This window comes from Neltuma alba, unplaced genomic scaffold (assembly GCF_004799145.2).
Source record: "Neltuma alba isolate B1F8T4 unplaced genomic scaffold, ASM479914v2 tig00002863_pilon, whole genome shotgun sequence".
In the NCBI taxonomy this organism is placed as follows: domain Eukaryota; kingdom Viridiplantae; phylum Streptophyta; class Magnoliopsida; order Fabales; family Fabaceae; genus Neltuma; species Neltuma alba.
In genome coordinates this window covers 1,171,277-1,395,651 of record NW_021633048.1, presented here as the reverse complement: position 1 = coordinate 1,395,651, position 224,375 = coordinate 1,171,277, and the positions used below count along the sequence as shown (strand labels likewise).

Below are 224,375 nucleotides of genomic sequence, written 5' to 3'. Positions count from 1 at the left end.
GGTATTATTCTTTTTCTTTTTATTTTTTTTCAACAACGAATCTGTGTATTATTCATGTGAGTATTTGTCGCTGCTTTCGTCTTGTCTTCCCAGGAATACGTGGCTTTACTTTGCTCAGTTTAATGAAAGCCTTCCTTTTTCTTGTTCTTCTTTTTTTCACTAAGCATATATTTTTTTACTAGAGTCAATCCCATGTGAGATGCTGCCTTTCATAATAGGAATTTAAATATTAGTAAACCATGTTATTGGGAACTAGTCCTTTCTATTAAATTCAACTTTGTTGGTTATTTTTTTTTTCAATTGATTATGAATTTTATAAATGATTAGCCCCAATTTTTCCATTGGTTTTGGTCTGATGGAACCATAATTATACAATTAGACAACAGTTGTTTTGAGCCTAAGCATTAACCCACACCGAATTAGTGAAAAGTTTTTAGACTCCCCAGCACATAGGCCCAAATAATTGACCCAAAATAATGTTGGCATTTATACGTTTCAATCGGGCCGTTGACCCAACAATCAATACACTCGCTCAAACATCAATGACGCAACCGCGAGCGTATCACTGTTGGACTGGTTGTGATCAATGTACTGTATCTTAATTTTATATCATTATAGGTGACATTTGGTATAATGTTACTTCACAATATTAAATTTATATGAAGATATTAATCATAGGTTTTCAAAATCATTCTAAGCCTTTTTAAGATTCAAGAACACGCATTCTATATATGTGGTGTGTGTATATATCACAACTCATTTAGGCACTTTTAAAAGATAAAGTTTGAAAAAAAAAATGTAACAAATAATTAGAAGTACGAAGATTAGACATCTGTGCTTACATTTAGAAAAAAAAAAAAAAGCCCACGATTTAAAAAGAAAAAAGAGAAAATTCATCAAAAATAGAAGAAAAAGGGTAGAAATAAAGCAGAAAAAGACCAAGAGCCAAGTTCTATATCAAGATGTCAAAGTTAAAATAAAGTTGGTAGTTTAGGCCGAGCTAGCCAACCTAAATAAGCCTTAAAAACTTGTGTTTTTCTTAAAATTGGTTTTTCTAAGCTACCTCCAAGAAATTCGTTGGGTTCAAACTAAACCCGAATACACAAATGCAATTGTTTTTTTGCATTATAAAGTGTAAATACTTCACTTGATGAGCATCCCCAAATGAAGGTTGAGGTGATAGGCACAGGCATTTCAGGATGTGAGGAACTATTTAGCGTCTCTGGCAAGTAGAAGCATTTTAGGATGTGAGGAACTATCTAGAGCGTGTTTGGTAGGCGTTTGGAAGGTGAACTTACACTGAACAATGTGAAACGTAAGTTAGAAAGAAATTTAAAGATCAGAGATGTTTGGTTTAGGTGCTAATTGCAGAGTTAAAAGAAAAGTTGATTTAGGTGAGATTGCATCATTTTTATTCCAGTATGGATAAGCTTGTATCACTAAGTATTACTCCCTCCTATTTAAAATATAAGATAAATTTTATGGGAAGAACTTAATTTTAATTTTTTTATAAGATAATATTCCCTTTTTGTTAAAAAAGATTTTTTAATTTTACTCTTTATATATTCTTTTTAATTTATTTATTATATTTTTTATTTATTCTCTTTATTAATAACAGTATTTGAGGAGAGAAAAAATACAGGCTTTACATTTTTATCGTTTTTAACTAATTTTTAATAGACATAAATAAATAAAATTTATGTTCTATTTTAAAGAGGTGCAGATAAGGTTCCAAGACCCCAAGTTTATTATAGGCCTTGCTTGGCTATTCAAGTTCAATGCCAAATGAGTAGGTTGTCAAGAGTAAATGCATCCAGCCCATGCTTAGCTGTAATTTTGTAACTGATTTCGACGTGACACCCACCCGTACAATGTCCATATAAGATGTGCTACATATTGTCAATATAATATATTTTTTCCGTATTTAATATAAATATAAGATCCAATTCTTGAATTAGTTTTAACTTTAAATATAAGATTTTCTTTTTATATTTATCAATTTTTTTAATTATTCTTATAGATACTTCTTCAACCATAATCAACTAAAAGAGAGAGAAATAGGGTATTAAGAAAAATGATTATAGTGTTTTAAAAAAAGTGCGTCAGTTTTCTTATAATTAACTAATTTACTTAATTTTTTTAATCTAATCAAATTAGTTAAATAAGTCTTATATTAAAAATCTAAAGAATAAAATTTATTTAATTAATCTCATTAAATTAAAAAAATTAAGTAAGTTCATTAATTATAATAAATACGTCATATTTTTTTTTCAAAACTTCTTAGTCATCTTCCTTCTATCCTTCTCCGTTCTCATCTTTAATTATGATTGAAAAAAATAATTTTAAAAAATTAATAAATATAAAAAATAAATTTTATATTTAAAATTCAAACTAACTTTATAATATCTTATATTTAGAATTATTTAGAATTAAAACTAACTTCGTAATTAGGTTACATGAAGAATTAAATATAGCAGTATCATTGAACTCACTTGATCTCTCATCTTCACATAGGTGGGATGGGGTAGCTAGAGGGTGGTTCGTTTTTGCATAAAATTGATCGGATATTAAATTGGTCTGGGATTGCTAAAACTCTTTCCATATACCGTATACTTTCGGAAATAAGTTATTTCCGGGAAAAGTAAAAAAGAAAGAAAAAAAACAGAAATTGAGGTAACAAGAAGCGGCATCTTGCTGGTAAAAAAAAAAGAAAAGACAAGAAGCGGCATCTGTATCAAAAGTCATCAATAAGAACAATACTGATGGAAACAACAAGAAGGAAGGAAAGCCACCTGAAGTAGATGAGGATATGCTGTGGCTGTGCCTGTGGTCTTCGCTTCAGCTTTGAGAAAGTTCTGTGATTGACAAGAAACAGATTAGGTATTCCAATCATGGCACTCATGATTAATTATTTTATCTGAAAACTTAAAACCCTCAAGAGTCAGAATTTACCAGCAACACTACTGATCAGCACAACTTCTTGTCTCTCGTGAATTCTATAGATGAAGCAGACACTACCATAATCTTTAAGGCAAAGACTTTTTTTTTTTTGGGAGACTTTTATACAAGATTGACCACAACGAAAAACGACAGATTTGTTCAAACCAGACACTTGCACAATTTTTTTTTTTCAGATTTTTATGGGCATATGATTGACAAGAAAACAACAAATTTAACAAAGGAAAACGTCAAAAAGAAATATATTTTTTTTCGTTTTGGGTTTTTAAAAAGTAGCTAGTATGTAGAAAACAGCAAAACAAGTTTGATCTGAAAGCTGGGAAGAAGATGGAGTGAATACCAGATATATGGAGGACACCAACACAAGAACTAGAAGTCAGGACTTTTTAGGAAATGAATGTTTGGTTTTGAATGATTTCTTCTGAAATTTGAGGGAAACAGTAGAAGAACAAGTTTGAAAAACAGAGTGCTGATAAAAGGTTTCAGAAATAGGAAGCAATTAATATCAGATCATCTCCAACCAGAAGAAGAAAGCCGAAGGAGGAAAAGGAAAGACGAACAAGAGATAAGGAAGAAAGAGAAAAGAGAATATTCTAAATATGTGATAGGCTTCTTTTTTCATCTTGTTCGTGATATGTTTGTCAACTTTGGTTTGGAGGACTTTTGGAAACGCGTATACTTGGAGAGATGTGATAGTTGTGGGGATATTTTTAGGTGTTTCATAACTTTTTCCTTTTAAACTCTTATGATTTTATTATATTCTTTATAAATATATTATTCTCACATGTATTAATATATTTGGAATGCTAAATTTTTTAATATTCTATCATTTTTATATTATATATGCAATAGTATAATTATAGTTTTAAACAATTTTAATTTTTATTTACTTTTATTAGTGTGAACTAATTCAAAATGTATTAAAAAGTTTTCAGAGAATTAAAAGAAAAAAGCCAAAAAAATAAAAAAAGTTTCTTCTGGTAAATAACGAAACAATAAAAAGTTACTACAACGTTTTTCATACGCCCTCTTTATTAGCGGCTGACAATTCTTTTGTCCATCGTTTCAAGTTCAGACTAAAAACAGGAGGAATGGTCCCAAAATATATGTTGCTGATTTCAGATCAGTCCTTGGAATCTAATAGCTACTCCCGCCGATATTTAATATAAAATTTAATTGTTGAGTTAATTTTATTTTAAATATAAGACTCACTTTTTATATTTATTTTTTAAAAAATTATTCCTGTTGATATTCTCTCAACATAATCAAGTTAGAGAAGAAAGAAAATATTAAAGATGATGATTATGATATTTTAAGAAAAATATGTCGTATCTCTTATAATTAACTAATTCACCTACCTTATATAAACTAATCAAATTAGTTAAATAAGTTTTACATTAATGACAAGAGAAACATTATTTTTACAGCTGCATTTCTACTCTTTTTTTTTTTGGGTGAATTGCATTTCTATTATGTTGATTTTACATGTTAATTTTTAAATTCTTTCTGGCGCAGATATGATAAAAACAAATAAATGCTTGTTGCCTTCAGGACCATTTCATAAAAGGTGAAATTGTGCAAACCGGAAACCAGTGGCTGTTGGTTGATTTCTGGTGGAATAGGCCAGTTTGCATCTGCTTTGATTGGTTCTATGTTACACTGGTAATTTTAGTTGAAACTCTTAATACGATATTTATCACAGTGAAGCAGACACTTCAAAAATATCTAAGGCAAAGATTTTTTTTTTATAGATTTTTATGCCAGATTGATCACAATAAAAACCAACAGCACTTTATCTGAACGAGACGCCAACTTTTTTTATTAAGAAAAAACATGTCATGTGAACTTAAGAGGAAGGGGAAAAAATTACCTGTGAAGGGAGATTTCTTTTTTTTTTTTTTTCCCAAAGATTTTTATGGGCATATGATTGACAAGAAAGCAATAAAGCTGATGTTTTATTGGCCATCCATTTCCCAAACTCTATAATGCCAATCCTAGTTGTATAATTTCTTCCATTTTATATAATTGATCTTCTTATTTTAAAAAAAAAATTGATGCAAGAAAAATGACTTTTTTGTTTTGTTTTTGAAAAGTAGCTTGTTTGTGGAAAGCAGAAGAACAAGTTTGACATAAAAAATGGGAGAATGGATACATTCATCATTGCGTAATCTTGGGGTCAAATTAAATTTGATTTAGAATACAGCAAGTGATGCAAACTAAAGTTATTCTCTTATTGAAGCCAAAATTAACTAGGTCAAAATTAACTAGGTCCTAAATTAACTAAAATCAAAATTGCTATTTAAAAGATTTTTTATTTTAAAATCTAAAAATTTTAAAACTACTTTGCAGATAAATTAAAAAAAATTCTAAATTTTTTTGGATTTTTATATAAAAAATGAAAAGGTAATTTGAAATTGGAAATCAAAGAAATTTAATTAAAAAGATAGAAAATGATAAAAATTTGGATTCTAGGGAAATAAGAGAGAATGCTTCTTGGAAAATGGAAATTATGTTATCCTTACTCAAAATGATTTGGAAGTTATTTTGTTCACTAATTTAAAATCAAAACTTTAACCACTGATTAAGTCAAGTAATTTTAATCAATGGATGTCCTAGAACTCTAGCCACAACCACTAATTAAAAATACCATTAAAAACCGATTAGTGTATAATTAGGATTAGATTAATGCAATTGGGGTCTTTATGTAAATTAAAGAACACTTAACTTGAGATATTCATCAAGTATTATGCAATTATAAAATTCATCCAAATGATGAAAGAACAAGATAAGCACATAGCACTTCAAACAATATATAAATATATATATATATATATATCTCAAATTGCAAAATCTAATTCCAATTACAAAAATTCAATTCCAAACTAAGAATTACAACCAGTATTTTCATCAAATTACATTTAATTCAAATTAATCATAATTAAGAAATGAATGTTTGATTTGGAATGATTTCTTCTGCAACTTGAATGAAACAGAAACAGAACAAGAAGTTTGGAGAACAGAGACTAGTGTAACATAATGCAGAAAACAACTTTAACGCATAGGACTACTGACACTCGTTTTTCGGACTTCATCACCTGTGCAAGTGAAAAGCATAGGGTTTTATCATGTTGACAAATGAACCATTTAATATTTGAACTGATCATGTGAAAAAATCCAAACCTGTGGAAAAATGAAGTTTTGCATGAAGAGAAAAACCTGAAATCGAATTGGGAAAAAAAATGGTTGGATGGCTTATTTCGGCTCAAAAATTGAATTATTCATATAATAATCTCCAACATCACAATGCACAACCAAATAAATAAAATAGTACCCAGAGAAGGGCATAGCATTTCCAGTTCATTCATAACCTAACATACAGAACAAGTGCATTGTATGCAAATGACAGATTATTACTTATAATGTGCATTAGACAATTCACAAAGCAGCATACAGAGAACGTAAATATGTAGTGCTAAACATGAAACTGTGAAAGCAAGTAGCTCTAAGGGATTTCACAAAAACTTCAGGATTCAATGAAGTCGTCCAGCTTGCCAGCCTTGTCAAGCAAAAAGGTTAATGACTCCTTCACAGAAGCTAACTCGTTCTTGATGGACTCAAGCTGAGCTTCAAGACTGAAAGCTTGACCTTTGGTCTCCTCAACCCTCCTCTTAATGTCTTCTCCATCACCACATTCCTCAATGCATTTATACACGTAACTGAGCCATGAAGCATCAAAACCAACCACTTCTAAGATGCTGCAACACTTTTTGATGTGGTTCCTATCATCTTCTGTGAAGTGGCCTCTTCGAGTGGTCCTCAAAATGCGAGTCACTTCAGCAAATAAGGAAAAAGAGGAGGAAGCAAACACTCTTTGTCGCTTTGTGTTGAGCCAATCAAGCACTTGAGGATGACGCTTCACCCCAGCCTCCAAATATGGCATGTTTTGTTCAAGAATGTCAATCATTTCCGTGTAGTTTGTATAAATGTTTGATTTCTGTACTGGTGAAATCATAGGTTCTGAAGCTTGTGAAGGTGACGCATCAATAGCTGAATTAACAAAACAAACATGAAATAAAATATGTTGAGTCGAGTTTTGAAAAACAAGTCTTGTGAAATGCACTATTTATTGCCCAATCATCAATTTATTTCGAATCTTGCAGAATGAAATCAATACCTGCTTCAGGAATCATGGTTGAGTTTGATACATCTCGAGTAGCTGGAACTGAAGACTTTTTGATGGCGTCGCCTATCTTTTGAGTCTCACTATGCGAATCACATGGTTCTTCTGGTAGATTTTTATAAAAACGTCTGTCATGAGCTAGTTCGTCCAAAGAATGCTAACCAAAACAAACAAAAATACAAAACAGGATAGGAACCTGTGCTTTGTGCTGTAGTGAGTTTCTCTGCATCGTGGTCAGTTTGAATTAAGGGTTTTTCCATGGTGTCATGAATCTCTTGAGTTCCAGTAGCCAAAAAAAGGAAATTTCATTCATTATTTAACTAAGCAACATTATTATATCAAAGATATATCCATCAAAGCAAGGCTAGAACCTATGTCTTGTATCGCAGCTGGTCTTTGTGCTTCTTGAGCAGTTTGAATTAAGGGCTTCTCAACAATTTCATTCATCTCTGGAGTCAAAAGGCCAAATAATAAGTTTAGCCCCTCTTTTCTGGTATATTTAAGTTGGCATAATGGAAGTTTATGATAGTTAATTGAGCAAAACAGTACTGCAATGATGCCATTTGACACATGAAACTCGTCTAAGGTCATTTATGACAAATTTAAGATAACAAAATAAGATCAATAATTACCTTCCATATTGTGGTAGGACTCAATATGTTTTTGAGGAGGCTGAACTAAGGGCATCTGATCAATTGTCTCATGTGTCCCTGTTACTGAATAAAAACGTTAAAAAAAAAAAAAGTGCAAGGACGTACAATGACCCAATACATTTACAACATAAAAAAGCTCCTCCTTCTAAAAAGAATCTAAAATATTGAAGAGCTTGTGGCCGGGTGAACGAATTTTTACGAGACTAAATATCCAAGTCACATGGTTCTTTCAAAATATTTCTCACATGATAAGAATTTAGACATATTAATTAAGGTTATGAGTACAACAAAATCAACCCATGAATCCTGAAATGCACTAGAAATTGGTGAATTTAGTGGTTATAACCAACGGCTTTTTATGACTTCACATATGTATTTGTTGAGTCCTAATACTAAGTGAATAAATAAAATAGATATAGTGTAAATTTGTTCCGAAAGTTTTCACCTAAGACCATTGGATATCCATAAGTCTTTTGAGGAGTAATGTTGCCCTAGAAGTATAAAAAATGATAACATTGCTTCTCAAAACTTTCAAAACTTTCAAAACTTTCAAAACATTAAATTTAAAATATTTTTCGTGAGACTTTACCAAAATAAAAATAAGTTCCTTTTCTCTACATATGAAAGAAGTGTAACTTTCTCTGTTTTGAGCAATAATGAAGGCAAATATCTTATTGAGCAAATTCTCACCAAATGAGAATTTTAAGTCAGCGATTCCTCTGTAATTGATGTTATTTCCCATTATAGCAAGTAAGAATCATTTCTCCAAATATATAAATAAAATTAAGCTATCATCAGTGTAATAAAAATGTGTTCTGGAACTTTTTGTAGAAGAAAATGGGTGGTCCTGATGATCAAATTTTTACTGTATATCAATTTATATGTAAGAAAGTCAGAAAAAATTAATTAGCCAAGTACCATAATTAACATGCATTACCCAGAAAGAAAGCAATGTAGATAATCTGTCGCATGTTAAAAACAATACCAGTACCTGCATCATAAACTGCTGTGGGGCTAAGAGCAATTTTAGTAGCTTCAACCAATGGCCTTTCAATGTTCTCACCAATCTCTTGAGTCCCCTCAGCTAAACCTATTAGTTTTAAAAATGCCAGAGTAGACACAAATGATACAATATTTTAACGAAATAAAATTATATTACTTCTGAAAACTGCAAAACAGACCCAAACCCAAAAAAAAAAGAAAGAAAGAAAAACATTACTTTCTCTATTGTTGACAGTTGTGGATTGCTTTGACAGATTCTTGCTAGACTCAGTCTCTGCATCGTGTGATTCTTCTAGTAATTTTCAATTCCAATAATAGCATACTAGAATCATTAATTAATATAAAACCGCAGAGCATTGTTTCCGGTAACTTAAACAAAGCTCCTCTCAATGGCTTCATGCATTCCTTGAATCTAAATAGCTAAATAGACAAGTAAAGAATGAAATACGATTGTTCGCAAAATATAATGATGTGCCTTCCTTTCAAATAAACAAAAATATGAGCACTGTAACAAGGTTTAAACCTACATCAGCTTTTGTAAGACTTCACATGATTTAAGCAGCTGGAACTGAGGGTTGCTAGATGATTTTTACTCATCTTGTGAGTGTCAATAACTATTTATGAGAAATTTAATATAGAATGACATGAGGTTTTAGAAAATATAATAAGAAATTTCTTCCTTCTTACAAGAGCAAGAAATGCTTTATGTTCCTTTGCTGCTGATGATAAAGCTGGTGATTTTATTGAACAATTCAGCACCATGAGAACTTTTTTGGTCATATCAATTATTTTTTGATGATTTCAGATTATAAAATCAGAATTCAAAGTGTTTCACCAAAAAAAAAAAAAGAACATCAATGAAGCCAAAAAAATAAGATAACTAAGTGTCACTGAGCATTCTATTAAACAAAAAGAATTATTCACTATATTTGCCCAAGGATAGTGACGGTGATATTAAAAAAAAAAAAAACTAAGACACTCAAATCTGTAAAAGAAATGAAGGTCAAAGTTAGAGAAATATCTGACTATTTATGGCAAATAGAAGAATGCAAGACAATCTCTGATTCTCTATACCTGTATCTTGATTTGTAGAAGGGCTGGAGGCATTCTGAGCAACCTGAGCTAGAGGCGTCTCAATACCTGACGAGGCTTTCTCATTCTGCTCTTTGTCATGAGATTGACTTGGAAGTTTGTGTGTTTCTTGCTTCCCAGTTTCTGTAATCTGATTAGACTTTGATTGTCCTACTTGCTCCTCAGAGCTTGATGTTCCCGTAGTATTTGCAGTCATTTCATGAGTTTGACTACTTTCTGTAATATCACTTGAAGAGTCCATATAGCTCCCTTCTTCTATAATTGCCTAATTAAGGTAGGCATAAAACACATTATATTTTGACAGCCATACGCATTTAGATTTAACGAAAATCAAAGATATTTTCACAATGATTTTTTTTTTTAAAAAAAAACTTTTATGCATATAGGAAAAAATTTAGTCAAATTCAAAACGTACCATATCCACAAACATCTTGTTTACCGTTCTGTTTATGTCACCTTCCCAATACATCTTTTCATCTTCTTCCTTTGACAGTATCTCATGAAGCATTGGGGTGCTTGTGTCTCCCTCAGAGAAGATTCTCATTCTTGGGCATTGCTTAACAACAACATTCACCAACAATGGAAGGTTCAGCACACAATTACCAGAACAAAACCTTTTGATCATTGGCAGACACTCAAGCTCCAAAATTTGTAAGCTGCTGAATGCAATTTCATCTTGAGACCCCTCCCTCTCTTCTGCCGCCACAATTTGCTCAAGTGAATTGCAGTTCTTTATTTTCATTGTTGATAATCTGACCAGACTTCTTGCGGTTGATGAGGTAATCAAGTGAATCAATCTATTGCAATTTTCCACTTCCAGATATGTCAACTGACTAAAAGTTACGGAGGAAGGCACTAAGTGTTTCAATTTGGAACATTGATTCACAAGTAAGATTTCAAGAACCTCAAGAACTGGGTCTATTTGAAATCCTTCTTTACAAATATGCTGGAGTTCATGTAAATTATTGAGTGTCAACTCTTTAAGTCGTGTTCCAGTTTTAAATTTTCCTTTGTGATCTAGAGGCATTTCTTCTTGGAATATCTCCTTGAAAGAACTCCATTCAACAACTAGCACATCGAGAGTGGTGATGTTTTGGAGAAACCAATACTGAAAAATAACATGGTCATCGTAAAAATTTAGCAAACGAAGAACTTTGAGTTTGCTGAAGTGTTTCCCTGAAAATTGCCCTTGTAATATCATGCTTGCATCCTCACTATTTAGCGCTAATGTCTCCAAGTTGCAAATCACCTATATACAACATAGATAAAAAGCACTGATAAACTATTTTGTACACAGCAACATAAAAGAAATAAAATAGTGAGGCAGGAAGAAAGTGATGAATAGCATAAATAATCAAAGATGATTACGCTTTTTGTTTTTGGCAAAATACAGAAAATTATTATGAAACGAGGCATGCATTGAGATATATTTATGGTGTCTGAACAAGTTAAGATTTTTTTTTTTGGGCTATAATTATTGCTTTACCTCTTCGAGTGTGAAAAGAGACTGCTGCATTGAGATGTCGAGTTTACTATCAAAAAGTCTTTCTCGACCACTTGTACTTTGAGTCCTGAAGAGCCTCAATTTCACACAAAAGCGGACATCTAAATCCCTCAATAATGGACATAGTACACTGTGATTTCCAGCAAAAAATCCCTCCAATTCCCATAAACACAAAAGCTCCAATGTGGTCAAGTGATTAAACTCAAATTTAATAGGACTGTCCATGAGGCCTTCTTTGCCTGAAACAATTACTTTCATCCTCCCTGCATACTTTATGGTAATACGTTCAAGTCGAGTAGCTTGCATTGCAATGGAGAGTGGAAAAAGGTATTCCACGGTCTTACAGTGTTCAATACACACAAGCTGCAAACTGGGGAAACGTACCTGCCATTTATTTGAATAAGGCAAGTCAAACACAGACATGATATGTCATCAAACATGACCAATTATGATAATTCAGTAATACTAACTTGACCTGCGAATCATGAATCAAGAAGTTAAATCTTTAAATCTCAAAATATGTACAACAACGCGCAGCAAGATTGTTATGATTTATAAATCTCCCTTGTTTAGCAAGCTTCAATTATTCTGGCGAAAAAAAAAGGTTCCGATTGTCTAGGAAGTCTTTAAAAATTAGTGGCTAAAGTATATGTTTGGCGTTTTATATTTATACCATGTTTTTTTTTTTCCTGAGCTGAATAGTGCGATATTTTTATTTCAGAATCAAGTAAAAAGGCTTACAAACACCAAAAGAAACTAACAAGACAGAAAAGAAAAGAATAAAGCAAAGGCAACACATCAACCAAAAAGCAAAACCAACACAACCAACCAAAGAAAAATCACACAGCTTGCAACGGCCAAGACACGGAAAAAGCAGCAGCACAACCAATTCCTATTCTTTCTCCCACATCAGCAACCGAAGACAGTTCAGCACCACGGAGTTCTTTCTGCAGAAAGGTCAACAAGGAGGATGGTGGCCAACTCAGCCACCCATTTGGTACCATTCCTCCCATAGCACAAGCTGCCATGTGATCTGCAGCTTCATTCCCTAATCTGGCCACCAAGGACACACAAATTCCTCAAAGAACCTCTCAACGTGTTTTATTTTAGTCTTTTAAGTTTACAAAGTGCATTTTTAATCCCTCAATCTTAGCATCTTTAGTTTCACTTAATGGAAAATGTTGATTCATTAAAGTTAGAGATGACTACGTAATTAAACATCAGCAAAAATGCCAGGATTTTAATGTTTTTAATATAATATTATTGTATATTGTCAAAAAGTAATATTATTATATTTAAATTAAAATTAACCAGCCAAAAACCATAAAAATATTATTTTTTTTCAACATAAAATATTATATTTTTGCCTCATTTATTTTAATTTTAATTTTAATTTTCAAAATAAAAATATTAGATTAAAAATATTAAAATGTAGGTATGTTCTGTCAACATTTAATTTTACAGTCTTCACTTAAGTTTGATGGATCAACATTTATTGATGGATCAGCATTTTCCGTTAAATTAAATAAAGGGTTAACGTGTAAATTTCCCTACAAGTTTTTACTCAAGATTGTGAGATACCCACAAGTTTTTTTAGGTATAAATTTGCCTTGAAAGTTTCAAATAGTAGAAATATTACCCCTTTTTATTACAACATTAACGTTGACTGTTAAAATAGTGATGTGAGTTAACATTTTTAACTATAGGTAGTAATATTGCTACAATTTTAAACTTTTGGGACAAATTTAAATACAAAAAAACTCACTAGAAAGAAAACCTTCAGAACAAATTTGTACCTTAATCCTAAAACTAACAGCATTAAGATTGTTGAACTACAAATGCATTTTATAAACTTAAGAGACCAAAAAAAACCTAATGTAAACATAAAGGAGAAACATATAGTTTAGCCAAATTAAAACAAATAAAAGTTTTTATTTGATATGCGTGTCTTAAATAAAATTTGAACAATATTTTTTACTTTTTTTTCCATCTCACATGAATCAAAAAAGAATATTTATAAATACAATATGGAAAAACAAAAAAACAAAAGCATATATACTGCATACAGAAGCATTAAGGCTAGAAAGAACTTAGAAGGCACCAAGGCTACGAAACGAGGCAATGAATTCAGCACTAGAAAAAACGTACGAGTATTATTTCACACAAACACGCAAAATCCTTGTGGCTAACACAATATTACCATATTTTTATTGGATCTTCGGAATCTGCCTTTTTCTTAATTGAGTAAATACGCTAAAAATAAATATTAAACCTATGCTACATCTGTTCAAAACATAACGCAAACTATAGTTAAGCAGCAAGTCTTATATCATACCTGTTGAATGGAACATGCACGACGCTGATGCTGGATTTGACCTTTTGTTGTTTCTCTAAAACTGACAGTTTCTTGGAAGTTCTGTTTCCATACGTGTTTGAGCTTAGGTAGTCTAGAGAGAGTTATTCTCTTCAGCGGAATGGTCTCCTTAACAAAGACTTCCTTTCGATCCATGTTGGTCAGATCAAACACAACTTCCAATGACTCACATTCACTTACTTGAAGTTCCTCTAAGTTGGATAGCGCTTGCACCAAATTTAAAGGCAGCAGCACATCTGATAAAAAATCACATTTCTGCACTACCAGATTCCTCAAATTAACAAACACTCCCTGTTGAACAAGGTTGTACCACGATTCTCTTAACTCTGGATACTGAGATAGCTCTAACTGCTCAAAACTATGGAATGCCACCTGCAAAAATTGAGGTGCAGGGTCAGTAGAAAGAAATAAAGGCATAACTAAAGCAAACTAAACATAAGGCTTTTTTAAATGTTTGTCCATAAAATTTTGCTATTGGAAGTCAGAAAAAGTTTGTAATTATATGTAGAGAGTGATCTTCTTCCTCTTGTCTATCAAAATTTTTTTAGTCAAATTCAAAACGTACCATATCCACGAACATCTTGTTTATTGTTCTGTTTATGTCACCTTCCCAATACATCTTTTCATCTTCTTCCTTTGACAGTATCTCATGAAGCATTGGGGTGCTTGTGTCTCCCTCAGAGAATATCCTCATTCTTGGGCATTGCTTAACAACAACATTCACCAACAATGGAAGGTTCAGCACACAATTACTAGAGCAAAACCTTTTGATCATTGGCAGACACTCCAGCTCCAAAATTTGTAAGCTGTTGAATGCAATTTCATCTTCAGATCCCTCCCTCTCTTCTGCCGCCACAATTTGCTCAAGTGAATTACAGTTCTTTATTTTCATTGTTGATAATTTGACCAGACTTCTTGCGGTTGATGAGGTAATCAAGTGAATCAATCCATTGCAATTTTCCACCCCCAAATATGTCAACTGACTGAAAGTTACGGAGGAAGGCACTAAGTGTTTCAATTTGGAACATTGATCCACATATAAGGTTTCAAGTACCTCAAGAACTGGGTCTATTTGAAATCCTTCTTTACATATGTGCTGGAGTTCATGTAAATTACTGAGATCCAAATATTTAAGTCGTGTCCCACTTTTAAATTTTCCTTTGTGATCTATAGGCATTTCTTCTTGGAATATCTCCTTGAAAGAACTCCATTCAACAAGTAGCCCATCGAGAGTGGTGATGTTTTGGAGAAACCAATGCGGAAAAATGACATGGTCATTGACAAAATTTATCAAACAAAGAAATTTGAGTTTGCTGAAGTGTTCCCCTGAAAATTGCCCTCGTGATATCATGCTTGCATCCTCACTATTTAGCGTCAATCTCTCTAAGTTGCAAATCACCTATGTACAGCATAGATAGAAAGCGTTGATAAACTATTTTGTACACAGCAGCATAAAAGAAATAAAATAATGAGGCAGGAAGAAAGTGATGAATAGCATAAATAATCAAGCCTGATTTTTTTTTTTTTGAACAATATAGAAAATTATGATGAAACGAGGCATGCATTGAGATACATTTATGGTGTCTGAACAAATTAAGATTTTTTTTCCTATAATTATTGCTATACCTCTTCAAGTGTGAAAAGAGACCGCTGCATTGAGATGTAGAGTCTACTATCGAAGAGTCTTTCTTGGCCCCTTGTACTTTGAGTCTTGAAGAGCTTCAATTTTACACAAAAGCGGACATCTAATTCCCTTAATACTGGACATAGCACACTATGATTTCCAGCAAAAAATCCCTCCAGTTCATATAAACCCCAAAGCACCAATGAGGTCAAGTGATTAAACTCAAATTTAATAGGACTGTCGATGAGGCCTTCTTTGCCTGAAACAATATGTTTCATACTCCTAGCATGCTTTATGGTAATACGTTCAAGTCGAGTAGCTTGCATTGCAATGGAGAGTGGAAAAAGGTATTCCATGGTCTCACAGTCTTCAACACACACAAGCTTCAAATTGGGGCAACATACCTGCCATTTATTTGAATAAGGCAAGTCAAACACAGACATGATATGTCATGAAACATGACCAATTATGATAATTCAGTAATACTAAATTGACCTGCGAATGATGAATCAAGAAGTTAAATCTTTAAATCTTAAAATATGTGCAACAACGTGCAGCAAGATTGTTATGATTTATAAATCTCTCTGTTTAGCAAGCTTCAATTATTCTGGCGAAAGAAAAAAAGGTTCCGATTGTCTAGGAAGTCTTTAAAAATTAGTAGCTAAAGTATATGTTTGGCGTTTTATATTTATACCATGTTTTTTTTTTCCTGAGCTGAATAGTGCGATATTTTTATTTCAGAATCAAGTAAAAAGGCTTACAAACACAAAAAAGAAACTAACAAGACAGAAAAGAAAAGAATAAAGCAAAGGCAACACATCAACCAAAAAGCAAAACCAACAAAACCAACCAAAGAAAAATCACACAGCAGGCAACGGCCAAGACACGGAAAAAGCAGCAGCACAACCAATTCCTATTCTTTCTCCCACATCAGCAACCGAAGACAGTTCAGCACCACGGAGTTCTTTCTGCAGAAAGGTCAACAAGGAGGATGGTGGCCAACTCAGCCATCCATTTGGTACCATACCTCCCATAGCACAAGCTACCATGTGATCTGCAGCTTCATTCCCTAATCTGGCCACCAAGGACACACAAATTCCTCAAAGAACCTCTCAACGTGTTTTATTTTAGTCTCTTAAGTTTACAAAGTGCATTTTTAATCCCTCAATCTTAACATCTTTAGTTTCACTTAATGGAAAATGTTGATTCCTTAAACTTAGCGATGACTACGTAATTAAACACCAATAAAAATGCCAGGATTTTAATGTTTTTAATATAATATTATTGTATATTGTCAAAAAGTAATATTTTTATATTTAAATTAAAATTAACCAGCCAAAGACCATAAAAATATTATGTTTTTCAACATAAAATATTATATTTTTGCCTCATTTATATTAATTTAAATTTAAATTTAAAAATATTAATTGTTTTCAAAATAAAAATATTAGATTAAAAATATTAAAATGTAGCTATGTTCTATCAACATTTAATTTTACATTCTTCACTTAAATTTGAAGGATCAACATTTATTGATGGATCAGCATTTTCCATTAAATTAAATAAAGGGTTAACGTGTAAATTTCCCTACAAGTTTTTACTCAAGATTGTGAGATATCCACAAGTTTTTTTAGATATAAATTTGCCTTGAAAGTTTCAAATAGTAGAAATATTACCCCTTTTTATTACAACATTAACGTTGACTGTTAAAATAGTGATGTGATCGTTAACATTTTTAACTATAGGTAGTAACATTGCTACCATTTTAAACTTTTGGGACAAATTTAAATACAAAAAAACTCACTAGAAAGAAAACCTTCAGAACAAATTTGTACCTTAATCCTAAAACTAATGGCGTTAAGATTGTTGAACTACAAATGCATTTTATAAACTTAAGAGACCAAAAAAAACCTAATGTAAACATAAAGGAGAAACATATAGTTTAGCCAAATTAAAACAAATAAAAGTTTTTATTTGATATGCGTGTCTTAAATAAAATTTGAACAATATTTTTTACTTTTTTTTCCTTCTCACATGAATCAAAAAAGAATATTTATAAATACAATACGGAAAAACAAAAAAACAAAAGCATATATACTGCATACAGAAGCATTAAGGCTAGAAAGAACTTAGAAGGCACCAAGGCTACGAAACGAGGCAATGAATTCAGCACTAGAAAAAACGTACAATTATTATTTCTCACACGCACACACACACCAAATCCTTGTGGCTAACACTATATTATCATATTTTTATTGGATCCTCTGAATCTGCCCTTTTTTTTAATTATTGAGTAAATATGATAAAAATAAATATTAAACCTATGCTACATATGTTCAAAACATAACGCAAACTATAGTTAAGCAGCAAGTCTTTTATCATACCTGTTGAATGGAACATGCTGGACGGTGACGCTGGATATGACCTTCTGTTGTTTCTCTAAAACTGACAGTTTCTTGGAAGTTCTGTTTCCATACGTGTTTGAGCTTAGATAGTCTAGAGAGAGTTATTCTCTTCAGCGGAATGGTCTCCTTAACAAAGACTTCCTTTTGATCCATGTTGGTCAGATCAAACACAACTTCCAATGACTCACATTCACTTACTTGAAGCTCCTCCAAGTTGGATAGCGCTTGCACCAAATTTAAAGGCAGAAGCACATCTGATAAAAAATCACATCTCTGCACTACCAGATTCCTCAAATTAACAAACACTCCCTGTTGAACAAGGTTGTACCACGATTCTCTTAACTCTGGATACTGAGATAGCTCTAACTGCTCAAAACTATGGAATGCCACCTGCAAAAATTGAGGTGCAGGGTCAGTAGAAAGAAATAAAGGCATAAATAAAGCAAACTAAACATAAGGCTTTTTTAATGTTTGTCCATAAAATTTTGCCATTGTAAGTCAGAAAAAGTTTGTAATTATATGTAGAGAATGATCTTCTTCCTCTTGTCTATAAAAATTTTTTTAGTCAAATTCAAAACGTACCATATCCACAAACATCTTGTTTATTGTTCTGTTTATGTCACCTTCCCAGTACATCTTTTCATCTTCTTCCTTTGATTGTATTTCTCGAAGACTTGGGGTGCTTGCGCTTTTCATAGAGAAGATGTTCATTCTTGGGCACTGCTTAACAACAACATTCACTAGTGATGGAAGGTTCAACACAGAGTTACTAGAGCAGAAACTCTTGATCATTGGCAGACACTCAAGCTCCAAAATTTGTAAGCTGTTAAATGCAATTTCATTTTCAGACCCTTCCCTCTCTTCTGCCACCACAACTTGCTCAAGTGAATCGCAGTTCCTTATTTTCACTGTTGTTAATTTGACCAGACTTCTTCCAGTTGATAAGGTCATTAAGTGAATCAATCCCTTGCAATTTTTCACTGCCAAATATGTCAAGTGACTAAAAGTAACAGAGGAAGGCACTAAGTGTCTCAATTTGGAACATCGATCCACATCTAAGTATTCAAGCTCTTCAAGAACCGGGTCTATTTGAAATCCTTCTTTGCATATATGCTCCAGATCATCCAATCGATGGAGTGCCAATGATTTAATTCGTGTTCCGATCTTAAATTTTCCTTTGTCCTGTATAGGTATTTCTTCTCGGAATATCTCCTTGAAAGAACTCTTTTCAACAAGTAGCTCATTGAGAGTGGTTACGTTTTGGAGAAACCAATAGGGAAAAGTAGCGTGATCATCTTCAAAATTTGCCAAATAAAGAATTTTGAGCTTCCTGAAGTGTTTTCTTGCAAGTTGTCCTTGTGATATTATGCTTGCATCCTCACTATTTAGGGCTAACTTCTCCAAGTTGCAAATCACCTATATGTAACACAGGTGAAAAGCATATGTCAAATATTTTGTATATAGCAACATAAATAGGCATGAGAGTGAGGTAGGAAACAAGTGATAAATAGACTGCATAATCAAACCTGTTTAATTTTTTTTTTTAATATAGAAGGATATTATGAAGGAAAAAAAATGCATGCATTGAGATATTTATGGTGTCTAAATAAATTAAGATTTTTTTCTTCTATACCTCTTCAAGTGTAAAAAGAGGCTGCTGCATTGAGATTTGCTGTTTACCATCAAAAACTCTATCTCGGGCTCTCGTACCTTGTGTCTTGAAGAGCTTCAATTTCAAACACATGCGGACATCTAATGCCCTTAATAATGGACATAGTAAACTATGTTTTCCAGCATAAAGTCCTTCAAGTTCCAATAAATTCCAAAACACCAAAGAGGTCAGGCGATTAAACTCAAATTTGACTGGACTGTCCATGGGGATCACTTTGTTGCCTGAAACAATATGTTTCATCCTCCCTGAATATTTTATGATAATATGTTCTAGTTGAGTAGCTTGCATTGCGATGGAGAATGGAAAAAGGTATTCCAAGTTCTCACAGTCTTCAACGCGCACAAGTTGCAAATTATGAAAACGAAGGTTTGCTTGAGCATCTCTACTCCAAATGTGTTTCAGCTTTGGCAAGCCAAGCAGATGGAGTTTCTTCAATTGTGAGACTTGTGCGGTTGTTTCGTCTTCGTTACGGATTTCTTTGGAAGCTAATTCGAATATCTCTTCTACTGAACCACAATCGCTGACCTTCAATGTCTCGAGGCTTCCAAACGTTCCCTGCAGATCAGATGGGAAAATATTCGCAAGTTTCCCACAATTGCTTACCTCCAAGCTCTTTAACCTATCAAATTGAGAGTGCCATACTTTCTTCAAGCTTTCCATGTCTTTAACTACCATGGTCTCCAACTTTGTGAACCGGACCTATGATACAAAGCACAGTTTACAAATCCAAAAGAACCAACATTTAATATGAGAGATATTGAATAGAAGTACACAAGCGCAAATGTTTGATGTTGTGGTGTAAACATTTATTTCAAATCTAATCGTAATACCTCTTGTGTTGCAAGGCTATCTGGAGCAATGATTTCCTCCATCATATCACATTTACTTATTTCAAGGTGTTTGAGTTTTGAAAGACTCCCAACCACAAAGATGAGAATAAATGCTTGAGGCCTCTGCAATCCTCAACAATCAAGTTAGTCAAATTCTGAATACAATTGGCTGCAGAAAGGTGATGATCATCCCAAATTTTTTCCAGATTGATTGAACTCAACTTCAGGGTCTCCAAGCTAGAGAAACTAACCTGTGATTGAAAAAATTTGTTACTTTCAACTTGGTAAATGAAAAAAAAAAAAAAAAGAGGGAAAGATGACAATTTGATCGACACTGAGAGAGCCATTGATAATTTGGTCTCATGAATTTAATAAATTATATATAAGTGTCAAAGAATTTGGGTGCAATTTTTATGACTTATAGGCCTTTGGCCGTGGACAGGATGGCAAATAATTAATATTTCAATAATATTTTATTATAATACTATTATTTTAATAATATTTCCCGATGACAATTTACAAGTCTACGTCTGCTATTTGCAAATAGAATTTTGCATCAATTCACCACCAAACTAATTTTTATTTTCATATTCAAATTTTACGAATCCATTGAAAGCTTCTTCTCACCTATTCTACAAATTATTTCTTCGCATTTTATTACTCTTTTCTTTTTAAACTCTTTTCTATTTTCACCTCATAAATTGCTTGTAAGATTTTTAAAGTTTTGATTCTTTACAAAAAAAAGTTTCTAAAATTTATAAGTTAAACTTTAAAATATGTATTTTTATAGGTTTTTCAAATGTTGCAAATTGGTTTTTTTTTTTCGAATTGAAAAAATTTTCACCCCATAAGAATTAATTTCAACAAGTGGTATATTACAATGGATTTGTAAAAATTTATTATGTAAACATCTTCTAAAAAGTAAATGCGTTTGTACAAAACTATCATAGACAATTTAGACAAGTAGGAAAATGCATTTGTTAAACAACGCTTGAGTAACACGAATATAGTATTATAAATCTAAATTAAATAACCCGACATAATAAGAAGTTTTCTTTAAAAATAAAAACAAAAACTGTATATCTATATATAAAAAATGTACAGGTTTAGATGACCTCGGAGAAAAGTTAGTTGTTGAGTTTTGTAAATACAAAAATTTCAATTGCAGTTCAAAGGAGAACTGATCAATTGTAATATGAAATGAATTGGGAAGCAATTTATGAGTTAAAAATAACAACCAAAGAATTGTAAAATTTACGGATATAGCTTGCAAAAAAAAAAAGAAAAAAGAAGAGACCAAATTTTAAATGGATTTATAAAATTTGAAGAACGTGTGAGAAAAGACATAAGTTTTAAATAATGTATGATTTGTAAATAGTGCAATGGGCTTGTAAATTGTTACAAGAAAATATTATTAAAATAATCATCATATTTAAATTAATTATTAATAAAATATTAATGATAATTTTTTAATGCCCTGTTGGTTCTAGTTCTTACCGGCTCGTCACCCATCAATGGTGCTCAAAGGTCGAAGGTTTAGAATAGAATTTTCGATATTTTGCATGTGTTAAAAGTTGATACTAGAGATTCTTAGGACTTGTCTATAATTTATCTAACAAATTTGTTAGGACAAAATTATGATTTCCTCTAAAAATATAATTTTTCCAGAGGGAGTAACTCGTTACATTAATAATTTGACATTCTACTTCTATATATATATATACTCCTCCGGTCCTTATTATAAGACCCAATTTGACTTTTTATTTGGTCCTAATTATAAGACCCAATCCATTTTGTCTCTTATATTTATACTTTTTTTCCAAGATAATCCTTCTAATAATGATAGTTTTAGCCAATATACTTAATTAGCAAGGATATTTTAGGAATGACAACACTTATTTATTATAAATAACCAACTTCACTTACTTCCTTAATCTCCTTAAATAAGTCAATTGGGTCTTATAATTAGGACCGGAGGAGTATATATTAAAAAATACCATACATGATCATTGTGATAGTTACTTGTGATTCAGTCATTTGATCTAAATTGTAAATAACAAAATTATAAATCGAATGAAGAAGAAAGATACCTTAGTGCCATTAAATAATGATGTGGCTGTCATAAAAGATGTCAATTCATTTGAGCAAAAGTCATGGATGACTGGCAAATGACAAAGACTCAATGAGCACAGTGAATGAAATTCAATCTTCTCATCACTAATTAGTCCACTATCGACATTTTCAATTAACACAATCCTCTTCATTGAACTGCATTCCAAAACTTGGAGCTCAACAAGTTGAGAAAGAGCTTTCACCATTATAACAGAAAAGAGATATACCAGTTGGTCACAACTTTTAACTTTGATGACTGTGAGTTTGCCAAAGGAATTAACAGGAAGTGGGCCATGACATATCTTCACTAAGTTATGAAGATTGTGAAGTACTAGTGTCTCCAATTTTGGAAACAAAACATGAGTTTCATTCCCCTCTGTTATGTTGATGATATGCTGAACCTGGTCATTATTTTGGATATGGAGATACTTTAGTAGAGGAAATCCTTCTGCATTCAAATCGAAAAGCACATCTGAAATTCCATTGACTTCATCTAAGTACAAATCTTCCACTTGTTTAATCAATGCTTTAATCCCATGTTCTAAATGAATGCTAGTACCAAGCTTTAGCTTTAGCAACCTTGAGGTACTTTTGTTCCTCGACCATTCCCATTTATCTCCGATGACAATCTTGTATCTCTCTAAGTTTTCAAACATCATGTCCCTCGAAAGCATCCAAGCCTCAGGAATTTGAATTTCTAAAGCAGTCAGGCTTGTCAAACACCCAAGCTCAGCAAGACAAGCACTTTTGTTTTGCTCAGCTGAACTTTCCTCCCCCCACTTAACTAAGGCATTGCCCATATAAAGCTCCTCTATTTTAGTCAATTTGGATAAAGTGTTGGGTGGGATGATCTTAATTCTAGACTTTGTCAATTCCAACATTTTTATACGAGTTAGTTGTCCTATTTCACTAGGAAACTCCACCATGTATGAACCCCAAAAACTAAGAATTTCTAAATTTGTCAAGTCACCTATTCCAGCCATATTTTTCATAGTGCATTGATCCAAACACAAAGTTTTAAGCTTGGTCAAGGAAAGAAGAGATATAGGCAGTGAAGGTATTATCAAGCCTGTCAAATCTAATGCTTCAAGGTTTCCCATTCCCTCGAAAAAAGAGTCTGGAATTTCCAAAGTGCAGCCCTTTCTAAAAGTTAAGAGGAAAAATTTCAAATTAGGGCAGTCTAGCTTTTGAGGAAGCTCTTGGATAAAACAATTTCTTAAGATTATTTGAGTACACCTTTCAAGAAATATCTTGCTTGGCCAATCTTGCATATTATCATTTCTCAATGCAAAAACATGTTCACTCTTACGAGCAATTGAAACAGCTGTTTCACAGACAATGTCATGCATTGTAATCCTATCGGTCTTGTTTGCATCATTCTCAATTAACAAACAAGATGCCTTCAAGTCATCAATTATTTTGTGCAGTCGATTTCTTGCATCTTTAATGGTATCTATGTGTTTCAGAACCCCCAAACCAAATAATAATTTTAACAAGTAACTAACCCACATGGATGGTCCATAGGCACCACATAGCAAGAATACTTTCTTCATTTCATCATCTTCTAGGCGGTTGTAAGTAAATTTAAAAGCTGAAAAAACAATCCCATCTTTGTCTTCATTATCAACTCTCTTTAAGTTGTTCAAGGCATCTTTCCAATAATGAATATTCTTATTAAATTTTAGTGACTTTGCAATTGAGACTATCATAACAGGCAAACCTGCACATCTTTCAACCACTTGGGTTGCTATGTTCTGCAAATCAGCATCTTCAATAGCATCACCAACCATGTCTTTAAACAAAGTCCATGATTCTGCATTATCTAATGCTTTTATATGAAAGTTACTTTGAGTCTCATTCTTTTGTAAAATATCCAAACGTCTAGAAGTCAATAATAATTTGCAACCTTGATAAGTTTCATTCTTCTGCGAAATATCTAAACGTTTAGAAGTTAATGACAATTTTTCATCCTTAAGATCTTGCTCAGATGGAATTCCCAACATGTCCAAATCTATTTTCTCCCATAAGTCATCTAGTATGATAAGGATATTTTTCTCCATTTTTATCCTTGCAAAAAGGCGGTCAGCTCTTCCAATTGACGTCTTCTCATCCAAGTGGAAGCCTAATTGATATGCAATCTCATCTTGAACTCTTTCAACATCCAACGGTTGGGGTATAGTTGCCATAGCTACCATATCAAATAGCTTTCTATCCTTAACATGTTTGGCAACTTCTTTAGCTAGAGTGGTCTTCCCCACTCCACCCCACCCATAAATTCCAACTTTGCTTACTTTGGGGTCAGCTAGAGACAACATAACCTCCTCCTTCACTGAGTTTCTTGAGTCAAGCTTTTCACTACCTCGAGCTGCAAAAATTAAGCCTCCCATGCTAGAAGCGGGGACATACCCAACTCCACCATCAAACTTCCCCTTGTCCTTTAGTTCAGCAATGGTGAATGTCATTTTTTTCGCTTTTCTGCCAAGTTGATGTCGAGATATCAAATTAGGAAAAGACCATTTCCAACACTGTACACTAGCACGAGGTTGATCATCGCGAAGTTTCTCTACGTCTTCCAAGGTATGGTCAACTCTGTTTTGCCAACTTAGTACTTCATCTTTAGTCTCTCTTCCGTTCCTTCTTTCTGCTTCAACATCATGCTCGACGCGAACTTTTCTTGTCTTCAACTCCTCAATTTTATCCTCTAGCTCCTTCAAGTTCCCTTTGTAAAATAGTAAATATTCCACTTGCCTTCCAACGGGCATAAAAGTTAACTCTGCTATTTTTCCAACGATAGCAGTGAGAACTTCCATTCTTACTTCCTAAATAAAATGATAAGAAATTTAATACTTGGATAAGCAGCAGAAGTCACAGTTCTAAAGATAATCCCCCCACCAAAAAAAAAGGGACTCATACCCAAACCCCGCGAACATATACGATTATTATTTGACTTTAACAAATAAAAGTTAGTATGATCAGTAGTAAATCCGAAGTAGCTCTCAAATTGGAATTCAAGTCGTTAGTTCAGGTTTTGAAGGGTTCAATGAATCTGTGCATTATTCATGTGAGTATGTGTGTATCTATTCCCATCTCTTCTTCCTTTGGATTATGTGACTCTGTTTGCCTAGTTTAATAAAAGCTTTCCTTTTTCTTGTTTTCAACTGGCTTTGGACTTTATATGATCAACCCCCAAATATAATCTACAAAAAACGGCACCATCTTTTGTTTTTGGGTCTTTTTATTTTTATTTTTTAATTTTTGGTAGACACATATATTCTTCTATCAGAGACAATTGTCGGACATTAAATATGGGCAGCTCTTTTAGGAAAAATTTGAATATTAGTTTACTATGTTATGAGGAACTAATCCTTTATGTTAGATCCAACCCCCATTGTTGGTTGTTTTGATGGGAGAAAATTATTTTCTTGCTAAGGATGGTTTGAGCAATTATTTTCTTTTAGACTCTTGTCCTCCTCTCTAGTTACTTCAGAGGGTATGGGATTTAAGTCCCCTCTAACTTAGTTTTCCTTATTGTTTTGCGGGACTTAGCCCTTCTCTTGTAACCAAATATATATACTCCTCCGGTCCTTAATATAAGATTCAATTATTAAGTTGGTTTTGGTCCTAAATATAAGACCCATTTCTCATATTTATCAATAATTTCTAAATTACCCCTATGGATACTCCCTCAACCATAATCAAGTAGAAGAAGGAGAGGGGGTATTGAGAAAGATGATTATGGTGTTTTAGGAAAAACGTGTCATATTTATTACAATTAACTAACTTACCTAACTTCCTTAATCTAATCAAATTAGTTAAATGGGTCTTATATTAAGGACTGGAGGAGGATATATATATATATATATATATATATATGTTTGAAGGAATTCAGGCCAAGTCCGTTCAGGTTTGAATTAAACTTGAATGCTCAAATGCAATTTTTTTTTTGCATATTAAAATTTAAATATTTAATTTCATTCCCCAAAACGAAGGCATAGGGGATAGATTGAGGCATTTCAGGATGTGATGAAGTATTTATAATTTTCTTTTAGCAGTTTATATATGTTTAATTAGTGTCCAATTTGAATTCAATATCTCTGTAACTTAAGTTTGGCTTTTACCAACTCTCGTGAGTGCTACGGAATTTTTAAATGGCCGCGGGAGATTGTTTAATTTTTATCGTCCACTTGTTGGGTTTTTTTTTAAAAAATTTTCGCTGCTTATCTAATGTCAAAAGTGTAGATTATATGATGTTTAGTAAACCTTTGATATTAGTTTATGGGTATATTTAATCCTTAATTCCTTTTGTTTTAGTTAGAGTATTTTGGTACTTTTATTAAAAAATTATGAGTCCCACTATGGATGTTTGTTCATTTTAATGGCGCTGACATTATTGACCCTTTTTTTAAACTTGGATTATTAAATTTGAGCCAAGAAAAGGGGTCATAGTGTTTAATGAACTTTTAGTATATTTTTATAGGTATTTTTTACTTTTATCTTTCATATAAATATGGATAGGTAATTGATAGTCATAGAAATATGTAAAGTTTCTTTCAGAAAGAGTTTGAGAGATTAATTTTATTATGGCATCAACACCTTTCATAATTCTAACTTACATCACGCCTACCAACCGACATTCTCGACCCACGACTTTCGGTGGCAGTTGCAATGCCTGCCTTCTCATTTCCAATTAATAGGCATTGTTCATCCCACCCTCCTTCAACAAATTATAAACAAATCCCACAAAATATATATATATATATATATATATATATTGGCATTGTTTGGTTTTTTATTTTCAAAACAGTTTTTTGTTTTTAAAAACAAAACAATAAAAAAACTTGTTTAGTAATTTATTTTTAGTTAAGTGTTTTTAGAAGCAAAAAAAAGCAGAAATATGTTTTTCAAAACTTAAAAATGAAAACAACTTTTAATTGTTTTATTTTTCTTTTTTGTATTTTTTATTTTTTGTTTGAGAAAATCGGGAAACATTTTTCTTCTCGACTTGATTGCTTTTTCTCTATTTAAAGACTCAAGTTCTCGTCGAAAATTCACCTTTCGATCTAAGTATATTTGTTTTCAAATGTAGTTTTTCAGAACAATTATCTAAACAGGTTTTTTTGAAACTTGTTTTAAAAAAATAATTTTATAAAATTGTTTTGAAGGAAAAAAAACAAAAACAAACAGCCCCATAATTTTCTAAGCACGTTTTTTTCCCCCTTTCTATTCACTATAAACAATCCCTCAAAACAACAGAAAGGTAATAAGAATTAAGAGGCGGCATCTATAGGAATAGCAAAAACGAAAACAATACTGAGAGAAACAATAAGGAGGAAGCAATGCATTATATAAATACACACACCTCCTTACTAGAAGTGGATGGGAGGCACTGTTGTGGTTGTTGTTCTTGCTCGAGCCAAGAAGGTTCTGTGATTGAGAACAAAAGCAGATTAGCTATTCATCAATTCATGCCATTTATTATTAATTATTGGGTGAAATTGCATTTATGTGGAGTATTTTTTTAGGCACATCTATCATCTTAAAATATTTTATAATGCAATTTTACGCTTAATAATTTAGAGCGCTCAATGAACCAAATAAAATTTAATATGTAAGAAATGTTAGATGCATCACCAAATATTATAGGATACTGGATGAGCATATAAAAATATTTCAAGATAATGGATGCCTTTTAATCTATAACTATTTCAATTATTTTATCAGAAAACTATCAAGAGGCAGAATTTACCAGCAACACTATTGATCAATACAACTTTGGTCTCTCTTGAACTATGTAGACGAAGCAGACACTTCCAAAATCTCCAGGGCAATTTTTTTTGTCTTTTTTTTTTGTTTGAGATTGACAACTTGTTTTTGGGAAGAAAAAACAGTTTTATATGGGATCTTAAGAGGAGAAAAAGAGAACCGAAATTTTTTTTAAAGATTTTTATGGGCAGATGATTGACAAGAAAACAACAAAGCTAATCCAGGAAAATGTTTTTTTTTTTTTTGGGATTTTGAAAAGTTGCTTGTATGTGGAAAAGAGCTGAACAATTTGAGAAACAGAGTGCTGAAAAAAAAGCTTAAGAAATAGGAAGCAATGAATATATGATGATCTCCAACAAGAATACGATAATGAAAAGACACTTCCAAAAACACAAAAGAATTTTTTAAAAAAAATATTTTTTGGTTCCCTTTTGAAATTTTTATGTAAGAACGAACACAATGAAAAGCAACAGTCTTGTTATAATATAATGCAGAAGATGAACAGCAGGGAAAAGAATGTTCAAACGATTTTTTTCTTCTTGTTTTTTTTTTATATAAATTTTATGGGTATATGATGGACAACAACGAAACAAGTTTGACTTGAAAAATGGAAACAAGGTCTGGCCAGGAAAAAGAAAACAGAGAACGAAAGAAAGAAAATTGGGAACAAGGTGTAAACAGATATGACAGAGACGAGGAAATGATTTGGAATGATTTGTTTCTGAAACTTGTAAGGAAACAGAGGAAGAAATTTGAAGAACAGAGCGTGCTGAAAGTTTTAGAAACAGGGGGTAATGAATAAGAGATCTCAATGTAAACAATGGCAATAATAAGATGTGGAAGAAGATGATCGGTGAGAGAAACACATAAAAGAAAGACTAATGCTTGCCTACACATAAAGGAAAGGACCTTGCAAATTATTTTGGGGACTCAACTTTATACCTTGCTTCTTGTCTTAGTCCTACGAATTATTCTTAAAAAAGAAAAGTAAAAGAACCTTAATTACCTGCATGAAATTTCATGAAAAAAATGAATCATTTGAATATTAATATGAAAAAAATACATTGATTATTAAAAGAATTAATAAGATCAAGATATAAAGGTGCACATTTGGTCTTCTAATTTGATATAAGATTTCAATTTAATTCTTCAATCGTATAAAGTGTTTTTTCCAATTTCTAATCTTAACAGTATTAGTTTCGTTAACATATAATGCTGACATTACAATTTTAAATGCTAGCAAAACATTCGAAGATGCTAATAATTTAAGTTTATAAAAGAATAAAAAATGAGGAGTAACATATTATAATTTGAAAATTCTTTGTGGATACTTAAGATTGCAATGACAGTATTTTCTGGTAATAAAATTAGTGGTGGTAGAATTAAAGTACGAATAAAATACTATAAGAAATCGAGGAGCTAAATTAAAGTTCTGTAGAAGGCTAAAATTGGATTTTTGTGTCTTGTTAATAAATAATAAACAAATAATGAATCTCATTAGGTGATATAATATACTGATTTAAATTACTTGATGAGACAATATTTTTCATGTATCACATTCGGATGAGTGTATTATACGGTTACTCCCTCTGTATATATTTGGTCATTTTCTAAAACAAACACGTAAATTTAAACAGTAGCAACTTTATATTAACTCTGTAGTGGCTTTTTAAGTTCACGTCTTTAGATAAAAGTAAGTTTGTGAATTTCTTTTATTTATAGATAATTTTAATAATTTAGATACCTTTCTTTAGTCAAAGTTAGCGAATTAAAATTAAATTATATATTTAAAATTACAGGAAGTATGTATATCACAAAATTAATAAATAACCATCTTATATTTTACGTCGAAGTTTCAAAGACAAAAAGTGCCAAATCTGAGGATTTAGAAGCAACGAATATCAAGATCTCCTGCAAGAAGTAAACAAATTATTCTGTCGGAAAAAAAATATATATAAAGAAAAACTTCAGGCTGCCTACTCATAAAGAAAAGCACCTTGGAAATTACCTTCAAGACTCAAAACTATATTCTTAGGTGTCGGGTCCTCCAAATTATTCCTGTGCAACTTTTTATTTAAATTAGAAAACACTTGTGTATAATTTAGACAAGACATAACCTTCAGGCCAAGAAAGAGTAAACCAAAACCAACCCTTAACCTTAAGACCACACCCTAAACTTTCATACTATTAGGCACAAGACTGTATGTGTCTATTTGCTGTTAGATGCAACACAAGTTCTGTTTTGAATGTTATATATGTGTGTGTGCACGCGCGCGCGCGCACATATACATGTAATCTTTCATTGAGAATTACATCTCTTTTCCAAAAAGAAATTTAATATAAAGGAAAAGATGCCGCATTCAACTTCTGAGTTAGGCAAAATTAAAAGTATTATTTAAAAGAGCAGAAAGAGAACACATAAATGGAAGAAGACTCTTTGATCTCTTTCTGCTTCAGGCAAGGACTCCATACCTCACCTAAACCCCAATAATAAGTCAGAAAAGTGAGATCAAAATTTCTGCCCAAGTGATTTTTGATTCCCGAATCCTTGCAAAGAAAGCACATTGCCATGAAATTTGCCTTATGAGCTCCTTGTGCACTGGGTTGCACTGTCAACTTCATGAAGTTTGCAATATCTCCTTTTGTAAAATAGATCAATGATGTGGTTATTTTGCCGAATATAATTTGATCAGGTACATGCTGTGATTTTCATCTTTGATGCTGCATAATGGAGCATGCTGTTATTTGTTGAAAACTCATTAATAGGTTGCTGCTTTGTTTTTTAAAGTTTCCAAATATTAAGAATTTAAAAAGCTTTTGTCTTTGTTTCTTCTCTGACAGGTCTGGCACATTCTATCTGGTTACTCCATCTATTTGATACTTTTTGGTGCACCTGCCACGTCTGGATTACAGAACCATGGTGTAAATATCCTAAATGGCTGACACAAGAATGTCATTATGAACTGAAAAAAGAGCTAAAAATGCCTTCTTCAATGATCTTCAAAAGTCATCGTTTATTAATTGGTTCACAAGGCTCTAATAATGATGTGCCACATGCACACATATATATGTATACGTGTGTGTGTGTGGAGCTATCATCTTGTTCCTAACATACAGAACAACTATATCGGATACAAATGGCAGATTACTATTAGTGTGCATTAGACAAACCACAAACAAGGATACAAAAATAAATAATATATAGTGCTGTAAGTGGAAATTTCAAGCAATAACACCAGAATGAACTTCATGCCTCAATAAAATCATCGAGCCTACTCGCTTCATCCCGCAATGAGGTTAAGGATGCCTCAAGAGAAGCTAACTCATTTCTAAGAGTGGAAAGCTTTGGCTTTAGTCTCCTCAAGCTCTCATGAGTTCATCTCCATTATCACAGCTCTCCATGCAGCCATACACATAACTGAGCTAAGAAGCATCAAAACCAACTGCTTCCAAGGTAGCACAATACCCTTTGGTGTAGCTTTGATCATCCTCTGTCACTTTGAGTAACCTCTCTCTTCATTTGTAGAAGGGCTGGAGGCACTTTGAGCAACCTGAGCCAGAGGCCTCTGACTACCTGACCTGACTTGCTCATTCTACTCTTTGTCATAAGATTGACTTGGAAGTTTGAGTGTTCCATGCTGCCCAGTGTCTGCAATCTAATTAGGCTTTGATTGTCCCACTTTCTTCTCAGAGCTTGATGCTCTGGTTCTGGTAGTACTGGCAGTCATGTGATGAGTTTGACTACTTTTTGTAATATCATTGGAAGATTCCTTATAGTTGCCTTCATCTCCTTTTCGAGTTTCCTGATTAAGATAGGCACACAAGATATTATATCTTGACAGCAATGCACATTTAGATTCAATATTTGTATCCATGTTTAAGTTTTCATTTGACTGTGTTTAAGTTTTACATATTTTTTCAGTCATTCATATTCTGTTGCAGCACAATATTGTCTAAATTTAGTTCTTTAGATTTTACAAATGGAGGTTGAGACACAGACATGATATTACAAGTGTCAATCATATCAGAATTTACCTTTTGGTATACGTACCTTGTCTTTGAACAAGTGCTTAATAGTGGTGTTAAGGTCTTCTTTCCAGCGTTTCTTCCCCCTTTTTCCACTTTTACTAATTTTAGATATGGGGCAATAATGATTCTAGATGAGAAATTTTGCATTTGGGGCATCCTGTCACTTCCAATGTCACCAAAGAGGGGAATATGAAGGTGTATTTCCCAGAGCAAAAGCTTTTGAAACGTAATAGACAAGTTAGCTCCAAATACTTCAAGCTTTCAAATATGATTTTTTCGTCTGATGCTCCTTCATTAGTCATCACAACCTCCTCTTGGATTCCTCAACCTCTATTTCGATTATAATCACAGAAAGACCCATGCCACTTACTTTTTGGGTGCATAATGTTAACTATTTTCTTAATCCACAAGACTTTACAATGCCATTCATATCTCTTAATTAGGCAACTCTTTCATATTTTTTATAACCTCCAAACTCGGTCGATCCATTTCATGCAAAGATGAAATGGTGCAACCACAAAGCAGTGTTTGTTGACTGATTCCTGGTTAAACTGGCCAGTTTGCATCTCCTTTGACTGGTTCTATGTTGCACTAATGATGGTAGTTGAAACTGGATACTAGCTGGTGTAACTCCCTCGTCTGGATTGCAAAACCATGGCGCAAATATCCTAAATGGCTGACGGAAGAATGCAATTATGAACTTGAAAAAAGATCTAAAAATGATATCTTCAAAGAATCAAAAGTCATCATGATCTTCAGATACCAACCCAACTTTTCACACACATTTCCCCTTTTGATATTGGGATGGTCTGAATGGCAATTCTACTTGTTTTCAAACTCTTCAGAGAAAAATACTTCACTGATAAATTTTGTCTTTCTGTAATGTAATCATACGATATGCTATACTTCATCCAATTTTATCATGTTAAATAAATCCTATCTTTTCTTAGTCAGGCTAGCATTCACACCTGTTTATCATACTGTGCTGATGGACATTGCAACATTCAATTTTAGGTCATACCATGTGGCAGAGGCACTGAAAATACCAATACATATTTTTTTTACAATGCCATTGACGTAAATCTCATCTTGGTGTTCAGCATTTTCTAGTCTGCAAAATTTTATTTCATGTTTAAATCTGCATTGTATCTACTGTCTTCTTCCTTCAAGCCTGTCAGTGAGTTTCCACATCCTTTGTCCCGCGAAAATCAACCAGCTGGATATAGGGCGAGTCTCTTAAATTTGTATCAGTTCTTATGATTCCTTCACTTTCTTTGTCCACGTATTTTAACTGGAAATCAGTCATGTATAGTTATTTCAGCTTTCACATCAAATTGTAGACTCATTAATTTGGCTGGGAACACGAGACATGATCAATGATCTTAGGAAGAATAAGCTGACGCTGCGGCCACTCACTTATTTAAGTGGTTCACAAGGCTCTGATAACGATGTGCCGCACGCATATATATGAAGCCCTCATGTTGTCCCTAAACCAAAAGGTTTGTTTTAGATCTCAATCATAACATTTTATATTTATAGTCATATTTATAAGCTGCATATCTAATACTGTTTCATATCCTCGCAGTTCGTTGCCCTTGATTATGTCTTTTATATATCTTTATTTTATGTTGTTGTTCTCTGGTGCCAAATGAAAAGAATGTTTGATGAAATTATTTCTTTCAATTAAGGAAAATGTTTCGGCGAAGACAGTGTGCTTTGCTGTTGGGAAAAGCCTCAATTAATCTGGGGCACTTCGGTTCCCCTTCTATCCCTTTTTCACTCCGTGAATAGATTCCCACCCAAACCCCCCTCAAATTTTTTTTTTTTTTTTAAATTTTTCTCCCTTAAAGTAAGTGAACTTCTTCTACTGGCTATATTGTTTCTTTTTCTCATCCTATTTGAACAGTGAACTCAATGGAAAAGGTGTGTCAAGTGCTTGAAACGTAACCTGTATTATCTTCTGCTGCTAGAGCCATGACAGGAGCATCTAATCTCCGTTATTTCTTGGTTCACAGATTGGGGTCCAAAAATTGATGCTGTTGGGTTTTGCTTCCTTGATCTTGCATCAAACTATGAACCCCCAGAGTCACTCGTGAAGTGGCTTGAGGAGGGTGACAAGCCTATTTACATTGGATTTGGTACCCTGGTAAATCTTCTTATTTCCATTACGCATTTTGGCCACATCATTCCTGTGTGCTAAAGCACATTTGAACTTTACGTTGTCTTCTTCGAAAAAGATTCAGGCATTTCAATTTGGTTCTGATATACAATGGGCAGGAAATGGTTTCCAGGACATGCCAATCTGCAACATCAGTTAATCGTTATATAACTTGCCTGTATCATAATTTACAGAGGGTCTACTCTGCAGAGTGTTCATTTTTTTCCACTTGTTATGAACACGTTAAAGACTATTGAAAATATCATTTCAAATGAGAATCAAATGGTCCTATTAATTGTTTTTATCTATTTTTCAATGCTGAATGAGATAAAACATCCTAAAATTTTGAAACTAAAATTTAGGAATTATACTTAATTACCATATAATTAAAATAACCATTATTAGTTAATTGCCTTCTGGTTAAGTCTCTTCGCTCCTCGAGGATGAAGCTATGTATTATAAAGGATAATATACATATTATGAGGATGTTAATATTATTGCATCCTTAGTGCAATTTGGTGCTTCCCTGTTTGAAGTTCTGTCCTTATTTAATGATTGTCTGTCTGTTAAACTTCGGCCTTCATATACTACTAAATAATAAAGAAGGGAATTAGGAATTGTTTTGGTTTTAAACTATACTTTTTTGGGCTAGCAAGGGCTTCAATATTCTTGGAAACCCCCCATCTTAATGCTTAACAAGCTATTAATCTCTATCATGGATAGTTAGTGCATGATGGTGGCTATCTTAGGTGGTTTAGGCTATGTTTTCTATTCTGTTCGCAAGACCCAAGCCCACTTAAAAACAAAGCACCCGTAACCTCTCATTGAGGCAAAGTAAATAGTAAACCCATGTTTGACTTAAATCCGCCATGATCTTGCTTTGTCTGCTTCGCATTTTTTTTAAACACGTGCTGCAAACTCTGATCCAAACATACCCTGACTTTCCCGAGATTGCCATGGTCAATGAAGCGAATAGAGACTCTAAATTACGATTGGACCAGAGCCCAACCATAAACTAAGCTGAGCATGAGTCCAAAATTTGGGCCGAATTGTAGTTCGTCTCATGAATGCGGGACACGGCAGCGCTGCTGAATCCATTTGGCTGTATTAAAAATTCACTTCATATGGTCATGACATAGGCCTGATAATAATAGGTGCTTCTGAGTTTACTTTGTCTGATGTGTGTTGATACTGACCCGAGGATGCTCGAAAAGATTTCACTTCAATTGCTGTACTGCAGGTTTTTTTTTTTTTTTTTTAACATCTGTATTTCATCCTAGCATGAAAAGAAATGGCTATTGAACTCAAATAATAAAAAATAAATAAAAATGGTTATGGAACAGGTTTAGTTAGCAAATTGTGGAGTGGAAATTTTAATTTTTCATGCTTAATGATGTACTTACAGATCTCTCTCTGTTTTTTTTTTTTTTTTGCGGTAAAATCTCTCTGTTTTTTTATTTGGTTTACTTTTGGTTGTGTTTGCAAATTATCATTCTTTTCCCCATTTCTTCCTGGTACATCATGGAGGTGTAGGAAGCCAGGAACTACGGCTGCTGGGCTAAAGGCTGCAGTAAATAACTTATAGACCCTCTCTCTCTGCATAATAGATCAGATATGAATAATTGAAATGTAATACTACTACCTATCTTGAGTTGTCAGGGCCAACCTTTAAGAAATTGGGGCAGAAACCCCCACCTATTTTGCCCTAAAAATCTCCCATCATATGCACATCTTCTAGGAGCAACTTAAAATGAAGCCTATTCCTAACTTAAAACAATGGCCTAATAAAATGATCATCCAACACCATAAAAATAAGATCTTCTATTCTACCAACAACTTGACAATTTTAGATTTGTGATCCTTTTCAACATAGACAAGTTGCATATATTCTGATTCTGTCCTTTTTTCAAAAAGAAATTTATTGTTATTATTTTGATGACTGCTATGTTTCCGGGTAGTGCCCGACAACCATAGTTCCATTCTTTGGTGATCAACCATTTTGGGGAAAGCGAGTACATGCCAAAGGAGTTGGTAATATAACCTTCTGTCACTTCTAAGTTTGATAATATGAAAGCCAGCAAAAAGAGGCACACACATATATATATGTCAGAAGTGAAGAGGGACCGTAACCACTCTACGCGTTGTCTGCTAATTATTGATGCATAATACTAAAACGCGGATTTTGATGCAAAAACGCAATTTATGAGAGATATACATTTAATTTTGATACCCACACACGCGCACATAGAAAGATAGTTCATTTATGAGAAGATAAAGTGATAAATCAATGAAGGATAAGAAATCCTCCCAATATGCAGCCAGAAACCTGCAAAAGTCTTACCTATGATTTCTCTCTGCTTTTGCTTGCTAGTTGAGAAGAACTAGTTTTCAGCTACGATGATACTGGTTGATGTGTCGTGCAAAGCATTTCAGTTATTTGAAACTTTAAGGAAGTTGACGATTAGCACTGTAGCAGAAATTCTATCACAATCACGTTTATATGTGTAATACGTCCCCGTTTTATACATTACTAAGATATGGTAACTGAACTTCCTGGTGGATTTACGTGAGGTTCACGGAAAGAACTTCATCAACTTGCACCTCTCTGACATGCTGTTGAAATATTTTTGGAACAGAATTAACTGTGACACTTGAACTTGTTACCCATATATGGAACCGTATACTGTATGAATTAAAATGCAGCAAAGTCTTAGTCAAGCTTAACGTGATCCATCCTAGCCTGGGGCATTGCTGGAGACTCACTTATGATGAACCCTTCCATGTGACCTGCTTTATTAGTATCTATCGTGTAAACCTTTCTACAAACCCAAGATTTACATTGAATTTTGATACACACACACAGAAAGATAGTTCATTTATGAAAAGATAAAGTGATACATCCATGAAGGGCAAGAAATCCCCCGAATATGTAGACAGAAACCTGCAAAAGTCTTGGTATACAGGACCACCACCTATGACTTCTCTCTGCTTTTGCTTGCTAGTTGAGAAGAACTAGTTTTCAGCTACGATGATAGGACTTGCCCATGGCCCATGGTTGAGGTGTAGTGCAAAGCATATCAGTTATTTGAAACTCTAAGGAAGTTTATGATTCCCACTCTAACAGAAATTCTATCACCATCATGTTTATATGTGCAATATGTGTGCACTTGAACCAGCAAAGGCCATGGAAATTGAGGATGGGATGGAAGGAGCAGTGAAAGCCCAGAACCCACGCCATCAAGTTTGTTCTCTATCCGTGGATCTTTTGGTTGTTCCTGATTTTGATCAAGCAAGTTCTGCAGTTCCCACCTCGTAATCTATAATTTGAATTGCAGTTTATCGTTTCTGAGTTTGTAAAATTGCTGTGTGTGTTCTTCTGCTTTTAATCCATAGAATTCAGTTCACAATTCAAGCGACGTACGCAACTGTTCCATTTGATGTAATTATAAATGTCTGTGCAGATCAGTCGGATTAACGAGGGGAAAATGAATGAGCTTTGACAGATGTTATGGAGAATTTAGAAAGGGGACAAGGAATATCGTTTATATCAGATTAAGATTTAAAAATTGAAACATTCTTTGAATAATAGATATAATTTATTATATATACTCCATAGTTTTTAACGCTGTTACTTATAATCTGACTTGACCCTTTAAAAGTTATTATCATTCGAAAATCGGTTATAATAAATTTTAATTTTTTTTAGAGATGCTGATTTTATTCAGTTGGGAAAATTTAAGGGTATGTTTGGATTTTTTAAAAGTTATTATCATTATTCGAAAATCATAACTAATAATAGATTTTAATTTTTTTAAGAGATGACAAATTTTATTCAGTTCTTTATTATTCATTCGTCATTGGGAAAATTTAAAGGTGTATTTGGATTTGAGTTAAGAAATAGAAGTTGGTTGTAATGAATTTATAAAATTCATTTATAAGATAGATTTTTGTGTATAATTGAAAAGCATGTAATAGCAGCTTATGAGATAGTCATACTTTTCGATTCGTAATTAGTTTTAGCGTGTAGATAGCTAGCTTATGAAATAATTACGCATTTGGATTTACAATATATTTTGATATGCACAGAAGGTGTTTGGATATTTTCCAAGAAAGCTGTGATTTTGGGTTTTATAATTGACTTTAAGATGAGTTCAAATAGGCACTGGATTTAAACTTTAATAGCTTCTTTCACAAATAGCGAAGGATTAATGTTTAGTGCAAGTTTTTGGACTCAAATGTCATATACAACTAAAAATTTCTTTCGGCTTAGTTTTTTTACCCCCCTAAAGAAGAACCAAAAAGGTTGGAACTTTTCGCCTGAATTATAAAAAGCAAAACTGAAAAATTGGGATCTCCGAAGTGTTTGTACTTGTCTACTGAAAAACTGAAAAATTAGCTGTCTACATTTACAACTCAAGCCAACCGAATGAGAGCGTTGGCGTGGTAAACGCAGCTGACTTGTCTACTTCTCTACTCTGTTTTGTTTTTTTTCCCACCGAATTTTGAATAACACTACTCCTTCTTCAAATATCAATTCTTCTACTGATAAACATATACTATATCTTATTCTTAATATAAAAGCTATATAATTAATTTGGAAAGATTAAAAAAATTAATTAAATTTGTTGATTGTAATGAATGTGCAGTGACTTCTCCAAATTACTTTTTTAATCATATACATTGAAAATATTTCTTGGTGAGAATCCCTTACAATCAATAACATATTTTAGAAAAAATAATATTAATTTGAAAGATAAAGTAGATTAAGATCTTATATTTATTATCAAATGTAATTTTCAACTAGCTCTTATGTTTAGGACCAGAAGAGGCAGTATAATGACAAAGAATAAGACCCATTCATCAACGTATTGATCGATAAAACAAATCACTTCTGCTCTGAAAGACTCTAGCAGAAGACAAACGAATCCTATTTTTGTTTACATTGAACAGGAGAACTCAAAAACAACCACACGAGAGAATAACGACATTGATGCATGCTACAATGAATCAAGTCTTTATGAATCAAGTCCACTCTGAGTGGTCCTCAGAATAATTAAGTTGTTGTTTTTGAAAAGTACATTCCAATTTTAAACAAGACGATCAATCTAGGCAAGAAAACATCCAGGTTCATTTTATGAGGCCTACTCTGTCTTAATAAATGAGGATTGAACCCTAATTTTATGAGGCACTAAACCAAATTCTTTGCAGCTAATGAACAGTAAAGGTAATGAACCCCTGACATGTTTTTATTCACTTTAGAATGACTTAACATTAATCTCCCACGTTGCAGTCCAAAACCACATAATTAAAATAGTACCCTTAAAAGGATATAGCACTTTCAATGTGCGTTGTCTGCAATATTGTGCAGCAAACAGATCACGAAACCAACATAACAAAGTAAATATATAAGTGTTGACAAAGAAAATGCCAAAGCAAGTAGCTCTAAGAGAGTACATAAAAACTTCAGGATTCAATAAAGGCGTCTAGCCTACTAGCCTCGTTAAGCAACAACACTAAGGACTCCTCCACAGAAGCTAACTCCTTCTTCATGGACTCAAGCTGAGCTCTGAGAGTGGAAGCTTGACCTTTAGTCTCCTCAACCTTTCTCTTGATGCCTTCTCCATCACCACATTCCTCAATGCATTTATACACATAATTGAGCCATGAAGCATCAAAACCAACCACTTCTAAGACGCTACAACACTCTTTGATGTAGTTTCGATCATCTTCTGTCAAGTGGCCTCTTTGAGTGGTCCTCAACATTCGAGTTACTTCGGCAAATAAGGAAAAGGAGCATGAAGCAAGCACTCTTCGTCGCTTTGTGTTGAGCCAATCAAGCACTTGAGGATGCCGCTTGACCCCAGCCTCCAAATACGGTACGTTCTGTTCAGGAATGTCAATCATTCCCTTGTAGTTTCTATAAATGTTTGATTTCTGCATTGATAAAACCATGGGTTCTGCAGCTTGTGAAGGAGATGTATCAAAAGCTGAATCAAAAAACAAACATAAAGAACAGGTTGAGGCAAATTTTGAAGAAATTGAAAAAAAAAAAAAAGGCTTTTTCTGTCCCTATCAATTCATGTAAAATTGATCTGAGCTTGCAAAATGAAATCAATACCTGCTTCATGAATCATGGTTGAGTTTGGTACATTTTGAGCAGCTGGAGTAGAAGGCTTCTGAATGGCGTCACACATCTTTCGAGTCTCAATATACGAATCATGTGATTCTTCTAGTAGATTTTTATGATCATCATAATAGACTTATTAGTTCATCCGAAAAATACTACAAAGAAAAAAAGATACAGAACAGGATAAGAACCTGTGCTTTGTGTTGTTGCAAGTTTCTCTGAATGTTGGGCAGTTTGAATGAAGGGTTTGTCCATGGGGTCACAGATCTCTTGAGTTCCAATAGCTAAAAAAGCAATTAAAAAAATTATGAGACCAGAGTTTCTCCAAAATAAAAGTAAATTACTTCATCCTGAAGAGAAATTAATCCACTACTTTCTTTCTTGTGATTGGTTCCAAAGGTTTTGGGCTGGTTGAATGAATTCTCTTTCGGACAAGTTTTTGACTTGTATAATGCTTCTACCAAATTTTGATTAATATGATAGAAAGTTAAAATCATAGATTAATCAGGCAAAAGCATTAGATCAAAGATCCATCAAAACGAGATTAGAACCTATGTCCTGCACTGCATGTGCTTCCTGGGCAGTTTGAATTAAGGGTTTCTCGGTAGTCTCGTTCACCTCTGGAGTCACAAAGCCAAACAAATAAGTGTAGAAAATACTTAGCAAACAAAATAGCGCAAGGTATTGTGTTGGGGGGGGGGGGGGAAGGAATGCTTCTATAATTTAAAATACGAGAGGTCATTTGAAGCCTTTTTTCTCCGGTATATTTGAGTTGGCACAATATAAGATTATGGTAGTGAATTAAGCAAAGGAATACTGAATTAAAAAAATGCGAGGATATGCATGAGGCCTAGGTGAACGAACTTATAGGATGCTAAATTTCCAAGTCACATGATATTTTCAAACGATTTCTCACATGATAAGAAGTTAGAAACATTCATTATGAAAATGAGTACTACAACAAGGTCAACCCATGGATCCAGAAATGCGGTAGAAATTGGTTCCTTTAATAGTTATAACCAATGGTCTTTTGGTGACGCTGCACATGTATCTGTTGAGTCTTAATACTAAGTGAATAAATAAAAATACTAAAACTATAATACAAATTATTTGACATGAGGTTTTAACAAAATAAAAATAGTTTCCTTCCCTCTAACATGTGAAAAAAGGCTAACCTCCTCTACTGCAAGCAATAACAATGGTGATGAAGATCTGATTAAGAAAATTCTCAGAAAATTGGAACTTTTAAGTCAGTCATTCTTCCATAGTTGATTTTATTTCTCATGATTGCAGGTAAGAATAATTTCTCCAAATAAACAAACTATGCCAATGATCAGTGCAATAAAAATGTGTGGTTGAACTTTCTGCAGAAGAAAGAAGGTCATGGAATGTACCAAAGCAGAGTGATGATATTTCAATTACAGTATAGGTATTGTGGTCCGGATGATCAAATTTTAACGTGGACGAATTTTTAAATCTCGTAATTCCTCTAATGTATTTCAATTTGCATAAAAGAAAATCAGAAAAAATTAATAAGCCAAGTGCTATAATGGACATGCATTACCCTATAAGAAGCAATTTGGATAATCTGTCACATGCTAAAATAATATCAGTACCTGCATCACAAACTCCTGTGGGGCTAAGAGCAGTATTAGCAGCTTCAACCAATGGTCTTCCAATGTTCTCGCCCATCTCTTCAGTCCCCTTAGTTAAACCTGTTACTTTTAAAAAATTGAGAGTAAATAGAATGATATAACATTTTAACAAAATAAAAAATATCTTACATCTAAACATTGCGAAGAAAAATAAAACAAAGAAGAGGAAGAAAGAAAAACATTACTTTCTTTATTGTTGATAGTTGTAGCTTGCTTGAATAGATTCTTGCTAGATTGAGTCTCTGAGTCTTGTGATTCTTCTATTAGTTTTTAATTCCCGTAATAGCATATTAGAATCAATAATTAATTAAAAAAACGTAGAGCTTTGTTTCAAGGAACCTAAACAAAGCTCCTCTCTGATTGGGGAGAAATTTAATGTAGAATGGCGTGAGGTTGTAGATAAAATAATTAATAAATTCCTTCTTTCTTACACGTGAAAGAAATTATTTATGTATGTTCTCTGTGGCTAATACTAGAGGTGGTCATTTAACTAAACGATTTGGCATCTTCAGAAGTTTTCTAGTACTGTCAATTATTTTTAGATGATTTCGGATTATAAAAATCAGAATGCGGAGTATCTCACAAAAAAAAAACATTAATCAAGCCAATGAATATGATAACAAAGTGTCACTAAGCACTCTACTGAACAAAAGGAATCAGTCATTAAATATACCAAAGGATAGTGATAGTGATAAATACCTAATACACTCAAACCTGTAAAAGAAATTAAGGCCAAAGTCAAAGAAACATGTGATTATTTATGGCAAATAGCAGAGTGCAAGGCAATCTCAATACCTTTTTCTTGATTTGTAGAAGGGCTGGAGGCAATTTGAGTAACCGGAGCCAAAGGCCTCTCCGTACCTGACGAGGCTTGCTCATTCAGCTCATTGTCATAAGATTGACTTGAAAGTTTGTGTGTTTCTTGCTTCCCAGTGTCTACAATTTGATTAGGCTTCCATTGTCCTACTTGCCCCCCAGAGCTTGATGCTGTGGTAGTACTGGCACTCATTTGATGAGTTTGACTACTTTTGGTAATATCACTTGAAGATTCCTTATAGTTCCCTTTATCTCCTTCTCGAGTTGCCTGATTAAGGTAGGCACACATGATATTATATCTTGATGGCAACACACATTTACATTCAATATTTTTACCCATATTTAAGTGTTCATTTGACTGTGTTTAAGTTTTACATATTTTTTCAGTCAATCAAATTTTGCAGCAGCAAAATATTGTCTAAATTTAGTTCTTTAGATTTTACAAATGGAGGTTGAGACACACACATGACATTACAGGAGTGTCAATCATCTCAAAATTTATTTTTTAGCATACATACCTCTGTGAACAAATGGTGGATAGTGGCGTTAAGGTCTTCTTTCCAGCGTCTTTTCCCATTTTCCACTGTCACTGATTTTAGAAATGGGGCAATAATGATTCCAGACGAGAAATTTTGCATTTTGGGGCATCCTGTCACTTCCAATTTCACCAAAGAGGGGAATATGAAGGTGTGTTTTCCAGAGCAAAAACTTTTGAAACTTGATAGACAAGTTAGTCCCAAATACTGCAAGCTTTCAAATATGATTTCTTCTTCTGATCCTCCTTCACAAGTCATTACAGCATCCTCTAGCATTCCACAATTGCTAACTTTTAAGCTTGTGAGGCGGACGAGACTTTTAGCCACGAAAGGTGTCATGAAGTACATCAAGTCATTGCAATCCTTTACGATCAAGGTGGTTAAACTTGCGAGAGATGTCGAAGGTGGTGCCAATCTTCTTAACTTAGAACATTGCCCTATATACATTTTTTCAAGGTTTTGAACCAGGGGATGTGACGTTGAGTTGTCATCATTCCATATATGCTCAAGCTTCTCCAATTGAAATAGCCACAATATTTTGATTTGGGTGGGGCTTCCAATACAACAATGATTAATTTCTTCCGAATGAAAGAGTGTTTCAAAAGAACTGCAACGCACTTGTAGTGTGTTTATAGCTGGAAATATTTGGATTAAATCATTCAGAAACTTTATTGGAGTTCCCTGAAAATATTGCAAACGAAGCCTTTTGATGCTCTGAAAGAGATTTTTCTCATAGTTGCCATTCAATATCCTCATAGTGTCCTTTTCATTTAATGGCAAATCCTCCAAATTTTGAGACACCTGAAAAGGAGAAAATATTATTTGTTTCTTTCATCATATAAACTACTAATAAGTGAACATAAAACAATTTTTTATACTTTTACAAACCACATACATAATTATAGTTTTCCTCAGCCATGCATCTTTTTGTCTAGAGAAAAAAAATGTAATTAAACGCAGATAGAAGGAATAAAAAAAAAAAAAGGGGGGATGCATACCTTTTCAATATAAAACAAAGCTTGCTCAATTTTCGACTCATTGTCACCCTCCCTAAGCGGTTGGGAATTCAAATGGTCAAATGCAAATATTTGCAATCCTTCACATCCACGAACATTTAACTCCTTCAACGAAGGACACTCTAGAGTATATCTTTTAGGATAGAAATTAGTGAGCTGTGTCAGATTCAATAACCTCAAGATTGTTAAACGAGGAAAATCAAACTTGAGTTCCTCTAATCCTTCTTCAATCGAAACAATTTCCTCAACACCACAAGACTCAATGTGAAGCTGTTCAAGTCGCCTCAAATCTTGGCATAGTGAGACCGAAAACAAACATTTCAGGTGTTGGCATTTATCAACTTTCACAATCTGTAAATTTTCAAAGCTGATTATTTCTCCGGCTTCTCTGTTCCATATGCATTTCAAATTTGGAAGCCCCGAGAGTGTTAATTTCTTCAACCGACTAACTTCCTTTGATCCTATTGCTTTCCATCCAAGCTTTTACATCAAATACCACTTCTAATGAATCACACTCTGATACTTCCAGTTCTTCTAATGCATATATCAATCGCAGTAAATTTGATGAAAAAATCACGTTGGACAAGAATGTACATTTTCGCACCACCAGATGCTTCAAATTGCAGAATATATTTGGCCCATCTTGGCCATACCATAGTTCTTTCAGTTCTGGATATATAGAAAATTCCAAAAGATTGAAGCTAGTAAATGCCACCTATGCAAATAATTATCAAGGTAAGGGACAAGACAATAAGGGCATCGAAGCAAATTAAACAATAACATTTTGTTACTTTCAGTTGATACAATTAATACTATTCATTCAAAGTATTAACTAACTATTATGTTAGCAGAAATAAAGAGGATAAAAATATCTAACTCAAACCTAAACACAGCCTCCTCTTTATTTCGTTAATGGTTTTATGGCAATGGCACCAATATATGATTCTGGATTACATGAGGAATTTGTATTTTTTTTAATTCATCCAAAAGTTAAGATATATCCAAATAGATACACCAAGAAATAAGATGAGTGAGTAATAAAGGCTAATAAAAACTATACAATCATGAAAATAAATATTTACAATAAAAATTAAAGATATTTCCATAATCATTTTTCTTTTTACATAAACAATTGGCTTTTCTGACAGTTTGTTAATACCATTTTCTCATCATATGTCAGGGGAAAAAAGAATGATTTTTTAGTGAAATCAAAACATACCTTGTCCGCAAACATCTTGTTTATTGTCTTATTCAGATCACCTTCCCAATACACGTTTCCATCTTCTTCTTTTGATGATATCTTTCGAAGCTTTGGTGTGCTTGTGTCTCTCCCAGCTGAGAAGGTGTTCATTCTTGGGCACTGCTCAATGACAATTTCTTTTAACAATGGAAAGATTAAGAAGCAATTGGAGGAGCAAAACCTCTTGATCATTGGCAGACATTTGAGCTTTAAAATTTCTAAGCTTCTGAATGCAATTTCATCTTCAAATCCCTCCCTCTTTTCTGCCACAACTTGCTCGAGTGAATTGCACTTCGTTATTTTCATTGTGGTTAATTTGACCAGGCTTCTTGCAGTTGATAAGGTAATTAAGTGAAGCAATCCATTGCAATTTACCACCTCCAAATTTGTCAGGTGACGAAATGTTACAGAGGAAGGTGCTAAGTGTTTCAAATTGGAACAATCATAGACCCGTAAGTCTTCAAGAACCTCTAGGACTGGATCTATTCGAAATCCTTCTTTGCATATATGCTGGAGATCATCCAAGTGACTGAGTGTCAATGCTTTAAGTCGTGCTCCAGTTTTAGATTTTTTTTGTCATCTATAGGTATTTCTTCTTGGAATATCTCCCTGAAAGAACTCCATTCAACAAGTAGATCATTGACAGTGGTTATGTTTTGGAGAACCCCATAGGGAAAAGTAGCATCATCATCTTCAAAATTTGCCAAACGAAGAGATTTGAGTTTGTTGAAGTGTTTTCGTGAAAATTGCCCTTGTAATATCATGCTTGCATCCTCATTATTTAGGGCCAACTTCTCCAAGTTGCAAATTACCTGTATATGGCATAAACCAAAAAGAATTAGATCCAAAGCAATGTAACTAAACAGTTGCAATAGTGAGGGAAGAAGCGAGTAACAAATGCGCGCATAATCAAACCTGATTAATTTTTCTGAATATATAAAATTATTATACATACAATGAGATATTTATGGTGCCTAAATAAATTAAGATTTTTTATATAATAATTCTTATACCTCTTCAAGTGCAAAAAGAGGCTGTTGCAGTGAGATTTGGAGTTTACTATGAAAAGCATTTTCTCTGCCACTCGAACTTTGTGTCTTGAAGAGCTTCAGTTTCCTACATTGACGAATATCTATTACCCTTAATAATGGATGTAGTAAACTATGATTTCCAATAAAAAATCCCTCTAGTTGAAATAAACACCAAAACACCAATGAGGTCAATTGATTAAACGCAAATTTGACTGGACTATCCACGGGTCCTTCGCCTGAAACAATATATTTCAAACTCCCTGCATACTTTATGGAAATACTTTCCAGTTGAGTAGCATGCATTGCAATAGAGAATGGAAAAAGGTATTCCAAGTTCTCACAGTCTTCAACCCACACAAGTTGCAGGTTATGGAAACGAAGGCTTTCTTGAGCATCTTTACTCCAATCTTTTTCAGCTTTGGCAAGTGAAACAAATGGAGTTTCTTCAATTGTGAGACTTGTTGTGTCGTTGTTTCGTCTTCATTACAGATTTCTTTGACAGTTAATTTGAATATCTCTTCCACTGAACTACAATTGCTGACCTTCAATGTCTCAAGGCTTCCAAACGTTCCCTGCACATCAGATTGGAAAATATTCGCAAGTTTCCCACAATTGCTCACCTCCAAACTCTTTAACCTATCAAATTGAAAGTGCCATACTTTCTTCAAGCTTTCCATGTCTTTAACTAAGATGGTCTCCAATTTTGAGAATCGGACCTGTGATACAAAGCACAATTTACAAATCCATAATGAGCAACATTATATATGAATGATATTGAAGAAAACTACACCAAAGGAAATGTTTGATGTTATCGACTTAACATTTATTTCAAGTCTAGTCGTAATACCTCTTGTGACGCAATGCTGTTTGGAGCAATGATCTCCTCCATCATCTCACATTTGCTTATTTCAAGGTGTTTAAGATTTAAAAGACTTCCAATCACAGAAGATGAGAATAAGTACTTGAGGCCTCTGCAATCCTCAACTATCAAGTTAGTCAAATTGTGAATACAATTGGCTACAGAAAGGTCATCATCATCCCAAATTTTTTCCAAATTAATTGAGCTCAACTTGAGGGTCTCCAAACTAGAAAATTTAACCTGGGATTGATAAAAAAAAAAAAAAAATTGTAAATTGTAGAGATGAACTTGCAAATTTGTCAAAAGCAAATATCATTGAATAATCATTTTAAGTGTTATTAATGGAACTGTCAAAGACAAATCAAAATATAAAAATTGAGTACTGAAAATACCAAAAAAAAAAGGAAATGACAAAAAAATTAACTCAGGAAATACTTTAAAGGCAAAATTATACCAAAAAATTATTTTAAAATATCAGTTGCTACTAAGAAAATACTTTAAGACGGTAAATGTAACTCAACAGATGTTTTGAAGATTTAATAGTGAGTTTAAAATTGCATTATTTAAAATATGGGAGTAAAATTGGCTCTAAAAAATAATTTAAGGCAAAAATTGCAGTAAGAAAATACTTTAAAATACTAAGTTCTACTAAGAAAATACTTTAACAGTCTGAATACACTTTAAACCTTTATTAAATTGCACCAAAATTTAAACATTATACTCAGTTTCATCAAAATTAAATTAAAAAATATAAAAAAAATTAATTGTTGACATTTTCTTCTAGATATTATACTCAGGTTCATTTTAAAAATTACCATACATACATTATTAATGTGATAGACACATATGACGCAATCATTTGATTTAACTTGCAAACAAAGAAATGAAAGAAGAAGAAGAAGCACACCTTAGTGCCATTAAATAACGATGTGGTTGTCATGCAAGATGTGTATTCATTTGAGCAGAAATCATGAATGAGTGGCAGATGACTGAGAGTTAAGGAGCATAGTGAATGAAACTCAATCTTATCATCAGTAGTTATGTCACTTTCCACATTTTCAATCAGCACAATCCTTTTCATTGAATTGCATTTGGAAACTTGGATCTCGGTAAGTTGAGAAAGAGTTTTCACCATTAAAATAGAGTAGAGATTGTGAAGTATGAGTGTCTGCAATTCTGGAAATAAACCAAGATAAATCTTATTATTCCTCTCCATGGTGTTGATAATATGTTGAACTTCGCCATTATTTTGGATATGGAGATGCTTTAGTACTGAAAATCCTTCGCCGTTCAAATCAAAAAGCACATTCGAAATTCCATTGACTTCATCTAAGTACAAATCTTCCACTCGTTTAATCAATGCTTTAATACCATGTTCCAAATGAATGCGAGTCTGAAGCTTCAACTTTAGCAACCTTGAGGCCCTTTTGTTGCTTGACCATTCCCATTTGTCTCCAATGACAACCTTATATCTCTCTAACTTATTAAGCATCATGTCTGACAAAATCCAAGCCTCACGAATTTGAATTTCTAAAGTAGTCAAACTTGTCAAACACACAAGCTCAGCAAGACTAGCACATTTATTTTCCTTAGTTGAACTTTCCTCCTCCCACTTAATTGAGGCATTGCCCATATAAAGTTCCTCTATTTTAGTCAATTTGGACAAAATGTTGGGCGGGATGAAGTTAATTCTAGAATTGCTCAAATCCAACATTTTTATATGAGTCAATTGTCCTATTTCTCTTGGAAACTCCTCCATGTATGAATCAAGGAAACTAAGAATTTCTAGATTTATCAAGGCACCTATTCCAGCCATATGTTTCAAGGTGCATTGATCTAAACACAATGTTTTAAGTTTGGTCAAGAAAACAAGAGATCTAGGCAGTGAAGCATTATCAAGCCTCTCAAATCTAATGCTTCAAGGTTTCGCATTCCCTCAAAAAATTGTCTGGAATTTCCAAAGTGCAAGTATCAGTGTAATGTAAGAGGAAAAATTTCAAAGTGGGGCAGTCTAACTTTTGGGGAAGTTCTTGAATATAACATGGTTTTAAGACTATCTGGGTACACGTTTCAAGAAAACCCTTGCTCGACCAATATTCCTGCATCCTATCATCATTTCTTTTCAACACAAAAACATTTTTTTTCTCAGCAATTGACAGAGCTACTTCGCGAACAAGATCATGCATTTTAATTACATCGGTCTCACTTGCATCATCCTCAAGTAACAAACAAGATGCCCTCAAGTCATGAATTACTCTGTATAGTCGATTTCTTCCATCTTCAACGTTACCATTTTGTTTCAGAACACCCAAGCCAATTACATATTTCAACAAGTCATTAACTGACACGGATGGTCCATATGCACCACAAAGCAAGAATACTTTCTTCATTTCATCGTCTTTAAGCCGTTCGTAAGTGAATTCAAAAGCCGAAAAAACAGTCTTCCTCACATCTCCATTACCAACTCCCTCTAAATTTTTCAAGGTAGCTTTCCAATAATGAATATCCTTATTATACTTTAATGAATTTGCAATTGAGACTATCATAACAGGCAAACCTACACATCTTTCAACCACTTGAGTTGCTATCTCTTTCAATTCACCATCTTTGATAGCATCACCAACCGTGTCTTCAAACAAACTCCATGATTCTGCATCGTTTATTGTTTTCAGAGCAAAATCCATTTGAACCTCATTCTCATGGAGAATATCTAAATGTCTAGAAGTCAACAATAGTTTGCAACCTTGATAAGTCTCATTGTCTTGCGAAATATCTAAATGTTGAGGAGGCAATGATGATTTGCCACCCTTAACATCCTGGTCATTGTCTTGCGAAATATCTAAATGTTGAGGAGGCAATGATGATTTGCCACCCTCAACATCCTGGTCCGAGGGAATTCCTAACTTGTCCAAATCAATTCTCTCCCATAAATCATCCAATATAATAAGGACATTTTTTTCCATTTTTATCCTTTTACACAGGCGGTCAGCTCTTCCAATTGTGGTATTCTCGTCTAAGTGAAAGCGTAATTGATATGCTATCTCGTCTTGAACCTTTGGAACATCCAATGTTGTAGATATAGTTGCCATAGCCACCACATCAAATAGCTTTTCATCCTTAACGTGTTTGGCAATATCTTTAACTAGAGTGGTCTTCCCAACTCCGCCCCACCCATAAATTCCAACTTTGCTTACTTTTGGGTCCATTAGAGACAATATAACCTCCTTCTTCAATGAATTTCTTGACTCAAGCTTTTCACTGCCTCGAGTAGCCAAAATTAAGCTTGCCATGCTAGATGTACGAACATACCCAACTCGACCCTCAAAATTCCCCTTTTCCTTTAGTTCAGCAACGTTGAATGCCATTTTCTTTGCTTTTCTACCAAGTTGATGTCTTGATTTCAAGTTAGGAAAAGACCATTTCCAACACAGTACATTAGCTTGAGTCTGATCTTCATAAAGTTTTTCTACTTCCCCCATGGTCTCATCAACTCTTTCTTGCCATCTTTTTACATCAGCTTCAATCTCTCTTCCACTGCTTCTTTCTGCTTCAACAACATGCTCAACGCGAATTTGCTGTGTCTTCAACTCCTCAATTTTATCCTTTAGCTCCTTAAAATTTTCTTTGTAAAATAATAAATATCCCACTTGCCTTCCAATAGGTATCACAGTTACTCAGATATTTTACTAGCAATAGCAGCGAGAATTTCCATTGTTACTTCCTGAATAAAATGGCAAGAAAGTTATTTGTTGGATGAACAGAAGTCATAACAGATCAAAAGATAATCCCCTAGGGGAAAAAAAAGGACGTATACACAATCACTTGGAGCTCTAAATTGACTATAAACAACGGATGTAACTTACTCGCTTAAAATAAATTTTTTTTTTATTTTAAAAAAGACATGAGTGAGTGGCAGTATAGGAAAATGAGGGAGATGGAAGGGTGGAGAGTGGAGACGGGTGGAATACGGTGACGGCAAAACAACATCTTCAACAGCCAGTAACATCGCGTCAAAAAATGGCAATCAATCTAGCTTTTATCATCCTTTTCCTTCCTTATTCTGAATATATCTATGAATTTATTTTTAAAAAAAATCTCCCCATTTGCCGGTAACTATCGAATAGTTGAGATTTGATTGGAGGGAACAAAATGGCTTGGCTAGCGGCAATTTAGTATTTGTACCGTTATATTTTTTTCCCTTTTTTTCTTTTTATTGTGTTCTTATAGTTCCATATAATTTTTAATTAACTCACTGAAATTTTTTTATTCTTTATTCTATGAATTCTAATAACATTCTTCTATAAATATAAGAGATAATACTATTAATTTCAATATCATTTAATAATATTCTATAATTAATAAATTATTATAATAATTGATTTTAATATTATTTTAAAATTTTGATTAAACATATATTTGTGTTATTTATTTTATAAATTATAATTTTTATTTATTTTGTAATTATAAAATTTGAGTGGTAATAATAAAATTTTCTAGAATAATTTATAATTAATTCTATTGATTTTTTATAAATATATAATTATTAATTCAAACTTATATCTCAATATTATTTTAATTAATTTTAAATTAAATTAAATTAATAAATTTAAAAAATGCACAGTAGGTGTAACTGTTGAGCTCTATGATGGCAAACTCAATGGAGTCACTTATAACGATCCTGTTACTGTAAAAAAATATACTAGACGTGCTCAATTGGGTGAATAGACCTGGTTAAAAATTATTTTGGACTATAAAGAGGTGCATATTCATTATACCTTTAAGAAAATGGCTTGGTGACTCAATTAACATAAAATTTTTTGGGATCCAAGAAGTCGCGGATCAAATCCCACATTGACTAATTTTTTTCACCAAAAAGAAATTCCTACCATTAGGGTGGCCGGCGACGTCTTAGCGAGGGGGCCTAGCTGACTTTTTGTTTTCTTTTTAATAACTAAAGAATAATATTATAAAAGCACACAAACTATTTATAATTCTATTTAAATACATGGCAACTAAGTAGGTTTTGGAAATTCAGGGAACATTATTGAGTTATTGATATTTTGAGGTTCTTTTTTGTTGTTGTATTTTTTCCTTGAAATTTCATATATGATTATCCCAAAAGAAATCTACAAAGAAAGGCACCTTACAACTTTTTTTTGGTCTTGTCCGAATGGATGGCAGAAGTCCCCTTAGATTTCTTCTCTCTCTTTTTCTTTCCACAATCTCTTCTCCACTATTAAATAAAAAATGAATGGTTCAGATTATTATTATAATATTATATAAATACAAGAGAGAGGATAAACATCTATTTTTTAAAATATTAAATATAAATCATCTATTTTTTTGGATTCAATAGTGGAGATGAATTTCTAAGAGGAAAATTAGAGGAAGGGAATACAGCCCAAAAAAGATTGGCACAAAAATTGTGTCATTAGCCCGCACTTCTTTGATTTTTTGGGTGAAAATTTTTTTAAAAAAAGGGTCGGACTTACCCATAATGTAAAAATAGGACTAACTCTTGACCCCAACTCCACGCAGCACCGTAGCTTAAACTAGGACAAACTCATTTTTTTACAAGCTAGAAGCCTTAGTTTTAGAGATGCCTCCCTTGTGTCACAACATGATCCAGGATCAAACCCGTTCGCTTAGTGAGCGTGTCTGACCACTTCACCTGTTGAATCCACGGATGAGGGGTGTCATTAGCCCACACTTCTTTTGAGCCAAGACATTGGCCCACAATCAATCAAAAATTTTGAAAGGGTTTAAACGTCCCAACAGGTTATACTCTATTTGTTGCCTCAATAAGCCTAAATTAATCCAAAATGATGCTAGATCTAAACAAATCCCTTCATTTGTTGGTATACAAATTTTAGATAGCGGTTCAGACTCAACCCAAATCAAAAGGGGAATTGAAATGGTGAGGTTCTTACTGCACAGATAATAAGTAAATAAAGTTAATAATTTAGGTCAAATCAAACAAGCCAACTCAAAGAAGCCCAAAAGACTTTAGGGCCAGCATAAAATTGACTTTTTTCAGGCTATTAAATAGGTCCGCAGAAATTTTAGTGAAGCCCATTCAAATACCTGAGCGCAATTGCTTTGCATATTAAAATTTAAATACTCAAATTTTAAAACTGTCATTTAATGAGCATCCCCAAATGAAAGTTGAGGTTGTAGATGGAGGCATTTTAGGAAATTTTTATTTTCGCAGTTTATGTCTAATTAGTGTCCACTTTGAATTGAATCTTTCTGTGACTAAAACGTGTCGGCTTATGCTAACTTTAGTAGTGTTCTGCAAGTTGTAATTAAATGGGAGGTTGTTATTAATTCTTATCACCGACTTATTAATAAGAAGCGGCATCTAATGAAGTTTACACTAAAAAAAGGGGATTAGTGATGGAATTTTATTCCGTTGTTAATATGTTACTAATCTCTCACAAATTCCATTATTAAAATTAGTGATGAAATTTAGTAACGAAAAATTTTCGTCACCAAATTAGTGACGGATTAGTGATGAAATTTTATTTCTTCACTAAATTAGCGACGGATTAATGACGGAATTTTATTCAGTCACTAAATTTTGTCACTAGTCCCTCATTAATTCTGTTTTAAATGATTAGTGACGGAAAAATCAATCACTAACTCCCATTTTGTGACAGAAATTAGTGATAAAAATTTTTCATCACTAATTTTCATCACAATTCTGTCACTAATCCATCACAAAAAATATAACGTAAATATAGAATAACTATTTTTTAAACTTATTATTTAAATAAAAATATAATATATCACAAATTTTAAATAATATATTCTATGAAAATAAAATTAAAAAAATATAAAGGAAAATAAATAAAAATATATAATATACTTCTTATTTCGTTAAATATTTGAATAAAAATATAAATTATTAGAAATTTTTTTACCAAAATATAAAAATTAAATTCAAATAAATGATAATATATTAAATTATATAATATATATTAAATTATTTATATAATATATATTATATATTTTTATTTGTTATTAGAAATATAATATATATTTATTTTTGTGTAAAAATTTTGCAAGTGCTTCTTAGCTCAACTAGTAAAGATTTCAGCACACGTGTAGGAGGTCTCAGAACCAACACTTCTTCACAAATTATGCCAATTCGTGACGTGGTGATGATGTGGATAAGGCGATGACATGGCCACTCATAATGATGGACACGTGGTGATAGCGTGAATGTTGGGATGACGTGACTGCTTGAGAGAAAGGAGTTGAGGTGGTAGTCGGTGATAACATAACGACTCATAATGATAGACATGTGGTGATAGCATGGACATTGGGATGACGTGACTGCTTGAAAGGAGTTGGTAATCAGGTGGCAGCCATTGATGACGTGGCGATGATGTGAATGAGGGGATGACATGATGGTATGAGAGAGAGAGGAGAATGTGAGGCGGTAGCCAGTGATGAGGTGATAATTACAAACATGACACGTGGCGGCAATCAATAGTTGTCATGTGATATCTTATATTTACAAAATAAAAAAATTTAACGACGAATTAGTGATAGAAAATTTCCATCACTAATTTCTATCAGTAACCAGTCTCTAATTAACGATGGAATTTTGAATTCCATCACGTATTATTTAGTGACGGAGAAATTAGTGATGGAAAAAATTCCATCACTAACTAAATTCCGTTGCTAATTTTGATTAGTGACAGAAATTCTATCACTAAATTCTGTTGCTAATTTGATATTTTTTTTGTAGTGTTAACACTCCAAGAAAAATAGATGCCACTGCCTTATAAAAATAATACTGAGAGAAACAATAAAAAGAAAGTAAAAGTTAAATTATATAAACACACACCACTTACCGAAACTGGATCAGAGAAGAGATATCGTGGTTGCTGTTCCCAGCTCGAGGTTTGAGGATCCAAGTTCTTCTGTGATTTGGGAAGAAACAGATTCATTATCCAATTCATAGCCTTAATTATTAATTATTTTATCTAGTTTTAACCAGCCCAACTTCTGAACTACTCAGATGAAGCAGACACTTCCAAAATTTCCGAGGCAAATATTTTTCTTTTGAGATTTTTATACAGGATTCACATCAATGAAAAACGACAAGCTTTGCTCAAACGAGACACCAACTTTTTTTTTCCTAAAGAAAAAACAATATTATCTGTGAAATTAACAGGAAGTAAAGAAAAACGTCGAAGGGAATTTTTTTTTAAAAGAATTTTTATGTGCAGATGATTGAAAAGAAAACGACAAAGCTAATGAAGGAAAATGACTCTCTCTTTTGTTCTTTTGCAAAGAAGCTTGTAAGTTGAAAGCAGCAAAACAAGTTTGATCTGAAAACTGTGAAGAACAAGGAATTGAATGAACTAGAAGTCAGGACTTTCTAGGAAATGAATGTTTGATTTGGAATGATTTCTTCTACAACTTGAAAGAAACAGAAGAACAAGTTTCAAAAACAGAGAGTTCTGATAAAAAGCTTGAGAATATCATATGGTCTTCCCTTTTCATAGTTTTTTGTAAAGATCGATCGCAATGAAAAGCAGCAAACTTGTTATAATATAATCAAGAAAATTAACAGAAAGAAAAAGAATGTTCAAACGATTTACCAGCAAGTGGATGAGGGGCGAATTGTGGTTGTCGTTCCTGGCTTGAGGTCTGAGAATGTTCTGTGACTGAGAAGAAACGGACCAAGTATTCAATTCCTAGCATTTATTATTAATTATTCTATCCAAAAACCTGAAACTATCAAGAGGCAGAATTTACCAGCTCATTCTATTGATCAGCACAACTTCTATCTCACCTCCAAAATCTCCAACACAAAGCTTTTTTTTTTTCCTTGAGATTTTTATATTATACAAGATTGATCACAATGAAAAACAACAGACTTTGTTCAAACCAGACGCCAGCTTTTTTCAGGGGAAAACAAATTTACATGTAAACTTAAAAGGAAGGGGGGGAAACCTTTGAAGGGATTTTATTTTTATTTTTATGGGCACACGATTGACAAGAAGACGAACAAAGTTAATGCAGGAGAATGACCTTTTTTTTTTCCTTTATAAGTAGCCAGTATGTGGAAAACAGCGAAACAAGTTTGATCTGAAAACTGGGAAGAACAAGAAGTAATTAATAGAGAGACATATGGTAGAAACAAGAACTAGAAGACTTCTTACGAAATGAATGTTTGATTTGGATTGATTTCTTCTGAAACTTGAAGGAAACAGAAGAACAAATTTGAAAAACAGAGTGCTGATAAAAGGTTTGAGAAATAGGAAGTAATGAATATCTGATGGTCAACTAAAGAAGAGGACGAGGAAAAAGAAAGACGGATAAGAGATGATATGAGGAAAAAAGAAGGGAAAAAAATAGGATCAAGAAAAAAATTGTTATGATTTTAAATTTTTGAAATAAATTTGTACAAAAAATAGTGACCATGCGATAGGGCCTTCTTTTTTGACTTGTGTGATGTGTTTCTGCCTTTTTCAGAAGTTTTGAAAACGCATTATGGCTATGGGGAAAAAAGAAGGGAAAAAAAAATAGGATTCAAGAAAAAAATTGTTATGATTTTAAATTTTTGAAATAAATTTGTACAAAAAATAGTGACCATGCGATAGGGCCTTCTTTTTTGACCTTGTTTGTGATGTGTTTCTGCCTTTTTCAGAAGTTTTGAAAACGCATTATGGCTATGGGGAATGTGAAAGGCTGCGTTTGGATGCACCTCCAAACCATGGTTTGGAGGCCCAAACCATGGTTTGGAGGCCCAAACCATGGTTTGGATAAAATGCCATCCAAACACCCTGTCCAGAAGCCCAAGGCTGCGTTTGGATGCACCTCCAAACCATGGTTTGGAGGCCCAAACCATGGTTTGGATAAAATGCCATCCAAACACCCTGTCCAGAAGCCCAAACCGTGGTTCAAGCTGAAACCATGGTTTCAACCGGTGAAACCATGGTTCTACGAAAATCAAAAAAAAGTCACTTCTGGAAACCATTGGAAGGGGGCAACGGTCATACCAATAATACCCACACACACATTCAATCCACACCCAGCACACAGTCATCCTTCTCTCTCGCTGGCCGACTCCGATTTCTCTGATAATTGGGAACCATTCGCGAATCTCACACCCAGCTCGACTCTTCGGCCGGCTCATCCATCGGGTCGCCTGTTCGCCGGCTCGCGTCTTCGCCTTCTCGTCACCATCAGCTCGCTTCTTCGCCGTCGGTGCTCTGAGTTTCTTCACCGGTGAGATCATCTTGGGCTGGTGAAAACAGGGGCTGGTTGTGTGTTTCTCGGCGCGCCAAAACCAGATCAAGCGTTGGGTTGTCCGATCCGTCCATCCTCCATTTCGAAAGCTTCGTTCTTCAGCTCGCCCGGTCAGGTCGCTGGTTAGCTCAGGTTAGCTCTTTCCGGCTTTTGTTCAGTCATGCATTTTTCCCATTCGCAATCGGCATGTTGTTCAAATTTTGTTCGCCGTGTGTTCTGGTTCGGTCCCTCTGAATTTTGTTCATTGTTTGGTTCTGGTCGGTCCCTCTGATTTTGCACCGCCGTGTGGTTCTGGTTTGGTCCCTCTGAAATTTGTTCACCGTCTGGTTGTGGTTCGGTCCCTCCTCTGATTTTTGCACCGCCGTGAACTTGTGGTTCGGTCCCTCTGATTTGTTCACCGTGTGGTTGTGGTTCGGTCCCTCCTCTGATTTTTGCACCGCCGTGTGGAACCAGAGGTTCGGTCCGTCTTGTTCGCCGTGTAGCTCTCCTGTGTTGAAATTTAGAACCGTGGCTAGTATATTTGCACCGTGGTATGTTGATTTTTGGAATGATTTTAATTTGTTCAACCGGCATGTTATTCGAAGGCATGAGATAATTATTGCTTGCTTTGGTTTCATAGTAGTTTGATTTTATGAAACGAAGGGGGAACAGATCAGATGCTGGTAATTGATATTTGATAAACATTTTCCTGGCAAATTTCCCTGCGGATCGAAGCTGGACTCATCAATGTCTGGTTGTAGAGGCAGGGATGTATGTGGTGATATTTTTTTATAGACGAGAAAGGCTGTCAATTGAATTCTACTGGATATATATGCAAGTTATTTTTCCTCTTGTTGCCTGGCGTGGGAGCTTTTTTTTTCTGTCCAGATTTTCCTCCCGGAGAAGAAGCCTGTGAAGTCAAACAATGTATTGGGAATTTTTTTTCCCCTTAGATAGTACTTTAATTAAATTAATTATCATGTAAATGTGTTGATCTGATTTGGAACGAGATAGGAAATGTGTTGTCCTGTACTGTTGTATTAAGGATTTTGATAGACTTATGGCTAACTTTTGAGAGTGAGGAAAAATGGAATCATAACTCAAATCCATGTATATATTGAAGGAAGTGATTTGTATTTTGGTCAGAAGTTTATGCTGCTAGTTTTTTTTGTACTTTCGGTTGACAAATCTGATAAGAATATAATTTTAAACAAATATTATGAAAAGCTGCTACAATATGTTAATTTTTTAAAAACAATTATGTGCTTTATAATATTAGTACGTTCATCATGAACATTTGTATTAATTATGTACATGAACGAATTTTTTTAAATACATTGGTAATACATAGTTATTTCAAAGGTTAAGTACAATATGATTTATGGTACATGATGGTTCAAAAATGGTTTTTCTTATTATTTTCTCATCCAATCGTCTTTCAACAAAAGTTAAGAAAAATAAAAAGTATATATAATAATTTAGTTAGTTTTGATGTTTTAAAAGTTAGTATTTTGAAGCAAAAACAGATAATGAAATTTGAAATAGGAGGGAGGTGTATATTTTCCAGCCATGTCAAATTAGAAATTTCTTATGTTTGTTAATTTTTATCGCGCTTGGTTTGGTAGGATGAAGGAATTGAGATTTGAAGATGTGGTCAACTTTTTCACTTATTACAGTAGATAATATGATTTTTGTTACTTCATATGATTTTGGGTTGATTAACTTGTGATGACTGAAGAGGTGTAATTGTGCTATAGCATAATGGGTAAGGATACGGTGAAAGCTTCCTGGGATGTAAGAACCACAAAAGTGTTTATTGACCTGTGCATTGAACTTGTGCAACAAGGAGAAAGAAGAGGTACAAGCTTAACAAAGAAAGCTTGGGATATTCTTCGTGATAAGTTTACTGCCAAAACTGGGAGAGTGTACGAAAAACAGCAATTTAAGAACAAATATGATTCCCTGCGAAAAGAGTGGCAGACATGGGATAGGCTGCTTCGCGAGACAGGATTGGGATGGGATACTGAAAGGAATACTGTCAGTGCAACTGATGATTGGTGGGAGAGGAAAATAAGGGTAATTATTGAACCTTTTGATCTTACATTTTCTCTGCCTGTTAATGTTTTGTGCATATTTACTGTTTTTTTGAATATTTTATGATATTATTGATGTATAATGTGCAGGAAGTTCCAAACTACGAAAAATTTAGAGATAGAGGACTTCAATTTAGGGATCAATTAACTCAACTGTTTGGGAGTGTGGCTGCAACTGGACCACAAGCATGGGCACCTTCTTCCATGACACTTCCAAGTGAAGGAACACCGAATGAAGATTTGGAAGAAGGGTCCGGAGATAGTGATGAAATTTTAGGTGCACCAACTGGTATAAGTGGGGAATTTAACACAGTGAACTTCAATGATAATAGTGGAGGTAGTGGAGGCAACACTGAATTGAGGCAGGATACCAGTGGTGGGGGTACAAGCAGAGGTAGGAGTCGACCTAGTAGCTCACTGGGGGTCAGAAGGAAGAGTGAAGTCAAGAAGAAACGCACATCTCCCTCTATGAAAATAGCGGATGCAATTAGCAAGATTGCTGAAACAAATACTTCTGAGGCCGAGCGTGGAAATGAGGTCATTTCACGAGCAGAAGCTAGAAGGTTGGAAGAAGAAGCGCGTGCTTATGAGGTTTCAATTAGGGGAGTCCTGTCTCACCTGAAAACAGTTCCTGAAGTTGTCAGTGATCCTGATTTCTTTAGACGGTGCACACAACTCCTTATGGAACGGCAGGATGCACGAGAAATGTATGCAGCTCTGAAGGATCAGAAGGAACAGCTTCTACCATTTTAGAGCATTTTACTAGGGATTTATGACTTGTTTATTATATTAGACAGTTCCATATGTGTATGTTTTATGTGACCAGTGGATTGTTATATGAATCAGACAACTCTGTAACTTTTATAAATGTTTCGTAATTTCTACGTAGGAATTCTAAACTTTATGTGTATGTGCACAGGATAAAACGAATATGGATGATGAAATTAAACATGTGGAAGAGCATGCTAAGGGACGGAAAAAAGAGTTAACAAAGTTGCAGCATTGGTTGGTGCATACGCTACTTTGAACTTGTGTAAGGAGCCTCGGCATACAAGTGCTTATACAGGCTGCATATGGGTAAGGGATGTTTTAGATGGCAACTCCAGTCGTTGTTATAACATGTTTAGGATGGAACGGGATGTGTTCTTAAGTCTGGTGGAACAATTGCAACAACATGGTCTAAAAGAAACTAAAAATATAGGGATACATGAATCAGTTGCAATGTTTTTACATACCGTTGGGCATGCACTTAGTAGCAGAATGCAGCAAGAAAGATTTCAACATTCAGGGGAGACAATTAGCAGACATTTTCATAATGTCCTAATGGCATGCTGTAGACTTGCCATGTCTAATATCAAACCAAAAGATCCAACATTCCGGCATGTTCATACAAAAATTCGGTTTGGTAAATACTGGCCTTTTTTTAAACATGCTATTGGAGCAATTGATGGCACACATGTTTCCTGCGTTGTCAGTGCAACAGATCAAACTAAATTTATCTCTAGGAAAGGAACAGTGTCACAAAATGTCATGGCGGTTTGTGATTGGGACATGTGTTTTACTTTTGTCTTGGCCGGATGGGAAGGTAGCGCACATGATGCTCGGATATTTGATCATGCCCTCACAACTCCTTCAATGAACTTTCCCCATCCACCTGAAGGTATTTTTTTATTTCCTATTTTTTTTTATATTTAGCTTAACAATAGAAACATAATTTACAATAATTTCATTTTTTATATAGGAAAATATTATTTGGTGGATGCTGGATACCCAACACCGAATGGATATCTCGGCCCATACAGACGGGAGCGTTACCATTTGCCTGATTTTCGAAGGACATCTGGGTTTGAAAATGACAATGAAATCTTTAATTATTTCCATTCAAGTTTAAGGAGTACAATTGAAAGAACTTTCGGAGTTTGGAAAAAAAAGTTCGCAATCTTACAAAACATGCCATCTTATGATTTTGAAACACAAGTTAAAATCGTTTGTGCAACGATGGCTATACATAATTTTATTAGAACGACATCTATTACTGATCCTGGATTCGTTCAGTTAGAAGAAGAAGGTACTTATGCAGAAGATGATGATGATGGGGTTAGATTTTCACGTATACATTCATCAATTCAATCTTCATCTTACATGGCTCAGGTTCGTGACAGCATAAGAGACGAACTTGTTAATTCAATACGAGGATAGTAGTCATGTCTTATTTATTTCCTTTTATCATAGATTGTAATATGTAGTTAAAAACAAAACCTATTACAAATGCTTTGTATCGATGCATCATCTTAATGATTATGACACTTCTTTATTTATATTTCTCTTATTAATATTATGCCTTATATTCTCAAGCTAATTATTACTTACTTGAATAATTAATAAATTATTTTAAGGACGTGTTTATTCTATTTTGCAACAAAATAATTCATCTTCTCTAAAAATATTTTTCACTCTTATATTTTATGAATATATATGTGTGGTGACAATTAATTAATTAATTGTATTAAACATCAGAGGTTATTATACATGTAGTATGTTATTACAAAAAAGTAGTTATGAAAAAATGTTATGGGATTTCACGTTTACAATCTTTAAACAAAATTAATATTTTTCTGTTATAAAAAAATCATTTTTCTATAAACATATTTAATATTATGTTTTATAAATATATGTACACATATTAATTATGTATTAATTATATTATCTTATATATTATTAATTATGTTAGTAAAAATTATTTCATTAACAATTTTATTTCTTCAAATCAAAATAAATCATAAAATCTATCCATTATATAATTATCATATTAACTTATACCCTTTTTGGTCATTTCCACATGTCAAAAGCACTTCTGGTAATAACTATCCAAACACTCTCACTTCTCAGAATCACTTTTTCTCAGAATCTATTCTCCACAGAATCTATTCTCCACAGAATCTATTCTCCAGAATCACTTTTCCAAACCACGGTTTGAAGTCATCCAAACACACCCTTTAAGTCGTTGTCATTTCTTACACATATATCTATATATTCAGAATACTAAAATCTTTCAATATTATCTCGTTTTCATATTACATATGTAATACTATAAGTATTCTTTTAAAAATTAATTTTTAATAAATTTTATTAGTGTGGACTAATTCAGAATGTATTTTTGATATAGAAAACTGAAAAACGCTTTCTGAGAATTAAAGTGAAAAATGAAACAGTAAAAAATTACTACAACGTTTTTTATGCCTCCTCTTTATTAGTGGCCGACAATTCTTTTATCCAGAATAGCAGTGTTACCGATTGAAAGTTTAGACTAATAATAGTGGTGTTACTGATTGAATAATGATTTTTTATTTAATTTAATTTAATTAGTACGGATCAATGTATGGTTGGTAGGGATGAAAATAGGCGATACTAATACAGGCTTTAGCTAAACAGACTTAGGTTATTATAGATATCTAAAGCCTAATCCTGAGTCTAAATATGTATATAGGCTTTTTTTTGACTTGAACTTGAGTCTTCAAAAAGTCTGAAATAAACTTTAAATTGTCTATACTTCTAAGTTCATAAATAAGTCTTTAAACCTATTTAGAAAACTAGATTATGTTTTAAAAGTCTAGAATCTATTCTCACTTATAATATAAGAACTTAATAAAGGAAAAAAACAAAGAATAATAAAAACAGTTATCCCAGCAACTAAGAATAAGAAAAACTAATCATCTCTTGATTAAAGATATATTTCCTAAAAGCAACCAAACATAGCAAGTGGAATGAAAAATTGGATTTTACCTTCTTCGGGTTTAGCACCGAAACTATGGCAAATTCTTCCTACTAAAATTATAATATTTCATTTAAGCCTTACTAACATAAACTTCCAACAATTCTTATGCTTCAGCGAATAACGCATGTAATGGGAGAGTGAGTAAGCTAGCAATACCTTTGTCAGTGATAAAATAGAAGAGATGTAGTCGTGAATGATTGATAAATAAAGGGTTGATCTTATGTATGAATATTATGGTGTCAACCCCAGGATAAAGCCAAAATTAATAATTTTATAAATAATTTATAAAATTGATTTGTATTGTATTATATATAATAGTGCAAATTAAAAATAATTAAATAGGTCAGACATGTAAGCTTTTAGGTTAGGCCTTATGAAAATAGGTCTGACTTATTTGTCTAAATATACATGAAAATAGACCTAAATATGAACCTGGTCTATTTACTAAATAATCTAGGTTGGGTTTTAAGAAAGCTAGGATATAGGCTCTATATAGAGGCCTAGATTATTTGTCTCTCTAACTAGAAAAGATATATAGAGAGTATACCAAAAAAAAAAAAGATATATAGAGAGAGAGTAAACTAGTGAAGATACAGATTTATTGCCCTCATAGTAAATATAAATTACAATTGATTCTTTTTTTTATAAGATATGATTTATTTTTATTTACGAATTTAATCTATTTTTTAGAGTATGTCTGAAAAACGATTATATTTTCTTTTATACATTTATTGTTTCTAAAAAATTTCCACCAATTTTTTAATCTACATTATTTGTAAGGATATATAAGATGGAAGGGAGTAATAAGTAAGTCATAAATTAATGATCATTCCAATGATTTGGTTGAATAATGATCAAGTTTGTTTTCTGTACATAGATGTTTGTGCAGCTCACATCTCGTAACCTATTATCTATAATTGAATCACAGTTTCAGTTGTTCTCTTCTCTGTGCGTAGATATTTTAGAGATCGATGCTGATTTTATTCAGTTCTTTTATTATTTTTCTTGACTGCAAGAAAAATTAAGGGCATGTTTGGATCTAAGTTGGAAAAATTGAGTTGTAATGAAATTATGAAAGTAGTTTATAACATTAATTTTTTAAAAATATAATTAAACTTTTTATCTTAGTTTCCTTTCAAATCTGCAACTTGAAAGAAGCTTGTTCCAATGAAATGGTCCTAAAATATTTTCAAATCAGGTATTGGAATTTAATAACTATTATTATTTTGATTTTACATATTAACTTTTAAATTCTTTTTGGGGCAAATATAGTTAAAAAAAATGGCTTCTTGCCTTCAGGACCTTCTGAGATACTATCTCCGATCCTTAATATAAGATCTAAATAACTAATTTGAAAATATTAAAAAAATAGCTAAATTAGTTAATTATAACAAATGTGTATTAAACCCCGTAAACCAATATGTATTGAAACTATCTTTTGATAAAATATTTATAATCAATAAGGATATTTTAGAAAAAATATGATAAATTTGATAAGCGGATTGAGTTCTTATATTTAGAATCAATTCAACTAGTTTTTGTATTAAAAACTAGAAACAGTGAAATCAAATCAAAGAAAAAATTGACTCTCTGCCTCCAGCTTGTAAAGAACCTGACATAAATTATAGCATTGCTGATGCAATTATTGTGAATCCCCCAGCATATACGGCATGTTTTTTCTTTTGTCAGTAACATTTTGATATGATGGGTCAAATTTGTGCAATTTAATTTTCCTCTCATGTTGTCCCTCTAATATGTTCGTTAGAGAAAATGGAGGAAAGGAATGAAACAAAATGGATAATTGAAGGACTCAATGATTACACAACACAGACTCCTTAGCATCTATTTGGACTATAATCACAGAAAGATATTTATGTCCCTTACTCTTTGCGTTAGTTATGTTAACTATTTTCTTAGCTCACAAGACTTTACTAAGTTATTTAAATCTCTTAATTGGGTAACTCTTTCATATTCTTTTTTTTTTTTTTACCAGCAACTTTTCATATTCTATGTTACACTGTAATTCTAGTTTCCACTGGATACAAGCCGGTGCAGCTATCTCGCCTGGGTTACAGGAAGTTGGTGTAAATATCCTTAATGGTTGACAGAAAAATGTAATTATGAACTGGGAAAAGATCTAAAAATGCTTTCTTCAAAGAATCAAGAAGTCACCATGATCTTCAAATACCAATCCAAGTTTTTCACGCACTATTCCTTCTACAAAGTATATGACAACTGACTAGATATTCTACAATGACCGTTAGCCCCATGGATTTTGATTTTTATGCACTATCCCTTTTGATATTGAGAAGGTATGAAGGGCAATTTTACTTGTTTTCAAACTTTTCAGAGAAAAATACTTCACTAATAAATTTTGTCTTTCTGTAATGTAATGATATGATATCTTATACTTCTTGCAATTGTGCTAGTCAGGTACACATCTGTTTATCATATAGAGTACTTCAATGATGAACAATGCAACGTTCAATTTTAGGTCATATCGATGCCTTTCCTTTCACAATGTCACGGACGCAAGTCTCATCTTGGCAATGTAATCTTACTTCTTTAACATTTTCTAGTCTACAAAATTTTATCCTTGTTTTTTTTTAAAGAAAAAGTTGTTTATTAGTATTGTTTTGCGGTACATTTGAATCTGCATCAGTCTTCTTCCTTGAGACCTACTAGTGAATTTCCACATCCTGTGTCCCGTGGAGAGCAACCAGCTGGATCCATATAGGGTGAGTTTCTTCAAAGAATCAAATGTCATCATGATCTTCAAATACCAGTCCAAGTTTTTCGCACGCAATTCCTTCTTTAAAGTGTATGAAAACTGACCAGATATTCTACATTGACTGTTAGCCCCATTGGTTTTTATTTTTATTCAAATCCCCGTTTGTGATTGGGAAGGTATGAAAGGCAATTCTACTTGTGGCAGAGGCACTGAAAATGCCAATACATTTTTTTTTCCCTTACACAATGTCATGGACGCAAGTCCCATTTTGGTAGTGTAATCATCTTTCACATTTTCTTGTCCACGTATTTTAACTGGAAACGAGTCATGCATAACTATTTCAGCTTTCATATAAGATTGTTGACTTATTGATTTGGCTGGGGAATACGAGACATCTGATGAAAGTTCATGTCATAGAAGTTGTCCATGATTCTCCTTTTTTTTTTTTAAATAAATCTTAATTTTCTGTTGTTGTTCTTTGGTGCCAAATGAAAACACACTTTGTGCTACAATACTTAACATACAGAACTGCTGCATCAGATAAAAACAAATGACAGATTATTATTAATGTGCATTAGACAAACCACAAAAGCAACATACAAAAGTAAATATATAGTGCTGAAAATGAAATTGTCAAGCAACAACACTAAGAAGAGGAAGCAAATACTTTTTAATGTCTTGTATTAAGCCAGTCAAGCAATGAGATCTATGAGTGGACTTCATGACTCAATAAAATCATTGAGCCTGCTTGCCTCGTCTCGCAATGAGACTAAGGATGCCTCAGCAGAAGCTAACTCATTTCTAAGAGTGAAAACTTTGGCTTCAGTCTCCTCAAGCTTTCTCATGAGCTCATCTCCATCACCATAGCTCTCAATGCAGCCATATACATAACTGAGCCAAGAAGCATCAAAACCAACTGCTTCCAATGCAGTACAGCACTCTCTGATATAGTTTCGATCATCCTCTGTCAAGTCGCGTCTCCTAGTAGTCCTCAAAATGCTAGTGACTTCGGTGAATAAGGCTGCGAATGCTCTTCGTCGCTTTGTATTGAACCAATCAAGCACTTGAGGATGACGCTTCAACCCAGCCTCCAAATATGGCAAGTTTTGTTTGGAAATGTCAATCAACCATCTGTCACTATAAGCATTCAATTCCAGTATTGGTGAAGTCATAGTTCCTGGAGCTTTTGAAGGTGATGGATCTATTGCTGCTTGAAATTAAAAAATAGAATAAGTCAAGTCTTGGAAAAATAAAATAGAATATTCTCTTGCTAAAATAAACATCAATCTATGTTAAGTTAGCTGGATCTTGCAAAACAATGCCTATGTTTTGAGTTGTAGGACTAGAAGGCTTCTTGATGTGTTACATATCTTTTGAGGCTCAATATATGAATCATGTCTTGTAGTAGATTTTTATTAACACCGTGATAGATTTATCAGTTCATCCAAAGAACATTACCCAAAAAAAAAAAAAAAAGATACAAAACAGGATATGAACCTTTGTTTTGTGCTGTGACAAGTTTATCTGCATCTTGGTCAGTCTGAATCAAGAATTTGTCCATGGTGTCATGAATCTCGTGAGTTCCAATAGCTTAAAGAACAATAAAAAAATTATGAGACAAGAGTTTTTTCAAAATAAAAATAAATTACTTCTTTCTGAAGAGAAATAAATCCATTACTTTCTTTGTCGTCACTAGTTATAAAGGTTTCAGGTTGGTTGAACAAATGCTCTCTGGGACAAGTTTTGACTCATGTGGTCCTTCTAGCAATATTTCAGTTAACATGATAGGAAGTCAAAATCATTAATCAATTAAGCAAGAGTATCAAACAAACATCAATCAGAACAAAATGAGAACCTATGTCCTGTACTGTGGTTGGTCTCTGTGCTTTCTGGATAGTTTGAATTAAGGGCTTCTCAACAGTCTCATTCACCTCTGGAGTCAAAAGCCAAACAAGCAAGACATAAAATGTTGTAAAGAAAACGTAAAAAATGCTTCCAAAAGTTAAAAGACAAGTCATTTTGAGGCCTTCTTCTCTGGTAAATTTGCGTTGGCATAGTAGAAGGTTATGGTAGTTAATTAAGCAAGGGAATGCTGCAACAACGTCATTTATAACACAAAAAATTCGTTTAAGGCCATTTGCGACAAAGTTAAGATGACAAAGTATTAATTTAGTCCTGGCACTAGGTGAATAAATTAAAACATAAAATTAAGTCTAAAATAGTTTTCATGAGACTTTAACAAAATAAAAATAATTTCCTTCCCTCTATATGCGAAAGAAGTGGTAACTTCCTCTTTTGTGAGCAGCAATAATGATGGTCAAGATCTAATTAATCAAATTCCCACCAAATGGGGACTATTAAGTCAGTATTCTTCTGTAGCTGGTTTTATTTCCCATAATAACAAGTAAGAATCATTTCTCCAAATAAATAAAAAAATATTAAAACTATGATCAGCGAAATAAAAATTTGTTGTTGAACTTTCTGTAGAAAAAAGGTGGTCCGGATGATCAAATTTTCACTTGGATGAATTTCTCTACAAGTCGTGATTTCTCTCTCTCTCTCTGTTTTTTTTTTTAACCAAAAGTTGTGATTTCTCTAATATATCTCAATTCACATATAAGAAAGTAGGGAAAATTAATAATCCAACTGCTATAATGAACATGCATTACCCTATAAGAAAGTAATTTAGATAATCTCTCACATGCTAAAAACAATACCAGTACCTGCATCATAAACTCCTGTGGGGCTAGGAGCAATTTTAGCAGCTTCAACCAATGGCCTTTCAATGTTCTCACCAATCCCTTGAGTCCCCTCAGCTAAACCTATTAGTTTCAAAGTAAATACAAATGATCCAGAATTTTAACAAAATAAAATTATATTACTTCTGATAACTGCAAAACGGACACAAAAAGAAAACAAAAGAAAGTAAGAAAAAAATTACTTTCTTTATCGTTGAAAGTTGTGGCTGGCCTTGACAGACTCATGCTAGATTCAGTCTCCGCGTCTTGTGATTCTTCTAGTGATTTTCAGTTCCCATAATATATAGCACATTAGAATCATTAATTAATAAAAAAGATTAAAACCTTTGCTTCGAGCAAAGTATAATGACTTGCCTTCCTTTCAAATAAACAAAATAAGAGTACTGTAATAAGGTCAAAACCTACATCTAGATGATTTTCACACATCTTGTAAGTGTCAATAACTAAATAAGTGATAAATTTAATATAGAACTGCGTGAGGTTTTTGAAAAAATAATAATAATAAATTTCTTCCTTCTTACATGTGAAAGAAAGGTATTATGTTCTCTGCGTGGCTAATAATAAAGGTGGTGATTTGATTAAACAATTTGGCACTGAGAGAAGTTTTCTGGTCATGTCAATTACTTTGAGATGATTTCAGGTTATAAAAATCAGAATTCAAAGTATTTCAAAGAAAGAAAAACAACATTAATCAAGATAATGACTATGATAAGAAAGTGTTTTGGTCAAAAAAAGAGTATAACAAAGTATCACTAAGCACTCTATTCAACAAGAGGAATCAGTCACTAAATATACCAAAGGATAGTGATAGTGATAAATACCCAAGACACTCAAACCTCTAAAAGAAATTAAGGCGAAAGTTAAAGAAATATTGGTTATTTATGGCAATATGCAAGACAATCTCAACACCTGTATCTTGATTTGTAGAAGGGCTAGAGGCATTTTGAGTAACATGGGCCAGAGGCCTCTCCATAGCTGACGAGGCTTGTTCATTCTGCTCTCTGTCGCGAGATTGACTTGGAAGCTTGCGTGTTCCTTGCTTTCCAGTGTTTGTAATCTGATTAGGCTTTGATTGTCCCACTTGCTCTTCAAAGCTTGATGCCTCAGAAGTACTTCTGGTCATTTGATGAATTTGACTACTTTCTATAATATCACTTGATTGTCCTTCTCGAATTGCCTGATTAAGGTAGGCACACATGATTATTATATCTTGACAGAAATACATATGTATACATATGTAGTTTTAATATTTGTATCCATATCTTCATTCGTCTGTATTGTCTAAATTTTGTTCTTTTGATTTTATAGATGTAAGTTGAGACAAAAAAGTAAAAAAACAAGAATATCAAAGGAGTGTCAAACATCTTAGAATTTACTTTTTACCTTGTCCGTGAACAAATGCTTGATAGTAGTGTTAAGGTCCCCTTTCCAGCGTTTTCTCCCATTTTCCACCTCTACTAATTTCAGAAATGGGGCAATAATGGTTCCAGATGAGAAATTTTGCATTTTGTGGCATTCTGTCACTTTTAATTTCACCAAAGAGGGGAATATGAAGGTATGTTTCCCAGAGCAAAAGCCTTTGAAACCTGATAGACAAGTTAGTTCCAAATCCTTCAAGCTTTCAAATATGATTTCTTCTTCTGATCCTGCTTCATTAGTCATCACAATCTCCTCTAGCATCCCACAATTTCTACTGTTAAGCTTGTGAGGTGGACAAGACTTTTAGCAGTGAAAGCTGTCATGAAGTACATCAAGCCATTGCAATCCTTTATAGCCAAGGTGGCTAAAGCTGTGAAAGATGTCAAAGGTGGTGCCAATCTTATTAACCTAGAGCATTCTTTTATGCTCAGATTTTCAAGGTGTGGAACAAGGGTGTTTGATGCTGAGTCATCATTCCATATATGCTCAAGTTGCTCCAATTGATATAGCCACAATTTTTTGATTTGAGTGGGTTTTTTAATATTGAAATGACCAATTTCTGCTGTATGAAAAAGTGTTTCAAAAGAACTCCAACGCACTTGAAGTGTTGTTGCACCTGGGAATCTTTCGAGCAATTCATTTAAAAATTTTACTGGAGTTTCCTGAAAATATTGCAGACGAAGCATTTCTATTCTTTGGAAGAGTTTTTCCCCATAACTTTCATTCAATATCCTCATAGCATCCTTTTCATTTAATGATAACTCCTCCAAGTTTTCTGATACCTAAAAGGACAAAATAATGTGTTTATTTCCTCATATACTAAATTAACGAGTTAGTCCTCATATAGTAAATTAACAAGTTAGCAGGCCAGTAAAAAAAAAAAAAACAAGTTAACAGAACCGATTTCCTTGCAAAACACATGTATAAATATAGTGTATGCATTTGTTAATCACATATATAATTATGGTATGTGTTTATTAGATTGCCTCAACCATCATTTTGTTTAAAAAGAATTAAATTCCAATGATATGAGAATTCTGTTTTTCTTATTCCACTAATATGAGATACAGGGACTATACATACATCAAGCGGGAATAAAATGTAATCAAGCCTAATCAATACTAGTAATGGCTATACAATAATAACTGATATTGACATTTAACGCATAATATCCCCACATAAAAACAGATAAATAACTGGAAAAAAGGGTGAATACCTTTCCAATATGAAATAAAGCTTGTTGGACTGGCAAGTCAACACAAGCCCCTCTAAGCTGCTGGGAGTCCAAATTTCCAAATGCAAATATTTGCAATGCTTCACATCGGGCAACATTCAATATCTTCAATGAAGGGCACTCTAGAGTATATCTTTTAGGATAAAAATCATTAAGCTGTGTCAAAAATCCTAGCCTAAGGATTCTTAACAGAGGAAAGTAAAACTTAAGCTCCTCCAATCCTTCTTCATTTGCAACAATTTGCTCAACACCACAAGACTCAATTTGTAGCTCTTCAAGCTGCCTCAAATCTTGGCATAGTGATGGTGAAAACACATATTTCAAGTTTTGGCATTTAGCAACATGCACAACTTGTAAATTCTCAAGGCTGAGTGCTTTTGGAAAGTCTTTGGTCCATATGTATTTTAGATTTGGAAGACCTGAGAGGGTTAACTTCTTCAACTGACTAGCTTTGTTCGGATGCATTTCCTTGTCATCCAAGACTTTTACATCAAACACTGCTTCTAATGAATCACACTCTGTTACTTTTAGTTCTTCGAGTGTATATAGCAATTGCAGTAAATTTGATGTAAAAATTACATTGGTTAGAAATGTACATTTATGGACTGTCAGACGTTTCAAATTGCAGAATATTTGCTGTCCAACTTGACCATACCATAGCTGTTTCAATTCTGGATATTCTGATAGCTCCAGATATTTGAATTTGCTAAATGCCACCTATGCAGATGAATATCGAGGTAAGTGAAAAGACAATAAGGGCATCGAAGCAAATTAAACAACAGCATTTTGCTACTTTCAGTTATTACAACAATTAATACCACTCAAAGTATTAACTGACTCTTACGTTAGAACAAAATCTAACAAAATTATGGCAAAAACAAGAAAGGACAAAAATATCTAATTTAAACCTAAACACAATCTCCTCTTCATTTTGTTAATGCTTTTACTACTTATTTGGGAAATTTGTATTTCTTATTGACCTAAAAAAATAACATACATCCAAATACATACACCAAAGGGAAAAGGCAAGTGAATAAAGGCTAATAAACACGAATAAAAGCAATAAAATCAGGAAACAAATTGACAACAAAAATTAAAGATATTCTCACACTGATTTTCTTTTCACAAACAATTGGCTTTTTTGACAGTTTATTTATAGCATTTTCTCATCGGATGTCAGGGGAAAATGATTTTTTTTTAAAATAAGAAATGATTTTTTTCTCTTATGCATGTTAAACGAGGAAAATAAAACTTGAGTTCCTCGACTCCTTCTTCAATTGAAACAATTTCCTCAACACCACAAGACTCAATGTGAAGCTCTTCAAGTTGCCTCAAATCTTGGCACAGTGAGACCGAAAACAAACATTTAAGGTGTTGGCATTTATCAACTTTCATAATCTGTAAATTTTCAAAGCTGATTATTTCTCCTGCTTCTCTGTTCCATATACATTTCGAATTTGGAAGCCCTGAGAGTGTGAATTTCTTCAACCGACTAACTTCCTTTGATTCTACTGCTTTCTCATCCAATGCTTGTACATCAAATACCACTTCTAATGAATCACACTCTGATACTTCCAGTTTCTCTAATGTATATAAAAATCGCAGTAAATTTGATGAAAAAATCATGTTAGATAAGCATGTACATTTTCGCACCACTAGATGCTTCAAATTGCAGAATATATTTGGCCCATCTTGGCCATACCACAGTTCTTTCAGTTCTGGATATATAGAAAATTCCAAAAGAATGAAGCTACTAAATGCCACCCATGCAAATAATTATCAAGGTAAGGGAAAAGACAATAAGGGCACCGAAGCAAATTAAACAATAACATTTTGTTACTTTCAGTTAATAAAATTAATGCTATTCATTCAAAGTATTAACTAACTGTTATGCCGGCAGAAATAGAAAGGATAAAAATATCTAACTCAAACCTAAACACAGCCTCATCTTTATTTCGTTAATGCTTTTATGGCAATGGCACCAATATGTGATTCTGGATTACACGAGAAGTTTGAATTTTTTTAATTCATCTAATAGTTAAGATATATCCAAACAGATACGCCAAGAAAAAGGACAAGTGAATAATAAAAGCTAATAAAAGCTATACAATCATGAAAATAAATATTTACAATAAAAATTAAAGATATTTTCACAATCATTTTTCGTTTTAATAAACAATTGGCTTTTCTGACAATTTGTTCATACCATCTTCTCATCGTATATCAGGGGAATAAAGAATGGTTTTCCAGCGAAATCAAAACATACCTTGTCCGTAAACATCTTGTTTATTGTCTTATTCAGATCACCTTCCCAATACACGTTTCCATCTTCTTCTTTTGATGATATATTTCGAAGCTTTGGTGTGCTTGTGTCTCTCCCAGCTGAGAAGGTGTTCATTCTTGGGCATTGCTCAATGACCACTTCTTTTAACAACGGAAATTTTAAGAAGTAATTGGAGAAGCAAAACCTCTTGATCATCGGCAGACACTCAAGCTCCAAAATTTGTAAGCTGCCAAATGCAATTTCATCTTCAGACCCCTCCGCCTCTTCTACCACCACAATTTGCTCAAGTGAATTGCAGTTCTTTATTTTCAATGTTGATAATTTGACCAGACTTCTTGCGGTTGATGAGGTAATCAAGTGAATCAATCCATTGCAATTTTTTACTTCCAGATATGTCAACTGACTAAAAGTTACGGAGGAAGGCACTAAGTGTTTCAAATTGGAGCAACAATCGATCCATAAGTATTCAAGATCCTCAAGAACTGGGTCTATTTGAAATCCTTCTTTACATATATGCTGAAGTTCACCTAAATCACCGAGTGTCAAACTTTTAAGTCGTGTTCCAGTTTTAAATTTTCCTCCGTGATCTTTAGGCATTTCTTCTTGGAATATCTCCTTGAAAGAACTCCATTCAACAACTAGCTTGTCAAGAGCGGTGACGTTTTGGAGAAACCAATACGGAAAAATAACATGGCCATCTTTAAAATTTGCCAAACAAAGAAATTTGAGTTTGCTGAAGTGTTCCCCTGAAAACTGCCCTTGTAATATCATGCCTGCATCCTCACTATTTAGCGCCAAGCTCTCCAAGTTGCAAATCACCTATGCACAGCATAGATAGAAAGCGTTGATCAACTATTTTGTACACAGCAACATAAGAAGATACAATAATGAGGCGGGAAGCAAGTCATGAATAGCACGCATAATCAAACCAGATTCATTTTCTTGAATATAGAAAATTATTATGAAACAATGAATGCATTGAGATATTTAGGGTGTCTAAATAAATCAAGATTTTTTTTTTTAATAATCATTCATGTACCTTTTCAAGTGTGAAAAGAGGCTGCTGCGTTGAGATTTGGAGTTTAGCGTCAGAAGCTCTTTCTTGGCCACTTGTACTTTGAGTCTTGAAGAGCTTCAATTTTGCACAAAGGCGGACATCTAATTTGCTTAATACTGGACATCGTACACTATGACTTCCAGCAAAAAATCCCTCCAGTTCATATAAATTCCAAAGCACCAATGAGGTCAAGTGATTAAACTCAAATTTAATAGGACTGTCCATGAGGCCTTCTTTGCCTGAAACAATTACTTTCATCCTCCCTGCATTCTTTATGGTAATACGTTCAAGTCGAGTGGCTTGCGTTGCAATGGAGAGTGGAAAAAGGTATTCCATGGTCTCACAGTATTCAACACACACAATCTGCAAACTGGGGAAACGAAGGTTTGCTGCAGCATCTCTACTCCAAATCTGTTTCAGCTTTGGTAGCCGAAGCAGAGTTAGTTGCTGTAGTCGTGCGGTCTCCTCTGCACTGCCCATTTGGGAGTTGAATTCAAATATGACCTGTACTGACTTACAATCACTAACCATCAATGTCTCCAGACTTGCAAATGCTCTCTGCATATATGATGGAAATATGTTCTCAAGTTTGTCACACTCTGAGACTTCCATCGTCTTAAGACCGTCAAAGCAGTTTGAGGCGAAGCAGGGGTGCCATATCGTGTTCAGCTCTGGCATGCCTTCTATTATCATTTTTTCCAAGTTGGGGAAACGTACCTGCCATGTATTTACAGATATGTTTCATAATGATGGGCACTATTCGAATAAGGCAAGTCAGATACGGACAAGAAATGTCATAAAATATGACTAATAATGATAAAACAGTAGTCATACTGACTTGACATGCGAATGATTAATGAAGAAATTATATCCTTAGATCATAAAACTTTTACGACAACGGGCAGCAAGATTATTATGGTTTATAAATCTCTTTTATTCTGGCAATAAAAAAGGTTTCAATTGTCTAAAGTCTTAAAAAAGACATAAAATTTTTATTTAATATAGGCTTCTTAAAAAAAATTTGAACAATATTTTTTTTATTTTTCCCCAAATATCTCACATCAATTAAAACAAAATATTTATAAGTACTAAATGACAAAAAAGCAAAAAGCATATATACTGCATTCAGGAGTAATAAGGCTAGGCAGAAGTCAAAAGTCACCAAGGCTGCACAATGAGAATGATTTCGGCCAACGTACAATTATTTTATATATATCATTGCACACACAAAATCCTTGTGACTCACGCTGTATTATCATATTTTCCTTGGATCTTCTGAATCTGCCTATTTTTTGATTAAATATGATAAAAATAAATATTAAACATATGCTGCATTCATTCAAAGCATATGTAATTCAAACCAGTTAAGCAGCCGTCTCATATCATGTATACCTGTTGAACGGAACATTCTAGATGGTGATGTCGGGCGTGACTTTCTGTTGTTTCTCTAAAGCTGACAATTTCTTCAAAGTTTTGTTTCCATATGTGTTTGAGCTTAGGCAGACCAGAGAGAGTAATACTCTTCAGTTGAATGGTCTCCTTAACAAGGGCCTCCTTTCGATCCATGTTGGTTAAATCAAACACAGCTTCCAATGAATCACATTCCCTTACTTGAAGCTCTTCTAAGTTGGATAGCGCTTGCACCAAATTTAAAGGCAGTAGCACATCGGACAAAAAGTCACATTTATGTACTAATAAATTTCTCAAATTATCAAACACTCCAGGTTGAACATGGCTATACCACGATTCTCTTAACTCAGGATACTGAGATAGCTCTAAATGCGTATGACTATGGAATGCCACCTGTAAAATTTGCGGTGCAGGGTTAGTTAAAAAAATAAAATAAAGGGCATTAATAAAGCAAACTAAACATAAACATTTTGCTTTTCCAATGGTTTGTCCACAAACTTCTGCCATTATAAGTCAGAAAAAATTTGTCATTATGTAGAGAATGATCTTCTTCCACTTATGTTTATCAGAAATTTTTGAGTCAAATCAAACATACCATATCCGTGAACATCTTGTTTATTGTTTTGTTTAGGTCACCTTCCCAATACATCTTTTCATCTTCTTCCATTGATTGTATTTCTCGAAGCGTTGGGGTGCTTGTGCTTTTCATAGAGAAGATGTTCATTCTTGGGCATTGCTTAACAACAACATTCACTAGTGATGGAAGGTTCAACCCACAGTTACTAGAGCAGAACCTCTTGATCATCGGCAGACACTCAAGCTCCAAAATTTGTAAGCTGCCAAATGCAATTTCATCTTCAGACCCCTCCGCCTCTTCTGCCACCACAATTTGCTCAAGTGAATTGCAGTTCTTTATTTTCAATGTTGATAATTTGACCAGACTTCTTGCGGTTGATGAGGTAATCAAGTGAATCAATCCATTGCAATTTTTTACTTCCAGATATGTCAACTGACTAAAAGTTACGGAGGAAGGCACTAAGTGTTTCAAATTGGAGCAACAATCGATCCATAAGTATTCAAGATCCTCAAGAACTGGGTCTATTTGAAATCCTTCTTTACATATATGCTGAAGTTCACCTAAATCACCGAGTGTCAAACTTTTAAGTCGTGTTCCAGTTTTAAATTTTCCTCCGTGATCTTTAGGCATTTCTTCTTGGAATATCTCCTTGAAAGAACTCCATTCAACAACTAGCTTGTCAAGAGCGGTGACGTTTTGGAGAAACCAATACGGAAAAATAACATGGCCATCTTTAAAATTTGCCAAACAAAGAAATTTGAGTTTGCTGAAGTGTTCCCCTGAAAACTGCCCTTGTAATATCATGCCTGCATCCTCACTATTTAGCGCCAAGCTCTCCAAGTTGCAAATCACCTATGCACAGCATAGATAGAAAGCGTTGATCAACTATTTTGTACACAGCAACATAAGAAGATACAATAATGAGGCGGGAAGCAAGTCATGAATAGCACGCATAATCAAACCAGATTCATTTTCTTGAATATAGAAAATTATTATGAAACAATGAATGCATTGAGATATTTAGGGTGTCTAAATAAATCAAGATTTTTTTTTTAATAATCATTCATGTACCTTTTCAAGTGTGAAAAGAGGCTGCTGCGTTGAGATTTGGAGTTTAGCGTCAGAAGCTCTTTCTTGGCCACTTGTACTTTGAGTCTTGAAGAGCTTCAATTTTGCACAAAGGCGGACATCTAATTCGCTTAATACTGGACATCGTACACTATGACTTCCAGCAAAAAATCCCTCCAGTTCATATAAATGCCAAAGCACCAATGAGGTCAAGTGATTAAACTCAAATTTAATAGGACTGTCCATGAGGCCTTCTTTGCCTGAAACAATTACTTTCATCCTCCCTGCATTCTTTATGGTAATGCATTCAAGTCGAGTCGCTTGCGTTGCAATGGAGAGTGGAAAAAGGTATTCCATGGTCTCACAGTATTCAACACACACAGTCTGCAAACTGGGGAAACGAAGGTTTGCTTCAGCATCTCTACTCCAAATCTGTTTCAGCTTTGGCAGCCGAAGCAGAGTTAGTTCCTGTAGTCGTGCTGTCTCCTCTGCACTGCCCATTTGGGAGCTGAATTCAAATATGACCTGTACTGACTTACAATCACTAACCATCAATGTCTCCAGACTTGCAAATGCTCTCTGCATATATGATGGAAATATGTTCTCAAGTTTGTCACACTCTGAGACTTCCATCGTCTTAAGACCGCCAAAGCAGTCTGAGGCGAAGCAGGGGTGCCATATCGTGTTCAGCTCTGGCATGCCTTCTATTATCATTGTTTCCAAGTTGGGGAAACGTACCTGCCATGTATTTACAGATATGTTTCATAATGATGGACACTATTCGAATAAGGCAAGTCAGATACGGACAAGATACGTCATAAAACATGACTAATAATGATAAAACAGTAGTAATACTGACTTGACATGCGAGCGATTAATGAAGAAATTATATCCTTAGATCATAAAACTTTTACGACAACGGGCAGCAAGATTATTATGGTTTATAAATCTCTTTTATTCTGGCAATAAAAAAGGTTTCAATTGTCTAAAGTCTTAAAAAAGACATAAAATTTTTATTTAATATAGGCGTCTTAAAAAAAATTTGAACAATATTTTTTTATTTTTTCCCAAATATCTCACATCAATTAAAACAAAATATTTATAAATACTAAATGACAAAAAAAGCAAAAAGCATATATACTGCATTCAGGAGCAATAAGGCTAGGTAGAACTCGAAAGTCACCAAGGCCGTAGAATGAGACAATGATTTCAGCCAACGTACAATTATTTTATACATATCATTGCACACACAAAATCCTTGTGACTCACGCTATAGTATCATATTTTCCTTGGATCTTTTGAATCTGCCTATTTTTTGATTAAATATGATAAAAATAAATATTAAACATATGCTGCATTCATTCAAAGTATATGTAATTCAAACTATGATTATGTTTCTGGACCTATGATACAAAGCACAGTTTTCAAATCCGAAGGAACCAACATTTATTAATATGAATGATATTGAATAGAACTACACAAGCGCAAATGTTTGATGTTATGGTGTTGACATTTATTTCAGATCTAATCGTAATACCTCTTGTGTTGCAAGGCTATCTGGAGCAATGATTTCCTCCATCATCTCACATTTACTTATTTCAAGGTGTTTGAGTTTTGAAAGACTTCCAACCACAAAAGATGAGAATAAATGCTTGAGGCCTTTGCAATCCTCAACAATCAAGTTAGTCAAATTCTGAATACAATTGGCTGCAAAAAGGTGATGATCATCCCAAATGTTTTCCAGATTGATTGAACTCAACTTCAGGGTCTCCAAGCTAGAGAAACTAACCTGTGATTGAAAAAATTTGTTACTTTCAACTTGGTAAATGGAAAAAAAAGGGGAAAGATGACAATTTGATCCACTCTGAGAGAGCCATTGATAATTTGGTCTCATGAATTTAATAAATTATATATAAGTCTCAAAAAATTTGGGTGCTGATAAATCATAGACCTTTGGCCATTGACAGGATGACAAATAATTAATATTTCAATAATATTTCATTATAATACCATTATTTTTATAATATTTCCTGATAACAATTTACAAGTCTACGTCTGCTAATTGCAAATAAAACTTTGGATCAATTCACCACCCAATTAATTTTTATTTTCATATTCAAATTTTATGAATCCATTTAAAGCTTTTTCTCACCTATTCTACAAATTATTTCTTCGCATTTTATTATTCTTTTCTTTTTTTAACTCTTTTCTATTTTCACCTCATAAATTGCTTGGAAGATTTTTAATGTTTTGATTATATACAAATTTTTTTCCCAAAATTTACAAGTTAGACTTTAAAATTTGTATTTTTATAGGTTTTTCAAATGTTGCAAATTTAGTTTTTTTCCGAATTGAAAAAATTTTCACCCCGTAAAAATTAATTTTAACAAGTGGTATATTACAATGGATTTGTAAATATTTATTATGTAAACATCTTCTAAAAATTAAATGCGTTTGTGCAAACTATCATTTAAACAAGTAGGAAAATGGATTTGTTAAACAAGCTTGAAGAGCATGTCGGCCAAGACAACGCTTGAGTATTATTATATTACTATGACACTAATTATAGTATTATAAATCTAAATTAAATAACCTAACATAATAAGAAGTTTTCTTTAAAAATAAAAATAAAATTGTATTTCTATATATAAAAAACGTAGGTTTGGATCACCTCGGAGAAAAGTTAGTTGTTGAGTTTTGTAAATACAAAAAATTTCAATTGCAGTTCAAAGAAGAACTGATCAATTGTAATATGAAAAGAATTGGGAAGCAATTTATGAGTTAAAAATAACAACCGAAGAATTGTAGAATTTACGGATATAACTTGCAAAAAAGAAAGAGGCCAAATTTTAAATGGATTTATAAAATTTGAAGAAAATGTGAGAAAAGACATAAGTTGTAAATAATGTATGATTTGTAAATAGTGCATATGGGCTTGTAAATTGTTACAAGAAAATATTATTAAAATAATCATACTTCCTTCATAAAAAAGATAATCATATTTAAATTAATTATTAACAAAATATTAATGATAATTTTTTTAATGCCATGCTGGTTCTAGTACTTACCAGCTCGTCACCCATCAATGGTGGTCAAAGGTTGAAGGTTTAGAATAGCATTTTAGATATTTGGCATGTGTTAAAAATTGATACTAGAGATTCTTAGGATTTGTCTATAATTTATCTAACAAATTTGTTAGGACAAAATTATGATTTTCTCTAAAAATATAATTTATCCGGAGGGAGTACCTCATTACATTAATAATTTGACATTCTACTTCTAGATAGATATATATATATATATATATTAAAAAATACCATACATGATGATTGTGATAGTTACTTATGATTCAGTCATTTGATCTAAATTATAAATGGCAAAATTATCAAACGAATGAAAAAGAAACATACCTTAGTGCCATTAAATAATGGTGTGGCTGTCATAAAAGATGTTGATTCATTTGAGCAAAAATCATGAATGACTGGCAAATCACAGAGACTCAAAGAGCGCAGTGAATGAAATTCAATCTTCTCATCACTACTTATTCCACTCTCATCATTTTCAATTAACACAATCCTCTTCATTGAACTGCATTCTAAAACTTGGAGCTCAACAAGTGGAGAAAGAGCTTTCACCATTAAAACAGAAAAGAGATATACCAATTGGTCACAACATTTAACTTTGATGACTGTGAGTTTGCCAAAGGAATTAACAGAAAGTGGGCCATGACATATCTTCACTAAGTTATGGAGATTGTAAAGTATTAGTGTCTCCAATTTTGGAAACAAAACATGAGTTTCACTCCACTCTGTTGTGTTGATGATATGCTGAACCTGGCCATTATTTTGGATATGGAGATACTTTAGTAGAGGAAATCCTTCTCCATTCAAATCGAAAAGCACATCTAAAATTCCATTGACTTCATCTAAGTACAAATCTTCCACTCGTTTAATCAATGTTTTAATCCCATGTTCTAAATGAATGCTAGTATCAAGCTTTAGCTTTAGCAACCTTGAGGTACTTTTGTTTCTTGACCATTCCCATTTATCTCCGATGACAATCATGTATCTCTCTAACTTTTCAAACATCATGTCCCTCGACAGCATCCAAGCCTCACAAATTTGAATTTCTAAAGTAGTAAGGCTTGTCAAACACCCAAGCTGGGCAAGACTAGCACTTTCGTTTTGCTCAGCTGAACTTTCCCCCTCCCACTTAACTGAGGCATTGCCCATATAAAGTTCCTCTATTTTAGTCAACTTGGACAAAGTGTTGGGTGGGATGATCTTAATTCTAGAATTTGTCAAATCCAACATTTTTATATGAGTCAGTTGTCCTATTTCACTTGGGAACTCCATCATGTTTGAATGCAAGAAACTAAGAATTTCTAAATTTGTCAAAGCACCTATTCCAGCCATATTTTTCAAAGTGCAATGATCCAAACACAATGTTTTAAGTTTGGTCCGGGAAAGAAGAGATATAGGCAATGAAGGCATTATTAAGCCTGTCAAATCTAATGCTTCAAGGTTTCCCATTTGCTGAAAAAAGTTGTCTGGAATTTTCAAAGTGCAATTATCAGTGCAATATATGAAGAGAAACTTTAAATTGGGGCAGTCTAACTTTTGAGGAAGTTCTTGGATAAAACATGGTTTTAAGATTATCTGGGTACATCTTTGGAGAAAACCCTTGCTCGACCAATCTCGCATCTTGTCATCATTTCTTCTCAACACGAAGACATGTTCATTCTTATAAGCAATTGAAATAGCTACTTCACGAACAAGGTCATGCATTTTAATTGCTTCAGTCTCACTTGTATCATCATCAAGTAACAAACAGAATGCCTTCAAGGCATGAATTATTCTATATAATCGGTTTCTTGCATCTTCAAGAGTATATGTGTGTTTCAGAACACCCAAACCAATTACATATTTCAACAAGTCACTAACCAACACGGATGGTCCATGAACACCACATAGCAAGAATACTTTCTTCATTTCATCATCTTCCAATCGGTTGTAGGTAAATTCAAAAGCTGAAAAAACAGTCCCATACATGTCTCCATTATCAACTCTGTTTAAGTTGTTCAAGGCATCTTTCCAATAGTGAGTATTCTTATTATATTTTAATGACTTTGCAATTGAGGCTATCATAACAGGCAAACCTGCACATCTTTCAACCACTTGAGTTGCTATCTTTTTCAAGTCATCATCTTCAACAGCATCACCAACCATATCTTCAAACAAACTCCATGATTCTGTATCATTTAGTGTTCCAAGAGCAAAATCCTTTTGAGTCTCATTCTTATGTAGAATATCTAAACTTCTAGAAGTCAACAATAATTTGCAACCTTGATAAGTCTCATTCTTCTGTGAAATATCTAGAGGCTGAGAAGTCAATGATGATTTGCCACCCTTAACATCCTGCTCAGAGGGAATTCCTAACTTGTCCAAATCAATTTCCTTCCATAAATCATCTAGTATAATAAGGATATTTTTTTCCATTTTTATCCTTCTACACAGGCGGTCGGCTCTTCCAATTGTGGTATCCTCGTTCAAGGGGAAGTGTAATTGATATGCAATCTCATCTTGAACCTTTTCAACACCCAGTGTCTCCGATATAGTTGCCATAGCCACCACATCAAATAGCTTTTCCTTCTTAACATGTTTGGCAATATCTTTAACTAGAGTGGTCTTTCCAACTCCGCCCAACCCATAAATTCCAACTTTGCGTACTTTAGGATCCATTAGAGACAACATAACCTCCTCCTTCAATGAATTTCTTGACTCAAGCTTTTCATTGCCTGGAGTAGTCAAAATTAAGATTGGCATGCTAGGTGCACGAACATACCCAACTCGACCGTCAAACTTCCCCTTTGTCTTTAGTTCAGCAACGTCGAATGCCATTTTCTTTGCTTTTCTACCAAGTTGATGTCTGGATTTCAAGTTAGGAAAAGACCATTTCCAGCACCGTACATTAGCGTGAGTTTGATCTTCACAAAGTTTTTCTACTTCTCCCACGGTCTCATCAACTCTTTCCTGCCAACTTTTTACATCAGCTTCAATCTCTCCTCCCTTCCTTCTTTCTGTTTCAACATCATGATTGATGCGAATTTTCGCGTCCTTTAACTCCTTAATGTTATCCTGCAGCTCCTTAAAATTTTCTTTGTAAAATAATAAATATCCCACTTGCCTTCCAATAGGTATCACAGTTAACTCACATATTTTGCCAGCAATAGCAGTGAGAATTTCCATTGTTACTTCCTGAATAAAAAGAGAAGAAATTTGTTTGTTGGATGAACGGAAGCCACAACAGATCAAAAGATAATTCCATACACAATTGCTTGGGTTTAACTAATAGGAGATTGAGGCAGTAGGACTGTAAGTAGAAAATTCGAAATCTCCCAAACTAGAATCCAAGCCGTCAATTCAAGTTTTGAAGGGTTCAATGGATCTGTGTATTATTCATGTGAGTATTTGCGTCTCTGTTTTTGTCTCTTCTTCCGAAGAAGAATAAGTGGCTTCTACTGGTGACAGTGGCCTAAACTCCAACGCCACTGGAGCTCTAGAAGTGCCAGTGGAAGGGGGAATTTTTTTTAAAAATTGGTCAAAGTAGAATTCATTTGAGGAGAAATTCTTGTGCGTTCCAGGAGCACCACGTCATTTATGGTCTGACGAATTAAAACCTGCCATGTCATTAAACTTAATCTTAACTTTAACCTTAGCTGTAAGCGTTTTAATCTATTTGCTTAGTAATTTAATTTAACAATTTCTTTTAGAAAGTCGTCCTTATCTTTTTTTTCCTGACTTTTCTGCCCTTGTCGCTAGTCCGTCGTCGTCTTCTCCATTTGTCTTTCTTTTTTGTTGTGTGCTTCTGCGCCAAGAACCACCATGTTTCTCCCCTCCTCTTCCCTCATCACCCTTACCTTCTTTATATTTATCCTCTTTCATCTCCGTCACCTTCACCCTCCAACTCCTCCCACCGTCACTTCCGCCCGCCCTACCTCATTCCTACAGTCAGCGAATCCGTCTAGTTCGCTTCTCTCTAATTGGAAGATTCCAACCCTTACATCAATAGCTCTTCCTTGTACATCCCGGCAATGTCTATCTCCTTCTTCAACTCATGCCCATCTTTTTTCCTCTTTCAAGTTCTTGAATCTGGTTGCTTCCTTCTCTAGATCCAAAGCATGAGGGAAAAATTGATGTTCTTGAACCTGAGTCCACGATTTGAAATTTATGTTTCATTTGCTGCTTTTGTTTTGTGTTAAGCGAAGGAAGGAGCGTGCTGGACAGAGAAAAGGAACACTACTCTTCATCTCGTGGGTATGGATGGAATCCATGGAGGAAAAAACTGGACAAAGAGAGAGGGTTTGCCGGAGGGAGCGAAGATGATGGAGGAGGGCAGAGAAGTCAGGAAAAAAGATGGGTACTAGTTTCAAAAAAATTGTTGAATTAAATTACTAAACAAATATAGATAAAAAAGGCTAACAGCTAAGCTCACAGATCAGATTAAATTTAATGAGATGGCAAGTTTTTATTTGTCAGACCACAAATAACGCGGTGCTCTTGGAGCGCACAAGAATTCCTCATATCCTGAAAAACTAAATTGTTGTAAGGAGTTAATTAACCTCAAATACTAATTTTTGGAAATTAAATGTAATAAATAGCTAATAAATTATTATGAACAACTGTTGTTTGAATGTTTAAAGTGTCATAGTTATTTTATTTATTATTCTGAGATAATTAATCTTAAAATCCTTATCATTTCCATTAATTTTTAATTGGGTTTTTCTAATTTTGTTCATCAAATCTTTATATTTTCACATGTTTTTACTTTAGTTGGGTTTTTATAGGTTTTTTTTCTTTTTATTGTGTTCTTATAGTTTCAAACAATTTTTACTTAGCTCACTGAATTTTTTTTATTCTTTACTTGACAAATTCTGATAACATTCTTCTATAAATATAAAAGATAATAATATTACTTACAAAATTATTTAATCATACTCTACAGATAATAAATTATTTTAATAATTTATTTTAATATTATTTTAAAATTTTCTGTTAAACATATATTTATATTTTTTATTTTATAAATTATAAGTTTTATTTATTTTTGTCATTATAAAATTTGAGTGATAATTATAAAATTTATAAAAGTAATTAATAACTGTTTCTATTAGTTATCTTTATAATTATATGATTATTAATTTAAACTTTTATTTCAATATTATTTTTAATTAATTTTAAATTAAATTTCAAAATAAAACTGAAAAATACATAGACATAATTAAAAACATACGTAAGTATTACGAAATAACTAAAAAAATACATAAAGATATGTTTAAAAATTGACTTAAACTATAAGAGTTGCATTATCATTATTCCTTGAGGGCTTGTTTGATTGGAGAGGAGGGTGCGGAGGGGAGGGAAAATTGAACCTCCCCTTTTATTTGGTTAAAAATTTTGTAGGGAATGGAAGCTAAGATATTCCCTCTCCTGCCCCTATTTTAGCTCCCTTCAAAGTGGAGTTTTTGAAGAAAAGCTAAATTTTTGAACTATTATATCCTTATATTTTTTTTATATTACTATCCATGAAATATATTATTATAATATTTATTTCCAATAAAAATATATTATCCTAAGTAAAAAATTTAAATATAAATTGTTATAATTAAAAATATTAGAATTAAAAATAAAAACATTATTTAAATAAAAATTATAATATTATCAAATTAGCTTTTTTATAAATATATATTATTTTATTAAATATATTTTAAGCTAAAAAAATAACCTAAAGAGAATAAAATTTTTTTTTTTAGAACATATAAAATTTGTTAATTTGACTATTTCAAATATGTTATTATATTAATTAGAATGAAAAATTACTGTACCTATTTTTCATTTTTTATATTAATTATTTTATTAAATATATTTTTAAGCTAAAAAAACATAGCCTAAAGATAATAAAATTTTATTTTTTAAAACATATAAAATTTGTTAATTTGACTATTTCAAATATGTTATTATATTAATTAGAATGAAAAATTACTGAACCTATTTTTTAATATACATATTAACATGATAAGACTGAATTTTCATTAAATTATATAATTTATCATTAAGATGTAAATTAATTTATATAATATATCAAAAAATATAAACTAATATGTAAGAGTAAAATGACAAATTGATCACTACTATCACCCACTTCCCTCTCTTGAATTAAACAAGGGATTATTAAATATCCTTTTTTTTTTAATCAAACCAAATAAAGTGAAAGTAAAACCTCCTCTCCTCCCTCCCTCTCTTGTTGATATTTTTAAACTATACATATTTGATAAGAGTATTTTTATATCTCTATAACTTGTGATTCTATAATTTGAATTAAAAATTTATGAGTTTCAACAATAATATATCTCAAACTAAAGTAAAATAATAGTTAAATTGCAAAAATTAAAGATGAAATTTTTATATAAAAGAAAAATTGATATTTTTGGCACCAAAGAAATGCATATTCATAAAGAAGAGCAATTGTTGATAGTGATGACAAAGTTCAAAAAATTGATAATAATGTTTGTCTATTACTGTTAATGAAATTTTTAGATGTTATTATCTTATTTATAAACCTAATAAAATGAAACATTTCTAAAATTTTGACATGTAAGACTGTCCAACCCTTTAGGGCTAAGCCAACTCTTATTCCCAGTACTAGGCGGGGATGAGGATGGCTAGCTGACTTTTTTTTAATTTTTAATAAGTGAAGGATAATATTGTAATAGCAGCACAAATATTCTATAATTCCATTTAATATTTAAATAATCTGCAAAGAAGGGAACCTTTCGAATTTTTTATTGTCATGTACGAACGAGATGGCGGAAAACTAGGACCGGCAACGAAGACGGAACTCGAAAGGAATACTTTCATATTTCCTCCGTCCTTTTCTTCTCATAATTGCATCTCTATTGCTGAATTGAAAAAATAAATAGTTCAAATTTAATATTTTATAAAATTATTATTATTATATTATATAAATATGAGAAAGGGAAGTGGACATCAATTTTTTAGGATATTAAATCTGATCCATTCATATTTTAATCCAATAGTAAAGTTGGAATTCTAAAAGGAAAACAAGAGGAAGGGATTGTGAGCATCCAGAACCAAGGAAGACATGGGACCAAAATTGTATCATTAGCCCTCACTTCCCACAATGAATCAAAAATTTTGAAAGAGTTTAAACGTCTTAGCACATATCATACTATTTGCTGCTTGAATAAGCCTAAATTAATCCAAAATGATTCTAGTCCTAAGCAAGGTTTTAAAACTTGAATTGGCAAACCGGTCGAAATACTAGTTGAAATACTAGTTCAAAGAGATGAATGGTTGAACTGTAGTTAAATTATTGTTAGATAGGTTATGATTAGTTTATTAAAATCTTAATTCTATTTCTTAATTGTGGCAAGAGACATTTTGTAAAATGTTATTTCACATGATTAAATTTATAAGATGAGGTTCATCGTGCATTTTCAAAATTACTCTAAACTTGTCTAATATTCAAGAGCGCACATTCATTATATATAAAGAAAATAACAACTCATTAGGCACTTTTAGGAGGCTTATTAACACTAAATTAAAAAGATAAAATTTGAAAAATAAATAAATAAACAATTAGAAATTCAAAGATATTATATATTTGCACTTACATTAGAAAAGGAATTTAAGATCTAAACAACATAAGTGATCAAAGATCAAAGAAAATGGGAAGAAATGAAGTAGGAGACTAAAAGGGACTAGGTGAAAATACCACATCAAGCATTTAAATAAAGCTAGTATGTTTCTTTGTATGAAGGTTTTAAAGAGGGATTTAAGCTTGACCCAAACTGAAAGTAAAGTGCTTGATCCAGTTCCTTTTAAGTCGTATCATGTTGGGTAAAGCAATAGAAATTGAGGTAACAAGATGCGGCATCTATAATCAATAAGAACAATACTGATAGAAACACCAATAAGGAAGTAAAGTTACCTGAAGCAGATGAGGCTATGCTGTGGCTGTGGTCTTTGGTTCAGCTTTGAGAAAGTTCTGTGATTGATAAGAAACAGATCAGGTATTCCAATCATGGCACTCATGATTAATTATTTTATCTGAAAACTATCAAGAGCCAGAATTTACCAGCAGATCAGCACAACTTCCTGTCTCTCTTGAACTCTACAGATGAAGCAGACACTTCCCTAATCTTTAATGCAAAGACTTGTCTTTTTTTTTTTTTGGGAGACTTTTATACCAGATTGACCAAAACGAAAAACAACAGACTTTGTGCAAACCAGACACTTGCACTTTTTTTTTGGAGATTTTTATGAGCTTTTGATTGACAAGAAAACAACAAATCTAACAAAGGAAAATGTCAAAAAGAAATTTTTTTTTTGTTTTTGTTTTGGGCTTTTGAAAAGTAGCTAGTATGCAGAAAAGAGCTAAACAAGTTTGATTTGAAAGCTGGGGAGAAGAAGGAGTGAACACCACATATACGAAGGACACTAACACAAGAACTACAAGTCAGGGCTTTTTAGAAAATGAATGTTTGATTTTGACTGATTTCTTCTAAAACTTGAAGGCAACAGTAGAAGAACGAGTTTGAAAAAGAGTGCTGATAAAAAGCTTGAGAAATAGGAAGCAATCGGTATCAGATGGTCCACAACCAGAAGAAAACCGAAGGAGGAAAAGGAAAGACCAACAAGAGATGCCAAGAGGAAGAAAGAGACAAGAAAAGATTCTGACCACATGATAGGCTTCTTTCTTAATCTTGCTCGTGATACCTCTCTCAACTTTTGAGAACTTTTGGAAACGCAACGTGGAAAGATGTGAAAGTTGTGGGGAAAGGTGTTTCATTGACTTTTTTCTTTGAAACCGATTCCTTGTCGCATGTTAAAAAAAATCTTAAACTATATTAAATTTTATTTAAAATTTAATAACTTTTTAATTGTATTCTTATTTAATATACATTATATCTTATATAAACAAAGTCAACACAATAATAAATAAAAGGTAAAATTGTACATTCAGACATAAAATTTCTTTCAATACTTTATAAATAGGATCAAAAAATACCTTCTACCTCTGTTCTATTTTACTAGAGGAATATGATTTTAATATATTTGGAATGCTAAATTTTTTAATATTCTATCGTTTTTATGGCTGTTGAAGTCCAACCTCAAAGAAGCGACCAAAGAAGCAGGTTGTTAGAGGCAATGTATCCAACTCATGCTTAGCTGTAATTGTGTACATGATTTAGATATGACATGTGCTCGAACAAATGCCAATATCGGACTCTAATTATAATGTTAAATAAACCCTTGTAATTAGAACTCCACAGTGTTAATAAAATATCGGCAATTAATATAAAAAGCTAGTACAACCTACGCAGTGTTAATAAAATATCGGTAATTAATATAAAAAGCTTGTACAAGGGAGCAGGTTGTTAGAGCAAATGTCTATGTAAGAAGTATTACCACCGACTCTGGCTAGTTAGAATCGGAGACCTAGTACAACCCAGTGTTAATAAAGTATCGGCCATTCGCATAACAAACTAGTTTTACTTTTAATTTAATTTTAAATATAAAATCTTAATTTATTGTATCTTTTATATTTATATATTTTTTAAGTAATCTTTATAGTAGTTGCACATGTTAAAAATTCTACCAAATAGTAATTTTAATTAATATAAATAATTAGCAAGAAAAAATAACATATATTTATTATAAATAACTAATTTAAATTAAATTAGAATTTTTCTTATTCAAGTGACCATTTTAAAATTTTCAAGTTTAAGTGTCATTTTTGTGTCATTTTCTCTTTTTAAGTGTTTTATTAACTTTTTTTTTTTAACTCTTATGATTCTATTATATTCTCTATAAATATATTATTCTCACATATATCAATATATCTAGAATGCTAAATTTTTTAATATTCTATCATTTTTGTATTATATGTGCAATAATAATTATAGTTTTTATTTAATTTTATCAGTGTGAACTAATTCAAAATGCATTAAACAGTGTTTAGAGAATTAAGAGAAGAAAAGCAAAACAATAAAAAGTTTCTTTTGGTGAATAACGAAACAATAAAAAGTAACAATGTTTTTTCGTGCGCCCTCTTTATTAGTGGCCGACAATTCTTTTGTCCCTCGTTTCAAGTTCGACTAAAACCAGGAGGAATGGTCCCAAAATATATGCTGCTGATTTTCAGATCAGTCCTTGGAATCATATAACTATTCTCTTAGTCTTTAATATAAAATCTAATTATTATGTTAGTTTTATTTTAAAACTTATTTTTAATATTTATTAATTTTTTTAAATTAATCCTACTGATACTCGCTCAACATATTAAAGAAGATAATTATGATATTTAAAAAAATATTATACTTTTTATAATTAATTAACTTATCTATTAATTAAATAAATCTTATATAAATAAGCAAAGAAGTACTATTTGTGCAGCTGCATTTCTTTTTTTTTTTTTTTGGGTGAACTGCATTTCTACTATTTTGATTTTACATGTTAATTTTTAAATTCTTTCCGGAGCAGATATGGTGGTAAAAAACAACTAAATGCTTCCTGCCTTCAGGAACATTTCATACAAAGGTGAAATTGTGAAAATTGGAAACCAGTGTTGCATCTCTAGTTCTATGTTACACTGGTAATTTTAGTTAAAAATTTTATTACGAGATTTATCACAATGAAGCAGACATTTCCAAAATATCTAAGGCAAATATTTTTTTTTTTACAGATTTTTATACCAGATTGATCACAAGGAAGAAAAACCGCATTTTGTCGAGATGAGAGGCCAACTTTTTTTATTTAAAAAAAAAACACGTCATATGTGAGCTTAAGAGGAAGGGGAAAAAAGAACGTCCGAAGGGATATTTCTTTTTTTAAAAAAAAAATTTATGGGCATATGATTGACAAGAAAGCAACAAAGCTGATGTTTTATTAGTTCTCTATTTCCCGAGCTCTATAATGCCAATCCTATTTGTATAATTTCCTCCATTTTATACAATTGGTCTTCCTATTTAAAAAAAAAAAATTGATGCAAGAAAATGACTTTTTTATTTTGTTTTTGAAAAGTAGCTTGTATGTGGAAAGCAGAAAAACAAGTTTGATATAAAAAAGGGGAGAATGGATATATATATATATATATATATTGTGCACACAAGAACTAGTAGAACTCGGGACTTCTTAGAAAATGAATGTTTGATTTGGAATGATTTCTTCTGCAACTTGAATGAAATAGAGCAAGAAGTTGGAAGACCTGAGACTTGTGTAACATAATGCAGAAAACAACTTCAATGCATAGAACTACTGACACTTATTTTGTGGACTTTATCACTTGTGCAAGTGAAAAGCATAGGGTTTTATCATGTTGACAAATGAACCATTTAATATTTGAACTGATCATGGGAAAAAATCTGCACCCGTGGAAAAATGGAGTTTTTGCATGAAGAGAAAAAGCTGAAATCGAATTGGCGGAAAAAAAAAACATTGGATGGCTTATATCGGTTCAAAAATTGAATTATTCATATAATAATCTCCAACAATGCACAACCAAATAAATAAAATAGTGCCCAGAGAAGGGCATAGCATTTCCAGTTCATTCATAACCTAACATACAGAACAAGTGCATTGTATGCAAATGACAGATTATTACTTATAATCTGCGTTAGGCAATTCACAAAGCAGCATACAGAGAAAGTAAATATATAGTGCTAAACATGAAACTGTGAAAGCAAGTAGCTCCAAGAGATTTCACAAGAACTTCAGGATTCAATGAAGTCGTCCAGCTTGCTAGCCTTGTCAAGCAAAAAGGTTAAGGACTCCTTCAGAGAAGCTAACTCCTTCTTGATGGACTCAAGCTGAGCTTCGAGACTGAAAGCTTGACCTTTACCAGTCTCCTCAACCTTCCTCTTAATGTCTTCTCCATCACCACATTTCTCACTGCATTTATACAGATAACTGAGCCATGAAGCATCAAAACCGACCACTTCTAAGATGCTTCAACACTTTTTGATATGGTTCTTGTCATCTTCTGTCAAGTGGCCTCTTCGAATGGTCCTCAAAATGCGAGTCACTTCAGCAAATAAGGAAAAAGAGGAGGAAGCAAACACTCTTTGTCACTTTATGTTGAGCCAATCAAGCACTTGAGGATGGCGCTTTACCCCAACCTCCAAATGTGGCATGTTTTGTTCAAGGATGTCAACCATTTCCGTGTAGTTTGTCTAAATATTTATGTTGTCTTTTTTGAATAAGATTCAGGATTTTAATTTGGTTCTGATATACAATGGACAAAAAATGGTTTCTAAGAAATGCTAGTCTCCAACATCAGTTAATTGCTATGTAACTTGCCACTATCATAATTCACAGAGGGTCTACTCTACAAAGTGTTCATTTTTTTTCACTTGTCATAAACACGCAAAAGACTATTGAAAATATCATTTCAAATGAGAATCAAACGGTCGTATTAATTGTTTTTATCTATTTTTCAATGCTGAATGAGATAAAATATCCTAAAATTTTGAAACTAAAATTCAGGAACTATACTTAATTACCATATACTTAAAAGAGCTATTATTAGTTAATTGCCTTCTGGTTGAGTCTCTTCGCTCCTCGAGGATGAAGTTATGTAATGTAAAGGATAATGCACATATTATGAGGATGTTAGTATTATTGCATCCTTAGTGCAATTTGGTACTTCCCTATTTGAAGTTTGGTCCTTATTTAATGATTGTTTGTCTGTTAAACTACAGGCTTCATATACCGCTAAATAATAAAGAAGGGAATTAGGATTTCATGAATTGATTTTTATTTTATATTTACTCTTTTGATCTTATTTACTTCATGTCTTTTTTGTACAATTATTACAGCCTGTTCAAGAACCAGAAAAAAATGAATCAAATAATTGTAGAAGCACTAGAAAAAACTGGGCAGAGGGGCATCATCAATAAAGGATGGGGAGGCCTTGGAAATTGTAAGATAAAATCTTTCTTTTTCTATAGTAATTGTTTTTGGTTTTAAACTATTTATGCTTCTTCTCAGTGGCAGAACCAAAGGACTCTACAAGGCTGTGATGAGATCCTCCGTTTCTGTCAATCTTGGTTCAGCACAATTTTAAAGATACTTTGACATCAGGAAATCACTAACATAAATCTCATAATTCTCAGAAATTTGTGCCATGGTAGATGTAGAGGAGTTTTAATGTTAGCCAGCTAAATTGGTGGTTCGGACTTGGTTGAGTGTGTTGGGCTTTCTGCTTTAACCTACTACTTCACTATAATTTTTTTGGCTAGTCAAGGGCTTCAATATTCTTGGAAACCCCTACCTTAATGCTTAACATGCTATTATCTCTATCACAAATAGTTATGGCATGATGGTAGCTATCTAAGGTGGTTTAGGCTATGTTTGGTATTCTGTTTAAACCCTAAAACCACTTAAAAACAAAGCATCCATAACCTCTCATTGAGGCAAAGCAAATCCTAAACCCATGTTTAACTCAAATCAGCCATGATCTTGCTTTGTCTGCTTCGCTTTTTTTTTTTTTTTAAACACGTTCTGCAAACTCTAATCCAAACATACCCTGGCTTCCCCAAGACTGCCATGGTCAATGAAGCGAATAGAGACTCTAAACTTTGATTGGACCAAAGTCCAAAATTTGGGCAGAATTGTAGTTCGTCTCATGAATGTGGGACACGACAGCCCTGCTAAATCTATTTGGCTGTATTAATAACAAGTGCTTCTAAGTTTACTTTGTCTGATATGTGTTGATATTGACCCGAGGATGCTCGAAAAGATTTGGCTTCAAATACTTTACTGCTGGTAAATTTTTTTTTTTTTTAACATCTGTATTGCATCCTGGCATGAAAAGAAATGGCTATTGAACTCAGATGATAAATAAATAAAGAAAAATGATTATGGAACAGGTTTAGTTAGCAAATTGTGGAGTGGAATAATATTGCGTTTTTGTTAGCTTCATGATAAGTCACATTCCTCTCCGAAAAATTTTCTATAGGAAATTTTGATTTTTCATTCTTAATGATGTGCTTACAAGCCCCTCTCTGTTTCTTTTTCGGTAAAATCTCTCTTTTTGTGTTTAGTTTTGGTTGTATTTGCAAATTATTATTCTTTTTCCTGTTTCTTCCAGGTACATCATGGAGGTGCAGGAACTACGGCTGCTGGGCTAAAAGCTGTAGTAAGTAATTTGTAGACCCTCTCTCTCTGCATAATAGATCAAATACAAATAATTGAAATATAATACTACTACCTATCTTGAGTTGTTACGGCCAACGTTTAAGAAATTGGGCAAAAACCCCCACCTATTTTTCCTTAAAAACCTTGCATCATATGCAAATCTTCTAGGAGCAACTTAAAATGAAGCCAATTCCTACCTTAAAAAAATGGCCTAATAAAATTATCAGAATCCAACACGATAAAAATAAAATCTTCGATTCTACCAACAACTTGACGATTTTAGATTTGCGATTCATTTCAACATAGACAAGTTTCATATATTCTGATTCCGTCTTTTTTTTTTTTTAAAAAAAGAAATTTATTTTTTTTATTATTACTATTATTATTATTTTTCCTTTTTTTTTTATGATTTTTATGTTTCCTGGTAATGCCCGACAACCATGGCTCCATTCTTTGGTGATCAACCATTCTGGGGAGAGCGAGTACATGCCAAAGGAGTTGGTCCAGAATCCATCCGAGTTGATGAGTTTTCTCTTCCTAAGTTGGTTGACGCAATAAATTTTATGCTAGATTCCAAGGTAATATAACCTTCTGTCACTTTTAAGTTTGATAATATGAAAGCCAGCATATATATATGTCAGAAGTGAAGAGGGACCTTAACCACTCTACGCATTGTCTGCTAATTATTGATGCATGATACTAAAACGTGGATTGTGATGCAAAAAAGCAATTTATGAGAGATATACTTGTCACTGCTTTTGCTTGCTAGTTGAGAAGAACTAGTTTTCAGCTACGATGATAGGACTTGCCTATCGCCCATGGTTGAGGTGGCGTGCAGAGCATTTCAGTTATTTGAAACTCTAAGGAAGTTTATGATTAGCAGTGCAGCAGAAATTCTATCACCATCATGTTTATATGTGCAATATGATGTGATTCCAGGTAAAGGATCGTGCACTTGAACTAGCAAAGGCCATAGAAAACGAGGATGGCGTGGAAGGAGCGGTGAAAGCATTCTTTAGGCATCTTCCTCGGAAGAAACCAGCGTCTGATCCCGAACCCAAGCCATCAAGTCTGTTCTCTATACGTAGATGTTTTGGTTGTTCCTGTTTTTGATCAAGCAAGTTGTGCAGTTCCCACCTCGTAATCTATAATTTGAATTACAGTATATAGTTTCTGAGTTTGTGAAATGTGCTTTTTGCATTCTTCTGCTTTCAATCTATAGAATTCAATTTACAATTCAACGCATGCAGCTATTCCATTTGATGTAATTATAAATGTCTGTGCAGATCAGTGGGGTTAACAAAGGGGGAAATGAATGACCTATGACAGATGTTATAGAGAAATTTAGAAAGGCGACAAGAAATATAGTTTATATCAGATTAAGATTTAAAAATTTAAACATTCTTTGAATAGAAGTTATCACCATTCAGAAATGATAATAAATTTTAATTATTTTTTAAGAGATGCTGATTTATTCAGTTCTTTATTATGTACTAGTCATTGAGAAAACTTAAGTGTGTGTTTGGGTTTGAGTTGAAAAATAGAATTTGGTTGCAATGAATTTATAAAATTGATTATAAGATTGATTTGTGAGTATAATTGAAAAGCAATAGTAGTTTACGAGATATATGTTTAAAATTAATTTTAGCATGTATAGGGACTGTTTGATAGCTTACGAAATAATTATGTTTTTGGATTTTTAATTTATTTTGACGTGTGTAGAAGGGATTTGGATTTTTTTTTAAAAGGTTAAAATATATTTTTAGTCTTTTCAGTTTTAATTTACATAAAATTTTGATTTGGTTCATTGACTTTAAAAAAGTATATTTTTAATCTTTTAGTCTAAAAACTGTTAACAAAAAATGATAATATTGAGATATTGAAAATAAAAAGTCTAAAATACTACTCCTCCAGTCTTTAATATAAGACCCATTTAACTAATTTGATTAGATTAATGAAGTTAGGTAAGTTAGTTAATTATAAGAAAAGTGACACTTTTTCCTAAAATACCATAATCATCTTCGTTAATACTCCTCTCCCTCTTCTACTTGATTATGGTTGAGGGAGTATCCACAAGGGTAATTTAGAGAAAGTTGATAAATATGAGAAATGGGTCTTATATTTAGGACCAAAACCAACTCAAAAATTGGGTCTTATATTAAGGACCGGAGGAGTAATATATTAAGTTTAATTTTTTAAAAAATAACCATTTAAGACCTTTTATAAGGTTAAAGAGCTAAGTATTGACTTCTAACTCTTATAATTTATTTGAAGCTGAACTTAAATAGGCACTAAATTTAAACTCTCTTTCACAAATAGCGAGCACGTTTCACATGCAATTAAAAAATCTCCTTTAGCTTAAAATTTTCGAAGAAGAAAGAAAAAGGTTGGAACTTTTTAATATGAATCTCCTGAATGTTTGTACCAATTAACTGTCTATATTTACAACGCAAGCCAACAAAACGAGAGTTGGCGTGGTAAATAGACTTGAAAGCTGGCATTGACAATTTGATTGGCTTATATCTTGTAACTTATCTACTGCTCTGCTTTGTTCTGTTTTTCATCGAATTTTCGATAACACTATCCCTTCTCCAAATATCAGATTTTATTCTGATAAACATATAATATGATGAAGATTAAGATGGTGGATAACACATTTATCAATGTATTGATGAAACACGAACCCATTCTGCTCCAAAGGACGCTAGCAGAAGACAAACAAATCCTGTTTTGTTTACATTGAACAGGGGAACTCAGAAACAAAAACACAAGAGAGAACAACGTCACTGATGCTACCATGAACAACGTCTTTATGATCACGTTCCTTCAATATTGCAAGTAACATGCAGAACGATCAAGTTCATCGGATCCAACATGACGCATTACTTATAATGTACATTAGACAAACTATAAATGAACATACATAAGTAAATATATACTGAAAAAGTCAAAGCAAGTAAATGTCCAAGAGAATCCACAAACTTCAGGACTCAATGAGATCATGCAGCCTACTGGACCTGTTACGCAACAACACTAAGGATTCCTCCACCGAAGATAACTCCTTGTTGATGGACTCAAGCTGAGCTTTCAAATTTGAAGCATGATCTTCAGCCTCCTTAACCTTCCATTTGAGGTCTTCTCCATCTTCACATTCCTCAATGCAGCCATGCACGTAACTGATCCAGGAATCATCAAAGCCAACCCCTTGCAACGCTGTGCAACATTCTCTGATGTAGTTTCGATCATCTTCGGCCAAGTCCACTCTTCGAGTGGTCCTCAAGATATGAGTCACCTCAGCAAATAAGGAAAAGAAAGAGGAAGCAAACACTCTGCGTCGCTTTGTGTTGAGCCAATCAAGCACCTGAGGATGCCGCCTCACCCCAGCCTCCAAATATGGCATGCTTTTTTCAGGAATGTCAATCATTCCCTTGTAGCTTCTATAAATGTTCGATTTCTCTATGGATGAAATCAGAGGTTCTGAAGCTTGTGAAGGTGATGGATCAAGAGCTGAATCAACAAGCAAGGAGGGAAAAAAAAAAGGTTTGAGGGAAGTTTTGAGAAAATGAAAAAGTCCTGCGAAAATTGCTGTTCTTTCCCTATCAATTCATTTCAAATTGATCGGAGCTTGCAAATCAATACCTGCTTCATGAATCATGGTTGAGCTAGGAACATTTTGAGCAGCTGGAATTGAAGACTTCTGAATAGTATCGCATATCTTTTGAGTCTCAATGTATGAATCATGTAATTCTTCTGGTACATTTTGATTAACATGATAACAGACTTGTTAGTTCATCCAAAGAATAATACCCAAAAAAGAAAAAGATACAAAACAGGATAAGAACCTGTATTTTGTGTTGTGGCAAGTTTCTCTGCATCTTGGTCAGTTTGAATCAAGGATTTGTCCATGGTATCATCAATCTCTTGAGTTCCAACAGCTAAAAAAACAACAACAAAAAATTTATGAGAAAAGAGTTTTTTTCAAAATAAAAATAAATTACTTCTTTCTGAAGAGAAATAAATCTGTTACTTTCTTTTTTGTCACTAGTCACAAAAGTTTTGGGTAGGTTGAACAAATTTTTTCTAGAACTAGTTTTTTACTCCTGTGATTCTTCTAGCAAATTTCAGTTAACATGATAGAAATTCAAAATAAAGAATTAATTAAGCAAGAGTATTAGATCAAGATCCATCAAGTCAGTATTAGGACCTATGTCCTGTACTACAGCTGGTCTCTGTCCTTCCTGCGCAGCTTGAGTTAAGGGTTTCTCGGTAGTCTCATTCACCTCTGGAGTCAAAAAGCCAAACAAATAAGCTTAGCAAACAAAATAACGCAAGGTATTGTAAAGGGAAAAAAAGCTTCTAAAATTTAAAAGACGAGTAGTCATTTGAAGGCTTTTTCTCTGGTATATTTGGCACGATATAAGGTTATGGTAGTTAATTAGGCAAAAGAATACAGAATTAAAAAAAAAAAAAAGCAAGGACATACATGAGGCCTGGGTGGACGAAGTTATAGGATGCCAAATTTCCAAGTCACATGATATTTTCAAACGATTTCTCACATGATAAGAAGTTAGAAACATTAATTATGAAAATGAGTACTAAAACAAGGTCAACCCATGGATCCTGAAATGCAGTAGAAATTGGTTCCTCTAATAGTTATAACCAATGGTCTTTTGGTGATATTGCATGTATATCTGTTGAGTCTTAATACGAAGTGAATAAATAAAAAATACTAATACTATAATACAAATTATTTCTCATGAGGTTTTAACAAAATAAAAATAATTTCCTTCCCTCTAACAAGAGCGATAACAATGGTGGTGAAGATCTGATTAAGAAAATTCTCAGAAATGGGAAATTTTAAGTTAGTGATTCTTCTGTAGTTGATTTTATTTCCCATGATAGCAAGTAAGGATAATTTCTCCAAATGAACTATGCCTATATGATCAGTGCAATAAAAATGTGTGGTTGAACTTTCTGCAGAAGAAAGAAGGTCATGGAATGTACCAAAGCAGAGTGATGATATTTCAATTACAGTATAGGTCTTGTGGTCCGGATGATCAAATTTTAACGTGGACGAATTTTTGAGCCTTGTAATTCCTCTAATATATTTCAATTTGCATAAAAGAAAGTCAGAAAAAATTAAGAAGCCTAGTACTATAATTGGACATGCATTACCCTATTAGAAGCAATTTGGATAATCTGTCACATGTTAAAATAATATCAGTACCTGCATCACAAACTCCTGTGGGCCTACGAGGACTTTTAGCAGCTTCAACCAATGGTCTTCCAATGTTCTCGCCCATCTCTTCAGTCCCCTTAGTTAAACCTGTTAGTTTTAAAAAATTGAGAGTAAATAGAATGATATAACATTTTAAAAAAATAAAAAATATCTTACATCTAAACAGTGCGAAGAAAAATAAAACCAAAAGAAGAGGAAGAAAGAAAAACATTACTTTCTTTATTGTTGACAGTTGTAGCTTGCTTGAATAGATTCTTGCGAGATTGAGTCGTTGAGTCTTGGGATTCTTCTATTAGTTTTCAATTCCCATCATAGCATATTAGAATCAATCATTAATTAGAGCTTTGTTTCAAGGAAACTAAACAAAGCTCCTCTCATATTAGTGAGAAACTTAATGTAGAATGGCATGAGGTTGTAGATAAAATAATTAATAAATTCCTTCCTTCTTACACGTGGTCATTTAATTAAACGATTTGGCACTCACAGAAGTTTTCTAGTAGCGTCAATTATTTTTAGATGATTTCGGATTATAAAAATCAGAATGCGAAGTATCAGTCATTAAAAAAAAAAAAACCATTAATCCAGCCAATGAATATGATAACAAAGTGTAAAGCACTCTATTGAACAAAAGGTATCAGTCATTAAATATACCAAAGGATAGTGATAGTGATAAATACCTAAGACACTCAAATCTGTAAAAGAAATTAAGGCCAAAGTCAAAGAAACATCTGATTATTTATGGCAAATAGCAGAATGCAAGGCAATCTTAATACCTTTTTCTTGATTTGTAGAAGGGCTGGAGGCAATTTGAGTAACCGGAGCCAAAGGCCTCTCAGCCCCTGACGAGGCTTGCTCATTCAGCTCTTTGTCATAAGATTGACTTGGGAGTTTGTGTGTTTCTTGCTTCCCAATGTCTGCAATTTGATTAGGCTTCGATTGTCCTACTTGCTCCCCAGAGCTTGATGCTCTAGTAGTAGTGGCACTCATTTGATGAGTTTGACTACTTTTGGTAATATCACTTGAAGATTCCTTATAGTTGCCTTCATCTTCTTCTCGAGTTGCCTGATTAAGGTACGCACACAAGATATTATATCTTGACGGCAATGCACATTTACATTCAACCTTTTTACCCATATTTAAGTTTTCATTTGACTGTGTTTAAGTTTTACATATTTTTCCAGTCAATCATATTTTGTTGCAGCACAATATTGTCTAAATTTAGTTCTTTAGATTTTACAAATAGAGGTTGAGACACATACATGGTATTACAGGAGTGTCAATCATCTCAGAATTTATTTTTTAGCATACATACCTCTGTGAACAAATGGTGGATAGTGGTGTTGAGGTCTTCTTTCCAGCGTCTTTTCCCATTTTCCACTGTCACTGATTTTAGAAATGGGGCAATATTGATTCCAGACGAGAAATTTTGCATTTTGGGGCATCCTGTCACATTCAATATCACCAAAGAGGGGAATATGAAGGTGTGTTTCTCAGAGCAAAAGCTTTTGAATCTTGATAGACAAGTTAGTTCCAAATACTCCAAGCTTTTAAATATGATTTCTTCTTCTGATCCTCCTTCATTAGTCATCACAATATCCTCTAGCATTCCACAATTGCTAATTGTTAAGCTTCTGAGGTGGATGAGACTTTTAGCTATGAAAGATGTGATGAAGTACGTCAAGCCATTGCAATCCTCTACTTTCAAGGTGGTTAAATTTGTGAAAGATGCCGAAGGTGGTGCGAATCTTCTTAACCTAGAACATTGCACTACATGCATAGTTTCAAGGTTTTGAACCAAGGGATGCGATGTTGACTCATCATCGTTCCATATATGCTCAAGCTTCTCTAATTGAAATAGACACAACGTTTTAATTTGGGTGGCGTTTTCAATACAAAAATGACAAATTTCTTCTGAATGAAAGAGTGTTTCAAAAGAACTACAACGCACTTGTAGTGTATTTATAGCTGCAAATATTTGGATTAAATCATTCAGAAACTTTATTGGAGTTCCCTGAAAATATTGCAAACGAAGCATTTTGATGCTATGAAAGAGATTTTTCTCATGTTTGCTATTCAATATCCTCATAGTATCCTTTTCATTTAACGGCAATTCCTCCAAATTTTGAGACACCTGAAAAAGAGAAAATATTATTTGTTTCTTTCATCATATAATCTACTAATAAGTGAACATAAAACATTTTTTTATACTTTTACAAACCACATGCGTAATTATAGTTTTCCTCAGCCATGCATCTTTTTGTCTAGAGAAAAAAAAATGTAATTAAACACAGATAGAAGAAATTATAAAAAAAAAAAAAAAGGATGCATACCTTTTCAATATAAAACAAAGCTTGCTCAATTTTTGACTCATTGTCACCCTCCCTAAGCGGTTGGGAATTCAAATGGTCAAATGCAAATATTTGCAATTCTTCACATCCACCAACATTTAACCACTTCAACGAAGGACACTCTAGAGTATATCTTTTTGGATAGAAATTAGTGAGCTGTGTCAGATTCAATAGGTTCAAGGTTGTTAACCGAGGAAAATCAAACTTGAGTTCCTCTAATCCTTCTGTAATTGAAACAATTTCCTCAACACCACAAGACTCAATGTGAAGCTCTTTAAGTCGCCTCAAATCTTGGCATAGTGAGACCGAAAACAAACATTTCAGCTGTTGGCATTTATCAACTTTCACAATCTGTAAATTTTCAAAGCTGATTATTTCTCCTGCTTCTCTGTTCCATATGCATTTCAAATTTGGAAGCCCTGAGAGTGTTAATTTCTTCAACCGACTAACTTCCTTTGATTCTATTGCTTTCTCATCCAACGCATTTACATCAAACACCACTTCTAATGAATCACACTCTGATACTTCCAGTTCCTCTAATGCATATATCAGTCGCAGTAAATTTGATGCAAAAATCACGTTAGACAAGAATGTACATTTTCGCACCACTAGATGCTTCAAATTGCAGAATATATTTGGCCCATCTTGGCCATACCATAGTTCTTTCAGTTCGGGATATACAGAAAATTCCAAAAGATTGAAGCTACTAAATGCCACCTGTGCAAATAATTATCAAGGTAAGGGAAAAGACATTAAGGGCACCGAAGCAAATTAAATATTAACATTTTGTTACTTTCAGTTATTAAAATTAATACTATTCATTCAAAGTATTAACTAACTATTATGTTAGCAGAAATAAAAAGGATAAAAATATCTAACTCAAATCTAAGCACAACCTCATCTTTACTTCGTTAATGCTCTTTGCCACAATGGCACCAATATATGATTCTGGATTTCATGAAAAATTTGTAATTTTTTTTTTAATTGATCTGAAAGTTAAGATATATCCAAATAGATACACCGAGAAAAAAGACGAGTGAATAATAAAGGCTAATAAAAGCTATACAATCATGAAAATAAATATTTACAATAAAAATGAAAGATATTTCCATAATCATTTTTCTTTTCACATAAACAATTGGCTTTTCTGACAATTTGTTTATCCGATTTTCTCAACATATGTCAGGAGAATAAAGAATGATTTTTTAGTCAAATCAAAACATACCTTGTCCACAAACATCTTCTTTATAGTCTTATTCAGATCACCTTCCCAATGCTCGTTTCCATCTTCTTCTTTTGATGATATCTTTCGAACCTTTGGTGTGCTTGTGTCTCTCCCGGCTGAGAAGGTGTTCATTCTTGGGCATTGCTCAATGACAACTTTTTGTAACATCGGAAAGTTTAAGAAGTAATTGGAGGAGCAAAACCTCTTGATCATTGGCAAACACTTGAGCTCCAAAATTTCTAAGCTTCTGAATGCAATTTCATCTTCAGATCCCTCCCTCTCATCTGCCACAACTTGCTCAAGTGAATTGCACTTCGTTATTTTCATTGTTGTTAATTTGACCAGGCTTCTTGCAGTTGATGAGGTAATTAAGTGAAGCAATCCATTGCAATTTCCCACCTTCAAATCTGTCAGGTGATGGAAAGTTACAGAGGACGGCGCTAAGTGTTTCAAATTGGAACAATTATAGACCCGTAAGTCTTCAAGAACCTCTAGGACTGGATCTATTCGAAATCCTTCTTTGCATATACGCTGGAGATCATCCAACTGACTGAGTGTCAATGCTTTAAGTAGTGCTCCAGTTTTAGATTTTCTTTTGTCATCTATAGGTATTTCTTCTTGGAATATCTCCCTGAAAGAACTCCATTCAACAAGTAGATCATTGACAGTGGTTATGTTTTGGAGAACCCAATAGGGGAAAGTGGCATCATCATCTTCAAAATTTGCCAAACGAAGAGATTTGAGTTTGTTGAAGTGTTTTCGTGAAAATTGCCCTTGTAATATCATGCTTGCATCCTCATTATTTAGGGCCAACTTCTCCAAGTTGCAAATTACCTGTATATGGCATAAACCAAAAAGCATCCAAAGTAATATGACTAAACAGATGCAATAGTGAGGCAAGAAGCAAATAACAAATGCACGCATAATCAAACCTGATTAGTTTTTCTGAATATATAAAATTATTATACATGCAATGAGATATTTATGGTGCCTAAATAAATTAAGATTTTTTTATATAATAATTCTTATACCTCTTCAAGTGCAAAAAGAGGCTGCTGCAGTGAGATTTGGAGTTTACTATGAAAAGCATTTTCTCTGCCACTCGAACTTTGTGTCTTGAAGAGCTTCAGTTTCCAACATTGACGAATATCTATTAACCTTAATAATGGATGTAGTAAACTATGATTTCCAATAAAAAATCCCTCTAGTTGAAATAAACCCCAAAACACCAATGAGGTCAACTGATTAAACGCAAATTTGACTGGACTATCCATGGGTCCTTCGCCTGAAACAATATATTTCAAACTCCGTGCATACTTTATGGAAATAGTTTCCAGTTGAGTGGCTTGCATTGCAGTGGAGAATGGAAAAAGGTCTTCTAAGTTCTGACAGTCTTCAACCCACACAAGTTGCAGGTTGTGAAAACAAAGGCTTTCTTGAGCATCTTTACTCCAAATCTGTTTCAGCTTTGGCAAGTGAAACAGATGGAGTTTCTTCAATTGTGAGACTTGTTGTGTCGTTGTTTCCTCTTCATTACGGATTTCTTTGACAGTTAGTTCGAATATCTCTTCCACTGAACTACAATGGCTGACCTTCAATGTCTCAAGGCTTCCAAACGTTCCCTGCATATCATATTGGAAAATATTCGCAAGTTTCCCGCAATTGCTCACCTCCAAACTCCTTAACCTATCAAATTGAAAGTGCCATACTTTCTTCAAGCTTTCCATATCTTTAACTACCATGGTCTCCAATTTTGAGAATCGGACCTGTGATACAAGGCACAATTTACAAATCCGTAATAAGCAACATTATATATGAATGATATTGAAGACAGCTGCACAAGAGGAAATGTTTGATCTTATCGACTTAACATTTATTTCAAGTCTAATCGTAATACCTCTTGTGAAACAATGCCGCTCGGAGCAATGATCTCCTCCATCATCTCACACTTGCTTATTTCAAGGTGTTTAAGTTTTAAAAGACTTCCAATCACAGAAGATGAGAATAAGTGCTTGAACCCTCTGCAATCCTCAACTATCAAGTAAGCCAAATTGTGAATACAATTGGCTACAGAAAGGTCATCATCATCCCAAATTTTTTCCAGATTAATTGAGCTCAACTTGAGTGTCTCCAAACTAGAAAAACTAACCTGTGATTAATAAAAAAAAAATATTTGTAAATTGCAGTGATGAACTTGCAAATTGTCACAAACAAATATTATTGAATAATCATGTTTAAGTATTATTGAAACTGTCAAAGACAAATCAAAATATAAAAATTGAGTACTGAAAATATGGGGGGGAGAAATGCTGAAAAAAATTAACTCAAGAAATACGTTAAAAGTAAAATTACACAAAAAAATTATTTTAAAATATCAATTGCTGAGAAAATACTTTAGGATGGTAAATGTAACTCAACCGATGTTTTGAAGAATTAATAGTGAGCATAAAATTGCATTATTTAAAGTATCACAGTAAAATTGCTTTTAAAAAATCATTCAAGGCAAAATTGCAGTAAGAAAATTTTTTAAAATACTAAGCACTACTAAGGAAATACTTTAAGAGTCTGAATACACTTTAACCATTTATTAAATTGCACCAAAATTTAAACATTATACTCAGTTTCGTCAAAATTAAAATAAAATATATATATAATATCAATAGTTTTGACATCTACTTTTAGATATTATATTCAAGTTCGTTTTAAAAATTACCATACATACATTATTAGTGTGATAGCCACATATGACGCCATCATTTGATTTAACTTGCAAACAAATAAATGAAAGAAGAAGAAAAAGCATACCTTAGTGCCGTTAAATAATGATGGGGTTGTCATGCAAGATGTGTACTCATTTGAGCAAAAATCCTGGATGAGTGGCAGATGACAGAGAGTCAAGGAGCGCAGTGAAGGAAACTCAATCTTGTCGTCAATAGTTATGCCACTATCCACATTTTCAGTTAGAACAATCCTCTTCATTGAATTGCATCTGGAAACTTGGATCTCAATAAGTTGAGAAAGAGCTTTCACCATTAAAATAGAGCAAAGATATTCCAATTGGTCACAACTTTTGATCTTGATGACTGTGAGTTTGACAAAGGAGTTAACAGGAAGTGGACCATGACAGATCTTCACTAAGTTATTGAGATTGTGAAGTATTAGGGTCTTCAATTCTGGAAATAAACCAAGATGAGTCTTAGTATTCCTCTCCATTGTGTTGATAATATGTTGAACTTGGCCATCATTTTGGATATAGAGATGCTTTAGTTCTGAAAATCCTTCAGTATTCAAATCAAAAAGCACATCCGAAATTCCATTGACTTCATCTAAGTACAAATCTTCCACTCGTTTAATCAATGCTTTAATCCCATATTCCCAACGAATGCTGGTATGAAGCTTTAGCTTTAGCAACCTTGAGGTCATTTTGTTGCTTGACCATTCCCATTTATCTCCAATGACAACCTTGTATCTCTCTAACTTGTTAAGCATTGATATCATGTCTGACAAAATCCCAGCCTCACGAATTTGAATTTCCAAAGTAGTCAAACTTGTCAAATACACAAGCTCAGCAAGCTTAGCACATTTGTTTTCCTCCATTGAACTCTCCCCCTCCCACTTAATTGAGGCATTGGCCATATAAAGTTCCTCTATTTTAGTCAATTTGGACAAAATGTTGGGTGGGATGAAGTTAATTCTAGAATTGCTCAAATTCAACATTTTTATATGAGTCAATTGTCCTATTTCACTTGGAAAGTTCTCCATGTATGAATCAAAGAAACTAAGAATTTCTAAATTTTTCAAGGCACCTATTCCAGCCATATGTTTCAAGGTGCATTGATCTAAACACAATGTTTTAAGTTCGGTCAAGAGACGAAGAGATCTAGGCAATGAAGATATTATCAAGCCTCTCAAATCTAATGCTTCAAGGTTTTGCATTCCCTCAAAAAAGTCGTCTGGAATTTCCAAAGTGAAAGTATCAGTGTAATGTAAGAGGAAAAATTTCAAATTGGGGCAGTCTAACTTTTGAGGAAGTTCTTGAATAAAACATGGTTTTAAGACTATCTGGGTATACGTTTCAGGAAAACCCTTGCTTGACCAATATTCTTGCATCCTATCATCATTTCTTTTCAACACAAAAACATGTTTTTTCCCAGCAATTGAAAGGGCTACTTGGCGAACAAGATCATGCATTTTAATTGCATCGGTCTCACCCGCATCATCCTCAAGTAACAAACAAGATGCCCTCAAGTCATGAATTATTCTGTATAGTTGATTTCTTGCATCTTCAACGGTACCATTTTGTTTCAGAACACCCAAACCAATTACATATTTCAACAAGTCATTAACTGACATGGATGGTCCATATGCACCACAAAGCAAGAATACGTTCTTCATTTCATCATCCTTAAGCTGTTCATAAGTAAATTCACAATACGAAAAAAAGGGCCTGTGCAATACATCTCCATTTCCATCTCCCTTTAAGTTGCTCAAGGCAGCTTTCCAATAACGAATATCCTTTTGATATTTTAATCTCTTTGCAATTGAGACTATCATAAAAGGTAAACCTGCACATCTTTCAACCACTTGAGTTGCTATCTCTTTCAATTCACCATCTTTAATAGTATCACCAACCCTATCTTCAAACAGACTCCATGATTCTGTATCATTTACTGTTTCAAGATGAAAATCCTTTTGAATCTCATTCTCATGGAGAATATCTAACCGTCTAGAAGTCAACGATAATTTGCAACCTTGATAAGTCTCATTCTTCTGTGAAATATCTGAACCTTGAGAAGCCAATGATGATGTGCCACCCTTAACATCCTGCTCAAAGGGAACCCCCAACTTGTCCAAATCAATTTTCTCCCATAAATCATCTAGTATGATAAGGATATTTTTCTCTGTTTTTATCCTTGCACATAGGCGGTCGGCTCTTCCAATTGTGGTATTCTCATTCAAGTGGAAGCCTAATTGATATGCAATCTCATCTTGAACTTTTTCGACATCCAATGTTTCAGATATAGTTGCCATAGCCACCACATCAAATAGCTTTTCATCCTTGACATGTTTGGCAATATCTTTAACTAGAGTGGTCTTCCCAACTCCGCCCCACCCATAAATTCCCACTTTGCTTACTTTAGGGTCCATTAGAGACAATATAACCTCCTTCTTCAATGAATTTCTTGACTCAAGCTTTTCACTGGCTCGAGTAGCCAAAATTAAGCTTGCCATGCTAGATGCAGGGACATACCCAACTCGACCCTCAAAATTCCCCTTTTCCTTTAGTTCAGCAACGTTGAATGCCATTTTCTTTGCTTTTCTACCAAGTTGATGTCTTGATTTCAAGTTAGGAAAAGACCATTTCCAACACCGTACATTAGCTTGAGTTTGATCTTCACAAAGTTTTTCTACTTCTCCCATGGTCTTATCAACTCTTTCTTGCCAAAGTGTTACATAAGCTTCAATCTCTCTTCCACTTTTTCTTTCTGTTTCAACAACATGCTCATTGCAAATTTTCTGTGTCTTCAACTCCTCAATTTTATCCTTTAGCTCCTTAAAATTTTCTTTGTAAAATAATAAATATCCCACTTGCCTTCCAATAGGTATCACAGTTAACTCAGATATTTTACCAGCAATAGCAGTGAGAATTTCCATTGTTACTTCCTGAATAAAATGACAAGAAATTTATTTGTTGGATGAACAGAAGTCATAACAGATCAAAAGATAATCCCCCAAGGGGGAAAAAAAGGACGTCTACGCAATCGCTTGGGGCTCTAGTGCCAGTGGAATGGGGATTTTTTTCTAAAGTGAAAGTGGAATTTGATCTCACCATCTTTTAGAGTACAAAAAATTTTACAATTATTTGGACATCAAACCACTTTGTTAAAACAATAAAAAATAATACATAAAACTAGTGTTTGTTGCAACATAACAACCATTAGACCATCAAAATAATTATTCAAAATTCGTTTGCTATTTACTATATTTCATTGGCTATTTACTAATTACTACCTCGGTCCTAATTATAAGAGTCAGTTGACTAATTTGAGGAAATTAAGGAAATAAGTTGAGTTAGTTATTTGTCTCAAATGGGTGTTTTTTTTCCTAAAATATCTTTACTAATCAAGTGTATTGACTAGAACTATCATTATTAAAAAAACTACTTTGAAAAAATATATAAATATAAGAGACAAAGTGAATTAGGGTCTTATATTTACGACCAAAATAAAAGTCAAACAGAGGTTTATATTAAGAACCGGATGTAGTACTACATTTCATGAAGCGTTGCAAATAATATATAGAATAATAGAGTGTCGCAATAGCTAATAAAATATTATAATTATAAAGAGAGGACATAGATAGTCAACATTCAGTTTTCCAATGAATAAAATGCCGTCTGTATCTTTTATACACATCTCATCATTAACTCTGTTAATTCAACTCATTGTCCAATAAATGAATAAATGATATAATGTATGCTTCAGAATTCTAACTTCTAAATTGACTGTAAAAAAATGGATGTAACTTACTCACTTAAAATAAATTTAAAAAAAAAAAAAAAGACATGAGTGATTGGCAATATAGGAAAATGAGGGAGAGGGAAGGGTGGAGAGTGGAGACAGGTGGAATCGTTGGTCATCAAAATACGGTGCTGGCAAAGCAACATTTTCGAAAGCCAGTAACATCGTGTCAAAAAAAAATGGCAATCAATCTGAATATACGGCTTGGCTATGAGTAATTTGGTATTTGTACCGTTATCTTTTTTCCTTTTTTCTTTTTATTGTGCTCTTTCAAAATTTTGAATTAAACAAATATTTATTTTATTTATTTTTGTAATTATAAAATTTGAGTGGTAATAATAAAATTTTCTGAAGTAATTTATAATTAATTCTATTGATTAGTCTTATAAATATATAATTGTTAATTCAAACTTATATCTCAATATTATTTTCAATTAATTTTTAATTTAATTAATTTTAAAAAATACACAGTAGGTGCAACTGTTCCGTTCTATGGTGACGAACTCAATGAAGGGGGTGTTTGGGTTACAACCCAAACCATGGTTTGGGAAAAAATCTCCCAAACACCCTTTAAAAACCCAAAACCATGGTTTTGGCTTCAAACCATGGTTTTGGGAAAAGCAAAAAAATTTTGCTTTTGGAAAAAAAAAAAGAGAGTATGAGAGTCTATAGGATATGTATCTTGTTGTTTTTTTTATAAACATATTTTTTTATAAATATATTTAATCTTATATCTTATAAATATATATACATATTAATTATTTATTAATTATATTATCTTATGTATTATTAATTATGTTAATAAAAAATATATTATTAACAATTTTATTCCTTCAAATTAAAATATATCATAAAATATATTTTTCTGTAATTATCATATTAACTTATGCTTTTTTTAATAATTTGTACATGTAAAAAGTGCTTCTGGTAACAACTATCCAAACACTCTTACTTCTTAGAATCACTTTTTCACAAAATCTATTCTTCAAAAAATCTATTCTCCCCAGAATCTATTCTCCAGAAGCTATTCTCCAAACTATGGTTTGATTATATCCAAACACCCAAGAAGTCAGTTATAACGATCCTATTACTGTGAAAAATATGTTAGACATGCTCAATGGGTGAATAGGCCTGGTTAAAAATTATTTTGGACTCTAAAGAATTGCATATTCATTATGCCTTTAAGAAAATGGTTTGGTTACTCAACATACCAGTAGGGTGGCCGGCGACTTCTTAGCGAGGGGGGCTAGCTGACTTTTTTTTTTTTTTTTAATGAGTAAAGGATAATATTATAAAAGCACACAAACTATTTATAATTCTATTTAAATACATGGCAACTAAGTAGGTTTTGGAAATTGAGAGAACATTATTGAGTTATTGATATTTTGAGGTTCTTTTTTTCTTATGTATTTTTTTCTTACAATTTTATATAGAGAGAATTACAATCAAGTCTAAAAAAAAATTACAAAATAAATTTCAGAGGCTGTCATTCTGGGTGTGTTTGGCTCAATAGAAGAGATGAGAGGGAAGAGATTTTAATGGAGGGAAAGAAGATGAAAGGAAGGGGAGGAATTATAATATTACCTTATTTGGATTAATATAAAGGAAAGGCAGAAGAGGAATTTTAATGTTACCTTGTTTGGTTTAGAAAGGGAGGGGAGGCAAAATATTTTTGTGTGGATAACTTTGCCCTTATATTATTTAAATTGATTTTTACAAACTTTATAGAGTAATTAATAAAGTATAATTATAAATAATATTTAATATATGAGATCAGCTTTTTATAATTAGCAAAATTAAATAAATATAATGATAATATATAATAAGTAGCTACTATATATCCAATAACTATAATTATATTTATATCCAAAATTTGATCTAATAAAGTAAATATATTTAATTTGAGTATTTTTTTTAGCTTTCATTTTTTTTTTTGTGGTGTTGATACAAGTAGTTAAAATAACTTTTTAAAAACGACATAGGTGACTTATTTGTATGTTTTTGTTTTGAAGGCTTGATTTGTAGATGGAAATTAAAATATATTTGATAGCAACTTTTTTTTAAAATATTTGATAGTATATAAATGAGGAAAGAAAGGCATGATTGAATCTATAAATATACCAAATCACATACAATTAGGCATTAAATGATAACAGGGGATTATTAGAAAATAATATGAGCATATTAGTTAACACAAGCCAAAATATTACCATTTCCCTCCAAATTCTCCCAATTTTGGAGGGAAGGTTTATGAGGTGAGGAGAGGAAAAATATTAAAAAAAATTTCCCTCCCCTTCTAAAATTTTTATCTTGCCAGAAAAAATGATTAAAATCCCTCCTCCTCCCTTTCCTCCGCTCCAAATCCTTCATATCAAACGGACTGTTACAGACTACTCAAGTTGTTATTGAGATTTTTTAGTAATTATTTTTCTTTTATAGAAATTGATTGTAATTCTTTTTTTATATATGATTATCCCAAAAGAAGTCTTCAAAGAAAGGCATCTTACAACTTTTCTTCGGTTTTATCCGAATGAGATGACAGAAAACTTGGACGGGCAAGGAGGACGGAAGGGGTCCCCTTAGATTTCTTCTTTCTCTTTTTCTTTCCACAATCTCATCTCTGCTATTAAATGAAAAAAAATGAATGGTTCAGATTATTATTATTATTATTATATTATATAAATCAAAGAGAGAGGGTAAACAACCATTTTTTTAAATATTAAATATAAATCATCTATTTTTTGATTTAATAATAAAGTTTCTAAGGGGAAAATTAGAGGGAGGGACTACGGCCCAAGAAAGAAATGGAACCAAAATTGTATCGTTAGCCCACACTTCTTTTGAGCCAAGACATTGGCCCACAATGAATAAAAATTTGTTTTTTCCGATTACAATGAATAAAAATTTTTGAAAGGGTTTAAACGTCCCAACACATTATTCTTTTCTTCAATTTATTTCATGTTTGCCAGCAAATACAAATATATGATAGAAGTAGTAATCGTAGATATATTACCAATTGGTTTTTTTTAAACAGAGCCTGGATGCTTCATTTTCTTGGTCCAACCAAGCAATCATAAATTATTGTAAATTTTTTGCTAGATCTAAACAAATCCCTTCATTTGTTGGTGTAAAAACTTTAGGTAGGGATGCAGACTCAACCCAAATCAAAAGGGGAATTGTAATGGTGAGTTTCTTACTGCACAGACAATAGGTAAATAAAGTTGATAATTTGGATCAAATCTAACAAGCCAGCTCAAATAAGCCCAAAAGACTTTGGGGACAGCATAAAATTGACATTTTTCAAGCTGTTATATAGGTCTGTGGAAATGTTAGTTAAGCCCGATCGGTTCAAACTGAACCCAAATACCTGAGCGCAATCGCCTTGCATATTAAAATTTAAATAGTCAAATTTTAAATTTTTCATTTAATGAGCATCCCCAGATGGGAGTTGAGGCAGTAGATTGAGGCATTTTAGGAAATTTTTATTTTCGCAGTTTATGTTTAATTAGTGTCCAATTTGAATTTGAATTGAATCTTTCTGTGACCAAAACGTGTTGGCTTATGCTAACTTTAGTAGCGTTCTGCAATTTGTAATTAAACGGGAGGTTGTTATTAATTCTTATCACCGACTTATTAATAAGAAGCGGCATCTAATGAAGTTTAACACTTGAAGAAAAATAGATGCCACTGCCTTATAAAAATAATACTGAGAGAAACAATAAAAAGAAACTAAAAGTTAAATTATATAAATGCACAAACACCCCTTACCCAAACCGGATGAGAGAAGAGATGTCGTGGTCGCTGTTCCCAGCTCGAGGTCTGAGGATCCAAGTTCTTCTGTGATTTGAGAAGAAACAGATTAATTATCCAATTCATAGCTTTAATTATTAATTATTTTATCTAGTTTAACCAGCCCAACTTCTGAACTATTCAGATGAAGCAGACACTTCCAAAATCTCCAAGGCAAATATTTTTCTTTTGAAATTTTTATACGAGATTGACAACAATGAAAAACGACAAGCTTTGTTCAAACGAGACACCAACTTTTTTTTTCCCTAAAGAAAAAACAATATTATAGGTGAAATTAGGAGGAAGTAAAGAAAAACTTGGAAGGGAATTTTTTTTAAAAGAATTTTTTTGTGCAGATGATTGAAAAGAAAACAACGAAGCTAATGAAGGAAAATGACTTTCTCTTTTGTTCTTTTGAAAAGAAGCTTGTAAGTTGAAGGCAACAAAACAAGTTTGATCTGAAGACTGTGACGAACAAGGAATTGAATGAATAGAAGACACAAGAACTAGAAGTCAGACTTTCTAGGAAATGAATGCTTGATTTGGAATGATTTCTTCTACAACTTGAAAGAAACAGAAGAACAAGTTTCAAAAACAGAGAGAGTGCTGATAAAAAGTTCGAAAATATCATATGGTCTTCCCTTTTTCAGAGTTTTTTTTGTAAAGATCGATTGCAATGAAAAGCAACAAACTTGTTATAATATAATCAAGAAGATTAACAGAAAGAAAAAAAAAATTGTTCAAACGATTTACCAGCAAGTGGATGAGGGGCGAGTTGTGGTTGTCGTTCCTGGCTTGAGGTCTGAGAATGTTCTGTGACTGAGAAGAAACGGACCAACTATTCAATTCCTAGCATTTATTATTAATTATTTTATCCAAAAACCTGAAACCATCAAGAGGCAGAATTTACCAGCTCATTCTATTGATCAGCACAACTTCTATCTCACCTCCAAAATCTCCAACACAAAGCTTCTTTTTTTTCCTTGAGATTTTTATATATACAAGATTGATCACAATGAAAAACAACAGACTTTGTTCAAACCAGACGCCAGCTTTTTTCAGGGGAAAACAAATTTACATGTACACTTAAAAGGAAGGGGGGGAAAACCTTTGAAGGGATTTTATTTTTATTTTTATGGGCACACGATTGACAAGAAGACGAACAAAGTTAATGCAGGAGAATGACCTTTTTTTTCCTTTATAAGCAGCCAGTATGTGGAAAACAGCGAAACAAGTTTGATCTGAAAACTGGGAAGAACAAGAAGTAATTAATAGAGAGACACATGGTAGAAACAAGAACTAGAAGACTTCTTACGAAATGAATGTTTGATTTGGATTGATTTCTTCTGAAACTTGAAGGAAACAGAAGAACAGATTTGAAAAACGGGGAGTGCTGATAAAAGGTTTGAGAAATAGGAAGTAATGAATATCTGATGGTTTCCAACTAAAGAAGAGGACGAGGAAAAAGAAAGACGGATAAGAGATGATATGAGGAAAAAAGAGGGAAAAAAATAGGATTCAAGAAAAAAAAATTTTATGATTTTAAATTTTTGAAATAAATTTGTACAAAAAATAGTGACCATGCGATAGGGCCTTCTTTTTGACCTTGTCTGTGATATGTTTCTGCCTTTTAAAAAGTTTGAAAACGCATTATGGCTATGGGGAATGTGAAAGTCGTTGTCATTTCTCACACATATATCTATATATTCAGAATACTAAAATCTTTTAATATTATATCATTTTCATATTACATATGTAATACTATAAGTATTCTTTTAAAAATTAATTTTTAATAAATTTATTAGTGTGGACTAATAAGAATGTATTTTTGATATAGAAAACTGAAAAAACGCTTTCTGAGAATTAAAGTGAAAAATGAAACAATAAAAAATTACTACAGCGTTTTTTATGCCTCCTCTTATTAGTGGCCGACAATTTTTTTATCCAGAATAGCGGTGTTACTGATTGAAAGCTTAGACTAATAATAGTGGTGTTACTGATTGAATAATAATTTATTATTTAATTTAATTAGTACGGATCAATGTATGGTAGGTAGGGATGAAAATAGAATGAGCTGGTAAACTTTGAGCCTGAGTATGCATATAGGCTTTTTTAGACTTGAACTTGAGTCTTCAAAAAGCCGGAAATAAACTTTAAAAGTCTATACTTCTAAGTTCATATATAAGTCTTTAAACCTATTTAGAAGACTAGATTATGTTTAAAAGTCTAAAATCTATTCTCACTTATAATATAAGAGCTTAGTAAAGGAAAAAAAAAAGAATAATAACAACAGTTGTCCGGGCAACTAAGAATAAGAAAAGCTAATCATCTCTTGATTAAAGATATATATTTCCTAAAAGCAACCAAACACAGCAAGTGGAATGCAGAATTGGTTTTACCTTCTTCGGTTTTAGCACCGAAACTATGGCAAATTCTTCCTACTAAAATTATAATATTTCATTTAGGCCTTACTAAAATAAACTTCCAACAATTCTTATGCTTCAGCGAATAACGCATGTAATGGGAGAGTGAGTAAGCTAACAATACCTTTGTCAGTGATAAAATAGAAGAGATGTCGCCGAATGATTGATAAATAAAGGTTGATCTTATGTATGATGTTATGGTGTGAACCGCAGGATAAAGCCAAAATTAGTAATTTTATAAATAATTTATAAAATTGATTTGTATTGTATTATATATAATAGTACAAATTAAAAATAATTAAATAGGTCAGACATGTAAGCTTGTAGGTTATGCCTTATGAAAATTGGTCTGACTTATTTGTCTAAATATGCATGAAAATAGATCTAAATATGAACCTGATCTATTTACTAAATAGTCTAGGTTGGGTTTTAAGTAAGCTAGGATATAGACTCTACATAGAGGCCTGGCTTATTTCTCTCTCCAACTAGAAAAGATATATAGAGAGAGAGTAAACTAGTGAAGATACAGATTTATTGCCCTCATAGTAAATATTAAATACAATTGATTAAGATATGATTTATTTTTATTTACGAATTTAATATTTTTTTAATTTTTATTCCCAATTAATTACGTTTATTTTGGTCTCATTCTCTACTTATTCTCTATTTCTCTTTGTAAGTAAGAGTATGTCTGAAAAACGATTATATTTTCTTTTATACATTTATTGTTTCTAAAAAATTCCACAAATTTTTAATCTACATTATTTGTAAGGATATATAAGATGGGAGGGAGTAATAAGCAAGTCATAAATTAATGATCATTTCAATGATTTGGTTGAATAATGATCAAGTTTGTTTTCTGCACATATATGTTTTGTGGCTCACATCTCGTAACCTATTATCTAACCTATTATCTATAATTGAATCACAGTTTCGGTTGTTCTCTTCTCTGTACGTAGATATTTTAGAGATCGATGCTGATTTTATTCAGTTCTTTATTATTTTCTTGACTGCAAGAAAAATTAGGGTATGTTTGGATCTGAGTTGGAATGAAATTATAAAGTAGTTTTAACATTAATTTTTTTAAAATATAATTAAACTTTTTATCTTAGTTTCCTTTCAAATCTGCAACTTGAAAGAAGCTTGTTCCAATGAAATGGTCCTAAAATATTTTCAAATCAGATATTGGAATTTAATAACTATTATTATTTTGATTTTACATATTAACTTTTAAATTCTTTTTGGGGCAAATATAGTTACCAAAAAAAAAAAAAGGCTTCTTGCCTTCAGGATCTTCTAACATACTATCTCCGGCCCTTAATATAATATCTAAATAACTAATTAGAAATATTAAAGAAATTAGCTAAATTAACTAATTGTAACAAATGGTATTGAACCCCGTAAACCAATATGTATTAAAAAAATATCTTTCGATAAACATTTATAATCAATAAGGAATTTTAGAAAAAATATTATAAATTTAATAAGTGGATTAAGTTCTTATATTTAGAACTAATTCAACTAGCTTTTGTCTTAAAAACTAGAAACAGTAAAATCAGATCAAAGAAAAAATTTACTCTCTGCCTCCAGCTTGTAAAGAACCTGACATAAATTCGCATTGCTGATGCAATTATTGTGAATTCCCCAGCATATACGGCAGGTTTTTTGTTTGTCAGTAACATTTTGATATGATGGGTCAAATTTGTGCAATTTAATTTCCTCTCATGTTGTCCCTCTAATATGTTCGTTAGAGAAAATGGAGGAAAGGAATGAAACAAAATGGATAATTGAAGGACTCAATGATTACACAGCACAGACTCCTTAGCATCTATTTGGACTATAATCACAAAGATATTTATGTCCCTTACTCTTTGCGTTGGTTATGTTAAATATTTTCTTAGCTCACAAGACTTTACTAAGTTATTTAAATCTCTTAATTGGGTAACTCTTTCATATCTTTTTTTTTTTTTTTGGACCAGCAGCTTTTTCATATTCTATGTTACACTGTAATTCTAGTTTAAATTGGATACAAGCCGGTGCAACTATCTCGCCTTGGTTACAGGACGATGGTGTAAATATCCTCAATGGTTGACAGAAAAATGTAATTATGAACTGGGAAAAGATCTAAAAATGCTTTCTTCAAAGAATCAAAAAGTCACCATGATCTTCAAATACCAATCCAAGTTTTTCACGCACTATTCCTTCTACAAAGTATATGACAACTGACTAGATATTCTACATTGACCGTTAGCCCCATGGATTTTCATTTTTATGCACTATCCCTTTTGATATTGAGAAGGTATGAAGGGCAGTTTTACTTGTATTCAAACTTTTCAGAGAAAAATACTTCACTAATAAATTTTGTCTTTCTGTAATGTAATGATATGATATCTTATACTTCTTGCCATTGTGCTAGTCAGGTACACATCTGTTTATCATATAGAGTACTTCAATGATGAACAATGCAACGTTCAATTTTAGGTCATATCGATGCCTTTCCTTTCTCAATGTCACGGACGCAAGTCTCATCTTGTTAATGTAATCTTACTTCTTTAACATTTTCTAGTCTACAAAATTTTATCTTTTTTTTTTTTAAGAAAAAGTTGTTTATTAGTATTGTTTTGCGGTAAATTTGAATCTGCATCAGTCTTCTTCCTTGAGACCTACTAGTGAATTTCCACATCCTCTGTCCCGTGGAGAGCAACCAGCTGGATCCATATAGGGTGAGTTTCTTAATTTTTCATCAGTTCTTATGATTCCTTCGCTTTCTTTGTCCAAAATCTATTGATCAGCACAACTTCCGACTCACTTCCAAAATCTCCAACGCAAAGCTTTTTCTTTCTTGTGATTTTTATATGTACAAGATTGATCACAATGAAAACAACACAGACTTTGTTCAAACCAGACGCCAGCTTTTTTTTTTTAGGGGGAAAACAATTTTATATGTAAACTTAAGAGGGAATTAAAAAAAACTTTGAAGGGATGTTTCTTTAAATTTTTTTGGGCACATGATTGACAAGAAAACAACAAAGCTAATGCAGGAAAATGACTTTTTTTTCTTTATAAGTCGCTTGTATATGTGGAAAACAGAAAAACAAGTTTGATATGAAAACTGGGAACAAAAAGGAGTAATTAATAGAGAGATGTATGGTAGACGCAAGAACTAGAAGGCTTCTTAGGAAATGAATGTTGTTTTGGAGTGATTTCTGCTTAAACTTGAAGGAAACAGAAGAACAATTTGAAAACAGAGGGTGCTGATAAAAGGCTTGAGAAATAGAAAGTAACGAATATCAGATGGTCTCCAACTGGAAGAAAGCGGGAGGAGGAAAAAAAAAGACCAACAGAGATGATATGAGGAGAAAGAAGGGGGAAATAGGATCAAGGTTTCGAAAGTTTTCACTCAATAAGACAAAATTGCTCCGATTTTAAGCTTTTAATTATTGGATACTCATCGTTCTTGGGTGAGAACTTCTAAGAGAAATTTATACCCTAGCTCAAAAAAATATTGTAACCATGGGATAGGCTCCTTTTTTTGATCTTGTTGGTGATATGTTTCTGCCTTTTTTAGAAGTTTTGAAAACGCATTATGGGGGAGATCTGAAAGCAGTTGTCATTTTTTTATTACGTCTCTCTGTAACGTACTTTTACTCTTATAATTTTATTATATTTTTTTTATAAATAGATTATTCTCACACATATATCTCTATATTCAGAATACTAAAATCTTTTAGTATTATCTCATTTTATATTACATATGTACCAGTATAATTATTTTTAAAAAAATTAATTTTTAATTAATTTTGTTAGTGTGGACTAATTAAAATCTCTTTTTATATGAAAAATATGAAAAGTTTTGAGAGAATTAAAGTGAAAAAAAAAACGAAACAATAAAAAGTTACCACGACGTCTTTCATGCCCCCTCTTTATTTATTTATTTTTAGCCAACCATGCCTCCTCTTTAATTTGTTAGTGGCCGACAGTTCTTTTATCCAGAGCAGTGGTGTTAATGATTGAAAGTTTAGTTAGACTAAGAATAGTGGTGTTACTGATTGAATAATGATTTATTATTATTTAATTCAATTAGCGTGGATCAATGTAGTGCAGGATGTATATGTATATAGAGAAAACTAGTGAAGATACAGATTTATTGCCCTCGTCGTAAATATAAATTAGAATTTTTGAGATATGATCCCTTTTTTTAAATTATAAGGTCCATTTTATTTTTATTAAAGAATTTAACATATTTTTTTATTTTTACTCCCAATAAATTATCTTTTTCTTTTCTTTTTCTACTCATTTATCTCTCTTCCTAATATATGCCTGGAAACTATATTTATTTTTTGGGGGAAAAATTATTCTTTTGGTATTTTAATTATTGACTCACTTGTAATTCAATCTCTTAGCTATGACACAATATGACTCAATTCCTGAATTTCTAATTCGTTTATTATTCAGTCCCTCGTCTTTATCTTTTTTATCTCCAATTAATCATAAGTCATCATATGTGGCAATAATGGGTAATAAAATCACTTCCAACTCAGCACCACATAAACAACCAAGAGGGAGTACCGGAGATATCTCTGAAAGAAACAAACAAGGGTTATCATACTCTTTCGGTTCTTAATATAGGACCCAATTGTTAACTTGATTTTGTCTTAAATATAAGACCCATTACTCATATTTGTCAATTTTCTCTAAATTATCCATTTAGATACTCCCTCAACCATAATCAAGTAGAAAAAGGGAGATGGGGTATTAAGAAAGATGATTATGATGTTTTAGGAAAAATGTGTTACTTTTCTTATAAGTAACTAATTTATCTAACTTTTTTAATCTAATTAAATTAATTAAATAGGTCTTATATTAAGGATCGGAGGAGTATATAATTACACCCAAAAACAAAAAAAGAAAAAACATTCAAATTGCGAACGACCGCACAAAGAAGACAACCCACCTATTTTGCCTGTCTTCTTGCATCGTCATGTTTTTCAAAAGGGTTAAGATGCGCCCAACACCCCGAACTATTTACCCATGTGTGTCCAGTGGCCTAAAGTAATTTTGGGTGCATCCAGTGTCCTAAACTAATTAAAATGGTGCGTCCATATCTTAGGCTAACAGAAATGTTATGTTTAACTGTTACTTTCCTGACTCAGCTTAAAGTTGATCCCAGATATTCTACATGGTAGACACATGAGCACCCGATGTGTATTATTCTTACTCAAAAGTCAATTTATTTAGAAGAAGAGGAAGGAAATAAATTCAATTTTGAGTAAGAATAATACATATCAAATGTCCATATATCTACCATTTAGAATATCTGGGGTCAACTGTAAGCTGAGTCAGGAAAGTAACAGTTAAACATAACATTTCTGTTAGCCTGGGATATGAACGCACCATTTTAATTAGTTTAAGATATTAGATGCACCCAAAATTATTTTAGGCCACTGAACACACATGAGTAAATAGTCCTTTTCAAAATGACGAACCAAATGCCATCTCCTATTATCACATGTTGTGAAACTTCCGGCCCATTCATCGTATTACAACTTTAATTTCCCAGATTTTTCTTAAAATCCCCAAAAAAATTATTTTTAAAAAAAGTCTTTAAAAATAATACTATCTCTAGTCCTTAATGTAGGATCTTATTTGACTTTTATTTTAGTCCTAAATATAAAACCTCAATTCACTGTGTCTCTCATATTTATACTTTTTTTTTCAAGATAGTCTCTCTAATAATGGTAGTTTTAGCAAATATACTTGATTAGTAAGGATATTTTAGGAAAGAAAACACATGTTTATTACAAATAACTAATTTAAATTATTTCTTTAATCTCCTCAAATTATTCAACCAGTTCTCATACTACCTCTGGTCCTTAATATAAGATCCCGTTTGACTTTTATTTTGGTCCTAAATATAAGATCACAATCTATTTTGTCTCTCATATTTATATATATTTTTTCTAAAGTAACCTTCTAACAATGATAGTTTTAGTCAATACACTTGATTAGCAAGGATATTTTAGTAAAGACAACACCTATTTAAGACAAATAACTAATCCAACTTACTTTCTTAATCTCCTCAAATTAGTCAACTGACTCTTATAATTAGGACAGGAGGTAGTATTACGTGTGTCGGATCCGGTTGTCCTCATGTTCCATGAGAACGTGTCGTGCTCTTACAAATTAAACCAAAAAAGAGTACTTTGTTGAAAAAAGTATGTAGCGTTCGGCCACATAGGATGAGTTTGCAGCATTTTTATAGTGGGTTCCAAAATATCAGCAGTTCATATGCTCCTTCATCACCTGCACAGGGTTCGTTGCGTCGTCGTCTTCTTTTTTCCCTCTTCACCTTCTTTTCTGGTCCTCCCTTCTTTTTTGGTTACGTGGAGGCTCCACGGTGGAGCCAGAATTGGAGGTGTCATTCTTGTCACATAGGATGACTCATAATTAGTTGGAGATGACAAGGACCAAAATATAAAAAATATAAAGAAATAAAGGATTGTGTCATAAATGAGTCAAAAGTTCAGTAACTGAGTTGTACTGAGTCATAGCTGAAGAACTGAATTATAAATGAATCAATAGTTAAAGAACCAAAAGATTAATTTTTCTTATTTTTTAATACAGTTATTGTTTTAAAAAAATTTAACCAATTTTTTAATCTACGTATATGTTGCTGATTTCATATCAGATCTTGGAATTTAATAACTACTATTTTTATGGTTGCATTTCTACTATTTTGATTTTACATATTAAGTTTCAAAATCTTTTTGGGGCAAGTATAGTAAAAACAAATGGGCATCCTGCCTTCAAGACCTTCAGAGATATTACCTCTAATCCTTAATATAAAAGTTAGATAACCGATTTGAGGAGATTAAAAAAATTAGTTAAATTGGTTAATTGTAACAAATATGCATTGGACTCTCTGAACCACTCTCTTTAATCATACGTATTAGAATTATTTCTTGGTGGGACCATTAACAACCAATAAGGGATATTTTAGAAAAAAACATTATAAATTTAAAAAATAAAGTGAATTGAAATATTATATTTAGGACCAATCTAAATAGCTCTTATATTAATGACAAGAGATAGTACATATTCAATGAAATCAAGTCAGAAAAAATTTACTCTCTGCTTCCAGCTTGTAAAGAACCTGAAATAGATTCTAGCATTCCTTTAAAGGCTGATGCAATTATTGTCAGTCTCCCAGCAGATGGTTTAGTTTTGCTTTGTTTTTTTTTGTCAGTAACATTTTGATATGATTGGTCAAATTTGTGCAATTTAATTTTCCTCTCATGTTGTCCCTCTAATATGTTGGTTGGAGATAATGGAGGAAAGGAATGAAACAAACAAAATTGATTATCGAAGGACTCAATGATTACATAACACTGACTCCTCGACATCTATTTGGACTATAATCACCGAAAGATATTTACGCCACTTACTTTTCGCATTCGTTATGTTAACTATTTTCTTAGCCTACAAGACTTTACTAGGTGATTTAAGTCTTTCGTATTCTATGTCACACTGTAATCCTAGTTGAAACTGGATACAAGCTGGTGCAATTATCTCGCGTGGGTTACAGGACCATGGTGTAAATCTGCTCAATGATTGACAGAAGAATGTAATTATGAACTGGAAAAAGATCTAAAAAATGAAGCATTCTTCAAAGAATCAAAAGTCATCATGATCTTCAAATACCAGTCCAAGTTTTTCGCACGCAATTCCTTCTTTAAAGTACATGAAAACTGTCTAGATATTCTACATTGACTGTTAGCCCCATGGGTTTTTATTTTTATCCACATCCCCGTTTGATATTAGGAAGGTATGAAAGGCAGTTCTACTTGTGGCAGAGGCACTGAAAATGCCAATGCATTTTTTTTTCCCCTTACACAATGTCATGGACGTAAGTCCCATTTTGGTAATGTAATCTTCTTTAACATTTTCTTGTCCGCGTATTTTAACTGGAAACGAGTCATGCATAACTATTTCAGCTTTCATATAAGATTGTTGGTTTGGCTGGGGAATACGAGACATCTGATGGAGTTTCATATCATAGCAGTTTGTTGTCCATGATTCTTTTTTTAAAAAAAAAAAAAATCTCAATTTTCTGTTGTTGTTCGTTGGCGCCAAATGAAAACACACTTTGTGCTACAATACTTAACATACAGAACTGCTGCATCAGATGAAAACAAATGACAGATTATTATTAATGTGCATTAGACAAACCACAAAAGCAGCATACGAAAGTAAATATATAGTGCTGAAAATGAAAATGTCAAGCAACAACACTAAGAAAGAGGAAGTAAATACTTTTTAATGTCTTCTATTGAGCCAGTCAAGCAATGAGGTCTATGAGTGGACTTCATGACTCAATAAAATCATCGAGCCTGCTTGCCTGGTCTCGCAATGAGATTAAGGATGCCTCAAGAGAAGTTAACTCATTTCTAAGAGTGAAAACTTTGGCTTCAGTCTCCTCAAGCTTTCTCATGAGCTCATCTCCATCACCATAGCTCTCAATGCAGCCATGCACATAACTGAGCCAAGAAGCATCAAAACCAACTGCTTCCAAGGCAGCACAGCACTCTCTGATATAGTTTCGATCATCCTCTGTCAAGTCGCGTCTCCTAGTAGTCCTCAAAATGCTAGTGACTTCGGTGAATAAGGCCGCGAATGCTCTTCTTCGCTTTGTATTGAACCAATCAAACACTTGAGGATGACGCTTCAACCCAGCCTCCAAATATGGCAAGTTTTGTTTGGAAATGTCAATCAACCATTTGTCACTATAAGCATTCGATTCCAGTATTGGTGAAGTCATAGGTCCTGGAGCTTTCGAAGGTGATGGATCTATTGCTGCTTGAAATAAAAAAATAGAACGAGTCAAGTCTTGGAAAAATAAATAGAATATTCTCTTGCTAAAATAAACATCAATTTATGTTAAGTTAGCTGGATCTTGCAAAACAATGCCTATGTTTTGAGTTGTTGGACGAGAAGGCTTCTTGATGTGTTACATATCTTTTGAGGCTCAATATATGAATCATGTCTTGTAGTAGATTTTTATTAACACCGTGATAGATTTATCAGTTCATCCAAAGAACATTACCCAAAAAAAAAAAAGGAAGATACAAAACAGGATGTGAACCTTTGTTTTGTGCTGTGACAAGTTTCTCTGCATCTTGGTCAGTCTGAATCAAGGATTTGTCCACAGTGTCATGAATCTCATGAGTTCCAATAGCTAAAAAAACAATAAAAAAAATTATGAGACAAGAGTTTTTTCAAAATAAAAATAAATTACTTCTTTCTTAAGAGAAATAAATTCATTACTTTCTTTGTCGTCACTAGTTATAAAGGTTTCAGGTTGGTTGAACAAATGCTTTCTGGGACAAGTTTTTGACTCATGTGGTCCTTTTAGTAAATTTCAGTTAACATGATAGGAAGTCAAAATCATTAATCAATTAAGCAAGAGTATCAAACCAATATCAATCAGAACAAAATGAGAACCTATGTCCTGTACTGCAGTTGGTCTCTGTGCTTCCTCGGTAGTTTGAATTAAGGGTCTCTCAGTAGTTTCGTTCACCTCTGGAGTCAAAAGCCAAACAAGCAAGCCATAAGATGTTGTAAAGAAAACGTAAGAAATGCTTCCAAAAGTTAAAAGACAAGTCATTTGAGGCCTTCTTCTCTTTTGGTAAATTTGCGTTGGCATAGTAGAAGGTTATGGTAGTTAATGAAGCAAATGAATGCTGCAACAATGTCATTTAACACGAAAAATTCGTTTAAGGCCACGGCAAAGTTAAGATAACAAAGTATTAATTTAGTCCTGGCACTAGGTGAATAAATTAAAACATAAAATTAAGTCTAAAATAGTTTTCATGAGACTTTAACAAAATAAAAATATCCTTCCCTCTATATGTGAAAGAAGTGTAACTTCCTCTTTTGTGACCAGTATTAATGATGGTCAAGATCTAATTAATCAGATTCTCACTAAATGGGAACTTTTAAATCAGTATTCTTTTGTAGTTGATTTTATTTCCCATAATAACAAGAATCATTTGTCCAAATAAAAAAAAAAATATTAAAACTATGATAAGTGCAATCAAAATGTGTTTTTCAGCCTTTCTGTAGAAAAAATGTGGTCCAGATGATCAAATTTTCAGTTGGACGAATTTCTCTAAGTCCTGATTTTTCTCTCTCAGTTTTTTTTGGACCAAAAGTCGTGATTTCTCTAATATATCTCAATTCACATATAAGGAAGTCAGGGAAAATTAATAAGCCAAGTGCTATAATGAACACGCATTACCCTAAGGTCCCGTTTGGTACAAAGCATTAAAAATGAGGGATAGGGATTAAGATTGAAAGTGTAAAACTATATTAAAAGGTGTTTAGTATGAGTAATTGTATGATACTTGGGGTTAGACAAACCCATATATGTAAGATTGAGGAACACCATGAGGGGAGGTGGTATTCTCCAATCTTATCTATTTGGGATTGCCTAATCCCATGTGATAAGAAATCACTCATGTTAAGCATCCTTTTAACATATTTTTTCAATCCCGATCCCGATCCAATCTCAATTCTTATTCCTTATTTTCAATACTCCGTACCAAACATAGCCTAAAAGAAAGTAATTTAGATAATCTGTCACACGTTAAAAACAATACCACTACCTGCATCATGAACTCCTGTGGGGCCAGAAGCAATTTTAGCAGCTTCAACTAATGGCCTTTCAATGTTCTCACCAATCTCTTGAGTCCCCTCAGCTAAGCCTATTTGTTTAGAAAATGCCAGAGTAAATACAAATGATGATCAGAATTTTAACAAAATAAATTTATATTACTTCTGATAACTGCAAAACAGACCCAAAAAAAAAAAAAGTAAGAAAAACATTACTTTCTTTGTCATTGATAGCTGTGGCTTGCTTTGACAGACTCATGCTAGATTCAGTCTCTGCGTCTTGTGATTCTTCTAGTAGTTTTCAGTTCCCATAATATATAGCACATTCGAATCATTAATTAATAAAAAAGATTAGAAGCTTTGTTTCAAGCAAAGTATGACGACTTGCCTTCCTTTCAAATAAACAAAAATAAGAGTACTGTAACGACGTCAAAACCTACATCAGCTTTTGTAAGAGCTAGCATGATTTTAAAAGTTGAAACTAAGGGTCCCTAGATGATTTTCACACATCTTGTAAATGTCAATAACTAAATAAGTGATAAATTTAATATAGAACTGCGTGAGGTTTTAGAAAAAATAATAATAATAAACTTCTTCCTTCTTACATGTGAAAGAAAGGCATCATGTTCTGTGTGACTAATAATAAAAGTGGTGATTTAATTAAACAGTTTGGCACTGAGAGAAGTTTCCTGGTCATGTCAATTATTTTTTGATGATTTCAGGTTATAAAAATCAGAATTCAAAGTATTTCACAAAAAGAAAAACAACATTAATCAGGACAGTGGATATGATAACAAAGTGTTTTGGGCAAAAAAAAAAGAAGAGTATAACAAAGTATCACTAAGCATTCTGTTGAACAAGAGGAATCAGTCATTAAATATACCAAAGGATAGTGATAGTGATAAATACCCAGGACACTCAAAACTCTAAAAGTAATTAAGGCCAAAGTTAAAGAAATATTGGTTATCTATGGCAAATAGAAGAATGCAAGATTATCTCCATACATGTATCTTGATTTGTAGAAGGGCTAGAGGCATTTTGAGTAACATGGGTCAGAGTCCTCTCCATACCTGACGAGGCATGTTCATTGTGCTCTTTGTCATAAGATTGACTTGGAAGCTTCTGTGTTTCTTGCTTCCCAGTGTCTATAATCTGATTAGGCTTTGATTGTCCTGCTTGCTCCTTAGAACTTGATGTTCCCGTGGTATTCGCAATCATTTGATAAGTTTGACTACTTTCTGTAATATCACTTGAAGAGTCCGTATAGTTCCCTTCTTCTCTAATTGCCTAATTAAGGTGGACATAAAATACATTATATGTTGACAGCAACACGCATTTAGATTTAACAAAAGACATTATACAATCACAACAAAAATTAAAGATATTTTCACAATTATTTTTTTTTAAAAAAAAACCTTTTATGCATATAGGAAAAAATTTAGTCAAATCAAAACGTACCATATTCGCGAACACCTTCTTTATGGTCCTATTCAGATCACCTTCCCAATACACTTTACCATCTCCTTCGTCTAATAATATCTTTTGAAGCATGGGGGTGCTTGTGTCTCTCTCAGAGAAGATCCTCATTCTTGGGCATTGCTTAACAACAACGTTCACCAACAATGGAAGGTTCAGCACACAATTACTAGAGCAAAACCTTTTGATCATTGGCAGACGCTCAAGCTCCAAAATTTGTAAGCTGCTGAATGCAATTTCATCTTGAGACCCCTCCCTCTCTTCTGCCGCCACAATTTGCTCAAGTGAATTGCAGTTCTTTATTTTCATGGTTGATAATTTGACCAAACTTCTTGCGGTTGACGAGGTAATCAAGTGAATCAATCCATTGCAATTTTCCACCACCAAGTATGTCAACTGACTAAAAGTTACAGAGGAAGGCACTAAGTGTTTCAATTTGGAACATTGATTCACATAGAAGAATTCAAGTACCTCAAGAACTGGGTCTAATTGAAATCCTTCTTTACATATGTGCTGGAGTTCATGTAAATTATTGAGCGCCAAACCTTTAAGTCGTGTCCCACTTCTAAATTTTCCATTGTGATCTATAGGAATTTCTTCTCGAAATATCTCCTTGAAAGAACTCCATTCAACAACTAGCCCATCGAGAGTGGTGATGTTTTGGAGAAACCAATACGGAAAAATAACATGGTCATCGTAAAAATTGTCCAAACAAAGAAGTTTGAGTTTGCTGAAGTGTTCCCCTGAAAATTGCCCTCGCAATATCATACTTGCATCCTCACTATTTAGCGCCAATTTCTCCAAGTTGCAAATCACCTATATACAACACAGATAAAAAGCGTTGATCAACTATTTCGTAAACAGAAACAAAAAAGAAATAACATAATGAGGTAGGAAGCAAGTGATGAATAGCATAAATAATCAAAGATGATTATGCTGCCTTTTTTTTTTGGCAAAATACAGAAAATTGTTATGAAACGAGGCATGCATTGAGAGATATTTATGATGTCTAAAAAAATTAATTTTTTTCCTATAATTATTGCTATACCTCTTCGAGTGTGAAAAGAGACTGCTGCATTGAGATGTGGAGTTTACTGTCAAAAAGTCTTTCTCCGCCACTGGTACTTTGAGTCTTGAAGAGCTTTAATTTCGCACAAAAGCGGACAATTAATTCCCTTAATACTGGACATAGTACAGCATGATTTCCAGCAAAAAATCCCTCCAGTTCATATAAATGCCAAAGCACCAATGAGGTCAAGCAATTAAACTCAAATTTAATAGGACTGTCCATAAGGCCTTCTTTGCCCGAAACAATTACTTTCATCCTCCCTGCATTCTTTACGGTAATACGTTCAAGTCGAGTAGCTTGCATTGCAATGGAGAGTGGAAAAAGGTATTCCATGGTCTCACAGTCTTCAACACACACAAGCTGCAAATTAGGGAAACTTACCTGCCATTTATTGGAATAAGGCAAGTCAAACACAGACATGATATGTCATGAAACATGACCAATTATGATAATTCAGTAATACTAACTTGACCTGCGAATGATGAATCAAGAAGTTAAATCTTTAAATCTTAAAATATGTACAACAACGCGCAGCAAGATTATTATGATTTATAAATCTCCCTGTTTAGCAAGCTTCAATTATTCTGGCAAAAAAAAAAAAGGTTCCGATTGTCTAGGAAGTCTTTAAAAATTAGTGGCTAAAGTATATGTTTGGCGTTTTATATTTATACCATGTTTTATTCTTTTTTTTTTTTTTTGAGCTGAATAGTGAGATATTTTTATTTCAGAATCAAGTAAAAAGGCTTACAAACACCAAAAAGAAACTAACAAGACAGAAAAGAAAAGAATAAAGCAAAGGCACCACATCAACCAAAAAACAAAACCAACACAACCAACCAAAGAAAAATCACACAGCAGGCAACGGCCAAGACACGGAAAAAGCAGCAGCACAACCAATTCCTATTCTTTCTCCCACATCAGCAACCGAAGACAGTTCAGTACCACGGAGTTCTTTCTGCAGAAAGGTCAACAAGGAGGATGGTGGCCAACTCAGCCATCCATTTGGTACCATACCCCCCATAGCACACGCTGCCATGTGATCTGCAGCTTCATTCCCTAATCTGGCCACCAAGGACACACCAATTCCTCAAAGAACCTCTCAACGTGTTTTATTTTAGTCTTTTAAGTTTACAAAGTGCATTTTTAATCCCTCGATCTTAACATCTTTAGTTTCACTTAATGGAAAATGTTGATTCATTACACTTAGCGATGACTACGTAATTAAACACCAACAGAAATGCCAGGATTTTAACGTTTTTAATATAATATTATTGTATATTGTCAAAAAGTAATATTTTTATATTTAAATTAAAATTAACCAGCCAAAAACCATAAAAATATTATGTTTTTCAACATAAAATATTATATTCTTGCCTGATTTATTTTTATTTTTATTTTAATTTAAAAATATTAATTGTTTTCAAAATAAAAATATTAGATTAAAAATATTAAAATGTATGTTCTGTCAACATTTAATTTTACAGTCTTCACTTAAGTTTGATGGATCAACATTTATTTATGGATCAGCATTTTTCATTAAATTAAATAAAGGGTTAACATGTAAATTTCCCTACAAGTTTTTACTTAAGATTGTGAGATACCCACAAGTTTTTTGAGATATAAATTTTCCTTGAAAGTTTTAAATAGTAGAAATATTACCCCTTTTTATTACAACATTAACGTTGACCGTTAAAATAGTGATGTGATAGTTAACATTTTTAACTATAAGTAGTAATGATGTTACAATTTTAAACTTTTAGGACAAATTTAAATATAAAAAAAACTCACCAAAAAGAAAACCTTTAGAGTAAATTTGTACCTTAATCCTAAAACTAATGGCGTTAAGATTGTTGAACTACAAATGCATTTTATAAACCTAAGAGACCAAAAAAAACCTAACGTAAACATGAAGGAGAAACAAATAGTTTAGCCAAATTAAAACAAATAAAAGTTTTTATTTGATAGGCGTGTCTTAAGTAAAATTTGAACAATATTTTTTTACTTTTTTTCCATCTCAGATGAATCAAAACAGAATATTTATAAATACAATATGGAAAAAAAAACAAAAGCATATATATTGCATACAGAAGCATTAAGGCTAGGAAGAACTTAGAAGGCACCAAGGCTATGAAACGAGGCAATGAATTGAGCACTAGAAAAAACGTACAATTATTATTTCTCACACACACACACACCAAATCCTTGTGGCTAACACTATATTATCATATTTTTATTGGATCCTCTGAATCTGCCCTTTTTTTTATTATTGAGTAAATATGATAAAAATAAATATTAAACCTATGCTACATATGTTCAAAACATAACGCAAACTATAGTTAAGCAGCAAGTCTTTTATCAAACCTGTTGAATGGAACATGCTGGACGGTGACGCTGAATATGACCTTCTGTTGTTTCTCTAAAACTGACACTTTCTTGGAAGTTCTGTTTCCATATGTGTTTGAGCTTAGGTAGACTAGAGAGAGTTATTCTCTTCAGTGGAATGGTCTCCGTAACAAAGACTTCCTTTCGATCCATGTTGGTTAAATCAAACACAGTTTCCAATAAATCACATTCACTTACTTGAAGCTCTTCTAAGTTGGATAGCGCTTGCACCAGATTTGAAGGTAGAAGCACATTGGATAAAAAATCACATTTCTGCACTACCAGATTCCTCAAATTAACAAACACTCCCTGTTGAACAAGGTTGTACCACGATTCTCTCAACTCTGGATACTGAGATAGCTCTAACTGCCCAAAACTATGGAATGCTACCTGCAAAAATTGAGGTGCAGGGTCAGTAGAAAGAAATAAAGGCATAAATAAAGCAAACTAAACAGAAGGCTTTTTTAAATGTTTGTCCATAAAATTTTGCCATTTTAAGTCAGAAAAAGTTTGTAATTATATGTAGAGAATGATCTTCTTCCTCTTGTCTATCAAAAATTTTTTAGTCAAATTCAAAACGTACCATATCCACAAACATCTTGTTTATTGTTCTGTTTATGTCACCTTCCCAGTACATCTTTTCATCTTCTTCCTTTGATTGTATTTCTCGAAGACTTGGGGTGCTTGTGCTTTTCATAGAGAAGATGTTCATTCTTGGGCACTGCTTAACAACAACATTCACTAGTGATGGAAGGTTCAACACAGAGTTACTAGAGCAGAACCTCTTGATCATTGGCAGACACTCAAGCTCCAAAATTTGTAAGCTGTTAAATGCAATTTCATTTTCAGACCCTTCCCTCTCTTCTGCCACCACAACTTGCTCAAGTGAATTGCAGTTCGTTATATTCATTGTTGTTAATTTGACTAGACTTCTTGCAGTTGATGAGGTAATTAAGTGAACCAATCCATTGCAATTTTCCACTGCCAAATATGTCAAGTGACTAAAAGTAACAGAGGAAGGCACTAAGTGTTTCAATTTGGAACATTGATGCACATCTAAGTATTCAAGCTCTTCAAGAACTGGGTCTATTTGAAATCCTTCTTTGCATATATGCTCCAGATCATCCAATCGATTGAGTGTCAATGATTTAATTCGTGTTCCGATCTTAAATTTTCCTTTGTCCTGTATAGGTATTTCTTCTCGGAATATCTCCCTAAAAGAACTACATTCAACAAGTAGCTCATTGAGAGTGGTTACGTTTTGGAGAAACCAATAGGGAAAAGTAGCATGATCATCTTCAAAATTTGCCAAATAAAGAATTTTGAGTTTCCTGAAGTGTTTTCTTGCAAGTTGTCCTTGTAATATTATGCTTGCATCCTCACTATTTAGGGTCAACTCCTCCAAGTTGCAAATCACCTATATGTAACACAGGTGAAAAGCATATGTCAAATATTTTGTATATAGCACCATAAATAGGTATAAGAGTGAGGTAGGAAACAAGTGATGAATAGGCTGCATAATCAAACCTGTTTAATTTTGTTTTTTAATACAGAAAAATATTATGAAAAGAATGCATGCATTGAGATATTTATGATGTCTAAATAAATTAAGTTTTTTTTCTTCTATACCTCTCCAAGTGTAAAAAGAGGTTGCTGCATTGAGATTTGCTGTTTACCATCGAAAACTCTATCTTGGGTTCTTGTACCTTGTGTCTTGAAGAGCTTCAATTTGAAACACATGCGGACATCTAATGCGCCTAATAATGGACATAGTAAACTATGTTTTCCAGCATAAAGTCCTTCAAGTTCCAATAAATTCCAAAACACCAAAGAGGTCAGGCGATTAAACTCAAATTTGATTGGACTGTCCATGGGGATCACTTCGTTGCCTGAAACAATATGTTTCATCCTCCCTGAATATTTTATGATAATATGTTCTAGTTGAGTAGCTTGCATTGCGATGGAGAATGGAAAAAGGTATTCCAATTTCTCACAGTCTTCAACGCGCACAAGTTGCAATTTATGAAAACGAAGGTTTGCTTGAGCATCTCTACTCCAAATGTGTTTCAGCTTTGGCAAGCCAAATAGATGGAGTTTCTTCAATTGTGAGACTTGTTGTGTAGCTGTTTCGTCTTCATTATGGATTCCTTTGGCGGTTGATTCGAATATCTCTTCCACTGAACCGCAACTGCTGACAGTCACAGTCTCAAGGCTTCCAAGCGTTCCCTGCATATCAGATGGGAAAATATCCACAAGTTTCCCACAATTGCTTACCTCCAGACTCTTTAACCTATCAAATTGAAGGTGCCATACTTTATTCAAGCTTTCCATGTCTTTAACTACCATGGTCTCCAACTTTGTGAACCGGACCTATGATACAAAGCACGGTTTACAAATCCAAAAGAACCAACATTTAATATGAGAGATATTGAATAGAAGCACACAAGCGCAAACGTTTGATGTTGTGGTGTAAACATTTATTTCAAATCTAATCGTAATACCTCTTGTGTTGCAAGGCTATCTGGAGCAATGATTTCCTCCATCATATCACATTTACTTATTTCAAGGTGTTTGAGTTTTGAAAGACTCCCAACCACAAAAGATGAGAATAAATGCTTGAGGCCTCTGCAATCCTCAACAATCAAGTTAGTCAAATTCTGAATACAATTGGCGGCAGAAAGGTGATGATCATCCCAAATTTTTTCCAGATTGATTGAACTCAACTTCAGGGTCTCCAAGCTAGAGAAACTAACCTGTGATTGAAAAAATTTGTTACTTTCAACTTGGTAAGTGAAAAAAAAAAAAAAAGAGGGAAAGATGACAATTTGATCGACACTGAGAGAGCCATTGATAATTTGGTTTCCTGAATTTAATAAATTATATATAAGTGTCAAAGAATTTGGGTGCAATTTTTGTGACTTATAGGCCTTTGGCCGTGGACAGGATGGCAAATAATTAATATTTCAATAATATTTTATTATAATACTATTATTTTAATAATATTTCCCGATAACAATTTACAAGTCTACGTCTGCTATTTGCAAATAGAACTTAGCATCAATTCACCACCAAACTAATTTTTATTTTCATATTCAAATTTTACGAATCCATTGAAACCTTTTTCTCACCCATTCTACAAATTATTTCTTCACATTTTATTACTCTTTTCTATTTTCACCTCATAAATTGCTTGTAAGATTTTTAAAGTTTTGATTATTTAAAAATGTTTTTCCTAAAATTTACAAGTTAAACTTTAAGATGTGTATTTTTATAGGTTTTTCAAATGTTGCAAATTGATTTTTTTCGAATTGAAAAAATTTTCACCCCGTAAAAATTAACTTTAACAAGTGGTATATTACAATGGACTTGCAAAAATTTATTATGCAAACATCTTCTAAAAAGTAAATGCGTTTGTACAAAACAATCATTTAAACAAGTAGGAAAATGGATTTGTTAAACAATCTTGAAGATCATGTCGGCCGAGACGACGCTTGAGTATTAATATTTACTGTGAAACTAATTATAGTATTATAAATCTAAATTAAACAACCCAGCATAATAGGAAGTTTTCTTTAAGAATAAAAATAAAAACTGTATTTCTATATATAAAAAATGTACAGGTTTGGATGACCTCGGAGAAAAGTTAGTTGTTGAGTTTTGGAAATACAAAAATTTCAATTGCAGTTCAAAAGAGAACTGATCAATTGTAATATGAAAAGAATTGGCAAGCAATTTATGAGTTAAAAATAACAACTGCAGAATTGTAAAATTTATAGATATAACTTGCAAAAAAAGAAGACATAAATGGATTTATAAAATTTGGAGAACGTGTGAGAAAAGACATAAGTTGTAAAAAAATAGTGCAGATGGGCTTGTAAATTGTTACAAGAAAATATTATTAAAATAATCATATTTACTTCATAAAAAGATAATCATATTTAAATTAATTATTAATAAAGTATGAATGATAATTTTTTAATGCCTTGCTGGTTCTAGTACTTACCAGCTCGTCACCCATCAATGGTGGTCAAAGGTCGAAGGTATAGAATAGCATTTTAGATATTTTGCATGTGTTAAAAATTGATACTAGAGATTCTTAGGACTTGCCAATAATTTATCTAACAAATTTGTTAGGACAAAATTATGATTTTCTCTAAAAATATAATTTATCTGGAGGGAGTAACTCATTACATTAATAATTTGACATTCTACTTCTAGATATATATATATATATACACACACATATATATTAAAAAAATACCATACATGATCATTGTGATAGTTACTTATGATCCAGTCATTTGATCTAAATTGTAAATAACAAAATTATAAATCGAATGAAAAAGAAACATACCTTAGTGCCATTAAATAATGATGTGGCTGTCACAAAAGATGTCAATTCATTTGAGCAAAAATCATGGATGACTGGCAAATGACAAAGACTCAAAGAAAGTAGTGAATGAAACTCAATCTTCTCATCACTACTTATTCCACTATTTTCATTTTCAACTAACACAATCCTCTTCATTGAATTGCATTCCAAAACTTGGAGCTCAACAAGTTGAGAAAGAGCTTTCTCCATTGAAACAGAAAAAAGATGTACCAGTTGATCACAATTTTTGACTTTGATGACCGTGAGTTTGCCAAAGGAATTAATAGGAAGTGGACCATCACATATCTTCACTAAGTTATTGAGATTGTGAAGTATTAGTGTCTCCAATTTTGGAAACAAAACATGAGTTTCATTCCATTCTGTTGTGTTGATGATATGCTAAACTTGGCCATTATTTTGGATATGGAGATACTTTAGCAAAGGAAATCCTTCTCCATTCAAATCGAAAAGCACATCTAAAATTCCATTGACTTCATCTAAGTACAAATCTTCCACTTGTTTAATCAATGCTTTAATCCCATATTCCGAATGAATGCTAGTATCAAGCTTTAGCTTTAGCAACCTTGAGGTACTTTTGTAGCTTGACAATTCCCATTTATCTCCAATGACAATCTTGTATCTCTCTAACTTGTCAAACATCATGTCCCTTGACAGCATCCAAGCCTCACGAATTTGAATTTCTAAAGTAGTCAGGTTTGTCAAACACCCAAGCTCAGCAAGACTAGCACTTTTGTTTTGCTCAATTGCACTTTCCTCCTCCCACTTAACTAAGGCATTGCCCATATAAAGTTCCTCTATTTTAGTCAACTTGGACAAAATGTTTGGTGGAATGATGTTAATTCTAGAATTTGTCAAATCCAACATTTTTATATAAGTCAATTGTGCTATTTCACTCGGGAAATCCACCATGTATGAATTCAAGAAACTAAGAATTTCTAAATTTGTCAAGGCACCTATTCCGTCCATATTTTTCAAAGTGCATTGATCCAAACACAATGTTTTAAGTTTGGTCAAGGAAAGAAGAGTTATAGGCAGTGAAGGTATTATCAAGCCTGTCAAATCTAATGCTTCAAGGCTTCCCATTCCCTCAAAAAAAGAGTCTGGAATTTTCAAAGTGCAACTCTCATTGAAACCTAAGAGAAAAAATTTCAAATTAGGGCAATCTAATTTTTGAGGAAGCTCGTGGATAAAACAATTGCTCAAGATTATCTGAGTACACTTTTCAAGAAATCTCTTGCTTGGCCAATCTTGCATCCTATCATTTCTCAATGCAAAAACATGTTCACTCTTACGAGCAATTGAAACAGCTATTTCACAAACAATGTCATGCATTTTAATCATATCGGTCTCACTTGCATCATTCTCAAGCAACAAACAAGATGCCTTCAGGCCATCAATTTTTCTGTACAATCGATTTCTTGCATCTTTAATGGTAGCTACGTGTTTCAGAACCCCCAAACCAAATACGTATTTTAACAAGTCACTAAAACACATGAACGGTCCATATGCACCACATAGCAAGAATACTTTCTTCATTTCATCATCTTCCAGGCGGTTGTAAGTAAATTCAAAACCTGAAAAAACAGTCCCATACATGTCCCCATTATCAACTCTCTTTAAATTGTTCAAGGCATCTGTCCAATAATGAATATTCTTATTAAATTTTAGGGACTTTGCAGTTGAGACTATCATAACAGGCAAACCTGCACATCTTTCAACCACTTGGGTTGCTATGTTTTGCAAATCAGCATCTTTAATAGCATCACCAACCATATCTTCAAACAAACTCCACGATTCTGCATTATCTAATGCTTTTATAAGAAAGTTACTTTGAGTCTCATTCTTTTGTAAAATATCTAAAAGTCTAGAAGTCAACAATATTTGCAACCCTGATAAGTTTCATTCTTTTGTGAAATCTAAACGTTTAGAAGTGAATGATAATTTTCCATCTTTAAGATATTGCTCAGACGGAATTCCCAGCTTGTCCAAATCTATTTTCTCCCATAAGTCATCTAGTATGATAAGGATATTTTTCTCCATTTTTATCCTTGCAAAAAGGCTGTCAGCTCTTCCAATTGACGTCTTCTCATCCAAGTGGAAGCCTAACTGATATGCAATCTCATCTTGAACCCTTTCAACATCCAACGTCTGGGATATAGTTGCCATAGCTACCATATCAAACAGCTTCCTATCCTTAACATGTTTGGCAACTTCTTTAGCTAGAGTGGTCTTCCCCACTCCACCCCACCCATAAATTCCAACTTTGCTTACTTTGGGGTCGGCTAGAGACAACATAACCTCCTTCTTCACTGAGTTTCTTGAGTCAAGCTTTTCACTACCTCGAGCTGCAAAAATTATGCTAGAAGCAGGAACATACCCAACTCCACCATCAAACTTCCCCTTGTCCTTCAGATCAGAAATGGTGAATGTCATTTTCTTCGCTTTTCTACCAAGTTGATGTCGTGATATCAAATTAGGAAAAGACCATTTCCAACACCGTACACTAGCACGAGGTTGATCTTCACAAAGTTTCTCTACTTCTTCCAAGGTATCGTCAACTCTGTTTTGCCAACTTAGTACTTCATCTTCAATCTCTCTTCCGTTCCTTCTTTCTGCTTCAACATCATGCTCGACGCGAACTTTTCTTTCTTTCAACCCCTCAATTTTCTTCTCTAGCTCCTTACAGTTCCCTTTGTAAAATAATAAATATTCCACTTGCCTTCCAATGGGCATAACAGTTAACTCTGCTATTTTTCCAACAATAGCAGCGAGAACCTCCATTCTTACTTCCTGGATAAAACGATAAGAAATTTAAAGCTTCGATAAACAGGGGGTCACAGTTATAATAATGACTCCCCGAAGAAAATGACGAAAAAGGGACGCATACATAAACCACGCCCATGCATGCAATTGCTTGGCTTTAACTAATAAAAGGCAGTATGATCAGTAGTAAATTCGAAATAGCTCTCAAATTCAAATTCAAGTTATTAATTCTAGCTTCGAAGGGTTAAATGAATCTGGGTATTATTCTTCTTCTTCTTCTCCCCCCCCCCCTCCAACAACGAATCTGTGTATTATTCATGTGAGTATTTGTCGCTGCTTTCGTCTTGTCTTCCCCAGGAATACGTGGCTTTACTTTGCTCAGTTTAATGAAAGCCTTCCTTTTTCTTGTTCTTCTTTTTTTCACTAAGCATATATTTTCTTACCAGAGACAATCTCATGTGAGATACTACCTTTCATAATAGGAATTTAAATATTAGTAAACCACGTTATTGGAAACTAGCTCTTTCTATTAAATTCAACTTTGTTGGTTAATTTTTTTTTTCAATTGATTATGAATTTTATAAATGATTAGCCCCAATTTTTCCATTGGTTTTGGTCTGATGGAACCATAATTATACAATTAGACAACAGTTGTTTTGAACCTAAGCATTAACCCACACCGATTTACTAAAAAGTTTGAAAAGGGCTTAGACTCCCCAGAACATAGGCCTAAATAATTGACCCAAAATAATGTTGGGCCTAAACGAGGTTTTACATTTCAAACGGGCCGTGGAACCAACAATCAATACAAAATAAGGACCCAACTGCAAGCGTATCACAGTTGGACTCGTAATGATCAATTTACTGTATCTTAATTTTATATCATTAGAGGTGACATTTGGTATAATGTTACTTCACAATACTAAATTTATATGAAGAGATTAATCAAAGGTTTTCAAAATCATTCTAAGCCTTTTTAACATTCAAGAGCACACATTCATATATATATGTATGTGTATATATATATCACAACTCATCAGGCACTTTTAAGAAGATAAAGTTTGGAAAAAAAATGTAACAAATAATTAGAAGTACAAAGATTAGACATCTGTTCTTACATTTAAAAAAAAAAAAAAAAAAGCCCACAATTTAAAAAGAAAAAAGAGAAAATTCATCAAAGATCGAAGAAAAGGGGTATAAATAAAGCAGAAAAAGACCAAGAGCCAAGTATAGGTTCTATATCAAGATCTCAAGGTTAAGGAGGTGTTTAGAAACACTTTTCCACAAAACAAAACAAATTTCTTCGCATATTTACTTTGTACACCGTAAAAGTACTTTTAAAATCATGATTTTGATTTCATCCAAACACCTCCTAAATAAAATTAGTAATTTAGGCCAAGCTAGCCAGCCTAAATAAGCCTTAAAAACTTGTGTTTTTTCTTAAAATTGGTTTTTCTAAGCTAGCTCTAAGAAATTCGTCGGGTTCAAACTAAACCCGAATACACCAATGCAATTGTTTTTTGCATTATAAAGTGTAAATACTTCACTTGATGAGCATCCCCAAATGAAGGTTGAGGTGGTAGGTAGAGGCATTTCAGGATGTGAGGAACCATTTAGAGCGTGTTTGGTATGCGTTTGGAAGGTGAATGCACATTGAACAATGTGAAATGTAAGTTAGAAAGAAATTAGAAGATCAGAGATGTTTGGCTAGGGTAAATAAGCTTATCCTCTAAACTAATTTTTTTTCTCCAAAGCTCCATAGAGTAGCTTCTGCCTTCTACACGGCAAGCCAATATGATCCACATGGATATTTCTACTTTTTTGCCACAGAGAGAGAAAGAGCGCTTTCTAGACTTTTAATATAAAATATTAGTACGTTAATTTGAAGATATTAAAAAAACTAAATAAATTATTTAATTATATCATATATTATATAATTTCTATAAAATATTTATATGTATCATGAGATTACATATTAGTTTATAAATCATGCAAATTAATTTTAAAAAAAGATAAATATAAATATTTTAAAGTAATTTATTTAATTTCGTTAATCTTCCCAAATTAATTATATATATTTAATTATCTACAATGTATTCTCAAAATTTTCTCACTAACCAATATTTTTATTTTATAATTATAATTTTAATATTTTTTACAATTATCATATTAATATTAAAACATTACTATTTAATAAAATTTATATACTTTTCAGTCATTTTATATCTAAACTTGTTTTTCTATTAATCATCCATACAAGTTTTAGCTTTTTCAACTGACTTTTTTATAAATATCAATCTAACTCTAATTTAATTTAAATTTATAAAAATGAGTTAAAATTAAAATCAGTTTTATCACTGTCAATCTAAATGCATCCTTAAATTTTTTTTTCAATAATTTATTAATAATAAATGCCCTGAGTTTCCTACTTTTCCTGTTTTTCGTATCCTTCCCATCAGTCAATTACAATTGGATACAAGTCTCTAGGGAGGACGGAGAGCATGGGGCATATGGAAACAACTGAGGTGTCATTATTCCCAAAAAAATGGTCCAGGTGTCAACGGCAGAGTTTAAAAAGAAAGTTAATTTTGAGATTGCATCATCTTTATTCCATTATGCGCTGAGTAGCACTATAAGAGCTTCATTTTCATTTTTTAATAAGATAATATTTTTTTTTTTCTAAATATTTAATGATTTTTTTTTAATTTTACTCCTTATATATATTTTTAATTTATTTATTATATTTTTTATTTGTTCTTTTTATTAATAAGAACATCTTTTAAAAAATAGATATACTTTATATATTTATTGTTTTAAACTAATTTTAACTAATTTTTTAATTAAACATTGATGAATTAAAGAGGCGCAGATAAAGTTCAAAAACCCAAAGTCCATGGCCTAGCTTGGCTATTGAAATCCAAGGTCAGAAGAGTAGGTTCTTAGTGTAAATGTATCCAGCTCATGCTTAGCTGTAATTTTTAACTGATTTAGATATGACACATCACGTGCTCGTACTAATGTCCATATAAGATGTACTTCACTGTATTAATTTAATATAAAATTTATTTAATTAATTTAATTAGATTTAAAAAATTATAAGTTAATTAATTATAATAAATATATTATTTTTTTCAAAATATCTTAACCGGTTTTATTATATCCTCGTATAGTTAAAAAGTATCAATAAAAATAATTTAAAAAAAATTAATAAACATAAAAAATAAATTTTATATTTAGAATCAAAACTACCTTTATAATCAGGTATATATTAACTCATGGAGAAGAATTAAATATATCATTCAACTCACTTGACCTCTCTTCTTCACATAGGATATTAGGTGTTTGAATTTAATCAAAATCATATAAAAGTAATTTTACAGTATACAAAATAAATATATAAAAAAATTTATTTTATTTACTGAAAAATATAAAAAGTACTTTCACGATTGGGAGTCTGAGATTGTCCCTAATTCCGACGAGGATAAAACTCTTTCCATCTACTGTATGCTTTAGGCAATGAGTTATTTCCGGAAAAGGGGAAAAAAAAAAACACAACAACAACAGAAAATTGAGGTAACGAGAAGCGGCATCTATATCAATATCATCAATAAGAACAATACTGATAGAAACAAGAAGAAGGAAGTAAACTTACCTGAATTAGATGAGGCGCTGCTGTGGTTGTGGTCTTTGCTTCAGCTGTGAGAAAGTTCTGTGATTGATAAGAAACAGATTAGGTATTCCAATCATGGCACTCACGATTAATTATTTTATCTGAAAACTTAAAAAACCATCAAGAGTCAGAATTTACCAGCAACACTACTGATCAGCACAACTTCTTGTCTCTCGTGAACTCTATAGATGAAGCAGACACTACCATAATCTTTAAGGCAAAGATTTGCTTTTTTTTTTGGTTTTTTGGGACACTTTTATACAAGATTGACCACAACGGAAAACATCAGACTTTCTTCAAACCCGACACTTCCACTTTTGTTTTTTTTTTTCCGGATTTTTATGAGCATATGATTGACAAGAAAACAACAAATCCAAAATCTCCAAGGCAAACCTCTTTTTTTTTTTTTTTGAGATTTTTACATATACAAGATTGATCACAATGGAAAACAACAGACTTTGTTCAAACCAGACGCCAACCTTTTTTTTGAGGGGAAAACAATTCTATGCGTAAACTTAAGAGGAAGGGGGGAAAACCTTTGAAGGGAATTTTTTTGGGATTTTTATGGGCATATGATTCACAAGAGAACAACAAAACTAATGCAGGAAAAAGGCCTTTTTTTTTTTTGTTTTGATAAGTAGCTTGTATGTGAAAAACAGCAAAACAAGTTTGATCTGGAAATTGGGAAGAACAAGGAGTGATTATTGGCTAGAGAGATATATAGTAGCTAGACACAAGAACTAGAAGACTTCATAGGAAATGGATGTTTGATTTGGGATGATTCTCCTGAAGCTTGAAGGAAACAGAAGAACAAGTTTAAAAAACAGAGTGTGCTGAAAGAAATAGGAAGCAATCAATGCCAGATGATCTCCAACTACAAGAAGAAAGCCGAAGGAGGAAAAGGAAAGACGAACAAGGGACAAGGAAGAAAGAGAAAAGAGAATATTCTAAATATGTGATGGGCTCCTTTTTTTTTTTTTTTAATGACCAATGATGGGCTTCTTTAATAAACTTGCTCGTGATACGGTTCTCAACTTCTGAGAACCTTTGGAAACGCGTATTCTTGAAGAGATACGAAAGTTGTAGGGACATTTTTAAGTGTTTCATTGACTTTTTTTTTTCTATTAAACTCTTATGATTTTATATTATTCTTTATAAATATATTATTCTCACATACATCAATACATCTGGAATGCCATATTTTTTTAATATTCTATCGTTTTCATATTATATATGTAACAATATAATTATATTTTTGAAGAATTTTTTTTTTTTTTTAGTTTTGTCAGTGCGAACTAATCGAGGATGTATTAAAAAGTTTTCAGAGAATTAAAAGAAGAAAAAACAAAACAATAAAAAGTTTCTACATCGTTCTTCATGCGCTCTCTTCAGTAGTGTTCGACAATTCCTTTGTCCATCGTTTCATTCGGGTTCAGACTAAAAACTAGTTTTGTAATGTACATCATATATCATGATAATAAAACCAACGTAATAATAAGTAAAAAATAAAATTATATATTTATATGAAAAATTTTTCTTTCTATTTTATAAATAAAATCAAAAAGAATTTTATTTCATAAATAGCGTAGAAAAATAAGTTCAAGACCCAAAGTTTATAGCCTAGCTTGGCTATTGAAGTCAACGTCTCCAGCTCATGTTTAGCTGTGATTTTGCCCAAGATTTAAATATGACATGGGTTCGTACAAATGTCTATATCCGATTCTAATTATAATGTTAAATAAACCCTTAAAATATCGGTAATTAATATAATTGTACAAAGGAATAGGTTGTTAGAGTAAACATATACAGCTCATGCTTTGCTGTAATTTTGTACAGGTGTTTGTACAAATGTCTATATGAGAAGCATTCCCACTGACTTTTAACCATGACATCGTTTATAATTTATGAATAAAATCTTATCACACAATACTTATAAAATATCGGTCATTAATATAAAAAACTAGTGCATCCAACTCATACTTAGCTGTATTTTTGTACGTGATTTAGATATGACGCGCGCTCGTACAAATGTATATATATAATAAGTATTACTGTTAAGATGGTCAAATTGATGAGTTTAAATAAACTCGTAATAATAATATAAATTTAAATCATAAACTTAGATTGTAAACTTGTAAGAGTTTATTGTTATTAATAAATTAGTATTAAAAATATATAATCAAATAATTCATATATAAAAAATAAGAATAATTTTATTTAAATATATTTTAAATTTAAATAATTAAAATTATATTCATCAATGTTCATAATTTATCATATACAATAAAAAAATTTCTATAAAATTCATATATAAAGTTACTAAATATAATCAAATCCATAAATTTAACACGAGTTTAAGAATGAGTTGACACAATTTTATAAACTAAAAACGTAAAAACGGCAAACTCGGTAAAAGAACTTGTAAATTTAACCGAGTTTGTAATTATCATGGGTTTAATCGCGAATCGACACAATTTTATTAGCTGGAAACGTAAAATCATTAAATTCGGAAAGTCAACTCATAAGTTTGATAATAATAATTATCACCGACTCTAATCATGACAACTTTTATAATTTATAAATAAAGCTTTATAACTAGAACTGAAGATAGTATTGCACAGTGTTAATAAAATATCGGTTATTAATAAAAAGTTAGTTTCACTTTTAATTTAATCTTAAATGTAAAATTTTAATTTATTTTTTTATATTTATTTATTTTTATAAATAGTTTTTATACTGGTTGCATATATTAAAAATTCTATCAAATAGTAATTTTAATTAATATATATAATTAATGAGAAAAGATAACATATATTTAGTATAAATAACTAACTTAAACTAAATTAAAATTTTGCTTATTCATGTGTTTATTTTAAGATTTTCAAACTTAAGTGTTTTTTTTTTTTGTCATTTTTCCTTTTTTAAGCGTTTCATTAGCTTTTTCATTTTTAACTCTTATGATGTTATTATATTCTCTATAAATATATTATTCTCACATATATCAATATATCTGGAATGCTAATTTTTTAATATTCTATCATTTTTATATTATATATGCAATAATAATTATGGTTTTAAAAAATTTAAATTTTAATTTCATTTTATTAGCGTGAAGTAATTCAGAATGTATTAAAAAGTTTTCAAAGAATTAAAAAAAAAAGGCAAAACAATAAAAAGTTTCTTTTGGTGAATAACGAAACAATAAAAAGGTAATGCAACATTTTTCATGCGCCCTCTTTATTAGTGGCCGACAATTCTTTTGTCCCTCTTTTCAAGTTCAGACTAAAAACGGGAGGAATGGTCCTCAAATGTATGTTGCTGGTTTCAAATCAGTCCTTGGACTCTGATAACTAGTCATACGATATTTAATATAAAACTTAATTATTAAATTAATTTTATTTTAAATATAAGATTTTTTTTTATTTATTATTATTTTATTTTTAAATTACTCCTATTGATATTCTTTCAACATAATTAAATAGGAGAGGAAGGGAGAATATTAAGGTCATTGATTATGATTTTTTTTTTAAAAATGTCGTATCTCTTAAAATTAACTAATTTACTTAACTTATATAAACTAATCAAATTAGTTAAATAAATCTTATATTAACAACAAGAGAAGTACTATTTTTACAGTTGCATTTCTACTTTTTTTTTGGATGAATTGCATCTCTACTATTTTGATTTTACATGTTAATTTTTAAATTCTTTCCGGAGCAGATATGGTAAAAACAAAATAAATGCTTCCTGCCTTCAGGACCATTTCATAAAAGGTGAAATTGTGCAAACCAGAAACCAATGGCTGTTGGCTGATTTCTGGTTGACCTGGCCAGTTTGCATCTGCTTTGATTGATTCTATGTTACACTGGTAATTTTAGTTGAAACTCTTAATACGAGATTCATCACAATGAAGCAGACACTTACCAAAACATCTAAGGCAAAGATTTCTTTTTTATATAGATTTTTATACCGGATTGATTTACTCCTCTGATTTTTAATATAAGACTCATTTAACTAATTTGATTGTATTAAAGAAATTAGGTAAGTTAATTAATTATAAGAAATGTGACACGTTTTTCCTAAAACACCATAATCATCTTTCTTAATACCCCTCTTCCTCTTCTACTTGATTATAGTTGATGAAGTATCTATAGGGGTAATTTAGAAAAAATTAATAAATATGAGAAATAGGTCTTATATTTAGGATCAAAATCAACTCAACAATTAGGTCTTATATTAAGGACTGGAAAAGTATTAAGAAAAAAACATGTCATATGTGAACTTAAGAGGAAGGAAAAAAAGAATGTCCGAAAGGAGATTTCTTTCTTTTTTTTTTTTAAAAAAAAGATTTTTATGGGCATATGATTGATATTTTTAAGATTTTCAAACTCAAGTGTCAATTTTCCTTTTTTTAAGTGTTTCATTAGCTTTTTTATTTTTAACTCTTATGATTTTATTATATTCTCTATAAATATATTATTCTCACATATATCAATATATCTGGAATGCTAAATTTTTTAATATTGTATCATTTTTATATTATATATGCAATAATAATTGTAGTTTTAAAGAATTTTAATTTTTATTTAATTTTATTAGTGTGAACTAATTCAGAATGTATTAAATAGTTTTCAGAGAATCAAAAGAAAAAAAGCAAAACAATAAAAAGTTTCTTTTGGTGAATAACGAAACATAAAAAGTTACCACAACGTTTTCCGTGCGCCCTCTGTATGAGTGGCCGGCAATTCTTTTGTCCCTTGTTCAGACTAAAGCCAGGAGGAATGGTCCTAAAATATGTGCTGCTGATTTGTCCTTGGAATATGATAACTACTCATAATCTTTAATATAAAACTTATTATTAGTGTGTTGGTCTTATTTTAAGACTTATTTTTTATATTTATCGAATTTTTTAAATTAATCTTATTATCTCTTATAATTAACTAACTTATCTATTAGTTAAATAAATCTTATATTAATAAGAAGAGAAGTACTATTTTTGCAGCTGCATTTCCTTTTTTTTTTTGGGTGAACTGCATTTCTACTATTTTGATTTTACATGTTAATTTTTAAATTCTTTCCGGAGCAGAAATGGTAAAAACAACTAAATGCTTGCTGCCTTCAGGAACATTTCGTACAAAGGTGAAATTGTGCAAATTGGAAACCAGTGGCTGTTGGCTGATTTCTGGTTGAACTGGCCAGTTTGCATCTGTTTTAACTTGTTCTATATTACACTGGTAATTTTAGTTGAAACTCTTAATATGAGATTTATTACAATGAAACAGACACTTCCAAAATATCTAAGGCAAATATTTTTTTTTTATATAGATTTTTATGCCAGATTGATCATGAGGAAGAAAAACCGCACTTTGTCCAGACGAGACGCCAACTTTTTTATTAAAAAAAAAACACTTATATGTGAGCTTACGAGGAAGGGAAAAAAAGAACGTCCAAACTCCAAAGGGAAATTTCTTTTTTTTTTAATTAAAAAAAGATTTTTATGGGCATATGATTGACAAGAAAGCAACAAAACTGATGTTTTATTAGTTCTCCATTTCCCAAACTCTATAATGCCTATCCTAGTTGTATAATTTCCTCCATTTTATACAATTGATCTTCCTATTCGGGAGAGAAAAAAACTGATGCAAGAAAATGACTTTTTTGTTTTATTTTTGAGAAGTAGCTTGTATGTGGAAAGCAGAAAAACAAGTTTGATATTAAAAAAAAAAAAAAAAGAACTAGTAGAACTCAAGACTTCTGAGGAAACGAGTGTTTGATTTGGAATGATTTCTTCTGCAACTTGAATGAAACAGAGCAAGAAGTTTGAAGAACAGAGACTTGTGTAACATAATGCAGAAAACAACTTTAATGCATAGAACTACTGACACTTGTTTTTTGGACTTCTTCACTTGTGCAAGTGAAAAGCATAGGGTTTTATCATGTTGACAAATGAACCGTTTAATATTTGAACTGATCATGTGAAAAAATCCGGACCTCTGAAAAACGAAGTTTTTGCAGAAAGAGAAAAATCTGAAATCGAGTTGAAAAAAAAAAGGTTGGATGGCTTATATCGGCTCAAAAATTGAATTATTCATATAAGAATCTCCAACATCACAATGCACAACCAAATAAATAAAATAGTACCCAGAGAAGGGCATAGCATTTCCAGTTCATTCATAACCTAACATACAGAACAGGAGCATTGTATGCAAATGACAGATTATTACTCATAATGTGCATTAGACAATTCACAAAGCAGCATACAGAGAAAGTAAATATATAGTGCCAAACATGAAACTGTGAAAACAAGTAGCTCTAAGAGATTGCACAAAATCTTCAGGATTCAATGAAGTCGTCCAGCTTGCTAGCCTTGTCAAGCAAAAAGGTTAAGGACTCCTTCACAGAAGCTAACTCCTTCTTTATGGACTCAAGCTGAGCTCGAGACTGAAAGCATGACCTTTCGTCTCCTCAACCTTCCTCTTAATGTCTTCTCCATCAACCGCATTCCTCAATGCATTTATACACGTAACTGAGCCATGAAGCATCAAAAACCAACCACTTCTAAGACGCTGCAACACTTTTTGATGTGGTTCCTATCATCTTCTGTCAAGTGGCCCTTCGAGTTGTCCTCAAAATGCGAGTCACTTCAGCAAATAAAGAAAAAGAGTAGGAAGCAAACACACTCGTTGTCTCTCTGTGTTGAGCCAATCAAGCACTTGAGGATGACGCTTCACCCCAGCCTCCAAATATGGCATGTTTTGTTCAAGGATGTCAATCATTTCCGTGTAGTTTGTATAAATGTTTGATTTCTGCACTGGTGGAAATCATGGTTCTGAAGCTTGTGTGAAAGAAAGTGACGCATCAATAGCTGAATTAACAAGACAAAAATAAAATAAAATAGGTTGAGTCAAGGTTTGAAAAGCAAGTCTTGTGAAATGCATTATTTATTGTCCAGTCATCAATTTAGGTCAAATCTTGCAAATAAAATCAAAATACCCGCTTCAGGAATCATGGTTGAGTTTGATGCATCTTGAGCAGCCGGAACTGAAGGCTTTTTGATGGCGTCGCGTATCTCTTGAGTCTCAATATGCGAATCACATGGTTCTTCTGTAGATTTTTATATAAACACTCTATCATGAGCTAGTTCATCCAAAGAATACAGCCAAAACAAAATAAATAAAAAAATACAAAACAGGATAAGAAACCTGTGCTTTGTGTTGTAGTGAGTTTCTCTGCCTCGCGGTCAGTTTGAATTAAGGGTTTTTCCATGGTGTCATGATCTCTTGAGTTCCAGTAGCTAAAAAAAAGGAAATTTCATTCATTATTTAACTAAAGAAACATTATTATATCAAAGATATAATCCATCAAAGCAAGGCTAGAACCTATGTCTTGTATCGCAGCCGGTCTTTGTACTTCTTGAGCAGTTTGGTTTAAGGGCTTCTCAACATTCTCATTCATTTCTGGAGTCAAAAGGCCAATAATAAGTTTAGGCCCTCTTTTCTGGTATATTTAAGTTGGCATAATGATGCCATTTGTTACATGAAAGTCATTTAAGGTCATTTACGACAATTTAAGGTAACAAAATACGATCAATAGTTCCCTTCCATATTGTGGTAGGAATCAATATGTTTTTGAGGAGGCTGAACTAAGGGCATCTGATCAATTGTCTCATGTGTCCCTGTTACTGAAAAAAAAAAAAAAAAAAAGGTGCAAGGACGTACAATGACCCGATACATTTACAACATAAAAAAAGCCCCTCCTTCTAAAAAGAATCTAAAATATTGAAGATCTTGTGGCCAGGTGAACGAATTTTTGCGAGACTAAATTTCCAAGTCACATGGTTCTTTCAAAATGTTTCTCACATGATAAGAACTTAGAAATGTTAATCAAGGTTACGAGTACAACAAAATCAACCCATGAATCCTGAAATGCAGTAGAAGTTGGTGAATTTAGTGGTTATGACCAACAGCCTTTTGATGACTTCACATATGTATTTGTTGAGTCCTGATACTAAGTGAATAAATAAAATAAAATAGATAAGGTGTAAATTTGTCCTGAAAGTTTTTATCCAAGACCGTTGGGTATCCAGAAGTCTTTTGAGGAGTAATGTTGCCCTAGAAGTATAAAAAATGACAACATTGCTTCTCAAAAAACTTTCAAAATTTTCAGGACAAATTTACACCTTATCTTTAAATGAAAAAAAAAAATAAATTTAAAATATTTTTCATGAGACTTTACCAAAATAAAATAAAAATAAGTTCCTTCCCTCTACATGTGAAAGAAATGTAACTTCCTCTTTTTTGAGCAACATTAGAGGCAAATATCTGATTGAGCAAATTCTTACCAAATGAGAATTTTAAGTTGGCGATTCCTCTATAATTAATGTTATTTCCCATTATAGCAAGTAAGAATCATTTTCTCCAAATAAATAAATAAAACTAAGCTATCATCAGTGTAATAAAAAGGTGTTCTTGAACTTTTGTGTAGAAGAAAATGGGTGGTCCGGATGATCAAATTTTTACTTATATGAATTTTAAAGTCTTGTAATTCCTCTAATATCTCAATTCAATATATAAGAAAGTCAGAAAAAATTAATTAGCCAAGTACCATAATGAACATGCATTACCCTAAAAGAAAGCAATGTAGATAATCTGTCACATGTTAAAAAACAATACCAGCCCGCATCATAAATTTCTGTGGGGCTAAGAGCAATTTAGTACCTTCAACCAATGGCCTTTCAATGGTCTCGCCAATCTCTTGAGTCCCCTCAGCTCAACCTGTCAGTTTTAAAAATGCCAGAGTAGACACAAATGATACAACATTTAACGAAACGAAATAAAATTATATTACTTCTGAAAACTGCAAAACAGACCCAAACCAAAAAAAAAAAAAAAAAAAAGGAAAGAAAAACATTACTTTCTTTATTGTTGACAGTTGTGGATCGCTTTGACAGATCTTGCTAGACTCAGTCTCTGCATCGCGTGATTCTTCTAGTAGTTTTCAATTCCAATAATAGCATATTAGAATCATTAATTAATGTAAAAACGCAGAGCATTGTTTCCGGTAACTTAAACAAAGCTCCTCTCAATGGCTTCACGCATTCCTTGAATCTAAATAGCTAAATAAACAAGTAAAGAATGAAATATGATTTTTGCAAAATATAATGACGTGCCTTCCTTTCAAATAAACAAAACTATGAGCACTGTAACAAGGGTTTTTAAACCTACATCAGCTTTTAAGACTTCACATGATTTAAGCAGTTGGAACTGAGGGTTGCTAGATGATTTTTACTCATCTTGTGAGTGTCAATAACTATTAGTGAGAAATTTAATATAGAATGATTGGGGTTTTAGAAAATATGATAAGAAATTTCTTCCTTCTTACAAGTGAAAGAAATGCTTTTATGTTCATTTGCGGCTGATAATAAAGGTGGTCATTTGATTAAACAATTCATCACCATGAGAACTTTTTCGGTCATATCAATTATTTTTAGATGATTTCAGATTAATAAAATGAGAATTCAAAGTGTTTCACCAAAACAAAAAGAAACATCAATGAAGCCAAAAAATAAGATAACTAAGTGTCACTAAGCATTCTATTAAACAAAAAGAATTAGTCACTATATGTGCCCAAGGATAGTGACGGTGATTAAAAATAGAAGAATGCAAGACAATCTCTGATTCTCTATACCTGTATCTTGATTTGTAGAAGGGCTGGAGGCATTCTGAGCAACCTGAGCTAGAGACGTCTCAATACCTGATGAAGCTTTCTCATTCTGCTCTCTGTCATGAGACTGACTTGGAAGTTTGTGTGTCTCTTGCTTCTCAGTTTCTGCAATCTGATTAGGCTTTGATTGTCCTACTTGCTCCTCGGAGCTTGATGTTCCCGTAGTATTCGCAGTCATTTGATGAGTTTGACTACTTTCTATAATATCACTTGAAGAGTCCACAGAGCTCCCTTCTCTAATTGCCTAATTAAGATAGGCATAAAACACATTATACGTTGACAACAATACACATTTAGATTTAATAAAAGACATTATAAAATCATAGCAAAAATTAAAGATATTTTCACAATGATTTTTTTTTTCCAAAAACTTTTATGCATATGTGAAAAAGTTTAGTCAAATCAAAACGTACCATATTCGCGAACGCCTTCTTTATGGTCCTATTTAGATCACCTTCCCAGTACACTTTACCATCTTCTTCGTCTAATAATATCTCTTGAAGCATGGGGGTGCTTGTGTCTCTCTCACAGAAGATCCTCATTCTTGGGCATTGCTTAACAACAACGTTCACCAACAATGGAAGGTTCAGCACACAATTACTATAGCAAAACCTTTTGATCATTGGCAGACACTTGAGCTCCAAAATTTGTAAGCTGCTGAATGCAATTTCATCTTGAGACGCCTCCCTCTCTTCTGCCACCACAATTTGCTCAAGTGAATTGCAGTTCGTTATTTTCATTGTTGATAATTTGACCAGACTTCTTGCGGTTGATGAGGTAATCAAGTGAATCAATCCATTGCAATGTGCCACTTCCAAATATGTCAACTGACTAAAAGTTACGGAGGAAGGCACCAAGTGTTTCAATTTGGAACATCGAACCAAATATAATTCTTCAAGTACCTCAAGAACTGGGTCTATTTGAAATCCTTCTTTACATATGTGCTGGAGTTCATGTAAATTACTGAGTTTCAAATATTTAAGTCGTGCTCCAGTTTTAAATTTTCCTTTGTCATCTATAGGCGTTTCTTCTTGGAATATCTCCTTGAAAGAACTCCACTCAACAAGTAGCCCATCGAGAGTGGTGATGTTTTGGAGAAACCAATACGGAAAAATAACATGGTCATCATCAAAATTTACCAAATAAAGAATTTTGAGTTTGCTGAATTGTTCCCCTGAAAATTGCCCTTGTAATATCATGCTTGCATCCTCACTATTTAGCGCCAATCTCTCCAAGTTGCAAATCACCTATGTACAGCATAGATAGAAATCGTTGATCAACTATTTTGTACACAGCAACATAAAAGAAATAAAATAGTGAGGCAGGAAGCAATTAAGTGATACATAGCAAAAAAATCAAAGATGACTATGTTGTTTTTTTTTTGGCAAAATACAAAAAATTATTATGAAACGAGGCATGCATTGAGATATATTTATGGTGTCTAAACAAATTAAGTTTTTTTTCCCTATAATTATTGTTATACCTCTTCAAGTGTGAAAAGAGACTGCTGCATTGAGATGTGGAGTTTACTATCAAAAAGTCTTTCTTGGCCACTTGTACTTTGAGTCTTGAAGAGCTTCAATTTCACACAAAGGCGGACATCTAATTCCCTTAATACTGGACATAGTACACCATGATTTCTAGCAAAAAATCCCTCCAGTTCATATAAATTCCAAAGCACCAATGAGGTCAAGTGGTTAAACTTAAATTCAATAGGACTGTCCATGAGGCCTTCTTTGCCTGAAACAATTACTTTCATCCTCCCTGCATTCTTTATGGTAATACGTTCAAGTCGAGTAGCTTGCGTTGCTATGGAAAATGGAAAAAGGTATTCCATGGTCTCACAGTATTCAACACACACAGTCTGCAAACTGGGGAAACGAAGGTTTGCTTCAGCATCTCTACTCCAAATCTGTTTCAGCTTTGGTAGCCGAAGCAGAGTTAGTTCCTGTAGTCGTGCTGTCTCCTCTGCACTGCCCATTTGGGAGCTGAATTCAAATATGACCTGTACTGACTTACAATCACTAACCATCAATGTCTCCAGACTTGCAAATGCTCTCTGCATATATGATGGAAATATATTCTCAAGTTTCTCACACTCTGAGACTTGCATCATCTTAAGGCTGTCGAAGCAGTTTGAGGTGAAGAAGGGGTGCCATATTGTGTTCAACTCTGGCATGCCTTTTATTATCATTGTTTCCAAGTTGGGGAAACGTACCTGCCATGTATTTACAGATATGTTTCAAAATGATGGACACTATTTGAATACGGTAAGTCAAATACGGACAAGATACGTCATAAAACATGACTAATAATTATAAAACAGTAGTAATACTAACTTGACATGCGAATGAGTAATGAAGAAATTATATCCTTAGATCTTAAAACTTTTACGACAACGGGCAGCAAGATTACTATGGTTTATAAATCTCTTTTATTCTGGCAATAAAAAAGGTTTCAATTGTCTAAAGTCTTAAAAAATACATAAAATTTTTATTCAATATAGGCGTCTTAAAAAAATTTGAACAATATTTTTTTTTATTTTTTCCCTAATATCTCACATCTATTAAAACAAAATATTTATAAATACTAAATGACAAAAAAAGCAAAAAGCATATATACTGCATTCAGGAGCAATAAGGCTAGGCAGAACTCAAAAGTCACCAAGGCTGCAAAACGAGGCAATGATTTCAGCACCAAAAATAGCGTACAATTATTTTATATATATATCATTACACACACAAAATCCTTGTGGCTAACGCTATATTATCATATTTTTCTTGGATCTTCTGAATCTGACTATTTTTTGATTAAATATGATAAAAATAAATATTAAACATAAGCTGCATTTGTTCATAACATATGTAATTCAATCCAGTTAAGCAACAGTCTCATATCATACCTGCTGAATGGAACATTCTGGATGGTGATGTTGGACATGACTTTCTGTTGTTTCTCTAAAACTGACAGTTTCTTGGAAGTTCTGTTTCCATATGTGTTTGAGCTTAGGCAGACCAGAGAGAGTTATTCTCTTTAGTTGAATGGTCTCCTTAACAAAGACCTTCTTTCGATCCATGTTGGTTAGATCAAACACAGTTTCCAATGAATCACATTCACTTACTTGAAGCTCCTCTAAGTTGGATAGCGCTTGCACCGAATTTAGAGGCAGTAGCACATCGGATAAAAAGTCACATTTATGTACTCCTAAATTTCTCAAATTACCAAACACTCCAGATTGAACATGGCTGTACCACGATTCTCTTAACTCAGGATACTGAGATAGCTCTAAATGCTTATAACTATGGAATGCCACCTGCAAAATTTCAGGTGCAGGGTTAGTAAAAAGAAATAAAGGGCTTTAATAAAGCAAACTAAACATAAACATTTGGCTTTTCCAATGGTTTGTCCATAAAATTTTGTCATTATAAGTTAGAAAAAGTTTGTAATTATGTAGAGAATGATCTTTTTCCACTTATGTTTATCAGAAATTTTTGGGTCAAATCAAACATACCATATCCACGAACATCTTGTTTATTGTTCTGTTTAGGTCACCTTCCCAATACATCTGTTCATCTTCTTCCTTTGATTGTATTTCTCGAAGACTCGGGGTGCTTGCGCTTTTCATAGAGAAGATGTTCATTCTTGGGCACTGCTTAACAACAACATTCACTAGTGATGGAAGGTTCAACACGGAGTTACTAGAGCAGAAACTCTTGATCATTGGCAGACACTCAAGCTCCAAAATTTGTAAGCTGTTAAATGCAATTTCATCTTCAGACCCTTCCCTCTCTTCTGCCACCACAACTTGCTCAAGTGAATCGCAGTTCCTTATTTTCACTGTTGTTAATTTGACCAGACTTCTTGCGGTTGATAAGGTCATTAAGTGAATCAATCCCTTGCAATTTTGCACTGCCAAATATGTCAAGTGACTAAAAGTAACAGAGGAAGGCACTAAGTGTCTCAATTTGGAACATCGATGCACATCTAAGTATTCAAGCTCTTCAAGAACTGGGTCTATTTGAAATCCTTCTTTGCATATATGCTCCAGATCATCCAATCGATTGAGTGTCAATGATTTAATTCGTGTTCCGATCTTAAATTTTCCTTTGTCCTGTATAGGTATTTCTTCTCGGAATATCTCCTTGAAAGAACTCTTTTCAACAAGTAGCTCATTGAGAGTGGTTACGTTTTGGAGAAACCAATAGGGAAAAGTAGCGTGATCATCTTCAAAATTTGCCAAATAAAGAATTTTGAGCTTCCTGAAGTGTTTTCTTGCAAGTTGTCCTTGTGATATTATGCTTGCATCCTCACTATTTAGGGCCAACTTCTCCAAGTTGCAAATCACCTATATGTAACACAGGTGAAAAGCATATGTCAAATATTTTGTACATAGCAACATAAATAGGCATAAGAGTGAGGTAGGAAACAAGTGATAAATAGACTGCATAATCAAACCTGTTTAATTTTTTTTTAATATAGAAGGATATTATGAAAAAAAATGCATGCATTGAGATATTTATGGTGTCTAAATAAATTAAGATTTTTTTCTTCTATACCTCTTCAAGCGTAAAAAGAGGCTGCTGCATTGAGATTTGCTGTTTACCATCAAAAACTCTATCTTGGGCTCTTGTACCTTGTGTCTTGAAGAGCTTCAATTTCAAACACACGCGGACATCTAATGCCCTTAATAATGGACATAGTAAACTATGTTTTCCAGCATAAAGTCCTTCAAGTTCCAATAAATTCCAAAACACCAAAGAGGTCAGGCGATTAAACTCAAATTTGACGGGACTGTCCATGGGGATCACTTCGTTGCCTGAAACAATATGTTTCATCCTCCCTGAATATGTTATGATGATAATATGTTCCAGTTGAGTAGCTTGCATTGCGATGGAGAATGGAAAAAGGTATTCCAAGTTCTCACAGTATTCAACACGCACAAGTTGCAAATTATGAAAACGAAGGTTTGCTTGAGCATCTCTACTCCAAATGTGTTTCAGCTTTGGCAAGCCAAATAGATGGAGTTTCTTCAATTGTGAGACTTGTTGTGTAGCTGTTTCGTCTTCATTATGGATTCCTTTGGCGGTTGATTCGAATATCTCTTCCACTGAACCGCAACTGCTGACAGTCAAAGTCTCAAGGCTTCCAAGCGTTCCCTGCATATCAGATGGGAAAATATCCACAATTTTCCCACAATTGCTTACCTCCAGACTCTTTAACCTATCAAATTGAAGGTGCCATACTTTCTTCAAGCTTTCCATGTCTTTAACTACCATGGTCTCCAACTTTGTGAACCGGACCTATGATACAAAGCACAGTTTACAAATCCAAAAGAACCAACATTTAACATGAGAGATATTGAATAGAAGTACACAAGCGCAAATGTTTGATGTTGTGGTGTAAACATTTATTTCAAATCTAATCGTAATACCTCTTGTGTTGCAAGGCTATCTGGAGCAATGATTTCCTCCATCATATCACATTTACTTATTTCAAGGTGTTTGAGTTTTGAAAGACTTCCAACCACAAAAGATGAGAATAAATGCTTGAGGCCTCTGCAATCCTCAACAATCAAGTTAGTCAAATTCTGAATACAATTGGCTGCAGAAAGGTGATGATCATCCCAAATTTTTTCCAGATTGATTGAACTCAACTTCAGGGTCTCCAAGCTAGAGAAACTAACCTGTGATTGAAAAAATATGTTACTTTCAACTTGGTAAATGAAAAAAAAAAAAGAGAGGGAAAGATGACAACTTGATCGACACTGAGAGAGCCATTGATAATTTGGTCTCATGAATTTAATAAATTATATATAAGTGTCAAGAATTTGGGTGCAATTTTTATGACTTATAGGCCTTTGGCCGCGGACAGGATAGCAAATAATTAATATTTCAATAATATTTTATTATAATAATATTTCCCGATAACAATTTACAAGTCTACGTCTGCTATTTGCAAATAGAACTTCGCATCAATTCACCACCAGACTAATTTTTATTTTCATATTCAAATTTTACGAATCCATTGAAAGCTTTTTCTCACCTATTCTACAAATTATTTCTTCACATTTTATTACTCTTTTCTTTTTAAACTCTTTTCTATTTTCACCTCATAAATTGCTTGTAAGATTTTTAAAGTTTTCATTATTTACAAAAAAATTTCTAAAATTTATAAGTTAAACTTTAAAATTTGTATTTTTATAGGTTTTTCAAATGTTGCAAATTGATTTTTTTTTTCGAATTGAAAAAATTTTCACCCCATAAGAATTAATTTTAACAAGTGGTATATTACAATGGATTTGTAAAAATTTATTATGTAAACATCTTCTAAAAAGTAAATGCGTTTGTACAAAACTATCATTTAGACAATTTAGAGAAGTAGGAAAATGCATTTGTTAAACAAGCTTGAAGATCATGCCAGCCAAGACAACGCTTGAGTATTAATAGATTACTGTGACACGAATATAGTATTATAAATCTAAATTAAATAACCCAACATAATAAGAAGTTTTCTTTAAAAATAAAAACAAAAACTGTATATCTATATATAAAAAATGTACAGGTTTAGATGATCTCGAAGAAAAGTTTTGTAATTACAAAAATTTCAATTGCAGTTCAAAGGAGAACTGATCAATTGTAATATGAAATGAATTGGGAAGCAATTTATGAGTTAAAGATAACAGCCGAAGAATTCTAAAATTTACGGATATAACTTGCAGAAAAAAAAAGAGGCCAAATTTTAAATGGATTTATAAAATTTGAAGAACGTGTGAGAAAAGACATAAGTTGTAAATAAATAGTGCAGATGGACTTGTAAATTGTTACGAGAAAATATTATTAAAATAATCATATTTATTTCATAAAAAGATCATCATATTTAAATTAATTATTAATAAAATATTAATGATAAATTTTTAATGCCCTGCTGGTTCTAGTACTTACCAGCTCGTCACCCATCAATGGTGGTCAAAGGTCGAAGGTTTAGAATAGCATTTTAGATATTTTGTATGTGTTAAAAATTGATGCTAAAGATTCTTAGGACTTGCCTATAATTTATCTAACAAATTTGTTGGGACAAAACTATGATTTTCTCTAAAAATATAATTTATCCGGAGGGAGTACCTCATTACATTAATAATTTGACATTCTACTTCTAGATATATATATATATATATAGCTGTAGATATATTAAAAAATACCATATGTCATCATTGTGATAGTTACTTATGATTCAGTCATTTGATCTAAATTGTAAATAACAAAATTATAAATTGAATGAAAAAGAAACATACCTTAGTGCCATTAAATAATGATGTGGCTGTCATAAAAGATGTCAATTCATTTGAGCAAAAATCATGGATGACTGGCAAATCACAAAGACTCAAAGAGCGTAGTGAATGAAACTCAATCTTCTCATCACCACTTATTCCACTATTTTCATTTTCAACTAACACAATCCTCTTCATTGAATTGCATTCCAAAACTTGGAGCTCAACAAGTCGAGAAAGAGCTTTCTCCATTAAAACAGAAAAGAGATATACCAGTTGATTACAACTTTTGACTTTGACGACCGTGAGTTTGCCAAAGGAATTAACAGGAAGTGGGCCATCACATATCTTCACTAAGTTATTGAGATTGTGAAGTATTAGTGTCTCTAATTTTGGAAACAAAACATGAGTTTCATTCCACTCTGTTGTGTTGATGATACGCTGAACTTGGCCATTATTTTGGATATGAAGATACTTTAGCAGAGGAAATCCTTCTCCATTCAAATCGAAAAGCACATCTAAAATTCCATGGACTTCATCTAAGTACAAATCTTCCACTTGTTTAATCAATGCTTTAATCCCATGTTCCGAATGAATGCTAGTATCAAGCTTTAGCTTTAGCAACCTTGAGGAACTTTTATTCCTTGACCATTCCCATTTATCTCCAATGACAATCTTGTATCTCTCTAACTTGTCAAGCATCATGTCCATCCAAGCCTCACGAATTTGAATTTCTAAAGTAGTCAGGCCTGTCAAACACCCAAGCTCAACAAGACTAGCACTTTTGTTTTGCTCAATTGAACTTTCCTCCTCCCAGTTAACCCAGGCATTGCCCATATAAAGTTCCTCTATTTTAGTCAACTTGCACAAAATGTTGGGTGGCATGATCTTAATTCTAGAATTCGTCAAATCCAACATTTTTATATGAGTTAGTTGTCCTACTTCACTCGGGAACTCCACCATGTATGAATTCAAGAAACTAAGAATTTCTAAATTTGTCAAGGCACTTATTCCATCCATATTTTTCAAAGTGCATTGATCCAAACACAATGTTTTAAGTTTGGTCAAGGAAAGAAGAGATATAGGCAGTGAAGGAATTATCAAGCCTGTCAAGTCTAATGCTTCAAGGCTGCTCATTCCCTCGAAAAAAGAATCTGGAATTTCCAAAATGCAACCCTCTTTGATACTTAAGAAAAACAATTTTAAATTAGGACAGTCTAGATTTTGAGGAAGCTCTTGGATAAAACAATTTCTTAAGATTATTTGAGTACACCTTTCAAGAAATCTCTTGCTTGGCCAATCTTGCATCCTATCATTTCTCAATGCAAAAACATGTTCACTCTTACGAGCAATTGAAACAGCTATTTCACAAACGATGTCATGCATTTTAATCTCATTGGTCTTGTTTGCATCATTCTCAAGTAACAAACAGGATGCCTTCAAGTCATCAATTATTCGGTACAATCGATTTCTTGCATCTTTAATGGTATCTTCGTGTTTCAGAACACCCAAACCAAATATATATTTTAACAAGTCACTAAACCACACGGGCGGTCCATATGCACCACATAGCAAGAATACTTTCTTCATTTCATCATCTTCCAATCGATTGTAAGTAAATTCAAAAGCTGAAAAAACAGTCCCATACATGTCCCCATTATCAACTCTCTTTAAATTGTTCAAGGCATCTGTCCAATAATGAATATTCTTGTTAAATTTTAGTGACTTTGCAATTGAGACTATCATAACAGGCAAACCTACACATCTTTCAACCACTTGGGTTGCTATGTTTTGCAAATCAGCATCTTCAATAGCATCACCAACCATATCTTCAAACAAACTCCATGATTCTGCATTATCTAATGCTTTTATAAGAAAGTTACTTTGAGTCTCATTCTTCTGTAAAATATCTAACCGTCTAGAAGTCAACAATAATTTGCAACCCTGATAAGTTTCATTCTTCTGTGAAATATCTAAATGTTTAGAAGTGAATGATAATTTTCCATCTTTAAGATCTTGCTCAGATGGAATTCCCAACTTGTCCAAATCTATTTTCTCCCACAAGTCATCTAGTATGATAAGGACATTTTTCTCCATTTTTATCCTTGCAAAAAGGCGGTCAGCTCTTCCAATTGAAGTCTTCTCATCCAAGTGGAAGCCTAATTGATATGCAATCTCATCTTGAACTCTTTCAACATCCAAAGTTTGGGATATAGTTGCAATGGCCACCATATCAAACAGCTTTCTATCCTTAACATTTCTGGCAACTTCTTTAGCTAGAGTGGTCTTCCCCACTCCACCCCACCCATAAATTCCAACTTTGCTTATTTTGGGGTCAGCTAGAGACAACATAACGTCCTCCTTCACTGAGTTTCTTGAGTCAAGCTTTTCACTACCTCGAGTCGCAAAAATTAAGTTACCCATGCTAGAAGCAGGAACATACCCAACTCCACCATCAAACTTCCCCTTGTCCTTCAGTTCAGAAATGGTGAATGTCATTTTCTTTGCTTTTCTACCAAGTTGATGTCGTGATATCAAATTAGGAAAAGACCATTTCCAACACCGTACACTAGCACGAGGTTGATCTTCACGAAGTTTCTCTACTTCTTCCAAGGTATAGTCAACCCTGTTTTGCCAACTTAGTACTTCATCTTCAATCTCTCTTCCGTTCCTTCTTTCTGCTTCAACATCATGCTCGACGTGAACTTTTCTTTCTTTCAACTCCTCAATTTTCTTCTCTAGCTCCTTACAGTTCCCTTTGTAAAATAATAAATATTCCACTTGCCTTCCAATGGGCATAACAGTTAACTCTGCTATTTTTCCAACAATAGCAGCGAGAACCTCCATTCTTACTTCCTGGATAAAACGATAAGAAATTTAAAGCTTCGATAAACAGGGGGTCAGAGTTATAATAATGACTCCCCGAAGAAAATGACGAAAAAGGGACGCATACATAAACCACGCCCACGCATGCAATTGCTTGGCTTTAACTAATAAAAGGCAGTATGATTAGTAGTAAATTCGAAATAGCTCTCGAATTCAAGTTCGAGTTATTAATTCTAGCTTCGAAGGGTTCAATGAATCTGGGTATTCTTCTTCTTCTTCTTCTTCTTTTACCCCAACAACGAATCTGCGTATTATTCATGTGAGTATTTGTCTCTGCTTTCGTCTTGTCTTCCCCAAGAATACGTGGCTTTACTTTGCCCAGTTTAATGAAAGCCTTCCTTTTTGGGAAAAAGACAGAAAAATGCACCTCCAACTCCAAAAGCCTAGAAACGTCCGCCCAATTCCACAAATCCCATTTTGGTACCATGAAACCAAATTGGGATTATTATATGAAAGGAAAAGACCACATTGCCCTTCATTTTAAATAATATTTTTAAAATATCACAGTCCCTACTGGCCGGCCGGTCACCGGACCTCCGGCAGCGGTGGTCACCGGAGCTCCGGCGACCAGTCGACAATTGGTCACCGGAGCTCCGGCGGTCGGAATTTTTTTTTTTTGAAAATTTTTACAACTTCAATACAACAGTTAACAACTTTTGTAATGCTATTAACAACTTCAGTATAGCAATTAACAACAGCTTTTCTGGGAAATTCAACAAACTCCGGCGACTGGAAACAATTATTTTGAAAATTTTTACAACTCCAATATAACCGTTAACAACTTTTATAATGCCATTCACAACTTCAATATAGCAATTAACAACAACTTTTCTGGGAAATTCAACAAACTCCGGCGACCGGAAACAATTTTTTTGAAAATTTTTACAACTTCAGTATAGCGGTTAACAACTTTTGTAACCCTATTAACAACTTCAGTATAGCGGTTAACAACTTCAGTATAGCGGTTGAAAAAACCTGTTGTTAACCGCTATACTGAAGTTGTTAATAGGGTTACAAAAGTTGTTAACCGTTATACTGAAGTTGTAAAAATTTTCAAAAAAATTGTTTCTGGTCGCCGGAGTTTGTTGAATTTCCCAGAAAAGCTGTTGTTAATTGCTATATTGAAGTTGTGAATAACATTACAAAAGTTGTTAACGGTTATATTGGAATTGTAAAAATTTTCAACTTCAGTATAATGTTCACAATTACGTTTTTTTGAAATTTTTTACAATTCCAATATAATGGTTAACAACTTTGATATAGAAGTTAACAACAAGTTTTTAAATTCAAAAAGTGACATTTTTATAACTTCAGTAATGCCTTTAACAAACTCAAAAACCTGTTGTTAACCGCTATACTGAAGTTGTTAAAAGGGTTACAAAAGTTGTTAACCGCTATACTAAAGTTGTAAAAATTTTCAAAAAAATTGTTTCCGGTCGCCGGAGTTTGTTGAATTTCCCAGAAAAGCTGTTGTTAATTGCTATATTGAAGTTGTGAATGGCATTATAAAAGTTGTTAACGGTTATATTGGAGTTGTAAAAATTTTCAAAATAATTGTTTCCAGTCACCGGAGTTTGTTGAATTTCCCAGAAAAGCTGTTGTTAATAGCATTACAAAAGTTGTTAACCGTTATATTGAAGTTGTAAAAATTTTCAAAAAAAAAAAATCCAACCACCGGAGCTCCGGTGACCAATTGTCGGCTGATCGCCGAGCTCCGGTGACCGCCGCTGCCGGAGGTCCGGTGACCGGCTGGCCAGTAGGGACTGTGATATTTTAAAAATAATATTTAAAATGAAGGGCAATGTGGTCTTTTCCTTTCACATAATAATCCCAATTTGGTCTCATGGTACCAAAATGGGATTTGTGGAATTGGGCGGACGTTTCTGGGCTTTTGGAGTTGGAGGTGCATTTTTCTGTCTTTTTCCCTTCCTTTTTCTTGTTCTTTTTTTTTCACTAAGCTTATATTTTCTTTCTAGACTCAATCCCATGTGAGACATTGCCTTTCAAAATAGGAATTTAAACATTAGTAAATCACGTTATTGGGAACTAGTCCTTTTCATTAAATTCAACTTTGTTGGTTAATTTTTTTTCAATTGATTATGAATTTTATAAATGATTAGCCCCAATGGTTTTGGTCTGATGGAACCATAATTATACAATTAGACAACAATTGTTTTGAGTCTAAGCATCAATCCACATCGAATTAGTGAAAAGTTTGAAAAGGGCTTAGACTCCCCAGCACATAGGCCTAAATAATTGACCCAAAATAGTGTTGGGCCTAAACGAGGTTTTACATTTCAAACGGGCCGTTGAACCAACAATCAATACACTAGTTCAAGCACCAATGACCCAACTGCAAGCGTATCACTGTTGGACTTGTGATGATCAATTTACTGTATCTTAATTTTATATCATTAGAGGTGACATTTGGTATAATGTTACTTCACAATATTAAATTTATATGAAGACATTAATCATAGGTTTTCAAAATCATTCTAAGCCTTTTAAGATTCAAGAGCACACATTCATATATATATATATATATATATATATATATCACAACTCATTAGGCACTTTTAAGAAGATAAAGTTTGGGGGAAAAAATGTAACAAATAATTAGAAGTACAAAGATTAGACATCTATTCTTACATTTAAAAACAAAAAAAGCCCACAATTTAAAAAGAAAAAAGAGAAAATTCATCAAAGATCAAAGAAAAGGGGTATAAATAAAACAGAAAAAGACCAAGAGCCAAGTATAAGTTCTATATTAAGATGTCAAGGTTAAGGACGTGTTTAGAAGCACTTTTTCACAACACGAGACAAATTCCTTCATATATTTACTTCATGCAACGTAAAAGTATTTTTAAAATCATGGTTTTGATTCTATCCAAACACTTCCTAAATAAAGTTGGTAATGTAAGCCGAGCTAGTCAGCCTAAATAAGTCTTAAAAACTTGTGTTTTTCTCAAAATTGGTTTTTCTAAGCCAGCTCTAAGAAATTCGTCGGGTTCAAACTAAACCCGAATACACCAATGCAATTGTTTTTTGCATTATAAAATGCAGATACTTCACTTGATGAGCATCCCCAAATTAAGGTTGAGGCGGCAGGTAGAGGCATTTTCAGGATGTGAGGAGCTATTTAGCGTCTTTGGTAGGTAGAGGCATTTTAGGATGTGAGGAATTATCTAGAGCGCGTTTGGTATGCGTTTGGAAGGTGAACGCACATTGAACAATGTGAAACTCAAGTTAGAAAGAAATTTGAAGATCAGAGATGCATTATAATTTGAATTAAAAATTTATGAGTTTCAACAATAATATATTTCAAACTAAAATAAAATAATAATTAGACTACAAGAATAAAAAGTGAAATTTTTATATAAAAGAAAAAATTGATATTTTTGCTATTAAAGAAATGCATACTCTTAAAAAAGAGCAATTACAGATAGTAATGACAAAGTTCAAAAAATTGATGATAATATTTGTTTATATTATTGATAAAATTTTTGGATATTTTTATCTTGTTTATGGATGTAATTGTTTTGTTAATGGATATGTTAGATAGTCTTTTGATGTTGATGAATGTTTAAATATAATGATGTTATGTGTTTATGACTTAATTTTATTCATATTTATGCCTTTGATTATTAATTTTATTGTTTTATTTTGATTTTGTTGATAAAACATATGAGAGATATAAAAATTATATTTTTCCCCCTAAGGGTTTGTTTGGTTGGAGGGGAGGGGAGGGAAAATGAGTCCCTCCCCTCATTTGGTTAAAAATTTTGGAGGGGAGGAGAGCTAAAATGTCCCCTCCCCTCCCCTCCCTTCCCCCATTTTGGCTCCCCTCCAAATTGGGGGTTTTTGGAGGGGAGCTAAAATTTTGGACCATTATGTCCATATGGTTTTTTTAATATTTCACTTCTACCCATAAAATATATTATTATAATATTTATTTCAAATAAAAATATATTATCCTAAGTAAAAAAATAAAAAATATATACATTATTATAATTAAAAATATATTTTAAAAATTATTTAAAAATAAAAAATTATTTAAATAAAAAATTATAATATTATAAAATTAATCTTTTTTATAAATATATTATTTATTAAATATATTTTAAAGCTGGAAAAAAAGATAGCCTAAAGAAAATAAAATTTCATTTTTCTTAGAGCATATAAAATTTGTTAATTTGATTATTTTAAATATATTATTATATTAATTAGAATAAAAAATTACTGTACCAATTTTTTAATACACATATTAACATGATAAGATTGAATTTTTATTAAATTATATGATTTAAATTAAGATGTAAATTAATTTATATAATATATCAATAAAAAACGTAAACTAATATGTAAGGGTAAAATGATAAATTGATTATTACTATCCCTCCCCTCCCCTCCTTGAATCAAACAAGGGATCATTAAATACCCTTCCCTCCCCTCTTTTTTAATCAAATCAAACAAGGTGAAGATGAAATCTCCCTCCCTCTCTCCCTCCCCTCAAACCAAACAGGCCCTAAAGGGGTCAAAACCTGCCAGCAAGGGTTTTTTTGGTTTTTGGACCAAAAACCTGTCAGCAAGGTTGAACCTGGTAAAATGAAACATTTCTAAAATTGACTCCGCAGGACTGGTTCAGTTAAGCGGGGGACCTATAGGGCTAAGCCAACTATTATACTGGGTGGCCAACTCTTATTCTCAGTACTAGGCGGCGATGAGGGTGGCTAGCTGACTTTTTGTTTGTTTGTTTGTTTGTTTTTTTTTTAACCAGTGAAGGATAATATTGTAATAGCAGCACAAATATTCTATAATTCCATGTAACACTATCTCCGGTTTTAATTATAAAAACTAATTAATTAATTCAAAAAAATTAAACAAAAAAGTTAAGTTAGTTATTTGTAATAAATATGTGTTATTTTTCTTAAAATATATTTGTTAATTAAATATATTAGTTAAAACCAGCATTGTTAGAAGAGCTACCTTAAAAAAATACATAAATATAAGGAATAAAATGGATTGAGATCTTATATTTAAAATTAAAATAAAAATCAAATAAAATCTTATATCAAAAAAAAGTAGTAGTATTTAAATAATCTGCAAAGAAGGGAACCTCTCGAATTTTCTATTGTCATGTACGAATGAGACGACAGAAAACTAGGACCGGCAACGAAGACGGAACTCGGAAGGGATACTTCCATATTTCCTCTCTCTCTTTTTCTTCCCATAACTATATCTTTATTATTAAATTAAAAAAATAAATAGTTTAAATTTAATATTTTATAAAATTATTGTTATAATATTATATAAATATGAGAAAGGGAAGTGAACATCAATTTTTTTGAACATTAAATCTGATGCATTCATATTTTAATCCAATAGTAAAGTTGGAATTCTAAAAGGAAAACAAGAGGAAGGGATTCTGAGCATCCAGAACCAAGAAAGATATGGGAACAAAATTGTATTATTAGCCCTCACTTCCCACAATGAATGAAAAATTTTGAAAGAGTTTAAACGCCCCAGCACATATCATACTATTTGCTGTTTGAATAAGCCTAAATTAATCCAAAATGATGCGAGTCCTAAATAAGGTTTTAAAACTTGTATTGGAGAACCGATCGAAATACTAGTTCAAAGAGATAAAATGATAAATGGTTGAACTGTAGTTAAATTATTGTTAGACCGGTTATGATTAATATATTATAATCTTAATTCTATTTCTTAATTGTGGCAAGTGACATTTTGTAAAATGTTATTTCACATGATTAAATTTATAAGATGAGGTTCATCGTGCATTTTCAAAATTACTCTAAACTTGTCTAATATTCAAGAGCGCACATTCATTATATATAAAGAAAATAACAACTCATTAGGCACTTTTAGGAGGCTTATTAACACTAAATTAAAAAGATAAAATTTGAAAAATAAATAAATAAACAATTAGAAATTCAAAGATATTATATATTTGCACTTACATTAGAAAAAGAATTTAAGATCTAAACAAAATAAGTGATCAAAGATCAAAGAAAATGGGAAGAAATGAAGTAGGAGACTAAAAGGGACTAGGTGACAATACCACATCAAGCATTTAAATAAAGCTAGTATGTTTCTTTGTATGAAGGTTTTAAAGAGGGATTTAAGCTTGACCCAAACTGAAAGTAAAGTGCTTGATCCAGTTCCTTTTAAGTCGTATCATGTTGGGTAAAGCAATAGAAATTGAGGTAACAAGATGCGGCATCTATAATCAATAAGAACAATACTGATAGAAACACCAATAAGGAAGTAAAGTTACCTGAAGCAGATGAGGCGATGCTGTGGCTGTGGTCTTTGGTTCAGCTTTGAGAAAGTTCTGTGATTGATAAGAAACAGATCAGGTATTCCAATCATGGCACTCATGATTAATTATTTTATCTGAAAACTATCAAGAGCCAGAATTTACCAGCAGATCAGCACAACTTCCTGTCTCTCTTGAACTCTACAGATGAAGCAGACACTTCCCTAATCTTTAATGCAAAGACTTGTCTTTTTTTTTTTTTTGGGAGACTTTTATACCAGATTGACCAAAACGAAAAACAACAGACTTTGTGCAAACCAGACACTTGCACTTTTTTTTTGGAGATTTTTATGAGCTTTTGATTGACAAGAAAACAACAAATCTAACAAAGGAAAATGTCAAAAAGAAATTTTTTTTTTGTTTTGGGCTTTTGAAAAGTAGCTAGTATGCAGAAAAGAGCTAAACAAGTTTGATTTGAAAGCTGGGGAGAAGAAGGAGTGAACACCACATATACGAAGGACACTAACACAAGAACTACAAGTCAGGGCTTTTTAGAAAATGAATGTTTGATTTTGAGTGATTTCTTCTAAAACTTGAAGGCAACAGTAGAAGAACGAGTTTGAAAAAGAGTGCTGATAAAAAGCTTGAGAAATAGGAAGCAATCGGTATCAGATGGTCCACAACCAGAAGAAAGCCAAAGGAGGAAAAGCGAAGACCAACAAGAGATGCCAAGAAGAAGAGGAAGAAAGAGACAAGAAAAGATTCTGACCACGTGATAGGCTTCTTTCTTAATCTTGCTCGTGATACCTCTCTCAACTTTTGAGAACTTTTGGAAACGCAACGTGGAAAGATGTGAAAGTTGTGGGGAAAGGTGTTTCATTGACTTTTTTCTTTGAAACCGATTCCTTGTCGCATGTTAAAAAAAATCTTAAACTATATTAAATTTTATTTAAAATTTAATAACTTTTTAATTGTATTCTTATTAATATACATTATATCTTATATAAACAAAGTCAACACAATAATAAATAAAAAGTAAAATTGTACATTCAAACATAAAATTTCTTTCAATACTTTATAAATAGGATCAAAAAATACCTTCTACCTCTGTTCTATTTTACTAGAGGAATATGATTTTAATATATTTGGAATGCTAAATTTTTTAATATTCTATCGTTTTTATGGCTGTTGAAGTCCAACCTCAAAGAAGCGACCAAAGAAGCAGGTTGTTAGAGGCAATGTATCCAACTCATGCTTAGCTGTAATTGTGTACATGATTTAGATATGACATGTGCTCGAACAAATGCCAATATCGGACTCTAATTATAATGTTAAATAAACCCTTGTAATTAGAACTCCACAGTGTTAATAAAATATCGGCAATTAATATAAAAAGCTAGTACAACCTACGCAGTGTTAATAAAATATCGGTAATTAATATAAAAAGCTTGTACAAGGGAGCAGGTTGTTAGAGCAAATGTCTATGTAAGAAGTATTACCACCGACTCTGGCTAGTTAGAATCGGAGACATAGTACAACCCAGTGTTAATAAAATATCGGCCATTCGCATAAAAAACTAGTTTTACTTTTAATTTAATTTTAAATATAAAATCTTAATTTATTGTATCTTTTATATTTATATATTTTTTTAAGTAATCTTTATAGTAGTTGCACATGTTAAAAATTCTACCAAATAGTAATTTTAATTAATATAAATAATTAGCAAGAAAAAATAACATATATTTATTACAAATAACTAATTTAAATTAAATTAGAATTTTTCTTATTCAAGTGACCATTTTAAAATTTTCAAGTTTAAGTGTCATTTTTGTGTCATTTTCTCTATTTTAAGTGTTTTATTAACTTTTTTTTTAACTCTTATGATTCTATTATATTCTCTATAAATATATTATTCTCACATATATCAATATATCTAGAATGCTAAATTTTTTAATATTCTATCATTTTTGTATTATATGTGCAATAATGATTATAATTTTTATTTAATTTTATCAGTGTGAACTAATTCAAAATGCATTAAACAGTGTTTAGAGAATTAAAAGAAGAAAAGCAAAAGAATAAAAAGTTTCTTTTGGTGAATAACGAAACAATAAAAAGTAACAATGTTTTTTCGTGCGTCCTCTTTACTAGTGGCCGACAATTCTTTTGTCCCTCGTTTCAAGTTCAGACTAAAACCAGGAGGAATGGTCCCAAAATATATGCTGCTGATTTTCAGATCAGTCCTTGGAATCATATAACTATTCTCTTACTCTTTAATATAAAATCTAATTATTACATTAGTTTTATTTTAAAACTTATTTTTAATATTTATTAATTTTTTTAAATTAATCCTACTAATACTCTCTCAACATATTAAAGAAGGTAATTATGATATTTAAAAAAATATTATACTTCTTATAATTAATTAACTTATCTATTAATTAAATAAATCTTATATAAATAAGCAAAGAAGTACTATTTGTGCAGCTGCATTTCTTTTTTTTTTTTTTTTTTGGGTGAACTGCATTTCTACTATTTTGATTTTACATGTTAATTTTTAAATTCTTTCCGGAGCAGATATGGTGGTAAAAACAACTAAATGCTTCCTGCCTTCAGGAACATTTCATACAAAGGTGAAATTGTGAAAATTGGAAACCAGTGACTGTTGGCTGATTTCTGGTTGAACTGACCAGTTTTCATCTCTAGTTCTATGTTACACTGGTAATTTTAGTTAAAAATTTTATTATGAGATTTATCACAATGAAGCAGACATTTCCAAAATATCTAAGGCAATTTTTTTTTTTTTTACTGATTTTTATACCAGATTGATCAAAAGGAAGAAAAACCGCATTTTGCCCAGATGAGAGGCCAACTTTTTTTATTTAAAAAAAAAAAACACGTCATATGTGAGCTTAAGAGGAAGGGGAAAAAAGAACGTCCGAAGGGATATTTCTTTTTTTTTAAAAAAAATTTTATGGGCATATGATTGACAAGAAAGCAACAAAGCTGATGTTTTATTAGTTCTCTATTTCCCGAGCTCTATAATGCCAATCCTATTTGTATAATTTCCTCCATTTTATACAATTGATCTTCCTATTTAAAAAAAAAAACTGATGCAAGAAAATGACTTTTTTTGTTTTGTTTTTGAAAAGTAGCTTGTATGTGGAAAGCAGAAAAACAAGTTTGATATAAAAAATGGGAGAATGGATATATATATATATATATATATATTGTGCACACAAGAACTAGTAGAACTCAGGACTTCTTAGAAAATGAATGTTTGATTTGGAATGATTTCTTCTGCAACTTGAATGAAACAGAGCAAGAAGTTGGAAGACCAGAGACTTGTGTAACATAATGCAGAAAACAACTTCAATGCATAGAACTACTGACACTTATTTTGTGGACTTTATCACTTGTGCAAGTGAAAAGCATAGGGTTTTATCATGTTGACAAATGAACCATTTAATATTTGAACTGATCATGGGAAAAAATCTGCACCCGTGGAAAAATGGAGTTTTTGCATGGAGAGAAAAACCTGAAATCGAATTGGCAAAAAAAAAAAAAACGTTGGATGGCTTATATCGGCTCAAAAATTGAATTATTCATATAATAATCTCCAACATCACAATACACAGCCAAATAAATAAAATAGTACCCCAAGAAGGGCGTAGCATTTCCCGTTCATTCATAACCTAACATACAGAACAAGTGCATTGTACGCAAATGACAGATTATTCCTTATGATGTGCTTTAGACAATTCACAAAGCAGCATACAAGGAAAGTAAATATATAGTGCTAAACATGAAACTGTGAAAGCAAGTAGCTCTAAGAGATTTCACAAAAACTTCAGGATTCAATGAAGTCGTCCAGCTTGCTAGCCTGGTCAAGCAAAAAGGTTAAGGACTCCTTCACAGAAGCTAACTCCTTCTTGATGGACTCAAGCTGAGCTTCGAGACTGAAAGCTTGACCTTTACCAGTCTCCTCAACCTTCCTCTTAATGTCTTCTCCATCACCACGTTTCTCAATGCATTTATACAGATAACTGAGCCATGAAGCATCAAAACCGACCACTTCTAAGATGCTGCAACACTTTTCGATATGGTTCTTATCATCTTCTGTCAAGTGGCCTCTTCGAGTGGTCCTCAAAATGCGAGTCACTTCAGCAAATAAGGAAAAAGAGGAGGAAGCAAACACTCTCTGTCGGTTTGTGTTGAGCCAATCAAGCACTTGAGGATGGCGCTTCACCCCAGCCTCCAAATATGGCATGTTTTGTTCAAGGATGTCAATCATTTCCATGTAGTTTGTATAAATATTTATGTTGTCTTTTTCGAATAAGATTGGGGATTTTAATTTGGTTCTGATATACAATGGGCGAAAAATGGTTTCTAAGAAATGCTAGTCTGCAACATCAGTTAATTGTTATATAACTTGCCTCTATCATAATTTACAGAGGGTCTACTCTATGAAGTGTTCATTTTTTTCCCCTTGTCATAAATATGTAAAAGACTATTGAAAATATCATTTCAAATGAGAATTAAATGGTCCTATTAATTGTTTTTATCTATTTTTCAATGCTGAATGAGACAAAATATCCTAAAATTTTGAAACTAAAATTCAGGAACTATACTTAATTACCATATACTTAAAAGAGCTATTATTTGTTAATTGCCTTCTGGTTGAGTCTCTTCGCTCCTCGAGGATGAAGCTATGTAATGTAAAGGATAATACACATATTATGAGGATGTTAGTATTATTGCATCCTTAGTGCAATTTGGTACTTCCCTATTTGAAGTTTGGTCCTCATTTAATGATTGTTTGTCTGTTAAACTACAGGCTTCATAAACTGCTAAATAATAAAGAAGGGAATTAGGACTTCATGAATTGATTTTTATTTTATCTTTACTCTTTTGATCTTATTTACTTCGTGTCTTTTTCGTTCACTTATTACAGCCTGTTCAAGAACCAGAAAAAATGAATCAAATAATTGTGGAAGCACTAGAAAAAACTGGGCAGAGGGGCATCATCAATAAAGGATGGGGAGGTCTTGGAAATTGTAAGATAAAATCTCTCTTTTTCTATAGTAATTGTTTTTGGTTTTAAACTATTTATGCTTCTTCTTAGTGGCAGAACCAAAGGACTCTATATACTTATTGGATAACTGCCCTCATGACTGGCTATTCTTATGCCGCAAGGTTGTGGGGAGATCCTCCATTTCTGTCAATCTTTGTTTACCACAATTTCAAAGATATTTTGACATCAGGAAATCACTAACATAAATCTGATAATTCTCAGAAATTTGTGCCATGGCAGATGTAGAGAAGTTTTAGTATCAGCCAGTTAAATTGCTGGTTCAGACTTGTCTGAGTGTGTTGGGCTTTCTGTTCTAACTTAGCAGTTTACTATAATTTTTTTGGCTAGTCAAGGGCTTCAATATTCTTGGAAACCCCCATCTTAATGCTTGACATGCTAATAATCTCCATCATAGGTAGTTATTGCATGATGGTAGTTATCTTAGGTGGTTTAGGCTATGTTTGGTATCCTGTTTGCAAGACCCAGACCCACTTAGAAAAGAAAAGCACCCATAACCTCTCATTTATTTTCTTAGACTCATGTTTGAGGCAGAGCAAATCCTCAGCCCATGTTTGGCATTTGATTTAAACACGTTTTGCAAACTCTAATCCAAACATACCCTGAATTACCCAAGATTTCAAGCCATGGTCAATGAAGTGAACAGAGACTCTAAACTATGATTGGACCCTGGACCAAAACCCAACCATAAACTAATCTGAGCATGAGTCCAAATTTTGGGCAGAATTGTAGGTCGACTGATGAATGTGGGACACGGCACCCCTGCTAAATCTATTTGGCTGTATTAAAAATTCACTTCATATAGTCATGACATAGGCCTAATAATAACAGGTGCTTCTAAGTTTACTTTGTTTGATGCGTGTTGACGCTGACGAGAGGATGCTCGAAAAGATTTCACTTCAATAACACTACTCCTTCTTCAAATATCAATTCCTCTACTAATAAACATATACTACCTCTTATTCTTAATATAAACATTATATAATTAATTTGGAGTGTGTATTGACTCTCTCAAGTTACTTTTTCAATCATATGCATTGAAAATATTCCTTGATGAGAACCTTTTACAATCAATAAGATATTTTAGAGAAAATAAAATAAATTTAAAAGATAAAGTAGATTAAGGTCTTATATTTATGATCAAATTTAATTTTCAACTAGTTCTTATGTTTAAGACCAGAATACAATAATGAAGTATAAGACACATTCATCAATGTATTGATGATAAAATGAATCCATTCTGCTCTGAAAGACGCTAGTAGAAGACAAACAAATCCTGTTTTATTTACATTAAACAGGGGAACTCAAAAACAACCACATGAGAGAATAACAACATCGATGCATGCTACAATGAACCAAATCTTTCTAAATCAAGTCCACTCTGCGTGGTCCTCGTAATAATTAAGGTGTTGTTTTTGAAAAGCACATTCCAATTTCAAACAAGAGGTTCAATCTGGGCAGGAGAACATCCAGGTTCATTTTATGAGGCCTACTCTGCCTTAATAAATGAGAATTGAACCCTAATTTTATGAGGCACTAAGCCAAATTCTTTGCAGCTAATGAACAGTAAAGGTAATGAACCCTTGACATGTTTTTTTCACTTTAGAATGACTTAAGATTAATCTCCCACATTGCAATCCAAAACCATATAATTAAAATAGTATCCTTCAAGGGATGTAGCACTTCCAATGTGCGTTGTCCATAATATTGTGCAGCAAACAGATCACGAAACCAGCATAACAAAGTAAATACACAATTGTTGACGAAGAAAATGTCAAAGCAAGTAGCTCTAAGAGAGTACTCAAAAACTTCAGGATTCAATAAATTCGTCTAGCCTACTGGCCTCGTGAAGCAACAACACTAAGGACTCCTCCACAGAAGCCAGCTCCTTCTTGACGGACTCAAGCTGAGCTCTGAGAGTGGAAGCTTGACCTTTAGTCTCCTCAACCTTTCTCTTGATGCCTTCTCCATCACCACATTCCTCAATGCATTTATACACATAATTGAGCCATGAAGCATCAAAACCAACCACTTCTAAGACGCTACAACACTCTTTGATGTAGTTTCGATCATCTTCTTTCAAGTGGCCTCTTTGAGTGGTCCTCAAAATGCGAATTACTTCAGCAAATAAGGAAAAGGAGGATGAAGCAAGCACTCTTCGTCGCTTAGAATGAAGTGAACAGATTTGCAAACTCTAATCCAAACACACCTTGAGTTGCCCACGATTTCAAGCCATGGTCAATGAAGTGAAAAGAGACTCTAAACTATGATTGGATCCTGGACCAAACCCCACCCATAAACTAAGCTGAGCATGAGTCCAAGTTTTGGGCAGAATTGCAGTTCATCTCATGAAGGTGGGACCCAACAGCCCTGCTAAGTCTGTCTGGCTGTAATAAAAATTCACTTCATATGGTAATGACATAGGCCTAATAATAATAAGTGCTTCTAAGTTTACTTTTTCTCGTGTGTGTTGATGCTGACCTGAGGATGATCGAAAAGATTTGACTTCAATTACTTTACTGCTGGTAAAATTTTTTAACATCTTTATTGTATCCTAGCTTAAAAAGAAAAGGCTATTGAACTCAGACAATAAATAAATGAATAAACAAAAGTGGTCATCGAACAGGTTTAGTTAGCAAATGGAATAAGGTTTTGTTTTTGTTGGCTACATGATAAGTCTCAGTTCTATCCGCAAAATTTTCTATAGGAAATTTTGATTTTTCATTCTTAATGATGTGCTTACAGGCCTCTTTCTGTTTCTTTTTTGGGTAAAATCTCTCTTTTTAGGTTTACTTTTGGTTGTATTTGCAAATTATCATTCTCTTCCCCCTGTTTCTTCTAGGTACATCATGGAGGTGCAGGAACTACTGCTGCTGGGCTAAGGGCTGCAGTAAGTAATTTATAGACCCTCGCTCTCTGCATAATAGATCAAATACAAATAATTGAAATATAGTACTGCTATCTATCTTGAGTTGTTACGGCCAACGTTTAAGAAACTGGGGCAAAAACTCCCACCTATTTTTCCTTAAAAATCTCCCATCATATGCGTATCTTCTAGGAGCAACTTAACATGAAGCCTATTCCTAATTTAAAACAATGGCCTAATAAAATTATCAGAATCCAACAAAATAAAAATACGATCTTCTATTCTACCAACAACTTGACGATTTTAGATTTGCGACCCATCAACATAACCAAGTTTCATATATTCTGATTCTGTCTTTTTCTTTTAAAGAAATTTATTATTATCATTATTATTATTTTTAATGATTTTTATGTTTCCTGGTAGTGCCCGACAACCATAGTTCCATTCTTTGGTGATCAGCCATTTTGGGGAGAGCGAGTACATGCCAAAGGAGTTGGTCCAGAACCCATCCCAGTTGATGAGTTTTCTCTTCCTAAGTTGGTTGACGCAATAAATTTTATGCTAGATTCCAAGGTAATATAACCTTCTGTCACTTTTAAGTTTGATAATATGAAAGCCAGCAAAAAGCAGCATATATATGTCAGAAGTGAAGAGGGAACTTAACCACTGTGCGCATTGTCTGCTAATTATTGATGCATGATACTAAAACGTGGACTGTAATGCAAAAAAGCAATTTACGAGAGATATACTTGTCTCTGGTTTTGCTTGCTAGTTGAGAAGAACTAGTTTTCAGCTACGATGATAGGACTTGCCTATCGCCCATGGTTGAGGTGTCGTGCAGAGCATTTCAGTTATTTGAAACTCTAAGGAAGTTTATGATTAGCATTGTAGCAGAAATTCTATCACCATCATGTTTATATGTGCAATATGATGTGATTCCAGGTAAAGGATCGTGCACTTGAACTAGCAAAAGCCATAGAAAATGAGGATGGCGTGGAAGGAGCGGTGAAAGCATTCTTTAAGCATCTTCCTCGGAAGAAACCAGAGTCTGATCCCGAACCCAAGCCATCAAGTTTGTTCTCTATACGTAGATGTTTTGGTTGTTCCTGGTTTTGATCAAGCAAGTTGTGCAGTTCCCACCTCGTAATCTATAATTTGAATTACAGTATAGTTTCTGGGTTTGTGAAATGTGCTTTGTGCATTCTTCTGCTTTCAATCTATAGAATTCAATTTACAATTCAACGCATGCAACTATTCCTTTGATGTAATTATAAATGTCTGTGCAGATCAGTGGGGTTAACAAAGGGGAAATGAATGACCATGACAGATGTTATAGAGAAATTTAGAAAGGCGACAAGAAATATAGTTTATATCAGATTAAGATTTAAAAATTGAAACATTCTTTGAATAGAAGTTATCACCATTCAGAAGTGATAATAAATTTTAATTGTTTTTTAAGAGATGCTGATTTATTCAGTTCTTTATTATGTACTAGTCATTGAGAAAACTTAAGGGTGTGTTTGGGTTTGAGTTGAAAAAACAGAATTTAGTTGCAATGAATTTATAAAATTGATTATAAGATTGATTTCTGAGTATAATTGAAAAGCAATAGTAGTTTACGAGATATATGTTTGAAATTAATTTTAGCATGTATAGGGACTGTTTGATAGCTTATGAAATAATTATGTTTTTGGATTTTTAATTTTTTTTTTAAAAGGTTAAAATATATTTTTAGTCTTTTAAGTTTTAATTTACATAAAATTTTGATTTGGTTCCTTGACTTTAAAAATTATATTTTTAATCTTTTAGCCTGAAAACTGTTAATAAAAAATGATGATATTGAGATATTGAATCTTGATAAAAAGTCTAAAATACTAATATATTAAGTTTAATTTTTTTAAAAATAATCATTTAAGACCTTTTATAAGGTTAAAGAGCTAAAGTATTGACTTCTAACTCTTATAATTTATTTGAAGCTCTCTTTCACAAATAGCGAGCAGGTTTCACATGCAATTAAAAAATCTCCTTTGGCTTAAATTTTTCGAAGAAGAAAGAAAAAGGTTGGAACTTTTAATATGAATTTCCTGAATGTTTGTACCAATTAGCTGTCTATATTTACAACGCAAGCCAACAAAACGAGAGTGGCGTGGTAAATAGACTTGAAAGCGGCATTGACAATTTGATCGGCTTATATCTTGTAACTTATCTACTGCTCTGCTTTGTTCTGTTTTTCATGAATTTTCGATAACACTATGCCTTCTCCAAATATCAGTTTTTATTCTGATAAACATATCATATGATGAAGATTAAGATGGTAGATAACACATTTATCAATGTATTGATGAAACACGAATCCATTCTGCTCTAAAAGACGCTAGCAGAAGACAAACAAATCCTGTTTTGTTTACATTGAACAGGGGAACTCAGAAACAAAAACACAAGCTATATGATGCTACCATGAGCAACGTCTTTATGATCACGTTCCTTCAATATTGCAAGTAACATGCAGAACGATCAAGTTCATTGGATCCAACATGACGCATTACTTATAATGTACATTAGACAAACTATAAATGAATATACATAAGTAAATATATGCTGAAAAAGTCAAAGCAAGTAAATGTCCAAGAGAATCCACAAACTTCAGGACTCAATGAAATCATGCAGCCTACTGGACCTGTTACGCAACAACACTAAGGATTCCTCCACCGAAGATAACTCCTTGTTGATGGACTCAAGCTGAGCTTTCAAATTTGAAGCATGATCTTCAGCCTCCTTAACCTTCCTCTTGAGGTCTTCTCCATCTTCACATTCGTCAATGCAGCCATGCACGTAACTGATCCAGGAATCATCAAAGCCAACCCCTTGCAACGCTGTGCAGCATTCTCTGATGTAGTTTCGATCATCTTCGGCCAAGTCCACTCTTCGAGTGGTCCTCAAGATATGAGTCACCTCAGCAAATAAGGAAAAGAAAGAGGAAGCAAACACTCTGCGTCGCTTTGTGTTGAGCCAATCAAGCACCTGAGGATGCCGCCTCACGCCAGCCTCCAAATATGGCATGCGTTTTTCAGGAATGTCAATCATTCCCTTGTAGCTTCTATAAATGTTCGATTTCTCTATTGATGAAATCATAGGTTCTGAAGCTTGTGAAGGTGATGGATCAAGAGCTGAATCAACAAGCAAGGAGGGGCAAAAAAAAGTTTGAGGCACGTTTTGAGAAAATGAAAAAGTCCTGCGAAAATTGCAGTTCTTTCCCTATCAATTCATTTCAAATTGATCGGAGCTTGCAAATCAATACCTGCTTCATGAATCATGGTTGAGCTTGGAACATTTTGAGAAGCTGGAATTGAAGACTTCTGAATAGTATCGCATATCTTTTGAGTCTCAATATATGAATCATGTAATTCTTCTGGTACATTTTTATTAACATGATAACAGACTTGTTAGTTCATCCAAAGAATAATACCCAAAAAAGAAAAAGATACAAAACAGGATAAGAACCTGTATTTTGTGTTGTGGCAAGTTTCTCTGCATCTTGGTCAGTCTGAATCAAGGATTTGTCCATGGTGTCATCAATCTCTTGAGTTCCAACAGCTAAAAAAACAACAACAAAAAATTTATGAGAAAAGAGTTTTTTTCAAAATAAAAATAAATTACTTCTTTCTGAAGAGAAATAAATCCGTTACTTTTTTTTTGTCACTAGTCACAAAAGTTTTGGGTAGGTTGAACAAATTTTTTCTAGAACTAGTTTTTTACTCCTGTGATTCTTCTAGCAAATTTCAGTTAACATGATAGAAATTCAAAATAAAGAATTAATTAAGCAAGAGTATTAGATCAAGATCCATCAAAACAGTATTAGGACCTATGTCCTGTACTACAGCTGGTCTCTGTGCTTCCTGCGCAGCTTGAATTAAGGGTTTCTCGGTAGTCTCATTCACCTCTGGAGTCAAAAAGCCAAACAAATAAGCTTAGCAAACAAAATAACGCAAGGCATTGTAAAGGGAAAAAAAGCTTCTAAAATTTAAAAGACGAGAAGTCATTTGAACGCTTTTTCTCTGGTATATTTTAGTTGGCACGATATAAGGTTATGGTAGTTAATTAGGCAAAAGAATGCAGCATAAAAAAAAAAAAAAAAGCAAGGACATACATGAGGCCTGGGTGGACGAACTTATAGGATGCCAAATTTCCAAGTCACATGATATTTTCAAAAGATTTCTCACATGATAAGAAGTTAGAAACATTAATTATGAAAATGAGTACTACAACAAGGTGAACCCATGGATCCTGAAATGCAGTAGAAATTGGTGCCTTTAATAGTTATAACCAATGGTCTTTTGGTGAATAAATAAAAATACTAATACTATAATACAAATTATTTGACATGAGGTTTTAACAAAATAAAAATAATTTCCTTCCCTCTAACAAGAGCGATAACAATGGTGGTGAAGATCTGATTAAGAAAATTCTCAGAAATGGGAAATTTTAAGTCTGATTCTTCTGTAGTTGATTTTATTTCCCATGATAGCAAGTAAGGATAATTTCTCCAAATGAACTATGCCTATGATCAGTGCAATAAAAATGTGTGGTTGAACTTTCTGCAGAAGAAAGAAGGTCATGGAATGTACCAAAGCAGAGTGATGATATTTCAATTACAATATAGTAATGTGGTCCGGATGATCAAATTTTAACGTGGACGATTTTTGAGCCTTGTAATTCCTCTAATATATTTCAATTCGCATAAAAGAAAGTCAGAAAAAATTAATAAGCCAAGTACTATAATGGACATGCATTACCCTATAAGAAGCAATTTAGATAATCTGTCACATGTTAAAATAATATCAGTACCTGCATCACAAACTCCTGTGGGGCTAAGAGCACTTTTAGCAGCTTCAACCAATGGCCTTTCAATGTTCTCACCCATCTCTTCAGTCCCCTTAGTTAAACCTGTTAGTTTTAAAAAATTGAGAGTAAATAGAATGATATAACATTTTAACAAAATAAAAAATATCTTACATCTAAACATTGCGAAGAAAAATAAAACCAAAAGAAGAGGAAGAAAGAAAAACATTACTTTCTTTATTGTTGACAGTTGTAGCTTGCTTGAATAGATTCTTGCTAGATTGAGTCTGTGAGTCTTGTGATTCCTCTATTAGTTTTCAATTCCCGTAATAGCATATTAGAATCAATAATTAATTAAAAAAACGTAGAGCTCTGTTTCAAGGAACCTAAACAAAGCTCCTCTCAGACTGGGGAGAAATTTAATGTAGAATGGCATGAGGTTTTTAGATAAAATAATTAATAAATTCCTTCTTTGTTACACGTGAAAGAAATTATTTATGTATGTTCTCTGTGGCTAATACTAAAGGTGGTCATTTAACTAAACGATTTGGCATCTTCAGAAGTTTTCTAGTGCTGTCAATTATTTCGGATTATAAAAATCAGAATGTGCAGTATCTCACCAAAAAAAAAAAAATAATCAAGCCAATGAATATGATAACAAAGTGTCACTAAGCACTCTACTAAACACAAGAAATCAGTCATTAAATATACCAAAGGATAGTGATAGTGATAAATACCTAATACACTCAAACCTGTAAAAGAAATTAAGGCCAAAGTCAAAGAAACATGTGATTATTTATGGCAAATAGCAGAGTGCAAGGCAATCTCAATACCTTTTTCTTGATTTGTAGAAGGGCTGGAGGCAATTTGAGTAACCGGAGCCAAAGGCCTCTCAGTACCTGACGAGGCTTGCTCATTCAGCTCTTTGTCATAAGATTGACTTGGAAGTTTGTGTGTTTCTTGCTTCCCAATGTCTGCAATTTGATTAGGCTTCCATTGTCCTACTTGCTCCCCAGAGCTTGATGCTGTGGTAGTACTGGCACTCATTTGATGAGTTTGACTGCTTTTGGTAATATCACTTGAAGATTCCTTATAGTTCCCTTCGTCTCCTTCTCGAGTTGCCTGATTAAGGTAGGCACACAAGATATTATATCTTGACGGCAACGCACATTTACATTCAATATTTTTACCCATATTTAAGTTTTCATTTGACTGTGTTTAAGTTTTACATATTTTTTCAGTCAATCATATTTTGCTGCAGCAAAATATTATCTAAATTTAGTTCTTTAGATTTTAAAAATGGAGGTTGAGACACATACACGATATTACAGGAGTGTCAATCATCTCAGAATTTATTTTTTAGCATACATACCTCTGTGAACAAATGGTGGATGGTGGTGTTAAGGTCTTCTTTCCAGCGTCTTTTCCCATTTTCCACTGTCACTGATTTTAGAAATGGGGCAATAATGATTCCAGATGAGAAATTTTGCATTTTGGGGCATCCTGTCACTTCCATTAACAACAAAGAGGGGAATATGAAGGTGTGTTTCCCAGAGCAAAAGCTTTTGAAACGTGATAGACAAGTTAGCTCCAAATCCTTCAAGCTTTCAAATATGATTTCTTCGTCTGATCCCCCTTCATTAGTCGTCACAACCTCCTCTAGCATTCCACAATTGCTAACTGTTAAACTTGAGAGGTGGACAAGACTTTTAGCCATGAAAGATGTCATGAAGTACATCAAGTCATTGCAATCCTCTACTTCCAAGGTGATTAAACTTGCAAAAGATGCCGAAGGTGGTGCCAATCTTCTTAACTTAGAACATTGCGCTATACACATTTCTTCAAGGTTTTGAACCAGGGGATGTGACGTTGAGTTGTCATCATTCCATATATGCTCAAGCTTCTCCAATTGAAATAGCCACAACATTTTAATTTGGGTGGGGCTTCCAATACAACAATGATTAATTTCTTCCGAATGAAAGAGTGTTTCAAAAGAACTGCAACGCACTTGTAGTGTGTTTATAGCTGGAAATATTTGGATTAAATCATTCAGAAATTTTATTGGAGTTCCCTGAAAATATTGCAAACGAAGCGTTTTGATGCTCTGAAAGAGATTTTTCTCATAGTTGCCATTCAATATCCTCATAGTGTCCTTTTCATTTAATGGCAACTCCTCCAAATTTTGAGACACCTGAAAAAGAGAAAATATAATTTGTTTCTTTCATCATATAATCTACTAATAAGTTAACATAAAACATTTTTTTATACTTTTACAAACCACATACATAATTATAGTTTTCCTCAATCATGCATCTTTTTGTCTGGAGAAAAAAATGTAATTAAAGACAGACAGAAGAAATTCTGGTAAAAAAAAAGACAGATAGAAGAAAAAAAAAAAAAAAAGGGATACCTACCTTTTCAATATGAAACAAAGCTTGTTCAATTTGCGACTCATTGTCACCCACCCTAAACGGTTGGGAATTCAAATGGTCAAATGCAAATATTTGCAATTCCTCACATCCACGAACATTTAACTCCTTCAACGAAGGACACTCTAGAGTATATCTTTTTGGATAGAAATTAGTGAGCTGCGTCAGATTCCACAGCGTCAAGCTTGTTAAACGAGGAAAATCAAACTTGAGTTCCTCAAATCCTTCTTCAATTGAAACAATCTCCTCAACACCACAAGACTCAATGTCAAGCTCTTCAAGTCGCCTCAAGTCTTGGCAAAGTGATACCGAAAACAAACATTTCAGGTGTTGGCATTTATCAACTTTCACCATCTGTAAATTTTCAAAGCTGATTATTTCTCTTGCTTCCCTGCTCCATATGCATTTCAAATTTGGAAGCGCAGAGAGTGTTAATTTCTTCAACCGACTAACTTCCTTTGATTCTTTTGCGTTCTCATCCAATGCATTTACATCAAATACCACTTCCAATGAATCACACTCTGATACTTCCAGTTCCTCTAATGCATATATCAATCGTAGTAAATTTGATGAAAAAATCACGTTGGACAAGAATGTACATTTTCGCACCACTAGATGCTTCAAATTACGGAATATATTTGGCCCATCTTGGCCATACCATAGTTCTTTCAGTTCTGGATATACAGAAAATTCCAAAAGACTGAACCTACTAAATGCCACCTGTGCAAATAATTACAAAGGCAAGGGAAAAGACAAGAAGGGCAGCGAAACAAATTAAACAATGACATTTTGTTACTTTCAGCTAATAAAATTAATACTATTCATTCAAAGTATTAACTAACTATCATGTTAGCAGAAATAAAAAGGATAAAAATGTCTAACTCAAACCTAAACACAGCCTCATCTTCATTTCATTAAAGCTTTTATGGCAATGGCACCAATATGTGATTCTGGATTACATGAGAAATTTGTATTTTTCAATTCATATAAAAGTTAAGATATATCCAAACGGATGTGCCGAGCAAAAGGAGAAGTGAATAATAAAGGCTAATAAAAGCTATACAATCATGAAAATAAATATTTACAATAAAAATTAAAGATATTTTCACAATCATTTTTCATTTTACAAAAACAATTGGCTTTTCTGACAATTTGTTCATACCATTTTCTCATCGTATATCAGGGGAATAAAGAATGATTTTCCGGTGAAATCAAAACATACCTTGTCCGTAAACATCTTGTTTATTGTCTTATTCAGATCACCTTCCCAATACACGTTTCCATCTTCTTCTTTTGATGATATATTTCGAAGCTTTGGTGTGCTTGTGTCTCTCCCAGCTGAGAAGGTGTTCATTCTTGGGCATTGCTCAATGACCACTTCTTTTAACAACGGAAATTTTAAGAAGTAATTGGAGAAGCAAAACCTTTTGATCATTGGCAGACACTCAAGCTCCAAAATTTGTAAGCGGCTGAATGCAATTTCATCTTCAGACCCCTCCTTCTCTTCTGCAGCCACAATTTGCTCAAGTGAATTGCAGTTCTTTATTTTCAATGTTGATAATTTGGCCAGACTTCTTGCGGTTGATGAGGTAATCAAGTGAATCAATCCATTGCAATTTTTCACTTCCAAACATGTCAACTGACTAAAAGTTACGGAGGAAGGCACTAAGTGCGTCAATTTGGAACATTGATTTACACATAAGGTTTCAAGTACCTCAAGAACTGGGTCTATTTGAAATCCTTCTTTACACATATGCTGGAGTTCATGTAAATTAGCGAGTATCAAACCTTTAAGTCGTGTTCCAGTTTTAAATTTTTCTTTGTGATCTATAGGCATTTCTTCTTGGAATATCTCCTTGAAAGAACTCCATTCAACAACTAGCTCATCGAGAGTGGTGATGTTTTGGAGAAACCAATACGGAAAAATAACATGGTCATCGACAAAATGTGCCAAACAGAGAAATTTGAGTTTGCTGAAGTGTTCCCCTGAAAATTGCCCTTGTAATATCATGCTTGCATCCTCGCTATTTAGCGCTAATCTCTCAAAGTTGAAAATCACCTGCGTACAACATAGATAGAAATCGTTGATCAACTATTTTGTGCACAACAACATAGAAGAAATAAAATTGTGAGGCAGGAAGAAAGTGATGAATGGCATAAATAATCAAACATGATTGTTTTTTATTTTGCACAATATAGAAACTTATCACGAAACGAGGCATGCATTGAGCTATATTTATGGTGTCTAAACAAATTAAGTTTCTTTTCCCCATAATTATTGCTGTACCTCTTCGAGTGTCAAAAGAGACTGCTGCATTGAGATGTGGAGTTTACTATCAAGGAGTCTTTCTCGGCCACTTGTACTTCGAGTCTTGAAGAGCTTCAATTTTACACAATAGCGGACATCTAATTCGCTTAATACTGGACATCGTACACCATGATTTCCAGCAAAAAATCCCTCCAGTTCATATAAATTCCAAAGCACCAATGAGGTCAAGTGGTTAAACTCAAATTTAATAGGACTGTCCATGAGGCCTTCCTTGCCTGAAGTAATTACTTTCATCCGCCTTGCATACTTTATGGTAATACGTTCAAGTCGAGTAGCTTGCGTTGCAATGGAGAGTGGAAAAAGGTATTCCATGGTCTCACAGTGTTCAACACACACAAGCTGCAAACTGGGGAAACGTACCTGCCATTTATTGGAAAAAGGCAAGTCAAACACAGACATGATATGTCATGAAACATGACGAATTATGATAATTCAGTAATACTAACTTGACCTGCACATTATGAATCAAGAAATTAAATTTTTAAATCTTAAAACATGTACAACAACGCGCAGCAAGATTATTATGATTTATAAATCTCCTTGTTTAGCAAGCTTCAATTATTCTGGGGAAAAAAAACAAAAAAAGGTTCCGGTTGTCTAGAAAGTCTTTAAAAATAAGTGGCTACAGTATATGTTTGGTGTTTTATATTTATACCATGTTTTATTCCGGTCTTTTAAGTTTAGAAAGTGCATTTTTAATCCCTCGGTGTTCACATCTTTAGTTTCACTTAATGGAAATTGTTGATTCGTTAAACTTAGCGATGACTGTGTAATTAAACACCAACAAAAATGCCTGGACTTTAATGTTTTTAATATAATATTATTCTATATTGTCAAAAGGTAATATTTTTATATTTAAATTAAAATTAACCAGCCAAAAAAAATAAAAATATTATATTTTTGCCTCATTTATTTTTATTTTAATTTAAACATATTAATTGTTCTCAAAATAAAAATATGACATTCAAAATATTAAAATGTAGGTATGTTCTGCCAACATTTAATTTTACAGTCTTCACCTAAGTTTGATGGATCAACATTTTCTGTTAAATTAAACTAAGGGTTAACGTGCAAATTTCACTAGAAGTTCTTCTTCAAGATTGATAAGTACTCACGAGTTTTTTTTTGTATAAATTTGCCTTGAAAGTTTCAAATAGTAGAAGTATTGCCCCTTCTCATTGCAAAATTCACATTAATCATTAAAATAGTGATGTAATCATTAGCATTTTTAATTATAGGTCGTGACATTGCTACAATTTTAAACTTTCGGGACAAATTTGTACCCAAAAAAATCTCACCTGAAAGAAAACTTTCGGAGCAAATTTATACCTTAGTCCTAAAACTAATGGCGTTAAGATTGCTGAACTACAAATGCATTTTATAAACTTAAGAGACCAAAAGAAACCTAATGTAAACATAAAGGAGAAACATATATTTAGCCAAATTAAAACAAACAAAAGTTTTTATTATGCGTGTCTTAGATAAAATTTGAGCAATATATTTTTTTTACTTTTTTTTTCCATTTTACATGAATCAGAAAAGAATATTTATAAATAAAATATAAAAAAGAAAAAAGAAAAACCAAAAGCATATATACTGCCTACAGAAGCATGAAGGCTAGGCAGAACTCAGAAGCCACCAAGGCTACGAAGCGAGGCAATAAATTCAGCACTAGAGAAAACGTACAATTATTATTTCTCACGCGCGCACACACACACACCAAATCCTTGTGGCTAACACTATATTATCATAGTTTTATTGGATCTCCTGAACCTGCCTTTTTTAACTGAGTAAATATGATAAAAATAAATATTAAATCTATGCGACATGTGCTCAAAACATAATGCAGATTATGGTTAAGCAGCAAGTCTCATATCATACCTGTTGAATGGAACATGCCGGACGGTGATGCTGGATATGACCTCCTGTTGTTTCTCTAAAACCGACAGCTTCTTGGAAGTTCTCTTTCCATATGTGTTTGAGCTTAGGTAGACTAGAGAGAGTTATTCTCTTCAGTGGAATGGTCTCCTCAACAAAGACTTCCTTTCCATCCATATTGGTTAGATCAAACACAGCTTCCAATGACTCAGATTCACTTACTTGGAGCTCCTCTAAGTTGGATAGCGCTTGCACCAAATTTAAAGGCAGAAGCACATCTGATAAAAAATCACAGTTCTGCACTACTAGATTCCTCAAATTAACAAACACTCCTTGTTGAACATGGTTGCGCCACGATTCTCTTAACTCGGGATATTGATATAGCTCTAAATGCTTAAAACTGCGAAATGCAACCTGCAAAAATCGAGATGCAGGGTCGGTAAAAAGAGGTGAAGAGCATACATAAAGCAAACTCAACATAAGGCTTTTTAAATGTTTGTCCATAAAATTTTGCCATTGTAAGTCAGAAAAAGTTTGTAATTATATGTAGAGAATGATCTTCTTCCTCTGGTCTATTAGAAATTTTGTAGTCAAATTCAAAACGTACCATATCCACAAACATCTTGTGTATTGTCCTGTTTATGTCACCTTCCCAATACATCTTTTCATCTTCTTCCTTTGACAGTATCTCATGAAGCATTGGGGTGCTTGTGTCTCTCTCAGAAAAGATCCTCATTCTTGGGCATTGCTTAACCACAGCATTCACCAACAATGGAAGGTTCAGCACAAAATTACTAGAGCAAAACCTTTTGATCATCGGCAGACACTCAAGCTCCAAAATTTGTAAGCGGGTGAATACAATTTCATCTTCAAACCCCTCCGTCTCTTCTGCGGCCACAATTTGCTCAAGTGAATTGCAGTTCTTTATTTTCAATGTTGATAATTTGGCCAGACTTCTTGCGGTTGATGAGGTAATCAAGTGAATCAATCCATTGCAATTTTCCACTTCCAAACATGTCAACCGACTAAAAGTTACGGAGGAAGGCACTAAGTGTTTCAATTTGGAACATTGATCCACATCTAAGGTTTCAAGTACCTCAAGAACTGGGTCTATTTGAAATCCTTCTTTACATATATGCTGGAGTTCATGTAAATTAGCGAGTATCAAACCTTTAAGTCGTGTTCTAGTTTTAAATTTTTCTTTGTGATCTATAGGCATTTCTTCTTGGAATATCTCCTTGAAAGAACTCCCTTCAACAACTAGCTCATCGAGAGTGGTGATGTTTTGGAGAAACCAATACGGAAAAATAACATGTTCATCGACAAAATGTGCCAAACAGAGAAATTTGAGTTTGCTGAAGTGTTCCCCTGAAAATTGCCCTTGTAATATCATGCTTGCATCCTCACTATTTAGCGCCAATCTCTCAAAGTTGCAAATCACCTACGTACAACATAGATAGAAAGCGTTGATCAACTATTTTGTACACAGCAACATAAAAGAAATAAAATTGTGAGGCAGGAAGAAAGTGATGAATAGCATAAATAATCAAACACGATTTTTTATTTTTATTTTGCACGATACAGAAAATTATGATGAAACAAGGCATGCATTGAGCTATATTTATGGTGTCTAAACAAATTAAGTTTTTTTCCCCCCATAATTATTGCTGTACCTCTTCGAGTGTGAAAAGAGACTGTTGCATCGAGATGTGGAGTTTACTATCCAAGAGTCTTTCTCGGTCACTTGTGCTTTGAGTCTTGAAGAGCTTCAATTTTACACACAGGCGGACATCTAATTTGCTTAATACTGGACATAGTACACCATGATTTCCAGCAAAAAATCCCTCCAATTCATATAAATTCCAAAGCACCAATGAGGTCAAGTGGTTAAACTCAAATTTAATAGGACTGTCCATGAGGCCTTCTTTGCCTGAAACAATTACTTTCATCCTCCCTGCATTCTTTATGGTAATACGTTCAAGTCGAGTAGCTTGCGTTGCTATGGAAATGGAAAAAGGTATTCCATGGTCTCACAGTATTCAACACACACAGTCTGCAAACTGGGGAAACGAAGGTTTGCTTCAGCATCTCTACTCCAAATCTGTTTCAGCTTTGGTAGCCGAAGCAGAGTTAGTTCCTGTAGTTGTGTTGTCTCCTCTGCACTGCCCATTTGGGAGCTGAATTCAAATATGACCTGTACTGACTTACAATCACTAACCATCAATGTCTCCAGACTTGCAAATGCTCTCTGCATATATGATGGAAATATATTCTCAAGTTTCTCACACTCTGAGACTTGCATCATCTTAAGGCTGTCGAAGCAGTTTGAGGTGAAGAAGGGGTGCCATATTGTGTTCAACTTTGGCATGCCTTTTATTATCATTGTTTCCAAGTTGGGGAAACGTACCTGCCATGTATTTACAGATATGTTTCAAAATGATGGACACTATTTGAATACGGCAAGTCAAATACGGACAAGATACGTCATAAAACATGACTAATAATTATAAAACAGTAGTAATACTGACTTGACATGCTAATGAGTAATGAAGAAATTATATCCTTAGATCTTAAAACTTTTACGACAACGGGCAGCAAGATTACTATGGTTTATAAATCTCTTTTATTCTGGCAATAAGAAAGGTTTCAATTGTCTAAAGTCTTAAAAAATACATAAAATTTTTATTCAATATAGGCGTCTTAAAAAAATTTGAACAATATTTTTTTTTATTTTTTCCCTAATATCTCACATCTATTAAAACAAAATATTTATAAATACTAACTGACAAAAAAGCAAAAAGCATATATACTGCATTCAGGAGCAATAAGGCTAGGCAGAACTCAAAAGTCACCAAGGCTGCAAAACGAGGCAATGATTTCAGCACCAAAAATAACGTACAATTATTTTATATATATATATCATTACACACACAGAATCCTTGTGGCTAACGCTATATTATCATATTTTTCTTGGATCTTCTGAATCTGCCTATTTTTTGATTAAATATGATAAAAATAAATATTAAACATATGCTGCATTTGTTCAAAACATGTAATTCAATCCAGTTAAGCAACAGTCTCATATCATACCTGCTGAATGGAACATTCTGGATGGTGATGTTGGACATGACTTTCTGTTGTTTCTCTAAAACTGACAGTTTCTTGGAAGTTCTGTTTCCATATGTGTTTGAGCTTAGGCAGACCAGAGAGAGTTATTCTCTTTAGTTGAATGGTCTCCTTAACAAAGACCTTCTTTCGATCCATGTTGGTTAGATCAAACACAGTTTCCAATGAATCACATTCACTTACTTGAAGCTCCTCTAAGTTGGATAGCGCTTGCACCGAATTTAGAGGCAGTAGCACATCGGATAAAAAGTCACATTTATGTACTCCTAAATTTCTCAAATTACCAAACACTCCAGGTTGACCATGGCTGTACCACCATTCTCTTAACTCAGGATACTGAGATAGCTCTAAATGCTTATAACTATGGAATGCCACCTGCAAAATTTCAGGTGCAGGGTTAGTAAAAAGAAATAAAGGGCTTTAATAAAGCAAACTAAACATAAACATTTGGCTTTTCCAATGGTTTGTCCATAAAATTTTGTCATTATAAGTTAGAAAAAGTTTGTAATTATGTAGAGAATGATCTTTTTCCACTTATGTTTATCAGAAATTTTTGGGTCAAATCAAACATACCATATCCACGAACATCTTGTTTATTGTTCTGTTTAGGTCACCTTCCCAATACATCTGTTCATCTTCTTCCTTTGATTGTATTTCTCGAAGACTCGGGGTGCTTGCGCTTTTCATAGAGAAGATGTTCATTCTTGGGCACTGCTTAACAACAACATTCACTAGTGATGGAAGGTTCAACACGGAGTTACTAGAGCAGAAACTCTTGATCATTGGCAGACACTCAAGCTCCAAAATTTGTAAGCTGTTAAATGCAATTTCATTTTCAGACCCTTCCCTCTCTTCTGCCACCACAACTTGCTCAAGTGAATTGCAGTTCGTTATATTCATTGTTGTTAATTTTACTAGACTTCTTGCAGTTGATGAGGTAATTAAGTGAACCAATCCATTGCAATTTTCCACTGCCAAATATGTCAAGTGACTAAAAGTAACAGAGGAAGGCACCAAGTGTTTCAATTTGGAACATTTATCCACATCTAAGTATTCAAGCTCTTCAAGAACTAGGTCTATTTGAAATCCTTCTTTGCATATATGCTCCAGATCATCCAATCGATTGAGTGTCAATGATTTAATTCGTGTTCCGATCTTAAATTTTCCTTTGTCCTGTATAGGTATTTCTTCTCGGAATATCTCCTTAAAAGAACTCTTTTCAACAAGTAGCTCATTGAGAGTAGTTACGTTTTGGAGAAACCAATAGGGAAAAGTAGCGTGATCATCTTCAAAATTTGCCAAATAAAGAATTTTGAGCTTCCTGAAGTGTTTTCTTGCAAGTTGTCCTTGTAATATTATGCTTGCATCCTCACTATTTAGGGCCAACTTCTCCAAGTTGCAAATCACCTATATGTAACACAGGTGAAAAGCATATGTCAAATATTTTGTATATAGCAACATAAATAGGCATAAGATTGAGGTAGGAAACAAGTGATAAATAGACTGCATAATCAAACCTGTTTAATTTTTTTTTAATATAGAAGGATATTATGAAAAAAAAAATGCATGCATTGAGATATTTATGGTGTCTAAATAAATTAAGATTTTTTTCTTCTATACCTCTTCAAGTGTAAAAAGAGGCTGCTGCATTGAGATTTGCTGTTTACCATCAAAAACTCTATCTCGGGCTCTTGTACCTTGTGTCTTGAAGAGCTTCAATTTCAAACACGTGCGGACATCTAATGCCCTTAATAATGGACATAGTAAACTATGTTTTCCAGCATAAAGTCCTTCAAGTTCCAATAAACTCCAAAACACCAAAGAGGTCAGGCGATTAAACTCAAATTTGACTGGACTGTCCATGGGGATCACTTCGTTGCCTGAAACAATATGTTTCATCCTCCCTGAATATTTTATGGTAATATGTTCTAGTTGAGTAGCTTGCATTGCGATGGAGAATGGAAAAAGGTATTCCAAGTTCTCACAGTCTTCAACGCGCACAAGTTGCAAATTATGAAAACAAAGGTTTGCTTGAGCATCTCTACTCCAAATGTGTTTCAGCTTTGGCAAGCCAAATAGATGGAGTTTCTTCAATTGTGAGACTTGTTGTGTAGCTGTTTCGTCTTCATTATGGATTCCTTTGGCGGTTGATTCGAATATCTCTTCCACTGAACCGCAACTGCTGACAGTCAAAGTCTCTAGGCTTCCAAGCGTTCCCTGCATATCAGATGGGAAAATATCCACAAGTTTCCCACAATTGCTTACCTCCAGACTCTTTAACCTATCAAATTGAAGGTGCCATACTTTCTTCAAGCTTTCCATGTCTTTAACTACCATGGTCTCCAACTTTGTGAACCGGACCTATGATACAAAGCACAGTTTACAAATCCAAAAAGAACCAACATTTAACATGAGAGATATTGAATAGAAGTGCACAAGCGCAAATGTTTGATGTTGTGGTGTAAACATTTATTTCAAATCTAATCGTAATACCTCTTGTGTTGCAAGGCTATCTGGAGCAATGATTTCCTCCATCATATCACATTTACTTATTTCAAGGTGTTTGAGTTTTGAAAGACTTCCAACCACAAAAGATGAGAATAAATGCTTGAGGCCTCTGCAATCCTCAACAATCAAGTTAGTCAAATTCTGAATACAATTGGCTGCAGAAAGGTGATGATCATCCCAAATTTTTTCCAGATTGATTGAACTCAACTTCAGGGTCTCCAAGCTAGAGAAACTAACCTGTGATTGAAAAAATGTTACTTTCAACTTGGTAAATGAAAAAAAAAAAAAAAAAAAAGAGGGAAAGATGACAGCTTGATCGACACTGAGAGAGCCATTGATAATTTGGTCTCATGAATTTAATAAATTATATATAAGTGTCAAAGAATTTGGGTGCAATTTTTATGACTTATAGGCCTTTGGCCGTGGACAGGATGGCAAATAATTAATATTTCAATAATATTTTATTATAATACTATTATTATGATAATATTTCCCGATAACAATTTACAAGTCGACGTCTGCTATTTGCAAAGAACTTCGCATCAATTCACCACCAAACAAGTTTTTATTTTCATATTCAAATTTTACGAATCCATTGAAAGCTTTTTCTCACCTATTCTACAAATTATTTCTTCACATTTTATCACTCTTTTCTTTTTAAACTCTTTCTATTTTCACCTCATAAATTGCTTGTAAGATTTTTAAAGTTTTCATTATTTACAAAAAAAATTTCTAAAATTTATAAGTTAAACTTTAAAATTTGTATTTTTATAGTTTTTCAAATGTTGCAAATTGATTTTTTTTTCGAATTGAAAAAATTTTCACCCCATAAGAATTAATTTTAACAAGTGGTATATTACAATGGATTTGTAAAAATTTATTATGTAAACATCTTCTAAAAAGTAAATGTGTTTGTACAAAACTATCATTTAGACAATTTAGACAAGTAGGAAAATTCATTTGTTAAACAAGCTTGAAGATCATGCCAGCCAAGCTTGAGTATTAATAGATTACTGTGACACGAATATAGTATTATAAATCTAAATTAAATAACCCAACATAATAAGAAGTTTTCTTTAAAAATAAAAACAAAAACTGTATATCTATATATAAAAAATGTACAGGTTTAGATGATCTCGGAGAAAAGTTAGTTGTTGAGTTTTGTAATTACAAAAATTTCAATTGCAGTTCAAAGGAGAACTGATCAATTGTAATATGAAATGAATTGGGAAGCAATTTATGAGTTAAAAATAACAACCCAAGAATTGTAAAATTTACGGATATAGCTTGCGAAAAAAAGAAGAGACCAAATTTTAAATGGATTTATAAAATTTGAAGAACGTGTGAGAAAAGACATAAGTTGTAAATAATGCATGACTTGTAAATAGTGCATATGGGCTTGTAAATTGTTACAAGAAAATATTATTAAAATAATCATCATATTTAAATTAATTATTAATAAAATATTAATGATAATTTTTTAATGCCCTGCTGGTTCTAGTTCTTACCAGCTCGTCACCCATCAATAGTGCTCAAAGGTCGAAGGTTTAGAATAGCATTTTAAATATTTTGCATGTGTTAAAATTGATACTAGAGATTCTTAGGACTTGTCTATAATTTATCTAACAAATTTGTTAGGACAAAATTATGATTTTCTCTAAAAATATAATTTATCCAGAGGGAGTACCTCATTACATTAATAATTTGACATTCTACTTCTAGATAAATATATATATTAAATAATACCATACATGATCATTGTGATAGTTACTTGTGATTCAGTCATTTGATCTAAATTGTAAATAACAAAATTATAAATCGAATGAAAAAGAAACATACCTTAGTGCCATTAAATAATAATGTGGCTGTCATAAAAGATGTCGATTCATTTGAGCAAAAATCATGGATGACTGGCAAATGACAAAGACTCAAGGAGCGCAGTGAATGAAACTCAATCTTCTCATCACTACTTATTCCACTATCGTCATTTTCAATTAACACAATCCTCTTCATTGAACTGCATTCCAAAACTTGGAGCTCAACAAGTTGAGAAAGAGCTTTCTCCATCGAAACAGAAAAGAGATATACCAGTTGGTCACAACTTTTGACTTTAATAACTGTGAGTTTGCCAAAGGAATTAACAGGAAGTGGACCATGACATATCTTCGCTAAGTTATTGAGATTGTGAAGTATTAGTGTCTCCAATTTTGGAAACAAAACATGAGTTTCATTCCACTCTATTGTGTTGATGATATGCTGAAGCTGGCCATTATTTTGGATATGGAGATACTTTAGCAGAGGAAATCCTTCTCCATTCAAATCAAAAAGCACGTCTAAAATTCCATTGACTTCATCTAAGTACAAATCTTCCACTTGTTTAATCAATGCTTTAATCCCATGCTCCGAATGAATGCTAGTATCAAGCTTTAGCTTTAGCAACCTTAAGGTTCTTTTGTTCCTTGACCATTCCCATTTATCCCCGATGACAATCTTGTATCTCTCTAACTTTTCAAACATCATGTCCCTCGACAGCATCCAAGCCTCAGGAATTTGAATTTCTAAAGTAGTCAGGCTTGTTAAACGCCCAAGCTCAGCAAGACTAGCACTTTTGTTTTGCTCAGTTGAACTTTCCTCCTCCCACTTAATTGAGGCATTGCCCATATAAAGTTCCTCTATTTTAGTCAACTTGGACAAAATGTTGGATGGGATGATCTTAATTCTAGACTTTGTCATATCCAACATTTTTATACAAGTCAGTTGCCCTATTTCACTCGGGAACTCCACTATGTATGAATCCCAAAAAGTAAGAATTTCTAAATTTGTCAAAACACCTATTCCAGCCATATTTTTCAAAGTGCATTGATACAAACCAATGTTTTAAGCTTGGTCAAGGAAAGAAGAGATATAGGCAGTGCAGGTATTATCAAGCCTGTCAAATCTAATGCTTCAAGGCTTCCCATTCCCTCAAAAAAAGAGTCTGGAATTTTCAAAGTGCAACTCTCATTGAAACTTAAGAGGAAAAATTTCAAATTAGGACAGTCTAACTTTTGAGGAAGCTCTTGGATAAAACAATCACTTAAGATTATCTGAGTACACCTTTCAAGAAATCTCTTGCTTGGCCAATCTTGCATCCTATCATTTCTCAATGCAAAAACATGTTCACTCTTACAAGCAATTGAAACAGCTATTTCACAAACAATGTCATGCATTTCGATCTCATCGGTCTTGTTTGCATCATTCTCAAGTAACAAACAAGATGCCTTCAAGTCATCAATTATTCTGTACAGCCGATTTCTTGCATCTTTAATGGTATCTATGTGTTTCAAAACACCCAAACCAAACACATATTTTAACAAGTCACTAAACCACATGAACGGTCCATTTGCACCACATAGCAAGAATACTTTCTTCATTTCATCATCTCCCAGGCGGTTGTAAGTAAATTCAAAAGCTGAAAAAACAGTCCCATACATGTCCCTATTATCAACTCTCTTTAAGTTGTTCAAGGCATCTGTCCAATAATGAATATTCTTATTAAATTTTAGTGCCTTTGCAAGTGAGACTATCATAACAGGCAAACCTGCACATCTTTCAACCACTTGGGTTGCTATGTTCTGCAAATCAGCATCTTTAACAGCATCACCAACCATATCTTCAAACAAACTCCATGATTCTGCACTATCTAATGCTTTTATAAGAAAGTTACTTTGAGTCTCATTCTTCTGTAAAATATCTAACCGTCTAGAAGTCAACAATAATTTGCAACCCTGATAAGTTTCATTCTTCTGTGAAATATCTAAACGTTTAGAAGTGAATGATAATTTTCGATCTTTAAGATCTTGCTCAGATGGAATTCCCAACTTGTCCAAATCTATTCTCTCCCACAAGTCATCTAGTATGATAAGGATATTTTTATCCATTTTTATCCTTGCAAAAAGGCGGTCAGCTCTTCCAATTGCAGTCTTCTCATCCAAGTGGAAGCCTAATTGATATGCAATCTCATCTTGAACTCTTTCAACATCCAAAGTTTGGGATATAGTTGCAATGGCCACCATATCAAACAGCTTTCTATCCTTAACATGTCTGGCAACTTCTTTAGCTAGAGTGGTCTTCCCCACTCCACCCCACCCATAAATTCCAACTTTGCTTATTTTGGGGTCAGCTAGAGACAACATAACGTCCTCCTTCACTGAGTTTCTTGAGTCAAGCTTTTCACTACCTCGAGTCGCAAAAATTAAGTTACCCATGCTAGAAGTAGGAACATACCCAACTCCACCATCAAACTTCCCCTTGTCCTTCAGTTCAGAAATGGTGAATGTCATTTTCTTTGCTTTTCTACCAAGTTGATGTCGTGATATCAAATTAGGAAAAGACCATTTCCAACACCGTACACTAGCACGAGGTTGATCTTCACGAAGTTTCTCTACTTCTTCCAAGGTATAGTCAACCCTGTTTTGCCAACTTAGTACTTCATCTTCAATCTCTCTTCCGTTCCTTCTTTCTGCTTCAACATCATGCTCGACGTGAACTTTTCTTTCTTTCAACTCCTCAATTTTCTTCTCTAGCTCCTTACAGTTCCCTTTGTAAAATAATAAATATTCCACTTGCCTTCCAATGGGCATAACAGTTAACTCTGCTATTTTTCCAACAAACGCAGCGAGAACCTCCATTCTTACTTCCTGGATAAAACGATAAGAAATTTAAAGCTTCGATAAACAGGGGGTCACAGTTATAATAATGACTCCCCGAAGAAAATGAAGAAAATGGGACGCATACATAAACCACGCCCATGCATGCAATTGCTTGGCTTTAACTAATAAAAGGCAGTATGATTAGTAGTAAATTCGAAATAGCTCTCAAATTCAAGTTCGAGTTATTAATTCTAGCTTCGAAGGGTTCAATGAATCTGGGTATTCTTCTTCTTCTTCTTCTTCTTTTTCTTTTACCCCAACAACGAATCTGCGTATTATTCATGTGAGTATTTGTCTCTGCTTTCGTCTTGTCTTCCCTAGGAATACGTCGCTTTACTTTGCTCAGTTTAATGCAAGCCTTCCTTGTTCTTGTTCTTCATTTTTTCACTAAGCATATATTTTCTTACCAGAGACAATCTCATGTGAGATACGGCCTATCGTAATAGGAATTTAAATAATATTTAAAATTAATAGGATTCATGAAACTTAATTTTTACTAGTCAGACTCTCATATTTATAAATTTAGGTTGTCTCATTCATGAATCAGATTTACAAATTAATATATATAACTTTTGATGACTTCACATATGTATTTGTTGAGTCCTAATACTAAGTGAATAGGAAACTAGTACTTTCTATTAAATTCAACTTTGTTGGTTAATTTTTTTTCAATTGATTATGAATTTTATAAATGATTAGCCCCAATTTTTCCATTGGTTTTGGTCTGATGGAGCCATAATTATACAATTAGACAACAGTCATTTTGAACCTAAGCATTAACCCCCACTGAATTAGCAAAAAGTTTGAAAAGGACTTAGACTCACTAGCACATAGGCCTAAATAATTGACCCAAAATAATGTTGGGCCTAAACGAGGTTTTACATTTCAAACGGGCCGTTGAACCACCAATCAATACACTAGTTCAAGCACCAATGACCCAATTGCAAGCGTATCACTGTTGGACTCGTGATGATCAATTTACTGTATCTTAATTTTATATCATTAGAGGTGACATTTGGTATGATGTTACTTCACAATATTAAATTTATATGAAGAGATTAATCATAGGTTTTCAAAATCATTCTAAGCCTTTTTAAGATTCAAGAGCACACATTCATATATATATATATATATATATATCACAGCTCATTAGGCACTTTTAAGAAGATAAAGTTTGGGGGAAAAAATGTAACAAATAATTAGAAGTACAAAGATTAGACATCTGTTCTTACATTTAAAAAAAAAAGCCCACAATTTAAAAAGAAAAAAGAGAAAATTCATCAAAGATCGAAGAAAAGGGGTATAAATAAAGCAGAAAAAGACCAAGAGCCAAGTATAAGTTCTATGTCAAGATGTCAAGGTTAAGGAGGTGTTTAGAAACACTTTTCCACAAAATGAGATAAATTCCTTCACATATTTATTTTGTACACCGTAAAAGTATTTTTAAAACATGGTTTTGATTTCATCCAAACACCTCCTAAATAAAATTGGTAATTTAGGCCAAGCTAGCCAGTCTAAATAAACCTTAAAAACTTGTGTTTTTCTTAAAATTGGTTTTTCTAAGCTAGCTCTAAGAAATTCGTCAGGTTCAAACTAAACCCGAATACACCAATACAATTGTTTTTTGCATTATAAAATGTAAATACTTCACTTGATGAGCATCCCCAAATGAAGGTTGAGGCGATACCTAGAGGCATTTTAGGATGTGAGGAACTATTTAGCGTCTTTGGTAGGTAGAGGCATTTTAGGACGTGAGGAACTATCTAGAACGTGTTTGGTATGCGTTTGGAAGTGAACGCACATTGAACAATGTGAAGCTCAAGTTAGAAAGAAATTTGAAGATCAGAGGCGTTTAGATAGGATAAATGAGCTTATCCTCTAAACTGACTTTTTCTCCAAAGTTCCCTAGAGTAGCTTCTGCCTTCTGCACCGCAAGTCAATATGGTCTGCATGGGTACTTTTACTTTTTTGCCGGAGAGAGAGAACATGTGCTTTCTAGCCTTTTAACATAAAATATTAATACGTTAATTTGAAGATATTAAAAAAATAAATGAATTACTTAAATATATTACATATTATATAATCTTTTTAAAATACTTATATGTATTATGAGATTACATATTAGTTTATAAATCTTGCAAATTAATTTTTAAAAAAGATAAATATAAATATTTTAAAGTAATTTATTTAACTATGTTAATCTTTCCAAATTAATTATATATATTTAATTATCTATAATGTATTTTCAAAATTTTCTTACTAAGAAAAAGCAAAAAAAAATTCTCACTAATCGATATTTTTATTTTATAATTATAATTTTAATGATTTTTTTTACAATTATCATATTAATATCATGTAGTATAAAACATTACTATTTAATAAAGTTTATATACTTTTTATTCATTTTATATCTAAATTTGTTTTTTTATTAATCATCCATATAAATTTTAGTTTTTTTAACTGACCTTTTACAAATGTGAATCTAACTCTAATTTAATTTAGGTTTATAAAAATCAGTTTTACCACTTTCAATCTAAATACATCTTTAAAGTTTTTTTTCCATAATTTATTAATAATAAATGCCCTGGGTTTCTTACTTTTCCTGTTTCCCGTATCCCTCCCATCAGTCATTTACAATTGGATACAGGTCTCCAGGGAGGACGGAGAGCATGGGGCATAGGGAAACGACTGAGGTGTCATTATTCCCCCAAAAAGGGCAAAAAAAAAAGCGTCCAGGTGTCAATGGCATAGTTAAATTTTAATTTTTTTAATAAGATAATATTTATTTTTCTCTAAATATTTAATAATTTTTTTCCAATTTTACTCCTCATATATATTTTTAATTTATTTATTATATTTTAAATTTATTCTTTTTATTAATAAGGACATCTTTTAAAAAATATATATACTTTATATATTTATTGTTTTAAACTAATTTTAACTAATTTTTTAATTAAACATTGATAAATTAAAGAGGCGCAGATAAAGTTCGAAAACCCAAAGTTCATGGCCTAGCTTTGCTATTGAAATCCAAGGTCAGAAGAGTAGGTTCTTAGTGTAAATGTATCCAGCTCGTGCTTAGCTGTAATTTTTAACTGATTTAGATATGACACGTGTTAGTACTAATGTCCATATAAGATGCACTTCACTGTATTAATTTAATAGAAAATTTATTTAATTAATTTAATTAGATTTAAAAAATTATAAGTTAATTAATTATAATAAATATGTCTTTTTTTTTTCAAAATATCTTAAACCGATTTTATTATATCCTCGTATAATTAAAAAGTATCAATAAGAATAATTTAAAAAAAATAAAACATAAAAAATAAATTTTATATTTAGAATCAAAACTATTTTTATAATTAGGTATATATTAACTAATAGAGAAGAATTAAATATATCATTCAACTCATTTGATCTCTCTTCTTCACATAGGTGGGATAGCTTTCGGATAGAATGGGAGGGTGGTCCATTTTTGCATAAAATTGGTAGGATATTAAGAGGGTGTTTGGATTTAATCAAAATCATAGTTTTAAAAGTAATTTTATAGTATATAAAGTAAATATGTGAAAAAATTTATCTCAATTTATCAAAAAATGCTTTGGACTTTTCATATTAGCCAAATACCCACTAAATCAGTCTGAGATTGTCCCTCATTCCGACGAGGATAAAACTCTTTCCATCTACTGTATGCTTTAGGCAATAAGTTATTTCCGGAAAAAGGAAAAAAAAAAACAGAAATTGAGGTAACGAGAAGCGGCATCTCTATCAATATCATCAATAAGAACAACACTGACAGAAACAACAATAAGGAAGGAAAGTCACCTGAAGTAGATGAGGATATGCTGTGGCTGTGGTCTTTGCCTCAGCTGTGAGAAAGTTCTGTGATTGATAAGAAACAGATTAGGTATTCCAATCATGACACTCACGATTAATTATTTTATCTGAAAACTTAAAAAACCATAAGAGTCAGAATTTACCAACAACACTACTGATCAGCATAACTTCTTGTCTCTCGTGAACTCTATAGATGAAGCAGCCACTACCATAATCTTTAAGGCAAAGATTTGTTTTTTTTTTTCGGAGACTTTTGTATAAGATTGACCACAACGAAAAACAACAGACTTTCTTCAAACCAGACACTTCCACGTTTTTTTTTTTCAGATTTTTATGGGCATATGATTGACAAGAAAACAACAAATCCAAATTCTCCAAGGCAAACCTTTTTTTTTTCCCCCCCGAGATTTTTCTATATGCAAGATTGATCACAATGGAAAACAACAGACTTTGTTCAAACCAGACGCCAACCTTTTTTTGAGGGGGAAAACAATTTTATACGTAAACTTAAGAGGAAGGGGGGAAACCGTTGAGGGGAATTTTTTTGGGATTTTTATGGGCATATGATTCACAAGAAAACAACAAAACTAATGCAGGAAAAAGACTTTCTTTTTTTTGGGTTTTTGATAGGTAGCTTGTATGTGAAAAACAGCAAAACAAGTTTGATCTGAAAATTGGGAAGAAAAAGGAGTGATTAATAGCTAAAGAGATACATGGTAGCTAGACACAGGAACTAGAAGACTTCCTAGGAATGGATATTTGATTTGGAATGATTCTTCTGAAGCTTGAAGGAAACGGGAGAACAAGTTTAAAAAACAGAGAGTGCTGTGAGAAATAGGAAGCAATCAATACCAGATGATCTTCAACCAGAAGAACAAAGCAACAGGAGGAAAACGAAAGAGCAACAAGAGACAAGGAAGAAAGAGAAAAGAGAATATTCTAAATATGTGATGGGCTTCTTCTTCTTTTTTTTTTTGTGATGACCAATGATGGGCTTCTTTGATAATCTTGCTCGTGATATGTTTCTCAACTTCTGAGAACCTTTGGAAACGCGTATTCTTGAAGAGATACGAAGTCGTAGGGACATTTTTAAGCGTTTCATTGACTTTTTTTTCTTTTAAACTCTTAGGATTTTATTATATTCTTTAGAGAAAATTAACTTGGCAGTCTTTGTAACTTTACTCAATTTTAAATTAACTCATAGTTTTTTTTCCTTTTTATCCCCTCCTTGTTGTTTACTCAGTTATCTACTTTGGTCCTTCTGTTATAGATGCCGTTAGTTTGGGTTGTCTAGGGGCTAACATAGCGCTAAATAATATCTGACTAGGCATACCATCTTCCTCACCCACGCCACCTCCTCCCTTAACTTCTCTCTCTTCCTTCCCCACAAAGCTCGGGTTGCAAAATGATGTTGCTACTTAGGCTATCACAGCTCGTCCATTCATGCTAAGCTAAAGGCACCATAGTGGTGGTCACTATGTCAGGAGAATGACGATAGTTTTTGGATTAGAGAAGAACGCAAAGTCAGAACTTGTTCTGGGAGTTCGATTTGGTATCATCATTACTTAAATCGCCAGGACCTAGAGACAATGAAGGAGCTTGAAATAACTTCTATGGTTTCTTCTTCTAAGCTGAGAATTACTGGTGGAGTTGAAAGTGCACGCCGCGTCCACTAGGTCCCACCATGTTCTATTTGTCTTACCACCGGGACTGATCTACTCAAGCGTTAACATATCCCAAAAGAGCAGACACTTCTCCTTCCCCGACCCCACGCCGTTCGGTCATTGGATCTGCAAAAGGAACATTTGTGAAATCTCCATGTCACCGCAAGAGCCGTAGCCACTTCGCGAGAACCAGCCGAGCACCACGATCTAAGTGAAGCTGGCTTACTCTCGTTGGCTCAAGCTCTGTTATTTCAGAGAGCGATGTTACTCCCGTCGCCATGGGAAGTGGTAACAACTGGGGAGGAGGAGGATACCATTACATATGCCAGAAGGAATTACTGAATCTGAAGCACAAAGCAGAGCTTCTGCTAAAGACGATGATTGTGAGCAAAGAAAGAGTACATTCTGGCAAAAAAAAAAAAAAAGAATAAAGAAAGAGTACATGAACTATAAGAGAGATCACAGTGTTGCTTTGAAGAGCCTGTGTGGAGAAGGGAGAGACAAGCTGGGAAGGAGGTGGTGCCGGTGACGAAGATGATGTGCTTTGTGCTTACTCAAGCATTATTTAGTGCCATGTCAGCCCCTAGTCAACCCAACTAACGGTATCTATACGGAAGGACCAAAGCAAATAAATGGGCAAACAATAAGGAGGAGATTAAAAAAAAAAAAAACTATAGAGACTTGATTTAAAATTGAGTGAAATTACAAGAACTGTCAAATTAATTTTTTCTATTCTTTATAAACATATTATTCTCACATACATCAATACGTCTGGAATGCCAGATTTTTTTAAATATTCTATCATTTTCATATTATCTATATGCAATAATATAATTATATTTTTGAAGAATTTTAATTTTTTCCTAGTTTTGTTAGTGCGAACTAATTGAGGATGTATTAAAAAGTTTTCAGAGAATTAAAAGAAGAAAAAACAAAACAATAAAAAGTTTCTACATCGTTCTTCGTGCGCTCTCTTCAGTAGTGTTCGACAATTCCTTTGTCCATCGTTTCATTCGGGTTCAGACTAAAAGCTAGTTTTGTAATATACATCATATATCATGATAATAAAACCAACGTAATAATAAGTAAAAAAATAAAATTATATATTTATATGAAACATTTTTCTTTCTATTTTATAAATAAAATCAAAAAGAATTTTATTTCATAAATAGCGTAGAAAAATAAGTTCAAGACCCAAAGTTTATAGCCTGGCTTGGCTATTGAAGTCGAACATCAAAGAAGTAGGTAATTAGAGTCAACGTCTCCAGCTCATGTTTAGCTGTGATTTTGCCCAAGATTTAAATATGACATGGGTTCGTACAAATGTCTATATCCGACTCTAATTATAATGTTAAATAAACCCTTAAAATATCGGTAATTAATATAAAAAGCTTGTACAAAGGAATAGGTTGTTAGAGTAAACGTATACAGCTCATGCTTAGCTGTAATTTTGTACAGGTGTTTGTACAAATGTCTATATAAGAAAGCATTCCCACTGACGTTAACCATGACATCGTTTATAGTTTATGAATAAAATCTTATCAAACAATACTTATAAAATATCGGTCATTAATATAAAAAACTAGTGCATCCAACTCATACTTAGCTGTATTTTTGTACGTGATTTAGATATGACGCGCGCTCGTACAAATGTATATATATAATAAGTATTACTACTAACATTGTCAAATTCATGAGATTAAATAAACTCGTAATAATAATATAAATTCAAATCATAAATTTAGATTGTAAACTTGTAAGAATTTACTATTATTAATAAATTAGTATTAAAAAATATATAATCAAATAATTTATATATAAAAAATAACAATAATTTTATTTAAATATATTTTAAATTTAAATAATTAAAATTATATTCATCAATGTTCATAATTTATCATATACAATAAAAAAATTTCTATAAAATTCATATATAAAGTTACTAAACATAATCAAATCCATGAATTTAACACGAGTTTAAAAACGAGTTGACACAATTTTGTAAACTAAAAACGTAAAAACGGCAAACTCGATAAAAGAACTTGTAAATTTAACTGAGTTTGTAATTATCATGTGTTTAATCGCGAATCGACACAATTTTATTAGCTCGAAACGTAAAAACAACTATTTTGATTTTACATGTTAATTTTTAAATTCTTTCCGGAGCAGAAATGGTAAAAACAACTAAATGCTTGCTGCCTTCAGGAACATTTCGTACAAAGGTGAAATTGTGCAAATTGGAAGCCAGTGGCTGTTGGCTGATTTCTGGTTGAACTGGCCAGTTTGCGTCTGTTTTAACTTGTTCTATGTTACACTGGTAATTTTAGTTGAAACTCTTAATACGAGATTTATCACAATGAAACAGACACTTTCAAAATATCCAAGGCAAATATTTTTTTTTTATATAGATTTTTATACCACATTGATCATGAGGAAGAAAAACCGCACTTTGTCCAGACGAGACGCCAACTTTTTTTATTAAAAAAAAAACACTTATATGTGAGCTTACGAGGAAGGGAAAAAAAGAACGTCCAAAGGGAAATTTCCTTTTTTTTTAATTAAAAAAAGATTTTTATGGGCATATGATTGACAAGAAAGAAACAAAACTGATGTTTTATTAGTTCTCCATTTCCCAAACTCTATAATGCCTATCCTATTTGTATAATTTCCTCCATTTTATACAATTGATCTTCCTATTCGGGAGAGAAAAAACTGACGCAAGAAAATGACTTTTTTGTTTTGTTTTTGAGAAGTACTACCTCGGTCCTAATTATAAGACCCAGTTGACTAATTTGAGGAGATTAAGGAAGTAAGTTGAGTTAGTTATTTGTAACAAATAAGTGTTGTCATTCCTAAAATATCTTTGTTAATCAAATGTGTTGGTTAGAACTATCATTATTAGAAAGACTATCTTGGGAAAAAATGCATAAATATGAGAGATAAAATGGATTGGGGTCTTATAATTAGGACCAAACTAAAAGTCAAACGATGTCTTATATTAAGGACCGGAGGTAGTAGCTTGCATGTGGAAAGCAGAAAAACAAGTTTGATATTAAAAAAAAAAAAAAGAACTAGTAGAACTCAAGACTTCTTAGGAAACGAGTGTTTGATTTGGAATGATTTCTTCTGCAACTTGAATGAAACAGAGCAAGAAGTTTGAAGAACAGAGACTTGTGTAACATAATGCAGAAAACAACTTTAATGCATAGAACTACTGACACTTATTTTTTGGACTTCTTCACTTGTGCAAGTGAAAAGCATAGGGTTTTATCATGTTGACAAATGAACCGTTTAGTATTTGAACTGATCAAGTGAAAAAATCCGGACCTCTGAAAAACGAAGTTTTTGCATAAAGAGAAAAACCTGAAATCAAGTTGGAAAAAAAATGGTTGGATGGCTTATATCGGCTCAAAAATTGAATTATTCATATAAGAATCTCCAGCATCACAATGCACAACCAAAAAAATAAAATAGTACCCAGAGAAGGGCATAGCATTTCCAGTTCATTCATAACCTAACATACAGAACAGGAGCATTGTATGCAAATGTCAGATTATTACTCATAATGTGCATTAGACAGTTCACAAAGCAGCATACAGAGAAAGTAAATATATAGTGCTAAACATGAAACTGGGAAAGCAAGTAGCTCTAAGAGATTTCACAAAAGCTTCAGGATTCAATGAAGTCGTCCATCTTGCTAGCCTTGTCAAGCAAAAAGGTTAAGGACTCCTTCACAGGAGCTAAGTCCTTCTTGATGGACTCAAGCTGGGCTTTGAGACTGAAAGCTTGACCTTTAGTCCCCTCAACCTTTCTCTTAATGTCTTCTCCATCACCACATTCCTCGATGCATTTATGCACATAACTGAGCCATGAAGCATAAAAACCAACCAATTCTAAGATGCTGCAACACTTTTTGATGTGGTTCCTATCATCTTCTGTCAAGTGACCTCTTCGAGTGGTCCTCAAAACGTGAGTCACTTCAGCAAATAAGGAAAAAGAGTAGGAAGCAAACACTCTTTGTCCCTTTGTGTTGAGCCAATCAAGCACTTGAGGATGGCGCTTCACCCCAGCCTCCAAATATGGCATGTTTTGTTCAAGGATGTCAATCATTTCCATGTAGTTTGTATAAATATTTGATTTCTGTACCGGTGAAATCACAGGTTCTGAAGCTTGTGAAGGTGATGGATCAATAGCTGCATTAAGAAAACAAATATAAAATAAAATAGGTCGATTCAAGTTTTGAAAAGCAAGTCTTATGAAATGCACTATTTATTGCCCAATCATCAATTTATGTCAATTCTTGCAAAATAAAATCAATACCTGCTTCAGGAATCATGGTTGCGTTTGATACATCTTGAGCAGTTGGAACTGAAGGCTTTTTTATGGCGTCGCATATCTTTTGAGTCTCAATATGCGAATCACATGGTTCTTCTGGTAGATTTTTATAAACACCTCTATCATGAGCTAGTTCATCCAAAGAATACTAACCAAAACAAACAAAAATACAAAACAGGATAAGAACCTGTGCTTTGTGTTGTAGTGAGTTTCTCTGCATCGTGGTCAGTTTGAATTAAGAGTTTTTCCATGGTGTCATGAACCTCTTAGTTCCAGTAGCTAAAAAAAGGAAATTTCATTCATTATTTAACTAAGCAACATTATTACATCAAAGATATATCCATCAAAGCAAGGCTAGAACTCATGTCTTGCATCGCAACTGCTCTTTGTGCTTCTTGAGCAGTTTGAATTAAGGGCTTCTCAACAATTTCATTCATCTTTGGAGTCAAAAGGCCAAATAATTAGTTTAGGCCCTCTTTTCTGGTATATTTAAGTTGGCATAATGGAAGCTTATGATAGTTAATTAAGCAAAAGAATACTGCAATGATGCCATTTGACACATGAAAGTCATTTAAGGTCATTTACAACAAATTTAAGATAATAAATGCATTACTTGCTCTCGCAATTTATATTAAATTAAATGGATCTTTGTTAAACAAAGCCAATGACATATTTGCATCAGGAATCATGTTAGAGTTTGGTGCATTTTGAGCTGTTAGACTTGAAGGCTTCTAGTAGATTTTTGATAAACATGATGATAGAATTACTAGTTCATCCAAAGAACACTACTAAAAAGCACAAGATACAAAATATGGCAAGAACCTGTGTTCTGTGCTGTGGCAAGTTTCTCTGCATCATGATCAGTCTGAATCAAGGGTTTTTCTATGGCGTCATGAACCTCTTGAGTTCCAATAACTTTAAAAATATAAAAAATTATGAGACAATATTTTTTTCAAAATAGAAATTGATTACTTCCTTCAAAAGAGAAATAGATCTATTACCTTCATTCTTGTCACTAGTCACGAAGGTTTTGGGTTGGCTGAACATATTCTCCTTTGGACGAGCTTTTGACTTGTTTGACTCATCTAGAAAATTTAAATTAACATGATAGAAAATCAGAATCAGTAATTAATTATGCAAGAGTATTAGAAAACAATATCTTGCCTTTGTCGTGTACTGCAGTTGGTCTTTGTGATTCTTGTGCAGCTTGAATTCAGGGTGTCTCAATAATTTCATTCATCTCTAGAGTCACAAAGCCAAGCAAATAAGTTTAGAAAATACTTAGCAAACAAAATGAGGCATCATATTTCAAAGAAAACAAAAAATGTTTCCAGAAGTTAAAAGACAAGAAGTCATTTGAGGGTTGCTTCTCTAGTATATCTGAGTTGGCAATGGCATAATGGACATGCATTAGCACTATAAGAAAGCAATTTGGATAATTTGTCACATGTTAAAACCATATCGGTGCCTGCATCATGAACTCCTGTGGGGCTAAGAATAGTTTTAGCAGCTTCAACCAATAGCCTTTCAATATTCTCACCCATCTCTTGAGTCCCCTCAGCTAAACCTACTAGTTTTAAAAATGCTGAGAGTAAATAGAACGACGCAACATTTTAACAAAATAAAAATATGTTACTTTTGAAAACCCCCGGGGGGAAGGGACCAAAAAAGAAAGGGAAAAAAAATTACTTTTCTTATTGTTGACAGTTGTGGCTTGGTTGAACAGATTCTTGCTAGATTGAGACTGAGTCTTGTGATTCTTCTAGTAGTTCCTGTAATAGTACATTATATTCATTAATTGATAAAAAGCTTCTCTCAATGGTTTCATGCATTCCTTGAATCTAAATAGCTAAATAAGCAAGAAAAGAATGAAACATGATCTTTGCAAAGTATAATGACTCGCCTTCCTTTCAAAAAAACAAAACCAAGAGTACTGTAACAAGGTCAAAACCTACATTAGCTTTTGCAAGACTTAGCATGATTTGAGCAGTTGAAATTAAGAGTCCCTAGATGATTTTCACACATCTTGTAAGTGTCAATAACTAGATTAGTGAGAAATTTAATATAGAATGGCATGAGGTTTTAGTAAAACTAATAATAAATTTCTTCCTTCTAACATGTCAAAGAAATGCATTGTGTTCTGTATGACTAATAATAAAGGTGGTAACTTGATTAAACAATTTGGCAAATAGAGAAATTTTCTCGTCGTATCAATTACTTTTTAGATGGTTTCAGATTATAAAATCAAAATTCAAAATATTTCACCAAAAAAAAAAAACATTGATCAAGTAAGTGAATATGATAACAAGGTGTCACTAAGCATTCTATTAAACAAAAGGAATCAAGCACAAAATATACCCAAGGATAGTAACTGTGACCAAAAACTAAGACACTCAAAGATGTAAAAGAAAGTAAGGCCAAAGTTAAGAAATACTACTATCAGATTATTTATGGCAAATTGAAGAAATGAAAGACAATTCAATACCTATCTCTTGATTTGTAGAAGGGTTGGAGGCACTTTGAGTAACCTGAGCCAGAGGCCTCACTACCTGACGTGACTTGCTCATTCTACTCTCTGTCATAAGATTGACTTGGAAGTTTGAGTATTTCATGCTTCCCACTGTCTGCAATCTGATTACGCTTTGATTGTCCCGCTTTCTCCTTGGAGCTTGATGCGCTGGTAGTGCTAGTAGTTATTTGATGAGTTTGACTACTTTTTGTAATATCACCTGAAGATTCCTTATAGTTCCCTTCATTTCCTTCTTGAGTTTCCTGATTAAGGTAGGGGCAAAAGATATTATATCTTGACAGCAATGCACATTTAGATTCAATATTTGTACCCATATTTAAGTTTTCATTTGATTGTGTTTAAGTTTTACATTTTTTTTTTCAGTCAATCATATTTTGCTGCAGCAAAATATTGTCTAAATTTAGTTCTTTAGATTTTACAAATGGAGGTTGAGACACAGACATGATATTATAGGAGCGTCAATCATACTAGAATTTACCTTTTAGCTTACGTACCTTGTCTTTGAACAAATGCTTAATAATGGTGTTAAGGTCTTCTTTCCAGCGTTTTGTCCCATTTTCCACTTTTGCTAATTTTAGAAAGGGGCAATAATGATTCTAGATGAGAAATTTTGCACTTTGGGGCATCCTGTTACTTCCAATGTCACCAAAGAGGGGAATATGAGGGTGTGTTTCCCAGAGCAAAAGCTTTTGAAACGTGATAGACAAGTTATCTCCAAATACTTCAAGCTTTCAAATATGATTTCTTCTTATGATCCTCCTTCATTAGTCATCACAATCTCCTCTAGCGTTCCTCAACCTCTATTTCGACTCTAATCACAAAAAGACCCATGCCACTTACTTTTTGGGTGCATTATGTTAACTATTTTCTTAATCCACAAGACTTTACTGTGTCATTCATGTCTCTTAATTAGGCAACTCTTTCATATTTTTTATAACCTCCAAACTTGGTCGATCCATTTCATGCAAAGATGAAATTGTGCAACCACAAAGCAGTGTTTGTCGACTGATTTCTAGTTAAACTGGTCAGTTTGCATCTACTTTGACTGGTTCTATGTTACACTAGTGATTCTAGTTGAAACTGGATACTAGCTGGTGTAACTCCCTCGTCTGGATTACAAAACCATGGTGCAAATATCCTGAATGGCTGACATAAGAATGCAATTATGAACTTGAAAAAAAATCTAAAAATGATTTCTTCAGAGAATCAAAAGTCATCATGATCTTCAAATACCTACCCAAGTTTTCACACACTATTCCCCTTTTGATATTGGGATGGTCTGAAGGGCAATTCTACTTGTTTTCAAACTCTTCAGAGAAAAATACTTCACTGATAAATTTTGTCTTTCTGTAATGTAATCATACGATATGCTGTACTTCATCCAATTTTATCACGTGAAATAAATCCTATCTTTTCTTAGGCAGGCACGCGTTCACACCTGTTTATCATACTTTGCTGATGGACATTGCAGCATTCACTTTTAGGTCATGCCCATGTGGCAGAGGCACTGAAAATACCAATACGTATTTTTTTTTACAAAAGCCATGGACGTAAGTCTCATCTTGGTAATGTAATCTTACTTCTTCAGCATTTTCTAGTCGGCAAAATTTTATTACATGTTTTTCAAAAATTGTTTATTATTATTGTTTTGCGGTAAATTTAAATCTGCATTTTATCTACTGTCTTCTTCCTTCAAGCCTATCAGTGAATTTCCACATCCTTTGTCCCGTGTAAACCAATCAGCTGGATATACGGAGAGTCTCTTAAATTTATATCAGTTCTTATGATTCCTTCACTTTCTTTGTCCCGTATTTGAACTGGAAACCAGTCATGTATAACTATTTAAGATTTCATATCAAATTGTAGATTCATTAATTTGGCTGGGAACGCGAGACATGATCAATGATCTTAGGAAGAACAAGCTGAAGCTGCGGCCAGTCACATATTTGAGTGGTTCACAAGGCTCTGATAATGATGTGGCGCATGCATATATACGGAGCCCTCATGTTGTTCCTAGACCAAGAGGTTTGCTTTATATCTCAATCATAATATTTTATATTTATAGTTATATTTATATGCTGCACATCTAATACTGTTTCATATCCTCGCAGTTCGTTGCCGTTGATTATGTCTTTTATATATCTTTATGTTGTTGTTCTCTGGTGCCAAATGAAAAGAATGTTTAATGAAATTATTTCTTTCAATTAAGGAAAAAGTTTCGGCAAAGACAGTGTGCTTTGCTGTTGGGAAAAGCCTCAATTAATCTCGGGTACTTCGGTTCCTCTTCCATCCCTTCTTCACTCCGTGAATAAATTCCCACCCGACCCCCCTTCTCCCTTAAAGTAAGTGAACTTCTTCTGCTGGCTATATTGTTTCTTTTTCTCATCCTATTTGAACAGTTAATTCAATGTAAAAGGCGTGTCAAGTGCTTGAAATTTGTGCCTTGGTAGATCTAGAGGAGTTTTAATGTCAGCCAGCTAAATTGCTGGTTCAGACTTGCTTGAGTGTGTTGGGCTTTCTGCTCTAACTTAGCAGTTTACTATAATTTTTTTGGCTAGTCAAGGGCTTCAATATTCTTGGAAACCCCCATCTTAACGCTTAACATGCTGTTTATCTGTATCATAGATGGTTACTGCATGATGGTAGCCATCTTAGGTATTATGTTTGCAAGACCCAAACCCACTGAAAAACAAGGCATCCATAACCTCTCATTGAGGCAAAGCAAATCCTAAACCCATGTTTGACACAAATCAGCCATGGTCATGCTTTGTCTGCTTCACTTCTTTTTTTTTTTAAACACGTTCTGCAAACTCTAATCCAAACATATGTTGACTTTTCCAAGATTGCCATGGTCAATGAAGCGAATAGAGACTCTAAACTATGATTTGACCAAAGCCCAACCATAAACTAAGCTGAGCATGAGTTCAAAATTTGAGCCGAATTGTAGTTCGTCTCATGAATGCGGGACACGGCAGGCCTGATAATAATAGGTGCTTCTAAGTTTACTTTGTCTAATGTGTGTTGATGCTAACCCGAGGATGCTCGAAAAGATTTCACTTCAATTACTTTACTGCTGGTAAAAAACTTTATTTTTTTTTAACATCTATATTGCATCCTAGCATGAAAAGAAATGGCTGTTGAACTCAGATAATAAATAAATAAATAAAAATGGTTATGGAACAGGTTTAGTTAGCAAATTGTGAAGTGGAATAAGGTTTTGTTTTTGCTCGCTACATGATAAGTGTCAGTCTTGTCCGAAAAATTTTCTATAGGAAATTTTGATTTTTCATTCTTAATGATGTGCTTACAGATCTCCCTCCCTTTTTTGGGGTAAAATCTCTCTGTTCTATTTTATTTGGTTTACTTTTGGTTGTATTTGCAAATTATCATTCTTTTCCCCATTTCTTCCTGGTACATCATGGAGGTGCAGGAAGCTGGGAACTACGGCTGCTGGGCTAAAGGCCGCAGTAAATAACTTATAGACCCTCTCTCTCTGCATAATAGATCAAATATGAATAATTGACATGTAATACTACTACCTATCTTGAGTTGTTAGGGCCAACCTTTAAGAAATTGGGGCAGAAACCCTCACCTATTGTTCCTTAAAAATCTCCCGTCATATGCACATCTTCTAGGAGCAACTTAAAATGAAGCCTATTCCTAACTTAAAACAATGGCCTAATAAAATTATCATCCAACACCATAAAAATAAGATCTTCTATTCTACCAACAACTTGACAATTTTGGCTTTGCGATCCTTTTCAACATAGACAAGTTGCATATATTCTGATTGTCTTTTTTTCAAAAAGAAATTTATTGTTATTATTTTGATGACAGCTATGTTCGCTGGTAGTGCCCAACAACCATAGTTCCATTCTTTGGTGATCAACCATTTTGGGGAGAGCGAGTACATGCCAAAGGAGTTGGTAATATAACCCTCTGTCACTTCTAAGTTTGATAATATGAAAGAAGCATAATACTAAGACGCGGATTGTGATGCAAAAAAGCAATTATGAGACATGTACTTGTCCCTGTTTTATCACATTACCAAGATATGGTAACTGACCTTCCTGGTGGATTTACATGAGGTGCACGGAAAGAACTTCATCAACTTGCACCTCTCAGACATGCTGTTGAAATATTTTTGAAACAGAATTAACTGTGACACTTGAACTTGTTACCCATATATGGAACCATATACTGTAAGAATTAAAATGCAGCAAAGTCTTAGTCAAGCTTAACGTTATCCATCCTAGTTTGGGGCATTGCTGGAGACTGACTTATGATGAAGGTGTTTGGATATTTTCCAAGAAAGCTGTGATTTTGGGTTTTATAATTGACCTTAAGATGAATTCAAGTAGGCACTGGATTTAAACTTTAATAGCTTCTTTCACAAATAGCGAAGGATTAATATTTAGTGCAAGTTTTTGGACTCAAATGTCATATACAACAAAAAATTTCTTTCGGCTTAGTTTTTTTACCCCCCTAAAGAAGAACGAAAAAGGTTGGAACTTTTCGCCTGAATTATAAAAAGCAAAACTGAAAAATTTGGATCTCCGAAGTGTTTGTACTAATTAGCTGTCGACATTTACAACCCAAGCCAACCAAATGCGAGCATTGGCGTGGTAAACACAGCTGACTTGTCTACTTCTCTGCTCTGTTTTGTTTTTTTTCCACCGATTTTCAATAACACTACTCCTTCTTCAAATATCGATTCTTCTACTGATAAACATGTACTATATCTTATTCTTAATATAAAAGCTATATAATTAATTTGAAAAGATTAAAAAAATTAATTAAATTTGTTGATTGTAATGAATGTGCAGTGACTTCCCCAAATTACTTTTTTAATCATATACATTGAAAATATTTCTTGGTGAGAATCCCTTACAATCAATAAGATATTTTAGAAAAAATAATATAAATTTGAAAGATAAAGTAGATTAAGATCTTATATTCATTATCAAATGTAATTTTCAACTAGCTCTTATGTTTAAGACCAGAAGAGGCAGTATAATGACGAAAAATAAGACCCATTCATCAACGTATTGATCGATAAAACAAATCACTTCTGCTCTGAAAGACTCTAGCAGAAGACAAACGAATCCTATTTTTGTTTACATTGGGAGAACTCAAAAACAACCACACGAGAGAATAATGACATTGATGCATGCTACAATGAATCAAGTCTTTATGAATCAAGTCCACTCTGAGTGGTCCTCAGAATAATTAAGTTGTTGTTTTTGAAAAGTACATTCCAATTTTAAACAAGACGATCAATCTAGGCAAGAAAACATCCAGGTTCATTTTATGAGGCCTACTCTGTCTTAATAAATGAGGATTGAACCCTAATTTTATGAGGCACTAAACCAAATTCTTTGCAGCTAATGAACAGTAAAGGTAATGAACCCCTAACATGTTGTTATTCACTTTAGAATGACTTAACATTAATCTCCCACGTTGCAGTCCAAAACCACATAATTAAAATAGTACCCTTAAAAGGATATAGCACTTTCAATGTGCGTTGTCTGCAATATTGTGCAGCAAACAGATCACGAAACCAACATAACAAAGTAAATATATAAGTGTTGACAAAGAAAATGTCAAAGCAAGTAGCTCTAAGAGAGTACATAAAAACTTCAGGATTCAATAAAGGCGTCTAGCCTACTAGCCTCGTTAAGCAACAACACTAAGGACTCCTCCACAGAAGCTAACTCCTTCTTCATGGACTCAAGCTGAGCTCTGAGAGTGGAAGCTTGACCTTTAGTCTCCTCAACCTTTCTCTTGATGCCTTCTCCATCACCACATTCCTCAATGCATTTATACACATAATTGAGCCATGAAGCATCAAAACCAACCACTTCTAAGACGCTACAACACTCTTTGATGTAGTTTCGATCATCTTCTATCAAGTGGCCTCTCTGAGTGGTCCTCAAAATGCGAGTTACTTCAGCAAATAAGGAAAAGGAGGATGAAGCAAGCACTCTTCGTCGCTTTGCGTTAAGCCAATCAAGCACTTGAGGATGCCGCTTGACCCCAGCCTCTAGATACGGTATGTTCTGTTCAGGAATGTCAATCATTCCCTTGTAGTTTCTAAAAATGTTTGATTTCTGTATTGATGAAATCATGGGTTCTGCAGCTTGTGAAGGTGACGGATCAAAAGCTGAATCAAAAAACAAACATAAATAACAGGTTGAGGCAAATTTCGAAGAAATGGAAAAAAAAAAAAAGCTTTTTCTTTCCCTATCAATTCATGTAAAATTGATCTGAGCTTGCAAAATGAAATCAATACCTGCTTCATGAATCATGGTTGAGTTTGGTGCATTTTGAGCAGCTGGAATCGAAGGCTTGTGAATGGCGTCACACATCTTTCGAGTCTCAATATATGAATCATGCGATTCTTCTAGTAGATTTTTATGATCATCATAATAGACTTATTAGTTCATCCGTAAAATACTACAAAGAAGAAAGATACAGAACAGGATAAAAACCTGTGCTTTTTGCTGTTGCAAGTTTATCTGAATGTTGGTCAGTTTGAATGAAGGGTTTGTCCATGGGGTCACAGATCTCTTGAGTTCCAATAGCTAAAAAAGCAATTAAAAAATTATGAGACCAGAGTTTCTCCAAAATAAAAGTAAATTACTTCATCCTGAAGAGAAATTAATCCACTACTTTCTTTCTTGTTATTGGTTCCAAAGGTTTTGGGCTGGTTGAATGAATTCTCTTTGGGACAAGTTTTTGACTTGTATAATCCTTCTACCAAATTTTGATTAATATGATAGAAAGTTAAAATCATAGATTTAATCAAGCAAAAGCATTAGATCAAAGATCCATCAAAACGAGATTAGAACCTATGTCCTGCACTGCATGTGCTTCCTGGGCAGTTTGAATTAAGGGTTTCTCGGTAGTCTCGTTCACCTCTGGAGTCACAAAGCCAAACAAATAAGTGTAGAAAATACTTAGCAAACAAAGCAACGCAAGGTATTGTGTTGGGGGGGGGGGATGCTTCTATAATTTAAAATACGAGAGGTCATTTGAAGCCTTTTTTCTCCGGTATATTTGAGTTGGCACAATATAAGATTATGGTAGTTAATTAAGCAAAGGAATACTGAATTAAAAAAACGCAAGGATATGCATGAGGCCTAGGTGAACGAACTTATAGGATGCTAAATTTCCAAGTCACATGATATTTTCAAACGATTTCTCACATGATAAGAAGTTAGAAACATTAATTATGAAAATGAGTACTACAACAAGGTCAACCCATGGATCCAGAAATGCGGTAGAAATTGGTTCCTTTAATAGTTATAACCAATGGTCTTTTGGTGACGCTGCACATGTATCTGTTGAGTCTTAATACTAAGTGAATAAATAAAAATACTAAAACTATAATACAAATTATTTGACATGAGGTTTTAACAAAATAAAAATAATTTCCTTCCCTCTAACATGTGAAAAAAGGCTAACCTCCTCTACTGCAAGCAATAACAATGGTGATGAAGATCTGATTAAGAAAATTCTCAGAAAATTGGAACTTTTAAGTCAGTCATTCTTCCATAGTTGATTTTATTTCTCATGATTGCAGGTAAGAATAATTTCTCCAAATAAACAAACTATGCCAATGATCAGTGCAATAAAAATGTGTGGTTGAACTTTCTGCAGAAGAAAGAAGGTCATGGAATGTACCAAAGCAGAGTGATGATATTTCAATTACAGTACAGGTATTGTGGTCCGGATGATCAAATTTTAACGTGGACGAATTTTTAAATCTCGTAATTCCTCTAATGTATTTCAATTCGTATAAAAGAAAGTCAGAAAAAATTAATAAGCCAAGTGCTATAATGGACATGCATTACCCTATAAGAAGCAATTTGGATAATCTGTCACATGCTAAAATAATATCAGTACCTGCATCACAAACTCCTGTGGGGCTAAGAGCACTTTTAGCAGCTTCAACCAATGGTCTTCCAATGTTCTCGCCCATCTCTTCAGTCCCCTTAGTTAAACCTGGTAGTTTTAAAAAAAATTGAGAGTAAATAGAATCATGTAACATTTTAACAAAATAAAAAATAAAATATCTTACATCTAAACATTGCGAAGATAAATAAAACCAAAAGAAGAGGAAGCAAGAAAAACATTACTTTCTTTATTGTTGACAGTTGTGGCTTGCTTCAATAGATTCTTGCTAGATTGAGTCTCTGAGTCTTGTGATTCTTCTATTAGTTTTCAATTCCCGTAATAGCATATTAGAATCAATAATTAATTAAAAAAAACGTAGAGCTTTGTTTCAAGGAACCTAAACAAAGCTCCTCTCTGATTGGGGAGAAATTTAATGTAGAATGGCATGAGGTTGTAGATAAAATAATTAATAAATTCCTTCTTTCTTACACGTGAAAGAAATGATTTATGTATGTTCTCTGTGGCTAATACTAAAGGTGGTCATTTAACTAAACGATTTGGCATCTTCAGAAGTTTTCTAGTACTGTCAATTATTTTTAGATGATTTCGGATTATAAAAATCAGAATGCGGAGTATCTCACAAAAAAAAAAAAACATTAATCAAGCCAATGAATATGATAACAAAGTGTCACTAAGCACTCTACTGAACAAAAGGAACCAGTCATTAAATATACCAAAGGATAGTGATAGTGATAAATACCTAATACACTCAAACCTGTAAAAGAAATTAAGGCCAAAGTCAAAGAAACATGTGATTATTTATGGCAAATAGCAGAGTGCAAGGCAATCTCAATACCTTTTTCTTGATTTGTAGAAGGGCTGGAGGCAATTTGAGTAACCGGAGCCAAAGGCTTCTCAGTACCTGACGAGGCTTGCTCATTCAGCTCTTTGTCATAAGATTGACTTGGAAGTTTGTGTGTTTCTTGCTTCCCAGTGTCTGCAATTTGATTAGGCTTCCATTGTCCTACTTGCTCCCCAGAGCTTGATGCTGTGGTAGTAGTGGCACTCATTTGATGAGTTCGACTGCTTTTGGTAATATCACTTGAAGATTCCTTATAGTTCCCTTCGTCTCCTTCTCGAGTTGCCTGATTAAGGTAGGCACACAAGATATTATATCTTGACGGCAACGCACATTTACATTCAATATTTTTACCCATATTTAAGTTTTCATTTGACTGTGTTTAAGTTTTACATATTTTTTCAGTCAATCATATTTTGCTGCAGCAAAATATTGTCTAACTTTAGTTCTTTAGATTTTACAAATGGAGGTTGAGACACATACATGATATTACAGGAGTGTCAATCATCTCAGAATTTATTTTTTAGCATACATACCTCTGTGAACCAATGGTGGATAGTGGTGTTAAGGTCTTCTTTCCAGCGTCTTTTCCCATTTTCCACTGTCACCGATTTTAGAAATGGGGCAATAATGATTCCAGATGAGAAATTTTGCATTTTGGGGCATCCTATCACTTCCAACGTCACCAAAGAGGGGAATATGAAGGTGTGTTTCCCAGAGCAAAAGCTTTTGAAACTTGATAGACAAGTTAGTTCCAAATGCCACAAGCTTTCAAATATGATTTCTTCTTCCAATCTTCCTTCGTTAGTCATCACAACCTCCTCTAGCATTCCACAATTGCTAACTAATAAGCCTGTGAGGTGGACGAGACTTTTAGCCATGAAAGGTGTCATGAAGTACATCAAGTCATTGCAATCCTCTACTTGCAAGGTGGTTAAACTTGCAAAAGATGTCGAAGGTGGTGCCAATCTTCTTAACTTAGAACATTGCGCTATACACATTTTTTCAAGGTTTTGAACCAGGGGATGTGACGTTGAGTTGTCATCATTCCATATATGCTCAAGCTTCTCCAATTGAAATAGCCACAATATTTTAATTTGGGTGGGGCTTCCAATACAACAATGATTAATTTCTTCCGAATGAAAGAGTGTTTCAAAAGAACTGCAACGCACTTGTAGTGTGTTTATAGCTGAAAATATTTGGATTAAATCATTCAGAAACTTTATTGGAGTTCCCTGAAAATATTGCAAATGAAGCGTTTTGATGCTCTGAAAGAGATTTTTCTCATAGTTGCCATTCAATATCCTCAAAGTGTCCTTTTCATTTAATGGCAACTTCTCCAAATTTTGAGACACCTGAAAAAGAGAAAATATTATTTGTTTCTTTCATCATATAATCTACTAATAAGTGAACATAAAACAATTTTTTATACTTTTACAAACCACATACATAATTATAGTTTTCCTCAGCCATGCATCTTTTTGTCTGGAGAAAAAAAATGTAATTAAACACAGATAGAAGAAATAATAATAAAAAAAAAAAAAGGATGCATACCTTTTCAATATAAAACAAAGCTTGTTCAATGTCACCCTCCCTAAGCTGCTGGGGATTCAAATGGTCAAATGAAAATATCTGCAATTCTTGACATCCACAAGCATCTAACCACTTCAATGAAGGACACTCTAGAGTATATCTTTTCGGATAGAAATTAGTGAGCCGTGTCAGATTCAATAGGTTCAAGATTGTCAACCGAGGAAAATCAAACTTGAGTTCCTCGAATCCTTCTTCAATTGAAACAATCTCCTCAACACCACACGACTCAATGTGAAGCTCTTCAAGTCGCCTCAAGCCTTGGCATAGTGAGACCGAAAACAAACATTTCAGGCGTTGGCATTCATCAACTTTCACAATTTGTAAATTTTCAAAGCTGATTATTTCACCTGCTTCTCTGTTCCATATGCATTTCAAATTTGGAAGCCCCGAGAGTGTTAATTTCTTCAACCGACTAACTTCCTTTGATTCTATTCCTTTCTCATCCAATGCATTTACATCAAATACCACTTCTAACGAATCACACTCTGATACTTCCAGTTCCTCTAATTTATGTAACAATCGCAGTAAATTTGATGAAAAAATCACGTTGGACAAGAATGTACATTTTCGCACCACCAGATGCTTCAAATTGCGGAATATATTTGGCCCATCTTGGCCATACCATAGTTCTTTCAGTTCTGGATATACAGAAAATTCCAAAAGAGTGAAGCCACTAAATGCCACCTATGCAAATAATTATCAAGGTAAGGGAAAACACAATAAGGGCACCGAATCAAATTAAACAATAAAATTTTGTTACTTTCAGTTAATACAATTAATACTATTCAATCAAAGTATGAACTCACAATTATGTTGGCAGAAACAAAAATGAAAAAAATATCTAATTCAAAACTAAACACAGCCTCATCTTTATTTCGTTAATGCTTTTACAGCGATGGCGCCAATATATGATTCTGGACTTCATGAGAAATTTGTATTTTTCAATTCATCTAAAAGTTAAGATATATCCAAACAGATACGCCGAGAAAAAGGACGAGTGAATAATAAAGGCTAATAAAAGCCATACAATCATGAAAATAAATATTTACAATAAAAATTAAAGATATTTTCACAATCATTTTTCTTTTTACACAAACAATTGGCTTTTCTGACAGTTTGTTTATATCATTTTGTCATCGTAGGGGAATAAAGAATGATTTTTTAGTGAAATCAAAACATACCTTGTCCACAAACATCTTCTTTATTGTCTTATTCAGATCACCTTCCCAATACACGTTTCCATCATCTTCTTTTGATGATATCTTTCGAAGCTTTGGTGTGCTTGTGTCTCTCCCGGCTGAGAAGGTGTTCATTCTTGGGCATTGCTCAATGACAACTTCTTTTAACAACGGAAAGTTTAAGAAGTAATTGGAGCAGCAAAACCTCTTGATCATTGGCAAACACTTGAGCTGCAAAATTTCTAAGCTTCTAAATGCAATTTCATCTTCAGATCCCTCCCTCTCTTCTGCCACAACTTGCTCAAGTGAATTGCATTTCGTTATTTTCATTGTTGTTAATTTGGCCAGGCTTCTTGCAGTTGATGAGGTAATTAAGTGAAGCAATCCATTGCAATTTTCAACCTCCAAATCTGTCAGGTGATGGAAAGTTGCAGAGGAGGGCGCTAAGTGTTTCAAATTGGAACAATTATAGATCCATAAGTATTCAAGAACTTCTAGGACTGGATCTATTCGAAATCCTTCTTTACATATATGCTGGAGATCATCCAAGCGACTGAGTGTCAATGTTTTAAGTCGTGCTCCAGTTTTGGATTTTCCTTTGTCATCTATAGGTATTTCTTCTTTGAATATCTCCCTGAAAGAACTCCATTCAACAAGTAGATCATCGACGGTGGTTATGTTTTGGAGAAACCAATAGGGAAAATTGGCATGATCATCCTTAAAATTTGCCAAATAAAGAGATTTGAGTTTGTTGAGGTGTTTTCGTGAAAAGTGCCCTTGTAATATCATGCTTGCATCCTCATTATTTAGGGCCAACGTCTCCAAGTTGCAAATTACCTGTATATAGCATAAACGAAAAAGCATTGGATCCAAAGCTATATAACTAAGCAGATGCAATAGCGAGGCAAGAAGCGAGTAACGAATGCACGCATAATAAAACCTGATTAACTTTTTTGAATATATAAAATTAATATGCTTGCATTGAGATATTTATGGTGCCTAAATAAATTAAGGTTTTTATATAATAATTCTTATACCTCTTCAAGTGCAAAAAGAGGCTGCCGCATTGAGATTTGGAGTTTACTAT

The 224,375-nt window shown here is 32.9% G+C and overlaps 3 protein-coding genes, 1 long non-coding RNA gene and 1 pseudogene across 4 annotated transcripts; 1 reads left to right on the top strand and 4 right to left on the bottom strand.

Annotated features, from left to right (window-relative positions):
- Window positions 1-15,383: 15,383 nt before the first annotated feature.
- LOC114739614 (uncharacterized) lies at window positions 15,384-25,216 on the bottom strand. Its single transcript, XM_028927692.1, has 7 exons — window positions 22,385-25,216; window positions 20,295-20,417; window positions 19,426-20,163; window positions 18,375-19,208; window positions 17,772-18,182; window positions 16,254-16,355; window positions 15,384-15,791 (listed from the first exon to the last, which is right to left on the bottom strand). Exons 1-7 carry the CDS (start codon window positions 25,214-25,216, stop codon window positions 15,384-15,386), a joined length of 5,448 nt encoding a protein of 1,815 aa, XP_028783525.1.
- A 7,970-nt stretch (window positions 25,217-33,186) lies between these two features.
- LOC114739613 (sterol 3-beta-glucosyltransferase UGT80A2-like) lies at window positions 33,187-178,753 on the top strand (annotated as a pseudogene).
- Window positions 68,356-70,199, bottom strand: LOC114739629 (uncharacterized). The gene is made up of 4 exons (XR_003739617.1): window positions 70,152-70,199; window positions 69,425-69,499; window positions 69,207-69,305; window positions 68,356-68,416 (listed from the first exon to the last, which is right to left on the bottom strand). It is a non-coding gene; the product is annotated as an uncharacterized LOC114739629 (long non-coding RNA).
- Window positions 178,754-186,014: 7,261 nt separating the features above from the next.
- LOC114739612 (uncharacterized) lies at window positions 186,015-197,360 on the bottom strand. Its single transcript, XM_028927691.1, has 10 exons — window positions 196,539-197,360; window positions 194,685-194,936; window positions 193,812-194,552; window positions 192,765-193,598; window positions 192,156-192,566; window positions 191,116-191,472; window positions 189,673-190,506; window positions 189,069-189,479; window positions 187,146-187,547; window positions 186,015-186,917 (listed from the first exon to the last, which is right to left on the bottom strand). The coding sequence occupies exons 1-10, from the start codon at window positions 197,358-197,360 to the stop codon at window positions 186,015-186,017; spliced, it is 5,967 nt and encodes a 1,988-aa protein (XP_028783524.1).
- A 188-nt stretch (window positions 197,361-197,548) lies between these two features.
- Window positions 197,549-199,369, bottom strand: LOC114739611 (putative disease resistance protein At3g15700). The gene has a single exon (XM_028927690.1). The coding sequence runs from the start codon at window positions 199,367-199,369 to the stop codon at window positions 197,549-197,551; it is 1,821 nt and encodes a 606-aa protein (XP_028783523.1).
- Between the last annotated feature and the right edge of the window lie 25,006 nt (window positions 199,370-224,375).

What these genes read in the sequence shown, in the direction of transcription:
- LOC114739614 (XM_028927692.1), bottom strand. Translation starts at nt 25,216, where the DNA reads ATGGAAGTTCTCACTGCTATCGTTGGAAAAATAGCAGAGTTAACTTTT. An exon ending in ATAGCCTTGCAACACAAGAG is followed by an intron (nt 20,164 to 20,294) that starts GTATTACGATTA and finishes TTTGTATCATAG; the next exon opens with GTCCGGTTCACAAAGTTGGA. An exon ending in TGTCTTGGCCGTTGCCTGCT is followed by an intron (nt 15,792 to 16,253) that starts GTGTGATTTTTC and finishes AATAAATGGCAG; the next exon opens with GTATGTTGCCCCAATTTGAA.
- LOC114739612 (XM_028927691.1), bottom strand. Translation starts at nt 197,360, where the DNA reads ATGGGCAATGCCTCAATTAAGTGGGAGGAGGAAAGTTCAACTGAGCAA. An exon ending in CTCTTTTTACACTTGAAGAG is followed by an intron (nt 193,599 to 193,811) that starts GTATAGAAGAAA and finishes TGTTACATATAG; the next exon opens with GTGATTTGCAACTTGGAGAA. An exon ending in ACAAGATGTTCGTGGATATG is followed by an intron (nt 192,567 to 192,764) that starts GTATGTTTGATT and finishes GAAATTTTGCAG; the next exon opens with GTGGCATTCCATAGTTATAA.
- LOC114739611 (XM_028927690.1), bottom strand. Translation starts at nt 199,369, where the DNA reads ATGGAGGTTCTCGCTGCGTTTGTTGGAAAAATAGCAGAGTTAACTGTT.